Source organism: Pelecanus crispus, chromosome Z (genome assembly GCF_030463565.1).
Source record: "Pelecanus crispus isolate bPelCri1 chromosome Z, bPelCri1.pri, whole genome shotgun sequence".
Classification (NCBI taxonomy): Eukaryota; Metazoa; Chordata; class Aves; order Pelecaniformes; family Pelecanidae; genus Pelecanus; species Pelecanus crispus.
In genome coordinates this window covers 45,778,553-46,066,910 of record NC_134676.1, presented here as the reverse complement: position 1 = coordinate 46,066,910, position 288,358 = coordinate 45,778,553, and the positions used below count along the sequence as shown (strand labels likewise).

Genomic DNA, 288,358 nt, shown 5'->3' with positions numbered 1-288,358 from the left:
ATAGTTTTACATTTCTCTTGTTAATAAACTATATATGCTGTGGCAGTTTTTGAGATGGAATCTGTGTGTCAGGTTTTTTGATATGTTATGTTTTCTTTTAAATTGTGTTATTTATACATTCATTAATTTTACTGTATGCTTTCCAGCAATGTTGAGGTGAAGACAAGAGTAAGCTATATTACTAAAATTGCTCTTTTCAGGACTAGATGCTGTAGTTAAAATAAACAATCAATAAAATAACTTTCATTGGAGGCTTCTACAGAAATTGAACACGAGTATAGCTTAAAAATCATGCTATTGCAAATAGAACGGGTGCTTGGGATTTTTTTTTTTCTGTTTTTCTTTTAATGTGGCATCAGCAGTGTTGTGATGCAGCAAAATATTAGTGCATGTTAAATTAAGCATATTCTTGATCAAGGATGAATTGAAGCACATACTAAATGTTAAGGGCCAATAGCCTATATGAACAATTCAGCAATTCTTGGAAATGTCACTTTAATATACTCTTCTGTAGATCTCAGGATAAGTTTTATAAGAATGTGAATTGATCCCAAAACAGATAATAGCAAAATTTTTAGCCTGTATAGGTTTTCTGTGATGATAATTTTTGAAAAGTTACATTCAATTCCTAATCATTGCTGTAAGGGATTCTGCTACCATTGAATTGGCAGTATTAGTTCTGGTATAAAGCTTTACAGAAGTGCTTAACCTTGCCTCCTCACCCCCCAAAGAGTGCAAAGATTGTTATTCATGTCACTTTTAATGGTTTATTTCCTCTTTTTTTCAGTGTATGTACCACAGTTTATTACAGATACGCACTGCAGATTACCTGCTCTCTTAGTCATATAGATCACTTCCTCCTTATTTCTGATATTATAGTATTTTGAGCAGTTTCAGAAAATTAATTGCACAGAATGATACATTTATTTGTCCCTTAATCCACTTCAGAAATGGGGTGGAAAACTGACTCTTCCATTTTTGCCTGTAGACTTGTCCATGAATGAGCATTAGACTGCAGCTAAATTTCTGAACTCTGTTCTAGGAGAGGTGTGAGATACAGAAGATTATATGAAAGGAGCAAGTAGAGGATTGATCCCTCTGAAGATAGGCTCTGAACTCTCGAATGTATAGTTGGGTTTTTTTTGGTGCAAGTCCTTTGCTTATGCTTTCATACAACAAGACAACTGTGGAACGTATACTGCATTTCATTTGAGCATTTTGAATAGCACTGAACACAGAACTACTTTGTTTTCTTGGTGAAGGAAAGACAGGTTTATTTATGTGACTACTACAAGTCTGTTGATGGGACAGTACTTTGCTCATATCCAAGGCACCCACAACAGGTATCTTAAGGGAATTAAATATCAGAAATGCGTACTTGCAGTTAGCAGCCTATAGAATAGATACACTTTTAAGATTTCCTTTCTCTTACAATCTGTGCTGACGTTCTCCTTTTTGACTTCTTTTTTTTGGTTGTAGTTAAAGAAGAATGTACATCCCAGTCTTTGACAGTTTTTTCTATAAGGCAATGGCTCTTGACCAGCTAAGGAGTTGCTGAGGAGTCTCTCTGGACCAGTGATCCAGTTTATTTAGCTATAATTAAGAAGGGAGACAAAACACCTTTCTTCTTGTGGAGCCGGGATTTCAGACTTCTGGAAAAAGGCCATCCTCACTCTGTGACGGCTGTGCCATTCCGCCTACTGGAATAGTAGTTACAGGTACCAGGTATAGGAGATAAACCTGTTTGCTTACCTCGAATCCTCTGCTAGTCCATAGTCAACTCTTGTGGCTGGCCCCAAAATGCTGGAGTGTCTGTGGTTCTTTTTTTTTCCCCCCTTCTTTTTTTTTCCCCCTTTTTCTTAAACTTTTAGGAGCCATTTTTTTTAGGGAACTTATTTTTCACTTATTTGGGAGGATTAATTTTACCTGGGAACATCAAACAGGCTCATTAATTTACTCAAATCTGTAAATTCAGTTCCTGGCTTTAATTTGTTCTTAGAGCCTTTGTTTTGTCCCTGTGATGACAAGAGTGTTTGATGGCTAATTGCTGCTGGGCGTTTGACCTGTGTCACTTCAGAGAGCTGTGGTGATGAAGTCTCGTAGCCTGTTTTTGATACTCACAGGACATCAGTAAGATCTTGGCGCTGCACAGGTGCGTTAAGAGTTCCATTGACAGCAACAGTTGCAGGTAGAAACAGGAGTGTAATAAAGAACACAAAAGCATTGGCTTTGCTTTTATTACTTTGAACATGTTTAGGGCAAATATGCATAGAACTCTGACAAGCCAACAGCTTTACCTTACTTTTTTTTTTTTTTTGCTGGACAGGATCCAAACTCAAGTAATAGTTGTGATTCACTAAGGGGTATATATTTATTTATTACTCATAGAAATTAAACAAGTTTATTAATGATATTCAGATTTTTATCTGGCTCAGATTAGCATGCTATATAAGTGATGTGATTGTAAGGGTTAGCTTTTTAAAGCAAGCTTGATTTGCAGGGCTGCTGCTTAGGTTCAGGGTTTTGGTTTTTTTGGTCTGTAGGTTACAAAGGTAAATATTCACTGATTTCTGTTGCTTCTATGAGTGTCTGAATTTGTCTCCAAGTGGGCAACAGTTCATTTCTGAAAACTGCCACCACATTTGTGTTAATTGACAGTTGTCTTTACAGTCTTGACAGAAAGAACAATGACTGAATGGCTGCAAGAGCTCGTTTGCTCTTTCAAGCCTATGAGGTGTTTCTTTCAGAGAGATTTAAAGGTTGGTGTAGTGCCTGCTGTGCTATTCTCTATCCTTCTGCCAACGAAAAATATAATAGCAAAGCAGAAAAAAATGTGGATTTGGGGGGTTTTTGGGGTTCTTTTACTGGGGCAATTTGGTTAGATTTTAACATTCTGGCTTGGCAGTAATGCTCATCTTTCAAAGACACAGTTTTTACAGTGAAGTATGTCATTGGATATAGATTATATATGGTACAGCTTTTATTCAGAACTGAGTTACATGTAAAGCTGCATATAGTCATATCTTTTCCCTCTCCTTTGTATAATAATACAAAGGAAAACAGAGCTGAAATACCAAATTTATTAGTTTCCTTTAAGGAGAATGATCTTTTTGCACTTAAAACTAACGATCAATTACAAATGCAGAACTTGCAACAAGCAAAGGCCCCCTAACCCCATTTGTTTTGATTGAGCCTTATTTTAATGCTTTCATTTATCCTGAAACGGGCATTTTCAGTTTTTCATCATGCAAAGCATTCTAAATAAATGCACACACATTATTCTAATATTCTTGGAGTGAAATATTGGTGACGACAAATTCAGATAATAAAAGCCTGAGACACAGCTGGGTGGTACATTCTAAGGTAATTTACTGATTACTGTGCCCCCTTTGCTGCTTTGTCACAATGGGGTTATTATTTTACCCTGTTACTCCTACCAAGAAAATTGGCACCCTTATGAGATGTAAATACAAAGACACCCCTCACACCCCCCTTCACATGTGAGCACAAAAAAATTTAGCAGGAATCCTTCTTCCCATTTTGATTCTTGGTTTGAAGCCAGTGTTTAGTGCTGCCTGATGTAGAGTTACAGTCTTTTTTTTCAGGATTGTGGAATGGCCCAGAACACTGCAGTGCCCAAACTGAACTTTGAATATTGGTTGGATAAAGCTATTGAATGGGGTCAAGCCACCACGCTGGAATCCCAGAAGGATGTGTGCCTTCACTTGCCCCAGCTCCAGGAGTTTCTGCAACAGATTTATGAAACTTTAAAACATATGGTAAGTGACTTTAAAAGGAAGAGTGACCTGTTTTGAAGACACCCTCGGAAACAATCTGCACCGTGTTTTGGCAAAACCAGAAGCTAACAGTAGCAAAGAGGTTTGTGTTATTGACCTAATGTATTGCTGGATCAGAGAGGCAAATTGGGGAAACAGTCACAGGTAATGCAAACAGGAGTGTGCTTCCTGTTTCCCTGATTTATTGTGAAAGGAGCTTTTTCTTCTTGATTGGTTGTTGTCACGTGAGATTTCCCAGCCAATGCTCTAGCCTCTTTAAAAAACTCTTTAAAATAAACAAGAATTTGATTCTGGTTGTCAGGTCATAAATTGGATTATTTAAAGGCCTTAACATGCAAAACTGTAACTGATCCTTTAAATCTTGGAGAGTCTGTTGACACGTTAACCCCAGTGTTGTGGCACACGTAGTGAATTCTAGCAGCGTGGTCAGATCGTTGGCATATGCTGCTGGCTGTTCTGTTCAGTAATTGAATTATTGCCTGGACTCACTAGAGTGCTTCTTTTAAAAGTAAATTTAGTTGTTTATATGTTTAGTTGTGTATATGTTTTCCTGAACATGGCTTTTTCAGTATATGTATTCAGTGTAATTAACTTCAGAAATATTGTGTTATGGCATGAGGCTGACTTCTTATGGAAGTACTTCTTTTTAAATATTCTTCTTATCTGAAGACTGCAGAGTTGTTATTTTTTTCTGAACTGAATTTAACTTTTAAATAAGAGAATTTTGGGGAGTGGTGTTTCTTCCCATATTTATAGATGTCTTTTTCTTAAGAGGGGGGGAAAAAAAATTCTATTTTTAATGTTGCTACTTCAAGTAATCTGAGGCTTGGCCTGAAATGGACCTTGTGAATATGGCCCCAGAAAGTCTAGGGCTAGCCCCAAATGTGAGACAAATGTAAGGAATTTATTGCAGCAGCAGGAGATGGTTATCGTTCCTGCTACTTGCATGTTATCTCAGCACAGCACCACTTTTAAAGGCTTTCATTTATTAGATAGTAAAGCTACAAATATGGAAAAATAAGACTGATTACACAGGATTGTATATAAACTACGTTGTCTACTACTTTTATAGTGAAGCTGCTTTCTATTTGGCTAAAAGTTAAATTGCAGGTTTTTTACTGGGTAGTCATTGCATAAGTTAATTTAAAGAAAGCAAGCAAAAGTAGCAGAAAGATAATTGACTTTAATACATAGTAGGTATTAATTTCTTCAGAAACTCTGTGAGACAGTATATTAAAACAATGAGAATCAACAAAAATATAGTTTAATTGTGCTTTTATTATCATGAAATCTTGGTTACTAATACTGCTTTCCGATTACTGGATGTGAGCGAAATGAACAAATTTTCTACCATAATTAAGTATTAGGTGAGGAAATTACTTACTTATGCTTTAACTTATTTGAATTATGACATTATAGCAAATTTCAACAAGTTCTGCTTTTATTATATACCTGCAGGTGTTTTGCTTCCAGACCATTTCACAGCAAAACCATTGGGACTGTAATTTACAACAATCTGTATCATTAACAGTTCTCCTAGCCTACTTTTGATGTGCAGTATATTTATTATCTTTTTGCTTGTTTTTGTGTTTTAACAGGATTCAATTGTAGCAATCCAGCAGTTCCCTTTAATTGGCCAGCTTCTAGGAAGGCTTTGTTGGAATCCTTTTGTTATAGGATATGGTAAGAATGTGTAATGATATCTCTGCAGCAGTTCCATAAACTTTATTCTATAGGAATTGCAAAAATACAACTTGTTATATACTTTGATTTTTTCCATAAACACACAGCATTCCTTTTTTACTTAAGTAAATTTTGGGATGAAAAGATTAGCGAAGTTATTTAAAATATGTGGCATTGAGAAATCTTGAATTTACTTTTGGAGCTAATTAATTTCATGGATTAGTTACAGAATCTGGACTTGGGAGCAGTAGGTTTTAAACCCAGTGAGTGTTTATGTGTATCATGACTTCCATTTTTCTTATTTTCCTGTTGTATTAATTACATTTTTGTTAGGTTCTCAAAACATACAAAATCTAGTATTTCAGATTACTTTCAACAGAAGTTTCTTCCAGTTATACATCAGAATATTCTAGTATATATGCTAATATAGATAAATTAATTTTTCTGATACTTGGTTTGGTTTTTTGTTAGTGTAAAGCTCTACTAAGTTATGATTGTGTTTGTTTTTATTGAGTTGATTCTGAATGCATGTTTTCCCCATCTTGCAAACTAGTGAAAATGCACATAGGATCAAAAGCAAAACAGTAAAGTGGTGACATAGGAAAAAGTGTATGAAAAACCAAAAGCCTCCTACTGGTAGTGTATATATGTGTAGGTGAGAAGAAGAGAGAAGAAATTGGGGACAGGAGAATTGTTGGGAGGGAGGAGACACTATTTGTGCTACCTCACCAGCAGTTCCAGTACATTTTTCAGGAATTGAGATGTTGGTATGTTGATAAATGACTCTGGATCTACTTTTAAGCAGAAAACCAATTCTGAACTTCTCTGTGAGCCCCTTAAAATAATCTTTTGCCAGTCTTCTGCTGCTGCTACTACAAAAAAGTTGCATTTTATCTCTTCTGCTTTATGCTTCCTTTTGGGGAAATACAGGAAAGGACAATTTTTGTGTTCACCTGCAAGGGCTTATTAAGGCAAGCACAGCATTTGGCTAAAGTGATCATATGTCTTCTGGTTTGGCTTTGTCTTCTAGTCAGCTCCAAGCACAGGCAGAATTAACTTGTCTGCAAAACACATGATAGATGGGTGTTACATCAGCACTTCCCATCTGAAAGGAAAATTTGGGAAGGAACCATAGATTTAAACATCGATCACTTTCGCAGAGCAGAAAATGTGTGCTTTTGTGGCACCTTTTGAGAAAAGCCTTTTCATACTGTATAGACTTTGTTTTACAATGGAGGGGTTCTCTTTTTAATCATAGTTCCAGTTTTTGAGAAGGTTGATAACTGTTGATGTTTACAGTTACACACATGCTTTTCTTCCAAGGTTTTGTTTGGAATATACAAGTCTTTAGACCATCAGTTTTTCTGAGCTGACAATATATTGTGGTATAGAAAGTAGCTTCATCAATATTTTTCACCAAAGTTGAAAGCCATCTGTTTCTGCCTTGACTCTTTTTCACAACAATCCCAGCAATATGTTCTTGGTTTCCTTTACTTCTTTCCTCTTCTTTGGGATCCTTCAGCATTTTCTAAAGCAAGAAAAGCACTTTTTCTGCAAGTTGATCATTACCTCTGAAGACTGCAAGAGAATAGAGTTTTACTACAGGATTTTTTTTTTGTCTCAAAGTTGCAAGCAAGCCAGTTCAGAGAAATTCACTTGCTCAAAATGGAATCCTTCACTTTAATACTTAAAGATGAGTCAGGGAGATTTTCTGACATCAGTAGACTTGAAGATGCCTGCTTATACATTCCCACCACTTGCTCTTTTTAGAGCCACCTGAGTGCTTTTTGGACTGTTGGCATTTTAGATTCAGCAGATTTTCATTTTGTTTGGCACTAGTTCTGAAGATACTATTTAAGATAGTGCTGGCTGTAGCAGATGCTGACTCTCAAGTGGGTTTCATGTAATTTCTCATTTGGATAAATAGCGCATTCAGGCATGTGTCTGAGACCAGGCCACCCTTGCAGTAGAAGGAACTAATTTTGTTCAATTCAGTCTTTCATACCAGTAAATGGAGAAGGAAAAACATTATACTTCTGCATCATGTCCAAACCACAATACCTATCACCATAGATGAATATCTGTCGGTGCTGGAAGCTGACATGGCTGACCGCTCAGTGCAGGAAGCGTGGTCTCCAAGGGAAAATAATCTCTTCATAAACACTCCTGAGCAGGAGGTGACCAAGTTAGCCTTATTTAGAACGCTAATATGAAGGAAGCACAACCAAAGAAAATCTCATGGCTGTATTTGTGGTCCTAAACCACAAGGGATACATAAGGAATTCAGTCTTGGTAAGGAATTCCAATGTTTTTTCTGTGGGCTAGGGGATTATCTTCTCAGTAGGACCCTCCTGGTTTGAGTTTTGAGCCCAAATGTCTTGAATCCCAAACTAATACTATAAATGCTGGGGAATTTTTTGGTGGCTCTGTATGTAAGTATATGTGTGTGAGCGTGCATGCTTATGTATGCATTTCCACAGAAAGTTCAGTTTTAGCTAATCAACATTTTGTGATATATTTCAATAAAGTTTTACAACAAGCTCTAAAAAGAATATTTCTGGCTGTAAGATTAGGGTTTTCTTATTAGTTGCTTGCATCTGGCCCCGTTCATGACAGGGTATTTATAAACTGAGTATATCATAGGATGATTGAGACCACACTGTGTTATGAGAAAAACATTGCCTTTTTTCCTTTTTTTTTTTTTTTTTTTTAATTTTTGATGTGAGACTGGCACGGAAGAAGTGAAATCTGATTAATCATAAAGGTTTGGGCTTTTGTTTGTTTGTTGTTGTTTTTTTATTTTTTACAAAACAGCTTCCAAGCTGTCCTAGATTTCCTACAGAAAATTTTCATTCCTTTAGTTGGAGTTACAACATTAACCTACTTAAGAAGTCCAGTAGATAGTAGGTGACCTTTTTTGGGATATAATTTCCAATTTTGAGTTACTAATTTTGTTCCTCTGGATGTATTAATTGGGTATTTATTTGGATAGTGAGCGTTCTTTCATGCCATAGTAAGATCAAATGCCTTCATTTGTATCCTGATTATGGTTTTCAGTGCATACCATGGTGGTGTGTTTTCCATGGGGATAACAGTTACTGCAAAAATGGGAGGAAAAAACCCACCAGTAAGTTTTCTGTGGCTCTCTGTGTTTGGTCTTTTGATGTGATTATCTTTTGCAGCTGCCATAATTATTATGAGATCTGTCCCCCTCTTATTCTTAATCTTCCCATCTTTCATCCTGTCTTAATCTTCCCATCTGTCATTGAGAGGTGGTGAAGTCACCATCCCTGGAGGTGTGTTCAGAAAACGGATAGACATGGCACTTCAGGACATTGTTTAGTAGGCATGGTGGTGTTGGGGTGATGGTTGGACTGAAGATCTTAGAGGTCTTTCCCAACCTGAATGAAAACTATTCTAGTTTTACTTCCATTAGAAAATAATCCAGCCACCAAGCCAGGAAACATGAAATTAGTCATTACTCCACCCTTAACTGGTTTAGTGGTGGGCTTGGCAGTGTTAGGTTAATGGTTGGACTTGATGATCTTAAAGGTCTTTTCCAACCTAAACGATTCTATGATTCTATCCCCAGTTCCAAAGCAGCTGTGAAAAGAAAACAGTGAACCTGAGCGTGGCCCTCAGAGTGTCATTGGGTGGTTCAGCAAGAGGACTGTATGGTCCTCCAGCCCGCAACTCAGCACCACGCAGCCACTCGCTCACTCCCCCTGCCCCGCTGGGACGGGGGAGAGAATCGGAGGAGTAAGAGTGAGAAACACTCCTGGGTTGAGCTCAGAACAGCTTAATAGTTGAAATAAAGTAAAACAGTAATGATAATAATAACAATATAATAATGATAATAATAATAATGATAATATACAAAGCAAGTGATGCACAGTGCAATTGCTCACCACCCGCCGACCGATACCCAGACAGTTCCCGAGCAGCGATCGCTGCTCCCCGGTCAAACCCCCCCCCAAGTTTCTATACTGAGCATGATGTCCTATGGTATGGAATAGCCCTTTGGTCAGTTTGGATCAAGTATTCTGGCTGTGCCCCCTCCCAGTTTCTTGTGCACCTGGCAGAGCATGGGAAGCTGAAAAGTCCTTGACTAGCATAAGCAGTACTCAGCAACAAGTAAAACCTCAGCGTGTTATCAGCATTCTTCTCATCCTAAATCCAAACCACAGCACTATGCCTGCTAGTAGGAAGAAAATTAACTCTATCCCAGCTGAAAGCAGGACAGTCCCTTTTTGTACTTTTCAGAGATCTATGGGATGCTACTTCAGTTTTGGTTGTAGCTAAAAAATAATTTTGACTGGGAAAATTGTGAAGCTGTACAAGTCCCTTATTTTTTGGGAAGTGTTGGCATAGCTATGATGCCCATATAAGTTGGTTTCACTTAGGCTGAGGTTTGAATGTATCTAGCTAAATCCATGTAAACTCATTATGGTGGCAAAGTGCACCAGTATATAATTTATCTAAGCTTTGTTTTCATCATTTTAGCTTTCATTATACTGATTTACATTCCTGACAGGCAACCATATATGTGATTTACTTTATAGTATGCAGCAAGTCATCATGTGTACCAAAAAGTCTTCTCATCCAGAAGTCTAATTAAGCGGGTACATGCTTTTTTTTTCACCTCTACCCTTTGGTTTTTTTTAGGTTAAAAGAAAATCATAACTTAAAATGACTTAGTGGCATACTGTAGATATGTAGTATAAATAGGATGAGTCAAAAGAAGGAACACTTGAACTATGTGTGATGTGTGCTTTGTGCGGGATAGGTGATTTGGACTTGATTCCTGCCCCCCCCCCCCCCCCGTATAGTGTGATTTTTTAAAATATAATTCGTATAATTGAAAATTATCTCAAAAGCCAGACACTATAAACAGACAATATTTCAATACTAGTAATTAATAATGTTTAAAATCTTCATTTTCCAAGAAGCAAATGGCTATCATTTAGTTGTTTAAAGAAATAAAACAGTGTTTGTTTATTTTTCCTCCCATAATTTCGTATATAATTTCGTATCAGAGTTTAGGTGAAATTTTTTTTGAAGGAGATAGAGTTGCCTCTTACTGCTGATGTCTGAATGCTAGTTGGATATAGTTACAATCAAAGTATAAGGATACTTTGAATTTCTGCTGAGCAGTATGCAAGATGTCTCCTTTAACTCCAATCTTAAACAACCTCAGAAATTATTAGCCTTGTAAAAATCCATATTAAAAAAAAAATCCCCAAACACACAATGGCAGAATACCCCAAACTGTAGTCCGTTAAATGTGTATGTTTGAGAAACCATTTCTGTGCAGAGATGTTAGTCAGTGGGAGGCCAGTAATGGCCTACAGGCATGTTGGACATTTATTGAGGAATACTGGTTTAAATCAGTATTAACTTCTCTGATCACCTGGTGAAAATACAGGCATTTCTTAATGGAGCTTTTATTTTTTCTTCAGGCTTTGCCAACAAAGCACTTCTAAATAATACTGTTTATTACATCCTGGATAATAAATACACGGAAAACAAAAGAAATCACTTGTTGAGCTTGATAATCAGATTGTCTCCTAATATAGTTTCTAAAACTCATATGATGTTACTTGTTTGTATTATTTTTTAACAAGAATGATATTGTTACTAAGTGAATATTATATCAGAGCTACATTTCTACATCCATTTTTCATAATTTTTTTTACAATCATGCAATTTTTATTACATTTCATCCCAGAAATTCAGTGTAGAGACTCTTGGTATGTGCCAAAGAACATTAAAAAAAAAAAAAAGCCTATTGGAAACAAAGTTGTGGGAAATAGTAATGAGTTACATGGCTCTTCAACTGCTGACTTCAAATTATCAGCTCTTCTATATTAGTATCTGTGCATCTAGGCAATGACAGTATTCCTTGGTATAGTAGGTTTTTAGAGAAGGCAACTCATTTCCAACTGGGGCTTAGAATTAAATAAAACCTAATTTAATCCTGAACAAAAAATCACAATACTTTTTTTTTCCATCGCTGTTTAGCTATTCTACTGTCTGGAGAAATGTAATTTTCCTGAAGCATGGAGAACATATTCTTACAGAAAGCTTGATGTTTTACATTCTTGTTATGAATGGTTTCGTACTTCATGAACTTAACTTTTTCAGAAGTGAGCATTCTTTAGTTGTGCAAGCTTTGGACACAATGCAATAACTATTTTACTACTGGTGATTATTGTTTATTATTAATGATATTATTTAGATACTGAATTGAAGGTTCCTTGATGATAGCTTCAAGTATTTATATAAATGTATCACTAGGTCATGCAAGTTTCTTAAGACCATCTAAACATTGTATAGATTTTGAATTCTTTGATACCTTTTAAATTGCTATTGAAGGAAATGATTACACAAGAACTACATATGAATAACATTAAATATGTGGTGTGAATCTGGTAGAATAGAAGCATTATGAGTTGAGACTGATATTTAGGTCTTTACTTTTGTGGATAGATAGGGATTGTTGTGTGTAATTCTGTCTGTGTTTTGATTTTTCTTTTTTTTCTCTAAATGTATCCTTATTTGCTTTTTTTTTCCTGCAGATGAAAGCCAGAAGACTCTGATGTGGTGCTTATGTTGTCTGTACAGCAGTGAACCACAGAACCCTGTGGAATTGAAGGCCAACAGCTGGATACGGGTAAGTGAATGAATCCTTCCCAGGACTGCTTTGAATTAAATTGATTATTTAAAGGTGCTACATCTATAGCATAGAGACACTATCATTTAAGAAACTGCTCCAAACACAACTTGCATACATATTGTGTTGAAGTATATATCACTCTATAACACAGTCAGTGCTAGTCTGTCATGCTAAATATTAAAAAGATGTGGCATTTTAAAGTGGGTAGCTTTTATGACTTTTAACCTAGTAGATTCACCAAGTCTAGTAACTGTGAATAGTGAGCAACGACCACAAATCAGAAGGGAAGCAACTGTTAAAAAAAAAATAAAAAAGAACCTTTCAGTTTGGATAAAATAAATAACCTGGAGAAATGCCATAGTTTGTTTTGAAAACAGCTTATATTTAATTTTATTCTTTTTTGCTTTTGTTTTATCTCCTGCCTATGAAGAATTTAATTGTATCCAAACTTTCTTCAAAGGCAGTCAGAGAGGGGAGGGGTAGTGCTTGTGTGTGGATTTATATTTAGTGACTTAAGGAATAATGAATCCTTAACTTTAATCCCAAATTTAGGGTTTTGCATGGCACATCTGTTCATATTTTATATATTTCCACACTGAACTAGCAAAGCACATCAGCATGTAAATAACTTGCAGCACATTGATGCTTAGTGCTTTGTATTGCTGAATAGCAATTTGAGGGTGCAGTGTTGTTGATTTTATGTCCTTGCATTCTCTGTGGGTCCCTATCAAAATATGGTTAAAAATATTAATGGAATTGTTAATGTATTTTTTTATATCTTATAGTCCTCATAACTAGTGAGAATGTAGCAGCCTGATCATTATTTATGTACATGTCTGCTAAAGCTGAAGGTGCTTCTAGGCTTCTCTAAGTAGTTCATTTCTTACTGGTTGACTTTGTACATGTCAGTTTATCTAGCTATGTATGTAATGCTAGGATGTACAAATTATAAAATAGGTAATGATACTGCAGATGTTTATGTTGGTAAATAACTGTATTTAACTATGTAGTATTGTTGATTTAGGTGCAATAATTCCCAGCAGTAAGTTCTTACAAACTTTCAGATGCCCTTGGGGTGCCTATATGTACCTATTTGGTGGGTTGTACCACAAGCCATGACATTCTCAACAACTTAATACTAACTAAAATCACCCTTATTTTCTTCATGTCTTTAATCTTTTTCACGAGGCTTTTCCTGGGGTTAGTAGACTTGGAATTCACAATGTGGCAATGCTTCAATACCAAAGTGATGAAAAAAAAAAAGTCTGCCTTTTCTAATGTAGTCTTGCTGGTTGGATATATTCTTCATAATGACACAGGAGATGCACAATAGCATTCACTTAGCTGTCAAACACAGCAAAATTTGTCATTTTATTTGTTATTAGCAGCAGCACATGCATTAATGATGTTAAGAGTTGAGGGACAGTTGTACCCAGACAATCTTCTACAGATAGCTTCCATTTCTGGGAGGGAAAAAGCCAGTTGTTTTAATCTAGGTCAGGTGTCTTATCTGATTGATGTAACTGAACTGATGGTGTTGCTGATGTAAGAAAAAGTATCAAGTAAACAAGAACAAACAGTTGGGGATGGATGAAGGTGGGACTGCTGCTTTTGGCAGCGCTGCCACCTGAAGCTGTCTTAGATTGGGGCTAACATGTAAGCATTTGATTCAAGCCTCACTGTAGGCTGCAGGAATTTTTCACCCACTCTACGTGTTTGAATCAACCTTAATAGTCATTGTGACTTGATGGGTCAAGAGTTAACCTAAAAGTGACAGGGAAGAGGGCATGGAGGGGTTCAAAGCACAAACATGTCTTGCTAGCTGTTTTTATCATTCAACACTTCCCTAGTTGCCTAAAAGGGGTGTAGCATAACGTGATCCGAGATGTAATATATTCGTATTTTGATTGGAGGGGGAGAAACATCTCTTGGAAAACTTCTAATTAAAAAAAAAAAGAATAGGTAGGGGACGTTGTAAAATGCACAGCATAAGGATACAAAAGTTGAGATTAAAAGAAAGGGTATTATTAAATTTTTTTCTATAGCCATTAGAATTTCTTCTCGGTTTCTTACTGTCCAGTGTGCATCATGACAAAGCTTTTGGAGGAAAGCGGTTTTATCTCCTTTTCCTAATAAGCATTGTAATTCCAGTCGCCAGCAATTGTGATGTAATAAAGACTATGATGCTTGTTTGTACAAAAGAACTGAAGTTGAATATTTTGCTAGTCTTAAAGGGTTTCTTTTGCTATGTGTGTACCATACAGTAAATCTGTTGACCCACCTAGTGCATATTTAACAGTGTTTCTTCCTGAACTGCTTTATTTTCAATATTATATGTGTCTCAAAGGATTGTCTGTCCTGGTTTCATCTGGGATAGAGTTAATTTTCTTCCTAGTAGCTGGTATAGTACTGTTTTTGATTTAGGATGAGAATAGTGTTGATAACACACTGATGTTTTAATTGTTGCTGAGCAGTGCTTACACTAAGTCAAGGACTTTTCAGCTTCTCATAATGCCCTGCCAGCAAGAAGGCTGGAGGTGGGCAAGAAGCTGGAGGGGACACAGCCAGGACAGCCGACCTAAACTGGCCAAAGAGATATTCCTTACCATATGACATCATGATGAACAAAAAAATGGGGGGAATTGGTCGGGGGCGTGTCCACTGCTCGGGAACTGGCTGGGCATTGGTCAACAAGTGGTGAGCAATTGCATTGTGGATCACTTGTTTTGTGTATTCTTTTATCACTATTATTATTTTCCCTTTCTTTTGTGTCCTATTAAATTGTCTTTATCTCAACCCACAAGTTTTAACTTTTTTCCAATTCTCTCCCCCATCCCACTGGGGGGCAGTGAGCAAATGGCTGTGTGGTGTTCAGCTGCCTGCCAGGTTAAACCACAACATTGTCACAGAAAGGGATCAAGACACATTTGCCATGAGAGCCATAATTTGAGGTTTGCATCAGCTGTTTTCATATTGACTGGATGACCAACCTCTGCAGTGGTTTCATCTGACTTCAGCCTTTTTGTAGTATGTCGGGAGCTCTTTACAGCAGGGGTATTCACTCTGTGGTGGAGAAGATGCCAAATACACTGTGGTACGCTATGGAAAGAATTGCGAAAAGTCTAAAATATATAGTTTAAACAAAGTTCTTGGGGGTTGGGAGGAAGGTAGTTTTGTGGCTACATGATGTAAAGGGAATTGAAATCCAGAAATTAATTCTAAATAAAGCTCTGAAATTTGAATGCTACTTAGAAGGTTTTTAGTATTATGGAAAACTTGCCTGTACTTGGAATGAAATGGTAGATTATCTAAGATATTTAAGCTCTCCCTAGAGGTTATGGATGGAAAGCCATCCATGCCCACACAGAATGGGGTTCTGTGTCGGGTCCATACACGCTGACACAGGAGGCGTGGAAAAGGGGTTTACATATAGGAACTGCTGTTAAGCTTCTGTGGAAGTGACCTTCACAGCAGCCTTGTCCTTTGGTCCTGCAGCTGAAAGTTAAAAGTAGAGTAGTTCACTGTGTAAGCTAGCATGCATCAAATAAATTGGGTCCTCTGGGTGTATGTTTAGTTGACAATACAACAATAAAATGTACAAAAGCAAAGCAAAGCAAGCCAGCAACCAACCAAAAAACCACACCCAAGCAACCAAAAAAATGAGGAGCAGTGTGTAATGGAGACAGACAACTTTACCTGCTTACTATTAACTGTTTAACAACAACAAAACCTTTTTAAGATTGCTGCCTAGTTTTACGGGTTTTAAATGCAGCTTACATGAAAATTTTCCTCCAAAAATGCGAAGTTATATCTGATTGGAAAATTATATTATTCAGTCAAGTTAGTGGTGAATATTCTTCTTTCCTTTGTTTTTACAGCTATGTACATTAACTATTAAATTACACCTTGCTTTTTGTCGTGGCAAGCGTGAGTTCCTAAAGAGTGTTTTGTGGCCTTTCAGTGTGTCTTTGACTAAGGTCATCAATAGAAGGCTGATCTCAAGTCTTTTGTTTTCAGCTACTAAACTGCATTTTCAAAGTAGCAAAAAATGTATTTGAAGCTTGCTTACTTTCCTGCCATTGTCATAGAAAAGCTGTGTTGTTTTTAATGACAAGAAGGGTAGCTACCCACTTGAACCACATTATCAGTAAGTTTCAGAAACCAAGATCATGCAGGTCTATAGGTCCTCTGAAAGAATAAAATGTGCAAAGAAATGACTTGGAATTTAATTGAAATGTGCAATGTAGACTGCAGTGTTTTGAGGATCAGATACTGTTTAAAATGGTGGTAATTTTTTTTTTTTTTTATGATTCTGAATTTTAGTGCTGGAATCTAGGTTCCATAGGTCTTCTATATAGCCAGACACAGTGTGGGAAGCCAAGATACTTGCTGCCACAGATTTCTCACAGCTGAAATCAATCGTGACCTGGTGAAACCAGTCTCTAAGAAAGTAAGCAATTTAGTTTCTCTAGCTGGCCTTCTCTGAGCAGAGAGTTCTGGAGCTGTGCAGTAAATGTGGTTCTAACATGGACTTCTGTCTGGTGGGCCAGAACAGCTTCTTTTCACTGTGGGTTACTGTTGCAATCACATTGCAGCAACTAGAGGGCTTTTCTGAAGTAGATTACCATTTTACTAACTTGGTCACATCTCCTCCTCTGCTCTCAGTTTATAAACTGTGTTTACAAATTGTTTATGGCTTTGGAATTTTTTTTTTTTTTTCTGTTGTATTGTTTTGGAAGGCCATGCATACCTGTGAGAGTGTTGCAGTCCATCCCTTTTTCAAATTGGGTAAAACAGGAACAGTTAATATCCCGTTTTAAATTTTTTTTTTTTTGGTAGTATACGATACATTTTCTCAATGCTTTACTTTCCCTCAAAGGAATATAAAGGAACAAGACAGTGTATACATCACAGCTTAAACATAGGGGTGCAAGGTATATCAGCCTTGGCACATGTTTTTAAAGGTGGTTTTTACGCTTGGCCAAATTTTCCTTTCTGGAAATGTGTAGTTCTTTTGGGTATCTGTATCCTGTGCAAGGCCGCATTATATTAATGGCTGCAGAAGTAATAGGTGATCTTTGTAAGAGTAATTTTTAATGGCACTGGAATTATAAAATTTTAAAAAATATTTTCCAAAAATACCTAATGAAACTTGTGTGGTTTATCTTTCATAAAATTTCATCCATGTTTTCTCTTACCGGTGTTATTCTGGGTAGGTTTTGAACTGAGGATGGTATGATGCCAAATCAATGTAAAAATTTTGATTCAGAAAGTTTTAATTTTATTGTGTCAGTGAGTGTCTAGTTCCTCAACAGAACCGTGTAAAAATAATGTTCCTATGAAAATACTAAAACTGATTAAACCCCCCACCTCTGAATCATCTATTAATCATTTGTGAATGTTGCTGAGAGATTTCTGCTCTAAGATCAAGGTTTTGAATTATGGTCTGCAGTCCTTGCCTCCCCATCTTTAAGTTTAACAATTTTCTGCTGAGCTAAGCAATGGTGGTGGAAAGGTGGTGGACACCACTTATTTCCAAATATATGCAATGAAAAGCAGAGACCATATTATTATTTCCTTTGGACACTGTCATCGCTCAATGAATGAGGTTCACCACTTGAGTGTACCTCTTTGAGAATGCAGACATAGTCTTTTCAGGTAAAGGATTTCCATTTTGCCAAATTTAGTGTTTGCAGTAAAACGGCAACATTTGCTTGCTGGGGTTTCTCTGCTTTTTAGGGAAATAGGAGGTATACCAGAACTTCAATGTCATCTTGTTATTTTTTGAATAGCAAACATGGAAACATGTTTGAAAACCATTAGCTTAATACGGTATTTGTTTAGTAGAACCCTGCTTGTACAGCAGTGCTTGAATGTTTCTGGTAAAAAGGCTTTTGTGGGGGTTTTCTGTTGTTTTGGTTTGGTTTTGTTTTTTAAAATTTGAGTTACAAATCTGAAAACATAATGTCAAGGCCTTGTGTGTGGGATCTTTCACTTTAGTATTGTTACGCTTGTCCCCTGTGGAGGACACATTAAAGCATCTGAATGGAAGTCCTGTTTTCCGGAAGAATGGAAGGCATATACCTGTCCTCCACATGTCAACCTTTTGATGTACCTTCAACTTGTATTTGTTTAGACTAAATTTGATGGAATACTGTCTATGTTATTAAATTGTATTAAAGTGTTTTGCAGTGGATTGCTACTCCTCAAATAGGCCAGATCAAGAAATTTACTGCCAATTAAGCACAGGATGTTTGAGATTTTTAGTGATGTTCTCCGGATGACCTGGGTTTTTTTAATTATCATCTTGACTTTTTAATTAAACTACCATTTTAAATGAGTTGTTTCAGTTAATGAAGCACTGACCTTTCACCCCTACTTCTGAATCTGTGCCAGAATTTGTAGCAAATGGGTTTTTAAGAGCTCTGCTTTCTATGTAGCAATATATCTAAGACTGTGATGAATTAACGTTGAAAGGGTGGTCTCTCAGTGATGGTTCAAAATGGAAATGTTTGTGATGTACTTGTTGGGACAGATGCACCTGCATTGAAATGGTTAGTTACCACTCACTATAAACTTGCACTTGTGTGTGTTTTACTTTCTTCTTTATATGTCAAAGGCTGCTTTGCTCATATCTTAGATCATCCAGCTGTCTGATCAGGTGTTACCATATTTGTCATTCTTGATAGTTTAATTCATAGACATATATTTTGGTTAGGCAACAATGTATAAGAAAAACAATACTGTTATAAAAACAGGGATTCAGCAAAATGAAATTTCTTAAAATTTTAGGATTCGAGTGGACTTACTGTTTTGTCTGTCAGGGAAGAGTTGCTCATTGATTTACTGGGACCTTGCAAGATTATTTAGTTACTTCTGAGGAAGTCTCATATAAAGTGAAATAGAACTATTACAAGAAAGAAGTTAGAAAGCAGACATTGATGAATGACGGGAAAGGTGTGGAGAATAGCTGAGAAAAAAACTGGAAAGAAGTTATGTTAAGAAAACGTCAAGGAGTGTGAAACGTGTGTGTGTTTTCATGTATTTTGGCTGCTATTTGGGATGAATTACCAAAGCATTTTCAATATTTCTATCACAACAAAGACAGTAAGGCATCACAGGAAGTCATGAAGGAACTGAAAGAGACTGGATTATCTTTGAGAAATACAGGGATTCTCATCATGTCTTTATAAAGTATCCAAAATAACTTTTATGTGAAATGGAAGTTTAAAAAGGGAGGCAGACTCTGTAATTCTCATTATAGAATCACAGAATGGTTTGTGTTGGAAGAGACCACTGAAGATCACCTAGTCCAAACCCCCTGCAAGGAGCAGGGACATCTTCAACTACAACAGGTTGCTCAGAGCCCCATCCAGCCTGACCTTGGATGTTTCCAACCCTGGAAACATCCACCACCTCTCTAGGCAACCTGTTCCAGTGTTTCACCACCTTCATCGTAAAAAAATTTCTTCCTTATGTCCAATCTAAATCTACCCTCTTCTGGTTTAAAACCATTACCCCTTGTCCTATTGCAAAGGCCCTACTAAAGGGTTTGTCCCCATCTTTCTTATAAGCCCCCCTTTAACTACTGAAAGGCTGCAATAAGGTCTTAAGACCTTAGAACAAGAAAATTATATTTTCTTCCTGTGTCTTTTATGGGAAGAAGCTTATTTTGCAGGACATGTGGCTTATATATATTTGTTAAAATGCAGTATGCCGAATATGTGGAAGAGTTTGGAACTGAACACAGATGTTCACAGTACATAGTAGTGACAACTTTGTTGCTTATTATGATAGCTGTTTACTAACTTGTGAACAGTGGTGTATGTTCTTACATACCAGTAGATGGCATTCTTCATATTACATACAGGTGCACATTTTGGTTTATATTAATACGTACACAGCTTTCCATTTCACAACATTCTAATACATATTCTTCTAAGGGAAGATCAACATTTTCCTTTAATAGTAGTCTCTAGAATAGAAGCCAGCTTCACTGCTGCCCAGATTGTGTGGCATTATTTTGAATCTTAGTTGTCTAATGATGCTTGCCCTAGTGAGAGGTCTGTGTTAAGATTCCTGAAATTTTTGGCGACAATTCAGGATACTCTAATAGGAAAATTTATTTCACAATCTTCTTTCCTGTATGCACAGTGCATGCAGTTGAACTGTTTTTTGTCTTTTCTTGCCCACAATTATTCCAGTGATGTGGAAGAATTTTACCTGTGTTTTCACTTGTTATGATAATGACTAGTTCTTCATATTTATATTTTTTTAGTACCTAGGGGCTTTGTGTCTGAGGGTCTGTTGTATTAAACACTGTACATGAACAGTTTAGAAAACATTCTTGGTTCTGAAGTGGTTACAATGAAAGACTCATCATGCAAACAGATTTAGAAAAAAGAATCGAAAAGAAACAACTATTCCTTTCCTCCAGCCTCCTTCCTCGCTGTTACAAAATTACAAATAGTATTCTGAACAGTGCAGATTTTTTGCATTTCCCCTCCTCTATTTTTCCCTAGGCAAACCTTATTACATGCTTTCATGGTGACCCATTTATGTATGGTCATGCACTGTATTTTTAAGGACAAGTCATCTATCTATTCTGGAATGTTTTTAGTATGTCATCATATTGGTCTGCTGCTCCCATTTTTTAATTTATTCTGTCACCTTTTTCACTGCTGCTGGTTTCACAAGTTTTATTTGCTGTGGGCATGAGACTCTCCCCACAATGCTGGGTGCAAGAAAGCATCCATTCTCCTGTTTCTGGTGCCTTGTTAAGAGTAAGCCTTTTGCAGTGCATTAGCACGGCAACTCTTGCAAGCACAGTAAGCTGCAAAAACTTATACCACTGAGTACCCGTAGATGGCACTGTCTGTATTAAGTGATTGCCAGTATGTACATCACACAAACATGCATATACACAGAAACATGCACTCTCACACACCATTTTTAAAGAGTAAGGTAATTTAGATGTTGTTAGGGTTTAAACTAATGGCAATAAAGTTGCAGCCTTTCCCTGGTTCCATCTCGATGTGTTTTGTTGGAAAGGCAGTATTATGTGGTAGTTTGCCTTTAATTTGTCCAATTTGTCATGAGGATCGCAAATAAAGATAAGGCCTTCCTCTAAGGAAGGACCAAGTTGAACTTGACTTCTGCAACCAAATTAATGGGCATGAAATAATGCTGTAAGCATGAACAGGCCATTCACTGGAGTTGGTAACACGAACTAAAAGCTGGGAATTAGCTGTTGTGCATTATACTTTCACTTAAGCTGTTCTATGTTACAAAAGTTTTCCATTCTTAGTTAAAACTAAGGACCATTATTAAATAAATATGCCTTATAAAAATAGAAACAAACAAAAACAGTCTACCAAATATTCTGCTGCTAATGGTTGACTGTTCTGGAGGCTTTTGTGAACATGCAAGAGATTCTGGATAATTAAAGGCTAGTGATCCCTTTTATAGTGTTTTGTTTATGTTTGGAGGTTTTTAGATTATTCTTAATTTAGATTATTCATTAATTAGTCAGAACATTGAAGTACTTGGAACTTAATGTAGTTTTAGAAATTTTATTGTTATGCAATGCTATTATTAATGTTCTCATCATTCATGAAAATTTTAATCCAATTTTAAATCCCACATAGGCTCATACCGTGTGGACAGGATGGGAAATGCAGACTTTGATGGTGTTTGTAAGTTGACAAGCCATCAAAGTTGCATCCAAGAAACCTGAATGTTGTATTTGACTTGTGAGTCAAGGAATAATGAGGAAGCATATTAGCTTTCTGAATAGGAAAAGCTGATTTTAAAATGTTTCCCAGATAAACGGGGAAAACATAAAAGATACTGCTTCTCAATTCTATGTTTAAAATTCTGTTTACATAGTTTTATTTTTTATGTGTGAAGCTAAATATACAGGGGTTTTTTGTTTTAAACTTGATCTATCTGTTCAGTAATGAAGTTGACTAAGAACAAGTGTGAATACAATTGTCACAATAGTTAAATTGATGGTTTTCCCCGTTGTTTATTTAAGCAATAAAAGATCAGAAGCATTTGTGCCACCCTAGCTTCTGGGTAGTTTTCAGTTCACCGTGTCAGCTTCATTGGGTGCCCAACTTAAATGCCTCTATGCAAGTGCATGTAGCATCGGGAGTAAACAAGAGGAGTTAGAGACATGTGCATGCCTGCAGGGCTGTGATCTTATTGGCATCACAGAGATGTGGTGAGATGGCTTCTATGACTGGAGTGTTGGAATGGAAGGCTACAGGCTCTTTAGGAAGGACAGGCAGGGGATTGCCCTCTATGTCAATGACCAGCTGGAGGTCTGCTTGGGGATGGATGAGGAGTCAGCTGAGAGTTCATGGGTCAGGATTAAAGAGAGGGCAGGGACAGGTGACATAATAGTGGGGGTCTGCTACAGGCCACCCAACCAGGAAGACCAAGAGGATGAGGCCTTCTATAGACAGATAGGAGCAGCCTCACATTCACAAGCCCTGGTCATTATGGCGGACTTCAGCCACCCCGATATCTGTTGGGGGGATAACACAACAGGTCATAAGCAATCGGGAAGGTTCCTGGAATGCATTGATGATAATTTCCTTTTCCACATGATAGAGGAGCCAAAGAGGAGAGGTGCTATGCTGTACCTTGTTCTCACCTACAAGGAGGGGCTGGTGGGGAATGTGAAGCTCAAGGGCAGCCTTGGCTGCAGTGACCATGAAATGGTGTCTTTCAAGATACTTAGTGCAGTGAGGAGGGTGCACAGCAAGCTCACTACCACGGACTTCAGGAGAGCAGACTTTGGCCTCTTTGAAGACCTGCTTGGAAGAGTCTTATAGGATAAGGGCACTCGAGGGAAGAGGGGCCCAAGAAAGCTGGTTAATATTCAAGGATCACCTCCCCCAAGCTCAGGAGCGATATATCCCAACAAAGAGGAAGTCAGGCAAAAATGCCAGGAGGCCTGCAGGATGAACAAGGAGCTCCTGGGCAATGTCAAACACAAAAAGGAAGCCTACAGAGGGTGGAAGCAAGGACAGGTAGCCTGGGAGGAATACAGAGAAATTGTCTAAGCAGCCAGGGATCAGGTTAGGAAAGCTAAAGCCCTGATAGAATTAAATCTGGCCAGGGACATCAAGGGCAACAAGAAAAGCTTCCATAGGTACATCAGTGATAAAAGGAACACTAGGGAAAATGTGGGCCCTCTCTGGAAGGAAACAGGAGACCTGGTTACCCAGGATATGGAGAAGGCTGAGGTACTCAATGACTGTCTTGCCTTAGTCTTCACCAGCAAGTGCTCAAGCCACACCACCCAAGTTGCAGAAGGCACAGGCAGGGACTGGGAGAATGAAGAACCGCCCACTGGAGGAGAAGATCAGGTTTGAGACCATCTAAGGAACCTAAAGGTGCACAACTCCATGGGACCTGATGAGATGCATCTGTGGGTCCTGAGGGAACTAACTGGCACATGAAGTTGCTAAGTCACTATCCATTATGTCTGACAAGTGATGGCAGTCCGGTGAAGTTCCCACTGACTAGAAAAGGGGAAACATAACTCCCATTTTTAAAAAGGGAAAAAAAGGAAGACCCAGGGAACTACAGGCCAGTCAGTCTCTGAGCTGAAAGGGCATGCAGATCTAAAAATACGGGGTGGAGCTTCATAACTTTTGCCAGGAGCTGGGGCAGTGGACACAAAAAAAAAAAAAAAAAAGAGTAATACTCAAAGTGCAGAATAAAGCTGTAGAGGCCTAAATATTCTGTGACTCTTTCCTGAAGACTGGCTGTTCTGAAGAACACCTGAGTAGTACATTTGTTGGCTGTGTACAAAACAAACCAACCCAAACCCAAAATGAAAGCTTACTGGATTAAACATGTAAAAAGATAATATCTGATAATGACACACAAGGAGAGACATTTCTGATTGGTGCCAGATATTAAGCTTCCTGTAACATCAGGGTTTAAAAGTTGCTCTTAGGAAAACAGAGCAAAAGTTTTCAATTTCAGCCCTCTCCATAGGGAAAACTGATTTTGTTTCTTTGGCTGTCATTTGGGTTGGGTACAGCAGTCAGTTTGTCTCACCAGAATGCAGCAACATGTTTTTAAAAATCAAGAAGTTCTATGAATCTGGAAGAAAATAATAATACCCAAACCCAACATCAAAAGAATATGGTCAGAAGCTCCAAGCCATTTTTGAAAGAAACAGAACTTCTGAGTTAAATGAAACAAGCAAAACCACCTTTGCATAGGTGTAACATACTTGTGGAGAAGTGTATAGCAAGACAGATTGTACTGAGGAACAGTATCATGTATGTGGATGGACTGAAAGTCTTGAGAATGCAGCTTATGTACTTAATCAAGCTGCCTGAACCATCCTTGTTGAGTATATTGTTGTGCAAAACTGTTTAATAAGCATTCTGTGCAGTTCGTGAAAAGAGTTTGAGAAACAGAAGGGATTAATTTAAGAAAAAAAATCCTCAGTTCTTGTGACCATCTCTGCAAAAAAACAGAGATGGTATCACTGCAGTCATGTCAGTTAAAATGGGAAAATGCTGTTCTTTTTATCATGGGCCTAACAAAAGTAAGAATAAGAACTCTTACTCTTTTGCTGGCCTCAGTTCATGCAGTAAAATGTTTGGGGTTTTTCTTTGGTGGAAGTCAAGCTTCAGCTGAAATGATAATAAACCAATTGTGGCCAATCAGGAAAAAGGTCTGAGGTTAATTTAGTAATCAAACACTTTTCACCTCTAAATATAGCATTTGCAAAAGTAAATTCAGACCTTGGACACAATTGCTGTTTACTGGAAAATCCCGTAAGCATTTGAAAAAAAACTCAGCAAGGCAAAACTTAGGTGTAGATCAACTATTTTAATTCATGTAAGATCTGAGAGTATTAACGACAGAGGCTAGTTGAAAAGACTTGTTAGTGGCGCCTTGTGAGGTTGAGTATTGAGGCCATTACATGACAGAGGAAGTTGAGTGTAGATAAATGGACACTGACATACTTGGCACGAGGGAGTGCTAAAGGTAGGCTGCTCCGCAGGGAAAGGCGAGCCGGGATCCGCAGGTGACCAGAAGGCAGGTGCGGCTGTGGCTTTACGCAGAAACAGCACAGCTGCAACAAGAAGAGCAGAGCAAGTCCAGTGACAATCGCCAGGGTCAGCCATGAGCCCAGTGATGGCCAGACCAGGTTCACAGTGGTGAGGCAGGCCCAGGGTCAAGCCGGGAAGTCATGGCTATGAGTCAGGCTCCAGAGCAGCGAGATGCACAACCAGCCACCCGCACTGCTGCAATGTAGCTCAGGCAAGGACCAAAAGCCTTGTTTGCCTGTGCTTAAATGCGGTTCCCAAGTGAAGCCAGAAGGACCCAGCTTCCTAAAAGTCTTGCTCAAGCAGCACTGTATGACAGCTGGCCTTGAGTACAGGCAGCCAAACCCCTAGGAAGCAGGGGTAAGGAAGATAGAATTAGATGGCTGCTCCGTTCATACAAGTTTTCCTAAGGCTTCTGCATTTGACTGTTGTCAGAGACAGGATACTAGCTAGATAGAAAGCTATTTTTATGGTATTTCTGTTCCTGTGTAATTAAACTTGTCTCATTTGAAACGTACCATGTGTATTCATTGTTGGAGGTAGCATTAGGGAATGTAAGAGTACAAGAATGTAATTTAAGAATACTAGTTCAGAGGGTAACAACAACGTAGTTCTGATTATTGCTGTCAGTTTGGGAGGGCAAAGGGGGGGTGTTGACAGTACTCTGGTGCTTTCTTTAAGACTTGTCATGGTGTTTCCTTTAAGATACTGGAAAAAATATATTAAAAGAGAAAAGGCAGGCTAAGTCAAGTGAGAATCCACTAAAGCTGGGTAGGCATAGATTTACTTACTTTTTAGGAAAATAAAAGTACTTTGATTATTGCTCTGTTTCCCCGAGGTATAAGATACTATATTTAATAAAGTTTTTTTCCCCTATTCATTTATTTTTAATAGCCATAGCATATTCAGTATATGTATAGCGCTTGAATTACTCTTCTATATAGTATATTAGTAGGCCCCAAATAAGTAGGCTGTTTTTGAGGTTTGCCACACTAGTGAATTTTTTTTTCCTTTGTTTTCTGATTGAGATTTCTTTCAGTCTTATTTTGCCTTGAATTATTTTTGAGTGATACAGTGTGAAGTTTCTGCAGATGTGAATTAGAAGCCGTAGGAATAAATTTTGTAAAACTTTGCATGAAAAGTCCTAGGAAGGCTTAGGCAATTAAGCTAATTTTGCTGTATCTTTCAGTTGCCATTTGTGTATGAGAGGTAACCAGACAATCACAGTGCACTGTGAGAACAGCTCTACAGATGACGATAGAAAGGACTTTTAGTGGGGAAGTGGGACAGATTATTATGTGTGAATTTTTTCTGCCCAAGAGTCAGTGTGTTTCTCCCAGATGGTCAAAGCAAAGTTTAATGTCTGAAACACAAAGGTGAGTGCATTCATTACAGATTGAGAATAAACTGGTGCTGGGATGTTGTTATCTAATATAAGCTTGCTGGAACTGGAAGTATTCTGGCAGGTGAAAAGAGCATCTTGTGGTGTGGAAGGTGTGTGACAGTGAGGTGCTTTATCTGCTCTCCATTTTCCAAATCCCTCAAAGGTGAAACAACATTCTCCATCCAGGCGTTCTCTTCTTGGTCTAACTGGTAAGTAAGAGGTCTATACAGGGACTCTGGATGACTTGGTTTGATCTGATGAGTGGAGTAATTTGTAGCCATTACAGGGTGCTACAGTAAATAAGAGAGAGGTTGACTGGTATATTTTGTAATGGAGCCTCTTTTCTGTTACATAGACAGAACTTCAAAGTCTAATATCAAATTCCCTTATGAACACTCTCTTGACTGACTTGGTCTCCATTAGGATAGTTCATGACTACTTTCCCACTAGGAAGCATTTAGCTCTGTACTGTCAGACTAGAATCTCACCTGAAAGTTTGAGTCAAATGCCTTTACTTCTTACACAAGATTTCACACCAGGGTCCTTTAAGCTTCAAATGCACAATTGGTTTCTCAATATATAATCCACTCAGTTGGCTTTTCTGCATCCAGGAATATCCTTTCTCCTGTGATGGTGAGTCCTTTAACACCTGTCAGGGGAGCCGGTTTTACTTTTTGCCTCTGTAGTCTGGATGATTGTTATAGTGACCTAGTTTTGGGCAGGGAGACAATTTCATTTGGTGAACAGTTCTAACATTTTTGTTCTCCTGTCAAAAGAAGTTTGCATGTTAACATTTGAGAGTTCAAGGCTGCTTGTAATCCCTGTCTGCTGATCATCGTAACCAGATGACAGTGGGTAACTTTTTTAAGTATTTTGCCTAAACAAAAAGAATGATAAAACATGATCTTCTCTGAGCTGGGCAGTAGTTCATACCATGAATCATCAAAGCCACTTGTCTGTTATTTCTCCTTGATTTTATGAAGGTGTCTTTATGATACAAGATTATGAGCTGGAGACCCAGGATCTGGGTTTCCTGGGGTGAACCATTTTGCCTCAGTAATGATCAAGTGATCCTTTTGCCTAGAACTTCTCCATATCTTGTTTTTTTTACTGTTCCCATCCTCGTCTGTTGGCCAGACACTGATATACCTTCTCCCCCCATGCCCTTCTTTTTTTTCCCAGGATCAGTGGTTGTTTAGTGTTTGCATATCTTAGTCTCTTTGGGCCCAGCTGTAGTTCCTGTGTGTATATTTGGCTCAGATTCACTTGGCTGTTTTCTTCTCCAAGACTCATGTTTAATATTTCTTCACATTTAGGTTTTTTAAAAAAGAAACACTTCTGTTTTTCTTCCCATTTGTTTTATTTCAGTTGCTGAAATAAACATGGCATAGTGCTTATATGAAGAAAATGTCCGTACAGATGGTGAGTTCTGTTAGGATATACTGTAGGAGTGGAAAAGTATTCAAGTGATCCAAGCACACTCTACCAGAAGCTGGGCCTCATTCCAGTATGTGTGTGGTGATTACTTGAAATTCTGTTCGTACCTTCAGCGAACAATAGGTCATCTTGGAGGTTCCCTGAAACAATACCATCCTTGGCAGAATGTTTTTTTCTAAGACAACTCCAAGGTCAGAGGATCTCAACTGAAATTTCTAACGGTATGAATTTGCATTCAGTTAAGTACTCAAAAATGACAGAAGGTTTTATCTTTATAACCTGAAGAGCTGTTGTCTGTTAAACATTCACTAGCTTCCTTAACAACTCCTTTCTAGTAGGAATTGAATGTATTACGGTGTATACCACCCTTTTGAGGTCACACATCTACCACAAGGTAGGGCAGGGTATGATACGCTCTTTTTGCAAAACTTTCCCTTTTCTTTGAATGCCCTTTTGATGGAATAGATGTCTGCATGCCAGCACATCTCAAAGAACTGCAACTGCACTGTGTTCTGTACTTTTTAGAAGAAAAGGAATGACATTAATGAAGACTGTGACCATCACAAAAGAACATTTTTTGGCTTGTTTTTACTATTGTTGCTTATAAGCTTGGTTTAATATAAATTAGATGATTGTGATTTAAGGAGACAGTGTTCCATCTCTTCATTCTCTTTCTAACATTGCCAACTTTAATACAGGTGCATTAATTTATACATGAAGACGTTGGTTGTACATTGGAATTATGATAGTCTCTTCTTAGGTGAAAGAGTGTTGATTTGATTTTGTGGCCAATATACTTGTCTTTTAATAAAATCGCTACATAATATTTTTATTTATATGCATGCTTTGTCAGATGGTTAAGAACATCTCAGAAAGTGTTGTTAGGAAAGAACATGATATGTTAAGAATAATCCAAATACAAGGTAAAAAGCTTTTATCTTTTTTTTTTTTTTAAGTATTCTCTTGTCTTTATAAAAGCAAATCTACAAGCTCACATTTTTCTAGGGGAAGGGAATTTAAGGTAACAGAAAGAAGATATTTAGTGCACAAATCTTAGTGAACCTCAAGATCTGTTCTTTAGTGTGCTGTATTAAGTTAGGAAGAGCCTAAATCAATTGTCATTTGTTATTCCCCAGGGGCAAATGGGCCCCAAGACCATTTGATGCAGAAAAATATTAAAATAATATTGGATTTACAATAAATGATGTCTGTATGAGATAAGAATACTATATTAATGACATATATGGATAATGCATCTATTAAAAGGCTTATGAATTGCTAGAGGTCATACTGAGAAACACATTTTTTCCTTCTTATCTAGACAGTTTTGAAAGAGGGAGATTAAGAGCTGAACTGAGACATTTGAGTTAAAATTACAAACATACATCACCTGCTATTTATTATTGAGAAAGTTAGAGGAGAAAGAATCTGTGTCATGGAACATAGGTTTTAGCATGGTTTTATTACAAATACAGTGTCTGAAACTTTGTTTTTGTTGTTTCCCCTTTCTAAGGGGAAAACACTAATTTTAGGAATATTCAGGCTAAGATAAATAACTAGTTGCTGTAGACTATTTCTTATCTTTGTGATAGTATCACTATAATACTTTATCATAGGTAAAATACAAAATAATCAGAAGAGAATGCCAGTTTAAGAGGGAAGAGAAGGTGTGGAGAAGGGGATCTGGTTTTCCCTAGTAGTTGTGGGAAGAGAGAGGTCTGTGTTCCAGGGGGCATGCGTCCAAGAGAGAAGTGGAAAATGTTAAGTCTCCTGGAGGCCAAAGTAGTTCAAAGCCACTTAATCATTTTCTGAGACTCACTCTTGTGGTTTTAGGGATCTTACGGGTTTTTTGGTATGTTTGGAAAAGAAGAGGTGTCATTCCTCGTCTAACCTGTGCAAATAATCATCAGGAACTTTGATCACTGCAAAGACCATAGTGTATTCCTTCAAATGAAAGACATCTGATGGTGATTAAAGTATGTATCTTGTTTATACTTCTCCTATTATATTTTTCTGTATTTTTCTCTGGTCCTTCAGGAGTCTTTGTGGCACTTTTCCTCAGTCACTATATGTGGAATTTACCCTTGCCTCTAATCAAAGGTTTCTATCAAAGAGGCTCTAAAGACATTTCCTCAGGAAGTGGTCTGGAGTGGGTGGAGACGAATGGGCTTTTACCCAGTCCTTGATTTTTTTCATCCAGCCTTGTTTTTGGTACATCCTTCTTCCTTCCTTTGCTAGGCGGTGGCACACTGGTTAGTGTAACACTTCATATTTATAGCCAGTAGACAGTCTGCTTTTCACAGGAGCATCTGTACAGCCAGCTTCTGGCAAAATTGTTGAAATGGTACAGACTGCCTCATAAATTTGGTAGGGAAGACTGCAATAATGGCTGTGTGTTGTTGTGCTTCCAACAACAGTGTTGTACTGCTTAATTTTGTGTGATAGAGCACCAAACAACATCAGAAGAATGCATGGAATATAAGTTTTGAACTTTTTTACTACTTATTGGAGAGATCAGGATTCAAAATAAAATTTTCTGCTAAGAGAACTGCTACTTATTTTGATGTTTAGGGCTTATTTTATTGTTTTCAAAGTTACTGTTACCATGAAATATTAAACATTGTTAAAGAGAAAGGGAGAAGTTATAATGCGTTTAAATCATAGGGTCATCGGAAATGTTCAATGTGTGTAATCACTTAACGAAGTGACAGATGGAATTGTAATATTTTAGTGCTCTCTAGATACATGTCTAATCCACAATTCACATATTTTTTGTGATTTAAAGATCTAAAGCAACGACTTAGCTCATTATAAAGTTGTGGGGTGAAAGGGTGGTATGTCAGGCTATATCTTTTGGTAAGTAGGCTAAAGTGAATGTTTTAGTGGTAGATCTGCTTTCATGATGGCACTGGCTATACTATAAGGCAAAACGTTTTCATAAACTTAAAAGAGAAGTATTTAATGTATCCAGTTTTTGAGCCATTTGTGCACATTAAAAATAACTTGCTATTCATGTTCAGTGGTTTTCTTGTTGGACAATGTAAGGGGACTTGCCACAACAGATGCAATAGATTATAAGAAGACTGCAAGTATAATAATTACAACATGGAGCAGACTTTGCTGGCAGATACAAGAACGTAGCACTCCCTTTAATCATAGTGCTTCCCATAGTGTGGGTGGCCACGGGCTGCAGACATTTCAGTCAATCCCTTCTCCATGCAGCAGTGGTTGTAAAACAGAGCTGAAGTAAACAGCACTCCACAGCCTTTTAGGGGTTTTTAAATTTGAGAAAGTATAGCTTCCCTTCGACCCTCCTTTTGGCTGCTTGCTTTTGTCAGCTGTAACCGTACAGGTCATGCTTTAGGAAGCAAATCTGTTCTGCTTGAAGTAAATAGTATATAATGTAATATATATAGACTCTTCAGAAAGTTGGTTAGGTTTTTTTGTTTTGGTTAAAATATATGTTACTTCATAACCTGAATGTTTTGTTGGTTTTTGGCAATAAGGAGTAACGTCTGCACTTATAAGTGCTGTATAATGTTTAATCCTTTTTTAAAAGCCTTTCATCTCTGTTGTTTTCATTCTCCCAATTTTTTTTGCTTCGATGCTCAGTGTTGTTTTACTGTTTCTCTAAATTGCTTTACTGTTGCTCAGGCCACTAGCACAGCACTTTTCTTCCAACCAAAATTAAGAGGAACTTCTGGGTTTTTTGGGGTTTTTTGTTTGGTTGGTTGTTTTTTTTTTACCTGGCAGCCAGTTTACTGCTTTAGAAGCTGATTTCATCTCCTTAATGTTTGACATGTGTTAATCTGGAATCTTGAGTTTCATGAAAGAGATTTAAATGGCTAAACTTGGTGTCATGCAAATACTTACACAGCATTTACAGGCCTTTTTGGAGTATGCAAGTCAGCTGCAGTTGAGAAAAGATACTGTAATTCTATTATAAAAGTGTATGGGCATGAAAGGATAAATTTTGATAGATGAGTTTTTACATTATATTTAAGCATATGTGGAACTAAGTGTGTAAATGAGCTTGAAAGAAACATCCTAACTCTCACTGGGTAACTGATATTTGAAAGTCAATTTTCCTTTGAATCAAAACAGAAAGCAAAAGACTGTTAAATGAGATATATGCACACTTTTAAGATCTGACATCATTAATTAGAGCCCAATGACTTAATGAACTCCTAATGTGATATGGGACCTTTCAACTTTTAAATTACTGGTTAAAATTCAGTTTTGAGAACCAAGTCTGCTTGCTTTGCAATGTGTCCTGAGGGAGTAATGAGTGATAAAGGCACTTTTCTCAGTCCTTTGTGCAATTTGTTTGTGTCCTGGGTGATAAACTGGAAAGGGAAACAGGCTCCTTAGAGTTGCTGGCTCTCTTTATTCCTGTCCCTGGTGTGTATGTCCTGTGGATACACAAAATACGTGGGCCAGAAATGGAGCGATTTCAGAACCATTGTTTAACATCTTTGTTCAGCTGCACCAGCTGTTGAAGTGTGTGTGACAGCACTGGGTACACACCTAGGGAAACACACTTCTTCCAGCAATACTTACGTAAGATTTGATACATATGCCTGTTAAATTTGCTACAATACAATTCTGCCTCTAGTATGTTAAAAAGCAAGAGTCTTAGGTAGGGTTAGAGTGGGTCGCTTCTGCCGGAAGGGGAAGATTGCAGTGAAAATTGGAGTTGCCTGATGAATCAAAGAGGAGTAAGCAGTTGATACAATGATAGTATATATTCAAGAATTCTAATAGAATTCTAATAAAAACAATTTTATTCATAAAGGGCAGGAGGGTGATTGAAGATGTTAAGAGACATTCATACAAGAAGAGATTGGGGCTGACTCTTTTTAAGGTAGTGAGAGAACATTTAAGAATGAAAATGGGTTTTCGTACACAGCACATAATCAATTTCTGATGCTTATTGTCCCGAAGTTTTACTGAGTTCACTGATAGTATTTTTTTGTTGTTTTTCTTTCAGTTTTTAGAAAGTCAGCTGGAGGGAGTTCTTGGTTGTTTCTAACCTATTGAAGATTACACATATAAAATGTTAGGTTGCTCACTAGCCCCTTTGTGAATCAACTTTCTAAGCTGATTTGGACCTTCTGTTGTCACCTATAGATAATTGCATTGGTAGGATGTAAGAGAATTTGCAATGTTTGCAAATTTGCAATTATTACCATATTCTTCTGGTTAAAAATAGTATGATAATATGAATGGGCTGGGGGAAACCAGACCTCTCTTTTTCTTTCTCAAATAGATAATTCTTTAACAATGCCAAGCTAACATGAATATAAATAATTTCTTGGCTTCTGGGCCAAAATAAATAAAAGCTAAGTATCTCAAAAAACAAATGAGAAACTAAGGATTCTGCTTTCCTGCAAGGCTGCTTGAGCTTTAATAACAAGTGTCACAATTTGCTAGCCAGCTGACATTTCTCAGAGCACTTTAGCAGTGCCAGGTGGCTCTAGTAAAGAATAATGATTTGTTACTGACAAACAGAAAGAGGTCTCTATTTGAAGAAATTCTACTGGCATTAGATATTTTTGCTCAGCCTAATATTAGTTACCAGCAGTTGTTGCATCACCATTATAGATGTATTTTTGCTTTTTTGCTAAAAAGTTCCGTGAACATTTTTCTCCTCTTAAACTTTTAACAGCTTGATAATTATGAAGTCCAAACCCAGGTGATTAAATGTAATTTCTCCTGAATATCATCCTAGGCTAGGTGATCTTTGAGTATTTGCAACGTGTACCTATTGGAAATATAAAAATCTGACATTGGGCACATACATTTATTGAAGAAAGCATAAGTTTGAGATTATCTTTTTTCTAGAAATTACTGAACTCACAGATTTAAACTAGAAGTGAAACCATTTTATGATGCATTCATTCTTTCTGAACATACACTTATTCATCCCTCTTTTCCACATACTTATTTTGTGGATTTCAGGAATTCTTCTGTGGGAAGCTTGCATTTTGGCTTTTGAAAATTGTGGAGGAAAGAGGGAAATAAATTCTAAATCTCTGGCTATTTAAACCAGAGGGCTTTAAAAAAAAAAAAAGATTTACGGTTGACTCTGGTAAAGCTATTGAATTTCCTTTTGTAGGTTAGTGTAAATGTGTGTTTTATTTCAGCAGCAAAAGTCTCCCCTTTTTAAATACAAAGAGTAATAGCACTTTCTAGGTGGGTGTTTCTTAAAGAGAGAGGAGAAAGAAAAGAGAAGGAGATTTGAAACAGCTTTTCCTGTCTGAGGCCAAGAGTAGACTCAAAGCTTGCCAGCCACACAATTCTTTAGCTTCTTTCTTATGATTTCCAACGGTTTTGTTAGTGATTTGCAGATGGAGCTTAGGCTTTGGAACTCATCCATTAAAAAGTTGTGTGGTCTTAGCCACAGTAGTAGTGCAACATGTTTTTCCTATACTAGTTTCACAGAAGTTAACTGAGCTTGAATTGGTGAGGGAACAACAATGCAGTTTCCCCCCGCCCCCCGACCCCTTCCCATAATTTTCTTTCCTGTATATCGTTTGGAAATTAGGATCAGGTTCATTTTGAATTGTATGGAAGGATGAAACATTTTTCTTCCATTTTAAGAAACAGAGGTAGAGTATGAGCCTAGTCTTTTTAATAAGCTACATGTATCAGCAAGATTAACACAATTCATTACATACATTAATTTCTAAAGAAAAATCGTATCTGTCTGAATAGGTTTTTGCATTTTTTCAGTTAAGCTTTTCTAGTAGGTTTTCATGGTCCTTTTGTGTATTTTTGCCATTATTTTTTAAAAAAAACAAATTGCAATTAGAGTTGCGGAAGCAAAGTTAAGGAAATCGGCCTAATGTAAGAGCACTTGAACAGGTTTACTGCAAACACTGACTGAAGGTGAGCCTGCTTACATGCTTTGAGGACAGAACAGGGTGAAGGGCTCTATTGCGTCAGGTACAGTGTGGAGAACTTCATAGAATCTGTGTTTTCCTGTCTGGGAATATGTGAAAAGCAATGAAGTCTGTGCGTCTGGCAACATGAATTTTGTGAAAGAATAATAAAATTCCCAAACTTTTTTTTTAAACTCTAAAGTAATCTTAACTTGGTCTAGTCATTTATCTATTGATTTTCTGTAACTTGATCACATGCTTAAATGGCAAGACCCTTGTCTCTGTAGGAGTGTTTAGCAGAATAATTTGTTTACCATCAACTAGTCTTTCATGGTTATCAATGGAGATTTAGATGTGGGCAGATGTCAGATTGTCATTCCAAGTGAATAAGGAGTAAAATGAGAAGCTCCACTAAATCCTAAACATGTACTTGTGGCCAACGATTTTATTTTGTGTGCTGGTATAGAATTTAGTTAATGAAAACCATCCCATAAATGCAAAGAATGTGTATCCATAAACTGTGCTGAAACAAAAAAAAACTTCCTGACAGTAAATGTCAGAAAGAAATGTGGGAAGAAAACCCCTCCCCACCCTATACTTAGGCAGTTTGGCCCTGATCCAGTAAATTACTGAAGAATATTCTAAGTTTTCTTAAAGTTAACTTGAAAATGAAGTGATTTCTTTGTGCAAAATGTCTCCGTGGTTACTGGAATAGATTCAATCTGGTAAAGTGGGAGGTTGTGTAGACTAGCTAATCACTGAAATATATGTGTGTGTGTAGTATAACATTTAGTCTATTTGAAATGTGTTTTAAGCAATTTTAATTTTAAAGCAGAAATTGGAGACTTTGATTAGGTTATCGATGGCAAGTAGTTAAAGAATTTTTTTTTACTGGCTTATGATATACACTCTCATATACTGATAATAATTAAGTTGTTAACAAACATATGCCATCTAATTTCCCCTAATTTATACACTGAGATTTTTATAAAAAGTTGCAAAAACATAATTGTTTAGAGTAAAACAGTACTTTGAAAGCTATACTATGTTTAAATCTGTATGATGTTTTACTACCTTATTTTCTTTTACATTTTGATTTTGGTTTGTTGAAAACTAATTGTCTGTCTTTCCCTGGAACTAAGGAGCAGGTGAGCAAGAGGTCTTGTAAGCAAAATTAAAAGTCACAGACTTTGTTATGATTGGATAAGTGTGTGGAAGAGGTATGAATTGTGTTACGTCAGCATCCTACTCACAGAATTGGTTTTATAAACAGTTGAGGTTGAGACAGTCTCTGGATGAGTATGCTGCCTTGTCATTTACAGACTTAGCCACTATGATTCTCTAGAACTGGCTGTTTATTTTGTAGTAAAAATGTTCTAAAAATACTAGACCTGTTTGTGTTTTATTGTCGATCATTTAATCTAGAAGATATGGGACACAATAAAACTCTTAAGCCTTCAGGCAGGATTTTTAACAAAATACTGCTAAAAAATATCTGGACGAATTTGGTTTGGACTCAGCTGCTGAAAGCTAGTGAACAAACAAATTAATTTACATTTAAACAAATCAGAGCAATGTGTATACCTTGCTTTCTGAGGACTCTGTTTAAATAATTGAGGAAGTAATTTGGGATGTTAGAATCCTACCTATTTAAAGAAGGAAATAGTACCTATTGTATAGCATTTTTATTTTTTTAATAATGATTGGAAATCATGTTATCTAATTTATCATTAATGTTGTAATTGATTACACAGTTTGAAGTATTATTAAAGCCAGGTTGGAAGTAGAATTTGTACTCTTTGTGTTGAAAGCAATGGGCCATCTGACTGTACAGAGAACACCTAAGAACAAAATTGATGTACAGACTCTTGAAATCATTGCCATACACGAAATACTCATTCCAAAATCTGATAAAATGCAAAGACGAAACAGCACTTACTTCTAATGCTTCCTCTGAATAAGATAGTTTTTCTTAGTATACCTGCTTTTTCTTAGCAGAGCTGAGGAAATCTGGTTCCTGTTGAAGCAGATGGAAAGGTCAGAAATAAACCTGTTACTTGACCAGATTTCAGAAATTTACCCTTGGGTATCCACGTTGTGTGAATTCCAGCAAATTCACATAGATTATAATTTTCAGCAAAATGTCATTAATGATCTCTTCCCCCAGAAGAATGACATTCTGTGTTTCAAGGAGAATATACTAAAGATACTTCAGGATAAATGATAGATCCTTCTGTTCCATCCTGCTCTACCTGTTGCTTTGACTGACTCATCCAAGTTGTCAAAAAGAGCCCAGGAGTGTCACTGGGAAGTTCTAATCAGTATCAGGTTTGAATGTCTCATCCTAGTGAAACCATCCATCTCCTCTCTCCAAAATACATTGCCCGTGTTGATTTTCACATCTGCTTCTGAGGACATTCAGAATCATAAATACTTTGGAGAGAGTGTGTTGAGAAGTTTCCAGAAACAAATTGGTTTATCTGGGTCCCCTGGAATGTCTTTGAAACTGTGTCATAAATTCCAGGACAGTTGCTACACAAATACAGTTACTAGCATAAAACTTGTCATGTGGTCCTGTAATAAAAATCAAGTGCTATTTCTGTGTTGATGTGTAATTTTAGACGTAATTGTGCCTTTAATTCAGGTTTCTATATTTTTCCCCATCGACATGAGCAGGGAGATATTTCCTATTACAGAAAGAAGGGGAAAAAGGCTTCAGAGCTTTTGGATCTCTGTTTAGTAAAGGCAGTATCAGAAGACTAAGGGACCTCCTCCCCCTATCTGGAGTTGTGGACACTAGCTGAGTTGGTATCTGCCTCGTGCTGTGCTGCTTATCTCAGTGGAGGCGCAAATTCTGCTCCAGGAAAATAATTTCCAGGCTTTTGTAGATGCATGTGCTCCAAGAGATGGTTGTCTCTGAGGAACAAACTTCATGGAGTAACTCAACAAATCCCTTGTAGCTCATGGAAATCAGCCTTCATTACTGAAAGATGAATATCAAAAGAGTTGGCTTAGCTTAACTGGAAGTGGTATGTGGGAAATGTTTTTCAGTTGCTTAGTCCCCTTTAGATACAGGTGGACGGTAACCAGGGAACGTAGTGACTTGTTTCTCCATTTGTGTTCTCAGAAGTCTTTAGTTTCAAGTCTATTTGCATTCCCTCCACTTCCCCTGAGTGAATTAATAAGGGACAGCCTTATAGCCAATCTATAAATCATAGAATCATAGAATCATAGAATCATAGAATCATCTAGGTTGGAAAAGACCTTTAAGATCATCCAGTCCAACCATTAACCTATACTACCAAGCCCACTCTAGACTAATCAAGGGTAGACCAGACTAAACCATATCCCGAAGTGCCACATCTACCCGTATTTTAAACGCCTCCAGGGATGGTGACTCCACCACCCCTCTGGGCAGCCTGTTCCAATGCCTGACCACCCTTTCCGTAAAGAAATTTTTCCTAATTTCCAGTCTAAACCTCCCCTGGCGCAGCTTAAGCCCATTTCCTCTTGTCCTATCGCTAGCTACTTGGGAGAAGAGACCAACACCCACCTCACTACAACCTCCTTTCAGGTAGTTGTACAGAGCGATAAGGTCTCCCCTCAGCCTCCTCTTTTCCAGGCTAAACAACCCCAGTTCCCTCAGCCGCTCCTCATAAGACTTGTTCTCCAGACCCTTCACCAGCTTCGTTGCCCGCCTCTGAACACACTCCAGCACCTCAATGTCTTTCTTGTAGTGAGGGGCCCAAAACTGGACACAGTATTCCAGGTGCGGCCTCACCAGCGCCGAGTACAGGGGGACAATCACCTCCCTGCTCCTGCTGGCCACAGCATTCCTGATACAAGCCAGGATGCTGTTGGCCTTCTTGGCCACCTGGGCACACTGCTGGCTCATGTTCAGCCGGCTATCTACTAACACCCCCAGGTCCTTTTCGGCCAGGCAGCTTTCCAGCCACTCCTCCCCAAGCCTGCAGCGTTGCATGGTGTTGTTGTGACCCAAGTGCAGGACCCGGCACTTGGCCTTGTTGAACCTCATACAGTTGGCCACGGCCCATCGATCCAGTCTGTCCAGATCCCTCTGCAGGGCCATCCTACCCTCGAGCAGATCGACACTCCCACCCAATTTGGTGTCGTCTGCAAACTTACTGAGGGTGCACTCAATCCCCTCATCCAGATCATTGATAAAGATATTGAACAAGACTGGCCCTAAAACAGAGCCCTGGGGAACACCGCTCGTGACCGGCCGCCAACTGGACTTAACACCATTTATCACTACTCTCTGGGCTCGGCCACCCAACCAGTTCTTAACCCAGAGAAGAGTATGCCTGTCTAAGCCGTGAGCTGCCAGCTTCCCGAGGAGGATATTATGCGAGACGGTGTCAAAAGCTTTGCTAAAGTCGAGGTAGATGATCAGAGCAGTAAATGTTAGATCAGGCCTCCTCCACTACAAAACCTGGTAGATATGAAGCACTGTGTTTACACTGATAAGGTAAATGATTTTATGTCTTCATGCAAATGCTCCTAGGATTATCTGCCTGTTAAGGATACTAGAAATCTCTGTGCAGCAGTGGATGCTAAATTGAGTTAGCTAGAATATTGATCAGTATAAATTGTATCAATAAAGTAAAGCCACTGGCAAGGTTGTTCAAGGAAGTTGGTCATTGTGAGGACTTTATGATAATTCATTAATTCAATTTCAGGCTGAAAGGGATTATGTCGCAGAACTTTAATCCAAGGCCAAGGGGATGGATGTATAGGATGTATAGGATAAACAACCCCAGTTGCCGCAGCCGCTCCTCATGATACTTGTTCTCTAGACCCTTCACCAGCTTCGTTGCCCTTCTCTGGACACACTCCAGCACCTCAATGTCTTTCTTGTATGGAGGGGCCCAAAACTGGACACAGTATTCCAGGTGCGGCCTCACCAGCGCTGAGTACAGGGGCACAATCACCTCCCTGCTCCTGCTGGCCACGCTATTCCTGATACAAGCCAGGATGCTGTTGGCCTTCTTGGCCACCTGGGCACACTGCTGGCCCGTGTTCAGCCGGCTGTCGACCAACACCCCCAGGTCCTTTTCGGCCAGGCAGCTTTCCAGCCACTCTTCCCCAAGCCTGTAGTGTTGCATGGGGTTGTTGTGCCCGAAGTGCAGGACCCGGCACTTGGCCTTGTTGAACCTCATACAGTTAACCTGGGCCCACTGATCCGGCCTGTCCAGATCCCTCTGTAGAGCCTCTCTACCCTGAAGCAGATCAACACTCCCGCCCGACTTGGTGTCATCTGCAAACTTACTGAGAGTGCACTCGATCCCCTTGTCCACATCATTGATAAACTTATTAAAGATAGGAATATATTAATATGGTAAAGATATTAATATTAAAGATATTATCATCTAGTCTGCACTGATATTGGGGATTGCCCTGGCCCAGATGCAGGACCTTGCAGTTGGTCTTGTTGAACTTCCTGAGCTTTGCACAGGCCCACTCCTCAAGCCTGTCAAGTTCCCTCTGGATGGCATCCTTGCCCTCAGGCAAATCAACTGCACCACATAGCTCGGTGTCATCCGCAAACTTGTGGAGGGTGCACTCAATCCCACTGTCCCACTCAATCCTATCCCATTGATGAAGATACTAAATAGTTTTGGTGCCAATATGGACCCTTGAGGGACACCACTCGTTACTGGTTTCCACTTGGACATTGAGCTATTGACTGTACCTTTTTGGACACAGCCATCTAGCTGATTTCCTATCGATTCAACAGTCAATTTGCCAAAGGTAAGAGTGAATTGTCAATATTTACTTATCTTTCAGACAGCTCTCTGCTAATGCAATATATAGTAGTAAGAGAATTATCACTTACGACCAGAATGATGTACAGTAAATGAGGTACATTTTCTAGAGAGAAGGAGAACTTTCTGGACATGTTTTGGACCAAAGAAAGCATTTAAATCTTAAAAGATAAATGCTTTAAATTATTGTTACCAAATCTCTTAACCTTTGTTGCATGTAGGTATGTCTCAGGCTTTGCACTGGCAATAGCATCTGTAAAATTAAATATAAAAACCATAGAGCTGAATTCTAAATGTTTTTCACCTTTAATACATACCTTTCTTTTACATATACCGAATATCTCCTTTCATCTTGACTACAGTATCTCCTTACCCCTGTTTCCCTTGGCCCCTTCTGGCTGTTCAGAGGTTTTGTGTGTTCCAAAAAAATGACTGAAGTGATCTGTAAAATCTGAGCATGGATGTAGTAAAGTGCTCAGAAAAGGAGAAACGAACAAAAAACCAACCAACCAACGAACTAAACAAAAAAACCCAGGAAAGCGTTGCAGGCCATATGCAGGCTGTGATGATGTGTAGTAATTTTGTCTTGTCTTTTCCTCTATTGAGTTAACAATGACTGTTACACAAGGGTAGGGGAAAAGTAGTTTTGAAATTACTCTTCACATAAAGAGTGTTTTTTTAGTTTTACCCTTAGGAAAATTCTGGTTACAGAGAGGGTCACTAGGTAATATCTTTTGTAGTGTTACAGGCGAATATATGGTGTTTTAAGCTACTCCCTCAGGTAGCTGTCATTAGCTGCCATGTCAACCTGTCAAATCCTTTTCAGAGCTTTTTATGTTTATACTTCTCACTGGTGAACTTTTTTGCAAGTCTTTCATTGAGCAATCCAACAAACTTTGTACTTTTCAAGCACCCCTCCTTACCTCTAGCAGAAGTAGCATCCCAGGTTTGTTGTGGCTAACTCCTCGTTTATTGTGTTTTCAACTTGCAGTCTTGATCCCTTATCTCATTCTACTTGGTAAACCATCCTATTTTGTAGGGCCCACTTGTCTGAACCGTTGATAGTGTTCTGAAAACAAATTTTAACTTTAGCAATAGTTGCAAAGGACAAACAGTTCCCTATTAACAAATTGATTAAGGGGTGTTTGGAGATTGTACAGTTTAATAGATTTTGGTGTTCACTTTTGACTGTATTTAGGTGCTTGTACATTTTGAAAATCCACCTTTTTATGTCTTTTTCTTAAGAATGCAAAAGTTGCACATAAATTACTTCTTTGAAACTGTGTGTTGCCACAGCATTTTCCTTCCTCCTTAGTTTTAGGGAAGTCGCTAGATGGCAGTAAACCAGCAGTTTCTCCTTTTGAGGGCTATTTAGGAAAAAAGGTTTACAATGAAAGAAAAGGGTATTTAGGCATTTAACATAAGTCTGCAAGGTAGTAGAATAATCCTAAACAAACGTACAATAAATAAGGTGCCCCAAATGCTTGTTATTTATTTTGATAGTAATGAATTTTCTTAGTCCTCTGGTGTGCTTCTGCTGATTGTATCTTCTCTCTCACATTAATCAAACATGGAATACATCTAATTCCAGGACTTCTAAAGCAGTTGCTTAGGGATGTTCAACAAAAGCGTGCATAAATATTTGGTTTGGATTTCTGAAAGCAGAAAATGAGCTAACAGATTTTTATTTTTTTAGTTTTGAATCTTAGAATCATAGAATCATTTAGGTCGAAAAAGACCTTTAAGATCATCCAGTCCAACCATTAACCTACACTACCAAGTCTACTCTAAGCCAATCAAGGGTAGACTAGACTAAACCATGTCCCAAAGTGCCACATCTACCTGTGTTTTGAACACTTCCAGGGATGGGGACTCCACCACCTCTCTGGGCAGCCTGTTCCAATTCTTGACCACCCTTTCCGTGAAGAAATTTTTCCTAATTTCCAACCTAAACCTCCCCTGGTGCAGCTTAAGCCCATTTCCTCTTGTTCTATTGTTATCCACTTGGGAGAAGAGACCAACACCCACCTCACTACAACCTCCTTTCAGGTAGTTGTACAGAGCGATAAGGTCTCCCCTCAGCCTCCTCTTCTCCAGGCTAAACAATCCCAGTTCCCTCAGCCGCTCCTCATAAGGCCTGTGCTCCAGACCCTTCACCAGCTTCGTTGCCCTTCTCTGAACATGCTCCAGCACCTCAATGTCTTTCTTGTATTGAGGGGCCCAAAACTAGACACAGTATTCCAGGTGTGGCCTCACCAGCGCCGAGTACAGGGATCTTTCATCAGATCCCTCTTTTAAAATGAATACATAGAGTGAAACCCTGTAAGACCATGGAATTCACAGAGCTTTTGTCTGAACTTTTAATTACATATTTTTAAAATGAACATCTTTTTCAGTGTTTGCTAATCCTGACCCTCTGTTACGAAGGTTTTTATACCTATTGCCATATGGACTGTAATTTAGTTTATACTTTAAGTGTCAATGATATAAAACCCTGAAATGAACTTCTGGAAAGGGAATGTAGCTGCTGTTATATCCACATGGAGCAACAGAAGACAGGAAGAAAACAGCAACAAGTTCAGAGCACATCATTTGATAAGCAACATAAAACTACCTCTGCTCAGTTGTGACAGCAGGATGCAAAAAACCTGCTCAAGATTTCACACAACAGTTTTTCATAAATGAGTTCAGTTGGGAAGGTGCTGGGGTGCAAGATCTGTCCAAAGGCAGCAGAGCTGTAGTATAGCACTGAAGAACTAGGAAAACGTGAAACCAGAGTACTATGTTCAGAGTCCTCTATACGTGTCTGGAGAACCAGTGTATCAAATGTGTTAATCTGACTTCACTCTGAATCTATCTTCAAAGGATTGTTTTTATATGATGTATTCAAAAGGTTTTATTAAATGTGACTTAAAGCATTCCGTAGTGAAATTGGTAGAGAAGTAAATGTCGAACTAAAATTTTATCATTATCTTTTCAAGATAATGAGGAAATTAAGCAAATTAAATTATGAGGCCAGACCCTGAATCCCATCAAAAACACTGGGGCCTCTTGAAGGAGTGATATGGAAAAGTAAATGCTAACTTTGTGCTTTCTCTTCTTGATCACAGTACTGATCAAGACTACAGGTGAGTTTTTTGCTATGTAGCAACGTGACTACTGCTATCCAGATGATATCAGACTGAAATGGCTCCCAGAGAACTGAAACCTACCTAAGGTCTGTCTGGTTTTGACACAGATGGCCTCCATTGCTGTTGCACAACTACTGAAATTGTGTGGTGTGTGAATCCATATTTGATCCTAGCAGCTGCAGCCTTTTCCTATGGTTGATGGGAGCTGCCTGCTCCTCTGCGTTGATGGTGTGAAATGGCCCAACCAATCAAAAGATCTTACCCCAGATACAGTTCCATAGCAGTCGGTTCTTTTCACACAGCATGTTGTAGCCTAATACTTCTTTTTATTGCCCTTCTGTTGGTTTCTCACAGAGTTTGCTGTGCCATCTCCTTTCTTCTTCTAAGTGGGAAAGTAATGAAGCTGAAACCACTACATTCATATCAACTCTTGGCTACACGTCAGCAGATTATTATTGTCACTTAGTTAAAAATGTAAGTATTTTGTGCAATTGAGTTTTTGTTAATAATAAATCACCAGTTTATAAGCATATACATGGAGCTGTCATTGTTATAAGGAACATGAACTGAACTTTGTTTATCTTTTCTTACCTCAGTTACTTTTGTAGCCTTTTAAGGGAAAAAATGAAGTGGGAGATCTCTGGACAAATGAGAAAATTTTTTGTTAGATTATACTGTAATAGATGTTCATAAAACAAAATTCCTGTTGCTGTTGTGTTATAACAAAAAAAGTCTGCCCTATCATTATTTTTTTCCCTGTGAAGTTTAAATTATATAATTATTTTGTGTATTAGAACATAACTTTTTGAATGTTTTCTTTGACTGTATGCACTGCATTTAAAATGGTAGATGAGCCCTAAATCTTAGGAAAAGTGCCTTTTACATTTAATATATAAAAATAATGGGAATAATATTTCATAATATGTTGACTTAAATTAGATAAAGCACATTCAATTATTAATAATGCTCTTCTGAAAGTTTTACCTCAACTCTTGGGGAAGCAGAGCTAAAATAAACAGCTGCTTAGTTTTCAGATGTGGAAGGTATATAATGTGTGTTCAAAAAATGTTTTGCAGCATAGTTTATTCAGTGATCTGGACAGCTTTAATTTGGCACCAATAATTAAAAAATTTAAAAATCAAACTGAGTGAATAGAGAAAGTTATTAATCTCTACAGTATGCCAGTCACACAGAGAACCATGCAACTAATGTCTGCTTATTTGCAGTGTGTGTGATTTGTTTTATTTTATTTTACTTCATTTTATTTTATTTTATTTTATTTAACAGATGGTCTTTTCATTAGTAACAGAACTCAGAGGAAATCAGCTCAATGGTTTTAATATTCAGGGGAGGTAGGTATTACCTAAACATAATTTTCATATGTTTTAGTTTGGATCATGACAGTTCAGTGAAGACCTTTTTACAGTCTTGGGCAACTTAGGCTTCAGTTGGAAAGTTTTGGATATATGTGTAGATAATTTCAAGTGTGGACAAGCTTGTTAAGTTGTGCTTCCCACAAGAGTTTTTTATACTTAAACTGAGAGTCATAGAATGGTTTGGGTTGGAAGGCACCTTCAAAGTTCATCTAGTCCAACACCCCTGCCATGGGCAGGGACATCTTTCACTAGACCAGGTTGCTCAAAAGCCCCATCCAACCTGACCTTGAACACTTCCAAGGATGGGGCATCCAGAACTTCTCTGGGCAACCTGTTTGTGTCTCACCACCCTCATTGTAAAGAATTTCTTCCTTATAACCTACCTAAATCTACCCTCTTTCAGTTTAAAACCATTGCCCCTTGTCCTGTCACTACAGGCCCTGGTGAAAAGGTCTCTCTGTCTTTCTTATAAAATCCCTTTATGTATTGAAAGGCTGCCGTAAGACCTCTCCAGAGCCTTCTCTTCTCCAGGCTGAACAACCCCAACTCTCTCAGCCTTTCTTCATAGGAGAGGTGCTCCAGCCCTCTGATCTTAATTCATGGCCCTTCTCTGGACTCGCTCCAACAAGCCCATGTCTTTCATGTGCTGGGGACCCCGAAGCTGGACGCAGTACTCCAGGCAGAGTCTCACAAGGGTGGAGTAGGGAGGCAGAATCCCCTCCCTCAAACTGCTGGCCATGCTTCTTTTGATGCAGCCCGGGATACAGTTGGCTTTCTGGCCTGTGAGCATGCATTGCTGGCTCATATGTAATTTTTTCATCTACTAGTATCCCCAAGTCCTTCTCTGCAGGACTGCTCTAAATCCATTCATCCCCCAGTCTGTACTGATACTGGGGTTTTCCCCAATCCAGGTGCAGGACCTTGTACTTGGCCCTGTTGAACCTCATGAACTTCATAATCATAATGTTGTCTGCTATATGCATCCTTATAACCAAAGTTAAATGGCAGTTACTATAAGAAAAAGCAAAAAAATCTTTCCAAAGGAAATTTTTTCCCTGTTTGTGTGAGTGATAGTTTAATATGAGAGAATAGTAGTTACTTTGCAGTTGTTATTAATGATAAAATTCGTCCATGCTTATTTAAAGAATCTCTCATTTTCCTTCCATTAAGTTCCATGATGTGGTAACAAACAGTACTGTGGCAATACTGTGTGTTTCATATACAACTATTTTAAATGTACCCAAGCACATAGTATTTCCACCCTTTAACTGATTCTTTGGCCTGGTTTTCTAAGGATGAAAGTCTGAGAAAGTGGGTGGGAAGGAAATTGCAATGTGTTCTGGTCAGATCTCCAATCCAGATTATCAGGAGATGCTAATAATCGCTTGCAACATTGTGTGGGGTGTTTCTACATGTCTATGTGTAGTCAGTGAGAATAATCACCTTCTTCATCCATCCATACGACAGAAATACAGTGAATTAAGCCAAAATCTCTGACCATAAAAAAGGGAATACGTTTGCCTAATGCTACTGTTGTCACTATTTTTGACATGATTGTGCCTTTTCACTGTGTAATCTGTGCCTTTCCACTGATCTTGAAATGCAGATCATAGTCTTTTGTTGATACTTTAAAAATTATTGTATTTGAGTATGTCAGTAGATCCTTTTGATCGCATGTAAATTAAGTGTATTCCAGCTAAAAAACAAAAGCAAAAATAAGGGTAGATATTTTTAATATAGACTATATACTGAAATTGTGTCTTCTCTTTTAAATGTATGACTCTCCTGTGCATATTCTATTGGTCTTCAGAGTCAAAACTGCTGATATGATGACCACATATTTAACACCACATAGCCTGTAAAGTTACAGGAAAGAGGAGGCTGATTGAAGTATCTTTCTTACATCATGAGCTAATAGCCTGGCTATTTTTCTGCTTTCCTTCTTGCACATAGGTGTTTTTGTAAGGAAGAGTAGATGAGCTGAATTAACTTAGAGCTGACTTTAGTACCAAAATCATGGACACAGTTAGTGAGGAGTATCACAAAGTTTTGTTCAAGGTAGAGAACAAACACACATGTTTTATAAAGTAGGGTGAAGCACACTTAGCTGAAAAGCTGATGAGACTGTTGGGAAGAGAAATGCCTGATTGGTACCAGGAAAAAAGGAAAATTTTGAACTTAGGTGGATTTTTGAGTGTAGAAATTATGATGTGGCTGGTTTTTCAAGTTGCAGAGACAAATGTAGCTTGCAGTTAGAGGTGTACATTGTCTTATTTCTCCATTCAGTGATGCTTACAGCAACACAGATGACAATGTCTGTGTAAATTAATTGCACACAGTGGAATGCACTGTGCGGTATTCTCCAAGAACATATTTTGAAGATTATATAGAGGAAGAAGAAAATTGCCTTTGCAGGGTTTTTCTTCCAAAGTTAAAAGTAAGAGTAAAGTAAACTGCTAAAGTTTGCTAATCCTGGGTAAGGAATTGGAAATAGAATTTTGTGAAAGGGACTGATTTAAAGAGTCTCAGGTCTGTGAACTTTACATGTATATCCCGAGAAACACAACTGCACAATAAATATCAGCCCAATAATTACCATTCCTACAGAAACATTTTTCATAGTAAAACTGCATCTCTAAGTATTTCAGTGTAGGAAACCTTAAACACGTATTTGGTTAGGTACTTACTCAGAAATTCGAGTCTTTGAAAATGTGCCATGTTTTATTTCTCTCATTGTGGAAACCACAATGGTACCCCGTATCCACAAATCATAGCACTTCTGTCACAGCATATGCCAGTGATCATTAGGCAACATCTGTTTGGGAGTAGCTTTAATACATGCAGGGCAATAGAGTTAGCTCTTACTCAAAGCAGCCTGTAGTGTAATTCCTGTCTCAGCTCTTCACAGAGTGTACTGGTGGCTCCCCAGAGAAAACAGCTCTGGGTTCTTGAAAAAAAATGCACCCCTTCTAGTGAACAATGCAATCAAGATAAACTTGCAGCAACTCAAGGAAGCCTTTTACAAACAATCTAGCACTTGTTGATTTGCTAGAATTCCATATTTTGGAATTCTTGGTCTTCATAAATGTCTTCCTGTCAAAACTGCATCTAGAAAAATCTGCAGTTTCATGTGCTAGAAACTGTATATACCCTGGGAAACTTGTGATTTTCTTTTGCAATTGTTATTTCTTATATTGTGTGCCATTTTCCTTTTTGTTTATGTTCCAAAGGTTCCATGTTTTGTTTATGTTCCAAAGGTTCCCCTGTCTTCAATTATTTCCAAGCATGTAGTTTTAGCGAGCAGGACAAGTGAGTGGTTCATATGTTAAGATCCAAAAGTGCTACATACTCCTTCAGCTGTAGATCTGCAAGACAAAAATTTTTCAGCTGAGCATTTGAATACAATAGGTTTCGTATTGTTTTTTTCATAGAAGTTGTCTGTGTTGAGAGGACAGAGGTCAAGGAAACAACAGGAGGCCTTAAAAGCAACTAGGTGGTCTCTTGTGAGGGGCTAGCAAACCTACATGGGAGCTGTGAATCTGCAGTCTTCCTTACCTGTGCTTCACTGATCCTGGGAAAGACAAAGCATTCCCTACTAGGAAGGGTGTGATTACTGAGGGAAAACAACTGGCTGCACTTCAGAATTGGACTGATATCGTGGCACTACAATATCAAAATTTTACCTGACTTCTTAAGAGTCTTCAGACAATATGTAATGACATGTCAACAGTCATTCCAATAAATAATTTTTTTGCAGTTAGGTATGCATCTCTTACATTTAACCTTCTGTAATTAATTTAATCTTCTTTTACCTGATCAGTTTAGAAATTAAAGTTTTGACTTTTCTGAAATACAAACTGTATGTATTTTTCCCTCAGAGTTCCAGCCAGTCGTGTGAATGCTGTGTCCCTTTTCTGTCTCCCTCTTGTTACTTTGCCTGATCTAACTCCATTGCTGGAAACTCTCCTTCTTTACCATGGAGGTGCATCAAGAGAAATTCTCAGTTCAGAGTTTCTGGAGGCTGTGAATGAGGCATTTTTAAAGTAAGTATCATGGTCTGTATGATTGTTATGCTCTTTTCATAAAGATTATTAATGCAATTAAACGTCTTTTCTCTGGCTTTGTATGCTGAATGCACTGTACATCTGCATTCTAGTAAAATATTTCTCTTGCAGTTGAATAGCAGACTTCAGGTTGTAGACAAAAGCAGAATTTTAAATTGCTGATGCACAAATTACGGCATAACAGCTTTAAATATTGACTGGAACTTTTCCCCACCCTTTTTCTAAAACGGAGGTTAAAGTCTTCAGTAGATTTTACGAATTTTGTGAAAGATATGATCATTTTTCATAGAAATGTTATTTACCTTTCATAGGGGTATCAACATTCCCAGCTTAATGTCTGGGAGACATCTTTATTTTTCTGTGCACAAGATAGATCCTTATGTTTGAGTGGTTCCATATTTCTCTCTCTCTTTTTTTTTTTTTGGTGAAATTAGTTCTCAAGATTTTAAATTCTCCTGTTTTTCAGCAGATTATTTTTAATGAGTCCGATAGGAGCAATTTGTGAAATATAACTTTGCTTGTTTTGCTGCCACTAAAACCATGGTTTTGATATAATCAGTCTATGAATGAAAACGAGCTGAGTGAAGCTGAACATCAACAAGATTGGCTACCCGAGGGAAGGAAAGATGTCAGGGAAACCACAGCCTACTTTTGGTTGAGAGTGGCTTTATTCAAGTTGTAGCTGAGGGACTGTATTATAAACAATTACTTTTATACTAGAAAAGATCCTTTGTGAACACTTCACCTCAGTTAACCCTTTGTCTCCTTTTTAATCAAAGTTTTAATTGCGTCCTCTATACCCAGCATCATAATTTCTTAGATGTTGCAGTGAAGATTGTTATATTGCTCCATTGAGGGCTCCAGCAGAAGTAAATAATTAATGGAAAAGCACAATTACTAATTTGTACACATGTAACTAGAAGCTGAGGAAAATAAGTGACAAAGGAATGTGAAGGTCTGTAGTGAAAGATGTGTCCCAAAAAAGAGAGCTATCTTTCACTTGTCCATCTTCCGTGGCTTCAGACTGGACATGTTCCACAAGAAGTAATGGAGTTTGGAAAACTTTCAGAGCAAGTTCACAGGTTCAGCATGGAAGGTCTATACTGATGTCAGTGAGCCAGTGGGCAGTCCATCATGACATACTTTTGCCACTTCATAATGTGAATCTGAATCCTTTAGATGGTCATAAAAGGTTCTTCTGACTGAAATAAACATCCCTTTGCTTAACTTTTAAACTACTTGTTTACCACAGTGAGCAAAGATAATTCATTTCATATGTCTCGAGTAAGTGAGTCTTGCAGGGCCCTTGACAAAAGTGTATGGTTTCCCTGAGAACAGATGTAGGCTCATATGTGCTTTGCATGGTATACTCCTGGCCTGTCACTGAATGTCAGGTGATCTTAACTTGAATGTACTTGTATTTTTTTTTTCCCCACTTTTAACAATTGAATTCAGTGTTCTCTAACTCTGTCATTGTGTTCTGAACACTTGTTTTCCTTCTGAACACGGGTGAAGCCTGCTCTGGGAAATAGGGCTACTAAATACTGGGAGTCGCAGTGCTCCACAGAATTCAGCACTGTCCCAGTGGGTCCGTCTGCAAGTTCAGGTGCAGAAGGATAATGACTACAGTTTACTTCCTATATGGTTTTCAAATCTCAGAGTTGGAACACCTCTATGTAAGCTTATTAGATTTCTTTTCCTAGCATAATAATAACTGCCATGCTACCAGAAAAACAAGAAAAAGGAGGATTGTGGCAAAATTAAATAATTTCTTGTCATTCTTAATTGACTTTGATGGGCATATGTGCTTTAACAGTGATACTTAATTAAACAGCATCTTGAAATTGAGCATTGCTTTACAATTTTGAAATTTTATGTACTTCAATATATTTCTTGTCGACAGATGTACACTTTTAAATTAGGGTATTACATAGTTAATGGCCTGAACAAAGCCAAGTGCCAGGTCCTGCACTTCAGTCACAACAACACCATGCAACGCTGCAGGCTTGGGGAAGAGTGGCTGGAAAGCTGCCTGGCCGAAAAGGACCTAGGGGCGTTGGTCGACAGCCGGCTGAACATGAGCCAGCAGTGTGCCCAGGTGGCCAAGAAGGCCAACAGCATCCTGGCTTGTATCAGGAAGAGTGTGACCAGCAGGAGCAGGGAGGTGATTGTCCCCCTGTACTCGGCGCTGGTGAGGCCGCACCTGGAATACTGTGTCCAGTTTTGGGCCCCTCAATACAAGAAAGACATTGAGGTGCTGGAGCGTGTCCAGAGAAGGGCAACAAGGCTGGTGAAGGGTCTGGAGCACAGGCCTTATGAGGAGTGGCTGAGGGAATTGGGGTTGTTTAGTCTGGAGAAAAGGAGGCTGAGGGGAGACCTTATTGCTCTGTACGACTCCCTGAAAGGAGGTTGTAGTGAGGTGGGTGTTGGGCTCTTCTCCCATGTAACTAGCGATGAGAGGAAATGTCTTCAGGTTGCATCAGGGGAAGTTTAGATTGGATATTAGGAAAAATTTCTTCATGGAAAGGGTGGTCAAGAATTGGAACAGGCTGCCCAGAGGGGTGGTGGAGTCACCATCCCTGGAAGCGTTCAAAAAACGGGTAGATGTGGCACTTTGGGACATGGTTTAGTGGGCATGGTGGTGTTGGGTTGATGGTTGGAATGATGATCTTAGAGATCCTTTCCAACCTTAATGATTCTGGTTTTGTTTTACTCTCATTAAAAAATAATCCATCCACCAAGCGAGGAAACATGAAATTAATTATTACTCTGCCCTTAATTAGTTTAGTGGTGGTCTTGGTAGTGTTAGGTTCATGGTTGGACTTGATGATCCTAAAGGTCTTTTTCGACCTAAATGATTCTATGATTCTATGATAGCTTTGAATGGAAAAAATACAGCTTTTCAATCAAAATCAGAATTCTGAAGGCTGATATTTAAACGAATTTATGCTAAAATACATACGTTGAAAACAGATCCTAAAATGGTGTTAAATCTTTCTTTCTGCTGATATTTTTCTTCTTTTTCAGTAGCTTTAGTTTGCATGTACTCTCCAGTCTAATTTTAGGTTTTTTGAATCTTAACTTGATTTAAGGCCAAGGCACATATTTCTTGCTATTTATGGGGGTTTTTTTTGTTTGTTTTTAACCTTTTAATTTGCAACTATCATGATAGCTGCAAAAATACTGCAGGGTGTTTTGTGCTGTGACATCTCTTCTTCATGGGTGGTTACTTTTAGTATATTTTGGTTTGTGCTGGTGCACGCAAATTACAGTGCTGTCTCAAAATAAGCAGTGCCTTTTATTTCCTAGTGATACAATACTATAGTTCAGCTGAACTGTAGCTGAAAGCTTTAGGTGAAGAGATAACTACCTTCTTAACCATTTATGTTTTAAAAGGTTCTGGTCAGTGTTGGTAGGCTGAAGACTTACCTACCTCTGCCTCGGTTTTGGGGTTTTTTTCTTATTTCTCTGCAAAGACAGGTAATACTTTGAGTTAGCCAGCAGTAACATTATCCAGGACCTTCTTGCTTATCTGTCAGCTGCTGACACTTTCTCAGCAGACCGGTCGTCTGGGTTTGGAGGAGCGCAAGTGTGGGGCAGGACCTTTCTCTAGAGAGGAAGGGAACTCCAGACTTAAACCTTCCGTTTCCATTTGCTGGGATCCATCATAACCAAATTTTACAGTTTTAAAGACATGTGGTAAGGTTTCATTTGTAGATGATGGTGATTCCCTGTTATTCTTTGCCATTATTATTTGATATTGAACAGAGTACTGTTAACAAGATTTTCTCCTTCTTGCTGATGGCTGATCTTAGTGTCTTCTTTTTCCCCAACATGCTTTTTTCTAAAAAAAAAAGGTACATTTTTGTCTTCCTTCCAGTCTCTCAAGGAAAACAGTATTTTTCTCTCTAAACCAGGAAGAAGATTTCCCTCCCTGAATCAGCTATCTTCAGCCTCTGGCTTCGTCACTTACCAAGCCTTGAAAAAGCTACATTGTATCTTTTAGACCAGCTGGTTTCCATTCAGTTGAATTCACTGGAAGAAGTGGCTTGTGTCATAAAAGATTCGTTACTGGTATGTGCAACATGTAGTACATTTGATACTGCTCTTTCAATGCTTCAGAAGTGACAGAGTTTTCAAATACGTTAGCATCTTTGAAGGAAATGGCTGTCATGTGGCATATAACTTGCTAATGCAAAGGCAAATCTTGAGTCTTACAAATGTCACTAAATTTTTAGTTGTTACACTGAATTGGCAGAAGAGAAAATAGATTTAATCCAGTGATGAAGAATGGGTGAAGAGGCGATAATCTGACTGGTGGGGATGCTGAGTACCTGCTCTGTCTTAAAAAATTATAAACTTTGGCCAGGGAGGATTTGAATCTGTTTTTACGTCAATCTCTGTACCCTTAGGAGTTTAGCAGTTTAAACAATTGAAATTCCTTGTAGACTGTTTTATTATGGACTGCTTAATTACTTGGTTTTGTTTGCAAAACTGAACAAAATTCTTAATACAAAATATTTGCTAAATTGTAATTAAAGTTTGTTTTCAAATGCTGTGTTACGCAGTGCACCAAAAATCTTCCCTATGAGAAAACATGACACAATACCTTTTCCAAAATAATGAGCTAGTTTGCCACACTAAGTGTAAATTTAATTGTTAATTACAGTGTGAAATAGCATGTGAGCTATGTACTTAAATGATGTATTTCATAAAATGAAGAGAACTAAAAAATAGCACGTGGTACCTTATTTTCAGCCCATGAAACTGCTTACAGAATATGTATTTTAGATAGGAAAAGAATGATATCTTTAAATGTTTTTCCTTTTTAATTGAATCTGCAAATTTATTCTAGGGATCCATTATCATACTTGCAAATCTTACAAGTGCTTGGCGTCAACAGCACTTCATATGTCGTCTGGGCATCTAGGTATTCCAGAAGGCAAGGCTATATACAAGGCCTGTGCCTAATTTTTCTGTATCAGATACACTGTGAGTTGAATACAGTATATAGTACCACAGATGGCTGAGGAAAAAATAAAAAATATCTAGGTTATATATAAAAAGAAGTAAAATCTTTGGTTTAATTATTGGTTTATTGTTGTTTATTAACAATGTTCACATTTACTTTGTCTTCACATCCTGATCCCTGAAAAAAATGGAACATTACTGTGCTAGCACGCTTAGGTGGTTCTTACTTGCCTCTCCTCCAGAGACTTTGTGCTTTCAAAGCAAGACACTCACAGAGTAGAAAGACCAGTGCAACAGCTTTGAATGCTGGTTTAGAGAGGACATCCTGTGGACAAGGAGTGGAATGAAGGGAGGCATAAAGAAGAAAGCAGCTGGAAGATGGATATTGCTGATAGGCATTGATAAGAGGGAGGGTGCATAAATGGGAGATGGAATACCAATTAAAAACAACAGGATGAGAAGCTTCAGAGAGGCAGTATAGAACAAAAATATTTGATCCAGAATTTGTGTTCTAAAATACTTAATGATACTTTGTACCACAGTACTATAAAGATACTGATGTGACGTTAGATCAGTCAGCACTTTCAATCCAACAGTATGATTAATTTAGCCTGCCTGAAAGACATTTGAATATTTCTTTAGGAATATGGGTATGCATTTTTGGCAGTTGTATTATGGTATTTGTAGCATGTGACCTCTGTTTGCCTTATGGATATAATAAAAAGTGGAATCATGAGACAAAACTTGATTTATACATTTTTTTCTGTTTGGAAGAAAACCTAGAGTACAAATAGGCAGAAATAGGTAAGTGATTTGATTGTAGTACATGATAAGAAGGAAATTTCAATAAGCTCATTCATAATTGCATTATCAGAGTTATTTATCTAAACAAAATATCTTGATAAAGCAACCAAACTGTACATAACCCTCATAGAGATCTATGGTACCCAGATAGTTGTAAACCACCGTACTTCTATTATGAAAGAAACTTGATATGCAATACTCTTATATTTTAATTCCAAGAGTAACTGTAGTGTGGTGGTCCACTAACTTGTGTTTTATATGGCATGCTATTAGGTTTGTAGTTTGGGGGCTAAACTGGAATTAATATTGGAAATTCTACAGTCATTCAGAAGTAATAAACAAATTAAGTGACCATCACAAACGATCTTTTAGCTTCTTCAAAATTTGGTGGGTGAGTGGATGTATTCCTTCCTGCAGTAACTTTAGGGTTTGTATATGTGTGTTAACAACTAAAATTTAAATAGATACACATATCAGAATTTATGCTTTACAAGAAATGCATGGATATGTATATAAACAGATTTTTAAAGCATGTAAAGCATGCAAAAAGAAATATGAATGCATCAGTGCCAGTTATAGTTTGTGTTTAGTTCTTAGATAGCTTTCCAAAGTAGTTTTACTTCTTTCAGAGTTACATTGCAAAAAAAGTGCAGTAGGTTGAGAGGGCTTCAAATTTGTTGGCTTCTCCTTTATAAACCATCAGCTGCGTTTTGTTTTTCTACCTTGTCAGCTTTCCCAAGTCTAGCCCAGAATTGAAATTATGTTGTGCTCTGCAGTCAAAGCTCTAGCTGTGGGGTCTCACTTGGTGTTATTTTCACTTCAGCATTACAGAGGAAATACAGTTTTAGTGGGTGATATGTAGACTCTTGTATTGCCTGACAGGATACCAAGCTGGAGACTGCTCTGGTTCCTGTGCCCTTGCATTGCCCTCTTGCTATGCCTTATCCCCAAGTTTTGAGTCTAGCTAGATCCACGCTCACCTTTCATTGGGAGCTGTGCCAATGAAATAGGCATTAATAAGGGAGAAAGGAGGAAGGACAGAGAGAAAACGAGAAGCTTTTTTTCTTGTTGTAATACATCCCAGCTAAGTTACAATTAGTTCCCTTGGAATTGCCTGTATTCAAAACCTGTGTTGCTATGGTAAAATTTTTGAAATAGTGCACGCTAATTTGTTCATAATGTTGATGAATTCAGGAGCTTTTTAAACCTCTGTAAAAAAATGTTTGTGCTTTCAAAATAAGCATATGCTTCAAAATAAAACTACAGTCAGCACTTGGTATAAGAAAAAAATTAAGTGACATTTCTCATGTTTAATTGGTAAATGTAAAATTCAGGAATACAGGTAAATATACAATTTGGAAATACAACATTTGAAGTACAGCAGTGTAGTAGTTTCTTAAAGCTAGATGTGTTACAGTGGAAGTGTTGTGTCCAATTAATTGTATGTGAGTCTGGAAGTCAAGAGAACTGGTATTTGCAGGTTACCACCTCAAATCTGTTGCTGCGTGATCTTGGGCACAATTTGTTTCCATATGTTTACTCTTGCAGTTTTTACAGAGCATTCTATGATGTGAATAAAACGCAGTGTATGATTATTAGTCTGTTCCTCTTTGTGCCATTTACTTGCATCCTGTAGATACAAATGTATTTTTCTGATTTCTTTATTCAGTTCTGGCTTTGTATTATAAACTAGTTGTTTAGGATTCTTTTTTCTGATAATACAGAAACAAAAGTAGTGTAGTTCTATAGAACTTGTCTAATGCTTTATGTTACAGTATATTTTTCCTATTTTATTTCTTTCAAAAATCCTAGTGGTTTTGTGTGGGTTTTTTTTCTGAAGAGGCACATATTCTTAAAATATGTAATCATGATATCACATATGCAGCTTCAGTTCCCTGTGTTTGGATCTTTTTCGTTCAGTGTGTGTTGTGCCGTATGCATTGTGGATGTTTTAAAGGTGATGGAACAAGCTCCTGGTAGACAGACAGCATGTTTGGATTTCTGAGCTTTCTGTGAAAATTATTGCACAGTCACAGACAAGATTATTAAAATGTAAAATGCCTTTTTATTTTGAAAATATAAGGAGATAATGTCAACAACATCAAAACCCTATGAGAATCCCTCCTGAAATTGATACTCCCTCCCAAACTCCAGAATTGCTGCTGGCTGCAGCAGAATTGTGCTGTCTGCTCTAGTCCTGCTACACAACAGGCACATCTTCAAATTGCCTTGGAGACTTTTGCACTATGGTAGCATTCTTACTTTGAATGCATGCAAATTAATTCTATGCAGTCCACTGACCAAAATCTTGTGGAATTAGGTAACAGTGGTGGGGTTTGGGGTTTTTTTTTTTTGTTTTCCCTTTTGAATACCAGTGATGAAATTTGCATTGATTTCAGTAGTGTAGGTTAAATACTGGGAGCTATTAACTGTGATTTCTGGTCGTGAGTACTGTAGATTGCTGCTGTCTGGCAGGAAAGGGTGGAGAGGTTTTCACTGTTGCATACAGCGCATTTATTTTGGTCTTGCTCAAAAGAACTATGATTTGATCTTGATATGTGTGGCAATGTGCTGAGGGACCCTTTCTAGTTTATACTCAACCTGTATTAAGCAACAGTGGGTTGGCACATCATCATAGAAGTATGTGTGCAAAGGTAGGTAGAGTATCTGAAAAAACAGTGGAGAAATGGCTGAATTCAACCATTTAGCCCAGAGGACTGAAAAACATATTTCTCACTTTCTGCTGTTTTCACAGAATTGCAGAATGATTGGGGTTGGAAGGCGCCTTTGGAGATTGTCTAGTCCAAGTTTTCCTTTTAAAAAAAGAGAGATGCTCCTGCCTCTGGTTTTGTCTTATCCAGCCAGGTTTTTTTTCTCCCTCTAGCAGTGGAAGTTTGCAGACCAGCCTTGCAACAAGCTGCATGCTGTTCTTCACACTTTCGAACAACCAGCTGTAAATACTCTTGAACACTAGATGGCACACGTTCAACAGGACAACTTAGCTACAGCCCTGTGTCAAAGGGTGATTAAAACATGAAAATGAGGTGCCACCTAGTATTTCTAGTATGGCAAAGACAACTGTGAGCAACAAGGAGCTTTTCTAGACAGTTTGTATGAAAGGTTGTCTCTTTACTTTCTGAGATTATCATATAGGGATCATATAGAGTATTCTGCCTGTGTGAAATTAAAAAGAAAATTCTACTTGGTACTTTTTAGCTTGAAACAAATGCATAGAAGTTTTCTTTGGAATAGAGCGTCAGACACTTAAAGCTGTTACGCTAAATGCCATTTATAAACGTCATTCCTTCCATGCATCCTGAAGTTTATAGAAGGCATTTTATTAAACATGTATTGCTCTAGATTGTTCAAGAACTGTATTCTCATCAAATCTTAAGGTGGTAACTTCAGAAACACAAAGCATGAGTTTGCTTTTTAACTTAGGCAAATATACTTTGTGTAAGTAGGAATGTGGGAATGTGTAAGTAGTTACTTATTTGTGGTGCTCTATAAAAGCCTAATAAACCATAGAATTCAGAATATGGGATTAGAAAGTAGTGTGTTTACTAGTGCATTTTTAATATAACAAGTTTCTTAAAACAGTCTTTTGTGTGGTAGCATGATAAAAATCCTCACTGGTTTTAAAAAAAATACATTTTGATGCACTGAGATATTTAGCTTGCACTAGCAACTCTGAAATTCACAGAAGAAGATAAGACTGTGAAAAAATGTCTTGGACCAAAAGGTGATCACAAAGGTGATAAAATAAATTTAATTTCTGGAATTTAATTTTGAAAATGTAGCAAGAATCTCAAAGCACATCCAAAAGGGATTGTCTGTGAAGAGGAAGAAAAATTTGCTCCCTGTCTCTTGCATGCAACAACCTGTTCTTTCTATCTGCCACCTTTAGTATTTTTAGTGGTCATTGTCATAAACAGTTTGGGATCCCAGGTGTTTGCATTTATCAGCTGTTTAGCCTGCTTGATGTTGCTCTGGATATCCTTCCATGACTTTGATGTTAGTTATTTTGAAGAACCTAATCCTGAGAAAATCTGAGAATTTAGAAAGAGTAGATCCGAGATTTACAGTTTAATAATTTCAGTTACCACCCATGAGTTAAGCTGTCAATTTTTCAATGGCCGTTGTTCTTATTAATGACTAATGTTCTTTCATTTGTTTTTCAACAGCCACAAGCAGCAACCCATCCTGCCATTTTCAGAATTGTTAATGAAATTTTCAAGTAAGTTTTGAAATTATATTGAGAAGTGTTTCAAATGATCAGTTTATACATTGAGGTTTTCCTCATGAGAAGGAGGAGTACAATAATTTGGGATTATATTTGGGAAATTATAATTTCAGGATGTCTTTCTTTAGCTGTATGCCTTAGTGTCCCCTTCTGGGTAATATAATGCAAGTAATGAAAAATATTACAAATCCTGTGAACTTTACATAAAAGTTACATTATAATAATCATTGATATAGTTGACTAAATTGTATTTTCCCCTTTAAAAATTATAATTTATTTTGTAATTCAGCAGAGATTTGTGATTGAAATGTGATTTTGAGGTGAAAATTTTAAGTGCTGAAATGGCTTGGCCCATGCCAGCATGAAGATGGAATTTAGCTAAAACATTTGCACTTACTAGCATAGCCTCTTTTACATTATGTTAGTAGTCTTCAGGATTGGTATCACATGTGCTCTTAATGGCATTAAACTATTGATCTGCCTGTTAATAATGAGTTTGGTTTTGAATGCATGAAGATTATTTTGAAGCAATATATAGTGTTTACCACATGGGGGCTTCCAGTCCTTTGTCCTCAGTTTTCAGTGGCTTTTTCACTTCACTTGACTTACTATTTTATCATTCTTTTAAAGTAGATCTACTGCTGGGGTTATCGGTATTACAGTTTTGCTACAACAATAATGTATTTAGTGACTGATATTCTTTGTTCATCAAGTGTTTTCCTTTTCAAGAAGAAAGGGCTCCCAGGTGCAGGTGTTTGGGGGCATTTGTGTGTCTGTGCGCATGTTTAGGTTTGTGCAGGCGCTTACAGAAGAGTCTTTGCTGTAGAAAGTGTGGACTGCTGTATTGTGGGAGTGGAACCACTCAGCAGCTATTGCTATGGCAGTCCTTTCTGTTGCTGTGGTCCACTGTCTGAGCACAGCTAGCATTTTCTGAATAGTTGAGACCAGTCACTTTCCCAAAGCAAAATGCACTTGAAAATTGATGTGACTTCAACAGACCTGTACTGATGTCTTAGGCTGGAGGTTGTATATTGTGATGGTACAGGGAGACAAAATTTGTTCAACCTTCTTGGCTTATTTAGGGCCATGGTATATAAAATGCTTTCTAAAAATAACACAAGACTACATAACTGTTTTGCACCCTTTCCATTTGGTAGACAGTAGAAATTAATGAGATGCTTCTTTCTCAGATAATGCCAGACTTTGTCCGGCAGAGTGTTTCCTGATAAAACTTGGCACTTTTATTAATGTTCCAAATTGTCTTAGAAATTCCTGTTGCTCAGCCTGCATTTCTGCTCCCTTGTTTCCTTTCCATTGTTTCTACTTAGTATGCTTGTTCCTCTATCTTGTTGATATTAAACCCTTAATACGTTTTAAAAGTACTATGTTTCAGGTCTTCTTGGTATTAAGTGAAGCTATATATGTTAGCTAGCTTTTGCAGACCAGTTGGTTTCTGTGGCTTTGTGTTCATCTTTGTTGTATTTTTCTGACATCCTTCCAACTATTATCAAGTGGTATGCAGACGTTAAGATCCTATTCTAGATGTAGTCACATGTGAGATTATAGAGCGCTGCTGATAAAGAACTTGTACTTCATTGTTTGGAAACTGTATTATGTTTCTACACCTGGCAGAAAAGTCCTTTTATTTTGGGGGTTGATACTCTGTTAGAAGCACAGATCTAAGCATTGCGTCTCTTTCAGGAATAACTTTTCCTGCTATTTGCATGCTTTTTATTGAGGTTGATTGTGCTAAATTGTTTTATCTCAAGGATATTAACTTTTATTTTTATTTCCCAAGTAGAAACTTGTTTTGTTGCTGTGTGTGGCTATACAGAAGTCCACATACCTAGAATGTCTTGAATTTCTGCGCACTATTTCTTGTGTTTACATTAGCGATTCTATGTGCTTGTAGTTTTGTGAAATTTCCCTGTTACAGTAATGTTAGCTGTTCTTATCTTATAGATCATTACAGAAGGAACAAAACAATTCTCTAATAAAAAACTTATATCTTAGTGGGAGCTTACTGTGAACATTTTTTCTCCTTACTATTACATGTCTTTCAAATAAGAGAATGAAAATTACGCTTTGCTGCCCATATATTTTTCTGCTCCATTTGCTCAAGGTTACATTTTTCCCTATGGAAGGCCAGTTAAAGCGTTCACTTTCCTGAACCTCCAGAGTGGATTTTATGGTTTCACCATTGAAAGCACATTTGAATGCATTGGTCCCTAATCAAATCTGTAGCGATTACTGATTTGGTGTACGCTTATTTCTGTTCGTGCTTCTGATTGAATGATCACTAAGGAGTCACAGTGACTGAACAGTAGCCGTATTATCTAAGTTCAGTCTCTTTGTGTAGTTTTTTGAATATGTAATTGAATAATATTATCTGATCTGTCATAATCTAACATTTCAATGCTTAGGAATGCACTGCTGGAAACTGATGGAACTCCAGAAGTTATGACCATAATACAGATGTTTACAGAGCTCTTCCTTCAGGCTCATCAGAATGAAAACAAGCAGGTTAGTCAAGATCTATTTCTTAATGTTTCTTTTCGGTGAGAAGCTATGAAAATTCACAAGAAAAGAACAATTCTACTGTTAAGAATGGTGACTGAATATAATGAGCTGAATAATAGCATCTCTTTACAGCTGTATATACATGCCAAAGTTCAGTTCAAACATTTTCACCTGTGAATAAAATTGCAGTGTGAAACCAATATGTACGAGCAATTTACCTGAATTTATCCTGGAGTAACCTTGCAACATAAACTCTGATTTTCACAGGGGCACTTGACCTGTGACGTACTGGCCTTTAATTAGCAGTGTGATTGAATCTGTCTTCTAGCTTCAGGCAATATGAATTCAGGATGAAACTGTGGCTGTTTTGCTTAATATATAGGTGCTGTGCATGTTAATTTTATGCCATCCCGACTACATGGCAGCAGCACATGGTGTAGCCCCAGGTGGGGGTGACTGGGTGGAGAATGCAAGTAAAGATTCCACACCCATCAGACACCCAAGAGCTGTTCCTGTTGTGCAGGTGATGCATTTGCTTCAGGGTGAAGGTCCTTCACCTGCTGGCATTGCAACATGGACTATTGCCCACTTTTTTGAAGTGTATTTAAATATTAAGTTTCCTTTATTTAACTTGTATACAGTTTAATTCATGGGGCTCTAATTAAGGTGTTATCTTCAATATTACAATTTAAAACACCTTGTTTCACAGTTTATGAATCAACCACAATGTTAACTAACAGTTGGCATCCAAAAATGCAGGCACAGACTGCTTCCTAAACTTTGTTTAAATCAGTCAGATCATATTTTTTTGCCATACCAATATTAAATATATTCATAAGGCTCCCATCTTTGTGGTATCTGGATGCCCTTGACAGGACGTAATGTTCTTCATTAGCATTTCACAGAGGAATGGTAAAACCATTAATGACAGAGGATAAAGAAGGTTCTGGCTGGGTCATCTGAGACCTGAGGAATTTATAGTACAGTTAATTGAAAAAAGGCTACACAAACAGATGTGTCCACAAAATTTGCAAAAGAATCAGGTCATGTCTGGCAGTTGCACAGGTTTGCAAGGTAGGAGGATAACGATTCTCTGTTGCAGTGTGGCAGCTGTCAGAAATAGCTGTCTTTTTGAATAACTTTGTAGACCATTTAGAGAGAACAAGGTTTGGCAGAACAAAGCTGAAGAGTGTGAAAAAACAGTGCTACAGGGTTTTAGGAATAGTCTTGTTTCATCTGTGTTTTGGGAGACTGAAAAAGGTATAAACGGAACATGGAGTTTAAATCTACCTACCTAGGAAAAAAGACCATTTGTGTAGTCACTGAATAAGAAATTTAAGAATGGATGTACTGAGATCACTTTTGGGATAATCCTTTCCACGTTTTGTACAAGCAGATCTTCTTTAAGTTTATGATGGTAGTGAAAGCTGACCTAAGGATATTTGGGTCATGTTACTTGTAAATTTATGATCTTAAAGTTCATGTTCTTATTTGATGGAAATTATAATTTCCTCCAGGATTATTTTCCCTTGATCATTTCAGAATTGTCAGTGGTTTTCATGTGGGAATTTTGTTTTAAATAGCTGGATAAATATTTTAAGCCAGTGTTCAACTTTTATTTCCTGTTACACATCATGGCAATTATTATAACGAAGCTCGTTCTGTGTCTTTGTACCTTGTTTTGCACTTTGTGATGACTTATGTAAGGGAAGAACTGCCTAAAATACTGTGTTTGTATGAGAGGAAGCAAACGTTTTTTGCTTTGCTTAAACAGTATGCTGAAAACTGGTTTTCACTTACTTTACAATACTGTTTTCATATGTAACTCATGCTGTGGGTTGTCTTGGCTACTACTAACTGTGTCAAGGTCTGCTTTTTCATGGGGATTTTTGGTGCAAGCTAATTGGCTACATGCATACTTTAGCATAGGGATTATTAATTTTTAATTAATCTAATTCCACTTGACAAGTAGGCTTTTAGAATCTTACCATACCAGTGATACACAGATTGTCTGAGAATACTGTATATATTATTGTGCTGTAATTTCTATTAACTGTTATTTACAGAACAGAAAAAGGAGTAGAGCGAGAGTGTATCATTCTGTTTGTTTATAAGATGCATGCGTGTATATCCCAAAAGAAATGTTACTAAATACAGTCTTCATTGGATTTAGAAATTAATCACATTGTATAGACTCTGTATTCCCAGTCTGTGTTTCAAGAGATCATCTATTTGCTAGTCTCTTATTCCTAAAGAAAGGAGACAGAAGAGCTCTAAGGTCATTGGTATGAATACTTGAAGACTGAAAGGACAGAATCATAGAGTGGTTGAGATTGGAAGGTACCTCTGGAGGTCATCTTGTCCAACCCCCCAGCTGAAGCAGGGCCACCCAGAACCAGTTGCCCCAGACCATGTCCAGTCAGCTTTTTAATATCTCCAAGGACTGAGACTCTACAATCCCTCTGGGCAACCTGTGCCAGTGCTCAGTCACCCTCACAGTACAAAAAAGGAAAGAAAAAAAAAAAAAAAAAAAAAGCGTTTTCTGATACTCAGATGGAACCTCTTATGTTTCAGTTTGTGCCCATTGCCTCTGGTCCTGTTATAGGCCCCACTGAAGAGAGCCTGGCTCCATCTTCTTTGCACCCTCCCTTCAGGTGTTGATATACATTGATAAGATCCCCCTTGAGCCCTCTCTTCTCCAGGCTCCCTCAGCCTTTCCTCATAGGCGAGATGCTCCAGTCTCTTAATCGCCCTTGTGGCCCTTCGTTGAACTCTCTCCAGTATGGCCATGTCTCTCTTGTACTGAGGAGCCCAGAACTGGACATAGTACTCCAGGTTTGGCTGCTGGAGCGGCGGCTCACCAGTGCTGCAGAGAGGGGAAGGGTCACCAATCCGTTGCCTATGCCGCTCAAGACACCATTTGCTGCCTTTGCCACAAGGGCACATTGCTGGCCCACATTCAACTGGGTGTCCACCAGGACGCCCAGGTCCTTTTCTGCAAAGCTGCTTTCCAGCTGGTTGGGTCCCAGCATGTACTGTTGCCTGGGATTGTTCTTTCCCAGGTGCAGGACTTTATCCTTTCTCCTAGTTGAACTTCATGAGGTTCCTGTCAGACCGTCTCTCCAGCCTGTCAAGGTCCCTCTGGATGGCAGCACGACTCTGGCCTATCGCCCACTTCTCCCAGCTTTGTGTCATCAGCAAACTTGCTAGGCGAACGCTCTGCCTCATCATCTGGGTCATTAATGAAGACGTTAAACAGGAATGGACCCAATATTGACCCTTGGGGTACACTGCCGGTTACTGGCCTCCAGCTAGGCTTTGTGCCATGGATCACCACCCTCGGGGCCTGGCTGTTCAGCTGCATTTCAGTCCACCTCAAAGGAAGTTCATATTGCATATGCACATGCATGCTATGCATTAGACGTGCCTGTAGTAGATGTTTGCAGAACAAAAAGATTAAAGGTATGCTGCTGCTAGTCTCAATTACACAAGCAGCAATGTTCACAGTACACAAATCGCACGTACCCAGATAAACAGAGGACAAGTCTGTTATCTATGACTACCCTACCTTGCGCTGAATCGGATCCTAAGAATTTTAGGTTTCCATTTTTTAACGTAAGGCGATAATCTACATCACACGCTCAGGTTTTGTAGATGTTATTAGTTCTTAGTTTAATGTGATCTGTGAACCTGTTTACACTGGAAAATGAAATTAAATTAATTAGTGTCTCTCTTAACCTCTGCATATTGAGAGTGAAGACATTTGTGATTACAGGGAAAAAGCTGAAGAATATTAAGATATAATTTTCTTCATACTCTGAATCTTTTTTAATGCAGGTATTTTAAAAATCCATAAATAATTACTTTTTCTAAGCAAGCTTTTCCTAAATATCCCCCTTTTTCCTTTATGTGAAATCCTAAAATTAAGTGTAGAGTTTTTGTGTTCTCTTGCTTCAGTCTGTATTGTTAATTACCACCTTAGATGAAATTGTTCGCTGTGGGTTTGTTTTGAAAACTGACCAGAAAGCTCTAAAATAATGATTTTGTATCTTAGCACAAATTTCCACTGAAGGCCTACTTCCCTTACCATCACCAGCCTCTTGTAACAGCTTTACTCAGACGTCCTTTTGGTAAGTTTCTTTATGAAATATATGCAGCATTAGCCAACCTGCATGATCTGTCTATGTTTTAAAATAACTTTAAAAGGGATTAAGACAAAATTTTGCCATTTCCTAAATAGGGTGTGTTGACTTAGCAATTTTAATAATATTTTTTTAATGTATTTTTTTGCAGGAACTTCTAATTCTTATGTAACAATAATACAGATGTAACTTAAAAGAATTTAATAAAAAAAGAATTAAACCACAAATTAATAACAAAGAGTGCATAATTTTGTAGGAACGAAGACAAGTTACTGAGAATGTAAAAATACTAAATTATCTTATAATATTAGTAATTGTCATTATGAAAATTTTCATATGTATATTACAAGAAATAGCCTTGCCATTTGTCTCTAAAGCTTGAATTCTGGTGATCTTTTAGATTGCAAACCTAATACTGTTTTCAGGTTTCCCATTTTTATAGGTCAAGAAACCACTGCTCAATATGGTACAGTTTTTCATGAGCAATAATTTCAGCTCAGTACAAGAGCCTCTGGGAATGTTACTCCACTGATTATATATTTAATATCGAGGTAGCTTTTACACAAGGGTACATCAGCCTCATTTGAATATTCCTAGCTGTACTTCCTTAGGTGGCTTTGTCAATGCATTGTTCTAAGACACACGGTAATAGGTATTATTGAAAATTGGGAAATTTTAAAATGAAATTTTAAATGCTTTGTGATCACTGAATCAAGTTGCACAAATTTTAATGCTGGCTTAATATGGTTAATTTCACTGTTCTGTTCTAGTTGGATAGACTAGACTTTTAAGAGTTATATTTCCATCTTCCCTCCTCAGAACTGCCAACTACACACCGGTCTCAACACTTGAAACACATTTCGGATATGCTCAAAGCACTAGTAGAAGATGCAAACATTAGGTAAGCAGTATTATATTTTCTTTTTGTCCTTTGCATATGCATCTTTGTGAAAAGTCTTGTCAGTTGAAGTCTTTAGTGGCTACATTTCATCATTTGCTTACTATTCTCTAAACAGTTTTGTTTTAAATAATAGGACTTAGATTACTTACTGAACCTGAACTTTGTAGCACCTATAGACCTGACCAATAAGCCTTTGAGCAAACAAAATTTTGTCATTCTTTTCATTTCAGCAAATAGCTAGCAGTATAACAGAAATGCTTACTTGACTACTGTCCCATTTCTCCCCCAAAACTTTTAAAACTGATTCTGGATTGAATAATAAGACAACTCTTCCAACCAGAAAAGCAGCTAGTATTGGAAAGTGCCTGTTGTGAGAGGTACTGTTTTATGAAGGAGATTGTATTTGCTTTCTGCAGGCTTGTGCAAACATCCAAACTTCAAATTTCTAGGTTTTTTTCATAAAGATATGAACTGCTAGACTGCAGTATCATTGTTTGTTACATTTCTCTCTGAGCTGACACCCCGTGTTTCTGACCTGGTGCCCTTAGCTTTTTTTGTCCAAATAGTTGCTGTAATGAATGATAGTGTTTGTCTACATGAATTCTGCTTTGGTAGTAGATGTTCTAGGACGATATGAAAATAATGAAAGAAGATACATCTCTATCTGTGGCTGCCCTGCAATTCTTTCTTATCAAGTGTGTGATGAGACCTGACTAACTAGAGCTTGAGCTATGAGTCTCCTTAGATCTGCTCTGAGAGTGAGCTTTCCAAAGAATATTGAACAGCTTTTAAATTCAAAGAAACAAATTTCATTTTGATTTAAAACCTGAAATATTTCAATAGAAATATGGAATGTGTGGGCCAGATAGACTTGCAAAACAAGATGTCCAACTATCCCCCTGTGTCCTGGAAGGCAGATACTTGCACCCATGCTTGGTTTCAGTTAACTCATGGAGGCTTTTATTTTGTTGTTGAGTGGCAGAAAAAAGCTTTTTGCTGTTCCTTCTGAGGTTGGTCTGGCTGCTGGCCACTTCTCTCTCTCTGTATGAGCTGCAGTTCATTGCTATGTCTCGCCTGTTCATCCCTGAAGTCTGTCAAACCTTTCTGCCCTTGGAGTGTGACCAGTAGCTGACCCTGGCTTGTTAAAGAAACACATAATTCAAACTTAGAACAAACAAATAAAACAAATATAATCCATCATAATGTGTTACAATAATAGAGCGTGTTTGTTCTCCTATTGTTGCCTAGCCCTTTCTTGGCTTATATTTTCTTTTTCCCCCTTTTCTTTGATAGTACGCTAGTTTGAATAGTATTGTACTTGCCAGAATATCATCTTACTTCTTTTAGAACTTGTGCAATGATTATGTTTTCTACCAAATCACTCTCAGTTACAAAGAAAATGGATCTGGCTTAAGTTTTTAAATACTAATATTCATGAGGAAACTGTATTCAATTTTCTTTTATTGCTTTATTCCTGATTCTGCATCCTTTCTACTTAACAAGATCAATGGAGGAGCAAAAAATACTACTATACAGCATATCCTCTTGCTTCTTATAGTCAGTGCTCTCTGTTTATATAGCTTGTTTTGCAATGGTTTTATTTTACACCAAATGTAAGTCTTACAGCAAGGTGCTTTCTGTGTACTTCTATGCCATTATTTAGTATATGTAGTCATCTCAGTGAATAATAAATATTATGTGACACTTTAAACCAGAAATCAAGTGATGTACATTTTACATGAGGATGTCCCAGAAAAAGTGAAGGGCCACTTTTGGCAATGACAGTGGAGCAGTTAACATGGGTGCCACTACAGAGAGGGTAGAAACAGCAGTGGGGACAGAAATGGAGGGTACAGGACTCGAAACCGGGCACTGGGCACTGTGGTGGTACAGGAAAGTCATGTTGAGTTACAAGTGCAGTGGTGCCTAGGCTCTCTAGGCAAGAATTACATTCTGTTCTGCTAAGTACCTGTTAAAATTAGTTTAATGCTTAAAGTTTTAGGACTTGTATTTACCCTTTGAGCTATGAACACTTCCAGTCGTAAATACTGTCAATATTACCCTAAGTATAGTTAATCTGTTCTCAGTGATTAGCTTTTAATTAAATTTCATCTTTGTGCATCACTGGGTTTCAGAGCTAGCCTATACACTTACATTGCCACAGCATTGAATTATAGTCAGATAAGTAGATTATTTTGCTGAGGGGAGGGCTGTTGTCCTAGATCACTTATCACATTTGTTTGTTTGTTAAGTTGCATTTCCAGATTCTGGTATCTTCAAAGACTTTACCAGTGCTGATCCCGTTCCTTTAGCTAAGGAATTTTAGTCTGAGATTTTGTCACACACCTCTAGTTCCCTGCAGTCTGAACCATGCTGCTGCCCTTCCAAAAGCTGTGGGTTATCAACAGTGGTGACTTGTAGCACTCACCTCAGTACTGTATTTTCTCTCTGTGAATCTATGTCACTCTGTGTCAACCTCTTATGTCTGATGTCAGTGATCACGCTTATCCAAAAATACTGATGTGGTGGATTTGTGTTCTAGGAATAGGATTTTGAGACCCTGAGATTCTGCGGCATATAGACAGTATCATTTATAGGATCAATAATTGCTGGGTCACCTGTAGACAACATCAGTCACCAGTATACTCCAGACATAGAATACTATCTGCACCTATCACACCTTCATCCATAAAACTGGGCCTCCCACCTCTTCAGAAAGTCTAAAAGATAAAGCAGTTTATTCCAACTATGACCTTGTCATGTTCCCCAGATGACATGATGGTATCAGACAACTTCATCAACTCCTGGAATTTCTGAGATCTCTTGGAGTTTCCTGGGAAGGGTGGCACAGCAGATCTTGGAGTCCCCAGGAATAAAACATAAGAAAAATCTCTAATTCTTCAAACTTTTGCCAAACTTAATAGGAACAATTGTTCCTGGTTCTTAATCTCCTTCCAGCTGTCCTTCTGTCTGTCCTTCCTTACACACTCAGTTTGACTTTTTGCTTTGGAGATGCCTACCTTTAGTTCGCATCTCCCCGTTATTTCTATTTTTTTTAGTCTTATCTTTACTTTAGAAGAGTACATATAAGAAGGTGTAGAGATGAGCTGTGGTCCATTCTCACCTTTCTTTTTCTTACTGCAGTAACCCAGTTGTAAATACCTTCAAAATTTTCATTAAAGAGGACCTGAATTTTAAGAATCAGGAGATGAATATCCTTAAAAACTTTATATTTAGTCCATCTAAATTTAATTCCTCATGAATTACCAAAAAACTTGTGCCTTGTGAATTACCAAAAACCAGAAGATAACCCTGGAAAGCAACAGAGAGAAATTGGAAGACAATATAAGGCAACATACAATAAGTATGTTAAGAATACAACACTTGAGATACAATTTAAAGTTTTGAAAATCCTTCAACTGGAGAGTATAAACGATAAGGTTTAATTTTATGATGTAGATTTTAATACATGGTATTTTGTCACAGCTTATTAGAAACTGGTGTTACGGCTAGTCTGTTCTACGGACAAAGTTAATCTGTTAGTAGCACTGGGTATGTCTCATTTGATCATGACTGCAGATAATAGAGTAGTACCTGGCTGTATGCTTAGCAGTTAAGGCATTATTTGTTGAAGAGTAGTTGAATGGTTTTTATTTTCATGCCAGCACCCTTTGCAGTTAACTTAAGACATTTTAAAACGTTAAATAACAAGAAATACTTAATTGTGTCTCTGTTATTTTCCAGTTCTCTTGCTGACCTTTTTGAAATTTGGTTTTTCGTTGCTCGTTTTGGAGAATGGCTGGATATTGCTGCAGAACAATTACTGAGGGCTGCTGTAGAACCAGATGCTTTGCTGTGGCTGCTGGCTTTTTACTACTGTCCTCAGAATGAAAATCAACAAAGGACTCAAACAATGGTGGGTAAAGTAGCAATAGTAAGCAGCACTAAGCAGTCAATAGTCTGCTTATATCTTATTGATATAAAACAAATAGTGCACACCAGAAAAATGAAAGGTCTACACTGGAGAAGGGTTTTGGCTTTACAAGGTGTCCTGGGAATTGTGTTGCCATGGAGAAGTTGAAAGTTAATTTTTGTGGATTTTCTTGGTGACATTTAGAAAACACTTTTCCTCTTTATAGTATACTATATAGATTAGTGCCCTCCTGACTTTCTTTTGGATAACTTGGGTGCTTTTAATCACAAGTAAAACTACTCTAGGAATGGTGTTTTTTAAATCACTGTGTGGCAGAATTCAGCATTCCTGTGTTATGGCATCTTCTGAGAAGGAAACACAAGAGAAATCACAACAGCAGTTGAAGCAGTAAAGATACTTATCAGACACAGCCCTGAATCCTAACCTTGCCCATCTATTCTCATTTCTCTTATGTATCTTTACTAATTTTTGGCATGTATGAGATCGTAACAAGTATGTTATATTCCCACATGCTAGGTGTCTTAACAGAAGGAAGCAGTATTCTAACCTCATGCATTGTACTGTGTGAAGAGTGCTCTGTGTCTCTGTATGCATACAAATACATGAAAGCCTTTAAGCTGGGCCTATTATGCAAGTTTGAACTAGCCCAAGCAATCTGATCTACAAAGCCCAGATACAAAATCTGTCTGTAGCATCTCTAGTTTTCCTTAATTCAAAACCAGATTCTGTTTGATTTAAAAATGCAGACCAGTACACCACGCTAGTAAAACATCATGCTTTCATTTTACATCTAATGGTCAATGTACAACAGTGTGTTCTGCAGTATTTTATTTCCTTCCCTTCCCCTCCCGCCACCCAGATGGCACTACAAATGCAAGCTCACATCCCAATCACTTCTTAATTTTTTTTCTCTTTAATTTCTTATAGTCTAGGAGCAGGGGTGGACTGTTAGCTGAGCAGAGTTAGGTTAGAGCTACAGTGAAATAAAGAAACCAGGGTTGGGTTTAGAATGCAGTTTTGGCAAAGAAGGCAATACCCAAGCAATAAACATGAGGAATGAAACTGAAGGACTGTAGGTGCAGATCTATGTATGGAATATTGTTCTAACTCCAGCACCACAGAATGAAATCACATTGTCCCATATGTAAAATCATCTCCCTGTGTGTCCCCTATTCTATCAGATTGTTATTCCTGTCATAATGTATGACAAACTTTAGTGATAAAAAAGCTTTTCCACTGAGAGCACACACAGTTACTTATCAGTTCCTAGAAGTCTAATATTTAAGTTCATTATGATTATTTTCTTTATTTACTTCAAGACCTTTTTTCTCCCACAGGTCAGGCTACTTCAGAAGCATTCCCACAGTTCATGCAAAGCTTCTGCCTTTAGTTAGATATTAGCTTTTTCTTTTATTTTGTCCTCTGTCAAGTTAGCTCTCAGCTCTTTCAAAGGGAGTGGTTTCCTCCTCAACGCCTGCACCTTTCACCAGTTAAGGATTAAGATGGGATGGGAGATTCTGGCGGTCGCCAAGCTGGAGGACTTTTCATTCAGCGTATTTTTGTGTGGAAAGGCATGCACTCATGACTTAAGATTTTGCCTTCCTGATACTCACTTTAGGTAGCAGCTTGTATGTCAACAGAAGTGGAATACATAGGGTTAAAATGATTTAAAGAAGAAAAAGGCTACTTTTGCTGTTCACTAGACTTCACACATATGTGCAGGACTGAATATTCTGCTCCTCAATATTTACTTGGAGTCCTTTCATACCTTTAGACTCTGAAAGCTTGCAGGAACAAAACTTGGAGGTTGGTAACTTTGGCACTAAGGACGAGTCTCCTAGGGTAGGTAAGCTCATGGAACAGAGCCTGCTACTACCAATCTCCATGGGATGGAGGTACAACAAGAATAGGATGCACAGAGGGATATACAATATTGAAGAATTCTAGTTACCTTTCTTTAGGCTCTGGTGTCATTCGTTGCCTCACATGTAATTGTGGACATAATTCAAGAATAGCCTTTTCAGGCTCTTTTATGTGGAATTGTTAATAGGGCAGGGATGAGAAAAGCAAGGTCAGGTAAATGACTGAAACAGATTTTCCTAATGAACACGGTTGAGAAACGGGTGTCCTTTTCCTTTGGCTCTGCAGTGTTATATTTTTCCATTGTTCCTGCACTTACTCATTTGTGGTTTTTTTTCTACCAGTTTGTTTGGCTTATTTTTAATATAGTGAACAGAATTATTGTTAGGATTTTTTGCAATAGTTGCTTATAGTTCTTTTTCCATTGTGTAGGTGCCAAAATCTTCTGTTTTCTACTCCCAGTAAAAATTAGTTTTTATTGGCTAACTCAAAAGGTAGAACCATAAGTTGCACACAACACAGGAAGAAGGAAAAAACTGCATTCGTACCAGAAGATTTTATCAGCTGAGGTCAGGTTGCATGGGGATTTAATTGATTTGTAGCAGCAGTACTGAAATGAGCCCTTGAGGATCCTCTGTTCTTTTTCCCACAATGCAAAAATCTGAGCATGTTCTGCTGAGGGACTTTCTCCATTTCCTTTTATTATTAAAAAAGGTCAAATCCTGGCTTGATGCCCTGCCTGCTTAGTTTGCAAGACCAAAGAATGTTAAAAAATCTATTCTGTCCACCTCCGTGTGTGTGAATCAGTATGAAAGAAATGTGTACAGCCCTTCCTTCCCTGTTCTCCCTGCTGCTTAAATTCAAACTCTGTTCATGTTTGGGTTGTTTCTGCCAAGGATTCAGTTTCCTGTTAGTGAATAAATCCAAAGGAAGAATACCATAGGTATGACCTTTACTCTTCTCTGATCCTGCGTCCTTTGAAATTATTTCCTACAGGTAGAAGCTCAAGCAGTCTACAATCATCTAATGATGCTCTTCAGCTGTAGAGTGCTTTCTATCAAAGATCTGGAGGCTGCTCTACACAGTATAACAGATATAGAGCAGTGTTGTAACCAGCATCTTATAACACATCTTCTTACCAACTTCTTGCTCTTTTCTTCTGGTGGACATATGATTGCCCAGGAATTTGTTTACCATGTAAGTGTTTCTTCCTTTTTTTCGGTTTAAGTAAATTTTTTTTTTATTGTTTTGGGTTTAAATTCCTACCTCTTAATAAAGAAAATACGTAACAGAGAATTAAAGAAGATTGTAACTACAGCAACTGTACCTAACCTTCTACATACTTCAGCTACAATCAAAATATTTTCCTTCTTGGCACTTCTTGACAAGATCTTACTGAAAAGGTTGCTGTCCTGGCTATGCAGCTGCAGAAATATTTGGAGTAGTAGCTTGCAGCTAAGGGATACCTACAGTTCGTTTACACCTGGCATAGACAGCATGTGCAAACATTTTGCTTTTCCCAGTTATAAATCACTCCCTTAATTATCCAGCTGCTGCAGAGATGATGGAACTGTCTTCTCTCTGTTTTCCATTATGTAAAACAACTAGTTACTAAGTGTTAGCATTGATGAGGCAGAAGCTTGGTCCTTTAGTAAAGCCAGAGAGGAAAGTGGTGTGATAATTGAGAGAAAAAAAGAACAAAGACCTGAGAGAGTGTCACTAAGTGTGTGAAAAAAGTTGAAGAGGAGTAAAATACTGGAAGTGCCACAATATCTTGCTATTGTTGATGAGAGCCTTCAGGTATATTGGTGCAAACGGTATGATGTGTTTGTGTCTCTCAAGATAAATAGTGCTATCTCAGTATAAGATTAGGAATTTATTCCTCTCTAACTGTAAAACCATACTCTTTTAAGAAGTACAAGCCTCCTGTGCAAGCTGGGGGCCAGTGTGTGGTTTTAGCACTTCAAAAGTTTTTTTCCTTTCAGCAGCAGTGTGCTTTTCCATCTGTGTAGGGTATATGGCATGTATACGGAGTCTGATTTTATGACACAGGGAACTGGAAACCTATTTTGGTGGTTATTCCTTCTGGCTGACTAAACAGACGTAACATTTTTCTGCTTAAAGACTAAGATAAGGGCTAGCATTTTAGGTGTAAGTTTACAAATGATCAATTTCTTCTTAGCATAAGAATGTAATGATAAAATTCAGGGGGGATTGTATGTGTTTTTACAGTCTGCTGGTTTTAATATTTCTCTTTTGAGGAGTGTGGCTGTTGAGCAGTGATGCTTTCATATACTAGTCTGCTGCTGTAAACCTCTTCAGGAAGACCGAAGGCAATTTCTTGTTTCTTTATAGAAAGCAACATAACTAACTTTCAAAACTCTGAGTATTCCCCAGTGCAGGGTGGTCATGAGCTGTTGTAGGCCAGAGTATGTCAAGCTGATTAATTTTGACTCTATCTGTGTAATCATTAATGTGTAGCTGGGGTCTCCATGTGATTTGAAAAGGCCTGAAGACAACATATGAAAAGCAGAATGGTGTGGAACCAGAATGGGATGCATGGCAGTGGGTTTGGTTAGCTTAATAAATTTTGGCATTAACACAGCAGATAATGTGGATTAAAGTCCCTCCTGATCTGCAAAAATTGCAGCCTAGGGTCTTTTCTTGGTACTTTGTCATCTTTTGGGGAAGGGATTTATTTTTACTTTTGAAACATTTTAGAATTGAATTGTCTCCCCAAGCCCACCCGAAACCTTCATGTTCTTTTAGATGTTTTCTAGGGAGATGAGTTCTAAATGGTTACACTGTCTGACCATTTGTGTTTCCTTTAAAAACTTTTTGACCTCTTAATTTTTTTACTTGAATTTGAGAGAACAGTGGAAATCTGTTCCGCCAAGATGTATGAAAGGAGATGCCTTGGGCAGAAGTTGCTTCTGAACTCAGAGCATCTCACATGTTCAGCGGTGGGAGACAAATCTGTGGTTTTGTTGCAAATATTAACAGAGAGTTCTTAGTACTTAGCAACAACTTAGCATTATTTCCCATGTTCTCTGTTTCCCCTCAGATTACTAAGACAACTGATACAAGCAAAGAAGTTTGTAGCCTTCTTATCCGTACTGCATACAGAATTAACCATAGTGGGGAAGAAAACCAAAGGACTGTGAAGCTGCTGAATGAACTTCTTCAAAAACTAACATTGAAAGTTTAGATTTTTAATATCATCTATTTATCAAACCAACAAATTAGATCTTTATCCGGGTGTCAGGCTTTCATTAACATCTTGCACCGCAATTTACCAAGGGTAGAAAAATATCCACGTAAGCGTATCTCGCAACTTTGTATTCCCTTGTATATATTTGGAAATGATCCTTTGTTTGGAAATGTTAACCTTTTAGAACATGACAGTGAATATTAAAGATGGTTGAAAATTTTATTCTGAGTACCTTCCTTAACAACAGACCTACATCATTTAAAGCAGTTCACTCATCTCCTTCTTGTTTATCTGGCTGAGGATCAGTTTTTCTCCCAAGTTACACATGGTTTTATTAACAAATCATATCCAATTGCTTGGTTGGTAAGTTGTTCCTAAAATGTTTTGTTCTATAATTCTGCTTTGAATGAAACTAACAATGATCTCAAGTGAGAGTTAGTGATTCATGGTGAATGCACTCTATGTTCTCAGGAAATCAACAGTGTTTCCTGAACTTTTAGTTCTTTTTGAAAATGTTTCCAAAATGAAACTCCTCTCAGATTTGCTAAATGATTTTTTTCAGTATTGCTGCTTTTGCAGGACAGTGTTCTCTGCAAAGTGCTATACCAATAGCTGGTCTCTGTCAACAGATACTGCAGGTAGAAGGTTGCTCGCAGTACAGCCTATTTTCAGTGTGCCGTGACTGATGCTATTGTTTATTCATTTAAGAAATCTTTTTTTCATTCAGACAAAACAGGGCAAACACAACATAGGCATAAGGAAACTTTACAGTTTGAGGGCCAAGTTTCCTAAAGAGAGCATATGGTTGCAACTCATCTTGTTCCTTTTTGTGTCCAGAGGTAGTTTGCTTACTTCTTTGTTTAAGTTTTTTGTCTTATGCAAAGAGCATGGGCAGGGAGCAATGGCTTAGTGTTTTACCCTTAGGAAAGTATTTGCCCCAAGAAGTTTTGTGAACTTGTTTCTAGCTTAACTAGAAAAATAAGCATGGGCAATAGTAATAACAGAGGATCTTAACTCTTTTCAGTAATTTGTTCTCATACATTACCTAGCTTTCATGTCAACACTTGTGCTATATTCAAAGATGCTACTTGGAATACTATTCTTGCATATAAAATCAGAGGCATGTATCTTAAATTAACACAGCTTTCTTAATGTAGCATTTGGTTTTGATCAAGGGAGAAGAAACACCATCTACTTAGTGTCCCTTGGCTGTAATAAGTGGAAAGATATTTTCTGTAATGCTCTTGACTGATTTCTTACAATTTTGTTAGCAGTGAGTCACATCAGACCAAATTACAGAAGTTACATGTCCTCTCAGTCAGTTTGTTAATGTTTGTAATATTTGATTCCAGCATATGGAGAAATAGTAAATATGTAATGTATACCTGTGAAGAAAGGTTGGGTTTTTTTTTCTCTTTTTGGATTAAAAATATTTCTGAATGAAAACTCAGAAAGAGATATGTTGTGATTTTTCAGTTGTTGGTAGCCACACATATCTAAAAACGCAGAATCAAGCAACCCAGTTTTCTATTCCCTGAATATCATACCTGAAAAGCATAGGATTAAACTAAATTATTTGTTGATCACAAAGTCTGAGGTATTTGTCTAGTGGGAACATGTGTTGAGTGCTCCACATAGAATAATCTAAAATTAGGCTCTGATGGAAGAATTTTTTTTTTTCTTTGATTTCTAATCTGGTTGTTGGATGTGAGAGTCTTTGGTTGTCCTTAAATTCTCTCCATATTACAACTCTATGTGATTTTAACTACTTAAAAGAAAGATTGGCAAAGAGTTGCACTATATGATTCTTGCAGATTTGTTAGGTGAATGATACGGGTATTATATATGTATTACAGTTGTTGGAGATGAATTTGTAACCGTCCTTTCACAGTGCAGTAATTTTTTTTTTTTCAACAACAAAGCACATGAAAATTATTCTAGCTTTCTTAACCAAAATCCGTATCTGTTAAATAGGGATAAGCCAATTCAAGCAGGAAGGAAATGTGCAGTAAAGGCAGAAAGGACAAAATTAGTAGTGAATTGGTACATTCTTGTCCTCCTGTGTTTTGCTTCTTAAGAAATAGTGCATGATTTAAATATTATAAGGAGGCTTTGCTCATTTCAGGAGGCTTTAAGGAAGAAACCTAATTGATGCTATCTGTAACTTTAAAAAGATACATCTGTACTGGCATACTTTTTGCTTTATTTAGCATAGTTGTTATAAATCTTTGGTATTTATTTTTCCTTGCTCTTTCACAGTGCTTGAACTAACTTTGATATAAACCATGATTTTGTGGAATGTTGAAGCTACTTTTGTTAGTTTGCCAGTGGAAGGCAACAGTGTGATTTGGTAGATCTGAATAATGGAAGATTTCTCATATGGTGGCTCCTGCATTATCCATCTAACATGCATCTTCTCTTCTGTAATTGGTGCTTTCTGGAAAAGCTTTTTGGAGCCTTCAGGGCTGTACTTTTATGCAGAACCAGCCAATGAGTCCTAAAATCAGACTTCAAGTAGTTTGTTCCCTTCCCACCAATCTCCATGTCAGCACACACCCTAATCCTGGATAATGTACTGAATATAATCATAGAATCGTTTAGGTTGGAAAAGACCTTTAAGATCATCTAGTCCAACCAGAGAGCTTTTCAAAATTTTTCCGCTTCAAGGAGTTGTTTTGAATAAGGATACAAAGAGTAAATTTGATTTGTTTGTTGATGATGCTTCTTTCCAGTCTAAGACTGCTATGTTACAGCTTTTTGAACACTGCAAGCTTTCCAGCATGGGGCTGGGTGGTTTCTATGGATTTTCTTCAGAAAAAAGCCACTTCTGTGGCTTTTATTCAACCAAGATCTTAGTACAGTGCCTATAAAAAGCAGAATAAATTTTATTTTGTGAGGTATGGTAAGAACAGGTATGTTACCGGGTACTGCAATTTAGCTGACCAGCAGTAACATGTTAATCTGTTACTTCTGGGAGTTGTGATCAGGTTTCCATACTCATAGCATTGTAAGTGCAAAGAGGTGTTAATAGAAAGTCAGACTGAAGATGCAAGGGAGTTAATATTAGTTTTGTTAAGTTAGAATTCATGCCATTGTGGTATATATTTGGCTTGGGTTTGATTTTGGGGGGATACAACCCCCAGAAATTCTGAAGCATCATACAAGTTTAGGATGAAATGTCTGGCAAAAATGACTTGTAATTATTAAATCAAACACTACTAAAACAGGTGCACTCCATTTCTATGCTGTATTATCCAATGACAGAATAAATTGCTCATGTTCTGTGTGAGTGAATAATGTCATGCTAATTAAAATGCAGGGGGGTTTGTGATATAAGAAGGGTGTAGGAAGGTGAGAAATTCTGACACTGAAGTGCAGCTTTCTATTAGACCCAAGTTTGAAAAGTCAAAACCTGGAACGTTATGGGAGGCGTCCTCCACCAGAGCACTGAGCATGTTTTTGAATCCATGTTTTTATACTTTCCAGATAGTCTGCAATGGCTTTGTTATGCAATCAGCATGTTTTGCTGGGCAACACCAGGAGTTAAATGAATGTAGCTGAATTAGCTGGTGCTAGAGGCAACCCTCTAGCACTTAATTCATAGCAGTATTCACATGTGGGCCTGTTTAAGTCCTGCCTACCTCTCTGGCAAGTTTTTCTTACTTGTGATACAATTTTTCCTTAAATGCTTGCCTGGATTTAAAAAAATATGCTCATGGTAGCTATTTCATTTGCTGCCTTAGCAGAGAGTAGCTTATTCTGGGAATTTGCTGTTAGGTGGTCTGTTCACTAGTGACTGCCAAAAAGGAGTTTCCCTTGCTTGCATTGGCCATCTTCCTTTAACCAGCTGTCTGGCTGCTGGAAATGAATAAACCTCATGAGCCCCTTCTGATGGCTTAAGTGTACTCATAGTGACTGGGTCCTTTTAGCGGCAAAGAGCCAGCTAGGGATAGGCATTGGATTGCCAACAGCCACTGAAACAAAAATTTGAAATGTCAGCTGGCTGTAGCTGAGTTGTAGCAATATAGGTAGTAGGCACAGATTGTGCCTTAGTTTGTATTTTATATTCTTGCATCAAATTTACTACAGAATTAATTCTTAAGATGGGAATTACTCCTTGGGAAGCAGGCAGCTCATGGCTTGGATGGGCATACTCTTCATTGGGTAAAAAACTGGTTGGGTGGCCAAGCCCGGAGAGTTGTGGTAAATGGACTTAAGTCCAGTTGGTGGCTGGTCATGAGCGGTGTTCCCCAGGGCTCCATTTTGAGGCCAGTCTTGTTTAGTATCTTTATCAATGATCTGGATGAGGGGATTGAGTGCACCCTCAGTAAGTTTGCAGATGACACCAAACTGGGTGGGAGTGTCGATCTGCTGGAGGGTAGGATGGCCCTGCAGAGGGACCTGGACAGGCTGGATCGATGGGCTGAGGCCAACTGTATGAGGTTCAACAAGGCCAAGTGCCGGGTCCTGCACTTGGGTCACAACAACCCCATGCAATGCTACAGGCTTGGGGAGGAGTGGCTGGAAAGCTGCCTGGCTGAAAAGGACCTGGGGGTGTTGGTAGACAGCCGGCTGAACATGAGCCAGCAGTGTGCCCAGGTGGCCAAGAAGGCCAACAGCATCCTGGCTTGTATCAGGAATAGTGTGGCCAGCAGGAGCAGGGAGGTGATTGTCCCCCTGTACTCGGCACTGGTGAGGCCGCACCTGGAATACTGTGTCCAGTTTTGGGCCCCTCACTACAAGAAAGACATTGAGGTGCTGGAGCGTGTTCAGAGAAGGACAACAAAGCTGGTGAAGGGCCTGGAGCACAGGCCTTATGAGGAGCGGCTGAGGGAACTGGGGTTGTTTAGCCTAGAGAAGAGGAGGCTGAGGGGAGACCTTATCGCTCTCTACAACTACCTGAAAGGAGGTTGTAATGAGGTGGGTGTTGGTCTCCTCTCTCAAGTAGTTAGCGATAGGACGAGAGGACATGGGCTCAAGCTGCACCAGGGGAGGTTTAGGTTGGATATTAGGAAAAATTTCTTCACGGAAAGGGAAGTCAAGCATTGGAACAGGCTGCCCAGAGAGGTGGTGGAGTCACCATCCCTGGAAGCGTTCAAAAACCGGGTAGACGTGGCACTTTGGGACATGGTTTAGTCTAGTCTACCCTTGATTGGCTTAGTGTGGACTTGGTAATGTTAGGTTAATGGTTGGACTGGATGATCTTAAAGGTCTTTTCCAACCTAAATGATTCTATGATTCTGCGTGTGTGAATGGAGAGAGGGTAAGAAGGAAGAAAAAACCCAGCATGCTGAAACTCAGTTGCAGAACCTTAGTTGTGATTTTTGTATTCAATTTAATTGTAGTACTGATAGGATTAGGAAATAACAATTTCATCTAAGACAGTTAACCTGAACATCAACAAGTAGCAGAAAAAAATCCAACAGTACTGTGTCTTTAATAGGTCTATACATTTAACTAACTTCCTGTCTCTTAACAGGGCTTGCTATTTTAAAAGCATGTTTCATAACTCTTCTGTATTATGTTAGATGATAGACTCATTTAAATAAAAAAGCAGCCCCTCAGGAACAATGACTCTCTCTCTTCTATTATTTTGAATAAAAATATCCATCAGGCCCATGAACTTTTGCAGATGCATATTGCCGTCTTGAAAAGAACACATTTTTACATATTCTTGACCATAATGAACAGTTCCACTTAGTTATACACATTCTGAATTACACTGTCCTTGAGATTTCCCATGCATATGTGCAATATCAGCCTGTATACACAGTTTACTCACTCCTTGCTTTTTTTGATTTTATTTCTTAGTTTGTGGGTTTATTTTGAGGCTCCCAAAACAGATGCATGCAATATGTCATTTGCATGCTACTGTTAAAAGTTCCCTTAATATTTCATGTATGAGAAAGCAGATTTTCTTTGTTTTGACTAATGATGCTGTAAATTCTACTCCATATAAGTTGTCTAAAGATAGGACTTCCTTTTTTTTTATTAACTTATAATGGTAGCTGAAGATACAAATTTCCCATCTGTAGTATCATTCCCTGTAGAGACTGCCAGTAAGTGTTTAAGTGCTTTTAATCTTATGACTGTGCTGCACTTCTGTATCAGCTTGAGATGTCTGCAAATAGAGAGGGAAAAGCCAGTATGAAATTCCACTGAAGAGGAGAGAGGCCTTGAAATTTGCTACAGAATTAATTCTTAAGATGGGAATGACTGATATGTGTGTCTGTGAATTCAGGCATTATCTGTGAGTTTCTAGTAGGCAGGATCATTACCATCTTTTCTGGAGACATGACAAACAAATGTTTCCTCCATAGGCCACTAAATTTCTTCTTCAAATGCATTGCAAAAACCACTATTATGTTTCAACTTTCCTTTCTTGTGGGTTTGCTTCTTTGCTAAAAAATTATCAGTGCAGAGCAATACACTGTACAGCATACTTTTAGGGCCAGACTGAATTGCTATAGTTACTTGCTCTGGCCCACTTGACCTTGGCCATAAAAGGATGCTGAGCAAATGTCAAGCCCAAACCTTGCAATTAAGCCATACCATCAGTTTTGGAAAGATAATTCTGTTGGGATTTAAAGGTTTCAGATGATAGCTGTGGACTATTTTTCATCATAGCTTTTCTGATCTTGACTTCAACAATTCTGCTTCTGCTTGCTTTATTGGCAGAGCAAGCTCTCAGACGCAGTCACTCTTTAGGCAGAAGCATTGCCTTTTCTTTCTCTTCCATCCCTCTCCCTTTCTGCCCAGCATCCAAGATGAATGTAGGTATGATCCATAATGGGTTTCTCAGAGAAAGTGAATCAAGCAACCAAAACCAACTGGTTGTTGCTGGGCTAAGGTAGGTAACAGTGCAAGTCACCCAGTGTACCTGTCAGGGAAGGGGAGGATTCATGTCAGCCCCTTATGTCCCTGTGCGTGTGATGGCAGTTCTGCTCCCGGGCACTACCCTAGCACAAATTTCAATATGTTGATTACTGTTAATTCACACCCATAAAGTTACTTTATTTTTAGTGAGGTTCACTTTGTTCTGATGATCTGTTCTGCCTTTCCAGCAGCTGAACTGCTGTATTTCCTCTTTTACCTCTTCTGTGTGGATGGGCAGGCTGTACAAATGGTAGATCCAGTCACGTTAATTTTTTTATTTTATTTTTAAGATTGAATACCCCAGAGTTATGCAAACATCATAGAAGGAAGCTGAAGAACTTGCATATAAAATCACATATGAGCTGAATATCTGTTCTTTCTACTGAGATCCTTCACATACATACTTCTGTCTAACCACACAGCAGTCTCTAAGTCAGCTGTTCCCTGCCCTGATTTCTTCAGACTTGGCAAACTTAATTGTCACAGAATATTGAAAGAACAAGAGAGTGTAGTATTATATCCATGCTGTCTCCCACTTTTTCAAAAATCAGGCATTTGAACAGCCCAGTAATGGTATGCCACTTGAACAGTAACTCTACTTTGGGACAGTTCTTCAGAATGTATTGCAGAGTCTGGCAATCCACGTGTATTTAATGAAAATATGAAATGGAGTGCCATGTGATATCCTGTTGGGGTGCCACTTTCATCATTTTCCTATCAATTCAGTTTTCTTTTGTGCATCTGAAAGACAGTTGAGCTGTGATTTTTCAGACGTTTGGAGAGTAAGCTTCTCCTTCCTGACTGCGTTGAGAGCAGTGGGTCCTCCCCCCGCTCTAAAACATACCAGAAACCCCAGCCTTTACTAGCTATGTTTCAAGACAGAGAGGAGAATAATTTTGGTGATTTTGTTTCTTGCCTATTATAAACCTGTTGTTCTAGTGCTGGATGCTCTTTATGCCAAAATAAAAATTATAATGCTAAAAATACACAAACTTTTAGCATTGACCTTTGTTCTGTGGTGTAGAGCAATTGCCTTTCTCAGCACCACATCTATCCTACAGCTGATGCTGACATTACTTGATATTGGTAAAAGAGAATCAGCTAGCTTAAGACTTAAGGAAGACTTCGGTCTTACCATTTTCTCAGTATGACTGCTTCCTAATTCCCACTCCTTCCTCCCAGCTATCAAGTGGGAAACCTGTGCATTCCTGTGATTTGACTGAAGAAAGGGGAGACAAGTGCTAGGGCAGTGGAAAAGGTGTGTATAGAAACTGTAAAATGTTAGTAGATGGGCTTACTTGTTCTTGCATAAAATGGACAACCTTGTGAGTCATATTCATCTGACTCTTCATTTATGTAAAAAAAAAAAAAGTTCAGCCTTTATGTCATGTAGTTGCATTTTTTTATATTCAAATAAAAAGGGACAATTTTTTCCCTCAACTAAAATTGTGAGCTTATTAAAAATCCTTCTTGTAGCCAAAAGGAACAGGAGGTGATAATGAGTTTAGGGCATGATAGGCACTTTCAGCACAAGTGGTGGCAGTGGCAAAATCTTAACAGCACTACTGCAGAGTAATATTGCTGTATTACTGAAGGGAACAACAGAGAATTAAAAATGAATGATGATGCCACGGCTCTAGGGAAGGGGCATGGGAAAGGTGGAATGAGGGAGGAGGGGGCTTACATTTTACATTAGGAAACAAGGAATAGTACTTTTCAGATGTAAAACTGAATAAATTGGAATGAAATTTTAATTGGTCATGCTTGGCAGTTAAACAGGTGAGTTTCCAGCACACCAAGAGACAGATGCAGAATGGAGTAAGACGGCTGCTGACACACTGTAATTTTTAGTTTTGTTGTGTTTTTAAGAGTTGACTGTAAGTCAACAACTGGTACAGTTGTAAAGCAGATAGCTGTTACTACCAAATATAAAAACAACTGAAGAACAAAGATGACACTGTGATGTAGCAACATGAGGTTAACAAGGTGAAAAAAAAACACCCCACTTTTTTCTGTGTAGTAGATGATGACCACTGTCTTTTCAGGATTAACGATGAAGTGAAATACATTATGGTGCCAAACACCAGCTTCTCAAACTAGCCTGTTTAGATCTAGCAACATCTAGTCAAGGTGGCTGGGGATGATGCTGGTGGCAAAACAGACACCATTGGCTCATGAATAAAATGTCGCAGAGTGAGTTTCAGCAGACAGCCCCAGTGCTGAGACACCACTACCAGCAAGTCCAGAGGAAAAGCCTGGAAATAGTCAGTGAAACAGCATTTTTCAGAGATGACTGAAGTAAGCTACATTAACCAAAGGTTACAATCATGTCCAGCTGCTGCTCAGAGGCGTGTTGAGAGGACAGCAGAGCCATCATCTCTACCACAGGGGCAATAAGCAAAACCAGGCTTTTGCGTAGTAGTACTGTGGGCATTACTGCTGTTGGGGTACTGCGCTAATACAAATCGTTGTTCAGCTGAAAATTAAGTTCTGCTTTCTGATGCGTAAATTATCACAAAAAAGCAAATCTTTACACAACTGCAATTTCTGCTTGCCTTTAAATAATGGTTATAATAAATGCCTGTTCTTCTGGCAGCTATAAGCAGTGAGAGTCAGGCCCTTAATTTTGTGCAGAAAATATGCCCTCAGTTTTACTGAGACAGACAAATGCAGTTTATCTCCCAAGCACTGTGCAAATGTCTCAACTTCCTTATGCACTGGCATATTTCACTGGCCCAAAATGTCAGCTTGCCAGCAAGCTAAGTTTTTAAAATAGTTTTTCCGATATGTTGTGTCCACAGAAACAACGGAACGTAATCCGTGTTAGTGTATACATGCACTTCAGTAGTTACATGTGCCTAAACTCAGTACCCTTGTGGTGAAATTCTAGATGAGTCAGGCTCCTCATTTTGGTTGCTTCCTTGTCCTTTCTTGTAATTAGTTCTTTTTTTGGCCTACTAATCTGGGCATCAAAGACTGGGGCCAGAAACAGAAATGCACTTACGAGCCTGTTAAAATCTGCCTGTTACAGAAGACCTCAAATCTGACTCATGAGTACTGGGTATTGTAGCACAAAGGTAGATACATAGTTTTATAGGTTTTTAGTTTTAAAATATATTAATATATAAATATTATATATTATTATATATAAATAATTAATACAATATATTAATTTACTTCTGGCTATTAAGAATTAGAGTACAGTTTTGTGCTCAGTATGTGGGTTTATGTCAACTGGTAGTCTTACTATAGAAGGACATTATTATATTAAGAGAGTGCTTTGCTTAGAGGAAAATACTATTAAGTTACACATGTAAAATTCGAATGTTCTTAAATAATTCATATACAACTACTCTTGACTCTTAAATCACGCGTATGGAAAGACAGACCCATAAAGGCATGGACATTCCTCCCTCTTCAGGCACAAAAGCCGAGCCAGCAGTGCTGTGCAGCAGGACAGTCAGTAACACGTGACTTGCTGCGTTTATGCACCAGCGTTGCAGCTCATGCAGGACCCACCACTGCCACCCGCCTGTGGTACAGGGGCCTGGGTGTGAACCAGTTCTGAAAGATGTGGTGTTTTTTCCAGATATTTCCAGACCAGTTTCTGCATGGAAAGAATCAACCCAAAACCAGTAAGGCCTTTGGAACATAATGGCACACAGTAACTTAGCTGCTTGTTCATTCTTACAAAGGTGCCATGGTTTCCTCCTATATACTTATGTATGCAGAGGAGCCTACACCTGCAAACTCTACGTAAAATTTGCTGTAATAGAAATACCAGTTCTCAAGACTTTCATCAGCTGTGGAGATAAACTGGCTGGCTGCAGTACTCCATGATACATTATCATGGTCTAGTGCTGTAGACCTTTTTTTGTTTTGTTTTTGTAATATCCTTCTTCATCGTGCTTTTTATGTGTCAGAAATCCATATAGGCTCCTTATGCCTTGAGTCCTACTTGTTTCCTCAAGCTGCCCCCTTGCTCAGGCTACATTTCTGGCTAGACATGTTGTTTCCAGGCTAGACCTTTTTCCTTCCCTCTTACATGTGAGGAATGGGCAATAGGGTACAGCTAATTCCCTCCTAAAGGCGAAAGCACAGAGCCAGCAGCAGCTGCAAACACCTCCCAGCAAAGCTGAAGACAGAAAACAAAGTGGAGGAACTGCTGTCAGCAAAATGGTATGTTTTACGCCGTGTTTGTAGCAGAAAGCGTCTGACGAGGAATGCATCTCCTCTGAGGGGGGCACAGGACTTGCCTAGGTCACCTCATTATTATGGTCTGCCTTCATTCTGAAGAAGTGACCTGGTAACCAGCACAGGAAAATAGATGGTGATCCTTGCCTAACTATAGATACAGTTTTAGCTTAAGCTGAGATTAATTTTTTTACAGTTAAAAGGTACACCCAGAAAAGAATTCTGTGAGATCCTAACCAGCCGCTGGCCTAATGAAATAAGTGGGAGACAGTCGAGCCTTCTGCATCAGGCTTTCCAATGCTATCCACAGTAAAACTACCACTGTGTTTGGAAAGGACTGAGTTTGGGATGGGAGGAAAAAAAAACCAAACAAAATGCTTTATTTTATTCAGAGGGGGGCTGACTATGAAACAGAAATAGAATGAAACCTAAGTAGGGCAAGGACACACCTATGTGAATGCTTGTGCTTGTCATCCCCATGTACATTGATATGTAAATGTGTGTTAGCCTTGAAGTCTTAGTTTTCACCTCCAAACAGAGATTTAATGTCATAGTATTTCTGCCACTTTTCCCAAATGCCTGACTATAGTTAAGAACAAACAACTTAACAAATGGACAGTTTCACTGGATTTTAGTGTGTCAACACTCAAGGCTGGATAGAGGTATCATTTGATAAAACACTACTTCCCGTGATGATTTTAGTTACAATAAGTTTGGAAATTGATTTTTTTTTGTTGTTTGCTTTTATTTACTATAATTAGAATCTATAGCTTCATCCTCTCAGGAAATTAATATGGAAACACCCACTTTGGGAGAATCTTGAGTAACACGTAGTGCTAAACATTTTTTTTTTTTTTCCTGCTAAGCTTTCAATAGAACCTATTAAAAACTTAAATATTTAAATGACACTTTGTATGGTTCACTCCCAGAGCTTTTTACATGATTCAGAAGGATTTTAAACTAATGGTAGTGTTATATCATGTTAATGAAGCCACTATATAATACATACAGGAGTCTCCTTTCCTCTCTTAATTCTGAAGAGTTATGGTGACAGTAACTATATGAAACCACATTTAGCTGCCTTCTTAATCTGGAACCTCACTCTATTTAACAATGCTTGGATTAGCAACAAAAGGCCATACAAGCCCAGATACAGGGCCAAGGCTGCCTTCTCTTTGCCATTTTTTAGGTTGTTTGGTGGTAGTGTTTTACTTTCTGTTCATTTTCTCAGTTGCTACAATGCATGATGGATCATAAAGTTGTTATGAGGGAAATCAATGTTCAAGTTCATGCTCACATTAATACTGCTGAGACAGACTGGAACAGCTGTAGCAAGCAAAATAAACTACTGCTGTGCTCAATATTAACAAAAGGTAAGACATGCAGATTGCTTTGCAAGAAGAAAAATTTGATGATATTTGTAAATGTGGGTAATATCTTACCTGCAATGTAGTTTTAAGAGTACTGGCTATGAACAGGCTTACAACATATTTAATTTTGGTGTGTCTCACCCAAGAACCTTATCCAGCTCTGGGTTCTTTCCCTTACACAATGGAAAAGGCAAAAAGCAAGCTGGTTTCCTTTGCTGTCCTTTGCAGAAAAACCTGTGACATGAAGCACAACTCATTTATGAACAGGGTCCCCTAATAACTTCATCTGTGAGCATAACTACATTAGAAGTCATTGTGGTATCCCAGCATGTTCTTGGACAGTTTCCTAACTCTTGCTGCATTTGAAAGAACTTGCTGAGTGTCCCATAATTCAGATATTGACACTGTGTGCCTGGAAAGGGGGAGGCCAGAAAATGTAGTGAGTTAAAGAGGAACTGTAGTCTTTGGACTGAAATCACTGTTGAGGCAGGCTCTTACTTTAGATTCTGAGCACAAGACCTTCAAAAAAATTTATTACCACATTTAGTTTTTCTTGTTAATATCCATTAACTAATGACTTTCAGCTGCTTCTCTCCTACTGCAAAAGCAGAAATGGGGTCATTCTTTTTCCTAGGTTTGTAAATTAATGTTGAACCACTGTGCAATGGAAAGACTACACGTACTTGAAAAAAGTATTTATTTTTACAAGAGTATTTGATGTAAAACAATAGTGTACAAAGTAAATATGTTGACAAGTTTTTGTGTTTTCAATTCTTACTGTCTGAAAGGAACAATTAAGATGTCTTCTGATCAGTGGAGCGGTACGTTCCTAGGAAAGAAGAGCTACACTTGACATATCACTGTGCAAAAGGAGCAGCACAGGGGTATGGAACACATTTTCAGAAAATGGAAGGTCTGACATTTCTGGTAAAAGTTAACCAAAAAAAGACAGAGAGGGAATGCTGATCTTCGTTTTTCCTTCAGTCCCATCCCATCACCAGGATGATGGCTGGTCACTTTCACAGATGGCTTCCAATTAACCTCCCCTGCCCCACCCCAGCTCCCACTAATTTTATATTGGCTTTTTAATTTGGCATAGAGGTTACAAACAACATTTTAAGTACAGAATACAATTTCATCGAATTTCAGAGATTACTAATGTTGGCCAAATTACTGGAGTGCATACAATCACTCAAATCAAGAGTACTTGCAAACTGGAATGGCTGGATCACCAAAAAGCAAAGAGAAACCCCAAATTTCTTGTATTGAAGAACTACCTAAAGTCACAATAATGTGCGTGTGTGTGTGTGTGTGTGTGTAGTTTGTTTTGTGCGTGTGCATTCTTGGTTACAGTGAGCCTCTGGAAGACATAAATACTGAGAGGTAAATGTTTCTGTCAGCTGATTGTTTTAGCAGTCACATAATCCTTCCTTTGATGTCTTGGGTCAATGAAATCCTAGTACCATCAGGGTTTAGTAGGAGATATATTAAAAGAGTTTCTCTGTGATCTTTCCTGCAACAGAAACAGCAGTAAAAGTTATTACTCTGTCACAATAAAGGCGTATCTGTGCATTCTGGATTGCCCCAGCTTTCCAAATGGAGTTATTTTTTAGGTTACTGGTAGAGCATAACTGTGGTTACAGAGTTAACAATGATCTCTTTAGATTCCTAGAGCTACCACAACAAGGTCTGGAGAAACCAGGGAAGATCCACAGTGCAAGCACATTCTCTTGGTTATTAGCAGGTTACTCTGAAAATAACACTTGGAGGTCAGTTACCAGAGCAATACTGTGTGATGTGCTACATATCCACATACCTTCTCGTCTTAAGCCAACACTTCTCTAAACAGTACTGAGGTAGATTTTCCACCTTAGGCCATTTAGTGTTTAACATCAGGACATCATAATGCATACTAATTCGGTTTTTGAGAGAAAACAGTAACAACGTTTCTCAAAGGCTCTTAGAAAAGGTACATCTTTTTTTGCTCTAGGGCTCGACTCCTGTTCCTGCTGAACTGAGCCAGTGTGTAAAATCAGAACTGATATCAGCTCAGTAGGCACCGGAGGACGGGTCCATCAACAGCCTGGAACAACAGCAGCAGCCGTAAGTGGCAGCTCCAGTCGGAAACAACCATTTCCTGCAAACGACACACAGTGCTAAGCTACAACTGCAGAGACATCATGACAGCATCCATTAAAGAGAAGACTATGAAACAAAGCTTTATAGACAATTCCAGTTTAAAGTCACAGACATTTATTTCCTCTGACCTTCAGAAAAGCATGGTAACCAAATTACTGGAGGCGGTGCCTTACATTTGCAGTCAGACCAAGAATTTAAGGAGCGCTGTTTATTCTCAATTACACCCAAGAGTTTTTGGTCCTCCCCAAGTCACCTCTGCCTCTTATCCTTGATATACCGCAACTCACGCATGCGCACTCATTGTAAATCTGCCCATTCAGCAGCAAGTTAGCCAGCAAACGCGCTCCCACCCTGCGCAGGCTGACATTAAGCAAAATCTCCTCTCCCCTTCTCTTCAGGTGCAGAACTTAGCCACTGTGAACAAAGAGGGAAACAATCACTGTTCACCAATCAGCTAAGCTCTGCACCTCGCCAGAGAGGTCTCCGTCTCGGTATAGCTAATTATTGGATGAGGTTCTTCCACGATGCGTCTGCTGCTTTCCTCTTTTTTTTTTTGTTTAATGGACAGAGAGGATTCCACGCTGTGCACAGATCGGATAGTGATGGTGAGTTTCATACTAGCAGCTGCGGTCATGGCTGTGTGGTAATCCCTGGCAATGTGATTTTAATCTTAAGTCACAAATCATCATGCCAGGAACCCAAACAGCCATAACATTAAAAGAAAGCTGTGCAGTCACACAGAGTGTTGTTCTCCTAACAGTATCTTTAGATTTTATGTAATAGCTCACCATGCACTTCTAGTCTGTCTGAAAAGTCAGATGGGCAATTCTGGACTATTGCTAACACATACATACCATGTAATTTTCCTGTTCTAAATACTTACCACCAAGAGCTTCCAGAAATTTTTATTCTATTATTGAAGGAACTATAGGAAGACAGTTCCAAGTACAGTAGTACCAGAACAAACTGCATCTCCATGTTTCTGGCCTTCAGACACTTGAAGGCGTCTACCAGATTAAAAATTGTTGAGCCTAACTCAAATTCCTGTGGGTCCTTGATAATAGGGAGCACACAAGCGAGTCTCTTAGCCCTGCCTGTTTTAGGAGGCAAACCTCCTACTCCATAACTGATATCCTGGCACTCTACAGTCTAAACCACTTTTCCCAAAAAGTTTTCTTGGCAGGCACAGTTCTTGTCTATACAGAAGAACGACATGGCTGTTCATAAACAAACTTGCTTTCATGGTATCTAGTTGCTGTATTTCGTATAAATAAAGTAACCACACATTCAACTGGCACTCCCTATCAAGTACTGCTACATGTACAGGCCTGAACAGGAGAAAATTAAGATTTCTGCTCGGTACCAATTAGAAAATGATGGTTTTGCTAAATGAGATGCCTGAATTTTGATACCACAAATCAACTGTAAAGTTATGTGAACAACCAAGGCAATCAGTCTGTCAGATGAGTTATATCATTAAGCAAAAATCTGAGGTATGCTGTACTGGAAGAGACCTTCATACCAATCCTAATTGGCTATGTGTTAAACATGCATGTACAAACACTGTAAGGTTACCTCCGGCTATTCAAATAGACTGAGAAATGGAGAACATCTTTGCAAATTACCAGTTTATAGCCTGCAGCAATCTTTATTTCATGAACATTTCTTGCCATTGTGCTTTTTCTCTGGTAATTCCTCCCCATTGATTTCAGAAACAAGCTAGATTATGTATGATATTAAGCAGCAGCTTCATGTTAAGGCTACTCTTCTTACCTCATAATCAGTCTTCAAAGGCCTCACTACACTTAACACAAAAACATTTGAATTACCAGCTTGTTCTCACATGATTCAGACCTGCTTCCAAGTGCACAGCTTCGTACTTCCACTGTGGGCTCAGATTCTTTTCAAAGACTCTGCTGCCTATCAAGTCAACATGCAGCTTCATTAAACAGAAATGCTCCTTGCACAATTGCAATTTCTGTAAGCAGAATTAAGAGTACAGAATGGGAAACAACTGCAGGTGGAGCCTGGCCTTCTCTGGCCATTCCAACTTACAGTTGCCTCTTCAACAGTCCATCACACAGTTTACAACAAAGTCATGCTCCATGCTCTCCAGCTAGTACCTACATGTATCTAACTCACTGCTCCAGCAGCTGGGCTTAAAAAAAGAAAAAAAAAAAAAAAAAAAAGCAAGATATTTAACAAGAGTTATTTCTTGAGCTAAGCAGCCACAAGCTGTATGGTATGTCAAAGTTCACTATCCTTAGTGAGCTCTGCATATTCCTTCTCTATGAGGCAAAATCAGGGTGTTTAATTTAAAAAGAAAAGTCACCTCTTCAGAATAACATCTCTGCCACCACTTTGGCTGAGGATGCATCCATATGTTCTCGTGCTGCAGCAAAACATTTATGTGCAAGTTCTTGTTGTTTCACATCTTCATTCACCATTAATTCACCATAGAGATACACACCCATTGCCTGAAAGAGGAACACAACACACAGGCATCCCATCACCAGTTACGACTAGTTAGCTGATTTTCATTCCATTGACCTTCTAGTACGCATTTAATTAAAAACAAAACACCAGACAACCCAAAACAGAGAAAATACCATATACTCTATTAACACCTACCCCTCCCCCAAAAAAGTAGTTTTCTCTGGATCTCTTTAGCCTAAGGATGGTTGTCTTTACATTGTATTGTGTGTGTAAGAACAGAATATTAATACAAGAGGTGTATGTTATGTCGTGACAAGGAAATGCTTTCTCATTCTATTTTTCTTGCCACTTTTCAAGTTGAAATCTGTTTTCTTTTATCTGCTACCTGAACTATTTCCGGATGCTCCTTAAGAACAGCTTGTCCTTCCTCGAACAGGATACACATTTTCTTTCCAATTGGGATGTTTATACACACACAAAGAGGACACCAACTGAAACAGTCCACTCTAGAATTCCAATTTGGCAATTCTGTAACTGGACATCAACTGAATGCTGTTAGGTCTGTGTTTCAGAGTCTTCTCTTTACATCTGAGATACAGCTGAACATGCACAAATTCTGATTTGGTAAGAAGACAGGCTTTTCCTAACTACTCATTCTGGACATGGCAGCTACCAAGAAAGATAACAGGGCACCTGGCCGTGAGATCTTTGATGGCAGGTAGCAAAGCACTGGCTAATATAATGGGAAACACATTGGGGATTGCCATTTTTTCCTGATTATACAATTTTTTTCACCTAATTACAGAAATTCATTAAGTGTTAAGCTTCACTTACCAAAATAGGATTATACACGTGACAAAATATTAGCAGCTTAGCACACTGACTTTTACAGTTGTACTTAATGTTTGGACAGTAGTTGCAGGAGAGGAAAGATTTGGATAGCATTGAAAAAACAGTTTTCAATACTATTTCTGACAATTTCTAGCACTGGCTGGTAAGCCTTAAAAAAAATTAGTTTCAACAAGAAGGGAAATTTAAAGTTTAACAAAGACCAAAATTAAAGAAAAAATCCCAGAGCAGCAGAAACCTGCCAGACTCCTTGCCAATCCCTTAAGCATGCTCTCTTCCATCCACAGACCCAAGAACTCAGATTTCCAGGGGTCTACAGCTGCACCAGGGTCTGGCAGGCACACCAGGCACACACACGGCCTTGGAGCTGGGCTCCAGTCACTTTCATCGAGAATTTCAAAATGTTGGAATTTTGTTACAAATAGGAATTACCTTCTTTACCCAGTGCTAATAATTTTCCCCCAAGCCTAAACATTAACATGCATTAAACACACTAGTTTTTTGTAGTCTTGAAAAGGATTTAAATAGTCACATTTGCATTTTTCCCAGACTTTAAAAAAAGCCAAGTCTTTCATGATCACTAAGGACATGCAACTGCTCTGATTTGAGTTGTAATCACTCCAGAAGCTGGTGGTGCCATAAACTGTACACACTGCTGGAGTAAATGAAATGAAAAGATATTGAAGATTACATTAAAAAAAAAAGTTGAAAAAATTATTTCCCTGCACTGCAGAAAATGTTAGTCTTTATTTGGCAGAGTATCTGTTCCAAACATAATGCAATTCAATATGTTCGGTTTTATGAACTCAAGGATTTCCCGTGCACCACCCCCACCCTGCCCTCCCCGGGCTTCTGCTGGTGGTTATCTCCATCCTTTCATAGAATTAAAATATGCCCAATATAAATAACTCCTTATTTTCATAAATAATGTTTTATGCCTCCCCCCCCCCCCAAAAAAAAAAAAAAAAACCCAAAGAGCTTGCCAGGAAGTCTGGGGCCTGTTTATTGGCTGAGATATAAATAGGAGGTGTACTTCAGAGCTGGAAGAAAGAGCACAAGAAACTGTAATAACTTTATTGTGCTGTTATGACAAAATGTATTTGCCTGAAAGCACAAAAACCTCATTGGCTGTAAATGACCTTGTTCACTGTCAACATAAAGGTAAAGACATTAATATCTTGCCTAAACTTTGACATATCTTGCAACATTTTCTATTTTTTACATATATTTTAAATATATAACAGTCATCCTAGGCAGTGAATGTCTTGATTTTATAGAGCTCATAGTGAACAAAAATAAATAAAAGTGAAATAGAAAGAACAAGGCAGAAGTACAATTAGAATTGTAGGTTCATAATGGCCTAAATAAAAAGCCATAGAAAAGATATCATGTATGGCCAGCCTTTTAAGACCTTCAAAATCTTCTGGTATCGTTTTCCTAACCATGGAGAGGCCTGCATTCTCTGGATGTGTATCACTGTGCTATGCTTCTCCTTCTGGATGTTCTCTTGAAAACTGAAGTCACCACAGCATTGACTGCTTTGCACCTAGCTCATCTCTACATGCATTAACATTCACAGCTAGGCTTCCCTTTGTCATTCTGCAAAAGGAACCAATGCTGAGAAGTATCTTCCTAGCATCATTGCTACCTCTGGCTTGCAAAAAATGGAAGGCGAGGAGGGAATATATAGCATTTCAGCACCTACCAGAAGATTAGCATGCTTAGGTAGGGTTGAATACCCCTAGGTGGCTTCCTTAAACTACAATGTTTAAGGGGCAAAAAAGGCAAAAACTGAATACACATTCAAGTCTGACAAACTGCAGCAAGCAAATATATTTAAATTGTTTTTTAGCTTCACATGAAGAGTGTCAAAAAGTTGATTATTTTGCAAACACTAATTAAATGTAACTGACCTGATCTTCTCTGAGAAATTTCTCGATGTCTCCATACCCAGGCACGTACTTGTGTTTAACAACAAGTTCACACCACCGATGACGAACCTTTGGGAAGAGAAAACGTATTAGGGGGGAAAAAAAAAGAAGAAACTGTATTGTATCTGTGTGAGTGTTGATAAACAATACACCTCTAACCAGTTTGGTTTTGTCATGGTTGTTGGGTTTGGGTTTTTTGGTGGGTTGGGGTTTTTTCCCCAGCAGCCAGGCAGATTCCTCTCGACACTGGCTGGTAAACCTCTGCACGGGAGGTGCAGCGCTCTGCATGTGTGAGCCTGGGCTTTGGAAACTCAGAATGCCCAAAGACAAACTCCTGGTTCCACGTTAGTAAACTAACCCAGATCCAGGCACAGATCTGCAGCATCTTCACCTCCACTGCTTCCAGTCTTAACTTTTTTTTCCTTTAAGTCAGACTAGAGGTTATTTCTTTTATACTGTTAGAAGGGAGAGGGGGAGGAGATTAGCACTGCAAACATCTGGAAGAGCCACAAGATATAATTGATAATTTTCCCTACGTAAGTGTAAAATCCAAGTGATAAAAAGGCTTAAATATAATTCTGTACTAATATTAAATCCATGCCAAAAGGGTAAGAGTTAGACGTGAAACAGGAAGCTTTCAGTTAAATGAAACACAGTTTTGCCACCGCATCTTTGACAGTAATAGATTTTAAGCACCTTGAAAAGCATTTAAAATCTGTATACACTTAAAAAGCTGTGCTGTTGTACCAAATGCATATTGACAAAACCAGTTATTAACATACTGTAATGAAAAGTATGGAAATTTTCAAGCAAATCACAATTGAAAAATATTTTTATTTAAGTAGTGTGAACATGAATTACATGTGGGTTTTTTTGTCATTGTCTTTAAATTTCTGACTTTGTTCTTAGCCGCTCTTTTGGCATAAGCATCATCTTACTCTCAAGCAAGGTACCCGCAGTTGTAGGCAGTGATCAGCCTAACATTTTATATTCCATTAGTGGCTCAGCACTGATCCTAAAGTAAAACAGTTAAGTTCAATAAAACCCTCCAACCCTCCCAATTCTTCTGTTTCAGGCTTTGTTCTTACGATCTTTCAAAAGACAGGGTACCTAATAACAATCATCTTTCATAGTAAGAGTAAAATGTTAGCAGTTCTGGTATTTTTCCGAACTGAGTCCAAGTTGTGCTCATATCAAGTAACTGAACATGAACCTTTTCTGAACGACAGATGTACTGATAACATTGAGAATGGAAGCCAGAAAGGGAGGGGAAAAGTCACACTTAAGTCTGTTGTTGCTTTTGGAAATAAGGTATTAGAAAATACTTTCCTTGTCGTCCTAGTCCTTGCAAACTTTACGCCTCAGGAAAAAAATTTCACAGATTTATGTAATTAGACGTTAATACCATTAGCATAATTAACAAGTGATAAATGCTCACAGGTCCTGGAAGAGTCCTTTTTGGGTACCTGATATCGCTTTCCAGCTGACCTCTTACACGAAGCAGTTTGAACACAATTTATGAATGAAATACAATGCTGAGGGGTTTTGTGGCTGAGTGGGGTTTGCCCTCACAGCATGGAACATACTGAACAGTTACAGTGCAATGCATGGAAGGGAATGAAAGCTGTGTCTTGAAGCTTTTTGCTGACAAAATAACAGCTGTTAAGATTCCTGCATGTGGAACCAGGGCTAAATCTACAAAAGTAAATAGCTTTCCAAGATTCAACTCACTTTGCTGTAGATGCCCATATCCATAATGCAGACCTTCAAAACCCTACCCAGCTGCTGCTTCTCCCTGGAGACACTAAACATTTCACCAGCAAATCTTCCCAGGCAATCCAGCTTTGTTACAGAGTGTTTCTCATAGCATCGAGCAGCTTCATTCCTGGACCAAACATTCAATGCTCAAAAATTAGGCATACACCTCTCTCATCTGTAGAGTGAGTTAACCAAACAGAATATAAACGCATTTAAAAGGTTGTATATCTTCATCCAACACCCTTTATTCTGCACCTTCTGTCATATATTTAGAAAGAAAAAATTCCTTATGTATTCTCATAACATGTATGAGAAACGTAAGGAGGAGAATGGGACTGTGGTCCTCTCCTGTGATCACTGCTCTTCTACATCTGATGGTCCAGTAGTTACAGAACTTACCCATGAGGTAAGCAATGAAGTCAACTTTGTGTGTCAGGTCGAGATTTCAAACTGTGCCTTCCGTGAGAATATTCCGACAGCGAATTATTCTGGGATGGGGCTCTCTTCACACCCCCCGGTGAAGCTGTTTTTTCCCCTGCATTTCTTAAAACACTTACTGATCCTAAAGGAGGAGGTCATAAGAGTTTAGGGCCTCAATTTCTGAGTACTTTCAGTAAGCAGCAGGGACCTGGCTCGCACAGCACACAAGCCAGCTCGTCCCCCACATGCCTTTCCTGGTGCAACCAAAACAGCTGCACGGAGAGGAGAACAGAAGTTCTCCCTGTGAAGGCGTTCATGTGGTCCTACTTCCTCGCACACTAACGAACGCTGCGTACGTCTGCCTTACATTTGCATCATGGCCGGATCATCTGAATCCCAACGGCTTTGGAAAACACAGAAGAATTAAGCCGTGCCAGTTTCCTTAATTGTTCCTTCCTCCACAGGGCTCCTGTTCTTGGCAATCAACCTCCTTTCAAATAGCTTAAAAGAAAAAATATTTATTTGTTGAGTGAGATCTGGGACAGCACACACTTTTCTTTCTCTCTCTCTCACGTTTCCCCTTTTCTTTCCCAGGCTGAGCATGAATCCTGGCAGGTTTCCGCATCTGAAACGCTGGCGCTTTGCCAGCTGGGGCAGGAGCCGCGCGCCTGTTATCCCCAGACTACGCGCTTGCCTCCTGTTTTCCGAAAAGCCCCACGTGCCCTCGAGGCTGAGCAAACTGCGGGAGAACCCCTGGCTGCCGCAGCGCCTGTGCAACCAGCTGGGCGGCCGGGCCGGCCGGCTCTCCCGTGTCTCCTACGGGACCCCAGTAAGCCGAGCACAGAAGCCAAGGCTGGCTCCGAGTGCGAGAGGGGCAGGGGGTGACCTCTACAACAGTGCCACCGAAATCTTCACGACCACTTGGACCGAGCGTACGCATCGGCTACCCTCCTGCCCTCCGTGCGGCGTGGCGGGCAGACGGCCACGTAACACAAACTGCAGCTAAAGCAAACGCAGCCATTTTGCAGATACATGCACTATAAAGAAGTAGGTCTTCTAGTATAATCCATGCCCTAGGCTGATACCACAAACATGAGAATTTTATTCGCATAAGGGAAGAACGGAAAAAAAAAATGCAGTTCCCAACATCTCGTCCAATGCTTTGAGCAGGAAAAGTAAAACGGGCCCCAGAGCTTCACAGCCTAACGAATGAGTCATGTGAACGGGCACTTTTAGCAAACCAGTCTCAAAAGAAAATTTTGAAAACTAAGTAGCTTGTGGTAGGACTGAGCTAACCATACCGCATCCTGTGTACGCTCTTCTTGGCTTTTCTGCTCCTCCCAGGAGCAAATACTCAGTGGCGAAAATAAGAATTCATCAGTCCTCTCCAAATTTTCTCTCTGTACATTTCTCTGTGCTCTTCTGCACGGTTCAGAGATGCACACCGTATGTCGTTTTGGCTGGTTACATCATAAACAATATAAACGAAACCTGAAAAGTAATTTACAGCAACCCTTCCTGTTGCTGCTGGCAGAGAGCACATACGACGTTGTCTGGATCTAAAGCAACACCTGTAACTGCCCACCCACCCACCCACCCACGCTCTTACTGGTTTGGCAGCCGCAGAGACCCACGTGCCATAGTTGGAAACGCAATTTATTTTCTCAGCCTCCGATTCCGGGATGAGCGCTGTCCTTCCGAGCCCGTGACTGATGGCTGGTACTCCTGAGGATGGGGAGAGGTGGCTGGGGGAGCAATGGAGGTTTGCTGGGACCTCAGGTTCCTCGTGTATGGATCTTCATCGCCTGGAAATTGTTCTTTCCTCCTGCCCTGCTTTTGCAGCTGGTGTGGACGCCTCCGTTACCAGCTTTTTAAGCTGAACAAAGATTGTTACTGTAGTTTTGCAAGACACCACCCGTATTAGTAGTGTATTTCTGAGGCACAATTCCGTGGCAGGAAGACACTGGGACACTCGCTGTCTCAGTTGTGACATTTGGAAACCAGCTCTTACATTTGCATAAATATCAGCCATCAAGATCTAACTATTGGCTAGCACCTAGATGAAATGTCTTGAAGGGATGCTACTGTCAGATAGCAGAGTCCCAAATTTAGGAGCAGCAGCTTATGCAAATAACTCCAGTGGTCTCATATTATCTTTTAATTTCATTTTAAGAAAAATACACATTATTGCACACTATTATCTGCAACTCAAACATTAGCTGTATTTTGACAGTGCAATGGAAGACAATGAGAAACCAAAATTATGCTGTCTTAGTCTGTTTTCAGAGAATGCAGACTGCTGCATGAGATTATTTAACTGAAATAAATACTTATATAAAATATACTAGTAATCCAGCTCTAAGACAGGCCCTTTGTTTTAGCAACCTGGGCCAAGACCTTTTGGGAAATGGTGCTCGAAGCTGACTGACTAAACCCATCTTGGGCACCAAGTAAGTGGCTTGACTTTCAAAAGAAAAGCTCCCAGTGATATACCTGAGAAACAATATTTTTAAACTGTTTTGAACAGGTCTTAAATTAAACTGACTTTTTTTCTTACCCAGGTGATCAATTACTTTGCTTAATCCATGTTATTCTCCCCTGCCCCACACAAATGATCAGACAAGACTAAAACAAACATCCTCACAGAAAGCTTTATATGTTATATTGTAATGCTCTAGCTTCCTAATGTTCTCAATCATATATATGCACACAAAAAATAAATATTTTACTTCTGAGGCCTACAAATAAGATTTAGAAAGCAAGTAATCTAAACCATGCCTTTAATAAAGGGAGGGAAAAAAGCTAGAGTTTACTAAGCCTTTGGTCTGCAGAATGGGAGACTAGCTTCAGGGAAAATGAGTACATTTTGCTAATAGCTGGATCCAATTTAAAAGGCGCCATGAGACAACAAATCTAAATCACTGAACAAAAGCAACATACTTAGAGATCTTAGAAAATGGGGTAATTTGAAATACAGTAAGAGCTATTGTCCAACAAAACGGAACCTTTATTAAAGGTAGGAGGCATATGTGATCTTTATAAAGGACAGGTTCCGACTCTATTGAAAAAAATTATTTGAACAACTTGAATCTTAAATGTTAATTAAAGAGTCTCAGAGGCCAGGCTCCAGTCTAATTTGTAGAAGAAAAAATACAAAGAAACTTTTTCAAATAACCAAGCTATGCTACTACAGATTAGTTTTGATTAACAAGAAGGAAGCTGGTATCTCCAGAGCACCGGAATGTTGTTCTGCTCCATCTGAAAGCATTTATCTCTAGTCTTTTCCTATCTACACATAAATTGGACTCAGTATTAGATCATTTTCCTAGATAACTAAGGAACAATGCCACATGTTACAGGGCAATATTTGGACTAAAAAACAGGTTTTAAAATTGCTTAACATGGAAGAATTACAGTTTAAGAATTGCCAATTTTACAGTGCATTTAATGATCTAATTTTTTCCCTCTATCTTAGCCGAAATAGTTACTCTTTAATACACCAGCCGGGCTGCATCAGTGACTTCTCATTCTGTACAGTCTGAATTTCAAATTGGCATTCCTATCTTTTATGCCACAGTATGTGCATGCTTTAGCATGCAAATTTCGTTTCATGAACATTTACCCAATTAAGACGATCAGGGATGCTGAAGCAGCTCAGGAGGAGCAGTGAAACAGCCATGTGTGTTACAACTGTGCTGACAGAGTACCAGTTTGGCGATCTGAAAAAAATGTACTCAATATCCAAGAACCTACTGAATGCAGGCAGAATGGACTCATCATTCTGACAAGGATTCTGTAATTGCAATTATTGTGCATGCCAAGGGTGTGTCAGGAGACTGAGTAAAGAAGCTGTCTAACAGCTTAAATGAGCTTGTATTTTGGACCAAAACCTCCTGGACTTTTCATAGCCTAAGTTATCTCTCAGGTCTTGCAGCACTCACTCTGACAACACTGCAGGGCCAAAGAAACAACCATGGGCCAGATACAGTGTCACAGCAGCAGGCATCTTTGATGGCAACCTTTTTTCCTGAGACCCTCATAGTGTCAGGGTTCAGTTAATGCTGTTTCTTACAGTGCAATGCTCTTTCTCAGAATTAAACACTCAATTTTCTAGAGCAATGGTCAAAATATGATAACACTTCAAATTTTAAAAATGGCTTTTGGTAGCCTTACTCACGCTGCATTTTATTTTGAGTATTGGGAGGAATTGCTGTTCAGTGGGGACAGGGGTGGCTGGACCTGAGACTGGCTGAGTTCACTGAGCCCCATCATGCTCTGCATCAGACATCACTGACTGTACGAGTAGCCGCATGCCAATTCCTGACACATCCGACAACCTACTGTCCCTCTGTGCATCCCACAGTGTGAGCGTCTTAGCCCACTGACAACCCAGCAAAATGTAGCACGGTCATTCAGGAAACGCTAAGGTAATAATGGGCTGACTAATCAAAATGATTTTTGTCAGGAGCTAATTGTCATTGTGAGAACTATGCTTTAAAACCTGAAGTATGAACTGGTCATTAAAAAGCAACTTAAAATCTAATTTCAGTAGAAAACCAGACTTTAGATTTTTGGTAATATTGGTAGCAATATCCTACTTTCTTAATTCATTTTACTCCTTCTATTTGTATTTCTGCATAGATCAAGCAACTGCATACTATGAAGAGTGCTCACAACAGGGGAGAAGAAACTTGCAAGCCCTGTCTCTCCTTCCTCCACTCAACAGCACTGATGAGAGCTATGGGTAGAGCTCACACAGCAACTGCCTCCATTTAGTAACAGAAAAGAGAGGTGTTGTACAATGAAGCCTTTAAAAAGCAAATTCTGTTGTATGGTCAATGGCACACTGTGGGACAACCAGCAGCATTTGAACCTGTAACTCTGCAAGGTCAGGCAGTGCGCTCCCATAGCTGTGCAAGCCTCCGTTTGCAACAGGTGCCAGCTTGAAACTTCTCACCTTTATAAATGTAGTTTATGGGCATGTATTTTCTTCCCATCCCTCCCCTCCAACTGCACGCTCCTGTTTTAGCATTCACCCAGTTCTACGTAATGCAATTGAACCTTACTGTTAAAAAGTTTCCGTAGTACCGCAGCCTTGTTCAAGAGCAACATGATCAGATCCTTCTTCTCCAGCTCCCACAGACCGTAAACATGACTCCACTTCCACCTCCAAATAAAACATGTGCTTCTCCACAGCCAGTGTGGAGGCTCTTTCCCACATATGCATACAGAAGCCCAGGAAATCACCAAATACACTGCTTGGGAAAGTCCAAGCAGAGAGAAGGGCAACCCTGCTGCTCTCTGTGATCAGAGAGGCATAGCGACCAAAGGGCAGCATTTCAGGACAAGATTCATTCCTGGCAATGAAGCACACGCTGAGGACTTGTTTGGAAAAGACAAATGCCCTTTTTTCCCCACCTCAGGTTCACAAACAGAGAGCTCCCAATTACACAGCAGACACTTTTCTCCCTACGTGGGCCCCATCTGTGATCAATGACATCCACGTTGGTAGAAGAAAATTTTCTGAAAGAAGTCAGAAAAAGCAAGAGACTAAGAAGCCATGCCTAATCCTTCTTCAAAGGTGGCACAGGCAATGTCTCTCTTCTGGTGTCGAAGCCGTCACTGTGAATAAGTGACTCAGGACGCCTAATTCTGTAATCCTAATGCTCCTCAGCCTGCCCCTCCTCGCCCTGTCTAACAGGAGACAGACACACAACAGGACCTAGCCTCCAGTTTTCGTTCTTTCACAGCGGACCAGCAAAGCGATGACAGGACAGTGACCTGTAGCATGGTTCGATGAGAAGAGGGCCACCAACACCAAGGTAGCGTGACAGCTGCAACAGCGTCTGCTGGGAGAGCGCATCCCCACTGTGCCCGAAGGCTTTTCTCACCGTGTTCCCATTTGCGCTGCCCCCATCTCCATGCTGGGGGGAGCAGCTCCTATGTCACAGTGCATGTGAGGTAAGGAAATGTTTAACACAGCATGTGAACTCACTTAATTTGAAAAACAAAGGTTTTTAAAAATAAGCCTTAATCAAAACCATAAATGCACTACTTATACTGGAAACAAATGCTTCCCCTTTTCCCCTGCCTTTTCAGTACTGCTTGTTCGGCACATCAGAGCATTAGCGCCATTCACAGCTTGCAGCAAGATGGAGATGGCAGAAAAGATGTCATCGGCTGCCTTTTTAACAATTTCACTGGAGATGTGTGCTGAGCTTCGCTTTGCTGTGGTGCTGCTGGCTCTCAGGAGCAGAGCTGCCTTCTGGCTGGCAGCAGGGGAAAGGCTTGCGCTGCCTCACAAACCTCCCCGCTCCCCTGGCACTGGGAGACGTGCTAGCGTCCCAGTGGGACTCTGCACCAGAACATGGTGGGTCCCAGCCCCACTGCCCACAGTGCTAGCCCTGTGCGTGTGCCCGACCCTGCAGCACCTCCTGCCTTCCCCGTGCCCGCTGGAGGGCTGGTGGTGTGCTCCTGGGGCTTTGCTGCCGCCCACCCTCCATCCCTGCTTGTCCCTTCTCCCAGCTGGGTGCTGTGGGGAGGGTAGCTGCATACGACGGGAGATCCTGTACCTCAGAGGGAGGGGAAGGAAGACTGGGTCCCAGACTCAGGTACACCCAACCTCACGTTCCCCCCTCCACCAAGAGGTACTGCAGGGACAAGTGCCATACCTGCAGCAAGGTAAGAATGGCTTGGGCATATGTGTACGTCCCAACTGATACCTTATTCAAAATGCATTACTGTAAACTGCCTCTCCATCTCATGTACAACCCCATCCACATTCCCACGTACAAACCCATCCACATTCCCTCTGATACCCTACTGAAACGCCTCTCTAAAATAACGGCTAGAATATCCCTGATATCACCGTTTGTTTTTTTTTTTGTATCAACATTGTGAGTGATTCAAATACGTCCTATCACCACTGTCTCTCCCAGATGTCTCCAGACCAAGTCGGCCTAGCATTTTTACCCATAAAGTGTTTGTATATGTATTTCAACATAAGCTATTTATACATGCACATAAAAGCGTGCTGCGCTTATAAAACCAAATGTTGTAGTGGGAAAAAGCACATAAACACCCATACATCTGAAGCAGAAATCTAGCTCTGAAGAACTTGAGATCAAGCACATCAACGGCCTGTTACCAATTATTATTAAATGATAACTCCTGTTCACCAAAAGGAAAGGCTGCTGCAAGTATCAAGGCAACAGTAAGCTATCCTCTTTGCTTATGCCCCCCTCTCCATCCCTCTACTTCTATCTCCTCCCTCTTGTAACTAGAGGCAAAAAAAGCGCCTTCCTTTTATCTTCGGTCTCCCACAGTGACTGTGGTCCAAACATTTGTAATTTCCAGGCAAGATTACTGTCATAGACAGAATCTGGAGCTCCATATGAAAATGAGACTCAAATTCCAGGCAATGAACAATGTGGCTGCCTGGCTTTTCCACAGCTTAGGTCACAGCCAGCCTACCCAGCCCATGCTCACATCCTTCCAATTTTGCATAGTTTAAAACATTGCTTCCAATTTTCAAAACAAAGATTTTGACTCTAAAGACAAAGACCTTTCACATCACTCTCATCACACACCCCTTTTCCCAACCCCCAGCAAAAATTCTTAAGTAAAATATGTATTGATTTTATAAACTCAGAAGAAACATGCTCATTCCTGAAATGAGAACATCTAAATTTTACTCCATGTTTCACATTTTTGAGTCATCTTCTCCTCTTCTATTCCCTGCCCCCAAGAACGCAATGACCATAGCTGCTTAGGATGACGCTTACCCCATGTGGAACACAACAAAATTCCTCTCCAGGACACTTCAACCCCAAAGGTATTTAAATGGCACGGAGTTGAAAGGAGGACAGCAGACTTTTACCCACACATTATTAAGTCAGTGGCTCAGCGGTGAGACCAGATCTGTGTGGCTAAGGTAATGACGTCAGAACCAGCTACGGTTAACAGTTTTGAATTGTCCTGTTTCTTGCGCTATTTAGAGCTCACAGGCTTATGGCATAGCTGATTTTTTTCCAACTCTGTGGTCCTATCCAGGCATAACCTGCATTTGCAGTCAGCCTTTATACAGGAATGAGAAGTACTAGATGAGCTCTTTCAATGCAGCCTCAAGATCATTTTATTTTAAATAAAAAGTACCTTCAGGGTTTCAGAATTAAAAAAAAAAAACAAACCAAACACCACACAAACAAAGCGGATGCACCACACATGCAGAAAAATGCCTACAGCTTCATAATGAAACAAAAAAACTACTGCTGATAGCTAGGAGCTTTTGTTTGGATTTTTAAAATTACATTCTCCTTGACATCCTGGCTGCTATGTCAGTGCTATCATATATATGCAAACAGAGTAACCTTTTAAATTTCATGACAAGGCCAGGTGGTTTGTATTACAGCGCTAGGTTTGTGTTGCCCTACACAGAAATACTGTATAAAATTTCATTTAAAGCAGTTGCACCCAATTCAGAACACCTTTGGGATTGATTTCAGAAGCCCCGAGGACTCCACCACTTCACTCTCCTTTCTGGACAATACGACACAGAAAAGCAGGAACTATCTCCAATCCGTTCCTCCATGGATTCGTTGTATAAACAGTAAAAAAACCTCAAACCAACCCCATTCCATATTTCATTCCTTCTTACCATCAGCTCCCCCACTTTCCAAGTCTTGCTACGTTGCTGGGCTGCCAGATAAGGAGGAAATTAAGTCCCAAAACCAGTTAGAAAAATAAGGGGTGATAAGTGAGCAGCGCTGGTAACGGCACCAGTCAGGGGCTTGGAAACTCCTGTTAATGCCACCCAGCAGCAAGTGAGATCACTTGGAACAAACGTGTTGCTGTTGGCTCCTGGAGGGGCGCGGGATCAGGAGTGCTGACTGGTGCAAAGCTATTTCCAGTGCTCCATAAATCTCGTGCTCTGATCATGCCCTTCGGAGAGCTAATGCTGATAGAGGGATTTTCTGTTCTTCTCAAGTGGCTGGAAAAGCCCTCATACTTTGCATGTAGCAACAAAACAAACCTGAATTATAGCTACTTGAGATTATCCTTCAGTCAGTCTTAGAAATTCATCCCAACACATCCACTCAGTTATGAAAGTCACATGCGCCAGGGGACAACTCCCAGTGCTGTTACTGAAAGCGTTTTGCGCTCATCCTGTTCCAATTTTCTTAGCCTCACACTGAATTTCGGGCCTCATCTTTGGGAAGCAAGTGCCATATTCCTAGAAGCCACCCTTTTCAAAGTTCCTTTCATTGGGGAAAAAATCCAACTCGTGCAAATGCACACTTGTGAAAAACTGTCTCTATCAATAGTAATACCAATACCATCTGCGACAAAGAGCCTGCAAACTGCATTTAGATGCAACACAAGTAAAAACATGAAACAGGGGGAAGACTCAAAACATACCAAGATTACAGAGGACCTTTTGACAAGTGGCTGCTGCTCCAGTCAATGCATTTCTTTTGTAGGAGATGGGGATAGTCTACTGTACTCTGAAATTAGCCCGTTTACTGGTGAAAATGGGAAAGATTTTCTATGACAGTGAGATATTCTTTGCTAGTATTCGCCAAGGAAAGTATCAGGAGAAGAACTGGGAAAAAATTAATATTTCTGTGAGGATGAGCATGAAAAGCTGATAATAGTACAGAGATTTCACTTTGTAAAAACTCGCATTTCTTCTCTCTTCTTTCTTTTCCATTTAATGAACATACCGCCTCAGTAATGGTTGCGTATACAAACCTCAAAACTGATTCATTCCAGAAACAAACCTGGCATGCAGGCTGACTGCTCTACAGAGCTTTTTCTAAGTTCCTAGTTCCACAACGCTGAATTACTAATTGCAATTCAATTGCAAATAAAAAATTCTTCAATGTAATCCTACCTCTCTCTAGTGCCACAATAATGCTCTGAATACAACGTTAAGAAAGGAAAAGGCAGGTGAAATTTGTTTTACATCCATGATAAATTTTCACAGCAGCTTTGTAAAGTCCTGCAAAACATACTCTGATATACAAAATAAGGCATCTCCTCCTGACTTGAAACTGAGTAATAAGCTGTATGTTTAAATATGGAATAAGTACAGAAACTATTTTTACTTTTGCAGAAACAAAAAATTACTGTATTCACTTATCTTCTGAAGAAAATAATGCCCTGTAATATGGTCATCAGCTCAAGCTGTTACCCTTTTCATCTACTGAATTGGTGGTTCATACCAACAATAACATAGGTTAAAGGAAAAGGATCCTGTATCTCCCTGTTCGGCTGTAATGCCACTATCTGAAACGTGCCTATCTGTTGCTCCATGGTCCAGTCAAGAAGGACTGGCAAGCCCGTGGAGGTACTTGCAACACATTGCTAATTTTATTCAAAAGCTGGAGACTGCTCCTGAGCCCCTGCCCCACGGGAGGACACCGAGTGCCTTGTCTGCCTGCGAGCACAGACTGACCTTTCCCGAGCAGTTCCCTTTTCCCAGCCAGTTTTACAGTGCACTCTACACAGCTCTGTTCCGTAAGGGCGCCTTCCAACAATGCCCAGCCGCAACCGGCAGGACAGCTGAATAACGCAGCGCAAGAATGTGCTCAGCTCGATGCAGTCTCCATCGGATGGGAAGCGGCAAGACAGATAGCGCATTGTAATTCACTTGTACTTCCATGTCTGCCAGCTTTTCACGGACTAGGAAAGATCAATGAATCAAAGTTATTTTGTCCTAAACACAATTCTCACCACTTTCAGGATGCCAAGCACCTTATATGGTTTGTGTTAGCATGACTGGATTTCTGTCAGTGAAACAAGATGCCACCACTTCATAGCCCCGGTCTCACAGGCAGACCTCAGGCACAATGAAGTAGTTGTGTGAGAATGGCTTTATGCCACCCACATGACTGACGATATTATGATCTTAACTCATTTTACTTACATTTTCTGCAGAAACAGTTTTAGTCTCCCCTCTCTCCTCAAAATATACCACACTATGATCCTGAACACAGGGAAAGCATTATGTAAGTGAGGAGCATTTCAGCCAACTTGCTGAGACAAGGAAAACTAACAAAGCAACTTTCCATATGTTGCGCAGGCAAGATATTTTATAGAAAAGTGATGCCTGCAGCAGGAAAGAAAGAAAAGCTAACTCTACAGTGAAAAGTCTGGGAAATACACCATAAATCTTTCTGCTTCATCCACATTCAGTGGGTTTTATCACCAGGTCTTAGGTAATTCAGCAACAAGTAAAACATACCTGCAGAAATATTGCCAAGTCTTAAACAGGACAAAGTGTTGCACAAATCCACCGCCCTTCTCCTATGGCCTTAGTGGTCTTTTTCCTGTCACCTTTTTTACTATTCTGCAGGCTACTCAGCCATCCTGTGATCTTGTGTACACACGTTACAGGCCTCTCCCTGATCAAATGAAGTTGTTAGAACAGAAATAATGGCCATAATCACAGGGTTCTTCTTCTTAACAAATTCACTGAGTGCTATCTAGAGCTTCCAGTGTTGTCTTTAGATATTTGTAACTAACTGATTCCAATTTTTTTAAATGAGAGTCCTCAACAGCCTATGCTTAAACAAGATAAGCTAGCATAGTCATATCTAAAGAGGTGTTGTCAAGGTTAGGCGGACTTAAAAAAATACTCACAACCAGAAACTTTCCATGCAGACCAACTCTCCACATTCTGCCAGATGCTAGATATTGAATAAATTAAATATATGCATAGAATGGCCACTGCAGAAAGAAAAAAACCAAAACCAACCACAGACCCACCTTCCATTCTATTATCCTACTGTGCTGTCTGATGGCAGCTGCAGCTGCTTTATAACATATCCCAGTTCTCCTCAGTCAGCTGAACTTCCAGCTGGACTTTGTCGACTTCAAACTGCAGCCAGCTTCTATAATGCTTCTCTTGGACACAGGACGTGGCACGTCATGGAGATGTAGCCTGTCTATGAGCTATCTTATTACGTAAAAGGAAGCAGCACAGCAAGAAAATAGGGAACAGGAAAAGAAAACTGAGGACGCAATCATTCTTCATGCAATTGCCTCCCACTTGTCTGACAAGGTCTGAGCCACGATGGGTTCAAGGCACTGAGAGGTGATGGAAAAATGGCTTTAAACTTTGAAATGTTCATTGCTCTCAAAATTTTGTTTAAAGATGTACTGGATAGGCTCAATTCAAATAATTCATATCAGTGAATTTAATCTCTGGAAAACAAACTTGCAGTTTTGTGCCTTCTGAGGTGTTCCAAGGTTTGAACAGTAAATGGAAAATGAAATCATGATTTGTTATAGATGTGGCCTGAAAAAAGTAGCAGGGAGTCACAAATTCTGCAATTAGGCAAATGCCCTACAAGCCTCTTGCAGCATCCAAGACTGGGGGCAGACTAGTCTGAAATGTGATTAAGCCATCAGTGTCTCACTGATGGCTCTTGCGGTTCAAAGGTTGCTATCAGAGATGGCTTATGCATTATGAATCAGAAATATGTTACCTAACCTCTGATTTTATTTTTTTTTTAGCTGAAGCATTCAAATCAGTGTCTGTCTTAGAAGGGAGAGGCTAACGCTGACCTACCCTCCTGTGAAGCTACATATCTGTGGTGAGACCTCATTTGAGAGAGGACAGGAACTATGTTGAGTTGCTGAGGAGATCCCTCAGCTTAGGAGGGAGGACACAGGTGAGCCCTCCTTGAAGAGAGATCGATAGTTAAATTCCAGGCACAGGCTGACTCATACCTGTCTCCTCTCCTGGCTGCTATGAAGGAATCAAAACAAGGCAGACAGCCTGCTGCAAACCCTCCTCTCCTTTCTGAAGTAAGGTGTGCCCTTACGCTGGTAAGACTGGACATACATGTGGTAACAAGCGGTGAGGAGTACCAAATAATGCTGTTGGCAACCTTCTCTGACTGAGGACAGACCTGCATGTCGCCATGGGCAAGTGCAGACACTACCAGGTGCACGCCGTTTTACAACAGGTGCGCTGAGCTTTGAAGTAGAAGTAAAGATGCTTCAGAAATACAGATATAAAAGCTTTATGGAACATGAACTGGGACTTCCCATGCTGTACTTGTGTAAGGCAAAATGACCCCCAATAATGAGCTCTCGTGCAGCATTTGTGAAACTTGAGTTAGTGAGCTGTGTTTACACAGGCTTCTCGATGAGTGAACTGTAAAGTAACTCAAAAGACAAAACAAGCCCAAAGCACATGTATCCCATTTCCAGTCCACCCGTCTCAAGCAACCTTGGGCAACTTTTCCCCAATACTTTCCCAGTGCAAGCTTCGGTGTGATGCTTCAGTGCCAGCATGCTACAGGACTCAAGTGTCCATACAGAACATTCAGGTCCTTTAAAACAGGCAGAGGGCTGGTTCTCTACTGATTTTATCCCAACAGTAAAATCTACCAGGCAAGTGTCTCCTTTACTCCTCCCAACACACTTATCTGACAAGGTGAGATTATCCAAATCTTTCACTTTTTCCACATAAGTACTACAAAGTGGGGAACATTCTTGCCCTCACAAGAGTACTCAGCCGCACATATACACACTATTCTTTATATTCTCTCTGATGCTACAGGAAGACCTTTTAGCTACCTACAATAGACACAGGGAAAGCCTTCCAACTCCCAAGTGTGCAGACAACATTTTAGGTACAATTTTTAACGCCAAACTTTGTTTAAAATACAAAAACCCGTACTTCTTTGTGTACCAGTCTCACATAATACGTACTACTGGCCATATCATTGCTAATCCCTACCGGAAGATTAATGTGAATTTAAACGCTACTTGTCAGAAATAAGAAAACAAGTTCTTATTTCTTAACTTTCTGCTGCTGGATGGAACACAGCTGACATCATTACTTACAAAAATCCCTGAATAAAACCTCTGACATTGACAGTTTTCTTTTCTTATTGGCCTGCCTGCGATTTTTTATGCTTGTATTTTTAATGATCCATTTCTGATGTTTAGTTACTGAGAACATTTGAACTCCAGTAACACAACAGGATCACTGTAAATGATTAATGTTTTCACAAATCAAATCTAGACAAGAACAGCTCAGCTACAGGCTTGGACTACGGTTCTTTGTGCCTGGGTCACGACAGGAAAATTCCCCTGTGCACATACTAAAAAAGAGGCTTGAATAGTCCTTCCCTCAGGTACGTGACGGTGTGTAAGCTAACGTTCCCTTTAAAGGGCTGTAGGTGTCTGGCATCTGATGACTGGTAAAATGCTAATGGTAATATTATCTTAGTTGTACTTCTCAACGTCTGCTAAGCCCTTGGTTTCACCTTGTCAAATAAAATGGAGATTATGCTCCTTTCACTGAGGCCAAGATTTTGTAGGTTTGTTTTTTTTTTTTTTTTTTTAAAAAAAGAAAAAATTCTGACACAGATTGCTTGTGTACTTTTATATGACACTGCAAGGAAGAAAGAAAGCATGGAAGTGGAGAGAAAGGAAAAACCTGAGAAACCAAAGCTTGTGGCCTGGTGCTTACAATTCACAGGCATGAAGCAGCAATACCACAGCTATTGCTTTGATCTATCTCCCTATTAATTCCTCTTCCCATTATAGAACCCCTGACATTTCGCTGGTATTCAGATGTGATTAAAATATATTCTAATACCTATAAATAGAAATGTTCGTTCAAGTACTAATTAAAAACAAATCTGGCATTTGGAAACCTGTATCAACAAAAAAAGTAAAAAGGTGCAGTAAACAACAACAGTCGAAATATTGTCCATTTTTTCCTGGGAAAAAGCTAGACCTCTGTTTATTCAGTCTTTACATTAGTGTTTGGATTCGTAAGTGTTTATAAGCACCCACCCAGCAACTTCAGCATAAGAGTAATAAGAATTAAATAAAGAATGAATCTCTCCTCAAATTTTAATTATTGCCATAAAGTTCCAATTATAACAGGGTAAGTCATGCACACTGACTTGCCACAGCCTTCACAGTAGTTCTTAATTAAACAAGAGTCAAATGTCATGTGAAGTTTACCATGCTTCCTCATTGCCCATTAGTTTGATCACATGCTACTTCATGACTAAACCTTGTTACATAAATCTACACATCCTTTATTTTCATGACTGATTCCATCTTCTTACCTCCCTTCCTGAATACCACGTACTCAAAGCAAAGACTCATTGCAAGGATGCTTTCAGACACAACTTCAGCTGCCTTGTCACAACTCTCCCAGCTTGAGAAATCCATGGGATTTTACATAATAGCCAGTGCTGCGTGTGGTAATAAGGATTTGCTGGTTTGCTCCCGGAAGACATTAAGCTCTTTGGAGCAAGGATGCTAGCCTCATACATGCCTGTTATAAGGAAGGCATATTTACAATATCATATAAAACAGCGTTTTCCTCAGGGATTGTTAATATCCCTGGCACTTACTAGAAGCAACTGAGAAGAACTGATTCCCCCTTAAAACTCATGCCCTAAACCAGAACATACTGTAGTCTCTCTGGAAAGCAAACTTTTCTAAATAGTGCGTAAGACTTTTGGAGCGCTCAAAGAGGAACAATATGGGCTGACCGTGGGGAAGAATAATTTTAGACTGTAACAGACACAATTGCATTTGGAGACAATACACACAACTAAAATGAACTGAGCTCTAACACACGGTCACCATGACACAGTGAGAAATTTAACACTTAAGCAAATGTGCTGGCCAAGGTACATGTACAATAGTAATGACATCAAGGCTGCACTGTCTCCTACTATGGTATGCAAACACACCTGGACCTACACAATACACACAGAAATACTGAGTAGTTAAGGCAACTGAAGATGCAACAATACTGCAGTTAGAAACATACGATTTCAGTTTTAGACACGGAAGAAAGAACTTGAATAAGCCTGGATCCTAGTGGAAGGTTCTATGTACTATCACTCATAGTCAACAATGTAATGGCATATCTTAGGGAGATTTTTTTAAAAAGTTAATTACCTCGGCATCTTGCTCCCGGAGCTGGTATGTTTTCTCTAAGCACTGCAGTATTCTAGGACACAACGTCTTCTCCTCCAAGAGATACTCCAGAAGTAAGACCAGCTGGTCAGGGAGAAGCTAAGAGGAAAATAAATGCCATGTGTGAATAAAGATCTCTACTGACTGAGCAATTAAATGGAAACAAACCAAAGAGGACAAGATTGTGATAACCTGTGTACTTCCAGCATGTGCTTGAAATATGACAAGAACTTCTAGCTGGTTTCCGAAAAACCTCAGGGTTTACGTGTCTGTGTTCTGAACAACTCTGAGCTGGGAAGCAATTAAGACTCATTTTCCATGGTTTTCATTACTGTAGTTAGATCAGATCTAAACCATGCTTATCTTATTGAAACATAATCATAGCTTATTAAGTAAGATTTTTATGGAATACATATGCTAAGTAATTCCATTTTGTTTGGGCTTGGAAGGAATAAAAAAAGAGAGCAATTTACAGCGCATAATTTCAGGAATCAACCAGACACATAAATGCATAATTGTTAAGAGTGGCATTTTTATCTGTTACACAAACAATTGCATGATATTCTTACAGTGAACAAAGAAACATGACAAAGTAAGTGACCCACAAAATAAGTGTTGTAACGACACATTTTGAGGCATATTCTAGTGTAATGAGTCACAAGCCATCCGTCATTACATGGTAAAGATGCATGAACGTTATGTTTGTGGCATACACAGTATATATCTATCTATACATGTATATATATTTAGTAGTTAGTCACCTGACTCCAGAACCTACCATTTTCAAGCTGAACCTAATGCAACTTAAAAAGAAAAAGCACATGAACTCTGATGGAGCAAGTGCTTAAGTGCTCTGTTTAATAGGCTTATTGGATGAACAAATAAATAATTCAAATAGAGCTCAGAGAGAAATTAGACCAGCTGCCAGGAAACATCTATTGGAAATTGAGGGTTCAGGGTGATCAGTCAAAAGTTTGTTATATGCCCCAAAACTTTCCCCACCATCCATCATTGTGGGACACCAAAAGAGGAAGGGGGAAGGGAGGAACAATGTGAATTTAAGCTTTTGCACACAAAAAGAAACCAGCACTGCTCACTTCTAATGTTCTCCAGACATATCAATGAAAAAAGATATCCTGCTACTTTAACACTACTTCCAGCTTTCATATTTGGCGATTCTCTGCTCCCACCTTGCTGCCCATGTCCCCCTCTGCTGCGTCAATGCACTAAGCAGGTACAAAATGAAGTTGGCTATAGGAAATGCCTCTTCCCACAACGCACCCCACAGCCAGGGCTGTGTATGTGGGCCGAACAAGCCTGGACCCCTGGTCTCTGACAGCAAGTCCATGAAGATATCAAGGATATTCTGATAAGTCTTAATCTGTAAAATATCACCATTAACTACTAACCAAGCAACACGACATTTTCTTCCCTTTTAGTCTGACATAATTTAGCATTAGAACCTAAATCAGAATAAAGAGAAAAAGAGATCTCTAGGATTTAAATGCTTTGATTTCCTTGCATTTTGTTTTCCTTCCTTTTTTTGTTATTAAAATTGGAGACTGAAAAAACCCCACATCTTACGGGCTCTCACTGGAACATTTTCTAAGTGATACCGAAGCCTGCCAACAAAATGGGGTTGTTAAAAATAGTCAGACATTTAAAAATATAGAATATTTCAATTTCAGGGCAACTGCTAAAATGCCAACTTGAATGTTTATTGCACAGTCCAACAGCAGCTGCCTGGGGGATGGTGAGACACTCTAAAAAATAAAACAGGGAAGGCTTCTGCGAAGTGGCTCTGCTTGGAAGCTGAATTCATTCTGAACACTAATAAAATCTGAAATGTTGCAGAACACCATGCACAGAAAGGTAACTTCTGATTAAGAAAGCTTTCTCTGCTAACTACAAAGACAGCAGAGCAATACTTAATTTGTAGAAACTGTAGAACAGCTGCTTGAATACCTAGGTACGGGACAGCTGAGAGTTATTATTTTATAATATATCTCCAGTATAATTGCTATACAGATTCGCCCACAGGAACCAATTGTTTAAGATAACATTACAGAATCTCATTGAAGCCAACAAAAGCACAGCAGCAGAGCAACAGCCATGTCCTTAATTTACCTCTGCCTAGTGCTGCATTATGGGTGAAGAGTTTTCAGAATTACAGGTTAAACTCTTATCAGTTTAGATTTGAGACTGCAGAGAAAAAAATCTGAGACCATGGTTTCTGTTATTTTCCCACGTTCCAGCTGCCCAAGATGAGACTGTACGTATCAGTTTCCAGCTCACAGTTTAATTAAAGTGCCAGGTAGGAGCTAGCAAACACCGGCAGAGAGGGTGGGGGCACCAGCAGAAGGAATGCTGACAGACCTGTACCCAAAGTGGCACTAGTGGGCGCAGCTATTACATTCTGTTCTCCCACTGCTTCCAACACAAAATAAAAGGAGGAACACGCTCTTTTATTTCTTACCCTTTTCTTTTAATAAAAGAGACTCTGCCTAAGAGAAAAACCTATCCTAAGCAAAGAGGCAGAAAGCTCGGCTGAAGTTTCACGACAGTCTACTACAACTTTCCTTCAAGGGTTTGGAAATCTCTTTTCCCCAAACACAGCGATATGAATAACACTATCTCCAAAGCAGCTTTCCAATGGCTGTAAATAAACTCCATAAAATTGCAGTCGAATTTTCAGTCAAAAACCCCCCACTCCATTATTTTTCATTTTCACCACCACCATCCTTATTTGTCCCACCCACCTGTTACTTCTCATCTTTCACACCATGAGAATTGTTTGGGGTACACGCTGTCAATTTTCCATTTGACTTATGCTTAATACAAAGTGGATCTTGCTTTTAAGTGCTACCAAAACATAAATGCTGGGGCAAACAAAAAGTAAATTTCTTTTAAAATATTGTGAAGCCATTTCCCTTTACAACTAATCATATTCTCATATTCTGTGAATGCATATTGAATATTTAACATACATAAAAACCCACACAACGCAGCTACAGTAGAATACAGCAGGATAAACTTCACTGTGTCAATGTCTATCTCCATGTTGAAAACATTCAGAAAACAACCATAACACCCCAAACACAAAATTTCAGTCTTCCTGTTAGAAAAAAATGCATATATATATATAGGTATATAAAATAACTTTCCAAACTCTATTGGAGCATGCTCATTCAAAATCCTCAAATACGTGCAATTATTAAAGTAGGTAACTTCAATCAGGAAACGTGGCAAGTATCAAGAAATAGTTTTCATTACAGTAATTATTGCTGCAACAGCATCTATTTATATTGTAGTAGATATACTACTGTCCCAACCTATGCCTGCTGCATGGTAATCACACTACTTTTCCCAGCGTTCCCCCTCCCCCAGTTGCAAATACTGACACTACAAAGAGGGAATAAATTAATATTTTGCGATCAAGCACACCAGAGGTTTTCTGTCATGTCCCATATAATTAAACATCATCCCCACTATAAAGCTGTATCCCAGCACTATATGCTTTATCTTGCCCTTAAGACTGTAAAACCTCTCCTGCAGCTCTTCAGCCTTTTCAGAATTCACTTTGTCCTGCCACTAAAGAGCCATTTGTCCCACTGCTTCCCCTGTGTTACCTGATGTGGTGGCTTTAAAGTTCAAACACTTGGGCTGTTACCTCTAAAACAAACTGCAAATGACAGGGAGTACCAAAACTAGGTCTGTATTTGAAAAAGGCAAGATGAAAGAATTAAAGAAAATTAACCAAATTAAAAATGTAACTTAGGCTATTACCGAAGCAGCTTACTGGGGCTGATGTTCAATGTTATTTATAAGTATCTGGGAAACTAAGAAAAAGCATACTTTGTATTTTATTCATATCAGTACATAAGACACTTAAGCCATTATACTGTGTTACAAGAATATCTCAAGACATTAGTAGGTTTGAAAGGGTTTCTACAAACAATCCTGGAACAAAACTATGAGTTTTCTGAATCCTACCCCTAACCTGTAAAAAGCAAAACCTGTAAAAAGAAAACAAATCTTGTCTCTTCAAAGATCTGGTATGGTAGCTACAGAGGTCATTGACCTTGCATCCCAGAAGACCACCCACGCAAAGGACCATATTTATCAATTCCTACATTAACAAATGCAATAAATGCCAGATTCACCCTCTATACTAGAAAAAATGCCAGTGAAACATTTGACTACTGACCTTTCACAGCCATGAAATGTGACACAGATATATCTACTTGAGCATCCACAGCACCAGCGCTTGCACTGCAGCCCCAAGCCAGGACACAAATCACTAAAGTAGTACAGCTGGTATGCTGAATATCCCATTTGCTCCTGCCTGCACTTGAATGAAGTCATTGAAAACCTCCTCGGAGGGGAAATGTGCCTCAGACTAATGCAGCAACCGATTGACAGTGGCGTGATTTCTATTATTACTCCATTATCACACTGGGATCTGTGCCTAAACGAGCATACTTCCTCCCTGATGCCATTTCCTTTTATCCTGGCTCTAGTCTAAAAGCGGATCAATGGTAGTAATATATATGATGTCACTTCAATTTACAGCTACTGCCTCCCTCTCTCGCATGCACAGATAGATCGATTCTTCCCAAAAATGGTTAAGAAATGCATGGGGAGACTCTTCTCCCAGAAAAGGGTTCTCTGCTATATTTGTCTGTGTAACCACAGCAAGGAACTGTTTACACTGAGCGAAAACAGGGGGGAAAGGAAAAAAAAAAATCACTACTGTGCACTGGAAAATGCTGGCTGAAATACAACACAAACAAGGCCCAAAACAGAATTAAAGCAATTTGACCTTTGAAAATTACACAGAAAAGTTTCACGTTTCTAAGGCACAATGTATTTCTCCTCTATTTCTTTGCGAGAAGGTAGTCTTGCCCCCCCCCACCCCCAACCATGAAATGTCTTTTCATTTACATTTTTACAAGATTTTCCAAAGTCAAACTGAATTCCTTCCCATCCCTCTCTTAGGAAAGAAAGGGAGAAGCTCCACCCCAGAGTTCAATAGTGAATGGTTCCCTTCAGACAGAATTTCCTCATTAACTGCAGATAAGAAAGCACTGCTACTAGTCCAGGAGATGGGATTTATAGGGCCAGGCCATCTCTGAGCCTATACTCTGAACTGATCAAACAAATCCCTGAATGAATCTCACGTTATAAACTCTCCATACAGATGATGTGCCTTGAGGGCTGTTTTCTGCAGGCTGCAATTAAACAAAAAACCTTTGTAGAACAAATCTGCACGGCCCCCCCACCCCGCTTTCCTCAAACTGTCCAGAAAACTCTTAGCTTGAAAATACAAGAAAACAGTATTTACTCAACATTATTAGACAGACTTTGTCATTGTTTACCTCAAACAATATTCTTCAGATGCTGTTTTCATCTGCACAGTGACTTCTTTTAAATGAAAACAAGGCTCCCCCCCTTCAGGGGCTAAAATGTACTCATATCAAGTAGCATATGAATTCAATAAAAATGTCCACGCTAACAGCTGTTAACTAGCATAGTGCGATACACTACTTAAGAGAGTCTAACTCTGAAAGAACTAGTCTGCAGTTTGATTAATATGCAGGAAAAAAAGTAATCTGCAGCTGACAAAAAAATGCTTTGAACCGGTTTGCAAAATAAAACCCATCTATGCTAGAGGCTGACAAAATTTCAAAAGTGTGTAGCGAAGCAGACGGTTCTGTTTAACTTTATTTGGGTCAGTTTGTTTATGACTTCCCTCTTGCTGAAAAAACAGCTCTCCTTCGAACGTTTATGAAAGATAAGGAGACCTCACTATATTTAAAAGCAAAATAAATATCTCTCTCTGTAACACATTCTTGTCTGCCTATGAACTACACTCCTAAGAAATGTCTTCCCATTGTGTGCAATTTTTCTCAATCTCTGCTCAGACTGTTCTTTCTCTGCTTGGTAACTAATTTTTCAATATATATTTTAAAAACAAAAAGCAGGAATTGTACTGGGTTTTTATCATGAGAAAGAAATTCCTATGAACTTTGCTTCAAAAAGTCTTACTTCAAGAAGTAACGATTGCAACAAGTTCATCAGCATTTGATTTGTGTTACACTTCAAAATACTGTTTCTGGGACATTTACAAGTCTGGTACCACTTGCTTCATACTAGTAGGACATAAAAATGACAGTGAGAGCAATTTATTTAAGAAACAACTGAATTTGCATTTAGTTCCCAGTTACTTTCCTCTTTATAATATTGAAATGAAGGATTTCTTATTTTTGGAAACAGATCATCTATGTCAGAAATCATTTTAAGGCCACTACCTACTCAAATATAAAGGTTTGACTTATTCTGGCCATGCATATGAAAACATTGCCAGATGAAGGACACAAATCCCAAAGAACCACACAAACTTAAGTATGCACACAAGTCAGGTGACCTGATCTCCACTGCCTTTTAATGCTCCTTTTCAAATGCAAGGACAAAAGTAAGCAGTAATCAGAGTGCAACTGTCAATATGCAAGCAATAAATGTTATGACACAGCTAAAATTTAAGGTGGGCTTCTGGGGGGTTCAAAAAGGTTTTGTGCACGTGTTTAATTGTAACTTAACCTGATACACTAATACCTAATTGTACTATACCTGATAACACTAATGTGTCCACAAAGAAACAAACTTGGGAAACTTTTTCTGAGCAATGTATTCAGCATTTTTGAAAGAGGATTTGCTGATGGTCAAGCACTTCACAAAACGGGGCTGCTTCTTTGAGATGCCTTCTTCAAAACCTGTCCTAAATTAACATTGAGTTGTCATGTAATGTTTGCATAACCAATGCTGTACTTCCCTAAATGTTACAGACACCCAATTGGGGAAGGCTCTTGGGACTACTTATGTGCTTAAACTTCACCATATTCAGGCAGGTTTTTTTGTCCTGTTGCATTTAAATGCGATTTTGACACTGTACAAATCACTGTGCAAATCACATCATACTGCTTGCACCGAATTGTTTGGTACTTATGCATCAAACGTAGCATTTGATTTTCTTAACACTGGAAAATATTTGTAGGGTAGCATGACAGAAAAAGCAGACAGGGAAGCTGTGGGTATATATGTTACAATACTGTGAGATGAGAATGCAAGGATTTAATTTTACCAATATTTTAAGCTGATTTTCAATTTGGGAATCAGCAGCATAAATTAAAGTTTAAAGCTGTTTCACGTTCTGTGTCTGATATTCTGGGTACACATTACCAGTAATGTTCTTAAAAAGCCAGCAATTGCTACCAGTCCATAAACTGAAAATTTTTTTCTTAAGCTGTAGTAGAAAATATTTTCCCATAATTTACTTAATGGAGAGAAGATCCACTTATGAAGAAATTCAGCATCTGCAATCTAATATAAATGCACTGAAATGTCAAAAATGATTAAACCTTTATGATCTAACATACTGCTGAGCCAGCAAAATGAAAACCAGGTGGCTTCCACGACAGGTTCAGTCAAGTTATACAGTGCTTTCCCTCAACCCTAGTTTTCTCAAAGAAATGTTTCACCATAACTTTACCCGCGAGCATAATAATTCCCTTTTAAGCATAATAGGCTACACATTGTCTATTCAATGCAGATTATCATGTCTGCCACTTACTAGTGTGCTTCCAGCATGTGCTGTTCCTGGTTTCAGATGCAATGGCCACGGCAGGAGAAAAGTCGACATGAGAAGCGAGATTCCACGTGTGAAATCACACTCCACAGGACCATTATTTAGGCACACTGGGAACAGACAGAATCGCTCTGACACAAACTGAAGTTGAAGCTGGCAACAGCAAGATCTTCAGTTACCCTTCACTTGATCTCAGAATTCCCCAGCACTGAGGAGGTGATCAGAACGTCAGCCCCGTGGTTCGTGCTCTCCAACCGTGTGAAAGCAGCTGGCACTAAGACCACCTTCTCATCTAACAGCAGACCCAACAGAGGCACTTCAGGGTCAGCACACTGTTCATCTAACTACAATAAACAAAGCCATGGAGAACTCTCTTTTTCCTTTCCAGACTCTTAGACTACTACAAATTAAAGGATTCATACAGAAAACCAACAAGTGTTAGTTAGCAGTTGGTGAAAAGACTTCATACCCACATTGTAGCAGATGCTGAAGTGGAAGTATTTGCCTCCTTATCTGTCCACCCAAAACACTCGGTCTCAGCTGCTCCAGGCTATGCACTGATGCCGAGATCAATGGCAGTATAAACCATCTCACCTTGAACGACCATTATCCAGATCCTCTGACAACAAACAGACCACTGAGTGTCCTCTGAGACATTACAAGAAATTTGCAGACTACAGGAGACACTGAAAACCAGTGTTTCAGTGGCCAGTCTACCAACTGTGAAATGAAGAATTGAAGAATCATTATCACTGTATGCTAGCCACAACCACCAGTGAGAGCACCCTCAAGCAGATTTCCTTTATTTTTCTGACTGTATGTACTAGAAGAAGAAAGAGGTACAAAACCCTCAAAGCCAAAGAAAATTATCTGTTTTTTTCTAAGCTTTGCTATGTTGCAAATTACTGGCCAAGTAGCCTCATCACCCAGTACTTAAAGTGCCAAATCCTATCTCTAGAAACTACCCTGGGCAGTTAAGCTACCTCTTCAGTCTAAAATCCTTGCAACAGAACTGAGCAAGGGCTAGCTTGAAGAAGTATCTTCTTTTCCCTTGAGAAATTGGCACATACATGGAAAATTCTGGAACAGAAATTTGTTCTACCTACGCCTACCAATGCAGGACCCAGTCAATGCCCAGAATTAATCTAGGATTGTGTTCTTCAGGGATCACAGGAATTCACTAAGAGTTTCCTAACTCTCATATGGTGTGGGCAGGTCTTGGGGAGACCATGACTTGTTCACCAGAACATGCTCCTTTCTGATAAGTCAATCACAAAGGTATTGTACCTGCCCCAAACAGCCAGCATCATTCAGAGAAAGAACCTGAAAGAGAGAGATGAGAACTAACTTTCTTCTCTAACCTCTCATCAGCCTGGCTGCTGCTGCACTGCACAAAGTCGTATCAATATCATATTACTTAGCTCATGGCTGCAGGACACGACACCGCTTCACCAGACAGGGCTGGCTGAAATTCATCATGAAGCACTAATAATGTCACAAGCCTTCCTGGAGGAAGGGACTAAAGCACAGATGGGAAACTGCACTTCCATCACTTGACCCTTTACTCCTGGAATCCGTAAAAATCAACTCTCTTTTCTACCCTTTTGATTTCAGAACAGGTGATGAGTGATTTCATGTATGTCAGTTGCCTTTTAACATCCGTAGATCAACTGCATGTCCAGAACTCAGCTAGCAATATTTTCTTCTGATCCGAAATCTGGCTCTGATGCATTGTGTGTCCAACACAGCCTGTGCATACTCACAACAGTTTTTCCAACACACCACGTCCATTTGATCGATCCTTCATTAGGGGGTTTTTGTTGTTTGGGTTTTTTTAATTTGTTAAGAATGCAACCAACCAGATTGAGTGGATTCAAGTTTCAGAAATACACACATACCTCTAAGCAAGCTTTAATCACAGACAACCTTACAATAGATGTAACTGGAACAGATGAGATCTAAACCTAAGATTACGTAGGTGATGCTGGAAACTTAGAAGAGCAGTATATAGTTTACAGTCATGAAACAGTCTCCATTGACCGAAGATGCCGAGATGCCAATCCACCACCATCAGCTTCTTGGATTCTTTTTTTAACCAAGATCTCACAACAGGCATGACTAAAAATCTCCAGTTGTCTGGGAGAACTCTTTCATCGTGGTTGAACGTGATCCAGTTCCACAGCCGCTGTTAATTCTCAGCCCAGTTACCTCAGCGTCTCAAAATGAAGCTTTTGGCACTTCAGAAGATAACTGGTACCGAACGCTGCACCGTGACTCTAGCAACACAGGTTACCACATGCCTGTCATATTGGCCTTGTGGTTTCTACACGGGTTCCCACCAGAAGCCCCTCTAACCCAGGCACTGCAGCCTGTGCCAGTGACACTGAGAAGGCCACCTCTGACTGCTGGCTGAGTGAGGATCACAGGCGACAGCTGGGCTTTCCCTCCATTCCACAATTCTCCTCTCAAAGCACACAGGCTTCTTGAAAAGGGAGCCTGAACTTTTTAACGGGTTGATCTCAAACTTGCGCTGCGAACTAAGGACAGGTCACAAGCACCACCGCCTTCCGCTCCAGACGCGTGGCAAGTTTCTCAGGTTTGCGTGCTGTACTACAAATACATAGGAGCATGTACTTAAGGGGGGGGGGAGGGAAAGCAACCCTTTCTCCCTCCCAAGAAACCCTTTCTGAAACAAAACACTCCACTGCACACAGCTCTCTCCAGGGGGACAGGATGAGACAATAAACAACACATGACAGATGTTAGTTCATTGCTTAATGCACTCGTGGAAGCTACTCAGATTCTATGGCGATGAGTGTGGTATGGAACAGAACAAGCATATCCCATTACTTTTTATTCTTGATTTAAAAAATATGGATAAGATTTTATTTAAAACTGTTGCAGGAGACAATTACCATTGGGGGAAAAAAAAAAAATCAAGCCTTTAAAAGATCTGAGGACAAGTGGATAAGTGTTGCATGACACCATTATGATGCCCAGTGCTATTTTAAAAAAGCTATAGTTATTAGCAAGGAACTATCTGCCAGCTTTTCTCTTTCAAAACCCTATATAGCAGCATTAAAATTAACCATAAAAAGAAATCCAAGCTGAAACCTGCTGGACATGAACTTTTCCAAACTTCAGTTTGACTTACGGATTTTTAGCTTGAAGGAGTGCAAGAAATTGAGCGGCTTGAGACAGGATTTGTACACCGTTAGGAGGAGGACTGTGTAGGAGCAGGACTTCTTAAGCAAAAAAACCCAGCAAACCAAACCCTAAAAGTTAGTTGAAATATTAGTGTTTTCAGAAGTAATTACCAGATAAAATGTGGTAAGAGAAAAAGTGCTACATTCTGCTCATGTTTCAGATGAAACTCTCTGTAATGCCAAGGACAATATGTGAATTATTAAAAGGGAGCAGGAGCTATTTTATCACGTGTACTGACCAGTACTTCCACATACAGACACAACATTAATAATTACTTTTAGATCCAAATAATGGATTTGTTTCTAGACTCGTAACTACAGGTTCGTTTGGGAACAACTCTATTCAATTTAATAGAATTACACCAAAGCACTATCCTCTGAATGCTCCCTTGAAAAAACAAAGATTAGTACTTTCTTGTCATTATAGAAATGTGTGCTGGTTTTATGACAATGCAAGTGACAGAAATAGAGAAAAAATATTTCAGACATAGCAACTACTAAGTTGATGAAGCAGTATAAACAAAATGCATGACACATCAGGCACAAACTCCCTTATAAATTCACTCTCACAGCTGGGGCAAAACTAGAGGCTTTAAATATATTAATTTCCTTATAAAATAGGGATACAGGTAATTTATTATCCTCATTTGTAATACTGGTATATGCACATAAGCATTAAAAGATATGCGTACAAAATAATGCACTGAAAAGTTTTTACCTCTCTCCAAACTCCTCTTTTTTAATAACAAGTCCCATAAATTTTTAAATATTTTGGTTTTGGTGGTAGTGGTGGGTTTTGGTTTTGTTTTTTTGAATATGTGTAAGGAAGATTCAATGAGTTGCTTAAAAGACCTTAATTTCATAAACTGCCCCCCCCCAACAGGTTTATGCATCATATTCCAGAGTACCTGGAATCATTTAATGTATTTATAAAGTGCAGGTACTTGCAACTTCATTTCCAGAAGCAGGCACAAAGACAAGTCTTCATGCTGAAATGGAAAAGGGTTCTGGGTTCTCCATTTTCAAACATTTCCAACTACGTTTGCCATCAATCATTTACTACAACCTTAATTTTTAAAGATATTTGAAAATTTCCAATGCTTTACAGATGACTGAGGAAGCAAAGGGTAAAGCAGTTGTTGCAGAAAAATAAATCCTAACCCAAAAGCCCCGCTGTGAAGTTGTTATTTTTATTCTATAAATGTGCAGAGAAATTATTCACTCTACTGCCATTCATTTCCAGACTATTTTCCCCTTTAGCAAAAGAATCTAATGTGTGTAAAGCAGTGAGCCCTCCATATCCTATTCCTGACCGGTGCACTTTTGGGTTCCACTCCAGGCATTTCATGTCCTGCTTAACTTGGACCTTTTTATGTGGACCTGAAGGAACCACTATGGGCCACAGGAGGACTTCCTGGTAAGCAGGCATCAAGCAAATCAGTGCAATCAATAGCAAGGGAGCCTATCCTCTACCAAACAGCAATTTCCTTATTTATTTCTTTCTTTATTTCTAAGGCTGCGTACTACTTAACTTACCCCTCTTCAGGAAAGGAGGGAGAGGAAAACATACTGATCTCCTGGAAAGATATGTGGAAAATCTGCTGTCCTATGGCCTCATTCCATACTCCTTATGGAAGGAGAGCTCCCACTAACTTCAAGGGAGTATTTACTCGCCTAAAGAGAACAAGACCAGCACTTAATCACTGAAATTACATACAAATGTGAAAACAGTCAAGCAGATAATGCTGGGGAGCAGCAGGCTGACTGTGCAGCAGTACAGTATTATTTATATACGAATGGCTGGATCACCACTAAGTTAAGTACAGTGCTTTAACAGTAATTCATAGTCTTATCTAGTAATGGAAATAGTTGACTGAAAGTTGGCTTTAGCAAGAACCTACAGTGCTGTGCACAGAGACAGAACCAAGTTATTTAGATGAAAAGTTTAAACAGTGCAATCCCACAACTAATTTAAGAAATTGCTTGGTAACATGATCATTTAAACCTAATTTAAGGTAAGTAATGAATGCATTTGAACACTGAAATGCAACTCATTCCACAGTACAGGCAAAACATCTGCTTAGTATGGATCTTGCTCTTGGGAAGCAAAGGCAAGTGCCTACACCATCAGCTCTTTCTGTCTAGTGAAATCAATCTTTATAAGTTTCATTTCAGATGTATGTATGCTGCTGTGGCTAAAACAGACCTGAAGTTTCCATTATAAACTGCAATTCTCAGGTGTTTATAACTTGACTGTAAAAATTCCCTCCAGCAAGAAACTTGGCATTAAAGTTTTCAGTCTGTAAAAGATTTTAAAAAGATTACTTTCACTATTATTATTCCAGATAAAATGTCCAAGGCAGTTTACTGATTTAAGACAAGTGTTTATCACCAAACTCCTACGTTTTAGAAATGAAAACCTAACAATTGATTACTCTAGGATGAGCCTAATGACATTTGCAATTCTTTGAAATTAGGATAGCTACAGTAACAAACAGGGAATAGCTATGGCTACTTGAAGGAGTAAATATTTTCCACTGGCAAAATTAACTCTTCATAGCTCCACCTTAAATAACATAAAAGAAAACGCTAGCACTTTTTTCTTTTCTTTCAAACTAGGCAGCAGAGATTTAGTTTGCTATGTGTTTTTTTCCCCAAGTTTAAAAGCAATCCCCTAAATCCCTGGCTACATCATCACCTACCCCGACAAAACCCCAAGACAACCGCAGTTTATGGGCACAATGCTACAAACACTTAGGTGTAATTAACTTTGTGTGCATGAGTACCTCCACTGAAAAGAACAACAGCCCACACATGCTCACAAGTTTACAGCATCGGGCCCTCTTAAGTGTCCCTTTTAAAAGGGCATTACAGGGTTCAATAAATGAATAGCAAATTCACTCTGTAGAATTTTGCAGCAACAGTATGGTTATTGTTTTTTCAAACTATCTCAAAACATGAGGACTCCATATTATATTATACAGACTCATAGAGCAATTGCTATTACATACTGCTTATTATCTGCAGAATCTAATGAACTCATTAATTTGTATACAATTTTAGCCAGTCTAGTCTGAAAATACACAACATATTCTTGGAAATCTAACACTTCTTGCTACCCACTTATTTTTAAACACAGACATCTTAGCTACAACAGTATGTCAGTTTTTAAAGCAGTTTCTGTACACCACCGACTTCAGCCTGGGAAGCTGCTGCGGCATTGACCTTCAGATGTATATATACCCACAAGTCCTAGAAAGCTGGGAACTGAAAGCACTAAGCACTTCTGGAAATTAAGGACCTCACAACCATAGTGCGTTCATTATAGTGGCCCACGCAAAGCAGACACTATACACTGAGATCTGTTTTTCTTCTGTTTTTCTGGCAATCTTATAGTTATTTCACCGTAGATTAAGAGGGCGAACTCCTGCCCACGATCAGCTTAGCTATGAATCAGTGTATCTGTCTTCATTTTGCCAATTATCTTTGTCTAAATTCCAGAGAAGCCAAAAGATCCACTTTAAAGAAGGAAAAACATGTTATCAGCCTTAGATTTCACCATTAAAAAAATTTAACCTTGAAAAAACATCCAAACGGACATAGGAAGCTGATCAGATATATATTTTTTTCCTCTGTAAACTGTTCCTAAAGAAGTCAACTGTATTTCATATACCTCTAAAGTCACAGAACAGACAACAGCTGTGCTGTAAATGCCCAGTCAGGCACTGGCAGGTAAAACACTCTCAGCTGAGTATTACTGTTTTCATGTTATGATTGAACTCCACAACAGACAACAATTTTCTTTCATAAACACCCCTAAAAAAAGTGATTCAAGAAAATCTAAGTTCTTACCCACTACTAAATGCAAATGGGCAATAGAGGCAAGAAGGTGATATGAAAGGAATTTCACCAATATTCAAAACAAGTGCCATAACCAGTAACAGCTGAATTACTGCAAGCATTCGTAAGGCACATGACAAAAGAAATGCAGTATTACTGTGAAAAGGCCAAAAGACAACGGTATACTTACTGAAAATGCAACCTCAGTTCCACTCAGTTGGCGAGAGCACAAGGTCCTTTAACCTGATTATACTTTTACTGTGGTGCCTCTATAATATTAGTCTTCTCTTCAGACGAAAACACAAGCTCTTCTTCTTAATCTAAACCCAATCACAAACCAGTCTTGGACATGCTCCACCCTTGCAATTACATATTGCTCTCGGTGATCATATTCCACCTCTTTCCTTCCCTCCTCCTTTTCTGTACTGTAGCCCTTTTTATTCAATGCTCTCTGGGAGTATTATCTCTCATCTAATAATCACATTAATTAGAAATTTTAATTCTGGCATTTAAACAACATGAAACCAGTTTTGTCAAATCTTACAAATTCCAGGAGCAATATCAACATAAAAGTAAAGTCCTTTTTCATCTGCCCTCAAACATATACGAATTTCTAAAAGACAAAAACAGAAGAAGTAATGTTACCCTCTTGGCCTTCTGTAACAAGATGAGACCGTCTATTCACATAAGAGCTCTGTTAATTTCAGGTGCTAGTGCACTGACTTCAAGGAAATGTAATAACCATATCCTTTCACTTTAATAGCTGATGTACCAAGTAGGTGCACCAAGGTTTGCGAAGGGCAGTACGTCTTTATTAATCTTCAGAATAACCGTGCCTTATTTTATATGCAGTTTTAATGTAAATAAAAGCAATAAAAGGAAAAAGTAACAGTCTATTGAAACTGTAGTTTCTGTTAATTATGATTACTATATCATTAGCATGCTTACAGTAAATCATAAGTGCTGGTCTGCATGATTTCACAATGCCAGTCTCAGCTCATAGGGAGCCTGGCTGGAATAAACAAATAAAGCAACGGTATTTCAGCAGGTCTGCATCATTAACAAAGCCAGTGTAAACAAGCAGCCTTTCCATTACATACTGCCCTTCTATATTAACCTTTGTGGTCAAAAAACAGTTTGTCCAAATAGAAACGAAATGTTTACAATGCTGGTTAGTTTTGAATGTATCTGCATGGAGCAAAATAATAAGGATCCGCACCTTTCCGAGAGGTATCTCAAGGGTAAGAGCAGGAAAGTTGACAACAAAGACGTGTTGTGATACAACAGCACGCAATTTTTTCACAAAGCTGTCCAAGTTCCATACACTGCTGAGGACTGTTTTTCTCTGGAAAATGTGTTTTCCTTTTTTTCAATCCCCTTGGGATCCTTGACCATACAGTTTGAACCGACTTGAAAAGTAAAGCGGTGGTGGTGGGGGTGAGGGGGACACGGACAAAAACCCAAACTGTCATGACCAGCTTTTTCAGCATTCACATGGCTAAATTTATATTGCCAAGGCAATTAGCGCTTATTGGCCTGAATACTGAAAATTATTGATGTGCTTAGCAACCCTGCAAATGACAACATTTGCTGCACGCAATAAGGAAACCAAATTAAGGGCCTCTCAATGTATATGATACCACCTGCCTGCCTGCCTTTCTTTCTGTACGTATGTATGTATGTATGTAAGCAAGCAAGCTCTGGTTTCCAGTTCCACCAGTAAGTGCTCGCTGTGCAGGCTGGTGGTACTGTGGTGATACACATACGAGCTATATATCATACCATGGCTCTAAATTGCAGGGGCAGACAGCGAAAGAGATTAGTTTAATCTAGATTTTGGATATGTAAAATTGCAAAAGACAGAATGGAAGCTGGTGAGTCAGGCTGCTGAGACCTCAAAATCATGGGAAAACATACTGCTGGCTTTTAGCCAGTTATTTCCTGAATGCCTCTCCCCCTTTCCACTTATACCTGCTACTATTTAGAGCAGTAAATCAAATATTGTTGTCTGTTTTTTAAAAATGGGTTGCAGGTTATCCGTAAGAGAAAAATGTGATCTCCATTACACTAACCTCTTTCTTTTTCTTTTTTTCCTAATTATATACACATTTTTTTTTCCAGTTCTTGGTGATTGGATTTTCCTCTATTTTTGGAATGTTTACTTAATGCTTGACATCTTACTGTTTCCTTCAGTCAGTCAGTTTCTCTGGTTGGTTTTGGTTTGTTTTTTTTTTTTTAAATTATTCACACAGCAACAGGGAAGAGAAAAAAAAACAATAATAATTTTTAAAAACCCTCTCCAGGAAACTGGATTATAAAACCACAAAATCTGGCAGATTGACAAAGTAGAGGGGGACCTTACATATTTTTAAGTAACATTTTGAAACTGAGTAGATTTCAAGTTGAGCGTTTAAAAAACAAAAAGGAAAATGAACATACTTTGCTCAATCGAAAGAGAGGGCTTTGACAGGGAATATAGAGGAACAAAGAAGCATGCTTGTATTATGAAATTCAACAGAAGGCAAGAAAATGCTGAAAAAAAAAAATCCATTGATAGGATGACATTTTCTTCCCACAGAAACTTTACACATTCCACTCTCACCACTCTTCAAAGCCCCCATATTTTTTCAGTATTTCAAGATAACTGAAGTTGAAACTCTCTCTTGCTTCTCATTTTCCCACATTTTCTGTGTTTGACACTTGATTAGGACTGTATACTTCCTCAAGGAGACTAACACCAGAACGCAGTGCAAGGGCTGAGCTGAAACACTACAACATGAACTGCAGCCATGAAGCGGCTACTCGTGCACGCACAAGGCCACATTTCCCGGGAGCAAGCAGGAGGCACCGCGTGCCCGCGGAACGAGACACACACGGGACGTGCTGCCACTTGGCACGGGAAACACTGCTACTTCGCTTTCAAAAGCTGTTTCTAAGCTACTTCTGTGCAGCTCTCCTGAGCTCTGTCTAAAGGCTTTCAGCGGTGTTGTTTATGTAAGGGAGACAGCCAAGCATACCTGGAAATTGGGAAACAATACAAATAAATTTTTGCTATTGGTGGCTGAAACAACTAAATTCAGTAATACACAACCAAGGCAGAATAATCACACACTGCATGATGCTACCTAGTACCTACAGAAAGATTCTGTCAAACTGTATTTTGCTGTTACTCATTTTCTAACACATTTTCATTTCTAAGTTTTAATACAAAGCAAATATAAAAGTAATTAAGTGGCTATAAACAGAAGTAAAAACTGTTGTATTTTGTGCAATTACTATGAAAAATCCACATCTTTCTATTTCTCATACAAAATATCTTCAGTACTCCACAATTAGCTTACATTTGAAACAATGCTCAAAGCTGCACTTAAACTACCTTATTATGAAACGCAGATAGAAGTAGTCTTGACTGAAGTGGAATTACTATTCAAGTAAAAAGAAAAAAATACTAGAAGGAAAGTCAAGCATGGAGACAACAGGCTCAAATCAAGGATCTGTATTTTTCCACATTAAATGTGATGTTAATTTTCCAGCTATATTAACTTACCACATACATTTTCATAATTAATATACATAATGTGACACTTCAATAAACATATTAGGTAAATACCACAGGCACTTTAGTTTAGCACAAGAGAGCTTGGCCATGTATTTAAAATTAGTTGCATGTTCCTGATACACCGCTACTGTGAAAAAAGTCCTACTGTGAATAACTATAAATGAATTTTCCCCAGTTATACAAATCAGCAAATATATGGAAAAACTAATCTGCAGCACATTTCTAAATACAGATTTTATTACAACTTGAATGGAGCAATGAGCGAAGTGACTGTTCAGATAAATGTACATTTTTTGCACATCTGTGCCTTTGTCACAACTTGCAAATAAAACTGTGCTTTACAGAGCAAATTAGTAGGTCCTGATGTAAAGCACAGGCATAGTTTTGCACTACTTTTCTGACAGGTGTGCATATAATAATATCGCATTACTGGGAAAATACAAAATTTCATACACACCCTTTAAGAATAAGCAAGACAACCCTAAAACATAATACGTTGAATGGATACTTGCAACAGTTTATGAATGCTGATAGAACAGAGATGACTGAACTGACTTAAGGCTGAAACTTTTGAAGAGGACCTCAGAGAAACACCTTGTAACAACAGTGTTAAAGAAACAAAAATAACAAAAAAGAGGACACAATCAAGTTATTTCTGAGAATATTAAAATCAAACAAGTTTGCGTAGTGGACATTAATAGTCACGGACATTAATAGTCACTTTATTTTTTGTTATGCTACATGGGCTGTCTACTGCTCAAAGAGAGACTTGCACACACTTCTTAGAAACTAGGGAATCTGAGTTGCAACTGCTTTGCATCAGATTTATATGTTAAGCATTTAAGACATAACAAACTTGATTTTGCAGTAGTACTTGTTGAGACAAAATTCCCATAGATTTCAGTGAAACTCATCTGCATAAGGATTGTAGGGTGGGGCACACTGCACCTTCTGAGTAATCATTTTAGCATACACACACGATGATCATTCAAATTTATTTAGACATTTTATATTCTTTGGTTAGCTTTAAACTTTCAGCGTAAAGCCGAAACATGTAAACATTAAAGAGCGTAACATAAAACAAAGTGCTGCAGGCAACAGCCTTGCTCAAATCTAGCAGAAATTTAAGTCAATACATAACATACTCCTAACCACCTTGTTCACGGCTTTTATTATTGAGGACATCTGCACACTGTGTCCATTCTTATTTAGGAATATCACATATACTGATATGGGTCAAATTAATTTAATATAGGAAAAAAAAAAGGTTTAAAAATAATGTATGTGTGCAGAGCAGTATAAAATCATGCTAACCCACATGCTTATACAATGATGAAATTCAGTGCAGGTGGATTTTCCAACTCGTAACACAGAAGGTTTTTAGAAACTAGCAGGAAGCTGCTATAGAATCTAAACCAAGAAAGCACATAACTGATGCATAAGAAATATATATTATGAAGGCATTTTCTGACAGATGCTTTGGTTACTGGTGATCTGTCCAAAAACCTGTCCTGGTAAGTTGACTTTAGATGTCTCTAAATACTTTATAAAAACAATTTGTGACCATGTAGGCAAATAGACAAATGCTAAGTCTTGGCTTTTGCAACTGGCAACAGCCAGATTTGCATGAGCAAACAGTGAAACCAGGAACTTTGAAAGGCCCTGGATGGAAGGCTTACAATTTACATCTCGGCTATAAAACCTGAATGTAATGTATTGTTACAATAATTCATTGCATGAGAAAATTAAGCGTTTTTATTTATACACACACTGTGAAGCCAATCCTGACACCTTTACATGGCCATGGTTCCAATGTTTTTGCTTGTACAGTAGTAGCAAAATGGATCTTTTTCTCCAATTTTTGTACTATTCCGTATTGGAATTAGGAGCTAAATAAGACTTAGACATCCATGAGCTCCCTGTAAGCTGTGGGAATCTTGGCTTCTGAGCTACAGGAAATACGTCCACAGTGTCTATGTACTTCCAACTTCGTAAAAGGATTAGTGTATTTCTGGCATGTGGTCCTGTATGCAAAAAAGATTTACCAAATGGAAAAGAGAGGCTTAAACATTTACAGTGGAGCTTAAATACTCTTTTCTAGATAAACTTCCTTTCTGGAGAAATGCAACATTAAAAACAAACCAAAAAAAAGGTAGCTAGATTAAATGAGCTTAGTTGCCTCAGTTCAGCCCCTACTAAAAAACCCATCTATATCACAAAAGCTGCCCTCACAACTGGCAACCTTGATGGACATGGGGGTTGAATGAGTGTGGAAATTGAATTACACCCTCTCTCCCTGTAGGTGGTCCTTACAGATCAGAGTACCGGAGTGTGTAAGAACTCAGCACCACTCCTGCCCATGATGCATCTGTTCCGTGGACACAATCCGTCAGACTGCAGCTCTCTCAGTATGACACTATTCAAGGGAGCTAAATACAATTTAAAAAAAAAAAATCTCTTTGAAACAGTAATTTAAGATAAATGTCTATTCGCAATAGACATTTGCAATAGGAACTCTCATTGCAGGCTCCTGCTAATCTGATTTAAACATGATTTTGTTTCCACTCAGGAAGCTTAAATTAATTTAGCTGTTCCTGAACACTGTTACAGAAAGATGAAGTATCCAGTGGCTCACAACTACAGTTCCTAGTTCAACAGCCACATTTGCTACATAGTCAGGTTATGCCGAAAATTTGTTTGCTTTAGCTACCATTACACAAGGGATTTATACTATTACACTGTTATCCCATTACATTCAGTTTTCAGACTTGCATAGATTGCCTAGAGACTGAAAAGCAGAAGAATTCAGATCCTCATGCGTGCTAAATTAACAGCTGTGAGAAAATCTCTGGCATATTCCCCACACTGATGAGACTTTGTCATTAATGCACCCCAACATTGAGAAGTCTGATGTGATCTGATCTCCCACTACTGTCTGCTTGCTTGTTCTATTATTATTATTAAGTAAACTTTCAGTCCAGGACTACTTTTTAATTTCAAAAGTTGTGCTTGGTAATTCATCCTGTGCATGGAAGACATCGTTCTAGTGAGTAACAATGGGCAGGACAAAAACTATGATCAAAAAGGTCAAAATAGGTAACAGTCTATGATGCACAAACTGAAGTCTCCCATTGTTTTTCAGAGACTTGTAAAATAGTTTTTTGAATAAAGGCAATTCTTCCATTCAGCTCTTCCAGAATCACACGGAGGACTCCATCAAGTCAATTAGAAAATGAACACACCTGACTCTCTGTGAAGTTTCCTAACTCTGGGACTTTTCTTCCACTGTCCCTTTCAAAATGAAAGGTAAATACTGACAACCAAATTAAGACAATGAATTAAGACAGCCAAAATCCCTGTTCAAGGGATGTCTAATTAGATGAAGAACTCAGTTCAAAGGGTCAGGCCTGTTCCTCTTTGCATGCCACTCCTGATATATACATAAGGGCAGGCATCATGAGATAACCCACAAGCAGAGAAACTGCATAATGATACAAGGAAATGCTTTGCCCTTATGCAAAAATTCATGGTGTGGCCTAGCATTGTTGGCACTTTATTTAAAAAAACGAGATCTTTCCAGTCATCACTTTGATGCGAACAGCCCTGGGGAATGCCCAAGTATCATCACCACAGTCAACATCTTAAGTTGAATTGCTTGCTATTCCTAGCTGATATGACAAGGTTCTCATTGCTGATTTTTCATTTAAACTCACAGGCTGCTATCTATGAACGGCAAGTAACCCCCCACCTCATTTTCCTTACAGCTTTCTCTTTAAAAAAAAAAAAAAAAAAAAAAAAATTCAACACACACTTCAGGAAATATTGTAAGATGAAGCTGGCTGCACTCCTAGAAATAAAAAAATTAAAGTTTCAGTAAAACCTGACATCTCCATGTAAATTACACCTTAAAATCCCCCAAAACAAACAGGAAAAGATACTATTACCTAATGTCTGAAAATTCAGAGAATATATTCATTCATGGAAAGCACTTCTGCAAGTGAAATGAACTAAAATTATTTCCTCTGTTTATTACATAGTAAACAAGATGTCCAGGTACCTTTTTAACCTGTGCCTTCCTGGAAATGGTACATTCTTTTTATTTGTCAAGGAAAGTGAACACTGGTGTTGGTGCAGATAATCTTACCAGCACAAAAACATGCCCAACCAGATAGAACTGGACACTGTGTTTTTACAGAGGCATGCTACAACAGTTTCCAGTGTGATCCCCAGCCCCAACAATTCCTGACCTCTGATTAAGACAGCTATCCAAATTCATGCTACTGAGGTAAAAATATCATATCCTCTATGCTTTCAAGTGTATTTTCAGAGAAATTACTTTATTTGCAAGTGACACATCCAGAATTCATTCATTGCTAATCTGTGTGCAATTTAATCCCATGACAATCGCATCATCTTTCAGATCATTCATGTGGCCATGACTGTAAATGCAGTGTTTGTGGCCAGTCCAAAACACAGCCAAGATCAAAGGAACTATATAAAGGCAGCCCCACCGCAGTGACATTACACACTGTGCCTATAAAATTAGACTACTGCTTCCATGGCCACGGCTTTCTCTCACCATCAAATTTGTACCAGGCTCCGTAACACCTGAACTAAACAGAAGTTTCCTTCTCAGGAAAGTAAACCATGATAATCCCAACATTTCCTCAAAGGAAAGCACTGTTGTGTTGCTTTATTATGTCACAGTAAAAGCTTTATTTCAAAGAAAGCAAGGAGCCACAGAAACCTTCTGCAAGACAGAAACTTACGGTAAGACAGAAACTTACGGTAAGACAGAAACTTACGGTAAGACAGAAACTTACGGTAAGACCTTTTTTTGCACTGTATTATTCTGGCGAACGGAAGGGTTTCTGCTCTCAGGAGCCTATTTCCAGGACAGCCCATTTTGCAGGTGCAGACCTGTGCAGCCTGCCTCTCCACCCACAGCCCACGAGGGATGTCCCTCTAAGAGGCACAGATCTGGTGCACGGTATTGACATTTTGGGCAAAAGGGTCAGTCCTAATTATAAGTTTAAAACCAAAGTTAAGTGCCACTGGATCACGGCAGAAATTAAAGCCTGTGGCTGCTCCTGCCTGCCCTGGCTTGGCCTGACAGCCACACAAATAGGTAATGAGAGTTCATTAAGCCTGTTAAGACATAAGTTGGCAGCAAATAGACAGACTCAAGCATAGGTAGCAAGGACACTCTCATGTCCCAAAGGACTACAGAAGGTTGAAATTTACTTAGCACTGTATTTATAACTCCAAGCTCTGTACTATAAGCCAAGATTATAAGTATACATTATGAAAGGAACAATCTCTGTCCTAATGGTTAAAAAAACCCCGTATCTGTATGTTTCTAAATGATCAGATCCTTAGAGTGCTCTCTTGGGAGGAAAAAAAAAGAAAAAAAAACCAACCAAAATTATGGCTGGGGTCCAAGGGCTATTGTGTCTCCTGGACGGCTCACTGACTACCCTGTTCTAGCTCCCTTTTGTTGTGGCAGGCTGTTCAGCAGATACAGAAAGCACAGTCAGCATGGTAAGGCCACATTAAGTTGCTGAAAATGGGCTCAAAAGCGTCTCTTTTTGGATTAGTTCTGTGACTGCAATTCTCGTATGAGTCATCAGCCAAAGAAGTAGGTATTAATTTAGCAACCAAATTATTCCAGAATATGTGAAACAAAGCCCCTGCTTCTGTTAGCTCAGGCTCAGTTGCCTTTCCTGTTACTTCTGCACTGTGTATCTAAGTTACAAGTACGCAGCACACAAAAACAGAGCAAGTTCTTCAAAAGTGGCCGTTCCTCTCTACAGTCCTTTCATGCCACTGCTGAACATGGTTGTGCATAAGTCTGTATTATCTCTGTGTAAAGATAACCAAACAAAAGCTACATTTGTAAAATCATTCAAATGATAACAAATTATACCTCTTGTCAAACAGAAACCATTAATGCTACGTTACTCAACTATGCCCTCAAAACACATGGCACATTTAGCAAAAATAATTATTTAAGGGACTGTAGGTTCAGAAATTAATTGATGCATCCAAATATGATCAACAGTAGTCAACAGCAGTCAACAGCACAGAAATATTATTTTCTGCATGGGTGTTAGGCTGGGAAAAAAGCCCAATCCTGAAATACCTAACAGTTTTAACCTGAAATTTGAAAAGAAAAATAACCGTAGTGTTCACTTATTTTGCAACACATTAAGAATACTCTATGTGGTATTACTTACGTTCAATGAAATACTTATAATATTGAAACCAATGATATTTGTTTCAACCTCTGAAGCAGAAATTTACTCCTCAGCACAGCGGTGTCACAATGATTGAGAAACATTATGTCAGGAACGTCCACATGTCACAGTTTGAAATGGCTGCAACCTTTATATTTTATTGGATAACAACATTGCAGGTCTTAAAAAATGAAGTTTACATTTTAAGCAAGTAAGGAGCAAAACAAGGTATTTTTAAATACTCAGGAACGCCTCTCCACAACTTGATCTATTTCCAGGTTGCCTCCTGACCTTGCCATGGCACTCAAAAGACTTAGTGAGAAGCTTGAAAGAAAAGAGGAGAAACAAAGAGACTTTACACAAGTCCCCAGAAGGCCATTTTGCCTCTCCTTTACTTTTCCTTAAATAAACCCTGGTTACAAACCAGAACCATAGTTTTTAATACCTCTTGAAAGTGTCCAGAAATAGATTGTAGCCTCATGATTACATGGTGGGGAGAGAGGAAAAGAAACACTGTGAGCTACTAAGTCTGCCAATAAAACTTTGAAGCTATGGAAACCTTGTAATTGTTCCTATATCCGGTTTTATCATTCAGTTGCTAACAGCAACTACTGTTTGTTTGAAGAAGCAATAAAAAAGCAGGGGCCTGGACCATTGCAACTGGCACTTTGACACAAAATAATGCAGAGGTAACATATATGTTCATACTAAGCAGTCTAAATACATATAAAAGAACAGTAACATTCACTTGACGCTGCAGCCATCTCCTGATGGGATAACTTTCCGTATCATTAGGCCAACACAAATGCATAGAGTTACACCTTCTGGTTACGTTGCCATGTCCCAGTAACAAGGATCATTAATCTTTTGAGGTTCTGTGTGGGCACAAGGACCAACTCCACAGCAGCATCGGCTACAAATGCTGTCTCCTTGCCTTCTAAAAATGGTCACAGTACATGGTGGAGTTTGCATCCCCTGTAACAGCTGGTTTCATGTAAAAATGAGTTTCTGCTAATGCAACAGAAACACAGCAGGAATTTTGTTTTGATGCATGATTTACTATGTATGTAAAGGATCAAGAGTTTAGGAAAACCATGGATAAACTTTAAATTGTTTAGAAGTCAAGAATTCACATCTTCCCAAAGTAGAAAGCTAGTATTTTTGAAAGCTGATAAACACAGTCCCCTCCTCTTCATTTCTAGAACAAAACAAAATGACAGTATTTGAAGTTACCATCTAGCAACGCAGAAGGCCCCTCCTGACAACTTTTCAGTTTTACAGCAAGACACGATGACTCAGATAAGGTAGCATACTTAGAGCACCCAAATCAGCAAGTTCTAAGTTTATACCAATTTCAGACTTCGAAACTAGAGTAAGAAGATTCATGCACAAAGTAAACCGTGCTCTCTTCTCATCACAGTCTCAACAGGACACAGCAGCAAAAACAGGAAGAAACAACTCTATTTTGGTCAACAACTGTGCAAAGTCCAGGCGCTATATTTCATTTAAAAACCAGCAAGTTTTGATGCATAATGCAGTCAGGTGTCCATAAAGCCCATTTAACAAAGGATATTCAAGAACAAAGAGATGGTAATTTCTAGTGTCAGCCTGGAATCAACCGACCACTCCAGCTGCAAGAGGCTCCACTGCAACTCTATTGGGCCACCTCTATTTTCATGAGGTGGAATTTCAGATGCAACACCCTGTCCCATCAAAGTCAAAACCAAACTCCTATTTGCAAGCAGAAAGCCATTTTACATAGGTTCAATTTACCTGCCACTGGAATAGTCACAATTAAACACTTTACAGTGTCAGCTGAAGAGGGTGGAGAACAATTTTGGTTTCTATCCGCAGGTTCCAGCATGATCAGCTTCAGCACAAAAAAATCCCTCCATTAGTAAAGAAAGAGTACAATGGATCAGGAAAACCCTGGTGGCTTTCATCACCCCAAACAACACTGAAAGATACAGAAGAAATTTTTTTTTTTTTTTTTTTTTTGACAGAGGGGAAAGAGACCAAACTGAGGGGGCTCCTACATTTGGAGCAAGAACTCTAAAGTATGGAATAAATTGGCAGTTGTCTCCCAGAGTCATTGCTGATACTAGGGTCATTGACATAAAACTTCATTTTGTGTCAGAGGCATAGAGAGTTACAAAGAAATCATTCAGGAATAGGTCTTGATGCTTTGACATCAAAACTGAGCTAGAACTATGGAACACTGCTTAACAGTCAAGCTCTGGACAGGAGTTGTTTCCAGTGCTTAATTCTAAATACACTGGTATTCAAAGCACACCTTCCATACCCTCTTTTACAGATATTCCCCATGCAAAAAGAGGTTTGAAATAATACACACTAGCCAAACCATAACATATTACATAGAGGAAAGAAACAGCCATAGAATACAGCAGGTAGTATTGTGCTGTTCAACCTATGGGGCAAAGGAACACAAGCCATGAAAATGCAGTACCTATTCTCACATGAACAATTAAAATATAGAAAACCTTAGGCATTTTTTTAAAACTCTAGGGCTGTATTTGCCATGTGATCCGTAATAAAACTACATTTTTTTCCCTTCACCTTCACACAACATTATCTCATGAAAGCAGCTCACAAATTGTTCAGCTACAATTAAGATCCATTTCGGGATGGCATCACTACTCACTGACTCCTCATTTCACAGAGGATCTGGTACACATTGTCATGGTAGAAAAGTACACCAAAAATAAGTGAATTAAAATAACCTGTTTAACAGCCTTTGATCAGGACTGAACTCACTGCTTCAACACAGATCCCATGCACTGCAATGACCAAAGTGCTCTGGCATTAAGATCAAAGTGCACTATTAGAGGTAGTTTAACAGTTGGGTTTTTTTTTTAAAAAAAAAAAAAAAGATTGAAGGGGGAAAAGATTGCTGTCTTGCTACGTTTTTAGGTAGGTTTTAAGCAGACAAAACCCTTCTCCCAAAATTTCACTTGCAAACAAATGTAGTGCTCCTTTCTGGTTTCCCTTGCTTTAGTGAAATCAACTGAGAAAACGAATTGGGACAGTGGTGATTAATACAGTGCTGCTGCAACGAACCCTCACCTAAACATGGGGGAAACAGATTTCTACCAAATCTCCTGCCTGGGAGATGGTGAGGTTGTATCGTGCACTTCTCAGGAGGACATCCCCAAAAGGTGCAGTTGGGTGCTGTGGGCACACACATTCGCCGTAGCTCCCCTGGACACCGCTACTGTGACCACCACTGCTCCACTTTAGTTCAGGCATATGCTGAGGCCACAGGAGAGCTGTCATCTCATTCTGTCCGAGACCACCAGCACACGAGATCAAAGTACCATTTTTTTCATGAGTTTTCCCACTTGTTGTCATTCCCCCACCCACCCTTCAGTAAGTTCTGTCTAAAATCACAAGTCCTAAAACAATTTATTTAGCAAAAGTTTTTGGCATTTTCCCCACAGGTTTCTGCTCCAAGCTTTACTACTCAAAACATATGCTGACCGTACTCGAGCAGAGTAGCACCATACTGCTTCTCTACATCCCCGCTACAGTATGAATTAGGTAGAATTTTATTTATGTCCCAACTTAAATGGTGGACATTGTTGACACACACTTTACACATGCTACTGTGATGCCGTTCTGCTATGCACATGCCAAATTCTACCACAGAGATGGCTGGCTCTTGGTCACAGTTGCAGAGATGTCTGAAGTAAGTTTTTTCTTCTGAACATCAAAGACACTGAGATCTTGCAACTGGACTGTGAAGTTTTGGTACACAATTAAAACACTGCTTCAGGGTAAAATAAAGAGTTATTGTTGTCTAAATGCATCAGTTAACCTTCAGACCACAGCACAAACAGACTCTTTAGTCAGATTCTGGATCTTTATACAAAGCAAATAAGGAGTTAGCGCAGATGCCAAAGAAGCTGCCAGGGAAGCCAAAGAATCATGAAAGGAACTAAAAATAACAATGACTGTTCTTTGCAGGAAGGATAAAGGGATAATGACAAGACCATGGAACTTCTAAGCACTGCATTTTATTTCAAGATATTATGTCCCTAGGTTTAAGAGATGGTGTGAACATTGAGTATATCTAAATATTTACCTGTCTTCCTGAAATTATTCATTTTCTGTGTTAAAACGCTCAGGGCTGTACTTTATCTCCACATAAGCCCCCTATCCCCTCCAGTCCTGAATCAACGTTCCTCCAAAAATGGATACAGCAGACACTTTTTAAAGCACTGACTATTAATAAATCAATGAACATCTGTATTTTCTGCCTTCTCTTCCTTCTTAGGAAACCATGGTTTTGCAGTGGAAAATTTTACGCTGTACTGAGGTACTCTATAGGCTCAGTTCTATGTTGCCTTCAGCTCCTACCAACGTGAGAATTAAGAACACTACATAGATGCTCAGTATGTGAAAGACTTTGGATTCCCTGAAAACAAAAGGGAAGCACTGACACCACTGCTACTGTTGTCAGGCTGAGCAGTTACCCAGTATACTTTTGTAATACTGGTTATAAATCTGGCATCAATCCACAACCAACGTGCTTAAGACATAGTGAACTGGGCTCATTGCACAAGGGTGCATGTTGTGAAAAGTCTAGATGGGCACTGTAACATTTCATTTTTCCTGCTGAAATTTTTCAGAAAAGAAAGCACTATATCAACATTTCCTATCCGAAAACTTACATTTTGAGTGAAATGGTTTCACTGTGAAATTGAAAAGAAATTCACACAAGACAGATTCTTTCATATCAGATGCATTGGTTTGAAGAAAAAATTCATCATATCCGATAGATCAATTCAAATTTTCAGCACTGCTCAGCAAAGCAGAGTAAGGAAGGGCATATACTTCTCAACAGCAAACACACCAGCACAGTCTCACTTTTAAAATCACAAACTAACATCTGATCATAGCATTTTACAGACACCAAATAACAAATTATTTGCTATACTTTGCATTTACCCAGTGGTTCCCTCAGCTAGACAGGTCAGGTTTGTCTCACAATCCACTACAGAGATCAAACTCTATCCTTTGGACAGTCACTTAATCAGATTCAACAGTAATTGAGTAAATATATATGATTATTTAAAAATTTGGGTTCAAGATTGATTTTCTTCCATGTATTTTACTTTCAGAGGCTATTGCACATCAGTCTTTCTGACATGGAAAATATTGCCAAACTACATGGTCAAAGCTGGAAATCTTGCAGTGCATGATGTATCATACCACCACCTGCAACAGCGCTCTACCACAGATACAACTACTCTGTACAACAGCACCAAGCGTTACCAGGGTTCTCCCTGTACTCCTGCAGAGGCACTGTATTCCCTCATTTGCAAGAAAGGGGAGTCATCTGTAGCCTCTTCCCCCCCCCCCCAACAACTACTTTTAGAAAGCTGAGCCTGGTCTTTGAAGGACTCGCCTTCATCAGCTGGAAGACAGTTGATGCTGTACACTGGGTGGAAAATAAGAACACCAAAGATCACCATCATTGCACTACCTCTTGGCCTGGAAAGCAATAAAACATACTGCACTCAGAATCTGCCAGCTGACATAACTACAGGGTGCTTCTGTGATGAATGCAAGGATTGATTTAAAGCAGTCATTCACATCTTATGTGCATATTACAACGGAGAAGGATATTAGGATAGCTCTCCCACCCATCTGAGAAAGAGAGGCAGAGAGACAAAAGAGTAAGAAAGAGAACAAAAGAAAAAGGCCAACAGAGGGCCAAACAAATAGAGGGCCAGATGGTGACTACAAACCCCAAATCTTTGTTAAGTTCCCTGTGCCATTTCACAAAATGAAAGGATTGAATAAGATCAGGCATAACATCTTCCTTCAGATCTCGTTCTATTTCCATTCCCTGCTATTAGCTTAATAAGTTTAATGGTTCATACCACGAAAAACCACAGTGAGGGCTGGGGGAAGCCAATCAAGCCACCTTCTCTAAGTTTGGTAAGGAAACTTGGAAGGAAGATGCGTACTCCTGAAAGAACAGCCTGTAAGCTCTAACAATTTCTGAAAGCTTGCTAACATGGAAAATACTGGGGGGAAAAAAGAAAATGGAAGGACCTCAACTGACTTAAATGGTCACTGATCTACTCTTCCTGACAGCTGCAACAGCCCATGACAGCCAGAGGTGGGCCTCTTGAAAATCAGGAGTAAACACTTTCACAGTTGTGATGCATGTAAGCACATACCACCCATATGCACATATGTGGCTTACAACAAAATACTTGAGAGAAACAGTATTTTCTTCCTCATCTACATGATGCCAGAGAAAGACATGAATCAGCACACTAAAAATCCTAAAACAGAGTTACTGCAATTGCCAAGCATGAGAATGAAGATTCTTCTGTCCTTTCATGTTGTACACAACATCAAACAGAGCCTGCTTCACAGGCCACTGTTGTTTCAGGTGGAACAAGAGAGATCAGCACACTTGCTCTGTGCACGCAAACAACGTAAGACTTCTAGGTTCCTGCTATAATGGGCTGCCAGTTGTTTTACTCAAAGTCACGAAGAATGTTAGCTTGTCTGTGTCTCTTCCTCTTTTCCATCATATGTCAAAGTTAATGGCAGGGAAACAGATGACTGGTAAAATTTAATAAGATTAATGTAGTAAAAGCCCTGCCTGATCAGGCTTTCCCTGAAGAGGAAATTAAGTAAAACAAGCTACACTTGTCACAGCATTTTTAGCTACACAGCAGCAAACCAGATGAATCAACAGTAAATTAAAAATTAGATTACTTTTGTTACTTTTATGCGTTCAAGAAATAGGGTCTTTTTCATTACCAAAGTGTAATTTATCTTAACTAATGATGCACACACAGCACATTTAATTGACTACAGTAAACTACTAGACTATGAGAAAAGTAAAGTACCTAAACAAGCTGGGAGGAGTTTCCACCTGTGTTTTAAATTAGTGTGTGAGACAGTCTGAAAAATACTTCTGTCTAGCTAATAATATTATTCACATGTGCTCTGTGGGAGAGGCCAAGCACCATGCTCCAAAATTGGCTCAGGAGTCTTAGTCCAGCTCTGGAGATGGTAGGAGTTTTATAATGACTGGACAACCTGGGGTGGAGCTCAACACTGATTCTGTCCAAATAAATCCACATTCAGTATAATTTAACTGTTGGGAAACCAAAAGACAAACCCCCCCGGACTCAAATACCCTTTTTCACAATGCTGAAAGACCACCACACACACCACCTGATCTGACTTTTCTTAAAATCTTATTCACAAATAAAAACTAGGAAATACATTACTGAAGATTTGGCATTGCCTTCAATCCTCTTGCAAAATATTTCAACAGTTAGCCCCAGATCCTAAATTAATCTAAGAACCTCATCAGAATGTAATCACTATGTTTGCATTTGTCCTATCATACACGGCTCTGCCTGATCACGTTATGTTATCCTATCTGAGGGTATGAAAAAGCAAAATATGTGGGCAGGAAGTCCCAGTTTCTGCACTGAAACAAGAGCACCGAGTTGCTAACATCACAACAAATAAAACTGTATTTTCCCCTTATGCAGCTTTACATGCAGCAACTACATACTACATAAGGCACTGGTGCAATACAAACAGTAGCAACACGACCAAGCAGTCTTGAATGATCTCTGATACTCATCTTTTTTCAAAGTTCTTTATTTTGTGCTCATGTGTATCATTCCTGAAAAAGTATTACAAAGTACAGGAAAGGATGGAGAGTGAGTCTTTGAAGCTGGAAGATAAAGCCAGTAATGTATAGCCAACCAGCCCATTAAGGAGCAGAGGTCTACAGATCATTCACTGGGAATCACCACACTGCATTTTTTGTGATACCCATTGAAATAGGTATTGCAGACATCTGTACTGAACACAGTTATTATGTTGAGTCATTTGTAGAAAACCTAAGGGGAATTAGTTTGCCTAAAGGCATTCAGTTCATCAGCATCAAAAGGTGAAATAGACTTGCACATCCTGATTCCTAGTTGCGGGTGCACCCGACATCCTACCTGTCCCTTTGACACTACTGTATGAGAATGATAAGGTTGCACGAGCAAGAACTTCGCTTCATTGCACTGGAGCATTGTGTAGCAAAACTGTGTTGTTCCAGAAGCATAAGAATCCATGAAGTCCAGGTTGCCCCTGGATGTGTGTTCTGTGGTTGACTGTAAACTCACCTTAAGTTTATTCAGGTACTGCTAGGGCCTTTCTACAGAGAGATTCCATGTGCCTAACAAATCACAAGCTCTCTTTCAATGGCATCATTTACTGACTCTCCTTCCTCTGTCTGGCTAGCGTTTACTGTATTAGTTGTTTTTGACATCTGTCTTCCTGTCATACTTGATTTAAATGAGCCAGGTTACTAGAGAAAACATATGGATTAACACATATACACTGAAATTAGCTTTATGTGAGCATATGTGATAGGAAATTAGACTAAAATAATCTTTGATCCTTTTAGGAGGTGAAAGACAGCATCCGTAAAAGCTCTGAGCAGGAACTATTAATACCACAATATCACAAGCCCAGCCCCTGCAGTTACCAAAGGAATTTCCTGGGAGCTGATCAGCTTTCTTCCCCTCCTCTGAAATCAGATGGGAATGTCCTTGAAGCAAATATATCGTTGTAGGAAACAATTAAGGAAAAGGGCAAAGGGGAAGAAAGAATGACTTATGTAATTTAAATAAAACACTCGGTGTTAACTGAGCTTGTGGTTGCCATTCAAAGCTATGTAGTGGCGGAGGACTTAATTTTCAGATCTAACCTCTTCTGTGGTAGCAGTGCTGGCAAAGCATGAGGTAGGCCAGTGCCTCGACTTCAGCAGAAAGGAGAGAAAAAAACAGGGTGACTTCTCAAGTCAACTGAGGCACAAGCCACCAGCTATTCACAGTTCTATGCCTCAGAGGATTTTAAGGCTGAAGAATCCAGCCTAGCCTGAACACAGCCAGGAACCCCAGGGGCTCTGAGATCATGCCTTGACATCCTGTATCGTGCACGCAATGCCATCCTCCCTGAAGAAAGAGGAATATGGAATGTGGAAAATTATTTGGCGGTTGGAATTCAGCAGCTCAGAAGAAGATAACTGGAGTAAGCCAGGCAGAATAACAAGAATACTACTGAACTAATGCAAACTTTTCTAATAGTAAGTTAAAACAAAAACCAAAAAAAACCCAAACGAAACCCCCAAAACCTACCCACTGGTAATACATAAATGAGATTCTACTAGTTCAGAAAAAAAAAAAACATTAGTATTACTAATGCCAGTGTGCAGTACAGTTTTAGGGGAAGTAGGTCCTTTTAGATGAATCTGGTTTCATTCTGTAAGAGTTGGGTAAAATATCTTGGCTAATGGACAGCAGGAAGCCATCAGTGAACAGAGATATTTGCAGAGGGGATCTGTGAGGCCATACACACAACTCCTCCACTCAGGGGAAGAGAAGCCTCACAGGACTCTAGACAGAGCCACCTACTTCACGGAGGACCATCGTCCAGCTAAGGATGCCGAAGCTCCATAATTGTCCCTCCAGAGCTTACACAGAGCTGCACTGTTTCATCTGGAAAAGGTAAAGTCCAGGGGAACTTCCAGGAAAGTTCCTTCACTGTAAGTAACAATGGCCATGGCAAACCAAACATGACAGCAGAAGAACTCAGAGCCACTGTTTCAGCAACAGTCAGCAGGAGAAAACTTGCTAAAAACCAGGAAAGGCAGATGAGATGGAGGAATTGTTTAAGAAGGAAAAATTACCTGCCTAAGCTGTAATCTCCATCTTTCACAGAAACCCACCTAAAGCTGGCTTAAATACAGAACAGTATCTTGTGCAGACCACTGACCAGAAACACCCTCCCGGAAGCATGCGTATCTGGGGCACAGATGTCTAATCTGGTACACGTTGGCCCAGACTTTTGCAGTTAACTTACCATTTGGCCTCCACTGTTACAGATCTGAAACACTGTTTTCCCTATGAAAGCAAAGTACTGACCTTATCTGTAAAGAACTATGAAAAGCAATCCAAGTCACTAGGCACACCTATTCCTACAGCCATACTATTGTAATGTGGCTGGACAGACCATCCTCTGTTATCCTACACTAATCTCCCTACACTGGTCTTTCTAATATTGCTAAATGATGTGGTATTTCTGCACTGTGGAAGAAGATCCAGAAACTGCTGGGTGCAGCCATTCTATCTGTACATGCTGCACTGGTCTCAGAACAATTTATATTGCTTATGTCTAGCCACTGTAATTTGAAAGGCACGAACCTTGAACCTACAGTGGATTACTGGAAGAGCTCAGTCACTTTCCTGTTTATGCAACTGAATTTCTCAGTATTTTCAAGAAGGGGGAGAATTAAAAAACAAAACAATAGCTAATGTATTTGGACATTTAAATTACTCTTCCATGACCTTTTAAAAGAGAAAATTATTTGTCATGCCACTGCGAAAGTATGGCAGCATGAACATTTAGGCAGGTGAACTAAAACAATCACAAAACTACTGAACTTCTCTGTTAGCTGATGTACGGCACCAAGTTCTATATTGTTCTACACCCAGTATAGTGCCATTGCACTCTTTAGGTTACACGAAGTTTACACCAGTTCACCAGTTCACAGTTTTCTAAGAGAAAACGTACATACAGACATTTGTTTCAGACTAGTATAGGTTTATTCCAAGAGTACAACTGGCTTTTTGTTACGTGGAATACTGTATTCTAACTTACACAAAGTAGTTCCATTACATGGATTATAAAGCATGGAATCACTAAGCTAAATGTGACATGTGACTAAACAAAACCACTTCATGCAGAACAGACAGTACTTCTCCATCACAGCTGATGGACAGACATGCTCTACTCAAGTCCCCACATTAAAACTCTGAACTCAAAAGTAAACGTAAAACCACAACAAATAATTCAAAAGACCAGATCTGCAAACTTTAATCCAGTGGCTGCATTCCCAGAACAGTAAATGTGCGCATACCACTTTTGTAAAAACTTGCACTAATTTCAGCTAAATCGGAGCTCTTCAATCCTTCTCTTTCACACCACTTCAAAAACTGGCAGTCCTTCCGTTGGGATATACTAAATGGGGACTACTGTGGACACAGGCATCACATGCCTGTGAAGAGTTTGCTTAAGGACTGAAACGCTATGAATAGTATATTGCTACAGAACTATGTTGCCTAGATTTTAAATTGGCCCAGTATTAAAATGTCTGACTGACCAATGAAAAGACAAAATAAGGTTTGGGCTAAAAAAAGCTGCTTTTACTCTTTTACGCACTCTGCTTCACAGAACAGTATGCAACAGCCTCTGCCTTGTGCTCCTATATATAGACCCCCAGTACAAACAAAAATTAAAAGTGAAAATTGAGCTTCTGACTCAAAAAACCTAGAATTTGTTGAATCTTGAATGAGATTAGGTTTTATGATTTTATTTACCCTCTTTTTCTTCTTTTCATAAAGGTTGTAATTTAAAAACAAAAATAAGTATCTACTGATATTTAAGCAGAAGGAGTTTAAATCAGGCAAAGTGGCCCATTAAAATATAACCAAGTTACTCTCAATCCATGACGGAGGAGTGCCTGCTAATGATCTATTCCTTGAAAACCTACCATCAGTAATGTGTATTGCCGATCGACAACACAATATTTGTGGACTTTCCATTGTCCTGGATACATTGCGCAAAATATAAAAAGCTTCAGTTTCATGACTTCCAAGAGATAAGGGGGAAGGTGAAAAGGAAAACAGTGGTAGTTTAGGGCCAGAACCTCAGAGAGAGCACACTTGGCATTTTTTCTGGTATTTATCTTAAAAGCTTCCTCCCTGAAGTCATGCAATTTATCGACCTGATCGCTGCAGAGCGTATAAGGTGGTGACGCAGGGACTCAAACATTGAAAAGCTTCCAGCTCCAGTTTTTTAGCGTTAGTCGCAGTGAGGAACTGCAACATACTCTGTGCTTGCACAGAGCATCCTCTGGAGTACTATGGCTACTTCCAAGCAGACAGGGCCGGGCAAGAAGGTTACGACAGGCTGGCTCTTGGATGCTTTCAGTCAGCAGGGAGAACTGCAGACCCTGCCCACACCCTCTGCACAGCCTCGTGCACCTAAGGACACTGGACGATTAACCTTCAAACCACCTGATCTGCGGGATCATCCTGGATGTCTCCCCACGCTCCTGAGGAAAGTTTGCTGTGCCCCTAGCATACCTTTTGAGAAAGAGCAGTCAGGTTGCAGGCGGAGCTCTGCCCACCCCCGGCCATGTGAAGCCCCGCAGGCAGCGAGCAGGGACAGCTGGCGAGGACATCAGGCGGGGAGGAAGGAAGCCTTCTGTGGGTGTTGAGTACATTCGCTGTAGACCACCCCACCTTCTCAGAGTTAAATCCACATCCTCTGCTGTCACAGACCCGAATGTGTGTGTGGTCTTACTCAAGCCTAGTTACTTTGCTGAAACATAGATGGCACAGGGAAAGACATGGTTCTTGCAGAGGACCGAGCAAGGACTTAAAAGGGATTAATCGTGCTTTCCCAATAAGGTCAAAAAAGCAACATTATCAAATTTCTTTTAAAAAACATCTCTCTCAAACTAAAAAAGTTATAATGAAACCAATTAAAAATTGACAATCACGTTTCTTAAAACACAGTATTTCTTTTCATTTTGGGGGGAGGAGAAGGGGGAAAAAGCCAAGTTTTAAATACACACACACACACACTTGTGCCTTTTTTAAGAAGATAAGTAAGATCCTAGAGAAAGCTTCCCCCAGTCTGAGAGGAAATCAAAACTTGACTAGAGCTCTTTCTCAATCCCATTCCACTAATAGAGTTACGTTTCCTTACGAAGGCTATACTTCTTGTACTGTATGTTCTTCCAGCATTTTGCTTTCACCTACATGTTTTGCCTTCCCAAGCAATAGCTTCAGACTTGTATTTTTCCACTATAAACTGACATCAACCCAAAACCTGCCCCTTAACTATTCAAGGGCATGTAGGCACAAAAAAAATATTGTCCTCCTAAGCAGGCTGGGTGTGGTATTTGAATGTTGTACATTCCTTCACTTAATTGAAAATTATATCTCTCTTTTCAAAGGTTCAGTAAACAAATGGCTTGGCAAAAAGACATTGAGAAATAAGCCAGGAATACCTATTTCAAATAACTTTTATTTCAAGTATGCCATTAATATATATGTTGAATATGCAACAGAATTTCTGATGCTGTAAGCCAATGTCCTCCTTTAAAAGGAAGAGGAAGAAAAATCAGAAAGTAGGGCACTTCTGAAACCTAAGAACTTGGCAGTGAGCCAAAATGAAGATCTCTATCTACAGCTTTACTAACCTCAGTGAATCATCACAAAATTGAGACCTAGATCAATACAAAGTAACAGAAAATCTTTCTCTTTATTTTTTCTCCCCCTGCTTTTTTTTTTTCTCTCCAGAAGACCCATTTGTGGCAACCATATTCATTCTCCCAGACATGTCTACTACTGACATGCAACTCTTCCACAGCATAGGTTAGGGGAAATTTCTGAGCCTCTATCAATACTATTATTATTTCATTTCTTTACCAAGATATACTTATTTGGAAAACAATTTTCTATAATATTGATTCATAGAAACTGCATACACATTCAGAGACATTAAATACAGCTTCAGGAGTTCTTAAAACAATACCAAATGGATTACTCAATTAAGAAAAAATGTTTATATACTGAGGTATGCTGACTTTCACACAGCCTGTTTCTTCCAAACATTGAAAAAGGATAGCCTTATTTTTAGGGTTTTTAATATTGATTCTTAAGCCTCCTTTTTATGCAACCATGCTACCACTATTTTCAACAAATTCAACATTTGCTATCAACTCTTAAAAGCAGTATCTCAGATACTTTTTACCTTGACTTTTCTTGCACTTATGGATTTGCTCCTTAAGACTTAAGGCAGTCTGCTTCTCAGTTCAAAGAGATGGAAATTTTCAGAACAACAGAAAAGCACACAATAGAGAAGGTTAATTTCAGCTAAGTGCTGTTGGCACAGCTGACTGCATTTCACAACAATATGAATACAAAAAAATGTATTTCCATACAGCAGTAAGAACAGCCCCACATGCTCCAGCTCTCAGGAGCCAGCCTAACTCTCTCATCTGCCATCACACAATAGGCAGGGACTGTGAACACAAATTGTTCTCCATGCTAAAATGTCAGTGCTGTCTGGTCCAGACTTCAAGCTGCAGGCATGCCTGTTTGTCTATCAGGTTGAAGAAATAATTTTCTTAATAGTTCTGCTTTAAATGGTCGATGGGGAATGCTTCCCGTGATGCACTGAGTGCTCACAATATCCTTTTGGCTGGGCAGCACAACCCCTCTCCCAAAACTATTGGTTTGTTAATTACTTTGCTACAACAAGTTCAGGAACTTGGAATAAAGTCTCTGCACTCCTGACAGTCTACTTCCAAATTTAATATCAGAGAAGGGGAAAAAAAAAAAAATTAACACTACTATTAAAAAGAAAATATGTAGTCCACTGGCCACAAGTCCAGGTAAAACTACAGCTCTTCAGAAAGGATGTGTCACCCCCAGAGCAGGAGCAGCATATGTGCTGTTCCCTGGAGGTACTAATTCATTTCTCAGCATTACCCTTAAATGCTAGCCCACTCCTTCCAGGAGCTGCCACATTGGTGTGATCAGATTAACCGCCATTTTTATTCACAGTCACGAGGCTCCTTGCTGCTCTCTGATCTCGGCACAGAAGGTCAACTGCATAAATACCAGGCAAGTGAAACTGCACAGTTATGACCAGACATCCTGTTTGCTGTGAATTCTATTTTTAATACTTTTATGATTTAATAACGGGAACTCCTGGTTTAACCAGTTTGCTTTTTGTTGTAATTTATCCTGCAGTTAGTTAATCCAAAAACACTTCATCAGAGATCACAGTGTGTATAGATTCTACTTCTCACTGTCAGTTTTAAGGTGTCTCTTCCCCCCCTTCAGCTCCCTGCTCCTGCATTTCAGAAGCTTTCCAGACTGTTCGGAGAAGCAAAGACAGAGGTTTTCATAAAGACTTCAAAAGGGTCCCCCTGTTATCTCATCTTAAAGCACTGTAGTCAAAGAAGATTGTAACATTTGGCTTCTGTATGGGAGTCAAGACATTAGAACTAATACAAAACTCAAAACATTTTATGCAGAAATTCCATAATGGTGAAGTAGCCAGGAGGCCATGAAGGTTGGGAATTGCTGCGCACTCTCAACACCCGCTGGGACATGGATATTCCCATTTGGGACAAAGCCTTTCTTAACAAGGACAGGTACTCCTTCCCTGAAAACTTACAGCATGGATCCCATCTAAACTCAGGCTCACCTCCCACACTGGCTTTTCTTAAACTACTTTTTCCTTCTCTTTGAGGTAATAACCAGGCATCTCTCTCAGCCCTCTCCCAATTACTTATGGTGTGACTGTAAATATTTGTTCACTGCTTCTTTGTGGATGCTCCCTTTTACACACACTTCAAGCTCAGCAGCTCCTGCTGAAAGGCAATCATCTGTCTCTTGCCCTCCCCCAGCTTACCAACCATCATGTCAATCAACCTAGGAATGGTTTTAATTTTAAAAGAGCTTTTTGACTGAGCATTCACATTGAGTGGCTTACACACAACATACTCAGTCCTTATACCTTGCTCAGTTCAAACATATCTTCTCTTCCTATATGGACTGCAGATTTCCAGAATGAATGCTACACATTAAAAAAAAACCAACCTAAAATAAAAATGCCAGAGTAAATAGTGGAAAACTTGATCTTTTTTCTTTCCAGGGGGAATGCCTTTAAAGCCTGCAAAAGATATAAGGCTGAGAGAACTAGCATCAACTCAGAGCCTCAGATATTGATAACTATCTTCAAATCTATCGTATACTTGGCTTTTGCTGAAACAATCAAAAAAGGATTTTAAGCAATACCAACTCTCTTGTTAGCTGTTCTAGGAGCCATTCCTATGAGGAGGAATAAGGAATGGCTTACCTCACCCAAAACATTCTCAGCAACCTTTAGATACAGCTAATTTTTAGCTATTGCCAATCTTGGCCATACTTAAATCAAGAAACAAATGGCTCTATATAGCCACTGTTCTCTCCAGAAACCCAGTCCAGTTATCAAAACTGTCAGCATACTGTAAAAACATTTAATCTGAGTAAACATTTTAAGAGATGCTCTATTGCCATTTCGGTTAAAAAAAAACAAAAACAAACCACACCCAACTATTCTGGAACAGCCTACTTTGTAACAGAAAGGCCTACTTCAAAAGCACTAGTCCTCAGAAGATGACTGCACCTTCCTTTAGCATCTAAAATGACTAGGAGAACCATTGAATGGAGCCAAAGTATGTACTGGTTTTTTGGCCACGTGTAATCCCCACTTCCAAATTCTGATCCTGTTTCTGTTGCAGATTAAGTGAAGATACCTTTATGAGGTGTCATTCGTATTATTTCATGATTCTCATTCATAATATAACCAAAAATACTGGCAGGAATAGCTGCAGCACGCTGCCATAAAGAATCACAGCAATATAGATATAAAGCAGACCAAGGAAACAAAATGTGAAGTCCATTTGGCCATTGCCACATCACAGAAGACATTTGCTGAAGTATTTAAAAAATACAACTGAAGTCTAAACAGAAAAAAAACAAAAAACCCCAAACCAAACCATTGTCTGGTTGAAATACATGGAATAATTATATGAAGCTTTAGGTGTTTAGAAAAAAGGAGGAAGCCCTTTTTTGGGGGAAGAATCCTCAAACAAAGGAAACTTGGGCAAGGAAGTTTGAGGGGTTTTTTATTTTTAAGATTTAAAAACTATCTTTCTATCTATGTCCCTTCAAGTCCCATAAATAAGAACCTTTTGTATCCTGAATATATTTTTGACCCAACAAAGAAAACATACATGAAAATGATTTAAATCCCAGTTGCCTGCTCTGTCAGTCACATGCTTCATAAAAACTTCAAATAATTCTTGTCTTGTAACCATGCCTAATTTAATATGAAAGTCAGAATTTCAGTTCAAACCCTCAGGGGAACTCAGCTGGATTTACTGTTAAATCTTTGCCAGTGCTTTGGAAAGAGTCCGCATTGCAAAACACCCACCCAGTTCACTCTTAACTAAGCCAAGATGGCAATAAATTCAATAAAATGGAAGAAAAGCCACTTGCATTATATGCTAACTTCCAGAATATGAAGGATATCCTTGTAAGGGCATCTTTTAACTTGACATTCCTCCATCTATCTTTTCATTCCCATCCCCTATCTCCTAACATGAATAGCAAACGCAACATAATTAAGTAGCCAAATTTTCCTTACCTGTAACTTAAAGCAACTTTACTTCTATGTCCAGTTTTGGAGTGTTTTACAGGCCAACAGTGGGGCTATTGGTAATATTCTCACAGAACAGAAGCCTCCCCAGTGGAAAATGCAGGTACTGGCTGCAGAGGGGGAACTGAAGAGGAAACCTCAAACTTTGACTTTCTTTCTACAATTCCTTTCCTATGCCTACCTAGCTCTCCTCAGCCAACACGTGAGTAGCAATGAGCATTACAAAGTCTCAAGGATATTATTTCTGTTGATAATACTTCATAAGTTGGTCACTTCCCATTTTGTGACTTACAAATTTATAAAAATTGTAAATATAATTAGAATCACAATAACTAAAGTGATGGTATATTGATCAACTTCTCTGACTTCCCAGTTTTTCCTCTGTGTAATTAATATTGAGCTATTCTGTTTTTTTTAAATCTGTAGGTGAGTAATGCAAAGTTCATGCTTCTGTGTCCATAATCAGATTTTCATAAACTTAACAGATGCTTGCAATGTTATGGCCAAGTCAAACTCCCATAATAGTCTTCAAAAGTAACTCTTTTCCACAGCAGATTTGTTGAGTCACCAGGGATTTTCATCTGTCATGAAAAGACATTTTTACAACATTTTAATCATTTGGCTTATTCTAAGGTTTGAGGGTAATAAAAACATTCAGATGAAGATGACTCAGGAAGAGGTAAGCTGAAACACACTAGCTTTTCATTGATGAAAGGAATACAGTCAAACACTGGCTAGAGCATATGATTTGCAAACACCAAGTTGTACTGCAAGACAGATACGGGTAAGATACTGAAAAGCTGATGTCTAGCACAAAAAACAATTAACATTTCATTTCCCTTACTTGAAACCATCAGTCCTTGCTCTGACACGAGCAACAACAAACAGGACCTCTCTGAACTCTAACAGTCAGTACATCTACCAATCTCAGTATATTTTACAAATATTAACTTGGCATGACAAGTAACAAAACACGTAGCTAAGTATATTTTTACATTACAAAGATGCAGAACTTGAAACACTTACCCTCTCTGCGTAGCACAGCTCATTTGTATGGTAGAAGAAATAATAGTAAGTTCCAGTAATTCTGCAGCTTATGCATGTTTAAGACAACACCTCTGTAGAAGTTTCCCAGTTCTTAATGCTGGAAATGGAATGAGGAGCAACAGTAGGGGTTGCAGAAACACCCTGATGCACCCAATTGCTCTTTAGTTTAGAAAAAGGGACACAGCAACTAAAGCAGCAGCAGCAGTTCCATGACCTAGGTGTAAAGATGGATTGGGAAGTATAGCTCACTTCTTAGGTGAATGCTCAGATGGAAAATGAGCAGGATATCAGCTAAGAAGGAAACCAGAATTACTGACTCCTAATTGCTCAGCCATCTTCCTGTCACAACAAATGTGATGTCATAAAGACAACACAATTATGGAGCAAGAAAGTGATCTTTCAGACATGATCATCTCACTAGACAGCAATAAATCAAACCACTTACTGCGTTTGATTTGGACCCACAATGAGAAGAATCATGGATACATTGGGGAGCATTTTTTTCTATACCCAAACAGTTCAAGTATGACAATCCAATATAAATGGAAGTTTCTGAGTACTTTCTTTTAAAAAAACACAGGCACCCAAAATAAAGCAAAAAATTGCAAGCATATGGGACTATGGAAGAGTAAACAATATTGCTTTCAGGCCTAGCCAAGGGATTACTGTTACATGAGGAAATCAAGGCTGACTTTTAAAAATCTAAAAATAATTCTAAGAATGCTTCCTGTCTCAGTGCTGTGGACAAGAGAAAACAAACGAAAAGACTTAGTGTCTACCCGCCATCTAGGTCATTGTTATTACACAACCTCCTTTTTTAAAAACACTTCAAACAAATTCCCATACAGGACATTCACAGGCTTTAACTGATTAAAAACTAGTGCAAGATATGAAATACACCCCCGAAGTACGAAATGGCTTGTTTTCAGAAAAAGTCCCCGTGTCCCTGACAAACTGTAAGAGAATCTGATAGTGTAACCAGATAATCTGACAAATAGAATTTGTTAAATATTTACTTACATGCCACTTTATACCAGAAGGCTAGATGGCTACACAGGACATTCACACAAGATACTTAACTCTGTACTTCTGTCTACATAGTTGCAAAGCAAAACACATCATTAGGACAAGTATACCTTTATAGTAAAGAGTTGTGTATGTAATTGTTCTTTACCATAGGTTCCAGCTCTGCACTATTTCCAGCTTAGTAAGACAGGGGCAGACTTGTCCACCATGCCCTCTTTCTGTGCTGTGCAGACACAACACTCAGGCACACTTCTGGCTTCTCAACTAAGTATCACGCCCCCAACACCCTATCATACCACGCCTGGAAGTTTTACAATCAAAATTATTTGCACTGAAAAAAACATGGTTTAGCAAGCTTTTATTAATTATTCTACTCTCCCTTTGTGTTAAAAGTTACAGGACTGCATGCACTTGTTTAGACAAAGACAAAAAGGTAAACATCTCTCCATTAAATTATTATCCTTTAAAATACAGTCAAAGCCAACACTTACATTTGATACTTATAATCAGAAACCACTATCGCCTTAATTCATGACAAGAAAGTATGTTCTACTGCAATATAAATATTGATAAAACGAATCCTCCCATGCTCAAGTTCATCTTTTCAGTTAACGCTGCTCTATGCCCTGGGCCTTTCATAGTATCGCTGGGGAGATGAAGCCACAGCACTAGCTTCTGTTCCCATCTCTGCTACAGGTTAAAAGATCACCAACCTGCCCATGCTTTGGCACATAGAGCACTAACTGCTTCATGGAAAACTGTATGGCTTAATTCTTTGGTATTTATAACCCTGAGAGCCCTCAGGGGAAGGTTTGTGTTAGAACACCAAACCTGAAGACTTCAGTCCATTTCCTTGCCCTGCCCAACTTTCTTAGGTACCTTTGGACAAGCCACCTAGCGTCTCCATGCCTTGGCTTACCATCTGTAAAATCAAGACAAACATTTCAATTCTGAAGGACACAGTAATTTTAAGAGAGATGTTACATGTTTTTGAGGTATCTCATGCTATGGTAATGAGGTCCTTATATAAAAAAAGCACTTTGCAATCGTTTAGTACAAGACACTTTGTAAACACATAGTTGCATTAAAACTGTATCTTCACACTACTAGATAGTATGTTCTGAGATGTCTAGAATCTCTCAGCTACTTTTATACAACTCAATCCTGCAACTTCGAGCTGCTGTAAAATTAGGAGCAATGCCTGCAATACAGAAAGCATTTTGTTGTCATGCATGTTTCCCCTCCTGCGCTAAGGAAGCATAGTAGATTTTCAAAGAAGAGCAAATGTTGAGTTCCTTGAAAAATATTACAGATGTTACAAAGTAAGAGGGTGTATTAGAACAGGAGTATGGTATATTAATTACTTAGACTGGAAAAAGTTTTAAAATGAACCTTCTGTTCACATATCCGCATTTATAAAACCAGGCAAGCTGAAATTACTTTACCTGGCTTCCTAGTCTCTTCAAGTAATCACCTCTCCTGAATATGAATGCCTGTGTTGCTTGTGCTCCACAAAAGACAAAATTAAAGTTTTTTTTATTCCTTCTATTTCTTAATAAGCATTTGAAAACCTAAGATGCTTACTCAGGGTAACACCTGTTGTCAAGAAACAGGCTGTATTTATGAATCCACAATGAAGGTAAATTTGAGTGATAAACTTAGAATTCCATCTTGTGGGTTTCTCACACTATAAACTGGCATATGATCACAACGGCACCTACTTTTGCTTTAAGAAGCAGAAGAGGGGAAGGGAAACTGCAGGATGTAGAAGGAAATTAAGCCCAAGACAAATTAATTCTACAATTATCTTCCCTCAAATATTATCTCCCCCCTGCAATGGTTTCATCTATACTGTAAGATATATAAAAAAAAATTCCCACCACATCTCCCAGTAAAAAGCACTCCAGACAATTAGGAGAAGTCAAATGTCTTCAGTCAGAAAAGTGGTCACTTGGAAAGAAGATCTTGAGGATGAATGACTAAGGCCTGGTTCAGCAAAGCATTTAAATACATGAGTAGATTCACTGGATTTGTCAGAAGTACAGCCAAAACACAGAGAAATCTCTCGAATTTAAACAAAAACAAGACCGTCGTTACTGCAGAACTGGCACTGTGCTGGTCATCTTCTAAATAAACAGGATCTTAGGCATGGAAACATTTAATACTCTAGCTTTATTTCATTTCCTTTGGCAATACAGATGAGAGAACATAAGCAAGACACTCATCACTCCTCCAAGCTAAGTCCTAAGCCCCTTTTTTCTCAGGTTATTTGTGTTACAAGCGAGGAAGGAAACCAACTGTAAGGCAAATTCATTACGTGGGTGTTCACCACATTTGGAGGATGTGACCTGAAGAGTACGTAGGATATAGTTCATCAAACCAAAACATTAAATTCTATAAGAAGCAGAAGTAATGAAATCCAATTTCTTAGGAACTTGTGCCTCATGACCAAACTGTCTCCTAGGCTCAAAGTGTCAACAAAAATGCTTCTTCCATTGTTTGGGACAGTCATAACATCTTCCCCCTCACGTGTCTATTAGGATTCCCAGAAATGACAGAGCTCACACTTCTGCCATGCCTTTATGCGGGCTTTCCCCACAGCACCTCATACAGGAACACAGCAGATTTAGAGCACTAACAAGTTTCACTGAAAATGCCCAATGCGTGCCTAAATTAAAGGCAGAAAAGGGAGAAAGACACACACAGAACAACATAATTGCCTAAAGCTTCTTTTACATCAGCAATTTTTCTGGATAAAAATAAAAGCTTTTCTTGAAAAATTATTGTTAACTACAACACAGTTATAGCACTGGATGACTACGAAATTCTTGTACCTTCTTTATTAAGTAAATTGTCAGTGGCAATCATTTGTGAATCAAAACCATGGAAAACGTAAGCATCAATACCCTGTGCTTCCAGAATGCTGTTCAGATATGGAGACTGCCTGGGTGGAGCTCAACGGAAAATATTTTCTGTTCGCTCATACATAGTGAGACTGCAGTCCCAACAAAATGCCAGATATTAGACAGCTTGTGTCTCATACCTCATCAGATAAAAAAATTTTTTCTACATTTATGTAGCGTATATATAGATATGTATTTATACAGCATGAATATCCACACTAATGTTGAGATACTGTAGTCTGGTTTCAAATGTTGGTATAGGTTTCACAAAACCTGTAAGAGAAGCGTCTGATGAGAGGAACTAGACAACTCTGAGCACTCAATTTGTGCCCACAAGAAAAGTAACACAAGAAAATATAAGCAGCACAGACCAAATGAGTACGGTACAATTTACAGACCTTTAAGAATGCAATCCTGCCTGTTTAATTAAAGTAACAAAGAATGTATTTGCTTTTAATAGTAAGCTATCTTCCTGCTTTAAAAGAGCTTCTTGCAGAGCTGGACAGGGAGGAGAGGATGACAGTATTATAAATTGTATCCATGACTACTTTTAGTACTATGTCCATCAAAACGTAGATTAAGAACTACCAAAACCTTTTTAATTGGTTTTGTAAAAGGTCTAGCCTTCGCCTTCTGTGCTCATACATTTCTTTAAGTAACAATGTCCACACTTACAGACTCCTATACATGTGTTTTTACTATACAGTATGTGAACATAATCTAAACTGAAAAAAGACGTAGAATGAGGACAATAGCTAAGACTGGTCATCAAAAAATTGTGAAGCCTATTTCTGACAATGCATAATAAATGTAAGACTGAAATAAAACACACGTTTGAGCCAGCAGACCATTAAACCTCCTTCAGAGTCATTACAGTCAATCACATCAGGAAGAACCTGAGGACATTTAAATCAACTGGATTATTTGGCTGCCATGCACAAGTGTATATGCTCAACTAATATAAAATCCATAGGAAATTCTGTAGAAGAAAACTTATGGAGTGTTTGAAGGCAGTGTACCAGTTTTTTCCTAATGGAGTAAGGTGCTCCAGTTGCAAATGCCCTGGAAGGGACAGCCTTCTTTCTGCTCCCAAAACTCACTACATCACCGCTCAGAATTCACTGCAAAAACACTGGCGGGGGCAGAAATTTGAGAAGTATTAAAAACGATCAAATGCTTTTTGTTTTTCTGTATTTTGGAAAGAACATAACTGTTCTCACATTTTCCGTTTCCTGTTTTATTAAAGACAAAAGGTATTTGTAAGCTAAGGTACAAAGGAGCACATTTCAACCACCAAAAATAGGGCTTTTGTAACTAGGAACAGCAGCAGACTGAGAACTTAGTGGCATTACTAGATCCCAGTAACGTAATTAATCTTGTTAGTACCATATGATAACATGCACAAACATCACCTCATTAAAATACCTCCAATGAGACTGATTGCCAAATAGTGCTCCATCACAGGCATATACCTAATTCTTCCTACAAATCAAAAGGAAAAAACCTCTCCACTGAAACTGCCTTTTTTTTTCCCGCACAAACCTGGTGTTTTACATTAAAGTGACCTTAACCTTTCACTGCACAGGATGGCTGCTGGCTTGGACTGCTATAATTAACAGTGATGTTAATTATCTGTAAACTTTAAACTATTTCAACACATGGCCATGCTGGCCTGAGTTCTCCTACTTTAGAAATGGTCATCTCAGAGCCTGAAAGGGAGTGGGTGCATCATCATATGCGTGGTGATAAGTTGCTTCATTGATGTAAAAATGTGGCCTGAATCTGGCCTAATAGGAACATTCACCTTTTGACAACGTAATAATAATATCCATCTGGGAGATTCAATGTGAAATAACACTGTGCAACAACATTTCCTTGCTAACAGAGATGGGTGCTACTAAAAAGGAAACTAAGATCCTGATGCACCACTAGTGCAAATGAGATACAGCTAATACTGAGGTCAGAACTGGACTAATTTTTAAAAAATTATTACAGCGAAACCAAAAATTCCACTCTTTTTTTTTTTTTTTAATCATGTAGACATAGTATTTTCTTGTTCTATTAAATGTTTCTTAAGTGAACTTTGAAGCAGCACTATCCTAAAAACTAATAGCTTTTTTTGAGCTGTACAATTACAGTTTCCAAACAATTCATAAATACAGATATTTTTATGGGCATGGAAAACTAAATGCTGATAATGTTTAGGTTTTATGGCCTGAAATTATATTCACATGTATTCGGGGGAAAGTTTTTTAAATGACAGGCTCTATTTCTCAGATAGCTTACGAACATTTACTACAATTCAGCTCTTGTACATGAGGTGGGTATAAAATTTTCCATCTGAATCCCTGTTTGCCAAAGGAATTAAATGTTATCTGTAACCAGTAAAGGCCAGCAAATACATTTACAGGGTTCCTAGAAAGTTCTGCGAGATTAACAGAATTTAGAAAGGTAAGGTACAGCAAATGACTCCACTGAACGCTCTCTGAAGAATGCTTTAGGACTCCTCACCAAGTTTCTTTTAGCTGTTAAGCACTACACAGTGCACAAGCTCAGAAGATGTATTTCAGACTTGATCCTTGCTTTGACTCTCAGTTTGGTGGATTCAAGTAAAAACATTCATTTTGAGAACCAAAAAATACATGGTAATTAAAGTTTTAAAGTAGATTTAATGCATTATATGTTAATATCCCTTTACCTGAATTAGCAGAAGCACATCATCCTGAATAAATTCCCTAGTTAAATAAAAGCTCTCTTTTACCACATTGTATTTTCTTCTCCCTACCTATTTTTTGCTGAGACTTCAAAAAATTTTCTACTTGAAGTATAATACCACAACTCATTTTAATGAATTACAAGATTTGCTTCTTGTGTTTCAGTTACACTGGTGAAATCTTTGTTAAAGGACAAAAGAGCTGTAGCATTGGGCATTAGTCATTCATGGCACAACTGTTTTGTTTTTTTTATTTTTTTATTAGAAACTTAACATCTATTTCAACAAAGTCATTTTTGCTCAGGTTATTAACAGAGCTTAAATACCGACAGTTGTAAATCTCTGGAGCAAGAAAAATTAGCAATAGCAACAACCAATAGGAAAAAAATCAGACAATCACATTTTTAGTAAACTAGCAGAAAAACTTTAAACACATGAAAACAGTATTTCTGAGAAAGCAGCAGAAATTATTCTAGAAAAGTTGAATTATTCCTCAAAGTTTCAGTAGAGGATCAAACTAAAACTGAAACAGACAAATGCAATTTTGATAATTTGCATGAAACATCTTCCTTGCCTAGTATATATACATATACACACATGTATTTCAGTGCTCTCCTAACTACTGTGTACCCTCAGTATCTCATCCTATGACACTTTTTCTACCACTGGAATACTTTCAAAGCAGCTTTTACGTTTTAACACTGAACTTCATGTAAAAGTGAATTACTCTCCTAATAAAGAGAAAAGTTTCCCCTCATATTTCCACAGTGCATACAGATTGCATGCTCACAGCTCCACTAGTCTAATTGCAAGATTGTTTTTTTCTGCCTAACACTCAGCACTGGCATCGATACTAGAATCTTTTTTCAAGCAGGCACACTCCGGTGTAAACAACAAAAATAATAATAATAACACTTAGCATTTCCATCACACTCTTCATAATAAAACAACACTAATTTTAACCAACCAATTCTTTCCAAGTTCTGTTCTACCTTCTCTAATTTTCTCACATAAACAACATTCTGTATTGATACACACATTGCTACTAGATGTACTGACCAGCTAAATGATAATAGACAGCTTAAGATTAAATGAGGAGTAAAGAATGTATGAGAATAGGAAGGATGACAAAAGCAGAAATGCAAGGGGTGAGTGGGTTTAAACTTGTGCACATGCATTAACACGTCCTAAAAAGAGTACCTACAGGGTACTATAAACAGAAAACAAGGTGAGCAAAAGATAACTTCTGAAACAGAAAAAGTGACTGAAAGTAAATAGAACGTCGTGAACAGTACTGAAGGTGACTGAAGGAGACAAAGGAGAACAGAGAAAGAAGAGAGTGGTGAAAAAGAAGCAGGCAAGGAAAGATTGTAATAAAAGCTGCTAAGAAAAAATAAAATACTTCAGAAATAGAGCAGCAAAAAGGTTTGAAAGGAAAAAAAAAAAAGCTCAAAGGAAAAAAAAAAAAAAAAAAAGAGTGTGAAGAGGAGCAAAAGAACAAGAACCCTTAGTTACCTGACTAGAAAGTCTCTCTCACCGATAGAATTCGTTACACTGCTGTAACCCATCACGTGTGGGTGCACACTGGAGAGCAGCACCACACCTTTCTGCACGAGCTTCCCCACTGGTTCATACGCCCTTGGAGCGCAGTTAACGCTACCAGTTACACAGTTCTTATCCAACACATGGTATCTTCAAATGTTCTTTAAATACATATATGTGTACGTAAAGTCAGCTCCTACAAACTTAACTGTTTAGAAGGCAACTTTTCTCAAGAAGCAACTCCCCGGCAGTTGTCAGCAACCTTTCCTCCACAATTCTGTTTCACTTATTCCATACAGAGTTATCTCTCTGTCCTAGATTTTGTACTTGGGTGCAGAAGCAGTTGCTTTGATTTGGCGGTGTCTCAGTATAGCAAAGTCATCCATCTTGTATTAGAAATAGGACTTCCTATCACAAAGAAAAAAAATGATAGAGGAAAATCGGACAGCACAGGCACATGAAAGTTCAGAAGCCACATTTAATAAGTTAGTGCTTGTTTTGAAAGGATAAGCAAGATCAGCGCAAAGCTCAGTTTTCCAGATGTAGCAAAATACGTCAGTATCCTTATTTTAATTACACTCGTGATATGAGCTGGTACCAGCCCTCTGACTTCTCTGTTTACTTATTGCTCTGCTTCTCGCCTCCCTCTTCTCATTCCATGGTTTTATTCCTACCTCCGCTACTTTCTTCAAGGGCGCCTTACTTTTCCATTACGTGCTTTTTTCTTTCTTGTTCTCTTGTTTATTCCTGAAGAAGTACTTGAACTGCTGAACGATGCCATTTCTGCTACAAGCCAATATGGACACAGCTAAAAATCAAGAATTCTAGTGGAACAGAGGTTAGCACCATCCACACTGACTGGGCACCACACTGACTGGTAAGTCCATGCTGGAAACCTAGTTGTAACCAACTCTGCAACCAAATAATACAATAAAGCTCTGCCAGCACCAGGGAGGTCCCTTGCCCTTTTTCTCTTCTCTCATCTCTAACTGTATCGCAAAAGTCGCCACTGCAAATGACCAAATTTCTAAGGAACATGAAGAATCCCACCCTCAGTGCCTAGTCTATGGCTTCACTACCAAATATAAGGCTATTGTTACGCCCTCTCCTTCCCATGGGGTTTAGTACCCTGCTGATGCAGTGCTGTGTATTTGCACTGACCCTCCAAGAATTATTAATACTTATAGATATTAGAAGACAACGTATATCCTTGACTTTAATTTTAATTCAGATTTCTGCTCACAAACCTTATTCAAGAATTACTGTTTCAAAAACCACAGTGAGTGTATCTTAGGTTTACACATTAGGTTTTGCATTTCTAACACAGCAAGCCTACATGCTGAAGTTCTGTCTCACAAACCTTGGAGCAGTAGGAGAACAACCCCCCCAAAAGAAACGGAATTTTATAGGTACAAAGAGGTTTTGCACTGAGGAAGCTTTCTCCTATAAAAAGAGATGAGGAGGGGTATAAAAACATAAGGTACCTTTAAGCCTACTGTTAAGATGTAGCAGGGGACCTACTTTGTACCATTTAAAGATTACTTCAAAATGTATGCAACTGTAGCTTGTACGAGGATTATTTGTACTGTCAATGCATTTTGCTCACAAATCACATGATGATACATTTTTTAACTTAAAAAATTCTTCTTCATCTTAACATAAAATGATTGCAAATACAAATGCTACACATATATGCAAACAAACATTCACATATGGAAATATAAAGAGAAATGGAATTATTTGGTGCAACAATTTGTGCTATCTCTGTACAGATCATGTCATTCTAAAGTACGACACCACAGAACATCTTTCCTAAACGATGTATTCCAGCTACAAAATAAAAGTAGTGAATTAAAGGATGCTATGTGGTGACTTTTTAACTCACCACAGAGCTGGTAAATCACCCACACACAACAATGCACTTTGTAGACATTTGTCATATACTGCAATGCCCATACTAAGGCAACACATCCCAGGAGCTGGCAGCCATGCTATCAGCAAGAATTTGGCTAGAGAAACAGCAATGATTCATCATGCATTCTAGAAGCACTGTCGAAACAGCAAAACAACACACTGCTATTTTAATCCTTTAAAGGTAACAACGGCTTAAAAAAATTATTATAGATTTGTTTTTAAAACCAAAGCAAGCAAAAGAACCTATAGTTCTAATAATGCATTTGGAAATGCATCTTTATTCTCATTTTTCTTCTTCAGAAGACAGAAAACAGCTACTTAGTAGAAGTGTCAGCTGATTACTTACCTCTCTACATTGTGATTTAAATCGTCAACTCAACATTATATAATGTTTCACAATAGCTAAATCAAAAATCACCAGTTTAAAAATAGCTTAATTTAGGTTGTATTCAGTTTTAAAAATCCTCTGTAGTAATTTTAAAAATAACCATCCAGACACATTTTCATTAATTGAAATCTATTTTGCAGAGATCATTTTCAAACTCGCCCTCTGAATGAAGAGCCAACAGCATAGTCAGAACATCTGTTTCAACGTACATGTCACATCTGTTATTGTCCTGATATCCGCCATGAAAACTCTTTCTCAGCTAACAGTATCTGAAAATTTGCAAATAGTGGTCGAGGTCCCGTCAAAAGCTTTCAAGTACTATTGATTTCTCAGATGAAAGCACTCTTCTCTTTCTTCCTCAGAATCTTCCAGTTAAATACAAATACATGGAAATTTTGTCTCCTAAATTACAGGCATCTGAAAAGGTTATTAATTTCTTTCCATCGTAATTACACAGTGACAGTGAAACTTTATCAGTAACACCCTTTTACTATCACCTTGTCAAAGAAGCTAAAGAACATCTCTATAGAGTTTAAGAGGTTGTCATCGGAAAGCATTTTGGATGTGCTGCCCTTTGTCCCATTACACAAATGCACATCATGAACCCTTACCTTTTGGAAAATTACTTCATTCTGCTTTCTTTTCTTTTTGCCGCTTTTTCTGATCCTCTGGTTTGTCTGAATCCATTTTGTGACCTGGAGTTCAAAAACGTAGTGCTTTTTTAGAAAGAAGATGCGACCTAAGTGCAGCTATTCAGCGTTAGTAAGAAGCTATGAAGAAACTCAAAACAGTTTTTTCCATTGCTTCACTGGAAAGAGGAAAAGCACTTTTCCCATCTAGAATGACATGATCTTAGGTAATCTGGTCAGTTACTTGTGCACGCTCAAAGTGTGAGGTGGTGTTCTTCATCTCAGAGCCTTCAGTTTAAGGGTCGTTTGCACAAAGAACGTGTTTGCTGCCAGACCAGGTTGCCAAATGGAAAGTTACCATTGCAGCGCACAAAAATCCCGGGGAAAATCTCTGCGCTTTATCCCTTACACCTTCTATTTCAAGTAAGAAAATTATTTCCAGCCACCCACTCGAATGTTGTTCCAGACTACCAACACCAAATTTAGACGGTGGGGTTGTTATTATTTAATAAAGTAATAACACTCGGGTTTTTCCACACACCCCCCCAATACAAATATTTTTATTGCTAATACGAAAGCAATTTTTTTTTTTTTTTAAAAGGGAAAGCGTGGCGGGGGTGGGGAGGGGGCGTCAGGTGGAAAACTCACGGAGCGGATTGGCAAGGGGGAGCAGCGGGGGGCAAGGCAACAGCGGCGAAGGGTTTTTCTCCTCACCTCGCCGCTCACTTGCTGGACGAGCTGGCACTCCTTCCACGTCTCACCCTCCTCCAGCAAAGGCTACAACGGGGGAGAAAGCGCACGTTGAGGCGGGCGAGCCCGCCGAGGATCCCCGATGCGCTCCGCTCCGCTCCCCCGGCGGCCCCGGGACGGGACGGGACGCGGGAAGCCCGCTCCGCCCGCCGCCGCCGCCATCATCCCCCGGCCCGACCCGGCCCGGCCCCAGCGCCACCCGGAGCCGCGCCCGCCCCGCCCCGTCCCGCCGTCCCCGGCCTCGGCGGCGGCACACCGCAGCCCGCCGTAGGAAATGAAACACCTCCTCGGGGTTCCCCGCCCCCGTGCTCCGGCCCCCGGAGCCCCGCGGAGAGGAGGAGCCTGCCTTAAAGCCGTAAGGGCCGGCCGGCTCCGGGGGCGGCCCCGCCGGGGCTTCCCCGCCTCCCCCGGCCCGGCCCAGCCCGGCCCGGCCGGAGCGCCGCGCCTGAAACACGGGCGGCCCTGCCCCTCCAGGCAGCCCTCGGCGAGGGGACGGCCCTCCCTGACCCCAGCCTGCGGGCTCGCCGCGGGTTCACGGTCTCAATTTTTAGAGAGACGCTTTCCCGTGAAGCCCCTGACTATGAAAGACGCTTTTTCCTATTAACCTCCCTATAAAGACCCTCTGTCACAGGTCTTGCCAGGCGGAGGATTGGCCTAATGGGGCTAGTTCAAGGGAGAAGGTATCACCACCACTAAGTGCTTCAAGATTTCCCCCAGTACTTGCTTGTCACCCAAAGAATCCAACTAGTAAACTACTCTGGAGGGTCTGAAATGCATCTTAAAAGCAAGAACCAAAGCAGCTTTTTGTTCGTATTACAGCACAGCAAGCCCTTTACTGAGGCCTCAGTGAAATGCTTCAACAAGAGACCGCAAGCAGGTGATTAAATTTAGGCATGGGACTTCAACAGATGTTTCTGTACCCTTTGATGAGGATATGCAAACTCCACCATGATGGGAGAGACCCAAGTAATGTCAGCCATGCAAAATCTGACTCAAACTTAATGAATTTCTAGGGTTAAGTGCTTTGTGTTTAGCATTTAAAATGGGAGACAATAAAGGATAGACTGCATCACACTTGGTATAGTTAAAATGATGCTAGTACGGTATTTTCAGTATTTTAAAAATAATTTATACTCTGTGCTATATAGGACAATTCCCTGAAAGCTTCAAAAGAAAGCATGTGCTCCTGTAAAAGAATAACACTCATTAAGCATGTGTGTGAGCAAACCCTTCCATATATAGACTTAGATGGACTTTGTAAACAGATTTAAGTAAATAAAGGTAGGTCCAATTAGTGCATACTAAATCTTGACAGTATCCCTTAAACTTTTTCACTTAAAAAAGAAAAAAACCTCTCTCCTACCCTTTTTGTTTCAGTGCCACAACATCCTTCTTTCAAGATCAAAAGCTTTAGATCAAAGCCAAGATCAAACTCAATGCTTTTAAATAGAAGCAACCTCGCTATGAAGAATTACAGAAAGAACTTTTTAATAGAGATATCACAGTAGAAAATCTTACTATAGATTTTTATTTCAGACTCGCAACAGGTCTACTTAAAACCTCTATCAACAACTTATTTCTATTTTGTAAAGCCACAACATTTTCTACTAAATGGTTAATTCTGAAAGCTCCTATAAATTGACCCTTGAATCATATGCATTTGAATGAAGAAGAACAGAGCATCACTGAAAGAGAACAAAAAAGAATATGAACAAAAAATTATGTTAATGGCAAACACAAATTAATGCAACTACCTAAACAATATTCCCTTGGATCAGTTAACAGATTAGATTGTGCATTCCCACAGAGAAGTTATAGGAAAGACGAGGTCATAAACACAATGAAACAGATTTATACTTTAAAGAATTACACTTCCTCTCCTCTCAAACATTTGGAGAAAACTAGGGAAAAAAGGTTATGTGAGACATTGATTTTCAGACCTGCAGACCCTGAGGCTGATTTGGGATGAAAATACCTGAACACACCAACACACTGCATGTTAAAACTCAGAGGTAGGTCCTGTTTTCCTGTTAGTGGCTGCACAGCAGTGAAGGAAACTCAACTGGAATTGTTACTGACTTTTTATAATGGTAGTATACCTTGTGGAGCCAACACCTGGGGTTCCCTGATGCTGGCTGCTGTGCACATCATAACTTGAACACTCGTCTACTCTAAGATAATTGCACTGCAGCACAAGGTAAGAGCCAACGTGCCCATACGGCCAGCCTGCAGAGGAAAGAAAGCAGCGGGAGAAACAGGGTGCGCCTAACAAGCTGTGGTCACAGCACACCGGCTGTGCAGTCAACCGTTAACTACTTGTTGATGCTTCAGTAAGACTCAGCTCATGACTAGGCTAGGAAATTTTGCTGGGGAAATTGGGAGCAGGAAAGAGAGCAAGGAAGGTGGCGGGGGGAGAGGAAAAGAGATGGGGAGGAGGGAGAGGGAAGGAGGGGATAAAAGATTTTTTTGAGAACATTTGTTCTCCTACTGTATTCTTCCATACTCCAAAAGGAAGGAGCTTACTTACACTACATAAAAGGGTGATAGCATACCCAACTTCAAGGGAGAATGACTGCATCACCCTCCATCAACAGTCCTGCTTGCTGTCCACGTGACACTGACTGGCATACTGGAATCCCCTCACAACAGAAATTAAGAGATTAGTCCATCCCCCATGTCCTTCTTTACTTGGGAAGACTTTTCTTTCAGAGACTGCTAATGGAGCTGTCCTATGTTACACTTAGATTGTGAACAAGCACTTATACATGTCAAAGCATGCTAGTATCCTTCATTTTTTGCAGAAGCAGGATTAAATGTAACTGAATTTTGAAATAAGGGGGAGGAGGTAGCACTTCCTACCAAGTGGGTGAAGACAGGCCCAATATCCTGGTAAATGATGGATGGAAAGGCTGTGGATGTCATCTACCTGGACTTTAGCAAAGCTTTTGACACCGTCTCGCATAATATCCTCCTCGGGAAGCTGGCAGCTCATGGCTTGGACAGGCATACTCTTCGCTGGGTAAAGAACTGGTTGGGTGGCCGAGCCCAGAGAGTAGTGGTAAATGGAGTTAAGTCCAGTTGGCAGCCGGTCACGAGCGGTGTTCCCCAGGGCTCTGTTTTAGGGCCAGTCTTGTTCAATATCTTTATTGATGATCTGGATGAGGGGATCGAGTGTGCCCTCAGTAAGTTTGCAGACGACACCAAATTGGGTGGGAGTGTCGATCTGCTGGAGGGTAGGATGGCCCTGCAGAGGGACCTGGACAGGCTGGACCGATGGGCTGAGGCCAACTGTGTGAGGTTCAACAAGGCCAAGTGCCGGGTCCTGCACTTGGGTCACAACAACCCCATGCAACGCTACAGGCTTGGGGAGGAGTGGCTGGAAAGCTGCCTGGCCGAAAAGGACCTGGGGGTGTTGGTCAACAGCCAGCTGAACATGAGGCAGCAGTGTGCCCAGGTGGCCAAGAAGGCCAACAGCATCCTGGCTTGTATCAGGAACAGTGTGGCCAGCAGGAGCAGGGAGGTGATTGTCCCCCTGTACTCGGCGCTGGTGAGGCCGCACCTGGAATACTGTGTCCAGTTTTGGGCCCCTCAATACAAGAAAGACATTGAGATGCTGGAGCGTGTTCAGAGACGGGCAACAAGGCTGGTGAAGGGTCTGGAGCACAGGCCTTATGAGGAGCGGCTGAGGGAACTGGGGTTGTTTAGTCTGGAGAAGAGGAGGCTGAGGGGTGACCTTATCGCTCTCTACAGCTACCTGAAAGGAGGTTCTAGTGAGGTGGCTGTTGGTCTCTTCTCCCAAGTAGTTGGTGATAGGACGAGAGGAAGTGGGCTCAAGCTGTGCCAGGGGAGGTTTAGGTTGGATATTAGGAAAAATGTCTTCATGGAAAGGGTGGTCAAGCATTGGAACAGGCTGCCCAGAGAGGTGGTGGAGTCACCATCCCTGGAAGTGTTCAAAAAACGGGTAGATGTGGCACTTCGGGATATGGTTTAGTCTAGTCTACCCTTGATTGCTTTAGGTGGGCTTGGTAGTGTAGGTTAATGGTTGGACTGGATGATCTTAAAGGTCTTTTCCAACCTAGACGATTCTATGATTCTATGATTCTAAATAACTTAGGCAATGATTCACACCAGCTATTCTTCAAGTCAGTCCAGATCCCAAGCATACAATGAACCTTCAGGACTGTACATAGCCTAGAAAACAACAGGACTTTTTTTTTTTTTTTAAATTGAAGCAGAAACTGGTTTTAAATTGTTCAGGCTGTGATGGGTACTAATGATATTTCATAACTCAATGAAAAATTATAATCACACTTTTCTTTTGCAAAAGTTGTCTATAACTTCAGCTGATCTGTGCTACTCTAATGCTAAAACAATCAATGTTGATAAACTAAGAAGATTGTTTTACCTAAGGTGAACACTGAATCAGTGCCATTTTGTTGGCTTGCCAGTAGTCCTCAGATACTGGAAAGCAAAAAGAAAAAAACTGAAAATGCAGGAATAAAAATATTAACTGCAAATGAATTTCAGAAGAGCTTCTGCAAAGCAGAGGAAATGGATAACTAATGCAGTCATCTTCCAGCCTCTCCTTCCTAGAGATTTTATTTTCCTCTCAATTTTATACCACGTATACACGCCCACTTTTATATTGTTATATAATTGCAATTTTGTACCTTTCTATGCCTTCCCATGTCACATAAAAAATGGACTCCCCCCTAGTTTCGTTCTGTGGTACTAGAATGATAGTGCCTAATTTTTAAGGCTGATCCCTTATGCTGTCAGCCTCTGTGATTAAAGGATAAATTAAAGGATAATTTAAAGGAACTATGATACAATGCAAGATATATAACTGTTTTCCTACCACACAGAAGATTTACAGGAAAAAAAGAACACTAGTTTAAGTTGGAAAATTAACTTACTTGGAAACTGAGAATACGCTGTGCTCTCTGAACAGTCTGTGTGACCTGAAAACTGCTTCAGCAGAAGAGACCTGGCTTCCAATCTTTTGTAAAAAGGTTCAGAAAATGAAAATACAGAAAGTATTTTATCCAGTGGCTCAAAAGATGATTAAACATTTGACTGTAGTCCCCAAGGGCAATAATTGCAAGGATTTTGAAATACTATTGTTACAAGAATTTGGCAAAGAGACTAAGGAGGCAGTGGGCTACAACTGAAAATGGCAGGATGGTTGGTGCATCCGCATTGCAAGAAGTAGCATATCAGTGGCATTACTGAAAAAGAAATCCAGCCCAGAATGTGCTCCTGTAAGAACAGCAAGTCCTCCAACTTATTTTGTGCAGTTTTCATGGGGAAAGCTTTATTCACTGAAATGGAAAATCAAGTTGTTCTGACATTATCTGTATTTTAGGAAAGATGGTCATTTATATTGATACCATAAATCCAAATGTTCTAATTCCTCCAAGAGTCTCTGTGGTGGTGTAAACACGGTCTTTTCAGATCAGCATGCTGTGTCTGATATTCTTCAATGTAATACTCCTACAGAGACATTATGTTCAAGTCAAACTTGCCCTTCCTGAAAATATCTCTACCTCCAAGAGACAAAAACCTGTTGAAACAGTAACTTCAAGGATGTACTTTCAGTACACTGCAACATGACTTTCCAGTACTGTGGCAGGAATATTTTTTTCAAAGGGGTAATGCAAATACATCCTTTATATCCACATTAGCAACCCTGCCTTGTGGAGAAAATTCCTATGTAAAGATGAATCATTTTACCCACCTGTTTAATTCAAGATCAGATTCATAATCTGATAAAGAAAGTATCTCTGACCACAGGACCAGATGATCTCTAAATAATATGTTTATTACTTATTACTAATAGTATGTAACATATAATGATATATAATTTATGTATCATATTGCATTATATTATCTCTGTTAGAATAATATTTTTAGAGTATGTTAAAATGCTCTTTTTTTTTCTCTCCTGATTTCACCAGGTGCTCTCACTACTATACAGGTGCCTCTCTGGAGCAACTGGAAAAGCACATTATTGTTTATATATTTAGGCCTTTCTGCTTGAGAGGTATTATCACGTGCTGCGAACTTTCAGCACAGTCCGGACTGCAAATTACAGCACCTTCCTCTACAAATAGCAAGATAATATTTAAAAGATCACAGAATCATAGACTCATAGAGTCATTTAGATTAGAAAAGATTTTTAAGATCATTGAGTCCAACAGTTAACCTAACACTTGCCAAGACCGCCACTAAACCATGTCCCTAAGCGCCACGTCTACAGGTCTTTTAAGTACCTCCAGGGTTGCGGACTCAACCACTTGTGGGCAGCCTGTTCCAACACTTGACAATCCTTATTGGTGAATATAAAAGATATAACACTTTTTAATACAATCATGTATGGAAATAAGACCTCATATTTCAGGTTGGCCCTGCATTCTGTCAATTTAAAAGTAATTTGAATCCAAACATTTTGAACCCAGAGGACAAAGAATAGGGCTCAAGTTTCTTTGACATAAGAGAATCCTCTATAAAATTCGCTTTGGCTCCATCCAACACCAAGATCTTGGTAGGCACTGGATAGCTGCTGGCTGGCCAAACTACATAGGACTTTGAAAGCCCTTTGTTGTGTTCTTTTGTAGTTTGTTTGTGGGGTTTTTTTTAATTACAGAGAAAAACAAAAACATGCTTGAACATGGATACTGGACAGTCCTGCACCACTGCTGTGACAAGCAGTGTTTTAATTCCTTTTCCACTACAATGAGACTCAAAGAAAAGGAGGCAGACTTTATTTCTTGAAGAAATAAAATACATCTTTCAGAGGTACTGATCTCTGAGTCTTACTGATCCCTTGAAGCAATCAAAAATCCTTCCGACAGCTCTAGTAAAGAAACATATTCAAGGCAAAAGTCCATTAGCCCTCTGGCCATGAAATACTGTTAGCCCATATGCTAAGGATAATAACCACAAGCTGAACCATGACCTTTACTGCTCATTTTTGTATTGACCAATAGCTTTGTCAGCCAATAGACTTTTTCAACCTGTCTTTCTCCAGACATGTTCTTTTTGGCATTTAAATTTCACTGTGGGCTGAGAAGGGAGTAGACAGAATAGTTAAAGCATCCTGGAAAAACATTCCTATCTTATGGAGATGGAATGAGTTTTAGAAGAATCACTTATTTCTGCCATGATTAAACAGAAGGTGATCATCATCTACATCTTCAGTCTGACTATGAAGCACTGCTAAATGAAAAGAGGATGACTGAAGGTAATATAAACTGGGAAAGATCTTGACTTTTATCAACTTTGTGGAAGAGAGCGAACTGATGGAGGTAGAACAAAGACCATTACACAAATTTTGTTACCATCTGCTCTCTAGAAGTACTTCAGCAGCTCAGTGTTTTTGCAGAATGTGTGAAAAAAGCATTGGACTCAAAAGCAAGAGCTTCCATCCCCAACTTTGGCCAGCTGGGAACGCAGTGGCAGGATCTGAACTCCCAAGGTCACTTTGAGTTTCTGACTGGACCATAGCATGAATCAGGAGGTCATAGTTTTTTGGGTCAGCATTACAGAGGGCTACATGGACTTCAGATACATGGTATGTGTTTATACATATGCACGAAATACATCTTCCCCACATATTCATTCCTTCCAATCACAAGCACGTCTTTCTAAAAGCCTAGAAATCAGGGAAATTTTCCAGGAAGTAAAATGTGTGTTTCATTTAAAAACCCTAGACCACTGGGGAGGGAAGTTGGCAACATGTTCCTGTCACATAAAGTTTTTACCTCAGCTTCATGCCCAACTCTGTATCCTCCTCCACTAAAAAGATCTCAAATATTATTTCCTGAAGTAGCATTTGACTTCTCATTATTTCATATCCTGTGTCCAATGCACCAAAACTACTTACAAGGAACTCCAAACTGGAGAGATTTCAGCCATTTTGAAGGCTACTCTTTCCTAATTAATACAGAAAAACTGTTTTCTTGCAAGGTAGCACAAAAAGTATTTTAAACTTCTATGGATTGTTTCCACTGGGTAAAGAAAACAATAGGCAGGCTAAAAATTAATTGGTTCCTAATTTCTGTGCCTTTCTTAGGATGTTTTTACAAGCAATGGATTAAAATCAATGTTTATTGCTATGCAAGCCCAGCTGTGTCCTTATTAGGCAAGTCTCAGTCCAACATTTCTGTGTAAAAGAGGACCTGTCCTCCCTCTCTTTGCTATGTTTCCACCCCCCTACACATGTAGGTGGGAGAGTGGGAGCTTGGGAATGTGAACTTGATCCAGCATTGATCAGCCAGGCAGCAAACTGTTATTGTTCTTTAGATACCAAACATAACTCCTTTCTAGTAGGGATAAGCTCAGTCATTCTGCACATAACACAGCTTTTGTGTTCAGCAATGCAATTAATAAGAAAAGGGAACCAGAATGACTGCTTGAGATTTATTAAACTTAAAAGAGATTCTAATGAACAAACGTGTGGAATCCAGTCCACAATTATTTCAGAAATTGAACATTTGTTTCAAATGCACTTCAACTTCTTGAACAAGCTATTACTCATGCAGATTTACTATACTACTACTAATGTATGTCTGAGCTGGACACATACAACACTGAAAGGTAGCCTGAAAAAAACCAGACGTTTGTGAAAATCTGGCTTTTGACTGGAGAGGCAAGACAGTGTTTTAGCAGGTCATTAAACTAAATCCAGTGAAGTATCCTCCTCAGCCTGAATGCAGACTCACAGTCCCAGCTGAGAATCTCAAAGCATTTTTTTCTGAATTATTCAGTTAGTGGCTAAATTCAGAGTCTTAAAACTCTGTTTTAAACTTCAGTTTTAGAAATTAGAACAACAGGGGCACTGAAATGTTATGGCCAATACTTTCAAATCTAACATTTAAAATTGAACATCTACATTCAACCTAGACACCAAGTTACTCAGTGCTATGTGACTCTCTAAATGGAGGCAGCATTTTTTCCCATTTTAGAATGTGATCACACAATACTTTGTAACAATGCTATTCTGATCTTGACTGCATTTTTCTCCTAAAATCAGCAATAACATGCAATGCAGAAGAAACTTACCTCAAACCTTCCAGAACTACAGCAATACTAAGCCATGCCTGAACTTGAAGAGCTCTGAAATAAATTTAGGTCCTTACTGACATTAAATGATATATCATTTTATATAGGCGACTTTCCTGCATTTTTTAACTATTCAACAAACAAAAATATACCACTGTTGTGTCTCTTTTAGCAGTATCTTTATAGGAATGGCTAAATAAATTACAAGGCCATTTTATGCCAATAACCTTCTTTATATCAACACAGGATCTATTTAAATAATAACAGACCTTACAACTTATTTGATAGTTACCCCAAACAAAATATCAAATTGTCTGTATACTTTGATCTATCTAGAAAGACTTTCAGATGGATTATCTTTATCTAAAACATCTTTCAAAGAGTTAACAACACAGAAAGTCTCTCTGTGCAATCCGTGTTGATTTGTTTCTCTTCATGATTCATCTGGTATTTATGCATGCTACAGTACTGTACACCTTGCTTGCTTACATTTTTATATTTTCCAAAATTCCATCTTCTCTTCTAAGAAAATGGGATGCCATGTTGACAGTACAACTGCTAATTTCAGAAAAAACACAGCAGTAATGATTCATCTTGAAAAACTTCTTTCCTATTGTGCTTGTTATCATTAGAAAATCCATTCATCAATTTATGTTGTTGACCTATGCTCATTTAAATTTTTAAGGACTTTGGAAAGATCTTTTCATCTTCCAATCTGCAAGTTTGCTAATACCAAAACAATACAATTTTTCTTGAGGGGAAGTGCCTATTTTTCAAAGTATGCTTTCCACGTACCAGAATAAGTACTTACCTTAAAGCAGCAGTTACACTTTCTTTAGATTATTTCTCAAATATCGACTCATTAGAATTCAACTATCAATCAGTCATATTCTCCGTATTTTTGTTAAAGTACACACAAAAGTCTCCATGTTCAGATGAAAAAAAAAAGGGTAAGTGGCAAACTTCAGTATTTAAGCAGCAGTATGTTATTCTTGTGACTAATACTTAATACCAACTTTGAAATTAATCTAACAGAGTCACTGTTAAACCTTATTGAATAAAGTAAGAAAATTATACCTCTTCATAGCCCCTTCCCAATTTTTCCCCCAAATCACAAGTTTGAATGAGATTTTCCTACTTAACAGGTCATTCTCACTGCCAGTGCCTACAAATTTACTGTATCTCAACAAACAATAAGGATTTCACTTGTTTACTCTCTCAATGTTGCCAGCCACCAATATGCATTTATTATGTACATCCAGACAGAAAAATTGCAAGATAAGGCATGACTAGCAATGACAAGAAATATCAAACGTTAACAAACCCAAGCCTTAAGTTACACTCTGATCCAGTAAGAGTGATTTTTCTGCTGAAAAATTTTCTAGTACTCTCTGTAAAACTTGGGTGAACAACTGCTAAAGATTTCAGAAGTTTAGTAAGAGCATTCTTTTAAAAAATATTTGAATGTGGTTGGTTCGTTAGTAATTGACCATAACTGCTACCCTGTGATGCATTCCCTTATAGAGCTATCCCTTCATCTGTATTTTTGCCTTAGTAAGAGGAAACAGGAAATCCGTAAAGCTTATAACTGGGGCAAAAGCCAGGAACCTTCTTAACAACCTGGTTTATCAGAAATAATAATAACTACTTGAGCTGCTGCTGTAACATCCTCCTAAAATTTATGAAACCACAGAAATACGTTACTTGCATAGATTTAGAACACTTTACAAATTATATTTCAGTTCAAATTTTTTAGTAGTTTTGCTATGAGTTTCCTTTCCAATCTATTTTTTCTTCAAGTAGGACAATCCAACAGCCAGTCATATACAAACAAAACCAGAAATACTATGACTAAATGAACATTCACAAGTGGAAGATTTCTTTTGACTGTGTATTTCCAGAAATGTACATGATTTACAAATAACGCCAGTAGTTGTAGCTCAAACTACTGCTTTACCACAGTAACAAAAAGCAGTGCAGAGAGGAAAAAGATAATTAATTTTAAATGGCAAAATTCTTAGTATTGTAACAGGAGGCTGTACTCCAATGTTCACATTCAGAATTAGAAAGGATGGAGTAGTATTCTCACAACACACACTATAAGCTGTACATACTCTGAAATACCTGTTGGCAGTACCTACTTTAACCAGGAAATACTGTTTACGGTAGAACAGTGGATACAAATTACGCTTTAACAAGAGGATAAAGTAGCAAAAGGGACTAGGAGAAGGACACAGCAGTACTATCACCTCTTGCAATTTTTTCATAATTTTGAGGGGATGTTCGGTGTGTTTATGCTAGTGCCTGCAGCTATGAGATCACATAAGACTTGTAGATGACACTGAAGGATCTGTTGGAAAGAAAATCATGAAGGAGCAGGCCAACTACTATTTTTTTTTTTAGTTTTCCCCCTTTTTTTTTTAACTCAGGAATGAATCTGGAGAAGATCGTTTTCATCACACACGGTACCAAATTAAATACATACCCAAGGAACATTCAAGCAAGTTTACCAGTAAATAATAGTATGTTATGAAACATGCAGTTTCAGAGGCAAAAGAAAAGGTGGTGAAACTGGAATGAGTTAAAAAAAGTACATGTAGGCGTTTATGAGATGCAGAGACTACCTAATGTTTATTGGTCTACTTCTCAATTAAAAAGTGTATAACACAGTTCAAAATGGGGAAAGATTTTAAGCATATTTTAAAAAGGTTAATTATCTAGGGTAGAATAAGAACTTCAGGTAAGTGGGCAATATAACACAAAGACAAGTCTGTGCAGAGAAAATCTTCCTCAAGAAACATGTGGTCTTTTAGTCTTAAACTCTAAACATTACATAGACTGAAAGACGCAACAGAAACTGTACTTTAGAGAACAAATCATCAGCAGCAGGAATGAAGTGGACTTAAGTGGTTTCATAGGTGTTTTCCAGCTGTAAATGCTGTTTTGTTCTTCTGATTCTACTCCTTGCCAGCTGAACTCATTGACTAAAGTTAGCGGTGTTAAGTCATTACTACTTGCACATGATGAAAAATTGCTATATCCCCTGGTGAGTCACCTCTGAGACAGAAGTACGTGCTGAAGGTTGCTTGATTTGATAAAAAGGTATTTTCAACAACACGATATGCTTCACCTTATTTAACACCACCATGATGTGTTCCCAGAAGAAAAACCTCATGAAAGCTTGTATTTCAGAAATGCTTGCTTTTCATCTCTATGTTCCTTATTGTTTTGAGTGTGAGAAAACCTTCCTGTACAGCAAGCCTGAAGACAACCACTGTGCTCTGGCACTCTTCCATGTAAGAAAGAATTGGCCAGGCATTACCACACACCCTTTTGTATAAGATTAACCTTTAATGCTTTGGAAAATACCAGATTTGGAAGTGTGACTTGGCACACAGCATTGTTTTTTCATGGCAACAGGCCAAATTCTGTTCTTATTTATCAGTATGACTCCCTTAAGTTAAGTTATTCTTGATTACTGCTGGTAAATACATGAGCCTGGAAAGTGGCCCAAAATTTAGGAAAGACTAAATGACTTTTCCACAAGTGAAATGGTAATAGAAATTGACAAATATTAAAGTTTCAATAGTTATAAGTTGCAAGTATAAAGGGGTATATATATGCGGTTCCCTGGACAGAGCTGGAGACAGGATTTGGGATGGCAAATGTAACAAAGCACAGGTGAAGGAGTACAGGATCTTCAGTTAGACAGATGCCATGACATATGACTGTAAAGAATACAAAACGCTAATTCCTCTACTGGAAGGAAGATGGTAAGTAACGTTGCTTCAGCAGTCTGGGGAGTGGAAAGTATTTAGCCTTACCCATCTTTTGCACAAGCACCCTTCCAGTGTCCTTAAGCTAGACACTGTTGTGAACCGAGGGGTGGGCTAACAAGTCTGGTTTTAAGTGACCATGTTGTTACCAAATTTTAGAGAGTACCAGTTATGTACAGGTGATAGATTTGGGTATAACCATGGAAGAAAATTCTTTAAAACAATTTGGTAGGTAATGCTGTAAATGAACCACAAGTGGTGGTTCATTTGATAAATGGTGAAATGGTGAAAAATGAATTTTTTTTATAGTCAATGGATGACATGAATTTTCTGAGCAAAACCCACCAAAACATAGAAATAAAAGACGCCACGGAAACAACCACAGCCACTATAAAATATAAGAATGCTTATATGGGAGAAATATAAAGGAACCATATTCTGACTTGATTTTCAGAATGGACAGCATGATGCTTTTTTCCTAATCCCATTACAGAGTATAGTCTCTCCAGTAAGAAAGCTTCCCCTCCAAATGCAGTGAAGTCTTAGACAGTACTTGTAAATTTAAAATGTTTAAATTCTCAATCAAGTTATTTCTCATAGGTATCTACTAAAGCACTGAGAAATGCATTTTGTCCCTCTAAGAGCAGGTGCTGCAGGATTAAGAATGACTTTAACTATTATGCTACAGGACTCCATAGTGCAGTCAGTAAAATAAAGGTGATAAGCAGTTGCTTTTCAGTTGCTCTAGTACTCAAGAAAGGTATAACTGCAGCGGACACTCTGCACTTCATACTGCTCACACTGCCTGACCAGCTGGCTCAGCCGTATGACTTCGCCCAAAGGAGCTGACAGAAACCTTCCTCTACACACACCCTGGCAACCCATGAGAGAGAAGAAATCAGTTCTGTGGCATTCCTGGGCTGCTCTTTATGATGCAGGTAGTTCAACTGCATGTAAGAAGGTGGTCTGTGTGCCTTCACATAGATTCATCATGTTAGCCAAATTAATAGTTTGCTGAAATAATCTAAATACTTTTCAAGGGGTTTTCAATATCAGCTCCTGTACAGCACGAGTAGATTTATAGTTCTGTAGTCAGTACATACAGTCATATTTACATTATAGATAATAAACATAGAGAGCTACTAAGCAACCTCTACAGTCTTGATTTCAGGAATAAGGGCTCCCCAAATGATTTAATAAAGCACACAGGAAACAAGGTTTCCTATTCATTGAATGACAACTCCAGTTCTTCCAATAAAGTGGAAACTAGTTCCCACAAGAGCCTGAGAAGTGCTGGAGGTAACAAGGGTAAATCACCAGAAAGGTTACTGAGGGAAGAGAGAGACAGAGGGAAGAGGTCAGCATGGTGATTCTCACAAGAAGCAGAATGCTAAATCAGCACCATTCCTGTTGACATCGCTTTTAGAAAACAGCCAAACTATCAGGGAAATCTCTTCGGTCTTTAAAGAAAATTTACAACAATTTCCAAGCCTGCTGGATGTGTAAGTATTTTTGCTACATGTTTTGCTTACGCAACCAGTAGATACTTGCAGGGTATAATGAAACTACTCACTGTTTGTTCTGAATGACTTACAGTACACACTCAGGAAAACAGAGTTCAGTTTTCACATTAATCAAAACCATTTTCAATTCCTTAGTCTGCTCCCATCTTCCTTATTTGTGATTTTCGAGTTGACTGTGGGACACTAATAAGGCATATCCTCAAAGAGATACATGTAAGTAAAATGCCAGAAAACTCTCTCACTTCAGACAGACAGTTCAGCACCTTTCAACTACAGCTACGCAACATGAGTTTCTCCCCTATACTTGAAGCAGCTGTTCTACAATGTATTGAATACCCTATCAGGACAAAACAATGATCAAAACATAGCATTAAACTCAAGGTCCTTTTTCAAGAAATGACTGACCATCAAGATGCACGATGATATTTACTGTCCCTTCCTTTCCTCCTTTCCAATTAAAGCCAATTTTATTTTCAGTAATTTTATAGCAAAAAACAAACTCCACCTTGATTTTATAGCATCTTCAAATAATAGTCTTCAAACATTTTGATTTCAGGGCGAAATTTCCCAAAGAGCCTTCTACAGCATACAGAGACCAGTGGACATGCACACCTCTAAAGCTGTCAAGCAAAGAGCTCAACCACAGTGTTTGGGTACAGCTCAGGTTCAGTGACCCCTGCTTATCATTTTGAGCTCTCTAGCTATTTTGACAATTCTACCTGCAAACATGCTCACTCCTCAGAGCCTCAGTCATGCTGCTTAAGGACTTTCACTCGTGCACATACAAACCAGGACTTCTCATTCTAACTCTTAACAGGTTTGTTTTTTTTTTTTTAAATGCTAATGCAAAGTGGAAACAAATGCAAGCACTAGGTAAGACAAATCCCAAGCAACCTAGAGGATGTCAGCTTAAAGGAAATCAGAAATTGGGCCCCAAGTATGTAATAAAAACATACTTTGTATAAAACTTTTTTATGAAGAGTTATACAGAGATATCTTTCTTCATCTAATCCTAGTTTTGGACCAAAACGAATAATCAGACCCTTCACATAGCACAGACACAACTAAGCATTTTCAGTTCACAGAACTTATAAGATTAATATTAAAAGTTTTTAGTATTAAAAGCAGAAAATAATGCTCAGTCTCAACTGCAACACAGCTGCAACACCAATGAAATATGTTACCCATGCAGCAGATTCTTGAGCAACTCACAATATTCACAATATATCAAAGTACAAATAAATTAACATTTAGTTACTGCTATCAGTATGGCTTTCAAGTAATTCATATACTGACAACTGTGAACAATGCTCCTTACATTTAGTAGAGTCCCCCACTATACTGTAAAGCATACTTCCACGTGCCTACAATATTAAATAAAAGGATCAGTTTTCTAAGATTTGCCCTTTGGCAGGTTTGTTGAGACGATGGATAGAAGCAAAACCTGCAATCAATAAAAGCTAAACCTATATAAAGATGTGGAAAACAGTCATCATCAAAACTGTTTATTTAAAGCCACACCTGATAGAAGTTCAGATTCATTTAAATAACATATAACGTAATGAGAAACGCAAGACTCCAGAAAGAACTGGGAACTGGTATTTTGTATTTACCTTTGGTATTCCGGAAGTGTCAAGCCAATTCTGGAAGATACTTTCTACAGTTAACCCAGATCTTAAAAAAATAAAGAATAAAAAAAATTAGAAGACACACACACAAACACCAACTTTTCCACATGAAAATTAACCCTTTAGAAGCTGATCAAAACTCTGAATTCCAAGGACTGGTTGTACTGCAGTGGTACTACATTTTTGTGTTTTTAATGAATACCACCATCAGAGGTGGTATGAGCAAACTAAAAACAGATCAGGTATCGTGTGCTTAAAACTGAAATGATAAATTCAGTGGTTATGAGGATTGACAGAGAAAGTGTAAGATGGTAAACTGCATTTATGAAACATGTAAAGTATGAACAGGTACTCTTTGTTGAGTGGATTTTTGTTTCTTTTACAGAAAAAAAAATCACAGGCAAGTAAATTTAGCTGGAGACATTCAAAACCAGTATTTTATTACAGAAGCAGCCTAAAGATAAAACAAGTAAAGATAAAATACCAAAGAAAATGAAATACAAAAATCCTTAAACTTTTGGGTTTTAAAAAGCACTGATGGATATTAATCCTCAGAGTTACCAAGTATCTAATATATTTCAGTTTCATCTTTTCTGTACTGTCTTTATATCCTGATAACATTCACAGTGAAGTTACACAACAGTCTGAAGCCCCAACAAAAGGAAATAGTTTGTCATTATCAAGCTGTGTGGGACTGAAATAACCATATACATACGTATTTGCAAATTCGGAAATTATGTTTCCCCTTTTACTTTTGTAAGCAACTTCTGTTGCATTTACTTCAACTCTGGTTGCAAGGAAGCCGATTTAAAAAAAAAAAAATCACACTGTCCATGTAGTGTACCAATACTGAAAAAAGAACTTGAGTAAGCCCTCAATGAATATAAATATTCTGAGAAGCAGAACAGACATGCATGGTCCTGTGCATGGTAACGCCTTGGCAAGACTCATTCTAATACTTGCAGCTACCTTCACATGTGTAATGTAGACCTATAACCAACAAAGCATTCATGAAAAGAGCAGCCATTTAGAAGCTCTGAAGCAGGAAGGCAAGCTACCTAATACAATTTTTATTTGAATTACATGACAAAGAAGCCTTTTTTTTTTCCCAACCACTGACAAAGCTGTGCTCAGAATTCTGACCCTAAAATATGTTTATTTATGGACTGTATCAGTGACTAAGAAGGATTTGTAATGAATACATGAGTCATTTTTAATGAATGATTTTTAAACACCTTTAAATACTAACTTTCGCTATGCCAGTGGGTGAGACATCAATCACTATTATGCCTGACATGCAAACGCCAAACATAAGGCTTAGAGAGCTTATGGAGTCTCAGAAGCAGTCAAGCAATATGTTAGTGGATGACCCTGGAACACATTCATAGAGTAAAAATTCCTGTGTGTTTACAGATCATAGTTATTACTTTTTTTTTATGTTGACTAGTTTTATTTGGAATGACCAAAGATTTAGATTATTGATAGTAATACATGTAACAACAGCACTTTTCCAGACATGGCTTATATCCTGAGTTAGATATTCTTTTCCTTGTTGAATCCAGGATGAAAAATTTGCCCTCTGTCTCCAAGCAGAACTATGTGTTAGCATTCCTTTGAGGTAGAATTAGCAGCTACAACCTCCACTCTACAAGATCTGTCATCCCTACTCACACTGAACAGTATTCTGAAGGACGTCCATTAAAATGAGCAGGTATACCTAACAGAATAAAATTCTGCCAATGTAAATTAGCGGTGGGAGAATCTGATCAAAATAAAGAGTCAGCTGGCTTCTCATTGAGTAACTGTTCAACAGTATATGCAAAAAATAAGCAACCTGGTCTTAAGCTTGTCCAACATACACAGGAATTTTGTATAGGACAGGCAAAATAGAGACACCAAGTGCCTTAAGCACAAGAAAGTCTTGCCTTACAAATGCTGCCCTATGTCTTTCAGCTACTAAGAAATGCTTGCATACATAGGCTACAGCATCATACTGAAAATGGGAAGAAACTACAGATTAAAGATTCAGATTACAATGACAATGAAGCCATTTATACATGCTTTCATTTTCTGTTAATAGTCTTCTTCAGTTTTTGACCAGTCATATCTTATGGTGCAGGCCAAGGAGCCTTAATGTGGAAACAGCACTAGTCTATTCACTGCTGGTTATGTATTTTGATAGTTCATGCAATTTAGGTCCAAACTTTACTTCAACAGTGTCTTTACAAGAGATGACACATCAGCCTGGATGAGGTGACTTAAAAAAAGTCCTGGAATGGAGAATGATTCCCATAGAGACAAAGATATCCTCCCAATCACTAAATCTGAAATGTCAAAATACCTCTTATAGCATTAGGAGATCATAGACTGTCACATAAAAAAAAAATTCCCCCTGATCATATGATTCAAATAATTCCAGCAGTCATGCAGAAGCATTTCTACATAGCCAGGATTCTGAATTTTCAGGAAATTACCATTCTGCATGTCTGATCACTATGGAAATCTATTTTCTACATATACCTGAACATATATGCCATGCTTGTAATGGGGTAGTGTTCTACATTCAAATGAATTACTAAATATCCAGATTTGGTCAGCTTTTAGTAGTACCACGTTATTTGTGCAAATTTATTAAATTTAGAGCACTTGAATGCCAGATCCTTCAGTCTGTAATTACCTTCAACTTACTACAGTGCTCTAAAAATTGGTATCTAGTCTAAGTTAGCTGAGTCACTTCCACAGGGAATGGAGAGGAAGAGAAGTATTTCCAGTTAGTCAATTCACCTTCCTCGGGATAAGATGAAGTTTTTTCTTGAGTTTTTATTTCTGTCTGGTTACTAGAGAGAGTGCATACAGGACTAGCTTAGAACTGGACACCCAAATTTTATACAGTCAAAGGTAGATCAGGTGGATCATACCATTTATTCTGTCTCAAGCAGCATAATCAGAATAACAGGTTTTTATTTGTTGTTGCATGAATCAAAACCAATACAGCTTAGTGTTCCAATACTGAAGCAGAGCTAGCAGCTAGGGAAAAAATACATTTATTTGTGCATTGAATTTGTCTTACCTAGGGACAAGAAACAGCCTCGCAATGCCAGTTTGTGCTCCGCCCCCCGAAACTAAGCTTAATTTAAAGTGCGAGATTTCCTCGGGGCGGGGGGGGGCGTGAAATCTATGCAAAATAATAATACTGCATTTGCTATGTAGTGCCTTTATTTAATATACCCTCTATTTCTTTCAAAGCCAACAAGAGCTCATTTCAAAACAGTAACTTTGAAATAAGCTTATGACACTGAGGGGAATTGCACTGTTCTGACACCACACTAATCCAGCCAGAAACACCACTATTAAGTTGCTCAGCCTCTCCTGAAACTTTGACATTTTTCTCAAGGGCAAAGACAACAACATTGCTATTTCTCTGCCTGCAGCACCCTCAGTTTCAGCTAAACACCTGTCATATGACCACATGCAGTCTTCCTTGTTTGTACTTTCACACACCTTTTTTTTTTTTCCAACCTAGGACGTTCCTATTGGCACCCATCACTTGTTTTAGCATTTCACAGGCATTCACTATTTTTTTTTCCCAAATGTATTAGTAATATGCAGACTACTGCAAAGATTTACTCTGAATGTTTTGAGAGTCAATGCTGAAGAACTGTGAAGTCCTTGGAAAAGTTTCCACTAACCTGTTGGGCTTTGAATCAAGCCCAAAAAATAGATCACAAACAGATTACTATTTCAAAACAAATGTCCTAGATAAAGGACACAGGGTCTTGTATTTATAGAGTCTGCAGTTCAGTAAAGCATCTATATTCAGCAAGAGCACTTACCACCTGCTTATGTTGCAGTTAAGCATGTGTAAGGACTTAAATCTGCTCTGTGTGTGATTTCCTGAATGGCCTTCTGGTTAAGGTATGGTATTGGACTGTGGGGTCTGGGTTCAGCTGACTAGCACTATAACAGAGCTCTCACAAGGCTGGGCAGCTTCTTCAATTGCTTTGTACTACAGTTCCCTACTGTAAAATGAGAACGCTAGTACATCAGTTATCTCATCCCTTGTCTATTTGTTTAGATGATAAGCTGATCAGCCTAGGGATGATCACCTAACATACATACATACTGTTCATGGCCAGATTCAATGCTTCAGAGAAAGCGCTGTAAAATACTAACATTAATAATAGTTTGAAAATTAACATTATAAAAGATGTCTATATATCCAGCTTTCATTGCACAAGGCCCAAAGGCACTCTACAAACTTTAACGTAAACCCACTTAATTCCTCAGTCAAGGAGAAACCACTTTTAGAATAAGATATTGCAGCAAATAAACAGTGCACATGAAAATGTGTGTGTGTGTGTAAAGGAAGATAAAAAGTCTGCCACACCCAACTGAAAATACTTCCACAAGCATATTTGCTTCATCTGGATATATACATTCATACACATCAATAATTTTCAAAGTAAGCCATTCCAGCTAAATATGGAGGCATAGTTAGAGCAAATCAAAGACTAGTGACTGATTAGTGATTCTGCCAACTAGCCATAGTTTCCTGCAGATAAGATTTCCTTTGGGTTTTGCCCAGCATATCTATTTTGGCTTACCAAAAAAATGGATGAAACACTGGAAAAAAATCTTTCCTAGTTACTTGCTTTGGGAGTTGAGTGCCTACCAGCTGTTTGTCTCAATCAAAATTACCACATTCATGACAACGTAACAAAGAAAGCACATATGAAAGAAAGAGACATATACCTGTACAGCTGAGTAGTTTGAAATTACATCATTATTTTAACATTGATTTAGTACTTAACTGACAATTTATGAAGACATTAAAGGAATGTGGTTAGTAAGCCCGAGTTATTAATGGTACAAATAGCAGAGCAACACAAGCCTTCCTTTGTCTATCGTGTATTATTAAAACCATAGCTTTATTAGTACACTTATTTATTTTATTGAATGAAATTAAATAAAAAATACCCCCAGAAAACCCCAAAGAACAGAACTGACCCACCCAAAAAAATCTGCAGTCATGAAGAGCACAAGCAGCTGAAATGCTGATTTATCTGAGGCTGGTGAAACTCACCCTCTGTTACAGGGCCTTAAAAACACTGAGTCTTTGCATGGCTCACATGTTAGGCAGATGTGGATAGGATCAGTTTACAGCAAAGACTATGGGTGTAAGCCTTGGGGACAACAGAGACACTGGAAGTTTTATGAAGTCTAGTCCACCGTGATATACAGACACATAAGAGAGGTTTTTGTTGTTGTTTGGTTTGGGTTTTTTTAATGCAGTGAAGTTTCAAATTATATATGGGGAAATAAGATGCCTCAGTTACAGGTGGGATGTGTTGTAGGTTTCCTACAGAAAGGCCAAGTTAACGTGAGAATAGCTTCATATTATTATTAATTAGCCAGTGCATGTTATATTTTAAAAGGCTTTGAAAACAGAGAAGGATAATGATAGATATTTTTTTGTCCTTCTTGCCATTAGCCCTTCACACATAGAAATAATCTTAATAGCAGGTAGGAAAGTCTAAAGGACCAGAAGGTACTGCTAGGCCTGTCTGATGTCAGTATTCAGCCGCAGTCCAGAAACAGGATGATCCTGCCTTGGAGAATGGATTCCTACCGCTAACATGCCATTAAAATTGAGTCAGAGCAGGAAGTGAACTAGCCCTATAAACTAGGCATATGATCCTCCTCCTCTGAGTACAGAAGGCAGCAAAAATCAATGACTGCCACCTAAGAAGTTATGTCTGTATCTTGGAACTGCTCATTGCTGGGAATGTACTAAAAAATCTCTTGTAACTAAAAACCAAAGGAATTAAGTACTGGAAGGGTGAGAATCTTTTAGATATAGTCTGCAGCATCCAACAGCAGAAAACTAATGTTGCATTACACAACATGTAATTTAAGATGCTCTTAAAGGTCTTTTCCAACCTAAACAATTCTATGATTCTATGATTCTATGATTCTACACCAATGTAATAATAACAGAAAATTTGCACACTGTTGTATGATTGCTTTCTTCCAGTGTTAATCCTGTTCTCATTACAAAAGTCGCCCATAAGCCATGTGCTACTCCTAGCTATACTAGTTTGCCTCTGTTGCACAGTGGAGGGCAGGATTTGGTTTGATTCCCTACTACTAATTTCTCTTATCTTTTCTTCTTTTTATGATTAAGTCCAGCCTCCATTACAAACTTCAGTATATTAGAGTGCTTAATATTTTTCAAGTAAGAAACATTTAGTTTTAACATTAAAATTTTACTTGGTAGAATTGCACAAGTCTGGGTGGTTTTGTGTGCTACAAAGAATTTTGTTGCTCTAATCTTGAAATGCATTTCATTCCTATGACTGAAATTTTGTGCAAAAAAGCACTCATCAGCAGATGATCTCTAAAAATATTTCATTTTTATCTTTCCTCCCTCTGCTTTTACCTCAGGCTAGTATTTGTGTACTAGCAACAGAATACATTCAAGAATGAAAAGAAACCATCTTTGTAGCAGATAAGAAATAAAGGCCTACTGTATGTTCTGTTATTCTTGGCATGGCTGTTGACAGTTGCACCCAAGGTAATTTTGGCAGTAGGTAAGTCCAGATATGCTATATGTCTGATTGTAAAATGAATTACCATAGATCTGAAATTTTGTCTATACGTTCTGGAGTATGATGCAACACAAAAGGAGGTGTACTTCTTTTGCATTAGTCTCACTGAAAGTTTAAATATTTTGGCGTATTTCTAGGCTGAAAATCAGATGCTTATTCAAATAACATTTTGCACTGGGTTTTGACTTCAGAGAAACACAAGTGAGAAAAGGAAGGAAAACAGATTTTATTAACAAATGTATTAATAAATCAATGTGTAATCATGCCATTAAATTAATTCATTTCCCATACATTCCATTTCATATTCCTGATTATATTTGGGCTGGAAACCCATATCCACCAATATAAACAAAATACCATCCTATGGTACGTCACTGGAAAATATAACACCACCAAAACTGAACTCATCATACTACAAAACGCATTATCTCAATGATAACTAGCTTCTCTGTCCCTCACTCCCTAAGAACAGAAGTGTTTCACTAAAAACCTCAATACATTTGACTTCTATGACTATCTTCTCTCTTTTTTCCAAGCTACTCACCAAGATTTATGAAGACTTTTGGAATCCTGCTCCCAAAACCTGCATTTTTCAAGTGAATACATTATTTTTAAAAACTATAATATGTAAAGTTCCACTACAAAATAAGCCGTAATTGTAGCACAGGCTGTAGTAGCACAAAATAAACCAACGGATAAGCAGGGATGGATTCAAAACTCTGCTATATCACCCTCGGCCAGTCACAGTCATATTCAGCAGGATTTTGAAGGACACGTCAGGCAATTAATGCTGGATTTCCCTTAGCATTTTATATCCTTCCCCATTTGGCACACTGTTTGACAGGGAGAGGATGGTACCACACTACTGCTTGAGGAAAATCCATCTTCTCTGGTTTCCCAGATCCATGGCAAAGCTCTGGCCTCCTTGCTGTAGGGTGCCATGTGCCAAAAGCAGGTGGCAGGAGGATCACAGATTAATTTGGGGAGGCAGCTCTGCCTGGCACTTCAGATCACATAGCGCCCACAGGATCTCACTGCTGCCCTAAGACGCAAGTTAAAGGCACTGCTTGAGGGGAGCATGGGATAGCAACAACACATGAAGTCTCATATTTTTTGTCTATATATGTCTGAGAATTTTCAGAGGAAGATACACACACACTTGAAAAACAGAAGCAGAACAATACTAAATGAAATCCTACTATTTCTGGCTAGCACAGCTGATATTTTAAGTCTGATTTCTACTTTCTTCTTTGACTTTTCTAGTCTGGTTCTCACTTACTCTTTTTGTTCAGGGATGTCGTCCAACAGCATGCAAAGAAAATCCTGGAGAATGAACAAAGCACCACGGTTAGTATGTTTATAAAGACATAACTGTGTGTCTGCATTGGTAATGAGCAATGGATCTATAAAGACTGCAGATAACAGAATGATAAAAAAGTTTGTATATCCACTATGGTGATACACTGCTCAGTTATTTATACAACAGACGTTATGTTTGTCAGTTTTCCAACCCACTCAAGCAAAAAGTGTCAATATTGAAAGAAAATGGACTTGAAAAGCCTGCTGACTATTTCAACAGAATCCCACATTCCCAGTTTTACTTAATCTATAATACGCACACACAGACTATATTTAAAACTGTTAAAGGCTGCAGTTTCACATACTCAAAGGCTAAGAAACACCAGAATTAAGGGTGTTTATGTTCTCTCCACTGTGCTTATATTATCACACTGTCTTTAATTATATAACCACATAAGGCTTTTTTTTCCTTAATGCACATACCTTGTTGGAAGATCATACCTACTCATCATTCCATGACAAAATTCACAATGTTGCTGCCAACCACACCAACTAAGGAGTAAATTCAGCAAAGAAAAGGCAGCTAGAATTTCTTTCATGGATTTACAAAGAAGGTGCAATGCCAGTGAAACAGCATTACTATCATCCTCACTTATAACAGTATGATAAGCCCTATTTAGAAAGTTACACCTGACATCACACAAAGGTTCTCTGGCACCCCACACTATACATGACCTGACTTTAATGCCAATCACTTTGACACAACACACTCCTCTGAACAATCTCATAAGAAGAGGATTACATGCTCTCTAAGGTCTTCAAGAATGTTTCCTAAAAGGCAGAAAAGTTTTATTTAGGGACTCTGCTGTGGCATTCAACAAAAGATGCTCTTTCTCCTTCTGATTATGGCATTGTTAGGGTGTCAAAGAAAGAGTGACTGCACAACGGAAACTACCAGTAACACAGTTAAGCCTTCCTCCTTTAGATTATGAGTGAGATTCAGGCTATGTTGCAGCGGCTGCAAAATTGTTTATTACAAAAGGTAGATTACACAGTGCTGGGCTCAGTGTTGCTGTGGCAAGAATGCCATCATTAACTGTGCCAGGAGTCATTCTGTCCTAACTACAGTGTATTGCTCACAGGATGATAAAAGTATGAAATCCCCTTACTTCATATCACTACTTGCCATTCTGTACCATTATCCTGTATGTAAACAGAGAACTACTGTCTCCTTCCACTTGTGGAAACTTTGTTGGAGATACAGAGTAAGCTTATATGGAAATAAAGAATATGAAAAGATCATTGTTACAGTTGTTTCAAAAGTGCGTGAAAAGTAATACCGAAGTGGTCATCCTTGACAATATTTGCACCGTCTCTGTATACATTAATGCAGCTAGATTCCCTGATTGGATTGCATCAACTTTTATAATCAGTCCCACAGTACACTTGGAAGATACCGCTGGTATTAGCAGTGGTTTTATATTCTGTATATTATACTGCGAAATTAAAAATCTCCTTTATGATTAAAGCTGTCTTCATTTTTCTAAATATCTATTAAGAATAAGGCAGTAACCATCATTCTACAAACTGTCTTAAAATTAGGATTAATCTATTCTATCTTAAGGGCTTTTATTTTGATGCTCTAAAACAGAGCAGGAAAACAAATTACCACTTACCTCATACTTGCATGGCTTTTAACATTTGCCTATTATCAAGTCTGCATGACACATCCCGTTATAGGTCTGACTTTTCAGTTGCTTATAATTTTGCCCGACTTTAACCATCTGGAGTGAAATTTTATCCTCAGGCTATTTTTCTTCCTCCCCAGATGAAATGGTTCAGAAGTGTCCAAGAGAAAAGTTAGGGAATAATGTGGGTTTTTTTAAGCTTTGATGCTATTTCTTTAAGAGGTTCTAGTGACTTTACACTTGGAAGCAAAGACTTGTGGATGACCAGGGTAATCACAAATAAATGCTGAGTCAGATCATAAAACAAATTATAGTTTGTTTTTGTCTTTGTTGCAAGTAGTTCAATGAGACCAGAAAGAAAATATAAGTTAGAAATCAGATACAACCACAGTGCTGCCTATATTCATATTATTAAATAATCTCACTTCCCTACATACACCTTATGTTCTTCCCTGGCTGGAAACCCAGAAGCTAGGAAGCAACCTTTCCCTATATGCAGAAACTGTTACTCTGCAGTTTGTGGAATTTTATTGACATTTGGCCAAACTGAAAAAGCCTTTGAAAAATGAGTTCACACACATTCGCTAAGGATTTGCTAGACCCTCATAATTACATTCCGTAAAGACTCTTGTCTGCTCTCACCATAGTCCAGACTGAAGCCAACAATTTTAATCACAACTGCAACTTTGGGCTGCTGCTGAGCAGATCAAATCTGGATACAGACTGTGAATTGAGATCAAGAAGTCTTCTTTGCACTGTTAGTGCATGTAGCATATCTGAGTCAACGGCAAAGAAGAGCAAGGACCCAATGACTGAGAAATAGGTTGAGAGAAGTACTTTTGAGAACCCTAGGAATGAGGGCTACTTGAAGCAGTAACTAGACAGATCTGGGTTTAGAAGACATTTTATTTCATGACTAACGATGCTATATTATTACTCTAATTCTTGTCTTGAGCAATGACCAGCATGTTTCCCCTCTTGAACTGTTTTGGGGCACCAGACAGGTACCTCTCTCTGATCACACATGTTGATATTAAAGAAAGAACACTGAACAGTAAAGACAAATTATATCCTCTTTATGAAAAACTCAAATCTAGATATTTCAAGTACTCTATGACCAACAGATACTTCCAGTTAACTTCTCTAACTGAAATATAAATGAGGTGCATAAGAGCAATGGAGATTTCGTGCCTAAAAGTGATACAACTGAAAGGATACTCACTTGGCAACAAATAAACTCCAAATGCACTTACATCCAATTCCTTACAGAAATTACCCAGTCAAAGTTAAACTATCCCTATCAATTATGCAGTTTGTAAATGACATAACTAAATGGTAAAAGTTACTTAGTCCCTTTTGGGTGATATATGAGCTCCCTTCCTAGGATCCTGTTTATTTTGAATTCCCTCCCCATTCATCTTCCTGACTTTTATTTAACAAAATCAGCAACATGTTGAAATCCTTCTCTTGGCGTTTTGGTAACAAGCCCAGAATGCCCCTCCAAAGACAACAACTTCCTACCAAGTGCAGGCACGACTGCCCAACTATATGCTCTATTATCAGGCAGCAATCATTAGCCAGACAGCTTAACAGTTCAAGCCCCAGGCCACGGAGCCACTGACTGGCTCCAGTCAAAAGCAGAATTTGTTGCCCATTTAACCCATGCCAGTGAACTGCATTCAGATCACTAGCAATTCCCTAATGAAAAATGATCACCTACTGTGGCAAGCAAGAAAACATAGCACATAGGAGACTCTGACAAGGATTTCTCGCAATCTTTTTGTGAATATTTAAGGTGATATCAACCCCCTGTATGACCTTTCCCTAGCATTTCTCTGACTGCGGTTATTGTCCATGTATAGCACAGCAGCAGAAAGCAACCCTGTATCCCTGCCTGATCTGCCCAAATTCACAGTCCAGTGCTTTGACACAAACCAATTTTAGTAAACTGTCCATACTAACAAGCCTGAATTGTACCTAAGGACAGCCTCTTAGGTCTAGCATAAATAACTAATGAAAGCAAGCCTTAAATCACCCCAGCTATATTTGTAAAAGCATTTCTGTCAGAGCCCCAGGTCTTTCACAAAAAACATCTTGGTACATGTCAAAACACCTCAGACCAGGTAAGTCCATTCAGGGACCAGATAAGTTGGAAAAAGTATGTTGACTGTCACTTAATTCACTGAACAAAGCGTTGGCCTTCCTCCTTACCTTATTGATGGGAAGGTTCAAACTAGACCTCAGGCAGGGAAGTGAAGGCATGCAGCTTGAACATGACTTCTAACACTTTGACACCAGAGCCTGTTGTCTGAAATTCACTTCAAATATTTTCATTTCTTTGGAAGTTACACAAATTCTCACTGTCCACTAAAAATACTAAATATACCACCACCTAAAACTTTTAATTAAACACAGATTCCTTCTATTTTATGTGTGTAAACATGGAAGAACACACATAAATACCTAAGCAAAAGATGAGGAACTAGATCTGTTATGTATCAATGGTTCTACACAGAGCCCTCAATCGTTCTTTGGACTTCTGTTTAAGACTATCCAGCAGAAAATCATACGTAAGATGCATTTGACTCTGACTATTTAAAATACATCTCAATAAATCAAACCAAAGGTGGAGCTGTGATTCAGCACTAATAAAACCCACATGCTTTGGGACTGCTCCCTTGTCAGTTTGTTCTGGTCAGAACTAAAGAATTTATCTTTCTTCCTATCAAATGATATTGCATAACAAGCTACTATGTAATTTTAAGCTTGAAAGATGCTAAATGGAAGCTAAGCAAACACAAAAACTTTAGGTCAGCAGAGGAGTGAGAGACTATTGTAACAGAAGTAGAAATGCAAAAAGATACTCCACAGCTGAAGACTGAAGCTCAAGACTTAGTAAGTTCAGCAGCTATGGGAAGGATTTGTATACTCTATCAGAAAGGTCCAAGACATTTTCAGATATATGGGTCACTTCCATGATAGAAGACAATTACATGTGTAAAACTTACTGTTTCTTTTAAGATCTTTATGCTTGAGATAAATGATGCCGGGAGATATTTGGTTTTTTAATACAACTGTACTGTTGGACATTAAAATGTGTGACACATTAACTGACTTTTTAATCACTCATCTGTATTTTACATGATTATAAAACATTTGGGCTCCTCTTAGCTTCACTACTCCCTACTTTCTCCTCCCGTTCCATTTCTAGCCCTACTTCATTCTGATCGCTCTGTTCTTTAAAATAATTTTATCTTATATAATTATGAAAAAAGTGTATCAGAAAACAGAGTTTTCTCACCAAAAAAAATCTTGCCTTATACCACATTAATGACTTTTACTAACATAGTCTTACTTATACTTCAAGCACAGTATTTCATACGTTCCTTCTTTCAAGATACTTGTACTGAAATAGAGATATGGCCTAAAGCTAGTCAGATTTTTATATACAAACACAATAGGTTGTCAGAATGTGCAGTGTAATTAACTGATCCATACATTAATCAATTTTCACATACGTAAGCATTTTAAACACAGTTAATCTCAGGTTAAAATGTCTGACCTAGTGAAGCAGTCTTTTTTATTGCCTTACACTGGGTACAACTTAAGAAGTTGAACAGAAAGAAAAGCATACTGCATGGTAAATAAAGTGCCTATGAACAATGAACAGAGAAAATACCAAGCAGCAGCTTCATATGAGAGCAACACCTATTCTGCATAAATGAGGCAAAGGTCTTTGGAAAAACAATAATAGAAGGACAGTGATCATGTAGTAATTAAAGGTTGTCTCGTAATGCATACATATAAAGAAGGTGAATGAAGGCTGCACGGTGCACAGCTAACAAAAAAGTAGGAATATGTTCATTTATGCAAGAATTGGAACAGGAAATTAACTCAATCTGAGTAAAACTGACCCATCTGTTTCTGTTTTCCAATCACATGAGAGTGTAGAAAGCAAAGACCCCTGTCCTAGAGGCTGCTGTGGATGGGACAGTGCCAGAGTCCACACCATACTCCACTGATGTCAACAGTTGCTCGCTCAAGCTCACAGGTCAGTAAGCATGGAGCAGCTGGGCCCAAACTGCAGAGACAAATTTTTAGTCAAACTTTTACCTAAAGAAAAGATTCTAGAGGTTGAAACATTAAAATACATGCACACTGCATGCTTAGACTTCCAATTCTAGTTACAAGAGTTCTACAAGGTAATAGATAGCTGAATGGCGATTTGTGTGTGTGGATACCAATTTTATAAAATGATGATAATGGTATGTGCCTACGCAAATCGGTGTGCAGGAACATGTTGATATAAGTACATACACAGTGGGCTTGGATCCACACATCTGCCTTTAAAACTTTTGAGGATACAATAAATTATGATTTTTTTGAAGCGCTGTCTCCTTAACTGTCATTTCACTGTAGCAAATTATAACTCTATCAGATGGATGAACACTACAGGCCTTGGATTATTATTACAGCAGACAGAACTACATGAAAATTCAAGTCTGCAAACAGTTCAATTCCCAAGGTGTTCTTATTTCAATATCAAACTGAACAACAGCTTTAACTGTGTTAGGAATATCAGCAACTTGCACTCCTTTCTATTTATTTATAGTCAGTAACACTCCATTCATTACTTTAAAAGTTCATTCAAAGCAGTTACTAAGTGAATTCTCTCGCAGAAAGAAAAATGGAAGATTTCTTTAAAACCTTCTCAAAGATTCCAGACTTGCTTGACTCGTCTGTTACTAACTCAAGTAAAATAAACAAAAACTACTATTAAAAACATACTGAGCACGCAATCAAAATGAAGGAAAAATGCAAACTGATTAATGTTTCACATCTGAAGTCATTTCCTTGCACCTGCAGCTCCCATCTAGGAAAAATACTACAAACACCACTGAAAACAAGACTGGTATTCAGAACAGGGCAATTATTTTCACTGGTTTTACTTTTCTTCATCCTCACAATTCCTAAAGCTGGGAACTTTTACAGTTATTTTGGACAAGGCGAAAGTACAATACTATGATATTTAAATTTACTGTTTGCACCTCTATTTATTTTAAATATTTTATTCATTTAAACACTGACAGCACATTTCTTCAAGAAGGAACTTGAATAATAAACTTTGTACTACCTTGACTTCATTGCTTCTGCATTTGCAATTCCTGCTGTGATTGCTTATCTACCCATATCAGACACTGACATAAATACAATCTTTAAGGTTTCTTACAAAGAAAGTAATTGCATTTACAATTGGATATAGCCCTATTCCCTTTCCATTTTTAACATAGTGACCACACAACAGCATGATGTTAAAACTCTCTTTCCAGCAACTTCAATGGGAGCTGGATTTAGGCTGCTGGGAAACAAGGTAAAAGCACAAAAAGCACACAATAGAAGTTATATAATACACAGCTCTTTCTCCACTAAATCAAGTATCTTCAAATGAAGGACAGTATCTTTTTCTGGCCTACATTAACACATAGCTATGGACATACTGCACATATTCAAATAAAAAGTAGCCTAAGAAACCTGAAATAAAAACATCACTTACTCTTGCTTGAATAATTAAAAACACTGAACAATTTTTCATGCAGTAACCAAAACGGTTGTTTCTGGTTGCAGAAATAACATACAGTATTCCATCTTATGATAGTGGAGTTAGATAAGCTACAAATTGACACTTCACAGCAGAGTGCTGGACAAAGGGAAAAGTCTCTAGTAGATGGGTAGTTCAATTACAATGCAATCATGACTAACAGTATAATGTGCTAAGACATTTTGCAGCATTTAAACAGTCTACGGACACAACTCATCTCACCTCAACAGGGAGCAACAAGCTAACTTTTTCTCACCAAAATGAGAGCACCTTTCTTACCACCAGATTAAAACACTGGGCTGCTTTGTATTTTTAGCAGTTTCATGATTTCTGTAATTTTCAAGAAGTTTCCAGTTGTGTAATAGTGAAGCATCATATTATGATTTTGGACTCCACAATGTAGACAAGGCTCATATAGTCACCAGCATTTTCCACACTATGCCAGATGTAACTGCTCAGGGTCTCAGTAACATGGTACAGTAAAACAGCTGCAGCAGTGGAAATATTAACTCCTCTAACACCCCAAACGTTCCTCCACAGGGCAGAGCTGCTGCAGTAGAGCTACTATGCCTGACTTTTGGGTGACTTGACATACAAAAGAATCCAAAGGTCTGTGAGCTATTTGTAAGATGGGCATACATCTCACCCCATAAGAGTGAGATTCAAAACAGCAAGTGCATGGGCAAAGAATCACTGTGGCTGGAAGAAACAGTAAAGTGTTAGACCTCATTCTCTCAAAATCAGAGGCCCTTACTGTGTTGCAAGGAGATGTTTATCACCATCCTGAATCCCCTCAAAGACTTCAACCATAACTCCAGAAAAGACAGACTTCAGCAAAGAAACTGGTTTCAGAAATTCATTCATACCCCTTCTCTTCTCTCTTCCCCTGCTCCTCACTCTCATCACACTGCTCTTCTAGTGATGCCAACTACTTGTCATGTTGTGCCTTTTGTTCCAGGCCTGCTTTTAACCATGATGAGTTCAGTGACCTGGTTCACAGACATCCCCATGAATGGTTGTCTTCACAGCATTACAGAAGCAACAAGCTGCAGTGCCATGGTGCAAGCTAGATTCATCACCAATGACGGATTTCCTAGAACTTTGGTTTGGAGAGCAATGTCATTCCCTTCTCAAAACGAAACACTGGAGGAAAAGACTGTCCCCCTTTTAATGCTCTACAGCCAGTGGTTACAGGACTCTTTTGGAAAGACCTAGGGGGAGGTAAATTTCTATTTATAATCCCAGGTGGGTTCTCTACTTAACAGATGGTACAATATACGATGGTGTGATTTGCTCAATCTTTCCTTTTGATGCTGTTCTACTTTGCGTGGAAGACTTACACACAATTTAGGCCAGCAAGAGAACAAGGTAAGTCTGTAGTTCAAGTGATCAATATATGCAGTGGGTCTTAGGGAGGGCAGATACTGATTCTTAATTCAACACTATTTTTTACAACCAAGCCTTCACCAATCCAGTAAGAAATCCTGTTCTATGAGAACAACTGCTCTTAAGAGTGGGCTGCCATTGCATTGTATCACTGTCAGAGAAAGTCTAGTGAAAGAAAGAAGCAGCACATCTTAATCACCCCTTTTAGATTAATACTTCAGTTACAGAATGTTTTAGAAAGCGTAGGAGTAGGGACCGTGATAAGGAAACCTATACAGAGGCTGTGACAATACTGTAATACCTGTGGGTGCAATGTCACATAGTAATGGGGACATCACTGTCTGAGTTGGTGAGAGACCATCCTCATAAAAAAGACTGTGAAATTATAAACATTGAATGAAGCAGCATGCAGAGAGGAAGGAAATAAAGTTAGAAATATAACGTGCATGCACTGTTACGATTTATAGAAGTTTTCAGTCACATTCCTATTCTGTGTTTCTTCTCTATCAGAAACAGAGAAGTATCAGGGAAAAGACTGACTGAGCACAGCCAAAATCCATGAGCTAAAAGACTACAGGAGGCAATTCCAGTACAATAAATGACCTTATCTTTGAGAACATCAGCACATATGAACATTGAACTTTCAAAGTATCAAGTTTAAAAAAAAAAAACCAAAAGATCACCCATTGTTTACATTATCAGATACTGGCAGGGTGTCCGATTTATGTATCACCCTGAAAAAAATGTTCTGCCCTCTAGCAGGTAGGAATTTCACCAATATTGCCAAGTTACAATTGCCCCTCTCTTTTCACCACAATCAGAAGCGGCGATTTAGATAGCCAAACCAAAAGTTTAGATCATTTGTTTTTTCAGGGAGGAACAACTCCAAGCACAGTACCTGAGAAAGGACAAGCTGCCCATGGAACTTATGGACAAATTTTCGTAAAGATGCAAGGTATGAAGCCTCTCCTATTGTCCTTGCCAGAAACCGCAAAAGGAAATAACCCTGCAAGAAATTAAGCCAGAAACAAATAGGATGCTATGACTTTGCTGATGGAAGAAGTCTTTATCATATTAATAAAGCAATTTCAATAAAATCAGCAGCTGACAACACTCACCTTCAAATAGTGAACCTGCATGAATATTTTTTCTGCTTTAAGACCGTGTTTGACAACAGATGCTCCAGACTCACTCAATTCCCCTGTGCTCTCCTTTTTGGGCCTGAAATGGTAACACACTAATTAAGTCTTGGATAAGTAAGTAAAGAAAGAACTCATACATTACATGTTCTCACAGTTGAAGGCAGTGTGAATGACATAGTAACTTTAGACACCTGTGACTAGTTCAGTGTTTTTCTTTACCCTAAGTAAACAACTTGGCTTAGACAGATGAACAAACAAACAAACAAATTTCATACTTCTAATGCAATTTTGTACATAGCTGACCAGGCAGCTGGGGTACAAATGAAATCCATCACTAAGTTGGTGTACTCTTTTCACTGCCAGCACCACATAAGGTTGCATGCCATTCTACAGTGCATAGACACATTATGAACAAAGAGAAACAAACAAAAAAAGACATTTTAAACAAAAAGGAAGGGGAGGGAAGGGGAGAGGAGAGGAGGGAAAGGGGTCATTATGTTCACCTAGACATTTCTCTTCTTATACCTGAACATTGGCTTAATGGCTTACACAACTATATTACCAATAATAATCTCTTTCATCTGCATGCAATACACTGCAGCAGAAATAATATTATGGTTTTCATTTTTTGCCATTTGGGGTTGGAAGAAAAGTACCTGAAGTTTTAAAAGAACAAGCATTTCGCGCACACACAGGTTTGGGGTTTAAAGACAATAATGTCTAGAACAAACCTACTCCTTCACTGCCTGATTTTAAAATGTAATACAGCACCTGGTATGCCAGAAATCTACAGCAGTAAAGTCTGGAGGACTTCTAGGCTCTTATGAGCACAGAGTGAAACTAAACAGAAGCTATGCAAACATTTTTTCTTCATTTGTAAGCAGTGCATTCACAGGCATAGCACTGAAGAGCCCTCTAGCTTTTTTTCTTTCATCCAGAAAACATCCCAGCTAACAGTGATCTGAGAACAGATGTCTCTCTTAGGAGCCTAACCCTGTGACTGAAACAACCTCTACAATTCTAAGTGTGGATTTTGAAATGGCCAGTCTTGGAAACCAAGTATCTTTCCCCCCACTTCTACAGAATAGGGACAACACAGGCCACAGCAGTGCAGGAGTCTTCAAACCACATCACTCACACACTTCTCATGAGCTATCCCTGTGATCAAATTTCTTTCATATCTACATCTGCTTTGAGGAAAATATTCTTCCTTTTTTGTACCTGTGTAATGGTTTCTTATCAGAGTTTTGTCCAGAGCGCTAAGCTGGCTTTTTTCACCCTTTAGGCACTATATTTAGGACATGCACACATGAAATGCAGTTCGCAGAGTGAAGTCTTGATAAAATATAACTGTTTGAAATAAAATAGAAAAACAAAATGCAGATTCAATTTTACCTGTTCCTAACACAGTCCTTTACCGTGCTAGAGTTCACATTTTCTTTCAATGAAGATCTTCCTTCAACATTGAAAGGTGAAGATGTGTAACTGATTTCTTATCCAATGGTAACTCCAGTTCTTCAAGGCAACCTAACCATTGCAGACCCACTGTAGAAGAGCAGAGGTCCACCTATTTCCATTCTGGATGTCTCCTGGAAGGAAGGCCTGCTGGCATTCCAGACGCGACTTTTCATTGTTCTCTGCATATATAAACAGCCAAAGCTGCTTCATTTCTCTCATAATAAATAGCCCAGTCTATAGACTTTGAAAAATGGCGTTTGAGCCCAGGCTACAGGATCCACACTAAACTGAAATACCTCCCATAATCACAATTATTCTAAATTAGGCAACCATACTTCCTTCCTTCCTCCTTCAACTTTGTGCCTAGTAGGTGATTAGAAAGCAGTATCCTATCTGGATGATGGTACTGAAGAATTTCCTTTTGCAAAGGATGTATATATACCCCTGATAATGTCTGCAAAAGAGTGTAAATATTCAGAAAGTTACCCTGTTCTTTGCTGTCAGTACTTCAGCACACTATTTGACAGCAATGCTTAGTATATTCATAATACATTGAAGCTACAGAGACTGAAAGTTTGTTACACTGACCTACAAAACCTGGCATGTAACCTAGTTGATGAAGCTAGGCATAATGCTAAAGGCAAGCTGATTCAAGGCATTCAAGCTGCTACCTGGCACATTTTCAATATTGGCAAATTTCGGAATGAAGCAAAAGATGCTGCTTTTTGTTTGCTGGGTGGAGAAGTACATTGTACAAAGTAAAAGTACAATTCACCAGAAGTCCTTGGTAATTAAATGCTCTGATGCACTATGTACTCATGAAAACCTATGGAAAGACCATGAAAGACCATCTGAAAGGCATGTTTCCTATCAGTGTGATAGAATAAAACTCTGTAAACACCTACAGAGCAGTCAGAGAGCATTGCTTCAGGAAGGAAATGGACTTGATTCAAGTGGGACTCAGAGACAAATTTTGAATTAGATATCAACACTGGTTTGTCTTAATGAAGAATCACAAGCTGAAGTTCTTTCATAAGGGCCAGGATATGAAACAATCTCAACACCAGCTTTATTCCATGGAAGAAAATGGACTCCTCTAGTCTTCTTTGCTTTCATAACATGAGAGACTAGATGCAAGTGCTGGTGTTGATGCATGCCAGCAGAATGAGTGCCAGGACATATTTCACATGTGCTTTTATCCCTGCAGGTTTGCTTCAAACTCTGAGAAAATACACAGGATTCTGTCTGAAGTCTTATCCTGCATGCGCACTACAGTGCCATAAATTCCTTCTTCAATGTTAGGGTTTGCTGGTGCTGCCTTGCAGAGCTTCTGCCCACTGAAAAGACACTTAGCTATTTCTTTCACACCTGACTTCTTTTTTCACAGGTAACTTATGAGATGCTACTATAACATAATATCAAATATCCATAATAAGGAGAAACATCATGCTGATGATCAGTTTGCTGGGTGGCTTTCACCTAGTCTGACCACATATTCGCTTGCTGGATTCAAAAGTTAATAGCATCAGCTGACAAGTTTTAGGCAGGGTTTTCCTGCTGTCAGGAGAAAGCACAGAAAATCATATGATTGTCCAGCAGGGAACAAAAAAGTAATTGAAGAATAAGCTTAGAAGAGTGCGTTGGCTGATTTTTTTCTTCCTGACATAACTGGCAAGATATAGCAAACACTTATCATTTAATTTTAATATCCTTGTGTAAAAACACAAGCCTGAACCAGTAAAAGCCTCAGCACAGACTCAAAACCCAGTGCAATGCCAAGACTGAAATTTTCTCTTGTACATAACAACTCTGGAAAGCACAAAGACATACCTTCAGAAGGAAGAAGAAAAGGAAAAAAAAAAAACCCAGTAAACATGCAAAGAGAGAACCTACTCAAGTACATGCCACAAAAATAGTAGAGAATATTTACATCTGTCTGAAATCAGTGGAAAGTCCTTAAATGCAACCACAGGAAACTAGAGATACCAGAGAGGAAGAGATTGCCAGAATCCCAAGCTGGCATCATGTTCCTCTCCTGAAGTGTATATTAGAGGCATAGTTTTCAAACAAGAAATGATTTGTCATTCTTTTGTATTAGCATTGAGAATACCACTATGCAAAAGGTAAGCAGCATGCTTATCACAGAGACTTATGTCTACTAACTATGGAAGTCAATATAAAGCTTAAGTTTCAATTTCGAAATAAATCAGTCCTTCCTGAGTTTCAAACTACAAAGGATATTTTGGCCCTTCGAAAAATTATTTTAAAAATTTACACCACATACACATTTTATTAAAAGTAACAGCTACACAATTAACTCAAAAGATGACAAATGCGACTCCATAATGTTGAATAGTGAACTATACATCCATATAAGCTTCATATAACAAGAACCAATGTTCCTAAAAAAAAATTATTTTAAAACAAACAAACAAAAATACCAGCTTCTGTCAATCAGTAGTTGTGTTGGTAGCAGCTGTAAGACAGCTAGTGATAAGGCTTGCTTTTGTTTTTACACCTATCACCAAATTGCACACTTGCAAATACGTAACTTCACTGACTCTGCTTGCACGTAGGATACACAATTCAATAAACATGAAGTAAAACAGATCAATGAAAGACTACAGTTAAGCAAAGTTGGTGACACATTTTCAGGTGACATGAGGCCACAAAGAGGAATTTCTATGTTGGTGAACAGTGCCCAAATATAAAAGGCTTTTAGGTCCTACTGGGAAAGCACAAAAAGAAGGGAAGACCTCAAAATAAATGAAATGGCAACAGTCTTCCAAAAATATTTAGAAGTTGATTATATAGACGACATTTGTTCTTCACTTCCACTTGGTGAAAGAAAAGAAATCTACATTGTTTGAAATAAACAGTATTTCAGCTGTGCATTAGGAAGCAATTTTTAACTGTTAACTCTGAAACAGCTTAACTAGGTGCTGTGGAAACTTTTTTATTGGAGGTTTCTAAGAGCATGTTAGCAAAAAACTGCTTAAGATGGTCTGTGTATACTGCCTGTATTTCAGGGTAGGAGAATGGTCTACATAATCTCTTGAAATCTGTCCCTGTACTTCCGTGATTTGGTCAGTGTAGGGCTAATTTGAGTTAGGATTAGTAAACTTGTTTTTCTTGGTCAAAGACTGTGGGGATACAAGCAGTAGAGATGTTAGGTAGCCACTCAAGATAAAAGACTATGGCAAATTCCCAAGACACCAATCAGAACAACTCAGATTATTAATCACTAGCAAAGCAAGAATCTTTTTTTGATATAATGTCTTTAACTATGTAAGAAGAAGCCTTGAGCTCAGCAATCTGGTACATAAAGACCAAAATCTTGTTTAAATAGCATTATTAGTAGTTTCTAAAGATAAAGTAGATTTATATAGTTCATCATGCTTTTTCCTTTGTTTTTTAAAGCTTCATTCAGCTTGGCAGTTAGATACCATACTCCTGTATGTGCTTGTCTTCAGCCACAGAAAGTGAATCTGTTACGGCTTCAAACAGCGAACTTTGTTCAGGAAATGGCCTTTTTTTTTTTCCCTGAATAGAGGCTCTTGCAAACTGCTTAAAGACATTTTACACCAAACTAAATCCCATTTTTTTTTAAAGCTTTCTATAACAAAGAGAAAAGCAATGGCATTGTACAGAATATGAATAACCTAGTCAATTTAATTTGACTTCTCTTTTTTCTTCAGAAGGAAATAAGGAAATGCAGTGGATTTAATCAGATTATTTGGATGCATATCCTTTGAAGGGAGAAAATGGTGGAAAACGAGAGAGAGAACATGCAAAAGCAAAGATTACACTGTCATATTGTTACCTTAAAACTTGCAGCTCTTCTTCAGAGTTCTGCACCTCATCTCTGAGTCGTCGCCAGCGAAGTAAAGCTTTCAATTCCTGCTGCCCCTTGATTTCATCATGTGATAACTGCTTAGCGTACAAAAAACACAGATCACTGATTGCTGTTTCCCAACAGACAATAATAATTTTCAGAAAGAGAAAATTGTTTTGTTTCCCTTTAACACGCAGAAGGTACAGGAAGCAGTATCAATATCCATGATAAAAAAAACCAAAAAACCAAACCAAGAAAACCCCAGTTGCTGCTATAAGAGTTAACAGCAGCACTAAGGAAAACAAGAAGCCTCGCTGTGTGCATCAAATCAATAGTCAGTTAAGTATTTCTGTCTGAGGGGAGGGAGATGGGCATGTTGTTTTCCCTTTAGTGACTGGCAATAAGTGAACTGAATGTACAGTACAGATACCTGGCATATTAGTTCTGGTTGCATCTGTACTCTTCCCAGCCTTGAAAGCAAAGAGCTGCTTTGTGTCTTGACTTCACTCCTTTTTCCTACTACTTCTGACACACTTGTGAAAGCTCCCTGTTGTATTTTCCCCCATTCATGTAATATTAACAGAGATGCATGCTTATGAAATAAATGTCAGGTTGTCAGCTTACAAATAACAACTCATTTATGCTTCTCTATTATAAGAAAAGATGGGAGATGGGAGAAAGCAGCAGCAGCTAATATTATCCTGCATTACGCCAATATTTCAGTCACATGAAATTATTGTCAGACACTATGGAATATACTTAGAATCCTATAATTGTATGATTGCACAGCACCAAAACTACTCATAAATTCTAAAAAGAAAAAAAGAAAAAGCAATAATACATTTTCTGACCTTATAAATTAACAAGGGCACTAATCACCCTGTTTTGTTCCTTACTCCTTTCCATTCAGCTACATGGAAGGGTGTCTACTACAATGAAAATGCTTTCAAGTGACTCACAAAAGCGTAGAATTAATGTGAACTGCTCACAGCAGAGGACTGATGCTCAGTGTAAGGGCAGAAATGAGTTTTAGGACCAGAAGTGAAAAGCAAAGTGTGTGGACAGCCTTCCTCTCTTTCTTGTTCCAGAAACATGGTAAGTGACAAAGAATTCTGGTTTGTTCAGTGCTATAAATATGCCTGATACTTAATAAAATGGAGGCTCAGAAGAGCGTACCATGTCAGTTCCCAGTCCCACCGGCTCTTCCACAGATGGGGCTCTGCAGACTTGAGGGGTAAAATCAGGGTCTGACACAAGCACAGGAAGAAATGACTTAACACATGAAATGCCTGAAGTAGCAGAGGTACAACAAAAATAAGAATTGGATCAGAAAACGACTTTACTAGCTGACGTGAAATTTATGAGCTTTTCACTTTAAGGCAGATAAAGCTAAGCCTCTGACATGAGGGTAAGTCTTGCTGGACAGTATTAGAGAGAAAAGTATAAGTGCTGGTGCCCTATTTCATCAGCTTCTATTTTGTTTTGAGGTACACTTCTTGACTGTCCACTGGACAAAACCAGGCCACTTTCATTAGGTACCTGGAATATTACAATATTCAGTAAGACTGCTGATTATTCGAGTTTCAAGAACACAATACAAGTGGAAAGAATGCAGAGCAACTGTTTGATAGCTGAACTGTAATAACTGAGTAATACATTTGTGGGAAGGTAATTGTTGACACACAGATGTGTCTAGTCTCGTTTGCACTGACCTCTACCTCTGTAAAGAACAGTGTTCCTTGTGGATCAGGAAGGATTTTTTATTTTTTTTATAATCAAGTTGTCATGCAAATTCCAATATTATTTTAAAAGACCTATCTTCATAACACAGGAGGATTAATTTATATCTAATTCACAGCAGGGTATATAATTTTGATTGTGACATAATTCAGTTGAGAAGTGATGTATCATCACCTTACCTGTTGTGCCCTAGCCCAAAATATATCTTCTAAAAAAGTGGCAAACCCTTCACTTATCCACTCTTCAGTCCAATCACGAGCTCCAATGGCCAGTCCAAACCAAGCATGAGCAATTTCATGGCACAGACGTGTTCCACAGAGATGGCTCCCTCCCGGTAATACACTCTGTGACAGGAAGATGATGTGTGGGCTGCACAATAGGAATGAGTGACAAAATACATTATGTTATAACATGCTTTGCATGGCCATAATAATGTATAGGCTTTATTAGCCTTGTCAGCCTGTTATTACTATATGCATGCTAGGTCATGACTGATACTTTATAGCTCAGGCATATTTAGGAATTAGGTTGTCCTTTATTGCTGGTTGGCAGAGAGTCAAACTAAAATTCTGCCAAGCAGTTGTTTTGTATTCAACCGCCAAACAGCTATTACCTGTAAGAAGTAACTTAAACCAAAGTTTTATATTTTTCAGATTACAAGACTGATTTATTTAAATAGAAGCATTTATATATAAGCCAGGGTAATAAAAGATGAGCAGGCATGAATATAGGCAGCAAGTATTTATCAGTCAAATGATCAAAGCTGGAAAAAAATAAAACATTTTATAAAGAAAACAAATCACTATGCAAAAGCAACAAGAGCCATGTATAGTAAAGCACATACGCTTGTTAAAACTTAAACCAAGCTAAAAAGATACCATCTTATGAGATGAACTGATCTGCAAATGCAGAGGAAGAACATCCTTTATACCATAAGCACAGAAGTGAGGAGACTTTATATTCACTAAATATTTGCTTTTCACAACAGGGGAGAACAACCCAATCTGTATCTACTCTGCTTTGCACTCAAGTAGTATAAGAAGAAATTGGGGGTAAAAACTGTTATGAATTGCTCTGCTATTGAAAACACACTGAATTGCAAGTTACTGCAGTTACCAACTCATGTTCTGCTGTAAGGCAATTTCTGCTGTGCTTGTTGACATCACAGACATTAACGTCTCAAAAGTTACATAATTTTTGAAGTTAAGTACATCTAGGAAAGAAAAGTAGCAGAATTAAGCCCTCTGACTAACATGCAAGGGATTAATGGGGCACCGTGCCACAGATGGGAGTAGCAAGGGCACAAACCAAGACCACCATCTGCAGAGTATTCTTGCACTAACCCTTGGCAGCCATAATCTGCATTTCAACTCTTTTCTCAACTCCAGACAGTTAGAAAGGAAATAAAGCATAATGGTAATACCTTTAAGACCACAGGCCTTTAAAACTAAGTCTAGGCTTCCAAGCATGGGAGGAGAGCACATGGCCTTAAGACATTTCCAAGAGTCAAATATTATTCGTCAGCGTTCCAAAGAGCTTCCCCACCCGCCCTACCCTTCCGTTGGAAATGTTAAAACACCCACAGTTTTCTTGCAACCAGTTGAATGTCTGGAACTGAGACCGTAAAATATGATACACACTTAAATAGAAAAACATACTCAATAACCATCTCCTTATAAAATAATAATAGTCATCCAGCAAAACAAATTAATACATTTCAATCAGCTGGCATTGTAAGAAACAGTGCAAGAAATTAAAACACTAACAGACAAATCAAGTCACAGAGAACAAAGCAAGAAAAAACAGCAGCTCTCCAAATCTTCACCAAAAGCAATTCTGATTAAGAGGAGGGAGGGAGAGAGAGGGGGGAAAGTGCAAGCACAGAAGCTGCAGAACATGATGAACCTTTTATTATAAAGCCCCTGATGAGAAGAATAACTGCAGCTTCAGGGGGTATTACTTTGGTCAGTTGTAAGTAAATGGCCCCTAACTGTGGCATGTGTACAGTGCTACAAAGAAAAACCACAGAAATGGACCAAGTAAATAACATTCCAGACATACTGCTGGCAGTGTTTTCGCCATTTGGTTAAGCAAAACAAAAGTAACTTCATGCCTTATAAACAGGCTCACGGAATGGTTTCCATTTTAAGTCTACTGTAGGTAAATACACAATAAAAGTAAAGATTGTATTTCCTGCTTTTTCCAATCACATAAATAACAGAAATGCCACATTTGGACAATATTCTCCTTTATGGAAGGATTACAAATCACTTCAGTGAGAAAAATGTATACTAGTTAAATTTTGGCCAAAGAATAAGAATACAACTTTCTACAAGGCCAAAAATAAGATCATGTGCTGCAGCAGAATTTCATTTTAGAGTCTGGGTACAGCCAGCAACTTCCTTTCCTGAGAACAGCTTAAATGATTGCTTTTATTTTGTTTGCCCTTAACAAGCAGCTATATCTCCAATTCAGAATCTCATATAGCAATAAATGTCACTATAGAGCACTGCAAAGTTCCCATTTATCTTAAGAGTAATTTTATCAAAGACTGAACATGTTCTGTAATATGTCCAGCATGTATTAGTTTGGGGAGAAGTTTCATTCTCTGTATTAGTTTAAAATACAGCTTCTCTATCTCCAGTACATGTTTGAATTCCAGAAACTCAGCTCCACCTCTACTGATATCAACCAAATCTACATTTTTTAACATCATCTAGGATATGCAATGTTATTCATCACACATTGTTACTATCAGTGTTGTTCCTAAAACACTCAATAATTCAAGAAAGTGTCTATGTGAAAAATAAGATAATCAGGATGATGATTAAATTGCAATAGCCAAAACCTTTTTTTTTTTTTTTTTTTAACCAGAATAGGAATTTGGCCCTCCTACCATCCATTTGATTTACTAGGAACAAATTATAAGGCTTTATATCCATTGCTTTCATTGGAATTGAAAAGGAAAGAAATCCATTCATACACTAGGAGTGGACAAAGGTGATTCACCTCAGCAATTACATCAAGCCCTGATGAGGTATGCGCAGCTTATAAATGCCTCTAGCTGATGTCTTTTCAAGTCCGGCCCAAGTTTCCAAAGCAGGCCAGAACAGGCTAGCTGGATGTGGTAAGGAAGATGGGAAACTTCTCCCAGTTAACAAAAAAATAAAAACCCCACCAGTCCTTCCCAGGAAGCTGGACAAGTTCCCAATGGCTCTTACAGAAAAATAAGTTAATGACTTGTTTTCAACAAGTATACACTTGGTTACACTTTTAAAGCAAAAGGTTATTATTCTGACCAGAATCAAACCCTCATATAACTTAGATCTTCGTATCATTTGACTGAAAGAAGGAGCAAGTTCCCTCTCCCAGTTAAACTGCAGTTAAGGGAAATCTCAACACTGTAACTATTGTATGAATGCATGTGAAGGAAAAACTGAGCCCCAAAGGGAAAGAAATTTTTGGTGTGAAACGTCAAAGGGTCCTGATGTTCCAATCATCCAAATCCACCCATGTAGATGTTTTTAATAAATAGTCTCTTTAACAAATAAAAGCTTTCCCACAAGTCCTAGAGCTCTGAACAGTAATCTGACGAGTTGAGAGGCCAAATCTCTGAAAGCAATTTTGCAAAACTTTTTCTCCAGACTTACAACTTAGATGCAGGTGCCGCTTTGCACATGGGCTGTGGCAGTGTGATATCTTTGGCTGCTCAAATATAATCAGATGAGACAGATAGCACAAACTCTAGCCAAATGTACGTGCAAGAACTTAAGTACACATTTAAGCTAGGAACATGAAGCTCATTTCTAACAGATTTGTTCCATTCCTTTTGAAGTAGAAGTCTTTCCCTCTTAACACATGGGGATTTGCAGATACATTTTCTTATGTATTTATTGAAATAACAGACCGTATCAGTTGGAAAATTATGCTTCTGGAGTCAAAATTAGCACCCCAAATCACTATTACAGATGGAAGTTATATAATAATAATAAAAAAAATTTCATGTTTTGATAGTACTCCACATATTGCTTATCTTTTCCTATCTAGAAAAACGTAGATAGTAAATGGGTTAGACAGTTATTGTACTTGTAGAAAAACCCTTCTTAAACATGCAGAAGGGAGCAGGGGAAATCTCTCTAAAAATATTTTCATAGGAACACATTAAAATTAAAATATACATTTCAAGATTACTGGAATTCGAGAAAGTTAGACAATTAAATGACAGCTCTTTACATATAGTTTGTGCAATCTCTCATCAGTTGCGTTCAACCTACATTATTCCAGTGATACAAAGAACAGTATTAGCATATTGTCTGCGGTACCTACATCAGACTTTGAATGTTAGCTTAATTTATCTTTGAGGACACTTGTGCAACTGGAATGCAGACACAAGAACATGCAACATCCACTTACTTACCTCTATAATCTCTAGCATTCTGGTGTATATTACAGTCCAGTACTGAGAGAATTACAAACACCCTTTTTAATCTCCTAGGTTTATAGTGTACCAGAAACTTGAACATATGTGCAGATGCAGTTGTAGAGACAAGGATCTGATAGTTAGAATTCTCTGAGCATTGCTTCAGTTTCCCCTTCCTACCATCATAGTGAGAAACCAACAGGTGACTGGAAGTTACAGCTGAAAGTCACTCTAGAGCAGATGACTAACTCCTTTTACTCCATAAATCATGCAGTAACACAGTAGGGTAGGCAACAGGGAAAGAAGACCAACCCCGGTGTGTTGGAAGGAGGATGGTATCAGTCAACTCAGTACAGCACTTCAACATACAAATTTCAGTCAAGCACCTAATTCATGATCTCAACACCTGAGCAGCAGATGCTTCATGAACTGGCAGACAATCACTTCAGTCTTGCTCATTTCACTGGACCAAACCAGATTAGTCAGGATGCGTGTAAACAAGCGTGAAACCCTCTCAGGAGAAACTGTCTTTATCACTGTTGGTATTTCTCATTATTTCCAATCCCATATTATACCAAATGAACAGCCTTAAAGTAAAAACCTGCATAAAAAGACAGTATTTATTTATCACATACAACTGTAACATATAGCACCTTCCAATGTCTTTGCACTTACAAGTCAACTATTTCTTTGATTTGTCCAGGCATTATTCACATAGGAAATTTTATAAATTTTCTTCAGATACCAAAATAGCTCTGGAACTTTATGATGAACAAAAATAAACTAAACCACATTGACAGGAGCTGACAAGAGCAATTTTTATACACCAGGACACCTTACTTTGCTACTGCAAAGGGACCAATCATACCAACCTGAACAAAAATGATACAGGTTTGATGTGCTTCAAAAACCAAACAAACAGTTTGATACACTCCCAGCCCAGCTAATACAAGATCAGCCTAGAGGAAAACTGTATCAATCCCTTGTATCAATCACTCCCCATAATTCAATTCTCTTAACTTTATGTTCACAAATGAAAATATATGCTGTATCCTTTCATGCTATATCATGTATATATTTGCATAAATTTCCTCAAAATTTCAATCATAACTTGCTCTGAAACTTTGACATGAGTAAAAGGTGGAAGTATTAAAAAAATAATCTCCAGTATTTTTAGATTATTTTTTAACAACAAAAAATTAATAGAAGTCAAGAAACAAACCAAACTACTGAAGAATTTGTTTTTTCTTTTAAAAATAGATCAATGGGAACCAACCACATACAGGGTGATACCATCTATTAACTTCTTTGAATATCATAGGACAGTCAACCCTAAAAGTACGATACATATTTAATATTTCTATCTTAGGGGACTTCAAGTATAAAATGCAGAGAAACACCTTGAGGACTAAGGCTTTTCATGTTGTATATCACAGAATGAATTTTTCATATTTAACTGATTTAGGAGTAAGTAGAAGTAAAGTGGCTTCAATAAATGCAAGCACCTGTTTCACTCTTAAAAAAACCCTCTCTATATTTTACGGAGCTCAACTTTTAACTTTCACACTTCACATGCAATTATTCCTCAAAAAAAGTACTGACGCTGCTAACATTGAAAATAATTTGTGAATCAGTGACACCAATTTCCAGATCCCTTACTAAGTATTCATAGTACAAAACCACATTGTTTCATGGGAGCTATTTACAAACAAGTCTTACAAGCTGCACAACTCAATTAGCTTATTTCTTTTTTTCTTAAAAACCAGACAGATTGGAAGTCAATCTAGAATACTTCAGTTAAAGAGCAAAGAAATCAAGATCAAGAAAATCAAAATATTTCTAGTTCAGATTGTTCTGTGAATAGTATTTTCAGATATGGATTTTTTTTTGTTTGACCTAAGACAACTGATGCAAAGATCACAATGAGCAAAACATCTCTACTCTTGCTGACAGGTAGCATCACAAAAGATGTTCAGAGGCTGAAGGGAAGATTTTGTTCATGTCTCAGGAGCCAGAGGAAATACCATGTTCCCCCTAATTTCAGTAAGAACTTTATATACACATATAAATGCAATATTTGCTTGGTTTACATTCTGGATTTGCTAAATTCCAGATTTCATATGAAACTTCTATGACATTTCTGTGAGTGCTTCCAAATATTAGAAAATGGCCAAATGAAGAAAAAAAACCCAGTTATGCTATTAACCATGTGAAAATGGTTAATAACAAATAATAGTGTGGAAAGTCTCTATTAGAACCATGCATTTATATTCATCCTCTTTCATTTAAAACTGATTTGTAAGATTAGGACCACAAAATTAACCTGAAGCACTTGCTGAAATAAAAAAAGTGAACAGAAAATAGAAACAGATGGACATTGATAATTGTAATTAATTATTTTAATTGATCATATTATTTTAACAAGAGGAGGGTAATGGAAACAGATACAGGTACTCAATTTCTCATTTTTTAAATACAAAATGGTTTTGTGTGATAATTTTGGTTTAGGTTTCCTTCTCATATACCAAAGGGAAGACTAAAAAAAAAGATCCTCTTGTTTTATTTAGAAAAGCACATAGCATTTCTTTTAGAGCCTTTTCAAACTATTCTTGGTGTTCTTGCTAAATTGATTAACATGGTGAACAGTCTCTAAGAACATTCCTCAGTTGCAGTCTAAATTATGACATTTGTCACTGATGGATGATATTATTTGATCAGGGGTGGATTTCATTATTTGTAGTTTTCCATCATTATTATTACTGGAAGACCTGGATTTCCTTTTACTACATCATGAGGTTTCTGGCAGACATTAACACAGCTGAGAGCCAAAGTGCAAATAACCAACTATGATAAATAGTTGGACAGAAAGAGCAAAATGTATCTGTTTCTCCATATTCAGTGAAAAATCACTCAAGTTAAGGACCTATACATTAGTGGTCTCAAAAGGTGACATGGACAAGACAAAATAAAATAAAGAATGGGCCATTTTTTTCTTCATTTAATATATAAAAGAAAGCTTTTATCCACACATACCAGAAAACAACAAACAACAACAACAAAAAAGCCAAAACAACAAGAAAAAAGGAAAAGAGATTGCTTGTTTTTCAAGTTTTTCAGGATTCTTTTCTCAATGTAAAGCTCGTGGTATCACCATTCTAAATGCAGCAAGGAAATGAAATCTGCTTGAAGGCAGAAGTGGTTCTTATTAAATCTGTGCAAACTACAGTTAGGGTAGCATCACAAAACAAAACAAACCTAAGGAATGCTCTTTTTTTATTTAAGGATTCCTATCACAAATACATCACCTGCAGACTGAAAAAACTCCAGATATATCCCTGAATCATTCAGGAAATCCCAGACATTACTGGAGGAGAGAGTGCTACAAATCCCTGATATTTCTACAAAAAAAAAAAAATAAAAAGGTAGAGCTCAGAGTTTTTTTAAAAAATATTAGAACTTCTCAAATCATAGAAGAGGCACAGATCCAATTCTTTTAAATTTTCAGTTTATATCTAACACACTCTTGGCTCTTGTACCAACTACAAATGTGGGAGCAAACGAGATTAAGATAATTATCCAATTTGCATGTGATCTAATTTTTGCCCATATGCAGTATCATCCACAGTCCTTGCTTTTAAGAATTGGTACCTAGAAATCCATTTTCTGAAGGCTTTCATTTTACTTAAAAGAGAGGTTGCAAATCCAACACTGTCAAGTCTATTTTGATTTTCAACATCCCTGCTAAAATGCATTATTCCTACTATGCCTTTATTCTTTGTACACACAAATGCTGCAACATTCTGCACACTTGTCTTAAAAATGGTTCAGGCAATAAAAATTTAACTAACTAGTCCTACTATCACCCATTACCTGTTTTTCTTATTTTTGTCATCTATAAACAGTATGTAAACTGATATAAAACGCATGCTTTCATTTTACTGAATGAGGATCCAATGCTTCTTGTTATATTGATTAATGAGATACATGTTGTTAGCAAAAAAGAGAACAACATAGAAGAATACGCAATGGCTTCAAAATTATATCCTTAGTTTATTCTGTGCAGCAGATATACAAGCCTTCTTTTTTGTATGCGTCAGTCAATAAGATATCTGTTGTGCTTTTGCACAAAGAACAAAGATGCCTTTATCAATTCTCAAAGTCTGTAGGACAAACCATTCATGCTGTCAAACCCCCTAAAACCCTTTCAGCAAATAATGAAATCCATCAGTGACAAATGTCAACATACTAATTTGTTAAATACAGAACAAAAGCAACATTCAGAAGAGGTGCCTCATTTCATGTTGTATCAGCCCTTCAATTTGTAACAACTTTATGGCAGCCCACAGATCATGCAACATTAAAACAGAACAGCATTATAATTATTAAAACTAGAACAATTACTCTCCTTACAATAAATGCTTAATAGTTCAACAAAACTGTAAACAAAATCTTTTGGGAACATCAAACTCTTTGCAATGCATTCATTTTCCTCTTTTTTGGAAGATTATTTCCAAGTAAAATCTTACACACAAACACAGATTCTCTTTCACACACAGTCACATTTATTGTGCTGGTGGAAAAATAAGATTAAATTACATCACATCCAGTGATAGAAGAGCTTCAGTGTGCCTGAGAATTACTTTATCCATTATACAGGACATCCAGCTATTATTGTTGAATCATATAGCAAAGGGACAGTTTAGCTGGAAGTAGCTAGTGTGCATGTGAATTACTTTATTCATCATAGAAAGGCATCCAGCTATTATTATTGAATCACACAGCAAGGGACAGTTTAACTGGAAATAGCTAGCATAACTGAGAACTCTGTTAATGTATTATAATACTCAGTATCACCTACTAATGAACTTTTATTCTGTTACATCTTGTATCAATTTACCTTTTCATACATCTCCAAATTTTTTTCAGTCCATCACAAGGACTAAACAAATATTTTTCCTGTTGTCCAGGACACTGCCACAGAATACATTTACCTTTCTTTTCAAAGATGCCAAAAAGAAGCAAACACCATTATATTCGAGAAACATCTATTGCATCCAACATTTCTTCTGGAGATTTCCAACAGTGTCCTGATAACTTGTGCTCTGTGAATTCATCAAATAAACCTTGAAAACAGGAAGGAACTTTTGAAGTTGTTAAATTGAGAATGCCAAATTCTGTATGTGGCAAAATGATAAGGCTAATACAGGTTATATTAATATTTTTCCAAGTCCAAAAGGAGAGAGTGAGGTGGTTTCCTGTCTTGCAAGACCACAGCAAATAAAATACCATGGGTCAAAAGATATCCATTTTGAGGTGGTTTTGGTTTTTTTTTAAAATCACCAAGGATTTTAAATTAAAAAAAAAGTAGAAAATTTTCAATTGCTCCCCATGTACTCTCCTGACAACAGTTCTGCCAATACACTAAAACCTCCCTCTTTTTGTCAGACCATACATTTATATTTGTGTGTGGATATTGACTGCTCACAGGAAGCAAACATATTCCAAAATTTCTACTAAGATCAAACAGAATCAGGTTTCCAGTTAAAATACAGTTAATGCTAGTTGGATAACAGGTAGTTGCTGTTGGATACTTCCCTGCAGACTCAGCTGGGCCTATATCTTGTCAAATAGTTACCTTTTTTTTATATATATTCCATATTGTCAGCATTGATCAAATTAATTTTTTTAAACATCAAATGATATTTGGCATTCATATCAGTTTAGATTTATGAACCTGATGATCAAAAAGTTGTGTAAATTGCATAATTTTTCAGAAAGTACAGATTGAAGTTGCCAAATAGCTAACAGTTTTACAGCCAAATCCAGTCACTCTGCTGTAAATCTAGTTAATCTCCACAGACAGTATAATTACTTTACATTTTTAGTTTTAGCAGAATTTAATGTCAAGTGGCAGGATACTCCTTAAGACTTGCTTCAGCTATCAGACAGTGTGTCTCTGACGTACTGTACATACTTGCTGGACTGCAACTTAAACTTTAGTACAGCAGCTTCATGTTGGTTTTAGAGTAGGAAACGCTCAGAAAGATCAATTCCATGCTGAGGTCATATTCTGGATTCAAACCCCTAGGTCTGTCATACTGTCCTCACCGCCTGTTAGCAAAGTCACAGGTAGGAACAAGCAGCTGCTCCCCTCCCCATGGCCTGACACCAGAAGGGACAGCACGGTGTCTGCCAGTGGGTTTCCGCCGGGATCAGTTCCCAGTGCTGCAAAGAAAAGCTCTTCGGGGGCAGCAATACGTACCTCACCCCTGCCAACAGCTATCACCCTATAGCTATACCTCCAACAGGTTTAAATTTAGTTAACCGAGAATTCACCGCAAATATTACAGTTACACTGACATGTGCAAATTGGATGCAGCTGTTTCTTCTCAGAAAGCACTGGAAATACCTCTGTGACTGCAGTGCATTTTTTTTTTTTCTGGGAACGTAAAGATTTTGCATTTATACATATGTACTGTTGTATTAACTCAGATCAACTGGCCAAGAAAAAACAGGTATTAAGCTTCAAGAGACAAATAACATATCTAATGTGGCACTACCAGACAGCACAATAACACCAGGATCTGTTCAAAACAGGAGGCCTGTTTCTCACATACTATAAGAAAAAAGTAAACAGCAGTAAGTAGACACTTTTGGTTTATACCCGCCATAATGGCAGAATGGTTTGAATTTACAAGGATGCACCCAGTGTGGTTTTTAAGAAAAAGTTGCTTAGTCCATAAGCAGAATTTGGTGAATCCTACCTTCTCTGCCAATAGCTCTCTTTTCAGAAAATAATATGAAGCTAAGTCTAAGACTTTACATAGACTGTAGACCTATAGTACAGCTTCATTTTATTTATCCTTTCCTCCTTCCTTGTGGTAAAAGGCTTTATAAGGTTTTATAAATCAGGCACCTTCACGCCACTAAATTAATATAGTATTCCAGTTCCTCTGGAAAAGTGAGTGAATAAGAGCAGTTCTCTCTGCACCATTTTAACACATCTCTAGCCTACTACATTGTTGCAGGGGAAATTTGATAACCCAAGCTTAAGTCATGGGATTCAACAAGAGGAATTAATCTGTAAATCTGTTTGTTCCAAGACATAACTTGCACATACTGCTTTTACATATATATTACGTAATATTAATACGTAATTTTTAGCATTACAAATACATCGCACAAAATAAAAATCAGAGAAGCAGCACTGGCCCAAAAGTTTTTACCTTATTATGCTACTGAATGCAGTGGAGAAGAGAAAAAGTTTCCCAAACAGCTCAAAATCATGTTCTACACTTACTTAGAAATAAGTTTGTATTCTCTCCAAACTAATGATCTTGTCTCTGATATGCTGCATTTTGTCTGGAGCATTGTACTATAAGTAAAATACAACGGTGCTTCAGCTAGAACTGAGAAGTGCACAAAATTTTATATGCGAAGACAGAAACCTTTCAAATAACACAAGGTATATATGTAAGATATTAAGATAGTAGCAAAGCCATTTCAATCACTGACAAACAAGTCTCCTTCCTCACTTCATCATGCTAAGGTCTAATTTAGGCCTCTGAAAAATTTGCTTGGTGACCAAGCCATATGCACTGTTCTTTTGGTTGTCTATGAGTTATCTTCAAGAAAACTAACAAGGCTATTCAGAATTACATCACAGTTTTAACTCAGTACCTATCACTACCAAGCTGGTGATCATATGGAAAATGTATTCCCAACAGTGAACTCCCAGACATTTATTTGACAAAATACCTCTGTATACAACAAATGAGAACGAATATGCCACCAAATTCACTGTACTGGCCCTTTACAGTTCAAAACACTACCTTAAATTTCACCTGTACACAATTTAAGCAGAAGATAATTTTCCAAGTAATCTTAAAGATGCTTGAAATTCTACAATTATGCTATTATTAAAGGGAAATGAACTTTTTATAAATATGAATGCAGCATCATACCATGAATGAGACAGATTATCAAATGAATATGACTTCACTGTTCGATTTCAACATTTAAAACTAGACTTAGAAGTCAAAATTATTATAAGCTTGTAATACCAAAGCCCCTAGTAACCTCCTTTGTTAAGCAGAGACATAGTTTATGCAATACTGTGGAAAGAGCAGGCAGTCATCACAAACCAGATGCCTGCCACCCAGCAGGAAAATGGACTGGCCTTTAAATTGAAAGGAATGAAACCATCTATTTCCTTCATGCTACCATAGACAAAAGAAATCCAAACTACATCCCAGAAAACAGAGGTGGTGTTTTATTCACAAACCACAATCTCCAAGCAATTTTTTCATAGTCTCAAACCCACACATCACAATTCATTTCCCCAAAATCCATCATAGACCGAATTCCCTCACAGAAAAAGGAAACACAGAGCACCCTTCTCTCCTCCTTGGAAGCACTCTCAGCAGTCTACCTGTACTTCTGATCTTCCTAAGGACAAAACGTTCTTACATGTGTTCCTCCACCAATTTCAACAGCTTAACTCTCAGTCTAAGAGATCCATACTAGTCCCAAAGCAAATCTCCAACAGCAACAAACTAGTGGGAAGGACGTGTGTGCGAAGAGAAATTCATATGACAACACTCAGACTGCAATGTATCATGTATCAGCCCTTGCAAAAATGAAAAATAATGTTTCAAATTTCCAATCAAATATAATGATCCACAACCCAACAGGTGCTAACTTTTATAGGACAAGCTATAATATTTTGACAGTACTCAGAAAAATTCTATACTTCCACAGTTCAGATTTTCTCAAAAAAACCCCAACTTTTCCTTAGTAAACATGATCAGAAGAAATTTATGTCAGAAATTCAAACACTGAAATGTAAAATAAGGCAGCAAAATCCCTTTTTAACCCCACTAAAGGTTTAGGGTTTGATGGTAGTATCGATACACTTTGGAAAGCGTCAGGGTTTTTAATTAATACTTTTCTTAGGTGTACCATTGAACATTTCCAAAATGAGATTGTTGACATTGATGTTGTGACAGAACAGTATATCAGTATATCAAGTCAGTTCTACCCAAACAGTCTTCTCTACTTGTACTTACATGTCAAGGAGGAAAACAACAATAATTGCAAGTTTCCTACACCTCATGAAAGAAAAATAATCTACTGCCAAAGAGACCTAACACACACTGGTTAAAGCCTAGAATAAATAGATGATAATCATTAGTTGAAAGTAAAGTTTGTTGAAATACCTGCTTTGACATCTGAGCATTAGTAATTAACAAAAGACACCAGCCCTACATTTTTAAATCAAGCAACTTCTGCAATAAATAGAAAGGGATCAAAACATCAAGAAATCTACACCAATGCTTGAAGGATTTGCCAGATATATTGTCACTGTGAAGATTAAAATCACCCACCACTAAGAACTGTATGTATGCATCCCATTCAGATGTCAAAAGTCTAAAAATTATGTGATCAAGAGAGTGGTTTCTAGGCAGATAATAAATAAAGGACAAGTTTAAAATAGAAAGTTTAAAAAAACATCCGAAGAACTACATATAAAAGAGCAGACCCTTGCTACCGTTCCCACTGTGATCAACAGGCACAGGACTATGCTTAAAGCAGTCACAATAATAGTAACAACACCTTTTCCCATGTCTTAAGATAAAGCTAAAGATAGCAAGATGAAACAAGGTCATTTGAAATGACAAAATTAACAGAAATGAACCTGCTCACTGACACTTTGTAAGAATTATGGTGTCAGCATGGGTATCTTTATGTTCTCAAAGTGCTTTCAAGCCTAATGAGTAAATACTAAGCAATTTCCCTGAGTGTCAGAGTGAGAGGAAAGAGAATCCTTTTGTTCTGTGGTATTTTGGTGCATCACCAACACTTTTCTTCCTTTTTTTTTAAACAGTAAAAACAAAAATAAAGAGTTGCCAGTGTCTAACAACTGTGGCAAGGGGCAGCACAGGAATTTCCAACCACATTTCACATTTATACTCAAACTAAATCTGCTAGAAAGCTTAGCATCTGCAAGCAGGGTTAAAACCATTTTTTTTTTAAATCCCAACTTTATGACAAAAGGGCTAAAACATCTAACTATCTGAAGTTAATAATACATTACATTGTCCCATCCTCTCTTCCAGAAGAGACAGGTCTCGAAGCATCTTACAGATCCCCTGTAATTCCTCCTTGAGCTACATTACAAGCATCAGATGGGAGCCTGAAGTAATATACATGACCACAAACAAGCTCTTTACCCTCAGTAAGTTCCTTAACTATCAGCTGCTTCTTTCAAGCTCTTAGTAACATTGTCATTGCAGTTTAATTCTGCTATATTAACAAGCAAGAACCAATCCAAGACACTGCTAAGCTCTGGAGGTGTCTGCGTTTGTGTTTACAACACAAAGCTCTTAGGAGACAGATCAAAATCTTAGATTTCCTTATGGAGCCTTAAACCACACCTCAGAAAGAGGACAAGTTTCCTCTCCAATCAACTCTCATTTACCAGTCAAAATCTTCTCAGGAAGATCAGGTTGTATTCTACTCCAAAACTAAATGTACTAAATGTACTAAATGTACTAAATGTAAAAGTATATACACACAGGAGCAGACACAGAGCTGGGTCAAGAACTAGCAACATAATGTTTCTGGATGGCTATAATGCTCCCCCGTATACATCTTCTATATATGACACCTGCATCACTGAGTCATGTATGTATAAGAAATCTGGATTTAGGCATAAAATAGCCCAGTAAAGGAAAATCCCCAATCTACAATGCTGATTTATTCAGAATATGCAGAATACACTTTTCTTCAAGGAATTCCATACTGTACTATTTTTAAGCTGAAACTTTCCAAAGGCATGTATCTTCCTTCCTATGTAAAGATCCGGTAGTGATGTGCAGAAAAGTTGAATTAAGCTACCACCTAAATAATGTATCCGACTACTCAATGTCAAGAATCACTCAGCTTACAACTCCCAAAATTTATCAGCTTTGTTTATTTGTTCAGAAGGATTTTCCTTCAATTAAAACAAAACAAAACAATAAATACATAAAGAAATAGTTCTTCAGTTAATGTAGACATCTGCAGGCAGGTCTTGAACATGCGCATTGGACTGGTAAAATGGAAAAATTACAGCAGCCTTAGAATTGAAAAACAGGAAGAATTTAATCATAAATATGCTACTGTCCAGCCACTCATTTTCCTGGCCACTGCATGCTGTAGCTTTATGTGATAATCTGACATAGTTAGAATGAGATTTAAGCTGGTCATATTACCAAAGCAGAAACAGCAGTACAAATGTGCTGTAACTGCAGGAACCGTAAGCAAAGCTGCTAACAGACTTGCTGCCTAGAGGTACAGGGACTGGCTGCATCAGAGGTGTGATGCTTATGTTACTGTGCAGGGGCAAGATTCTGATCAGACACAAAACGCTTCATCAGCTATGGGTCCCTCACAGTCATAAAGCATACACTGCATACAAATCAGAACAAGGTAACTTCAGAGATACCTGAAAAAGAGAAAAAAGTAAAGCAAGAAATGCAACACAGAAGGGGAACACTTGCAAGAAACACAGTATTTCTCTTGTGTTGACTGTTCTGAGCCCTTTTAAGGATCCCCCTACAGAGAAATGAAAGCAAGTTATGTTCATGCTTTACATCTATTTGAGAAAATGCTTAAAGCCAGGTTCAGTTCTTCAGATGTATGCATATGACTCTTGTTATTTCAATGGGAGAGAGACATACACGTATCTCAGACTAGAATTTTATTCTAATATTCACATGTCTAAAACATTTCAACACATAAAGCCTTGGGCAAGTCTGTAATTGAAGTTTACAAAAAAACACAACTGACTGGCAATGACTGACAGCAGGCCTCCAATACCCACACAAGACAACGATCCACATCCCAGACTAAAACAGGAGGGTCTAAATTGAGCTAAATAAAGAAGATCTGCTCATTGACCAATAATTCTGACCACAAATTAGTTATTAGGTAAAAGCGTGCCTTTTACAAAAAGCACTGTATCCAACAATGATTCCATAGGATTAGCAGAATCTAATAAAACAGTAGAAGATGAGACTTCTTGAAAGAGGGGGAGCATTCTTTCTCCACAGCAGAATCAGACAAAGCACCACTATTTTCTTCTTTTCTTCCTATGAGCATTACCTCTAGATGAAACTCAGCCAACTCCTTCTTATGTAAGCCTATGAATCAAACAAACAGTGGGAAAACAGAGCCTGCACCATCTGGGTGTGACGACAGGGAGGTGGGTATCTTCAGCATACTGACGGCATGGCAGCACAGACCATCTCAAAGACTCGCTTGCTGGCCCCACATGAACATTACACAAAGAAACTGCCAGAAGAGATCCTTGCAAAAGACATTACAAAACAGACCCCCAAAATAATGAGCACACAACAACCTCATTCTCTGGGATCTCATAAAGGAATATGTGCAGCTACTGCACAGAGCTTCATCAAAGGCTTCTGGAACAGCACACTGCTCTCTGCAATTAGTACCATGAAAAGAAAATGCCAAACCATCTTTATTTGCAAGTTCCTTGTCCAATGAACGCTCCAGCTCACATTCAATTCAAACATCATGTGGTAGGAAATAATCAGGTGCTGGCCTTTGCCAGAGCTGCTTCACTGTGCCTTTCTGACTTTTGTACACAACATAAGAGAGTGGATATTTTTAACTAAGTTGTGAACACTGACAATTTAACCAGAAAAATCCAGCCTATTTGTAAAAGAGAATACATGGCACTCTTCAATCAGCTGGAAAGTTCTAATGAGCCTGTCAGTGTCAGATCCATATCTCCTACGTTAGTTTCTCCTAGCCATAAATGGCAACAGATTGATCTCAGTTCACAGGTAGCAACTCAGCAAATCCATGACCAAGGAAAGGAAATTATCTTGAGGTTCCTTGTCTCTCTACGGCATAACTGCGGAACTGTAACAGCAGCCTATATTAGCACAACTCTTTCTATCTGAACACTGGCTAATTCCTCCAAGGAATTAGGCACTTGGGAAAAGGCAGTTGCATTTTAAAATGCTGCATATAACAAAACTTTCTGTTTGTCTAGTTAGTGTGGAAAGAGTGAGAGAGAATCATAAACCAACCAAAAAAAAGTTTCCAGGAGCACAATGACTTAAATTTTAAGGAACACAAATGCATTTGTATACTATTTGTATTTACAGTTTTTGCAAACTCAGTTTATTTAAAAGTACCGCACAAAATAGGGAGGACTACTTATTTGTCATTTGCAAATTTTTACAAACTTGTAATTTTTTTAAATGTACTTCTGAAGCTTAGAAGAGACAAAACTTCGGACTAGAAACCACAGAATGCTTTACCTAGCCAAAAACCAGGACTGGCAGGCACTAAAGAATGGAAGACATGCACTGCCCTTCATACATTCAGTGCAGAGCACAAAGAAAAGCTAGGTGTGTAAAAGGTACAGGTTCTTTAATCTAGAAAAAGCTGTATCAGCTCAGATGCACATGTGCAAGCACACCCCGAAGTGGAACATGTATATTTACAGTCACTCACAGGAGGCACTCCATGTAACCTGTTTCAAACCTGTATGGCATCTGACCTGAATCCTAAGGCAGCAGACACTACCACAACAAAAGCATGGATGTGACCACCTCCTTTCCAGTCTCTCATTTAGGAGTCCAGAGACAGCTAACTGTTGCTGTGGCGAAAGTATTGAGACCCACAGTTTTCATAGTGTCTAGGAGATCCTAAGGTTATTTACAGACGACAGCAGCATAGATACCGTAGTCATCCAGAGCAAACACCTTAAGTAACTCCTGTACTGTCAGACTAGTACTTAATCAACTCGGGTGAAAAGCCTGGAGTGCTACGAAGCAACTGTAACAGCAAAAATGGCTAGTTTAGTCTCATGACAGGAACTTGCACGCAAGATGAAGAATCTTGGTCTCACACCTGATACCAAACACAAAGAACATAATTAAATTCTCTCATCCACACTTTTCTCAACTCACTCAGAAATTACAATCTCTGTAGGTAAACGTATCAGATTTTAATTTAGCCACCTGACTTCTTCAGCTAGGTTATCAATAATACAATCTCGTACCTATTAACACAAGCAGATAATTTGGACCACAATGGCCATATGTAGAACAATACTTTAAAAATTATATCAAACCAAATAACAATGAAAAAATCTCCTTCTTTTACAGTTTTAACTTATTCCAAATGTCCAGCTACCAGAAGCATTGATATCTTTGGAGGAAGAAAGTGATCAACTGTTTTAGCTCCAACTTAAAAACACACTGCACACATAATGTACTCTTTTTCACTGTACGTGCAGTATTAGTGGTAACTATAGTGACAGTACATGCAAAAAGATACACACAAGTAGACACATTGCATATTCCAAAACACAAACTCATTTTCAGCCAACATAAAAAAGCATAAAATTGGTTATTCAAAAAATCACAGGGAAAAGTACCATATACACGTGGAAAACAGAATGCTAAAATTATGTGAGAAAGTGGCTAGCTGTGATTTATAATACATCTCACATTTTCAGTCAAGTCAAGAACAGAAAAAGAAAAGATCAGTGTGATAATAGTTTATAAACAGGAAGGATTTATTCTTTTATTAATTTGGAATGGTAAAAGCAAAATCTAATCAGAATGAAAAGGAACAAACTGGCCGACTAAGAAAAACCTTAATGTAATAACAGCCATTTTTTAATGTGATATTGTATCATTACATTCACAACAAGATTACAGCACAACAGTATTACATTCAGATCTCGGTAATTTGTGTTTGACTACATCTGGGTATGCAAAAGATATAAGGTATAGAGCAAGCTTTCTAGCACATCTATCCATCAACTGAGACGAGTTTAATTCAAGGTTTGATTTTAGTTCATTTTTTATCCAAAGGAAAGTTAAATTTATAAACTGATTGGGAATGATCACAGATTAATCTCTTTCATTTTTTAAAGTGCCGAGATCGACACCTTAAGAAAGCCTTGCATTTTCAGACATACTATAGTAGATTAAAATATCTAAAACTATGTGTATTTTTTTAGCCATTCCATCCATGTCTTTCCATTTAGATATTTCTCTGGCTCCTATAATCTTGGTATCTAAGCATGGATCCATATGTTATGTAGTTAAAAACAAACAAGTATTGTCTCCAGATATGAAAGCATACCTCCTACTGACGTCAACAGGAACCCTGTGGAGAAAATCTTATGCCTGAATACAACCCAGAAATGTTTAAAAATAACATCACAAAGACTATGTAAATCTCAGACGAATGCTTATCCTTACCCCTCTTTGTGAGCATGCAATGCCCATAAGCATTAATAGATTTACGCAGGTGTTTCAAAAGAGCAGGATATATTATATAAAATCAAAGTTTTTTAGGCCAGTAATGGTTGTGAAATTTCCTGGCTGGCTACAAAGCAAGGGCAGTGATCTGAGGAGGGCTGGGCACTTTCTGAACAACAGTGAACACATTCGGCTCCCAGGGGAAGCTGGGGACACACAACAGAACAGCGGTTAGGCCTCAGCTGGACATTCAGGCAGTAATCAAAAACTACCAAATACGTTCTTTATTATGTGCAGAATTAAAACTGTGGAGAATGTTGACTTTTTCATGAGACTGAGAAGTTACGGCAACTCTGACAAAACCTGTGAGAGTTCAGGATAACAATGACTCAATGTGAGCAGACAGAGAAGAGGCAGTGCACCATACAAATGTTCTGACCTCTAGAGATGCCAGTAGTTCTCTTTACTATAATGCAGCTATAAGATTTTTCTGTCATCTTTAGTGTGTACCATGTCCATTTCACTTAAAATTAATCTGTGTTAAAATTCATTCTAAGTAGCAGTAAATCACATAGAAAAAAATGAGAAGTGGAACTCTCCTAGTCTTTTGGCTTGCACAGTTTTTAATGGTCTGCTATGCCGATAATGTGATTTATGTGTGACATTAATTGTAAGTAGGGAGAAAATGTAATGACTAAAGTTTGGTATCTTCATCTGGATCGCCTCATAGAACTGACAGCTTTGTTCTCTTCTGCCTTCAAGGTGGTTATTATTGTAAGGGTATTACTGTTTTGACACATTCAGCATTCTTGTTGAGCAGTAAGCTACACTGTTTAGAATATAGTTTTACGTAGAAATTCAAACATCTGTCCATTCTAGGTCAAATTATTACAACAACCCACAAGTAAAAGCTCATAAACAGATGCAGCTGTCACAAAATAAGAACAAACTCCCTTCTTTGCCTTCACAAAGGATTGTATTTAAGACAATACAAGACTAAAGAGAAAGACCCAAGTAAAAAAGCAATTCACTTTGAGATGGAGAAAAGTATTAATTAACTCCTGCTTCACCCTCCTTAAACACTGAATTAATCAGCAATTTAGAATGCAAATATAACAAACATTGATAGCGTGTTTCAGTCTTGTTATGCAGATATTAATTAAAAGTTCTTATGCCAGGTCCTGGAGCGTGTCCAGAGAAGGGCAACGAAGCTGGTGAAGGGCCTGGAGCACAGGCCTTATGAGGAGTGGCTGAGGGAACTGGGGTTGTTTAGCCTGGAGAAGAGGAGGCTGAGGGGAGACCTTATTGCTCTCTACAACTACCTGAAAGGAGGTTGTAGTGACATGGGTGTTGGGCTCTTCTCCCAAGTAGTTGGTGATAGGACGAGAGGAAATGGGCTCAAGCTGCGCCAGGGGAGGTTTAGATTGGGTATTAGGAAAAATCTTTTCATGGAAAGGGTGGTCAAGCATTGGAACAGGCTGCCCAGAGAGGTGGTGGAATCACCATCCCTGGAGGTGTTCAAAAAACAGGTAGATGTGGCACTTTGGGACATGGTTTAGTGGGCATGGTGGTGTTGGGTTGATGGTTGGACTGATGATCTTAGAGATCCTTTCCAACCTTTATGATTCCTAGTTTTTACTTTCATTAAAAAATAATCCAGCCACCAAGCCAGGAAACATGAAGTTATTCCTCTACCCTTAATTGGTTTAGTGGTGGACTTGGTAGTGTAGGTTAATGGTTGGACTGGATGATCTTAAAAGTCTTTTCCAACCTAAATGATTCTATGATTCTATGTTTTTAAGCATATTTATTTGCTGAATTCTGTTCAAAAATAGCACCCATACTCTGCCCCTAGTGTGAAACAACTGAAAAATACATCAGAAAAGGGAAGTCTGTCTTTTGTGTTAAGTAAAATGTTATCACTGCTATTAATCACTGCAGAAGTTCTCTGTATATTTCTATCCTCCTTTCTACAAAATGTTGACACCTACTTTCCCAGATTTTAATTGAACACACAACTACTTTTCAATAAAAGAATAATTTCAAGGTGTCCAGAATGTATTACACAAGTTTGCACAGTACAGTTTCACACCAAATATGCAATGTATTGAATAGCTTATACCTGTTACTAATGTACTGCATACATAATGCCCAGTAGGCACGTGTATAAAAACAAAAGTACAATACAGAGTTACCTTAGGACACTCCTTATTGATGTAGTTTTATTAACTTACATTGTGCAACTAAACAATAAAAACAACAACTTACCATTGAAGTAACTTTCTAGAGTTCTTGTTATACTACTGAGTTACCTATGAAATTATTGGTGGCTATTTTATGCTCTGCTACATAAGGCGTATGATTTGTATCAATGTGTCCTAATAGTTTTGATTAGCTTTTGCAGCACTTCCCAACTGAACATTAATGAACCACTAAAAAGACAATGCTATCAGAATGAAAATACTATGTCATTGGAAAAGAAAAACTAATAAAATACACATAATTTTCAACCAACTACTGCTGGAATAGTAATTAAGATACAGTGCAAATACTTGCACTGGTAAAACATGCTTTTTTCAAGTTTTGATAACTGAAAAAAAGTATGTGTAGACTGTAGACTAGAAAAACTCTTACTTTCATTAAGCTTTAAAGCAACACTAATGAAGAAATATAAATAATAAAATAAAAACAGACTGCTATAGGAGTCATCATCTCAGAATCTTTTAACAGTCCTTACATGTTTGAGTAAATAATTCCTGAAAATACACACTGTGTATAAACAACAGCTCATCACTGAACAGAATTGGATTAATTAACATAAACACACAACATAAAGTTTTGGAAAGTCTTCTTCAAGCCTTACAATCTAAATCATACATGTGGGCAGGACTAATTCTGTTCTCTCATACTTGCATAATTTGGGATACTTTGATTAGATTTCAGTTGAGCTAATCTACTAACAACAATGTAACTAGAAGCAAATTTGTATTCTGCACAGTTTTATAAATCACACTGCATTAAGCCATGTGACTAACATCTGTTGCACATTGTTTCTTCTTTGATCCTTCCTCCAGGGGAAAAGCAGGAGCAAAGATGTTTCTTGTTTTGATAGGGTTCGGGGGGTTTTATATCTATTTTTTTATATATATATATACATATATGAATATATGCAGTATTAAATACTTAGGCTAAGCAAGCATGGGGAACAACATTCCCCTTGATCCTGACAGCAAGGTACCGTATGTCGTGTCTCCTACTTCCTGAAAGAATTCACTCGGCAGAATTAGATCAACCCCACTGTCATTTAACCTCCTGGATAAACTTCAGTTTTTGCCAGCTTTCCCCTGTGTTGCAGATCACCACAGGTTTCACCATGGTGAAACCTTACATGGTCTTTTAGGTTTTTATGCCCGTATGACAGAGTGTTTTTAAGATACTCAAAGCCTTGAAATTTAATCTGCGGAAAGCCAATCTGAAAAGCAAAGGTTTGATACGTTCCCAGAACAGACTCTGTTGCTCAAGGAAATGCACTAAGCTCCCTGTTTTATACAATTTCCTACATACTGAATGTTTGGTATGCAGGTGGATTGCACTGTCCAGCCAGGAGGTCACACAGATGTAAACAGCTTAAACCCAGCCTTCACCTGTCAGGATAGGATAGCACCTCCAGGCCAGCCAAGAAATCATTCCAGCCTCAACAGAAAATGCTTTCCAGCAGACAACATAGCATCCACAAGGAACGATGAGCTAAAGAACAAAGTGACAGCCAGAACATCAACAAAAAGGAATGGCCGTCCTACTTCAAATTTTCCAAAATCTTCCTCTGCTACACATTGCTTAAAGCTTCTTCTATCAGCTGTTCTGAGAGCACCAGCCACCCTCATCCACAAACCAGTTTATGAAGGTTATGATATGGCACCCATGACTGATTTGGTGGACTCTACTAGTAAGCAGAAAGATACAAGGAAAGGAGGAATTGCAAAGCAACTGAGACACCACTTTGTGCATGCTGGACTTGAGCAAGGAAAACTGAACAGCTCCGGTTTACCAGCTTCTTGGAGCTCATTTTCCCAGCATTTATACCCTCTAACTGATACTAAGGCAAAAATCAAGTTACCAGATTCTCAGATCAAGGTGACTTGGCTCAAACAATGGCCCACATATGTGAAGTATCTAGCTCATTCTAACCTGCTGATCTGAACTCAAAGGAAGTGTTAGCATATCAAGCTGCTCTCAGTGAATAGACACTGCTCCAGAGTTTTACATATCTAATTCTGCTACTTCCTGCTATCATGGCAGAAGGCTTTCTTAGTATAATCACTCCACAATTCTTAGATATGGGCGTGATATAAAAATGTAGGTTTTTGTTAATTTTCCAGTGCAACATCTTTTGCCTATGCTGTTACATCTACACACTGACCTCTGCAAGAGTTCCAGTTAGTTGCGAGGCAAACGTAACTAATTCTTGCAGTCACCAGTGCTGACTTGATTGCTGTCAAGCAAGAGGCTTTGCAAGTATTATTGGCTCATCATGTCCAGATTGTTGTGCTAGCATTTAGTCACACGTTCCATTATGGTTGTTTCTGGATCGTCTGGAGATTCTTGGGCCACACAGGCACCTGAGTAGGCCTGTCTGACTTACTGGTGTGTTCTCCAGGCTTGAAGTCTGTGGACTCTGTTGATCAGCATCTTTATCTTGCTGAGACAAAGGCAGAGGATTCAGAATGGCTCTGTACCTCCTCCAGGTCTTAGACACATGCCTTACCTAACTGTAGCTTACAGGGTTGACAGTGACATGCATGGCCTGCTGAAAACTCTCCTGGTTTCCAATTATAGCCTAATCCAAATTTAACACCACAGCCGCAAGTTGTCCCCAGAGTTTACTGTTTAACAGAACTTTTGTGAAAAAATGTCATTGTGAGAGAGCAAATTTAAGCCACTGAAGAGAAAACTTCATTAGTCTCTGATTTTTGGCAGGAATATTGCAGAGAACCACAATAGTATGCATGAACAGAGAATGAATGGGAATGCCTGGGTGTGGTGGCACCCAGAGGAACACAGAGCAAGGAGAAGGCTCTCAGAATGTCCTGTGTTAATGGCACGCAGATTAGCAGGTCATGCAGACCCCAGCTCACCTAAGCTTCAAAAAGACATCCAGATCTGGAGACAAAGAGCAGTGATCAAAGCCTGACCACTCACAAAGGGGTAAAGAATGGAGACACTGATCTCTGTTAGTTCCAAAAGGGTAAAAAAAGGCATATCCAAAAAGGCATGTCCAAAACCTGCACATGGTTGCCAAGCTAAGAAGAACCCAGGAGACATAAGGAGTTGAAACATGTCCTTCATGTCATGGTAACTGATTCAGAGCCTAACACCTGGACAGAAACACTGAGGTGCCAGACTGTTGGACAGACTTCTTGGACATCGTGCACATTCTGCTGCTTGAGTGTGACAGTGAGTGAAACTTACTTCGTTTCAGGCTTTATTTTAGATAAAATCACCTTTCCCACCTAATATCTCCCCATGGGTACTTGCTACATTGTTACTATGTATAATAGTACAGCTAAACACTATTCCACATAGTTTCTATGCAAACTACTGAGTGCAGTTTGATAGAGAGTTTATTGCTGCTGGGAGATAATGGTTATGCCCACATTAGTGTTTTTGTTTGGACCAACAGTATGTTTTTGAAGCAAATCCTCCAGTCATTCACACTTACATTTTCAAAGAAGTTCAGCTCTCAGGGATATTTTGGTGCAGGTAACCTGGATTATTGCTAGATGAAGCTAGAGAGGAATCTCTGTTCCAGTTGTGCACTATTTCACGCCAACAGGAACATAAGGGTGTGAAAAAATACGCATTCCTCTGAACAGCTTCAGTGCTTAGGAAGGGATATTTAGCTCAGGGGACTAGACTAAATCAAGTACAAAGTACATGTCTCCAACTGTATGGGCTGCTGCAGACGTAGGGGTCTCCATAGTGACTACTTCAACCTACTATTCACTGTAACGGCACTATATTAATTGTTAACACAGTCAATGCCAGGAACAGTGTGGGGTTTTTAAGACTACTTTTTGTCTAATTTTTATTTTGCTTCATTTTTTTCTTTCAAGCAGAAATACAAAGACATACCCAGAAGCATCTGTAAAGTTATTTACTTATATCTCTAAGCATGCTGATCTCTAAACTAGAAATTAGGTCAGCACTGTGTCCTTGTAAACTTGTTTATTACATTTAGCTTTTGAGTCTATTTCAGTGCAAAACAGGCACATAATGTACTTAACTACCTAATATCGGGACTGACTTAAAGAAACCATTTATGTGAACTCACTTAACTAAATTTCTCAGGCTTAACAGGCCTCCATGACAAAACATCTGTGACTTAAGTCAGCATCCTTGCTGAAAGGAGTTCATTTCAAGCAAAAGGTCTAAGGCACTACTAACTACATCCCTTCCCAGCTTATTACAGGCAAAAAATCAAAAGAGGCAGCCAGCCAATCCCCTCAACACACACACTCCAAAAATAACAGCGAAGGTTCATAACATCTTTCCACAGTTACCGGACCCAGTGTTTCCTGTAGTATCTACCAAAAATGTGTACTTTGCTGAAAATGTAACACTGCCTAAGCTGTTCTTAGCAGTTCTGCCATCCATCAGACCTTGTAAACAACCAGCAGTTTTCATCTAAAAATAGAAAACTTTCTTGTGGAAGGTGTGGTAAACTACCTGAATGCTCACTTCCAAACATTCTTGTCCAAACCAAAGAAGCGGAAGGCTATTTAATTTTAAAGAAAGAAACATTATATGGTACTACAGGGGTGTGTAACGTAGCTAGAAGTGATACACAGCGGAAGGAAGCCAGAAAGAAAAAAGAAATTATGTTCTTCGGCAAAAAGGGTCCAAAGCTGCCAGCATCTGATGGTGGCAGTGTTGAAAAATGAGTTCTGCATTCTTAACCAAACAGCAGCAGCAGCTTATTGAAGGTCATAATCACAGCTCAGCAGTGGATTCGGCAGCAAATTTAACTAATCAGCATTGCAATGTCAGAACAGTAACACTAGCCAAGCAGACTGGATTAACTATTCTAAAAGCACAGAACATGTGACAGATGAAAAGGATGCCTTTTGACGCATGCTGGAATCTCCCACACATTATCATCCAACTCGGAATCGCAAAGGGTCCCCAGACCAGCTTGCAGCCTATTGCTGCTGAAGGTAGGGGAAAACCTCAGACCTCACATAGCAAGGGAACAATGGAACTTTGCTTAGAAAACTAACAATGGATCATGAGACACTAAAGACAGTTTTGGCTATTCCCTCTCATCAAGAGTAACTGAAATTTGATGTAGGCCCTTGTGAAGCCCCATGCTAGCCTATATAGGGACTGAGCAGAGAGAGAAAAGGACTAACAAAATGTCAAAGTGAAAAGGATCACTCTAAGGTGAAATAAGCTGCTGAACACTACAAATTTGGTAAAACTGTCGTTCAGAAATGAAGTCTCCCAACTGACAGAATGTTATGACAGCAAAGAAATAAGAATAGCAACAAATACAGGAAGTATAGGATCCAAGCCATTAAGCAGAGGAAGAGTTAACTGAATGGTCATGATCAAAGCTAGTACTGAATTACAACATATATGAGGAAAAGAGACTTAACTATACAATAGGCTAGAGTTAGAGGGGGTGCATGTTAGGAAAGTGAAAAAACAAACTTGCAGCAGCTGAAAGAAGGGGAAAAAAATTCCCAAGAACCAATGCTATTAAAAAAAGACACCCTGAGATAAGTTTTCACAGAGGATAAGGATAAATAAGACTGAAAGCTAAACTGAGGTCTAGGAAGATAAAGTTACCTTGGTCAGAGGCAATGAGCATATCATAAAGTACTTGCAGAAGGTCTCAAAGTTAAAAAAACAAACAAACGTAAATAAAACCCTAGCTGTGACGCGAAAGGCATTCCTGCCTCCTGATTCATATAAAGTCAGAGCTTTTACCACCAGATTTTGTTTATGTAAGAATTTACTGGAGAAATTGCATATTTTTGGAACAGAAACTAGCCCTAAAGCACTGTAAAACCATGAGATCCAAATGCTTACTGCAAAGGAGTGTAGTGGTGAAGGCCTCATCTAACTCATACCCAACCACTTAGTACTCAATGAGAAAAAAATGAGTAAGATCCTAACAATGATCTTACAAGTTCTGTTGGTGGCCATGGAAAAGGAATTATTCTTAATGACCAATAAATGATTCCACTAATTATAGAAGATGGCTGTGATAAGTTGGGGTTTTTTTTTCATGCCAGAGAATGTGTCAATACGAATGCTGGTACTACAAACAAGCCGAAGTATGTATTTGGGAAGGCTTGTGGAGAAATGTGGAAGAAACACATGGTTACAAGAAAAATGATTCACTGCAGAGAAAGATCTAATCTTTATCACTTCGTAGTCTATGTTCTAAATGTTCTGTCTGGCTTATTTTGAGCCTATGCTATTTTTTCTTTTAATTTCTCTTTCTTCCCAAGCTTTCTGGAAGGAAAAAAAAAAATCTTGAATCTCTGCCCCAAAGTAAATAATTCACTATTTGTGTATTTCAACAGATCTAAAAGCCCTTGTGTGTTGCTCACTGTAAATTACCTGACAATCGCACTTCTGGAAAAACATCAAAACCAGCAGAAGAGTTCAAGTCACAGACTAGGAGAAACACAAACCTTACATGGAGTTCTCTCGTAAACATTCTGTGGTCCGTCCACTTGCTTCACAATCAAGTTAGACTTCAATTTCCTCATATCAAAGCTTCTATTTTGAATTTTACTTAGGAGAAGGAAAAGGAACAATATGAAAAATAGGCTCTCTTAACACGAGTTCATAGGAAAACCATTGAAACAAGCCCTTCTAGCAGAAGTGAGAACAAACATCAAATCAGTGCAAAAATACATATAAGGACTTTGAAAGCCTTGTTTCACAGTTTTGGGCAGGTTTTTGGTTTTGTTCTTAATTAAAAGAACTTTTAGGTCAGTTTCTTTAAAAAGACCCACAAAACAGGACACAAACTATTACTAAAAACAATATTCCAACAAGATTCCAACAAATAGCAAAAGCAATCAACACAGTACTAGAATCCCTGCAATGGACTCTGAACATGCTCACCTCCCCTGTCCACCACTTACTTCTGTCACTTCAGAATGCCATCAAGGATTCTCACATCCCTAAAAAGCAATCCTAATATGTAAACATTTCCCAATAAAGGCCAAAAGCAGCCTTCAACAGGCTACTAACCCCACACTGAAGTCTACAGAAATTATACACTTACAATGAAAAAATGAAAGTTTGAAGTTCGGCAAGTTTCAGAAAACAAGCATCACTGTGGTCTTCAGTTTGTAAGACCAAAAGGAAAAGCACTCCACAGGAATTGTTTGACAGGGCTATGTGGTCCCTGCCCTAATTATGTACTTTTGGAAGACCTACTCCTTTACTGTGGCTTTTAGTCACTACACAAAATTAAAATAGTAACAGACAGAAATAATATTCACAAAGTGGTATTGCAGCAACTTAATAAATTTGTAACATTTATCCTTCACTGGTGTCAAATACACAATTTGAGAGCCCAAAAAGAAATTTGCTATTTTTCACTAAGCCGTGGAAAACACACCTACTGATCTGGTTGTGCTTGGAATGTGTTCACTAGCTACAACATTTTCCAGTTTGTTCCCTCACAGGTTCCTACGGCATTACTCATTTCTATTTATTTTCCTTCATGTTATCACCACTCAGCTGATCCCCTGTCTGTTCTTCTTCACAACATATTTATCTATTTCACAACTATGCCTATCCCTTTCTCCACACTACCCCTGCAGCCAAAAACAAGGGAAAGTTGGCAGTTTGGCCTCTGTCAAATCATTAAATAAAATGCACTCGGAACACAGTCTTTATGCAGAGAGCTGCCGGGCAGAAGGCCCGTTGGTATAGATGCACAGAGCTACTGCGAGTACTGGAGGCAGTCTACACTTGTTAGGATCGATATCACATGCCAAATCTCCCTGCATCTCAGCTGGAAAGCAGCGAGACACACTTAGCATAACATACACAGCAATCAAGATAAGGAGAAGCAGTGAAAGGATAATCTCCATCTTTTTTTTTCCCCCATCTTTTTTTTCTATGTGTAAGAAGCAGTGCTACAAATTACTAGCCTTGCAGTGGAAATGGGCAGGCAGTCTCAACACAGCCTTTCACACCCCCTCCCCCACCTCTGTTCCTTGTTTTTATTTGATAGACAAAAAGGGCTCAAAGAAAAGATGTTTCATTGCTGTGTTCACAGAAAGTGACTTTGTGCACAATTGACTAGTGGCCCAACAAAGACTAAATCTGTCTAAAGCACACATAAAAGAGTGAATTTCTTCCTCTTCCAGAGTCTCAAAAGTTTTAGATAAATTAGATTAGAAAGCCATCATCAGAATCTGCTTTTTGTGTACCAAGCTCTAAACACTCAGGTAAGTAATCTTGATTTCCACACGACCTCTTATTTTCAACAGTATCACAATATACCTCATAAGAATTAGGAACAGCATTTAATACCTCATCTTCATTAACAGTTAAAAAGCCCAAATATTTACAAGAGTCCCTACCTCTATATTTTTTAGGATTTAGCTGTAAGACTTTAAGTTTCAGGGACAAATTGTGATCTCATGCACATGAAACTTCACAGAACTTCATGGAATTACTCATGATTTACACCAGCATTATGGGGACCATAACATTCATTGTAGTACGTTCAAAATAAGAAAAATCATCAGCTGCATATATTACCTGGTTGCTGAAGTTGTAATTGTATGGGCAAAAGCAAACTGCTTCCTTGGACACATTATTTGGAAAATCAAATCAAAAATATCAGCACAAATATAAAACAGATTAATTATAAACCACGTGCCATGGGTATGGGGAAGGAACAGCATTTGCACTTGTTTAGCAACAAACAGTTGTAAAACACTAGTGGTTTAGATGACTGTTACATTATTGCCAAATAATTACATGTTCTAAAATAGATAACTGGTCTTTGGCTCATGGCTTCATTTTTTTTCCAGAGCTACACATGAACACTCATTGCAGGACTGAAGGAGGTAGAGGGGGGAGGAGGGTTTTGTTTATTTGGTTTTTTATTTTTTTGAGGGGTTGGGAGAGGCAGAAGGGAAGAAATTAAAGCCATTTTTCTTGTGTAAGACTGTACTGCTGGTTCAGTCTGAGCTCAGCTTACATCATCAGAAAGATATAAAGGCTTAGAAAAACAGTCATGATTGACACCTTTACACCTAGCCAATAATGAGATGTCCCATATCGTAATTCTACTGCACCTAAAATGATTTCTCAGTGGAAGAGGAAACCAAAAAAAGAAGTTAAGAAATACATCCAGACCAACCAGTAAAATCAACCTTAGACGAGAAAAACTAGCACTACTTAACCTAGGAAAAAACCAGCCACCACCCCCACTCACAATGGCTGATAAGCAACATTTTCTTGAACTAATCCTCCTGCAGGCGGACCTTGTTGGCACCAAATAAGGCATTTCCAAAAGCTTAACTACATTCTGAAACAATTTCTAAATAAGTGAATAAAATCAGACTATTGCCATACTGCAAAAACATTCTATACAAGATGACACCACAGGCAATAAGGCTAATATTAGACTCCTCTGTCAGGATATTAGATCCTCTGTCACGGAAGATCCCACCCCCTTACTCCTAATTTCAATAGCTGTCATTATTTTTAATGTACTGAAACTTCTACATGTGAAATTTGCATTTTCCAGGATTAGAAGAAATAACGAAAATGCTTCCAGTGTTTTTAAAAACAAAGAGTAAAAAAAGGAAGCCCTATACATTATTCCAACTAAAGACTGGTTTTTTGTTAGTACTCGCAGCCCAGAAGTTTGGAGTATGCATTTCAAACTTGGCAGATAGCTAGTACTCACCACTACAAACAGGAGAAGGTTGGAAAGGCTGGTGCAATGTTAGAATGCTGGGTTTGGTTCCAAACATGGACTCAGTTCCTTACTTAACCTTGGCATGTGATGGGATAGGAAAAGGGAATTAGGAAATTGTGTATTTCTTTGAAAGATTCTCCTGTAACATCTACAGACACCAATTAGCTATCTGTAAAATTAAGAATACATTCCTACTACTTCTGAAAACAAAATATTTTAATTGTTGAAAGGCTCCCAAAGAACCATGGCAACATGAATGAGTCATACAGGTAACATGGAGGGGGAGGTGTCATTTGTCACTGAACATAAAAAACAAAGCAGTAGCACAGGTAAAAGCAATGAAGGCTTGGAATCTCAGACAAAAGTCAAGTTTGAAAGGACCTCTTTTCACTACCTCCTGGGATGGAGGTTCTACCACCTCCCTGGAATACCTGTTTCAGTGCTTAACCATGATCATTGTGAAAACTTTTCCTTACATCTAGTCTGAATTTCCTCACTGCAAGTTGCAAATGTTGCCTCATATATTTTCCCAGTGCATCTCTGACAGGACCATGGCTTTGTCTTTTCTATGACCACTCCTTCAGGTAGTAGGAGATAGCAGTTAGCATCTCAGTTAGTCTTGTCTTCTCCCAGGCTGAGCAAATCTAGCTCTGTGTGCCTCTTCTCATAAAACATATCCTCCTACCTGCTAATAATCTTGGCAGCTGCCTGATGGACTCTATCGTTTGTCAGTCTCTCTGTCATAACAGGCAGCCCAAAACTGGGCACAGTGTAGTGTCGCAAGTGTAGAGAAAACTATTGCCCTAGGCTAGGGGTGGGTGAGTGGAGCAGAAGCAAACCGAAAGAAATTGTCTACTTAACCGTCTGTGACTATCCAAAAAGGGTCCCTGGCCAGAAGCAAAAGATGGAGCTCAGGATGGATCGCTTTACTCACAAGGACTGAATTTGGTAGACTCTTTGCTCAGTAACATCACTGTTTTGTGGGAACATTAATTCTCTTAGCCTTCTCTGAGGTAGTCGCCAGCAAGTACTCAAACTACTACTCATATGAGAAAAGGGTTAGGGATCCTTAAATCAGTCTCCTATGAAAACTTCCATACAGAGGAACATGATGTAGCCCATCAGCACTGGGGCTACCTACTAAAATTCTGTTATCTTCGTTCCCTTCCGGTCTACAACTTTTCTGATGCGTTCCTTCCTACCTCAAATCCCTATCTTTAAGACTATCTTTCATTTTTCTCTCTCTTTAGGGGGAAAAAAAAAAAGACAAAATAAAAGGGAATCAGAGCCATCAGTTTGTTTGCACAGTTTTGGTGGGTTTTTGTTTAAACTTGAAACCAAGGCTGCAGCAAAAAAGACTGACATTAGCACCCAGCAACTGGTGCCAGAGGTAAAGCACTATGCATGGATTTAATGCTTTCCGTGCACTTCCTTTTGCTTTGAGCATCTTGCAGTCTGCATTTAAAATCTAAAATCTATTACCTGATTCAGGTTCTTCCCAGATAGGGCTGGTAAACTGTAGATGACTAGGGATTATGATAAGCAGAGACTAAGAAAGCCTCACATAGCTGGTATGGCAAGTCAGATCAGAGATAATCGCACGACAGAAGCCTGTGGTGGCTTTGAACACTGCCTTTCTTTTGGCCCTTTTCAAATTAAGCTTAGGGCTTCAAAACAATTGGCCACAATATTAAGTATCTTCTTTCTTATCACTTAACAGCATATACAATGCAAAATCTCTGCATTTATAAGCACTCTAGTATTTATATGACTCAAAACCTGATATGAAACACTAATACTGCTGATTGTGAATACAATATTAGAACAGTAGATGGACTACTTTACTACTAATCTGCAACAAAAAAAATCTTTTTCCATCATCCTATGCAGCTCTGCTGGTAGGAGTAAAAAGTTGAAGGGTAGAGATAAAGTAGGATACAGAGAGGAGAACTCATTCTGAAAATTAGTTTCAAAATCTCAAAGCCAGTGTTGAATAACGACAATTAATTACTATTTTCATCTCTCCATATTCTGTCTCTCTATACACAGGTCACTTTTGAGGGAAAAGAATACTTCTACTTTCTAAATACCATGCAACTCATACAACAAAAAAAATTCATAAGTTTACCTACACACATATATATGCACATATATTCACCATCCCTGGAAGTGTTCAAAAAAAGGGTAGACGTGGCACTTTGAGACATGGTTTAGTGGGCATGGTGGTGTTGGGTTGATGATTGGACTGATGATCTTAGAGGTTCTTTCCAATCTTAATGATTCCTAGTTTTTCCTTTCATTATAAATAATCCAGCCACCAAGCCAGGAAGCATGAAATTGCTACTCTACCCTTAACTGGTTTAGTGGTGGACTTGGGTAGTGTTAGGTTAATGGTTGGACTGGATGATCTTAAAGCTCCTTTCCAACCTAACCGATTCTATGCTTCTACACACATATATGAAAGGCAGGCATGGATATATATGATTAGGCATACATATATGTAATCTGTGTAATATGTAACAAATATAATATGCATAAACATATGCCTGCCTCTCACATATATGCATACAATACACACACACACACTTTTCCTGTGCCAACCATTTTATGCCAAGTTTAAGATGGCAACAAGTCTTTACAGCCAGTTACAAACCCCTGGAATACAAGTTTATACTAGAAATGCTTAGGCACCCTTGACTATAATGATGCTAGCAGGATCTGCAATAATTCCAATCCTAGAAATTAATAACATGCAGTTACTATTCTACAGTAGCATCAAAAAAGCCCCATTAACTCTCCAGTTACTACAAGAAGAAATGACCTTTTTTTGTAGCTAAAGCCAAGAGAGAGGGAGGGAAAAAAGAGGGAATCGCTTCATTTTCCAACTTAAGCCCTCAGTTTAAAGTAATGGGACATTTTACAAGGTTTATTCTAGGCAATGTAATGTTTATTTTGCTCATTTGAACTAAGTGAGTTTCTGTACAAGAGCCAATTTTAAGAATGTTTATATAATAAAAAAGATACATATTTTTTGAGGGCTTTCCTAATTGCAGTGCAGGTCCTACCTCTTCAATAAACAGGTACAAGTTTCACTGGCCAAAAGCCCTTTTAATAATTCATGTGCCATACAGCAAAAGAAGCAAGTGATTTCTAAACTCCTAAAAAAATATTCCTTATTCATCTCATAAAATTACCAATGGTCACTGCTTAAAGTTGCATATTTGAAGCACAAGTAAATTGACGTGTTCTAAAACATCCCTTTTTGTTTTAACTTTGGTCAGTAATCTGTGACTGAGATGTTATCTTCTTGTGGTATTATGCAGGAAGTGAAGTATCTTAAGACAGGTAAATATTGTACCTTGTATTCTAAAAGCACTAAGAAACCTCTACGGAAAACTACCAGAAATGCAAAGGAAACCCCACTGATACTGTAGAATACACATCTGGCTTGTTTATTAACACATTCCATAGCAGAAACTCACTTTAGGTGTTCGTTATAAGGAAGGACATGTTTCAGAACTCCAGATGAAAACTGGGGTTTAGTGGCAGGGGCTGGAGAGTGAGTTGGGTTTGTTTTGAAACACAAATGTAGATGGCATATGCAAAGCTGGATGATTAGGTTTGTGTCCTCTAAGGTGGCCCAAAGACAGGACAATGGGTTTCAGAGACTTCTGATCATCTTTACCATCATCAATGATACTCAAGCAAGACAGTTTTACCATTGTTTCAGCAGTTTTGCCATTTTTTACCATTTTACCATATTTACCATATTTTTCAAAAAGAGGAGCAAATAGTACCTTTCTCAGTTTACCGACTAAGATTTGGTGATAGCCACTTTCTAGATTAGCAAGGTCTTCACATTAGTCATTCTGCCAGACAGCACAGAGAATGGATGACTGAAACAACTGAGGAAGTCTCGTCAGAGACAGCTGTGATGCAATACTGTAAACTCAGATTCTACACTTTTGTGTCCACGAAGAGGCAGCAATATTACAACTGAAAAGCAAGGAAGTTGTGACTGACAGATTGATCTAATACCTAGGCAACAAGATCATGTATGGTATGGATCTGGTTGAGTCCTGGTGAGTGTCTGTTGAGGACCTGTGAGTGGTCCAGCACAGACTGCTGATTGTACCAGGCAGTATGGCTGAAATTTGGGTTCAATTCAAAATTTAGTTTCAGAGCATGGAATTCACATTACTGTAGAGCCTTCTCAATCCACCTTAAGCTGCAGTAGTTGCTTCCACATTTTTAGTAGACTACTAAATTGTTTGCTTCATGCTGTTGCTACTGGAAGAAAAACAGTATACACTCTTGCACAGATGTTACATGGAGATATCACACCAAAGCAGCCACACCTGGAATACTGTGTCCAGTTTTGGGCCCCTCAATACAAGAAAGACATTGAGGTGCTGGAGTGTGAGAACGGCAACAAAGCTGGTGAAGGGCCTGGAGCACAGGTCTTATGAGGAGCGGCTGAGGGAACTGGGGTTGTTTAGCCTGGAGAAGAGGAGGCTGAGGGGAGACCTTATTGCTCTCTACAACTACCTGAAAGGAGGTTGTAGTGACATGGGTGTTGGGCTCTTCTCCCAAGTAGTTGGTGATAGGACGAGAGGAAATGGCCTCAAGCTGTGTCAGGGGAGGTTTAGATTGGGTATTAGGAAAAATCTTTTCACGGAAAGGGTGGTCAAGCATTGGAACAGGCTGCCCAGAGAGGTGGTGGAATCACCATCCCTGGAGGTGTTCAAAAAACAGGTAGATGTGGCACTTTGGGACATGGTTTAGTGGGCATGGTGGTGTTGGTTGATGGTTGGACTGATGATCGTAGAGATCCTTTCCAACCTTTATGATTCCTAGTTTTTACTTTCATTAAAAAATAATCCAGCCACCAAGCCAGGAAACTTGAAGTTTCTACTCTACCCTTAATTGGTTTAGTGGTGGACTTGGTAGTGTTAGGTTAATGGTTGGACTGGATGATCTTAAAGGTCTTTTCCAACCCAAATGATTCTATGATCATCTGAACTGTGGTGGTTACACAAGCCATTTAAATAATTTCCCTTTAGGGATTAAGTATAAAAGCAGCTATTGCTGTGGCACTGTAAGGATGGTGAAAAAAGCCAAAGTCAATTTTCATTCTTCATAGCCTCAAATGCTGTTTCATCAACCTGTCAGATGGTGAAACACAAGCCTAAGAGGAAAAAAAATTCAAAAGCAACTTGTATATGTTGGGTATAAGTGTATATTAATGCATATCATTTTTTGCACATTCAAGTGTAAAAAAAGAAGGGCATTGTTTTCAGATGGCTGGGTGCTCAGCCATTGGGGAAAAAAAAACATGAAAACAAACCATATTTAAAATAGGTAGATATCCTACAAATTAAAGAAATAAGGGTTCCCCTATCACAGTCTTATACTTAAAATGTGTGTTTGCCCGAACATCAACTGCCTTTTATTTTTATGGTGTCGTGAGACATAGTGCAAAACAATTTGGCTGTTAGGTGGTGGGAGGAGGTAAATAGACAATAATAACAAAAAAATTATTTGCAGCAGGTAACTTCATCATCCCACTTTGTCACAGTCAAAGTGCTTAACCTTTCATTCTCTCTCTTCTCAGTGTGCTGCAGCAGTCAAACATAACTGATGTCAGTGAAGATGCCAATATAAAACCAGATAGTATCTGGCTTAAGAAGCTACCTTATATAAAATTTGAAATGTTTCTTAAAAAGAAGCAGCCATTTTATGTTCCAGTGCCATTCAAGGCACATGAAAGCCTATTTGCCAAGTTAAAGGTAAAGAACTCTCTATTTTTTAAGTACTTACTTTCAAGAAGCTAAAGAGAAAGAAAGAGGTATTGAAGGTAAGAACTCTCTTTGCTTTGTTAATCTTTTAAATATCATTCTGAAGACAAAAAAGGACATGCTTTTAGGAATAACCAATCTTCTTCCTGGTATTTGTTTAAAGTAATAATATTTCTCTGACTGCAGCAATTTTATAAAATGATGAAAAACGAATTTTGCTTTCCATCAAGAAATGAACTTGTTTTATTCTCTTTGCAGGTTTACATTCAAAAGAACATCTGTTAAGAGTTAATAGATCAACAAGGCAGCTCAGCACATTAGTAAGGCAATATATTGTGCCTGAAGTACTCCAAATCCTGTTTTGATCCCAAAATGACAACTGGATGAAGGACTGAGATTGCAGTGGTAGCAAATTACAATTCAGGCTCCAGCTAAGAGTCAGAAAATGTTGTAAATGTCTAAATACCACTAAGTTCCTATGCATGTGTTGTACAGCCACATACTCTGAATTACTGCTATCACAGCTAAGACTCCAACTGGGATGAATTTTGAATAGCTTTATTTTCTTGAAATAGTAAAGCAGTGCTTCAGCAAAAGTAAAAATTACTAAATTGCTGTCCCGTGAGTAGATTAATATTAGTTTCACTAAAACTGGATCCAAATTCCTAGGACAGTGACAAATTTGAGGAAGGAAAGACTAAAGTGAAATATAATGACCTAAATGTTTAGATCTCTGGAAGACACATCCAAGATCTCTTTGACTTCAAAACTGACTGTAGGTTATAGCCTGTATAGCCTACAGTGAATTTTGAGTATTATGTCATCCAAGACTGACCACCTTTCTGGTATTAAAACCAAACCCAACATTTTACATAGATATCCAACTTTTTCTCTCTTTCATCTCCACAACTAGTATCACATTTTCCCCTCTTCATTCCTCAAGGCAAATCTCTGGAGTCCCTTTGCTAAACATAGATGTACTGAATTATTATTTACAGCACCATTGCAACAGAGAGTGTGAGGTTAGCAAACACGCCAAATATCTACCAGAACAGCTACTATTCAAAAGGAACCTCATGCAAATCAAAGTGAATCTCTATATTTATAACTCTCTATGGTAGTCTTTGTACCATAGATAACATGGATTTCATAGGCAATTTCCACAATACTAAAATAAACAATGTTTACTTATTTGTGTGTGATTTACAAAATACTAATTTTCCAAACAAAAAAAATGCCAACTGGAAAAACTGCCTCTGGAAAAAAAATTGGTAATTTGCATCCTTTCTTAAAGAACTCAGCATAAGTGGTCATCTAAAACAGGATAGAAAAATAGAACCTAGGGTTAAAAAAATATTTATGCTCAATCCTATTTTAGCACTTCTGTTTGCATTCATGAACAGATTTCATGGTATTTTCAGCCAAGTATCATGCTTGATTCTTCATCTTCGAAGCACAAGAAAGACAGATACAACTTCTTCCTAAGTGGACTCCTCTATGGATTTCAAGTTCCAAATTAGCATCACAGAATCATAGAATGCTTTGGGTTGGAAGGGACCTTTAGAGATCATCCAGCCCAACCCCCCTGCAGTGAGCAGGGACAGCTTTAACTCAATCAGGTTGCTCAGAGCCCCATCCAACCTGACCTTCAATGTTGCCAGGGATGGGGCCTCCAGTACCTCTCTGGGCAACCTGTTCCAGTGCTTCACCACCCTCACTGTAAAAAATTTCTTCCTTATATCCAGTCTAAATCTATTCTTCTTCAGTTTAAATCCACTACTTCTTGTCCTGTCACAACAGGCCATTTCAAAATTCTATTTAAAAAAAAAAAACACTGGACATAGACCAAAGCACCACCACTTGCAAATACTTCCAGGAAGTCCAGATTCAATAGCTTCTTCTTTTTCTTTAAATTCAAATCACATTAAAGTCACTTTGCTTCATTAAGTCAAATTTCTGTTATGTTCAACCAAGTCATGATCCTACCAACAAATATATTAAGTAAAGATGCAAGTATGGCTTTTGAGTGAAATGAAAAGGACTTTTGTATGTAAATTTGAGGGCATGCAAAATCATTTGCAGGATCAGGAATTAAAATCTCAGGCAATCTGCATTCTCTCATATAAAAAAATCCATTTTTCTTTCTTCAGAGATCATACTTTTACTTTTCACTTTAGTTTTTGTACATGGTTATTTCTGTATGGATAACCAACTAGTGGTACGTAAAAAACAGACTAAGGAGAGTTCATGTTTAAGGATTACGTTTGCAAGTATTTTGTCAAATTAACACAACTGAAAATGTTGTGCAAAAAAGTTTATAGAAATGTATACACTCACAAAAGGCTTCAACAGCCGAGACAAACAGTCAGCCACAGTTCTGCAAGACTGAACAATACTAAAGACTCACATTTAGGTTTGACACTTGGATGTTTTCCAATAGTCCTGGCTGATTTTACTATAGATTTATCAGTTGTCATCAGAACACTGCAGACGCACAGATCGGATAAATGGTGGCTACAGACGCACAGATCAAAGAGGCTGCTTGGACTCCCCCCCTCCCCGCTTTTTTTTTCCTTCTCCCTTTTCAATTTAAAAAGTTAACAACCTTAGTGACATGGCCTGGAAAGACTCAGTTCTGCTGATATGCCACGTTCTGAAGAAAGGGATATTCTTTCCTCTTAAAATACCAAAGACCATTTACATGAGAGGAGAAGAATGACTAAGATCTTTATAAATAGGAAATGGAAGCTGGGTTGCTAAATCCGTATTTAGCCAGCTATATAAGTTGACCTGATTTACAAATATGCCAAGCATCCTCTACGTTTCTTTCAACAAACATCATTTGGGTTTCAAGGGTGTCCAGCATACTTGAAAATGAGGCCACTAATTTTAGAGTCTAAATAGGATTCAAATAACCTAACACTGGGATCCTGTTTTAAAAATGTCAGTATCTTGCTCAGAAGTTCTTTGGTTCCACTTACTTGCTAGGTTTGCTGGGCAAAATTGCTGTAAGAACAGCCAAACTAGGTAAGATGAGAAGTCCATCTATCCCATTATTCTGTTTTCAGCAGTTACTAGTACTAAGTGTTTAAGGAAGAAGTAAGAGCGTGGTACATACCAAGGGACACTTTTCTCATCATACTCTTCTAGCTCACAGCAACGTGATGTCACTAGTCAAGTTATTGACACATAGTGCTTGGCTAAGAATTTTTCCCTGTGCTAGCACTTAAGACAAAACTAGTACATCCAAAGTACATTAATTCAAACAGAGAAAGCAGTAATCCTGTGTTATTTAAACTATGTGTGCAGGAAACAAAAAGCTTGGAAGACCATTGTTTCAAAACAAGTACTTCGTCTCAATGCAAACAAAGCTTTAAAACCCCCAGGTGAGTAAAATAAGTATCAGCATATTTGCTGTGAAGAAGTAGAAAGATGGTAAGCAGCTTGTAAAGCCATAGAAACACAAGAGATTGGTGTGACTGTGAAGGGTCCTCGATGGTTATCAAGGAAAAAATTACTTCCATGGGAAAAATAAAAAAAAACCACAAGGACTTACGCAATTAAACACTGCAAGAGAAGTCAGTGTCTCAAGCACAGGCTCAGGTGGCACAAAAAGTTAAGAGTCTCTGTATTCAAAAGAATGTTCTTCCTCAGGGAATGAAAAAGAACAAGAAATTCAGAGTCTCTTCAGGTTTTGCCAAAAGGAAAAGCAATTGAGTTGTAGGTCAGTGGGAACAGATTTTGAAACAGTAGGTTTTCAAATGTGATCAACAAAACTGGACTGGGAATGAACTGATGTGAAGAGCACGAACAACCACGGAACGCACAGGCCCTATTTTTTATTTCAAGTCTTTCAGCCAGCTTTATTCATGAGTAACTACTGGGTCACATGACGGCATTTGCAACCGTGAAATAACTGCGCTATTTAAATGCCAATGGGGATGACAATTCCTCAGGTAGTAGCATGTCATCATGAACAGCACCAAAACATGGTGCTACTTTTAATCTCCTGCTTTTAACCAATTAGCTCTGAGTACATGAATGATGTACACCTTTCAGTGTAGTGTGAGGTCAAGGATCTCTTCCCCGAACACTCTAATTAGGAGCTCTAGAGTTTTTGCAATCTGACACACTTCCCTACTCCTTCTCTTCCAATTCACTCCCTTCTACTAGTGAGAGAAGTTAAAATCAGATAATTAAGTGCTGTTAGGTATTCATGAAACTCTCAAAATTCTACAGAAAGCACTGAATAGCTTTTAACATTTTAAATGGCTTTCAAGCTATTTAAATTTTGTCCACAATGCTTTATTAATTTAATTTTTGTACAGTTTAACATAATACCACCAACAAAGACATGCAGGCCACATTCTTCTTTTACTAGCATAAATTTGGGAGAAGCTATACTGAATCACTTGAACTAAAATAGTGTAAAACCAAGAGACAGTACAAAATTAAATCCTCCAGCTTCAAAGATCTGCAGGAAGCAAGAGGGGATGATTGCAATTATTATATACCATCATTATCCCATTTCCATACAGAAGTCCATAGCAAATTAAAAAACACAGGAGGAGATGTACAGAAAACACAAGTAAAATGAATATGCTTTCAACTAGAGTTTTTCTCATACAGCATCTGTCAGACTTCAAGAGAAATGCAGCTGACCCACAGTAGCAACTACTGGAATAGACAGCTTAAAACACCTAATTAGGTCACTCTGTGCAAGAACTATCATCTTTTCATACCAGCCTAAAATGCTGGGGAAACATCCCCCTTAAATAAAGGGAGGTATTTTGGGATATAAAAACCACAGTAAGTATTGGCTAATGAGGAACAGACAAAGAAAAGTGCCAAACGCTGCAAAGCCCTGATACTTCAGATAATGATTAAAATTTATGACTGCTTCCTTCCCTGGCAGACAGAAGTACAATTAGAATTCTCCAAACAACAGCCCCTTTGTGCTGGCATGCTGTGTTATGTTTATACTGCTACAGATAGACTAGAAGATAAAAAAAATAAATACTACAGCACCCTTTTTAACCCAACATAATAGCTAACTTCTTTTTTTTATGTGGGTTTGGACATGGTTTTGCACACAGCTTATTCTTAACTGAAGTCATTTAAGTAATTGCATGCACAGGAATTAACCATTTAAGTAGCTTGCTATATACATAGAAGCCTCTATTTGAAAAAAATCACACAAAACAAGAACAAACGAGCTATTATGAGTCACTTAATTTCCTTTGCTGTCCAAATACAGCTTGACATTTAAACAGCTTAAATTATTCCTTTATTTCAATTTTGAAAAATTTGAATATGCTTGGCTTGATGAACTGTTGAATGAAAAGCATCAGGAAGTATGCATGCCTTTTCTTTCATCCTTTACTTATATTCAATGATATGGATCACTTGGAACTGGCAGTGGTTAGAAGAAGCACAGGGAAATAAAAGCATAGGTCTTTCTCATCTCTTTCACAGAAAAAGCACAATTACATATTCTGAACATGCAATCTGGACTTAGATAACCACAGATGGTTTTGCAACAGAATACCCTGCAGGCATCTTTTCCCTATAAATTCTGGGAAAGGTACATGCAGGGGAAGCTCTGACAACTTCCCAAAGAGCAGTAGCTATCAACAGCTGAATCTTGAAGATTCCTCCTACTGCGTGCTGTCATTTTGGCCTAGAAATCTCTCTCCCCTTTCTCTTTCATTTTGTATTATTTGCATGTATGTCTTGCCCTTCATGGTTCCACTCATCACAGCTAAGTAAAACGGCCAGTTTCTTCCTCAATTACAGTGATGATCCATAAGGACCTATGTCAACCTTTTAGCACCATGCCTTTGAAGTCAGAGGAAATAGCTCAGCAGCCCTACCAATCGCATATGGCTTCAAGAACATGGTAGACAACATCTCACTTACCTCCAAATCAAACCACTATGCAAAGCATCAGAGAACATAGTCTGTGGTAGGTGCCCAAAGCAACCAGGATTCACATAAGTTTTTTGATGCTTTCATTTAGGAGTTCACTGAGCAAAGAGCTATCATTGAAAACTCAGTAACCAGTACAAGGTGTTTACAAAGCAGTGAGGCTTATATGACAGAGGAGGATCACTGAATGCTTCACTTTTAATTTTTATAGATCTTCGTTAAAAAAAAAAGTAAACTTGTACTAAAAACTATACAGTATTATTACATGCCAGCATAATTTTCTACTTTTATCCCTAAGGAGGATTGCAAGAGGAAAGCTGTAGGAAAAAACAAAAATCTACGTAAATAAGAACAAAACATGTAGCATGAAACAAAATGTTTCCTTATTTGATTAATTATACAGTTTGTAAAATTAGTAAAATAAACATAAAATTAGTAAAATTTGTAATATAAACTTCTGGTTCATCTAAGCACTTGGACTGGCCATTTGTGCAAGTTGCTTCAGATATCAAACCTACTCAACAACTTCCCCAAGAGGTCCAAAATAAAAACCCAAGAATACACCTTTCCTCTCCGTCCTCATCTTTCTAACAGAGCTTTGCCTTTCATTCTTCCCTTGGATGTTTCATCCATCTGCCTAAATAAATCCACTCTACCATTAGCACTAGGCAAACAATGAATAAAAGTAGGGTTTCATTCTCTGCTATTAACAAACACGATCTCATTACCAACTTAAAAATATATATATTTTTAAGAAAAATAAAAAGCAAATGGGGAATTTCAATTGCTTGGCACTGACTTAACAACTAATAGAGCTAAAATTCTACTGTCATTGCACAACTGGAAATTATACTGTCAAAACAAAAATATTTAATTAAGCTTTTTATTCTCCACAATTCCATGAAAATTTGATAATATAATCCTTGCAGTTTGCCTTACTCAGCTTCCAGTGTTTGACTAGAAACTCATAAATCACAACATGCTCTTGTTCTGTCAAGACATAATGGTAAAACCAACGCCAAAAGAAAACATGACAAAATGATAGCAGCATGAAGTATTTAAATCAATAGAACCAACAAAACAACTTCAGTTTGGCAAATGAGGAAATTCAGACCCACATGTCTAATAAGCATATTTTCCTTCCCTGAGCCCTGTTAAAACTAACATTAAAGATCATAGCACAAAGGATGCAAACAAACCTACCCACACAAAGCCAGATCTAGCATTTTAAGTTTGCTTTAAGAAAAACAGCAGGGCAACTTTATATTGATAGCAATTTGACACTGTTAACTAGCTGATAAAAAGGTGTCTAAAAAAATACAGGAGATGAGATGCTAAGAAGTTTCTTTACCTAGCCATTCCCAGGCTGGAAAAGTTGGAAGGAACTATCAAAACATCAAGCCTGGAAAAGGGGTGGGTACCCAGTGTGATGTAAGCAGCAGAGAGGCACTGAGGAATTAGCCGAAGCAAACGTTCTTCGCAGCATTCCATAAGGCACCAAGGAGCAAAGACTCTGTAAGGAATGACTGCCTGCAACCTGGCAGCAGGATTTTGGAAACGGCAGGGATATTCCACATGACCACAGATCTCTTCACGCCACCTGACAATAAGAAAACAAAAACCAAAAAGAAATAAACAAAAAGTTTAATGTGATACCAGAGATGTGCAGAATTGAGTATGCTAAAACAAGGATATTGTCTAGACATCAGAATGACAGAGTTAGTTCACATATAACTGACTCATATTCTCACACTGTTCATACACGTGCAGCACTGTGAAAACACTCATTACTACATGTCTGAGTAGAATTGATAGTTATTAATAACCAAAAAAAGACTAGTCAAACCTCATTTTTATAATAGATACGCATCAAAAGAACAAGTGCTCAAAATGTACATAAAGAAAACTAAGTAACAATACAAAAATACTTATTTATTCAGAGAATTCCTATTCAAACTTGACTACGAAAATAAAATTTTGTACATATTAACACAAGCATATTAAGTGCAATCAGAATGAAATTCCACGGGGGCTTTTTTTATGTTATTATTACTAAAAGTCTCCAGGATCTTTCACTGATTTTTTTTGTCTTACGTAAAAAACAACAGTAGATATCAATTCAGACTTATCCCTGTAGACGTCGGAAAATAACACATTAGGATCGAGCTTACTTTACATTACTTCTACAGGATATTCAGAGCTGTAGCTGGAAGGAAGGAGGGGTAAATCAAACCCTTCCTAAACACTGAGTCATATACTTTCACAGCAATTTATCTGCCCAAATAGACTCATATCTAAGCAGAAATCAGCTTCATGTTTTCACCTGCTAGCCTGTTTTCAGTACAGTACAGAGCCTCTCCTTGGTTTGAGATTTCAGCTTAAGGAAGCTGGTTCTATTATGCCTGGACAGGCAAAGCATTTATTGTTATTGCAACTGGCATCGCCCAAAGCATTTCTATTTGGAAGATCATGCTCCAGGTAAGTGCTGACACATAAACCAAAACAATACCACATAGAAAAGGACTACATTTTGCCGAAGTACCAACACTTTAACACTTTACATAACCCTTTCTGTGAAACAAGTGGACTCTAAGCTATTTCACTGATTACATATGCAAAGAAACTACATCCATCATTATATAATTTTTTTCCAAGGGTGGTCTAATGCAGTATATTTCTGCTCTAAAACAATGTCACTTTGTACTTAATTATCAGAATTGAGATTAGGCAACAACATGAACACTAGCTGCCCATCTCTTGTAAAAGTTGCCAAGTCCTTAATGACCACAAGAAGATAGGAAACTTATTTAACACCCTAGCTCCATTTAACATTTTCTTTGATACAGTCTGCTTACGTCAAACTCACTGGCACCTGGACATAAATTACATTACACATTTCAATGACTTCTTTCAGAAATCCTTCCTCTTCCTGATGCCCAAAAGTTTATCTCCATTATCTTATCTGAGACACTACCTTAACATTTGCTTGTTTATCCATTTCACACCCTTCCTAGAAATGCCTGCTACTGTGCATGATGTTGGTATCCACCCCTTATTCTATATCATCTACATCATTCCAATACATTCCAATTGATCACCACCACTTTCCCTGTCTTGATACATACACAGAGATATCATTCCCTTTATCTATGGGCCATCCCTCCAAAATGCTCTTTGGCCCAGGTGTCTATGAGGTTGTTTGGGAAATGAGTCCCGTTGTCTGACTCTATGCTTTCTGGGGTGCCATGGCGCCACAGGACTTGCTTTTCAAGGCCCAGGATGGTGTTCCGGGCGGTGGCATGGGGTACGGGATATGTTTCCAGCCATCCGGTGGTTGCTTTCACCATGGTGAGCACATAGCGCTTGCCTTGGCGGGTCTGTGGGAGCGTGATGTAATCAATCTGCCAGGCCTCCCCATATTTATACTCCAGCCATCGTTCGCCGTACCCGAGGGGCTTGAACCACTTGGCTTGCTTGACTGCAGCGCATGTTTCACATTCATGAATAACCTGTGCAATGCTGTCCATAGTTAAGTCCACCCCTCGGTCACGAGCCCATCTATATGTTGCATCTCTTCCTTGATGGCCTGAGGCATCATGGGCCCACCAAGCTATAAATAATTCACCCTTATGTTGCCAGTCCAGATCCACCTGAGCCACTTCAATCTTAGCAGCCTGATCCACCTGCTGGTTGTTTTGATGTTCTTCAGTGGCCCGACTCTTGGGTACGTGAGCATCTACGTGATGTACCTTTACAACCAGGTTCTCTACCTGGGAAGCAATATCTTGCCACAATGCAGCAGCCCAGATGGGTTTGCCTCTGCGCTGCCAGTTGCTCTGCTTCCATTGCTGCAGCCACCCCCACAGGGCATTTGCCACCATCCATGAGTGAATACAGAGATAAAGTACTGACCACTTGTCTCTATCAGCAATATCTAAAGTGAGCTGGATGGCTTTCATCTCTGCAAACTGACTCAACTCCTCTTCTCCTTCAGCAGTTTCTGCAACTTGTCGTATAGGACTGCGTACAGCAGCTTTCCAGCTCTGATGCTTTCCCACAAGACGGCAGGACCCATCAGTGAACAGGGCATGTTGCTTTTCATTTTCTGGCAGTTTATTATACAGTGGGGCCTCCTCAGCACATGTCACCTCCTCCTCTGGTGATATTCCAAAATTTTTGCCTTCAGGCCAGTCCATGATCACTTCCAAGCCTCTTGGGTGACTGGGGTTTCCTATCTGAGCCCGTTGTGTGATTAGTGCAACCCACATACTCCACGTAGCATCAGTTGCATGATGTGTATTCTTAAATTGCTTACTAACCTTTGTCAAAACGAAAATAATAGTCCCAAGAAATACCAATAGATGTATCTTAACTACCCAAGGATGTTCAAGATACTGAAAAGTTATTGTAATAAAGGAGGAAACATCATAGAAGAAGGTAGCAAAGGTGCCATTCTATGTTTCCTCCACAAAAAACCTTAGAGGAGGAGGTATAATTGCTAATTCTCTCCATGAGGTGGTACCCGAAGTACAGTAATGGCTTCAGTACAAACTCTAAATACCAAGTAATGCTCAAGGTCAGTGTTTTAATAACAAACCTCCCAGGCAAAACATCACTTACCACTGCAGAGCACAGCAAATTACAAAAACCAACACCAATCTTTAACAGCAAAAAACGGAGCATGGTGCAAATCAGAAGAACTAATATCATGACCAGCAACTGTTAACAGATTCCTTAATACACTCTGGTTAATCTGTTATTATCTCAAACCCTTCGAGCCCCACATTGGACACCAAAAAGGATGGTTGTGGTTTAGCCCCAGCCAGCAACTAAGGACCACGCAGCCGCTTGCTCTCTCCCCCTGCCCCAGTGGGACAGGGGGCAGAATCGGGAGAGTAAGAGTGAGAAAACTCCTGGGTTGAGATAAGAACAGTTTAATAATTGAAATAAAGTAAAATAGTAGTAGTAATAATAACAATATAATAATAACAGTAATAATAATATACAAAGCAAGTGATGCACAATGCAATTGCTCACCATCCGTTGACCGATACCCAGACAGTTCCCGAGCAGCGATCGCTGCCCCCCCAGCCAACTCCCTGCAGCTTATACACTGAGCATGATGTCATATGGTATGGAATAGCCCTTTGGTCAGTTTGGATCAAGTATTCTGGCTGTGCCCCCTCCCAGTTTCTTGTGGACCTGGTAGAGCATGGGAAGCTGAGAAGTCCTTGACTAGCATAAGCAGTACTCAGCAACAACTAAACCATCAGTGTGTTATCAACATTCTTCTCATCCTAAATCCAAAACACAGCACTGTGCCTGCTACTAGGAGAAAAATTAACTCTATCCCAGCCAAAACCAGGACAGGTTACCTAGTCTTAATGACTAAAATAAGTAACAAGTGTCTGTTTTACTAACTCCCAAATAAAGATTAAATGTATATAACTGTAAGAGCAGATTTTTAAGGACATAGGTTTTTGTGTCCTAATCAACTGCAAAACAACCTTGTACACTTAGGCTCTCCTTTTTTGTCTATGCGTAATAGACACCACACTTGCAGAGGATTTTTTTTTTTGTCAACGTTTTTTTCCAAAACACGTTAGTTCTGTTTCTTCCACTCTCAGTAACTCAACTGCTGCAGATAAATCACACTGCCTGCGCCAATTAACTCATCCAATGACCATCACACTGCTTAAAAATTGCACTAATTTTTGCTACAAAAAGCAACAAAAATATTTCCCTTTTTTCAGAAGTTTTTTTAAAAACTGAAACTTTTATTTATTCCATCAACACTGTCAGAATAATCTTTTGAACCAAATCAATAAAATTGCTATTACTGAACATGCTGTACATTAGAGAGGAATATATAGTGAATATCTACAGCGCACTTCTGTAGAGGCAGTCATATTATAATCATATAAATAGTAGACAAATAATCACAAAACAATTTCTAGAAGCTTATCAAACCTATAAACTATTCTAAAGCTTGGACAGGCATGTCTTACTGATCTTAGGTAAAATACAAAAATTCCTTTTGTCAATATTTACTAGAATTTTGTTAAACCAAAATTAGCCAAGCTGCAAGCCATCAGAATCTTTTAATTTTAAATTCCAGTAAGAAATCCGGATTAGGTCCTCAAGTTCCAAAGTCTCACTAGCTTTATGAAAACAGTAAGGACCTCCACTGTCTTGATGTTAACACAGTATTAGCCCAAAACAGCTATCTAAAAGGCAAGTATTGTTTTCGCTAAGTTTCTAATTGCATAACGTAAAAACACTTATGGCCTGACTAACCTGATCACTTTCTACAACAAAATAACATTTTCTGTTGACATGGGGAGAGCAGTGGATAATGTTTGCCTGACCTTCAGCAAAACATTCATCACAGTTTCTCACAGCCTTCTCCTGGACAAACCAGCAAGATATAGACTGGATGGAAGAGAGGAGAGGAGAGGAGAGGAGAGGAGAGGAGAGGAGAGGAGAGGAGAGGAGAGGAGAGGAGAGGAGAGGAGAGGAGAGGAGAGGAGAGGAGAGGAGAGGAGAGGAGAGGAGAGGAGAGGAGAGGAGAGGAGAGGAGAGGAGAGGAGAGGAGAGGAGAGGAGAGGAGAGGAGAGGAGAGGAGAGGGAGAGGAGAGGGAGAGGGAGAGGAGAGGGAGAGGAGAGGGAGAGGAGAGGGAGAGGAGAGGGAGAGGAGAGGGAGAGGAGAGGGAGAGGGAGAGGAGAGGGAGAGGAGAGGGAGAGGAGAGGGAGAGGAGAGGGAGAGGAGAGGGAGAGGAGAGGGAGAGGAGAGGGAGAGGAGAGGGAGAGGGAGAGGAGAGGAGAGGAGAGGAGAGGAGAGGAGAGGAGAGGAGAGGAGAGGAGAGGAGAGGAGAGGAGAGGAGAGGAGAGGAGAGGAGAGGAGAGGAGAGGAGAGGAGAGGAGAGGAGAGGAGAGGAGAGGAGAGGAGAGGGAGAGGGAGAGGGAGAGGGAGAGGGAGAGGGAGAGGGAGAGGAGAGGAGAGGAGAGGAGAGGAGAGGAGAGGAGAGGAGAGGAGAGGAGAGGAGAGGAGAGGAGAGGAGAGGAGAGGAGAGGAGAGGAGAGGAGAGGAGAGGAGAGGAGAGGAGAGGAGAGGAGAGGAGAGGAGAGGAGAGGAGAGGAGAGGAGAGGAGAGGAGAGGAGAGGAGAGGAGAGGAGAGAGGAGAGGAGAGGAGAGGAGACGAGGAGGTACTCAGGGGGACCTCACTGCAGTATCCCAGTACTTAAAGGGCATCTACAAAGGACACAGAGGCTCTCTCTCCACAAGAAGCCACATGGAGAAGACAAGGGGCAATGGGTGCTAGATAACCTCATCTAAGCTCCCCTTCCCATGAAAGGTTGGACCAGATGATCTTTGAAGGTGTGGTGGTGCACACATCCCCCCTCCTCTTCTTTCTTCAACCGCTTTATGATTTCAGGAATTCCTGCCAGACCACGGCCTTGTGTAGCGAGTTGGTCAGTCAGGCGCCCCTTAATTGTACCAGAAACTCCTACATGGTTGACGCAGAGAGTGGCCCTGTCCTTATCAGAAACTCCGTATTATGGTTAACAAGGGGAGCGAGAACAATCAGTTACCCCTGACAGCCTTGAAACGGAGCAGTATCATTGCTACTGGAATTTCAGTAATTACCGACCCAGATTGTGGCTCAGATGGAAATTTACTGATGACTAAAACCAGACATCTCACGATCCTATAAAACAGCAGTGCTAAATCGGGCCCTTTGAGCTCTCCTGGACTGCAGTGGGCTGCACCCCCATCTCCCTCTGAGTGGGACGCCCCTCAGAGCTAGCAAACAAAGTTTGCTAAAATCGGAGGTCCATCGCCGAAGACCGATGGTGGAGCCTGCGCTGAAACCCTCCGCTCCTTGAGACTCAACCCTCACCCATTAAGAAATGCCAAGACATTGTATGTGAATATCTCACTGAACTCAAGGGTAATATTAACAGGTGTACCTTTATATATATATACATATATATATGTATGTATTCATGTCTGTGTGTATATGCATGTGTGAATCAATTTAAGTAGTCTGCAGATGTATGATTTAATTCTTATTCACATAAACCACTGACCAAGCCTAAGACTAAGACTGGACCTAGCCGCACCTAGACTGCTCTCTGAGAAGGAGTTTAGAAAGCAAGCGGGTCTATTCTGAACCTCATGACTCAACGGGAGGGTCCTCCGTATCCCCTGCATACACAATCTCTCTGTGAATCATTCCAACTCAGTGAAACTTAATTTTCCTTTATGCACTTCTTCCATGTAGTTATAGAGTGAACCTTGCCATCTTCAAATCTTTAACTAAGCTGCTGTTTTGATTAATTTTGTCTAATCACTTTGTTAATCACTGAAGACTGAGTGCTATTACAATATCCCAATCAAATCCTGCATCTTGCCACAAGTAAAGTCTAAACTGCTACTAAATCAAACTGTGTAAAGTCACTCATTCATGACAAACTGGCATAATAAGCAGAATTCATAAATCTGCATTCGTGACACAAGGTCCCTTCCAACCTGGGCTATTCTGTGATTTGATGCCTCCGTGAATTTAAAAAGCTGAGAGTAGCGGAGAGTCATATGCAAGGAAATCAAGTGCCATGTCTGAGACTTCTGCTAACTATGGTGAATACACGTGGAAACAAGTGGTATTTCTCCAGAGCCTTAACTTGTAGCTTCAAATTTCATTTGTAGGCCTATATAGTGTTGTTCTGTTCATCCTTAACTCTGTAATAATTTAAACTCAATGAGCAGTTTTCACTAGATTGGAAGGAGGAACAGATATATCTAAAATAATTATACTTCTACAGGTTTGGTGAAAGACAGCCAAGTAGCCACTGCACGTACTAGACAACAGAGTATTTTTTTACTGAAGAGAACCAATCCCGTTTATTTTATGGGACCACTGCAACAGGTCTTTCATGTACCCAGTCAGTACATATCAACCCAGGCAAACCACTGCACAGGCCAGCTCTAACTCTGGGATGGGACTGGACAGGAACAAAAAAGCAAGTGAATAGGCAATATTGTAGTAGGGGGCATTAGGTATCCAGAATGGACCGAGGCTAGTAACAGGAAAGATCTTACAGCCAGGCATTGCAAGAAACAAGGGAGAACCTGGTATTGCTGCAGCAGGGCAATAACAGACACAGGATGTAGGATACAAATCCAGAGGACACTGGGATTTATCAACCCTATTGCTCACTAAGCAGCTTGTTTTCACATAAAGAGAACCACACCCTTACCCATGAAATAATGCCTTTGGAATTATTTTCGTGACAAGATTTTTGTGTTCAGATTAGACAAGTTCTATTTTGATTCCTGTACTAATGACTCATTTTCACATTCCACAGAGTAAATGAAAATGCTACCCATGTATCATTTTTCAACAATATTCTAAGCACCAACCTGAAATCCACTTGTGAAGATGGCAAGGAAAACTCAAAGTTTGTGAAGGACTGCTGTTTAACTTCCTGCCAGCAGCCCACAGCAATAGTGAAGGTAGATGCTGGCATTGGCATAGTCACATAGTAGTACCAGCTCAAGATACCTGTAAATAAAAAGAACATTTGTACCGACTCATCAGTCACAGCATATACTCAATACTTCACATTTTTATGTACTTGAGATTTTGGGCCAAACCTTCCACCTTACATCCTTGTATTTTTGTTGAGGAAAGAAAAATAATTTCACTGAGACATGTAAGAGCAGTCATATGTAACCACCATGGATTCAGTACTATTTACTTACACCTGCAACTTTCTTCTATCTGATGTCTTTGTCTATAAATAAATCATCCATAAGTGGGATGTTATTAACGCAACTTAACATGATTGTACTGTAACTGCCCAAGAATTGTATCAGATGTGAAATCTAATAGCACCTTTAGACACACTCACACAAAAAAAGATTAAAATTTAACTCTTTCAACCCTGGATCAACCACCTTATGGTTTTGTCTTAACTGTGTTATCTCACACAGAACAAAATCTTTTCTTTGTGTTCTGGGCAGTACCAAACTGATAGGCAAGTTCTAACAAACAACACTAGTGTTCGTGAATTGGACCTGACAATCTGAGATACATGATGTGCCAACCAGACAGTGAGAAAGCAAAGCTCAGAATCACATGAGATGTTGCCTGAGTAAATTATTTGGTCACGCTAATCCAGAAGCTGCTAAAACAAGATTAGAGAGGCTATTAGAAGGTAAAAAGATGGTACGTCTTATCATTATGGGAACACAGTGCTGGAAGACAGGGAGTACAGTATAGGATGACTCTATCTGTGAACACATTTGGATAAACCGCAGGATGTTTTAGGACAGCATACTCTTCATTAATCTAAATGTTGCTTAGATTTGCCGTTTGTCCCTTTAAAAAGGGTGTAAGCTAAAGGGTCACATTGAAGTACTCATTTATGGTCACAAATACAGTTACTACACCATACTAAAAGGTTAATTACTCTTGGAAAGAGGCTAGTATGAGTAACAACCTGCTGAATCATGGTGCAAATAACTGTAGCTGTGGCAACTGTGGAAACATACAAACTTTGGTTATTTTGAGAGAACATTAATACTTGTTCTTTTGCAATACTATTCTGACCAGGGCTATGGAACACTATCAAAAGGAAAAAATAGGAAAAAAAAACCCCAAAACAATCAAGTGGAGGCCACAAGGCATAGAGGAAAGGAAATAAACAACTGCAGCAAAGCATCTCTAGGTTTCCTAACATAATGACCACAGGCGGCCAAGCTGGCCAATGGCAAGACAAGCAGAAAAATCTTTTTGCTTAGCCTCAACAAATTTTCCATCTACTATTTAGTATGACAAAACAATACTGTTTGTGAAGTCTTGTAAGAGGCAGATAAAGCCTCTGCCTCTTCTATGCACTAGCAACCACTTATACTCCCCTCATTCCATTCCACTTTTGGCAATATTCACCCCTACCATCAAAACCCTTTTGTCTGTATTGTCAGGTGAACATATGTTACTCCTGTAATTTTCCTAACCTCCTGTCAGTATGTGAGCAGAAGGAACTTAATTGCTCCAAACACATCAAGAACAAAGAGGATAACTGTTTTGCCAAATTCTCCCCGCCCCGCCCTGCCCCCCCCCTCTTTTTTTTATTAATTTACCAAAGCTACAAATGAGCTAAGGCAAGCAAATGCCACCTTGAGAGGAGAAGTCAGCCAGGACAGCAACAATTTATTATTTTGAAATACCAAACTCCTGATGTAGAGAGTTTCATTGATATAAACTGTGCTAGAGGCCCAAGCCTGCACACACTGAAGTAAAATAGCAGCTTTACCATTGACTTAAATGCATACAAGAGAAGGCCCAGAGGTAGTCTACAATACTTCACTTTGTGTAGCATCTGTAACGTACAAAGCATTACAAAACACTCTATGCAGTTATGTTAACTGTAAAACCTTAAGAGTTAAATAACAGCAGAGGAAGAGTGTGAATTAGAGGAACAGTAATGGAAAAACAGTAATATGTTTTCAACTGAGTTCTGAAACAAGCATGAAAGTCAAAAGGCAGTCACAGAAAACTGTTCCAGACGGCAGGAGGTGTGAAGGAGAAGGCTCTCACAACAGTGAGGAGATTGTCTAAAAGGAAAGGGTGTCGGCCTGTGCTATGCAAACAGAGGGAGCAGAGTGAGGAACAAGTTTAGCAAGACAGGCTAGAGCGAGCAAGACCATAGAGTTTTTTAAAAAACAAGGGTAATTTGAACAGCATGTCGAAATGAATGGGGAATCAGTTTAACAGTCCAAAGATAAGAACAGAACGTACTGCGTTTAGAAATTTACATCAATTAGCAACGAACATATGCTATTCTGAGCTGGAGCAAACCTTGCAAAAGGGTGAAGGTACCAAAGACAAAGAAAGGTAGTTTTTCTTGGTATGTGTTCCCAGATTTATCTAAATTAGGATTTCCCAAAGAAAAGAAAAACAACTAAGATACAGATCCTTGTCTTTTTTCCAAGCCCCTTATATTTTGCAGCCATTATAGACACCATGCAAACTCTGGATACTCCCAGAAAAAGATCCAAGATTTATACTGTCTTTACACACCTAACTGGGGCTCAATCCATTTCCTCCAGGGCTTTTAGATGCCTTCTGCATTCATATTCTAAAACTGTGTAGGATAACTATACATTTATCCTACAGTTTTGTCTTGAACAACTGAACTTACATGCACTGGCATGACGAGTGAGTTTCCTCTATAGTGCATTCACTGATCGGTGACTGAAATGGTCTTTACATTCACAACACTCCTCTACAGCAAGCAGCATGAAGTACTGTTTCAAACAGTCTAACCCTCATTTAACTTCTGTCTTCTCCTCTCACTACTGGTAAGACTGTCTCCCAGCCTGTCCTCTTCTCCCAATATCTTCACTTCTTTTCTTTAACTTTCTTTAGGTCAGTGGGCTTTGTTTTGTTTTCCTTCATCTGTAACCTCAGATCTATCCCAGGGCATAGAATGGGATCACAAGCTCCACTCCACTCTTTTTCTCTCCTCTTCTCTCCCCTTTCCCTGGCTGCCCTCTGCTTTCCAGTGGCTACCTTGTAGACAAGCACCACCTCTAGGGTAAGAGAAAACAGTGCAGCTGAAAAGGGGAGACTGCTTTCTTTACCAAAACCAGCATTTTGTACCACGAAAGCATTTTCAGACTAAGCAATGAGACCTTGGCAAGAACAAAGTATCAAGCTGGGGCTAGTCCATGGGAAAAATAGAGGACGAGCACCCCACTTCCTTTTATTTGTAATCCTTATACCCTCTCCTTACAACCAGACTTTAAAAGGAACTTGATTCCTACACATAATTATTTTAGGCAATTCTAATACTTTCAAAATATTTTCTCTACAGGTAATTTTGAAAATATTTTTTTTTTAAATGGGGTTTTTTCAGTTCTGCAAAGCAAATCCATCATGTCATAACTGCACAAACCATGCAACAACAATCACCTATTCTATGAAGTATAACAGGAAAACATCCCATGCAAAATTTAGGACTACATTTAACAAGGGTAGGAAATTATAATCTATTTATAATTATGCAAAAGAACAATTTAAAGGTTGGTTATTTCTTCTACTTGAAATAATAATGATGACTCATGTAATTACTTCCTAGAATTTTTAATGCATTTAGTTATCTTTGAAACCATTAAAATTGTTCGAGTCCTGTGGAGTCCATTATACCGAGAGTCAGTATCTGTTAATGCCAGATGCAACAGCATTAAGAGAATTTTTACTTACCAGTATATTTTCCCTCAAATAGTTCACATGAACACAAATACAAACACCAAAAACACAGATGATGTCCATGATTTACTAAAAACCACAAAACTTAGCTACCTCTAGGGAAAAAGAGAGATAGTCCCACACAGCATTTGATATACAAAGTAAGAGCTAGTGCTAATACATAAAACTACAGCTAAATAAGTAGTTATGCCAAATTTGGCTGGAGCACCAGGATTAAGAACCCCCAGCCTTCTGAAACGCTTTGTAACTTGTAAAGATCTTTGATCTCATCTGAAAGCCAGAATTTCCCACAGAGCACCCTCACATTCATGCCAGAGTATTAGTTCAACACTGGCTCAGAGGGATGAGCAGCCTGTGATGAGCTGTCAACTCCCATATTTTCTGATATATGTTGGAGATCAATCAACACAAGTACTGGACTCTTTTGTTTTGCCTTGTGAAAAGTGAGAGGAACACAAACAAAAGCAACTGTTGTTGCTGCTCGCTACAGATCGGTAGCAGAGGGTTCTCTAGCACCATATTTCCTCTCGATAACAGAATACACCTTCTCGCGGGAATCAGAGATGGCAAAGCAAGATCGAGGGCTGCATAATGGTGGAGTAACTGCAGAAAAAGCACGCCAGTCAATTTCACACCTAATGGTTGAATATCTACTTCTTGAACATGAATCAAAACAAATGGAAAGGTGTTTGTGACTAAATATATTTGCACCTTCTGTGTGTTACAGTAATATGCTGAAGGAAAGTAAAGCTGACAAGTGTTGAAAAATAAATCCAATGATTAAATGGCTCACATTACACACACCCACCCACCCCCTTCACACACACCCCTCCCCCCCATAAAGCTTTCTCCCAAAGGGCATTGTCAATTGCATTTTTCTGGTAAATTTTTCTTCTCTAAGTACTCCATAAAGCATGCATGGTATTTTTACTGCACTTTTAGGTCATACTTGAATAGTTACCGTTTGTACTTAATTAAGTGACATACCAGTATTTTCAAACAAATGTGGCCTCGCTTTATTTCAAATGACAGGATGAGCCGCAGTTTTGTAGAAGGCAGAATGCAAAAATAGCACATATGGGAGGAAGTACACGATTACCAAAACCTGCAAATACAAGTGGCAAATGAGGAATCTGTGCATGTGAGCACACCTTATTTAGCTATGCACTGGATCACACTATCTGTTCATCTAGAGATGTAGGTCTGTGAAGCAGAATGCAGATCTCTGTTTAAAAGCATGAAGGTGTCATCCTTGCTTGCTGTTCTTTTATTGTCTGCCTGCACACTTGTTATAAATATGACTTTTAAAGGAAAAAAAAATTCAGCTATCTTGTAATTCTGTTCAGAATAGATTCATTCACAAATGCTTGCCAAAATGCTTATTCTTTCCGAGAAATTGCATTTTTAAAAATATATTTTCGTGTTCTGCCAGTTACGTATGATTTTATAAATATGCAGCACAGCAATAGCATACTGTATGTAAATAATCTGGCAAATAAAAGTTATTTTAATTGAAGTCACCCTGAAAGCCTTTTAGGTGTGTTTTATAAATGTAAAGACAAAATTTTAAGTTGGGTAGATTTCATATGCCCTGCATAATTGCTGAACAACAAGATCTGTGTGGGACAGGTTATTTAACACTACAGACCACTTTGAGCTTTTTAACTCTTACAAGTCCTACTGATTAAACTAATGAATTTGTATTCCTAAATTAATTAAGAATTTATTCAAGGCTTCAGATTAGCACTTGAGTCTTGGGTGTGTTTGCTTAATAAAACATTCCAACATTCCTCACCATGTTGCTCCTTTCCCTTCTTTCCTCTGTAGCTATTTTGTAAATTTTTACAATTCCAAACAGCTTTCTAACACTGATTTGTCATTTCCCACTGTATATAAGCACCAAGATAATGAGGGTTCATTCATGATTAAGTCGTTGAGAGCTACTGGAGCACAATGCCTACTACCTTTAAAGAAACCCAGCAACGCTTGCATCATGACATCAAAATTAGCATAAATAATTGTGTGTGCTGCACAGATCCATAAGCAGAACCTTCCACACTCTTGGGAATTCCATCTTGAGGAGAGGCAGAAGCAAAACTAAGGACAGAAGTGCATCATGTGCTCCTGCTGCTTCTCTTCAGTAAAGTTCAGCACAAAACTTTGCATTGTCACATGGCTCCTAGAGAAGCCAGCTTTAATGCTGCATTTGATTCTTCCCAGTTCACACTTTTCACTCAGCACTTCATTAGCACAGCGAAGCTAAAATGAGTCATTTCCTCCCTACCGGCCTTTCCATTAAAGACTTCTTAAAGTATTTCTTGCTTTCACAGAGTTTTTAGGAAAGAAAATACACTGGGTTAGCCTTTGGAAACTTTAAAAAAAAAAAAAACCAACCCCAAACTAACCCAAACACAAACCAAACAAATATTTAAGCTGACACATGAATGACCAACATAAACTGACCCACTGCAACAACTACAAGGATTTAAACAAAAACACGTTCTGTTCTCTACTAGGTGACAAGGCTGACTTTGGGTGACTAAATGCCAGTGCTATCCTTAACAATATGGTACCCTGATATCATTCTCAACACTCCATCAACAGCATTCAAGTATAAATTTTTAAACTAGAATGACAAAACAATTTTAATGAGGAAATAATTCTTTCACAATACAGCCTTTTCAACTACCTAATTGGTCTAAGAGAATATAAATTTTAACTGACCTATGCCAATTATACTGTCTGAAACTTCTTCCAAGGTTTCTATTTCTAGAAATTCACATAAGCATCCTTCTTCCTCTCAGTATTTCAGGCCACAGAGCCACCACTGAGGGACAGACAAGCAACAGTTCATTAACAAGGTGTAAGTGTGGATTAAACTAATTAAACAATGATGGCAGAGCTGCTCTCCTAGTCTGAAGTCAAGAGCACTCTTGCTTTCTTGATGCTGAGACAGAAAAGTATTATTGTCCAAGTGAGCTGAGCAGCTCATCATGGCAGTTTTCCATATTTCAACAGCAGAGACAAGGCCTGAAAGAGGCTTCACATATGGCCAAAAATAACCAGACAATTCCATTCAAATGGATTAACTGATGGTTCTCAAATCAGGAGACTTTCATTCTTTTTTCCCCTCAAGAATAAACTTGCCTCTTTAAAGGGTAACAGAAGGGATTTCCCCCTCTCCCCCCCGAAACACACAATTCTAACATTTTCCTATATGCTATTTTTCATCAGAACTACTTACACTAGAAAATACTGATCGTGTTTGACAGATTATCTCAAAACTAGCAGGAGCAAGACATACTTTGTATTATTACGTGTAGAACTGCCTTAAAAACTTCCTTTTCTGTGCAGACAGGGGTTCACAGAATAAGGTATAACCAACACAGAAGAAAAACGTTTGCTTGCTTGCTGTTGCACAAGGCATGATCTACCAATGCCAAAAAAACCCCAAAGACCAGATATTCAGGGCACTGACCTGATTTTCTTCATCAAGTCCATCTATTTCAGGAAACAGGTATGACACAATGACTGCTTCTAATCATTGGCCCGCTGAGCTCCACTTGGGCTGGAGAACTAAAACTGAAATTATCTACCAAGGCCTGAAGTTGTCAAAAGTCTGATAAGGTACTTCATCTATGAAACGTTCAACTGCGGAGTGATCAAAACAAAGCCAATTTATGACAAGTGAAATCTAGGTTTAAAAAAGTAAAAGGAATAAAACCACAGAAAAAAGTAAGTAGAAATAACACAGTGAAATGCAGACGCCTTGAATTCTTACTAATTTATCCTGAGGCCTTGAGCAGGTAACTGTTCCATAGAATGACATAGATATTACAGATAGACATGTAAGTGCTTTTAAGGTTAGGAACTTCATTCTTTCAAAAATGATGTATTTACTAAGCTATATTTCTAATCATAAAATTATTAAAAATAATTTGCTATAGAAAATATATTTCACCTTCTCGAAGCTGGACTGGTTCTGCTGAGTTTTCACCACTCATTAACACAACAAAGCCTGCAGCTGTTCGGACTGAGGCTTGCCATGTTGACAAGGCAACGGGTGGTTCTTGGCATGGGAAAAGGGCTCTGTTGTTTATTGGCGATCCCATCGTATAAACACATGGCCTAGATGGAAGGAAAAGAGATTGAAGTTGGAGTTACGATAAGAAAGACTGAATTAAGTTTTCTGTCAAAAATCAAACCTACTGTTGTACTGAGTTTTGTTTTTAACCTCAGCTATGTAGGTTTCAAACCTCTATGACATGAACCAATCAAAGAACGACCTAAATCATTTAAGACAGGATGAAGAAAAGCAAGATTACCACAATAATTTTTACATAAACTAGAAAAGAGTAACTCCAGTCTTTCCCTTCTCCTGCTTCTGCATGAGCTTTCCAGCCTCATACAATAACTCTCCACTGAACACATAAGGCCAAAGAAGGTTTCTGAATATCTTCTGAAGATGCCATTGCAAGGCTTCACCAACACCTGTGACACCTCCCTGTTGTCTTCACAGTAGTGCTTTCATTATCTTTAATCCCATCCCTCTGTACAACCTGGAGGTTCATCCAAACTCAGAGCAGTAGATCTAGCCTTGAGCCTTCCATAGTCCAAGCCTCAATAAATCTTGACATTTACACATTTCTTCTTCCAGTAATGTAACGCACGCCGGCTCACTTGCCTTTCAGAATTTCAGCCACAGGGGATATAATGAGAAGAAAGAATTTCTTCCCTATCAGCCTCAGCCTCCTTCTCACTTTTCACATAGCAATCTTCCTTGTACTATTGCTCTTTTTGCAGTTTCTCTAACCCTCTCTTAGGCAGCCTCTTCATCTACTGCCCCTTTCCAATTTCAGCTGTAGTATTTCATGCCAGCCAATTTCTTATTAGCAGCTTAGCCACAGCTAGGAAGGTAACAAGGCCTTTCATTAACTCCTTGTAGCTTGCTATTGCTGGGCACAGATGTAATAATTCTTGTTTTACTTCTTTTGTTGCATTTTGCAGCTTCATCTTAATTTGTAGTACTTGCATAACACCACCCCTTAGCTTAAAAAAGCTAAGTTTTCAAATATAAATTATATAAGACAAACACAGTCAGTAGGTTTTTCCAGCTAAAAAAAGAAAATCTTGAAGGCATCACTTCACTACACTGAGTTTTTAAAAACCTGTGATATTTAAAGCCGATATTCTGGGAGCACAACACATTATTTTGTGAATGCCTGAGGCTAAAAATATTCTGATAAGTATCTTTCATAACTTGAGTTTAAAAATCATCAACACTCAACTCCAGAAAACAGGAGACAAGTTGTTAGGACAAAGCCTATTTTGCAATGGCTAAGATCTGAGCATCTTGTTTACTCCCGTCCAAACAGCTCCTCTGTTCAAATTGTTCCTTCCCTAAAACCAACTCTAAACTACACAGAAGGAAAGAACTTGGACATACAGATGGCCACAGATGAAAATATTCAGAAGCTATTTTTGCCCTCTTGTCAAAAGTGCTATCTGTGCTACTGGATCCAGAGCTGTCCATGGCACAGTCAAGTTACTGTGGCTTAACTAATGTAGGCCAGCTGATCTTTCAATAAAACAGGAAGGGAAACTGCAGCTTAAGTAGGCCTACTGCAAATGCACACAAACAGAAAAAGAAGATAATCTGGCTCCCCCTGCCATGTGTCAGAGTGAACAGAGTAGGACATAGATACCCAGTGCAGCTCAACAGGTAACTCCCATGGCAGGAAAGTCAAATGGTTATCTTTTACCTAGTAAAACCCAGCTAAATGTAAAAGACCACTACTCTGTATAAATCTTTAATTAGCTTTAATTTCTTTAGAATTAATGTCCTACAACTGAACTGGTAGCCAACTCTGATAAACATAAAGCAATTGGGTTTTCTCCCAGAAAAAGAAACAGTGCATGGCAGTGAGTTCACAAGAGAAAGGAAGAGCTTGCTTTTTCACCTCCCAGGAGGTTCTGCTTCCTCCTTATAATGCTAGCCAAGAGATACTGGCATATTATTTAACCCAGAACATCTGTGTGCTGCAAGGGGATGGGGAGGAAAGTATCATTCTTCATTCACGAAAACTTTATCAAAATACACAGGATTATAAAAAGAGATCCTAGTAGAGTTTATAGGAATGAGAGGAAGGTGAGGATAATGACTACTGTTACACATATTTTACCAATGATTTACCGTGCATTTGTGAAGGCTGTTTTGCTGGGTGTCATTGGTACAACCCAGTCTTAATAGCAATACAGGGGATTTTCATATCCTGAAGAAATTTTAGAGGGAAATGCCACAATGACTGAGGAAGTGGGCTGGCAGAAGAGCACTAAGCAGAAAGTTGCAATGCTGTGTAAATATGATACAAACTTAACACAGAACAGACACTACCAAGACCATTAATGTTATCTTGCTCTCAGCACTAAATGTAAAAGACCACTAAATGTATAAATCTTTCATTAGCTTTAATTTCTTTTAATTTAATTGCACTTTTTACCTGTAGACCATGAAGTGTTCTACAAATAATGTCAATACCATTTTGCAGATGGGGAATATGAAACCCAGTGAACAGATTTGCTGAGTGCTAGCGTTCAAGCTGCACCAACAGGCTTAGTTTCAAGCCTCCCAGTCCAATAGCTTTCACACCGGACTAGGAAGCCTCTCATTATGAGAAATAATACATATTACATAACTAACTTTTTTCCCCAGAACATTTTAATGCTAAAGTACATACACAAGCAGGTCACATGTCTCTGCAATTAAGACCCAAGTACGAAAGGGAGTTAGAAAAGCAGACAAAGACTGGTCGAGTACATAATCTTTTCTTCAAAACTAACTGTCATTTCCACTCCACACCTGTTTTAATACCATTTTTTGTGCAGGTATACACAGTATCTTCATTATTTCAATATATTTATTTTAAATTCAAATTATTTCAAACAACTTCATTATTTCAAACCAAAAATGTATTCAAATACGTCAAAGTCTGCTAAGAAAATAGTAATGAAACATACAAATTCTAAACTTCAACATGAAACTGTCAGAACAATTACATCAGCTTTTAATTAGATATTCATACATTCATAGCAAGACCACCTGGAGGCTTGACTGACAGCATGCCATCAGCTGAGATGTCTGCTAACATTGAACAGTCTCCTGCTCTGCTTTGGAGAGGAGCTTTTACAAGGTGAACTCATGACTTTTTCTTCATCTTTTCTTCTTTCACTGGGATTTTTAATCTATTGTCTTCTCACTATAAAATATACCTCCATTGATTTTTTTGCTTCCCATGACAAATCATGTTTTACTTTGCTAATTTTTTTATACTTCATTTACAGTGCTAATTTCTTTTTACCATATTGGTAATAGTGCAGTGTTACTTTAGGACACCCACTGCAGCTGACAGTTTTCTTTGTTCTGGGTCAGGCAGCACAATTCCAGCACATAAGAGGACCAGAAATATAATTCTTATCCTGATATGGATGAGATTTTTCACCTGATCCACAAAAATAAGAATTACTAGCTAACCAAGGTACATCAAATAATAGCAATGACAAATAACTAATTTTAGACTGCTTTTGTCAATTGATATAAAAATTTGCCTTTTTTTCTGATTTATCCCTGCCACTGCCAGCAAGAAACTTCACAGTTCCTTTTCTTTTTCCTACTATCTATCCTCTCCATCTCTCTTCTTTCACTTTTAATGGTCTTGTAACATTCAAATCATCTACTTACGTAATATGTTGTTTATGCCAGCCATAGTCTTTGCCACCATAAGTTGGAAGTGATAAGGAAATTGAATACAGCAAAAGTAAGATAAGCAGAGAACTCTGACTATTTGTCTAATTAGTTGTTACATTGGAAAAACAAGCACCCACAAAATGCAAAATACATCTCTGGTCACTCATCTAGCCAACTTTATGACTAGTAATTCCCAGAAATCATGCACTAGTTGTGGTATTGTTTGGTTTTGCTCCAAGAGGAGACTCGGGGCTGTCTGTTGTTCCGTAATCTCCCGGAGCCAAGGATTCTGAGGAAAATTTGATTCAGGCAATCCTAACTCATCAGTATTCCATATATTTTCATAATATAACAAAACCAGTTCAAACCAGCTCTTGGCAGATCTCCGTCTCCCATGTAAGCATATCAATTATAATAACGAATTAAGCTACTACCTTAAAGTGAATAATAAATGTTCAGTTGATACTCTGTTCTCTGAACAGGAATCTGCAGGTCTTCTTTGAGATACCTGCCATCAAACACTTGAATCATGTCCTAAGGCTCAGCCATGTCAACCTGCTTTGGTTAGTGCCTGTTTGAAGCTTTCTCAAGGAAAATGCGCAGCTCAGCAACTATATCCCCTTCCTGTATTTGAAAAAATACATTCCCTATTTCTTCAAGGGTTGACTCCACGTAAAGATACAAGGTGGCAACCTCCTACAGCTACAAAGCCATTCCCTGTAAAACCACTGCTGTTTACAGCTGTTTCTTACTCTAAATTACAGTGTCACTTCCACGAAGCAGCAGGATTTACTGGCACCTAAATCACACCAACTTTTTTGTTCTGCCTTATCAAAAGGTGACAGTGATTGTCATCAGATTCCAGCAGAGCAGGTATTCTTGTTTTCATTTTTCTGTTGAATAAAACACCAGTCAATAACTACCCATGACTTTTTCAAGCCGTTCTCCAACTTAAAAGTACTAAGTATGATTATGAAGTGAGTGATTCCACCGACTTTTCCAGTAATCTCTGTTAGTCTGATGCTGGTTTTCCAACAGCTGGATAGCTACATTTCTAAACTGATACTTCACTGTAAATTTTTTTTACTTTTGCCCACTAATTTGTCATTCACATCAGGTATATCAATCCTGCTTCTTCTAGACATAGTACATGCACAGTCTCCTGTTCAAAAGTTTTGTCTTTTAGTACAGTCATCACTGGGAAGCAAGGATAACAAGGTTGACAGCGCATACCTTCTTCATCCAAAGTAAATCAATTTTAATACTTACTGTGCTCCCACTTCACTTGCTTTGGCCTGTATTTTTGATAAATGCAATATGCTTAACAGCTTTTTCAATGTTGTTATAAGAAGGTTTCCTAAATTTGAAGTCACACATCTGACAAATCCCCTAGGTATTCCATTCCCTGTGCATCTTTTAATACTACTTCTGTAACACCTTAGGAAGAACCCCCTGACTGTGTTTAAACAGAATTTAACTTCATAGCAATAGCTCCTGTTTAAATGGTAGTAAAGATTGGAAATAACTGACTATTGGTAGAGAAAACAGGAGATTTCCTAATTGCTCTATTCCTACAGCAGTGAACAAAAAAATCCAACCCCTTTGTAAGCCTCTGTCTTTAAAAATAGAAGACGTTTTTTCTATGGGTATGAACTGTGACACAGTTGGACTTTCTCAGCTCTATTCTGAAATCAAAGGTTGCTTTGGTTTCTTGGCCAGACAATTCACAAACGCACAAGTGCTGGTTTGACTCTTCATTCCCCATAACACTGGGTATTTAATCTTCTGTGTTTTCATCTTCCTTTTAGCTTTGAAAATTAACACACTTAGACTTCTATTGTTTATATGGATAATGGTATTTTCATAACACTATTTCATTCTCAGCCTCCTCTGATCTAGTATGGTCCTGTCATTGGCACATTTCAGTGAAGAAACTTGCCTTTTGTATTCCTTCTTCCTGAAGCAGTATCACCAGCCTTGCCCCTTACACTCTGGTACACACTGCTTCTGTGAGTGCTCAGTGCTTCCTTCCTCTGTCCTGTGCCATAGGCATCCACTTACTCCACCTACATCTGAGTATCATTTGTCCTGCCAGGCCATGAAACGTGCTATAACTCTTCAAAGTATTACATTCACCAAAAATACCTCGTTTTCTTCCTTTTTAGTTAGGACAACTAACTCAGAAGAGTTATATTTTTAGAAATATTTGTTTGTTGCCACCCACATTTCCAGAATATCAAATCAGTTCATTTTCTACTCAAGGTCTGCCTGCTTTTTTGTTTATTTTTATTTTACTTCTCCATTTTATTCCTGATACCATTTGTTCTTCCTTAGAAATCACTGTGTCAGATATGAGTGATAAACAAACTTCATTAATTGGAGAAGGCTGAGGTACTCAACAACTTCTTTGCCGCAGTCTTCACCGGCAACTTCTCTCCTCACCCCTCCCGAATCGATGGACCAAAAGATGGGGACCAGGGGGGTAAAGCCCCTCCCACTGTAAGGGAAGAGCAGGTTCGAGACCACCTAAAGAACCTCAATGTACACAAGTCTATGGGACCTGATGACATGCATCCCAGAGTCCTGAGGGAATTGGCTGATGTAGTTGCCAAGCCACTCTCCATGATACTGGAAAAGTCATGGCAGTCTGGTGAAGTCCCTGCTGACTGGAAAAAGGGGAATGTTGTGCCCATTTTTAAAAAGGGAAGAAAGGAGGACCCTGGGAACTATCAACCTGTCAGCCTCCCCTCTGTGCCTGGGAAGATCATGGAACAGATCCTCCTAGAGCTATGCTCAAGCACATGGAGGACAGGGAGGTGATTCGCGACAGCCAGCACAGACTCACCAAGGGCAAGTCCTGCCTGACCAACCTAGTGGCTTTCTATGAAGGACTGACTGCACCAGTGGACAAGGGAAAAGCAATGGATGTCATCTACTTGGACTTCTGTAAAGCGTTCGACACAGTCCCCCACAACATCCTTCTCTCTATATTGGAGAGATATGGGTTTGATGGCTGGACTGTTCGATGGATAAGGAATTGGCTGGATGGTCACATCCAGAGGGTTGTGGTCAATGGCTCGATGTCCACATGAAGACCGGTGACAAGTGGGGTCCCTCAGGGGTCCGTACTGGGACCGGTGCTATTTAACATCTTCATCAATGACATAGACAGTGGGATTGAGCGCACCCTCAGCAAGTTTGCAGATGACACCAAGCTGAGTGGTGCCATTGGCACACCAGGAGGACGAGATGTCATCCAGAGGGACCTGGACAAGCTGGAGAGGTGGGCCTGTGTGAACCTCATGAGCTTCAACAAGGCCAAGTGCAAGGTCCTGCACCTGGGACGGGGCAAACCCCGATACCAATACAGGCTGGGGGATGAAAGGATTGAGAGCAGCCCTGCGGAGAAGGACTTCAGGGTACTGGTGGATGAAAAGCTGGACATGAGCCGGCAATGTGCACTTGCAGCCCAGAAAGCCAACCGTATCCTGGGCTGCATCAAAAGAAGCGTGGCCAGCAGGTCGAGGGAGGTGATTCTGCCCCTCTACTCTGCTTTGGTGAGACCTCATCTGGAGTACTGCGTCCAGCTCTGGGGCCCTCAGCACAAGAAGGACATGGACCTGCTGGAGCGGGTCCAGAAGAGGGCCACAAAAATGATCCAAGGGCTGGAGCCCCTCTCCTGTGAGGCCAGGCTGAGGGAGCTGGGTTTGTTCAGCCTAGAGAAGAGAAGGCTGCGAGGAGACCTTATTGCGACCTTCCAATACTTAAAGGGGGCCTACAGGAAAGATGGGGAGAATCTTTTTAGCAAGGCCTGTTGTGACAGGACAAGGAATAACGGATTTAAACTAAAGAAGAATAGATTTAGACTAGACATTAGAAAGAAGTTTTTTACGATGAGGGTGGTGAAGCACTGGAACAGGTTGCCCAGAGAGGTAGTGGAGGCCCCATCCCTGGCAACATTCAAGGTCAGGTTGGATGGGGCTCTGAGCAACCTGACTGAGTTAAAGCTGTCCCTGCTCACTGCAGGGGGGTTGGGCTAGATGACCTCTAAAGGTCCCTTCCAACCCAAAGCATTCTATGATTCTATGATAATTACTCAATTATAAATACTCATCACTGGGAACAAAATTACCCAAAATAACAGGAGAGAATTCCCCACAGCTGATGGTAGCCACGTATGAGTTAGTCTGTCACTTGCCCGGATTCTGGAGGATCTTATTGTCCCATGCCTTGCCCATGAAGAAAACCAAGCTCTTCATTCCTTTCTTGCATTCCCAGCATCCAAGAGCACAGAATGATGCTAACTCAGGCCACTGAAAAATAAACACCTATTTTCAAGACACATTTTCTAGTCTGCAGTTTGAAACTGTGAAAATCTGACTCATTTTTCCAATTTCTACCCTGGAAAAAATTTGCTTTGAAAATATCTAATGCATTATGAAAATTCAATGGATGCCTAAAGGCTATAGATACGGGGTTACATTGGCACAAACCTGTATTACCAGTGAAACAGATAACTCTACCTTTCAAACTAACCTCAGTAGTATATTCGAAAGAACTACTATCAGGCATTCCCTTCCCCCCGCCTTATTTTCAGTTAGGTTAGCTCTTTAATATGCCTTATCACCCAGCTGTACACACACCTTTGTCTTCATACCAGTGGTGGAGGGAACCAACATCCAGGTTTAGAGAGGTCAAGAGTGTGTCTTTCAGCAAGTGTATTTTGGTAGGCTTTTTAAGCTCTCCCTCCTTCCTTCTTTTCATTAGTACAAAACAGCTCTGTGGTTGACTCTATATTATTAATACACTTTGGGACAGAAAATACAAACACAAAGCATTATGCTGAACTTCGAGGGTAGTCAGAAAGACTTCAGACTAAGTAGGGAGAAACTGTGTGATCCAGCCTGGGAATCAGTACAATTACCCTCTTTTTTTTGCAGGCCTACTGCAAACATGTTCTAAGTATGGCCTAAAATGCCCAGGTATGTCAGTATGATTACGGAATGACTTGTAGCCAATACCCTGACAATATCCACTGCAAATTGCTAGCTAACCATAGCCAAATGCAATTCTTCACTCTTAAGTACTAACCACTAAGGCCACGAAGAACAATTTTGCAACCTTTAGATGGTCATTTCACGTTTTCCAGTGTTTCCCATTTGGACAAATTAACACAAGATTAACTCTTTCTAGAGCATTTCCCCAAAACTGCTCAATCATCCTTTAATAGCTTCTAAAAATATACTTTTCCATAGCATTCTCATGAAAATCATACATTCAGAGTAATTCAACCCATCCCCTTACTTCCCAGAATTTCTCCTTTTCTGTGTGTCTGATATCTAGGGCTCAACCTGGAAAAATAAATGCATGTGCCTGACTGATTCATGTACCTATTCATGTATGACAAAGTAAATAATGCACAGGTAGCTTACAGGATTAGGACCCAGTACTGAAAGGTTTCAGTGTCATGGAATGTCTTTCATGGATGTCATTCATATCAAAGATACTCTTTCATTCCTAATCCCACAATGAGGAAATGAGTTCCATTCCAGTCACTCATTAATATCAACAAAAACCATTAACTAATTTATGACAGCAATAGAAGTGGCAATAAGTAGGGCAGAAAAAAGGTGGGAGGAATGTCCCACTAGAGGTGACTTTGCAAGGCTGTCTGCTAGGAAAACTACCTCTTTCATTTTAACCCAGAAGTGTTTAATCCTTTTCTTAAACAATAAAGAGGCGGGATCCCAGGATATTTTAATGAATAAGGATTCTTAACAATGATCATGAGAAAGCATTTAATTTGAAATACACTGGTAGCCATGCTGACTCAACACTGCTTCATACTCCTAAGAGTTAGGCAAAATTGCTTAAACACCTTGATGGGCTGGCAAAAAGTTTCTCCTTCCCAGTAATGAAAGATTAATAATACTTAATATTAGTAAGAATACTTCAAACATAAGTATAATCTTATTAACCTTGCAACATTACCATCTTAGTTTTAAACCCCAGTGATGTATTGTGCTAGTGAATAATTGAAAAACTTTGAAACAGAACTCTTTTTTCATGATAAATATGTTACAAATGTTATAATGACCACATTTTTTTTCTATTTTAATAATTACATTATTGATCACCGTTAAAAGTTACCTGCCAATTTTAAGAACTGATATAGTACTTGTAAGTATAAGTTCTGGAGAGACAAAAAAGTGTGTCTATTTATACATCTATGTATATATATGTGCATACCCACATATAGTCACACACACACTCTATTCCTCTATTTTGCCCCCTTTTTAGTACTTTCGCATAAACGCCCCCAAAAGCATGTTATTACAAAAACCATGTTTTAAGGCTAAAGAAAACCTTCCTTCTTGATCATTAATGTATTTTCTAGTATCAAAAGCCCAAACAGGGAAATGCTAAATTCCATGTCTTCAGTTCATCTACTGAAAACAGAAGCATGCCCTGCTGTGTTAACATCGGGTTTGCATACACATATCTCAACTTGCCTAAACTCATCCCACAAAGCTTTGTTTTAACTGATTTTTTGTGCATTATAATACATCATTGTTTAAAGCAAATAAAATGGAAGTCATTATAAAATAGCGCATAGGTTAAATTTCAAAACACTGTACTAGTGTTAAATTAGAGGAAGCACTGGAAGTGGCCATGCAATGCTTGTACTTCGTTATTCGCTTCACTTTTCTTTGGGGTTAGAACCATAGATTATAGACTCCCCTGGGAAAGGATTTGATATCTACCTAAAAAAGCACCTTAGGCATAATTTGGAACAATTTAAAGAATTCCCCTATGAGACTATAATGTAATAGTACTTCCCCCATACATTATAAATGGGCTTTATTTTTTAAAAGGGAAGGAAAAATAAGACAGCATTTTGTACAATGAGCTTTACCACTATATTTATGCGTTCATCACATACAGAATTTGATTTTAAAAATGTAGAAGAAAGATTCTAATGACTGCGATATGAAAACTTATTTTCTGAAAGGCATTAGTTTCTGGAATACCCTACAAAAGTCTGAAAATAAACCAGCTTGAGACTATTTGCTACCATCAGACTGCCTGACCCACATCAAGCCATCTTTTCCTGCTCCATTATTGATTCATAAAATTCCACGTGTTTGTGTCCAACTGCCATGAAATGTCTCTCAAGTAAGAAGAACAATTTCCAGTGAAAGGGAAAGAGTCAAAACTAAAAGACATCAGTGATTTAGATGCTTAAAAGAAACTTCCAAATGCTCAGAACACACAGACAACACACAGAGGACTTGTGCTATACCAGCTGAGTGTTGCTAACATTAGTCTCAAAGACTTTAGTAAGGGGCAGGTAGACACGGACACCCTGTGTGATCACAGGAAGTTGCCCTAACTTTGCATGCAGTCAAACTTTGGAATTTTCATAACTAAAGATACTATATTGAGTTAAATTTCCTAAACGCATACCAAAAATTACTCCTTGGGGAGTGAGGAAGGGACGGGGAAGGGAAGGAGGTAATGAACATGACTGAGACATTCCTGGACTTGACGCTGCTCATGGTTTAGCAGTAATTAGCTAACTACCAGATGTACAATTAAAAGACCTTATTTTCCTCCCTAACTTGGATGCTAGTGAGAAGACTCTTAATTTCTATTAGCGTAACTGAAAAGTGACCATATATCTCTAGTTTGGGAATGACAAGCAAGTATTCAATCAGACCAAATTTCTTTCTCACCTTCCAACTTTGTTCCTGTTTTTTAGGTATCATAAAGAACTGGATGATCTTACAGGTCTTTTCCAACCTAAACGATTCTATGATTCTATAACTAACAGCCATTAAAATCCAGCTTTGAACATTACCATAAAACAATTACAGTTATAGAAGTCAAGAGTGGATTGTAGTTTCCCTCCAATAAAGAGCTTATCTTGAGGATTTCTATACAGCATTGTGTACTTTCACAAATGCTAGGTAAAATGCCAATTCTTCTTGCAGTTTCAGTCTGCAGTTCATCTGCTATCATCAATGTACTTTACATAACAGATGAAGGAGATTTTAAAAGTTGATTATGAGAGACTAAGCAGGAAAAGACTGCATCTCTAAACTTATTACAATATTGATAAAAGACTAGTTGTGAAGCAATTCTATTAAATATTATGTATACTGATCTTTATGCTGTATGATCAGTTGTCTAAGCCAGGAAGGAAAAAGAACACAAAGTACTAAAGTGTAAATAACTTGTCATGCATACCTTCTCTTCCCCAAAGCAGTAATTCCCTATTCCCTGCACACACTTATTCCAATATACAACAATTATTTACTCCCCCTCAGAATGTGCAAACTTAAACAGGCCTGAGGTCTTCAAGTCCATTGGGGTTTCTTGAGCAGAGAGTTTGTCTGTTCTCCTACAGGACAGCAACAGGATTCAAACCAAGGATGAAATGAAAACAATGGAAGAGAATGCTCATCATCTTCACAGCTGCTCAGCACTGCAAGATTCTACATTCTTGCACCTATGTTTAAAATTAATGCGTGCAGAGCTTTCAGCTAATAGTTACATACCTGCCACTCTGGTCTGTAGTCCATGTAACAGATCTTCCCTCCGGTTTGGTTTTGTACCATATTCTTATTGCATGAGGAAAGTCTGTTGGAGTCTGAATTCCTGATTTCCTTATCTCCAAGCTCCAAGTGCCAGTAGTAAACAGAAGCTCTCCACAGCCAGGCGCCTGGCTGCAGCGAGTAAAATAGTGTAGCTGTTCCTTCCAGCGATCTGCAGGTAAAGTCACAAGTTCGTGTACAATCTGATTCCTGAGATTTTCCAGCTTCTTTGAAGTATCAGTTAGCTTGGCAGACCTTGTGAATTTTTCAATGCCTGACACAGCAGCAACATCTACCTCCTCAACCTTTAGTATGGACAAATCACAGCAGTCCAATACCAGCAGAAAATCCTTGTTCCCATGATTCTCTATGTCACAGCAGTCCTTTGAACTAGAAATCCCAGAAGCCTGTTCCTTGTTGCTATGGTTACCATTTTTATCAGAAGTGTCTTCTTCACCTTTACCACAGAGAGCAAAATCATTATATTCTGTTTTAGATGAACAGGCACTCACATTTGTCACAGGAGTATAGCAGAGTTCAGATGCCCTCATTTTACAGGTTTCATCAAACTGTGATTGGCAGCCCTCTTTGCCAGTATGGCTCGTTTTCCTGTACTGGCTCCCAGTCTCAAAGAATAAAACTATGATGCCTTCAATAACTTTACTTTTAAAATCCACATCCAAGTCCAATATATAGTGCTTTACAAGCATATAGCTAGTGTTGGCCATTAAGGGCAAGTCATCCTTCATGGGGTCTAGCTGTGCCTCCATGTTCCAGTCTACCGGGCAAAAGTTTTACAAAGCCTTAAGACATTTCTTACATATGATGTCTCCATAAATAGCGAGGCTATTCAGCCTTCCCATGCCAAAAATAATTTTGATTAATATTACAGTATTGAAATTAATTGCAGTTCCTCCACTTCTCACATTCTATAAAAAAAAAAAAGAAATCAGATAATCATTTCACAACCATTTCTGAAATGCACAAAACCTAAATGTTATTTAATGTCCAGTTGGCTTTATTAAAAAATAGTACAGCCAGAAGGTGATTGTGTCTCCACAGAATGGCATCCAGGTAGCTCCTTCAGCAGTTGCTGTCAAGAAGCACTGGCCTTGTTTTTCAGAGATCTCAAGTGAAAATATTTCTAGACAGCTTTCATAAACTGAAAGAAACAAACTTTGCTATAGGCCTGCTGTTGACTCTCTTCACCCACAATAATCCTTTAGAAAAGATACATGGTTATGCAACATCTAATTTCATTTATTACTGCCCTATTTGTTTTTAAGGTTGCTGTATTTATTTAAAATGCATTACCAAAAGATAGCGATCATTTTCCTACTGTGATTCTAAGTAACAAGAGTAAGCCTAAATCACCTCATGCGTCTTAAAGTTTTGAAGTAATAATTTCATACATACAATGCATCTCCACAGATTAATATACTTTCCACATTACAACTGCTCTTATATCAGCACTTCTAGTAAATTACAGGAAAATGAGCCATTTACTATGAATGCATTCCAAGTATTCCTTTGAGATTGCTCATGAAGATTTTTCAAATTTATAGTTAAATACTTACAGTATATGATTACATCTTAATAGCTGGAAACCCGTTAACACTTGGGATAATAGCATCTTACAGAAAACAAAGGTCTTCTCATTGGAAAATATGCAAATACCTATAAAAGCAAGAAAAAATTAAAATGCATTAACATCTGTTGCAACAACAGGCAAAAGTTCATCACGGAAGTTTAACAGTCATGCATTCTCTGTTTTGCTATGACCACTGAGCTGAAGTTATGCACTTTTAGCTCACTTAAGTCCTTTTTCTCTACTTTCTAGACTAGAAATAGAAATCAGAGGAAGAAGCAACTGTTAAGATGTGCAGTTCTCTCCCTGCCAGTTCAGTGACACTTTCATGACAGGCAGCCAAGTCTGTTTTTAAGTGCCTTAAGTGAACAGATATTCCCTTGTGACATAGCTTCACAGTTTCACAGCCTCATCATAGACTTCAGTGTCCAAAGTCATTTTTTTGTGGAGTTCTCAAAGTCAGCACAGAGGAGAACCCAGACTCCCCCAAGACTTGCTATTTCTTTTATAGGAATCCCAGGCATGCTATCAAGCTAGCATTAGTAAGTGGAACACTCAGGCCAAGAAATTATCTTTACTGTTCCCTGAACTAACTTCACACAAAGCGCACAAAACATAGCAAATATCTCCTTTCTTTGATGGCTTTCTACCAGTCAGAAACAGCTCTTGCAGGGATGTCTTTGAAGACAAGCTGAGAAAAATCTTTCTTTCACTTTTGTATCAATCCTCCCACACTTTTGCAAACACACCAGGGCACCAGGCACAATTCAGAAGGCACTCTTTCACCAAATATCCCAGTAAACTCGGAATAATTTGAAGATTGCCTGCAAGAGACAGTCATTGTATCTTTTGAACTGCTTCCAGTAGATACTTCTCTATTTTCTGTTTGAGTTTTCCCAAACTTTTTCTCCAAATTAATCATCTTCTTGTTCATCATAAGTTACTGTTTCAAACTTAACATATTTGCAAGAAAACACTTTGCATCTTGCACTGCCTTAACTGATGTGTACATCTGTATACTTTCAGAATTCAACCTTGTATCAGGATCCAAAAACAGATTCATGAACTCCTGCAGAGCCCCCATGATTTCAATATGGCTTGCCAATGATTACTTATCTTTGCAGATATTTGTGCAATGTTGATCTGTGTTTTGCCAGTTTGACTTAAAAAAAAAAACCAAAAAAAACACAACAGAGGAAGGTGAAGCATTAAGTACCCTTGAAATGCATATTGGGCCCTCATATTATCATACTGATTTCTTTCTACTTAATTTAAGGAAGTCTGGAAAATAGTACAGAAGTGGAACTTAAGCATTTAGAAAGACCTGTAAGAAAGGCTGAGGGAAAATTCAGCAAACCTGGGTTTGGTCACTAAACAATGTCTATAAATAGCATATGGCCATTACAATCATATCCTTGTCTTGACACCTAACTGGGAGTATCAGCTGAGCAACCAAAGGTTCTAAATACCACGACATGAGCAATGCATCTAATATGTCGGTGCATAATGCTGTGGACTGAACTTGATGTTGTCTGGATTTTTGCTGACTACCAAAACCTTATGACTTCTGACAGGTTAGCTAAGTATTGGTAGTAGAGAAAAGAAATACAGTAACTTGGTGGGGAAAAAACCCAACACTGAACTGGCATTCAAGAATCCGTATTTTGCACAAATACTTCGATTTTCTCATTTGAAAACCAGGTATAATATAATACTGATACATTTATAAAATGTGAGTACTATACTAACAATAAATATTTGTGCTATACTACTAATATGTGTTTATATCCCTGTTTTTCTGTTTTCCATTTGGAAGATGTGATCAATTTCTTACCTCAAAAGCATTAAGACACATACACTAACTTACAGTCAATTCTCATTCTTACCATGGTAAGAAGCACCTCTGAACACCTTAAAATAAATAGCAAAGCTGCAGTTCAATGCCTACAAAACCACGCTTATTTAGTATTTAGAGGACTGTCAGATTTATTTATTTATTATTATTATTTTTATATATATTTTATATATTATATATATTTTATATATTATTTTAAATAATTATTATTATTTAATTAATAACATTATTTAACAGGGCTGATTAAAAGGTGACAAATAGCGCTATACAAGTAAACTCAATCCAAATTAAAAAAACCCCACAATTAATTGAAGCATTACAAAAAAAATTAAATTCTATACATATAAATCCTCTTCAAAAATACTAATACCAAAACATGAAATACATGAGAGTCTAGAGACGATTGAAAACGAAGGCCACTGAGGCTAAAAAACATGCAGAGTGGACATTTATTTTCTATAGTTGAGAGTTTCAGATCAACACTTCTGTTTAGTGGAGATGACACATCTGATCATGTTTACAAATAGAGCAACAGACAAGACGAACACACTTGTAGACAAGTAACAACTTTTACTGCATACACTCTGACACTGAATTTTAATTCAGATGTAACACTGTGTCTGTTTAATCCTATCTCAAATCACCTTAACTTTAGATATCTCAGCTTTCAAAAATCGTAGGTAGCCTCTCTATCTCCAAGCACTAGGAAGGAAATTTAAAAGGATGTTTTCAGGTGTCTTAGCTTCTGAATCTCTGAAGAATTTTTTAATGAAATATTTCTAAGGAGTCTACAGAACATTAGAACTGTGCAACCAAGAAGCTGATAATGCTATTCTATTCTGATCGTGTTGGGGACTCACTTATTTGAATATCTTTGTATTTGGACTGTATTTAGATAATTTCATATTGATATTGAATTAGCAAAGAGCTCTGTCTTCTGTGCAAAGCGTGCTTCTGTTACAAATGGTAATTTTACTTCTCCACTAAAGCCTCATACTGGAAGTTGCATCCTATAAAGTGAAATGGTGTCTCAAGTAATTTGAGATAGTCCTATTTAGAGCTCTCCTAAGCAGCAAAGAAACTGACTTTACACACTACAGTTTTAACACAGGGCAATTGTGCATGCTTTTAATTTAAATGTTAATTTTGCAATAATTTCACCAATTTTAGGTTTTTAAAAGCAGAAGTTACACTATGAAGGTACAGCAAACTCTGCTAATCAACAGTGGAGTTTCTAAATATAAACACTTCAGATGGTATAATCTGCAACAATAGAAGCAAAATTATATTAAAAAGAACACTGAAGAAGTCCAAGGAAATGTATGACCACGAACTTACTTGTCGATCTTGGGATACACATCCTCAGTGTCAATTTATGTCTACATGATGTTAATTGAAGTTCTGATACTTCATAGTGCCTGCTTCTAGCTAAACCAAACATATTTGCTAACAGCTTCACCATTGTTTTTTCAATATCCAACTGCAAACATACATACACTGAATTTAGAGGAGGAAAAAAATGTGCACAAAAAGCCTGATTTTTTTAAAAAATGTCATTCCTATACTATCTGGTCTATGCCTGGAGTCTCCAAAGAGTGACTTCTCATTAACTAACATGCCAAAAATCCACTGTTAACAGAATAGAAATTAAAAACAAAATTACTTCCTTTCCCTGTTCTCTAGTGTTCAATGGTCATGCATAGCAGCAATGTTTGTTTTAGGCAGTTTGGTAGTACTATATAGTCATACAGATTAAGAAATATCAGAAACATACTATCAAACAAAAATCTGGTAGCTGTACAAGTAATGCTAGATATTAGTAGAACACTCCTGCTACATCACTCTCTTGGGCTTCCACAGTACTGATAAGGCATGGGACTCAGCTCTTGCCCACTCCTATTCATATTTGCCCAAATTAACTGTGCACATTTGTCTAATTTGCTTCATTTAAAATATTTAGAAAGTTCATAACCTGACTCTAAATATTTGCACTGCTCGAAATACACACCCAATAGTCATTAAAAGCAATAATTTTCAGATATATGCAGGGATCTATTTAAAATGTGCCCTGTATGTCTGAACTAGAATTTTGGCACGTTACCCTTCATTCACATCAAAATGTATTTTCATCAGCCAGCTGTGTCATTTCTACCACATTTGGCCTTTCTTACCCATGTCATCCAAACTCTAGATTTATTAAAAATATTCTCAAAGTGTATCTTTTTTGTTTGTTTGTTTGCTCTATTTTTTTGTGCCTCCACTACTGCATACATACCTCATATATCTCATAGATTAATTATATTGTCTGGAAGAGTCCTTGGTGGAAGAATCTATTTCTTTCCCTTGAGATGAGACAGAAGTATGTGAAACACTCCTCTATTTTTTTAAATACCTGTGCAGAAGGGAATTGTTCAGTTTCACTAGTTAGCATGGTCCACTTTTTCATAATGTTTAATTAAATATTCTTTCTTGTAAACATTTTTTTTCCTCTAAGCTTCTCTAAGTTCATGTTTCCTACAGTTTTGGATAAAGAGAACCTAGTTATACTGTGGAAGCACTCATTTGCT

General features: G+C 38.5%; 2 protein-coding genes across 2 annotated transcripts; one reads left to right on the top strand and one right to left on the bottom strand.

The window, feature by feature from the left end:
* The first annotated feature begins 3,599 nt into the window (after positions 1-3,599).
* On the top strand, positions 3,600-75,886 carry FANCC (FA complementation group C). Its single transcript, XM_075726852.1, has 14 exons — positions 3,600-3,779; positions 5,396-5,480; positions 12,059-12,153; positions 44,218-44,337; positions 45,151-45,215; positions 49,118-49,282; positions 53,221-53,377; positions 59,263-59,315; positions 61,745-61,844; positions 65,896-65,971; positions 66,803-66,884; positions 70,629-70,800; positions 73,675-73,875; positions 75,743-75,886. The coding sequence occupies exons 1-14, from the start codon at positions 3,615-3,617 to the stop codon at positions 75,884-75,886; spliced, it is 1,680 nt and encodes a 559-aa protein (XP_075582967.1). The 5' UTR covers positions 3,600-3,614.
* A 13,942-nt stretch (positions 75,887-89,828) lies between these two features.
* On the bottom strand, positions 89,829-283,118 carry AOPEP (aminopeptidase O (putative)). The gene is made up of 16 exons (XM_075727096.1): positions 282,313-283,118; positions 269,969-270,135; positions 268,058-268,067; positions 262,152-262,283; positions 254,079-254,327; positions 209,497-209,686; positions 207,566-207,672; positions 202,261-202,363; positions 202,041-202,148; positions 192,450-192,493; positions 184,548-184,608; positions 167,805-167,888; positions 113,811-113,927; positions 95,667-95,753; positions 92,801-92,945; positions 89,829-89,842 (listed from the first exon to the last, which is right to left on the bottom strand). Exons 1-15 carry the CDS (start codon positions 283,116-283,118, stop codon positions 92,805-92,807), a joined length of 2,406 nt encoding a protein of 801 aa, XP_075583211.1. The 3' UTR covers positions 89,829-89,842; positions 92,801-92,804.
* Between the last annotated feature and the right edge of the window lie 5,240 nt (positions 283,119-288,358).

Bases quoted from the DNA above. Each gene is read 5' to 3' on its own strand.
- FANCC (XM_075726852.1), top strand. From the start codon at position 3,615: ATGGCCCAGAACACTGCAGTGCCCAAACTGAACTTTGAATATTGGTTG. The intron at 3,780-5,395 runs GTAAGTGACTTT...GTGTTTTAACAG, and splicing joins ATGAAACTTTAAAACATATG to GATTCAATTGTAGCAATCCA. The intron at 66,885-70,628 runs GTAAGCAGTATT...GTTATTTTCCAG, and splicing joins GTAGAAGATGCAAACATTAG to TTCTCTTGCTGACCTTTTTG.
- AOPEP (XM_075727096.1), bottom strand. From the start codon at position 283,118: ATGGAGGCACAGCTAGACCCCATGAAGGATGACTTGCCCTTAATGGCC. The intron at 167,889-184,547 runs GTAAATACAAAA...TTTGAACTCCAG, and splicing joins ACACTTCCGGAATACCAAAG to GTCACAAAATGGATTCAGAC. The intron at 95,754-113,810 runs GTAATTAACTTT...CTCTTCCCAAAG, and splicing joins TCCGGGAGCAAGATGCCGAG to GTTCGTCATCGGTGGTGTGA.